The 229,385-nt window shown below is 44.9% G+C and overlaps 1 protein-coding gene across 2 annotated transcripts; it reads right to left on the bottom strand.

Moving 5' to 3' along the window:
* Positions 1-106,953: 106,953 nt before the first annotated feature.
* On the bottom strand, positions 106,954-211,044 carry EHHADH (enoyl-CoA hydratase and 3-hydroxyacyl CoA dehydrogenase). 2 transcript variants are annotated; one of them, XM_029606203.1, is made up of 7 exons: positions 210,813-211,039; positions 200,680-200,783; positions 197,737-197,912; positions 194,698-194,809; positions 183,160-183,264; positions 148,574-148,915; positions 106,954-109,024 (listed from the first exon to the last, which is right to left on the bottom strand). In XM_029606203.1, exons 1-7 carry the CDS (start codon positions 210,884-210,886, stop codon positions 107,754-107,756), a joined length of 2,184 nt encoding a protein of 727 aa, XP_029462063.1. In that variant the 5' UTR covers positions 210,887-211,039; the 3' UTR covers positions 106,954-107,753. The 2 variants fall into 2 exon arrangements, with proteins under 2 accessions (XP_029462063.1, XP_029462062.1); XM_029606202.1 differs by lacking the exon at positions 106,954-109,024 and adding an exon at positions 120,956-122,864 and having other exon boundaries at positions 210,813-211,044.
* Between the last annotated feature and the right edge of the window lie 18,341 nt (positions 211,045-229,385).

Consider the following 229,385-nt stretch of genomic DNA (forward strand, 5'->3'; position numbering starts at 1 on the left):
AAAAAAAACAAGATAAATCATGTAAGATTCAATCCATCTGGTACTATAGTTTTTAAACAATGAATTCAAAATTGTTCCCTATGTAATAACTTAGTTGACAAATTCTCACCCCTCCAGTCCAATTGTATAAACTCAATAATACTAAATCATAGATCATTAAAAGAATGGTTGAGATCAACATAGTGGGCTACCAACAGCTTTCAGTCATAGATTCTTAATACAACTTCTATGCTCCACCACATGTGTACCAACCCGATGCGTGGTCTTGCCCGCATATGCTTTATTACAAGGACAAAATATTAATATGTATACCACCCCCGAAGTCTTGCAATCTGTATCTCACCATGACGTAATGGTATAATTGGCAGAGGGTACAAAGACTATTCCTGTAAGGATATGCTGCGTACTGTACATATACCACATGGTTGATGATGGTCCCCTACTCATGGTGATCTCACAAATGAATTTAAATCTGGCCTAACCAATTGGTCATGAAAATTAGTGCCACAACTATAAGTTATTCTAGGGGGTTCTACAAACTTCTGATAGAGTTGTAATATGTGCCAATGCACAAGATGGCTTGTCGTACAACAAATACTTATGCTGAAAAAGGTGAAATACCTACAAGTTTTTGATTATCACCCATAGGTCTCTTCAAAAACAACCAGTACTGATGGCAATGCTTTTCATGCTTGAAAGCTTTATGATCCACATTGTCTGAGTATCTTCTATGAGAAAACCATCGAGACAAGACCCATGCTTGATATAAAAAAATCATCCCAAGACATATAAATATGCTACAATCTAAAATATTGGCTGATAAACTCATTTTCAGGTGCCTAGGTTGTGCACTTTCAAATCTCAACAAATAATTGCAATTGGTAGGTTTCCAATATAAAGTAATTTGGAAACCATCATGAGTTTTACACACCATAAGGTCTAAAAATGAAATCTCATGTTCATGAAAAGATGTAGTGAACTTTAAATTGGGATCAAAATTGTTCAACCAAATTACAAATTGTTGAAATTGCAATGGGGATCCAACCCAAAGAATAAAAACATCATCTATGTAATGTTTCCATATAACAAGGAGTGTTTGAAATGAATGTTTCTGGATCCATTATGCCTCAAAATGGCCTGTGTATAAGTTTGAAAGATCTGGAGCCATGATAGCTCCCATCATGGTACCTTGTATTTGTTGAAAATACTGTCCATTAAACACAAAATAATTTTTTGTCAATACAATCATCAATAGCTGCTGTAAAAATGACATGGGAATATGATGTGTAAGAGGACGCTTTTTCAAAAACATAGTGGTCACTTCATGGTGTTGTTATGGGATATTTGTATATAAAGCTTCAACATCTAATGTTGCCAAATAAGAGTCTGCCATGTCCTGATATATTGACTCTAATTGTAAAATCATATTGTACGATTCATAAATTGTAAAATCATATTGTAAGATTTGCTGCTGTGGTGAGGTTCACACAACCTATTGGGTAGGCTCCGTAGGTCCTCACCAACAACTGGTAGAGCCAAGAAGGGAAAAGACTGGACAAGAGCTTCATCTATATCAACCCCTTTCCCCTTGGATTAAGCCCTCAAGTTCTGGGGCCAGCAGGTCTTAGCTAAGAGTCTCTATGGAAGTGGTGTATGTGAATATCCAGGTCCAGGTCAGTGGCAGGCAGCAAGCGAGAATGGTCAATGTCCAGGCAAGGGCCAGATCCAGAAGTCAGTCCGAGGGCAGGCTTGAGAGATGAGGAAAAGAACTGATACAGCAGGGCAGGTAGGAAAGCAAAGGACTGGATAAGACAAGGCTGGACAAAGTTGAGAGATGTGGCAAGGCTGGGCTGGAGAAACAAGGCAAGAAGCAAGATCCAAGATCAGGAAGCAGAAACTCCTACAGGCTGGCTGTCTCTCTCTATCTTTCACTTCCTGCCCCCCCCCCCCCCACACACGCACACACAAATGGTAGCTGCACGAGACTCCTCCTCTAGCCCCCGCAGGCCAAGAAAGAAGAATCCCATCGGCTACGGGAGGCTAATGCTGCTGTCTCCTTTGCCGATTGCCGGCTCCTTTGGATTTTAGTCCAGTCCCACGCTAATGCTCAAGGCCGATGCTGCCACCGCTACTTTTCCCTTCGGCATGGCTCTTTCTTCTTCTTCCCGTGCACCCCACTGCACATCACTTCCTGTTTCGGGCCAGGGGGGGCAGGTGCAGGAAGAAGAAAAGGCCCAGCTGCAGTTGCCAGCCTCCACTAACACTGCTGCCATTCCCATCCAGGCTTGAACGTGCTGATAGCCCAGGCAGCAACTGCAGCAGTGGAAGATTGTCCATCTCTCACTCAGTGAAGGAAGAGGAGGGAAGAACAGCGGGAGACCAGTAGCACGCAACACACCTGCCAGTGCTTGGCGACACACCGGTTGAGAATCGCTGAGCTAGAGGAATGGACCCTGGAAACTGGCAAAGTGAAGGAAATTTAAGGATACAAAGTAAAGGTAACAAGAACTTTGTTGCTGCTATATTAAGCATTACACAAGGGGAGTAAAGTGTCCATCAGGCACTGCCTAAGGAGTTAAAGGATTCACGAGGATCTAGAAATATGTTAAATCTGAGACTAAGTTCTGATGAACTATTGAGACTATATTCTAACCATCTTCAGTGGGAAGAGCCGAGGATTTAATTGGGGCCTGAAATAGGATTGGATTGATTTCAATCTGATATACTTGAAGAATTTGGAGTAATTGGGAAGAAGGAGAAATTCACTGTAAATAAGTGTTCCACAGAAAAGTAGAGATTTTGCTAAAGAAGTGGAATCACAAGTTCATTAAATCTCTCTGCTGTCTTATCATTTGTTGAATTTACCCATGAAATGATTTGAAGCTGTAAATATTATTCAGTCATCTAATCACCTATCAGTAAAGAAATTGGAAACCACCAATCTTCTCATGTGTATTCATTGGATGCAGAGACAGTGTTAATTATCAGGGCTGTGTACAAAGGATGGAGAAAGGGCTGTTCTTACAAAAGCAGGGTATAAGAACTATTGTTCATCCCCACACTGGAATCCTAGGACTCAGAGTGTCAAGCTATCTGTGCAACAAAGATGTTGAAGGAGTTTTATGCAAAAAGGGTCCATCTTTTTTCTTTTCTATGAGCCCCTGGGTGCAAGTCAAAGGATCCATCCCACCCAAAGATTACACACATGTGAACTGTTTGTTTGTACACAATGATATGCTTTCAGACCATTTTATCTGTATAAAAAATGTATAAAAATACCTATTGGGGTAGATCATTGAGAGGACCGGCACCAACCGCAAAAGGTCTGAAGTATTTTTCCAGCTTGTATGACTCTCCATCACACATTATACTGACATCACATGTAAGTATACTTGAATCCTGCTTGTATTTATCTTTTGATGCATTGAGCTATTGTGTATATTGATTTCTGTTTATTGCAGTGATTATTGTAAGTCAGGAGTGGCACTTTGGAAGCAATCTGAATGATTTATACAGGGCCAACCAAACTGGGTGTGCAAACTGTACAATTATACAAGGCAGCAACTTCTGGGGGGTGGTGCCACCAAAGGGACTGGTGAGATTCCATGGATCTGCCTGCTGAACAAGAGAAAGAACCTCCTAGAACTCCTACTAACTCACTAGAGAACTCTCTATCCTTTTACAGGAACATTCCATTACTGCATGTTCAAAAGGTGTGTGTCATGAAGGGGCACTTAGAGAAGATAAGGCCATCTCAGAAAGATTAAATGATTTCTTTGCTTCGGTGTTTACTGAAGAGGATGTTGGGGAGGTACCCGTACTGGAGAAGGTTTTCATGGGTAATGATTCAGATGGACTAAACCAAATCACAGTAAACCCAGAAGATGTGGTAGATCTGATTCTTATTATTTAGGAGAGCTGTGGGTGGATCCTTGGACCGGTTGCAGATGAACACGCCCCCGGGGGAAGATTCCGAGAGGGACCACCGGTCAGGCTCAGAGTTAGGAGACAGACACACACTAGTTCTTTTATTAGACAGTATACTGAACCACCAGAGGTAGCAGTAGTGAGCTGGAATGCCCAGCTGGGCTGTAGTCCCTCAGATACTGGAACAGCGATCCCTGGAGGCTGAGCTGTAGAGAAACTGAAATATAGTGAGTAGGCAGGGTATGCAGAGTTCATGGACAGAACCTGATGGTAACACTCACACAATGTCTCATAGAAGCCCAGGAGCTGGAATGAAGTAGGCCCTCGAGGAACGAGTACCTGGTTCCAGGGAAAGCTCTGAGAGAGCAATGGTAACTCACAGATGTAGTAGGCAGCGATGATTTCCAGGCAGAAGTGAATTCCGAAGAAGTACAGGAACGAGGGCCCTCAAGGAGTGAGTACTGGTTCCAGACTGCAACCTACAAAGTAAGAGAGAGAGCGAGGCCCCCGAGGAGTGGGTACTCCTGGTAAATCCGAGGAGGCAGAGTAGCTTGGAAAGTCATAGCGAGTCCGTTGCCATTCCTTGCTAACTCAACTTGTTAGCAATGCAGAGACCTTTAAATATCTGAAGCGGATGACGTCATCTCAGGGGGACGCCCCTGAGGTTCGCGCCACTTCTGGTACTTGAGGCGGGGCCGCGCCGCATGCGCACCCCTAGGCATCAGGTCAACATGGCGGATTGCAGTGTCGGGCCGGTACGGGGATGCCGGACGAGGTCGACAGAGAGACACCGTGGCAGCCAGCCTTCCATCAACCCCGGAGGGAGTCGCCAATGCGGTAAGTTGGGCGGAGTGGAGACGTCGGGCAGCGATGGTTGCAACAGTACTCCCCTTCAAAGGGTGATCTCCTCTTCAGGTACCAGGTTTAGGTTTTGAAGGATGCGCGAGATGGAACTGATGAAGCATCTCTTTGTCAAGGATATTGGCCTGAGGCTCCCAAGAGATCACTTCGGGGCCGAAACATTCCCACTTTAGAAGGTATTCAAAAGTCTTGCCTCTTTTACGAACATCCAGAATCTCTGTGACTTTGAGTTCTAATTCATCTTCTGTATTGATGAAAAGTGAGTCTTGAGATATAGAGGATAGTTCACTAGGAGTAGTATCATCTTCGTCTTGAGATACTGAAGAACATTCACTGGTTAGTGTATTGTCTTCGTCTTGAGATATTGCAGAACATTCACTGGGTATCGTATCATCTACCTTTCCCCCAAAGCAAATGTCTGCATCAGCTGGTGACTCTGATGGTTGAGTAAAGCCCTTCTGGAGATTTTCTTCCATATTTTCCGATGTTGCCTTATTCTCAAAAGCTGAGAGAAAGTACACCTATCCTTTCGGATGCTCAGCTTTAGACTTTTGTCATATGGCACAGTCATAGGGCTCCTGTGGAGGAAGAATATCAACTACTTCTTTGGAGAAGATATTCCCGAAGGGGGTGTACTGGAGCGGCAGTCCCGGTACTGCTGGAGTCGCAGGCATGCCAATAATAGGTGATATCTCCTTAAGGCATTTCCCATGACATTCTGGGCCCCAGTGGGAGAGATCCAGAGATGCCCAGTCAAATTGGGGTTGGTGTACTTGCAACCAGGGTAACCCCAGGATGATAGGATGCACAGCCTTTTCCAGTACGAAGAAGGAGAGCGATTCAGTATGAAGAGCTCCAGTGCGGAGAGTAACTGATTCGGTTTGGGAAGTCACATCTCCCGGTAAGGGCTCTCCATGAATGGAGGATAATCTTAGTGAGTTTTTCAACTTGATGAGGGGGATCCTCAAATATTCCACTAGACTTCTGAGAATGAAGTTGCCTCCTGCCCCCGAGTCCACCAGAGCAGGAGTCTGAACCATGACTGGTCCGTAGGTCAAAGAAACTGGGAGAGAGAGCGTAAGAGAGGGCGCAGTAAGGCCTAAGAATAGTCCTCCTGTAGGACTTTGGCCCATCCATGCTTTCAGATGAGTGGAGCATGTAGAGACATCATGGCCGGGCTGACCACAGTACATACAAAGGCTGCGCTTCTTCCAAAATCTTCTCTCCTTTGAAGTCAAGCATCCATGATCAAGTTGCATAGGTTCATCTGTATCAGCAGCAGGGATTACTGGAACCATCTGAGGTGGAGAGACAGCAATGGCCTGTTTCAACCCGGGTAACACCCTAGGCCAGAGTTCCTTCACCTTGTCCTGGAGTCATTGATCAATCCGAGTGGCCAAGGCTACTAATTCGTCCAGCGAGTCAGGTGTTTCACGAGCAGCCAGCTCATCCTTTAAACGGGTATCCAGGCCTCTGCAAGAGAGAGTCTTGAGACATTTGAGGTCCCAATGGAGTTCTGCCGCAAGAGTTTTGAACTCTATGGCAAATTCAGCCAATGGTCTGTTGCCTTGCTTCAATTCAACCAAAGCAGAACCAGCGACACAAGTTTGAGCAGGTTCATTGAAAACAGATTTAAACAAGTCCATAAATCCTTCTACGTCCTGCAAAATGGGATCTTTATGTTCCCACAAGGTAGATGCCCAAGACAAGGTCCCACCATCCAGGTATGAAAGGATGTAGGGGGACTGGGAGAGAGCTGTAGGAAATAGAGACGGCTGTAAGACAAAGTGCATACAGCACTGTTTCAAAAAGCCCCGGGTCTCCTGGATTTCTCCGGAAAAGCGGATTGGAGCCGCCAGTGGTACAGCAGTCTTCAGCGTTACCTCCAGTAACTGACCTTCTTGGTTGGAGGCTGTGCCTTTAACCTTCTGTGTGTGTAGCTGATGAAATGCTGCAGTAAGTTTCTCCAAGGCGTCTTGCTGCTCCACAATGCGCTGGGCCAGGCCCGGTATGGCCTGCAAGGCATTGAGTTGTGCCGGATCCATGAAGTTAGCAATCTGTTATTATTTAGAAGAGTTGTGGGTGGATCCTTGGACCGGTGGCAGATGACCACGCCCCCGGGGGAAGATCCCGAGAGGGACCACAGGCCAGGCTCAGAGTTAGGAGACAGACACACACTAGTTCTTTTATTAGACAGTATACTCAACCACCAGAGTTGGCGGTAGTGAGCTGGAATGCCCAGCTGGGCTGTAGTCCCTCAGATACTGGAACAGTGATCTCTGGAGGCTGAGCTGTAGAGAAACTGAAATATAGTGAGTAGGCAGGGTATGCAGAGTTCATGGACAGAACCTGATGGTAACACTCACACAATGTCTCATAGAAGCCCAGGAGCTGGAATGAAGTAGGCCCTCGAGGAGCGAGTACCTGGTTCCAGGGAAAGCTCTGAGAGAGCAATGGTAACTCACAGATGTAGTAGGCAGCGATGGCTTCCAGGCAGAAGTGAATTCCGAAGAAGTCTGGGAACGAGGGCCCTCGAGGAGCGAGTACCGGTTCCAGACTGCAACCTACAAAGTAAGAGAGAGAGCGAGGCCCCCGAGGAGTGGGTACTCCTGGTAAGTCCGAGGAGGCAGAGTAGCTTGGAAAATCGTAGCGAGTCCGTTGCCATTCCTTGCTAACTCAACTTGTTAGCAATTCAGAGATCTTTAAATATCTGAAGCGGATGACGTCATCTCAGGGGGATGCCCCTGAGGTTCGCGCCACTTCTGGTACTTGAGGCGGGGCCATGCCGCATGCGCGCGCCGCCAGGCATCAGGTCTACATGGTGGATTGCAGCGTCAGGCCGGTCCGGGGATGCCAGATGAGGTCTACAGAGAGACGCCGTGGCAGCCAGCCTTCTATCAACCCTGGAGGGAGTCTCCAATGCGGTAAGGTGGGTGGAGTGGAGACGTCGGGCATTGACGGTCGCAACACTGATTGACAAACTGAAGAGTAGTAAATCACCTGGTCCAGATGGTATACACCCCAGAGTTCTGAAGGAACTGAAAAATTAAATTTCAGACCTACGTAAAAATTTGTAACTTATCATTAAAATCATCCATTGTTCCTGAAGACTGGAGGATAGCTAATGTAACCCCAATATTTAAAAAGGGCTCCAGGGGCGATCCAGGAAACTACAGACCGGTTAGCCTGACTTCAGTGCCAGGAAAAATATTGGAAATTGTTCTAAACATCAAAATCACAGAACATATAGAAAGATATGGTTTAATGGAACAAAGTCAACATGGCTTTACCCAAGGCAAGTCTTGCCTCACAAATCTGCTTCACTTTTTTGAAGGAGTTAATAAACATGTGGATAAAGGTGAACTGGTAGATTAGTGTACTTGGATTTTCAGAAGGCGTTTGACAAAGTTCCTCATGAGAGGCTTCTAGGAAAAGTAAATAGTCATGGGATAGGTGGCGATGTCCTTTCATGGATTACAAACTGGCCAAAAGACAGGAAACAGAGAGTAGGATTAAATGGACAATTTTCTCAGTGGAAGGGAGTGGGCAGTGGAGTGCCTCAGGGATCTGTATTGGGACCCTTACTTTTCAATATATTTATAAATGATCTGGAAAGAAATATGATGAGTGAGATAATCAAATTTGCAGATGATACAAAATTGTTCAGAGTAGTTAAATCACAAGCAGATTGTGATAAATTGCAGGAAGACCTTGCAAGACTGGAAAATTGGGCATTCAAATGGCAGATGAAATTTAATGTGGATAAGTGCAAGGTGATGCATATAGGGAAAAATAACCCATGCTATAGTTACACAATGTTAGGTTCCATATTAGGTGCTACCACCCAAGAAAGAGATCTAGGCGTCATAGTGGATGACACATTGAAATCGTCAGTTCAGTGTGCTGCGGCAGTCAAAAAAGCAAACAGAATGTTGGGAATTATTAGAAAGGGAATGGTGAATAAAACGGAAAATGTCATAATGCCTTTGAATCGCTACATGGTGAGACCACACCTTGAATACGGTGTACAATTCTGGTCGCCGCATCTCAAAAAAGATATAATTGCAATGGAGAAAGTACAGAGAAAAGCGACCAAAATGATAAGGGGAATGGAACAGCTCCCCCATTAGGAAAGATTAAAGAGGTTATGACTTTTCAGCTTGGAGAAGAGACGGCTGAGGGGGGATATGATAGAGGTGTTTAAAATCATGAGAGGTCTAGAACGGGTAGATGTGAATCAGTTATTTACTTTTTCAGATAGTAGAAAGACTAGGAGGCACTCCATGAAGTTGGCATGGGGCACATTTAAAACTAATCGGAGAAAGTTCTTTTTCACTCAACACACAATTAAACTCTGGAATTTGTTGCCAGGGGATGTGGTTAGTGCAGTTAGTGTAGCTGGGTTTAAAAAAGGATTGGATAAGTTCTTGGAGGAGAAGTCCATTACCTGCTATTAATTAAGTTGACTTAGAAAATAGTCACTGCTATTACTAGCAACAGTAACATGGAATAGACTTAGTTTTTGGGTACTTGCCAGGTTCTTATGACCTGGATTGGCCACTGTTGGAAACAGGATGCTTGGCTTCATGGACCCTTAGTCTGACCCAGCATGGCATGTTCTTATGTTCTTATAAAATGGAATATCCCAAATCACTCCTAATTCTGGAAAAATCCTAGCACTAAAGACATGCATATGAGTGGGAAATTCAAGGGGGTCCCTAAATATAAAACAATGTAATTTTTCCTTTTTACAGGAAAAGACTGCTCTGTGTTGTTTCTTTTCTAGGTGAGGAATAGGTCATTTCTGATATGTGCAACCTTTAATGCAGGGCTTCCCAAAACTGTCTTGAGGACCCCACAGCTAGTCAGATTTTCAGGATATCCACGATGAATAAGCATATGATAAATTTACATATACTGATTCTCCAGTGTACGCAAATTTATTTTTTGCATATTCATCGTGGATATCCTGAAAACTCGTCTGCTTTTGGGGTCCCCAGAATAGATTTGGGGGACCCTACTTTATTATCAGCTATAAATCCTATTATGTCACTTGGCCTAAGTTTGGTGCCGTGGTGAGCAAAAGATGGGGATAGTGAGACAGGGTGCCAGGGAATGCTGAACAGCTGGAACCCAAATAAGGACAAGGCATAGAACATCACCAAGGGAGGAGGTGTAGTTTACAGGCCAGAATGAAAGTTTGAAAGGGCTAAGTATGCACACCTTGGAACCTATGCAGTAAAACGAGCACTAACATTTTTTTAGTGGTACAGTATAATGTTTGTGCACCCACTAAAATGTAGCTTTCATAGTGCATTCTTGCTATTAACATGCATGCTAATCCATGAAGTATAGCACATATATGTCATTTCTAGCTAAGCACTAACTAGTATAAGGGGACCCCAAAATCTGCCCCTTACTAGCAGTATTTGCCTCTGTTTGGTTTGGCAATTGAGGCCTCAATAGGTCATCCTGCCAGCAGTGTGTGTCAGAGGTTTCAATAGACCCAACCCCTTACATATGATGTCAGTATAGTGTGTGATGGAGAGTCGCACCACTCCCCATTGGGAAGGGTTGTAAGTGTGTGTTAAGTCCCTGCACCCGTGAGATGCAGGTGGTCTTCTTGGCAGTTGAGACTCAGCCTTAGTGCAAGGCTGAGGTTGCAGGTGTCTCTCCTTGCAGGGGACACTTGGTAAAGCATTTATTTATTTACTTATTGTAAATGATTTATAACCCGCAACTCTCGTAAATTTTGGCGTGGGAAACAAACAAAACATACATAAAATCAAGAATTACATATCAACAAAAGACTAAAAAACAGAAAAAGCACCGCATAACATAAAAAAAAAAATCTTAATAGATAAATCCTGCATAAGATACCAAGTTACTGCAAGCTTGGAAGGCAATTAAAAGAAAATACACTATTCTCATAGATTGAACATACTCCTAAACAAGAATGTCTTCAAGGCTTGTGTATCTGAGAGAGCCCAAAGAACAGCGTGAAGAGGATTCCAAACTCTCGGGCTTGCCACAGAAATTGCTCTCTCGCCACTTTTAAGAAGATGGACATGCCTAATTGAGGGTGATTGCAAAAGCCCTTGCTAAGAGGATCTCAACGTTTTGGAAGGTGCACAGATCCTTAAAATGGTGTTAATCCATGGCGTTTTTACATTGTTCGGTAATTTATGAATGAGCATTGCAATTTTCAAATCAGTCCTCTGAAGTGATATTCTTTAGGGCTGGGTGCCTGAAAGGGGGTAGAAGTTCCAGAGCCCAGGAAGGGTAGAGTTCTGGGTCTCCAGAATATTTGGAAGATGTGTTCCTGAGGAGAGTCAGAGTTTGAGGAGCCCTTAAGGAATAGGATTCCACAGAGTCTTCTGGATGAATGTACCCGGGGGGGGGGGGGGGAGGTTAACAGGAAAATAGCCTGTCTGGGAAAATCCACAGAGTTGCTGACTGCCGAAGTAAATCAGTCGGATGCTCTACAGGTTTGTGAGAAAGAGAAGAAAATCCTGCTGCCCAAAAGGTAGAAGGAGGGCCCAGGGAGGGAGGGTACCTTCCCTGACAGTTTATCTTTGTGGGGGAAATGGGCTGCTTTGTGTTAAAAGAGACTGGATTTATTGTTTCATGCCTTTGTGGAGTTTGTTTGCTGGACTTTGTTCACTAGCGGACTTGTCTTTCCTGCCACCAGTTTTCAGTAAAAACAACACCTTGGGAGTAAAGAGCAGAAGAGCCCCAGAGTCCTCCCCTCCCCCCCCCCTTTAGTTTGGAAACCCTGGGAGGTCATAGGGTCTCGTTTGGTCCATAGCCCTCCATGTGTACCTCTGTGCCCAAGGGATGACTGGCATGTAGATATTACACAAATTAGCATGTCTGTGCCAAACTGAGCATGCCCAGTCCTTTCTTCCTCTTGGCTCAGCTCCTTCACTGCCAGCTTGTATATATAAGTAAGTCTGACAAGAAGTTGTTTGTCAGTGTGGAGGGCAGAAGCAGGAAAGCATCTGGAACCCAAGAGAGAAGAAACAAAATCAAACCACAAGCACACACTTCAGATATCTGCCAAGGAGGTAGAGGATATAAAAGAGGCATTGGAGAAGGAAATGTATAGAGGAATTACAGCAAGGAGGTGATGGCATTTTTTGAAAATGTGTCCCCTTAGTGCATAGCTTGCTATTCTGCATGCATTTTAAATGGCCTAAGTGCCTTCTTAATCCTATCCTCAGGCACACTTAGCCATTCAGGTTTTCAGGATATCCACAATGAATATGCATGAGGTAGATTTGCATATTCATTGACTGGCTAGGTGTGTTCCCTAGTTCCCCTAGTTTAGCTCATGGTCCCCATTAATCCAGTTTAGGCTCTGCATAAGTGGATCCCTCATGAGATTCAGAAATACATCACCAGATTGCCAAAAGCATCTTCTAAGGATATAGGTAACGCATGTCTATTTCTTTTGCCTCCCTGCTGTGCTCTTTAGCTAGGGTAGTTGTCTGTTAGGATACTAAATAGACTTAGGGCTTTATATACAGCAATACTCAGCATTCTCCTCATAGACACAAAAGAGGAAAATGTATATCTGGTCCTTAATAAGTGGTCTGAGTGTGAATGTTTCTTTTGCAGTTTCCTTTTGGACTTTAGGGACACAGTGTTTGCAGCTTGAGAACATTTCTTACAGTATGATTATTGCAGATAATTGGATTCATTCAGTTTGCTATAATGAGATCTTCTGAGGTCATTTCTACCAAATCCCTGAGGATGTGCTGAGGTCAAGCACTACCTTGAAACTGCTCAGTCAAAGCATACAAGTTTAGGCAAATCTCATCTAATTAAAAACAAAGACTTTTGCATTTATTTATTTTATTTATTCAGTTTATTTCTTGCCTTTCCAAGATAGCTCAAGGTTCAAGAGATATCAGAAAGACAACAATATATAACATTTATTATTATATTCCACTTTTTGGCACTTCAAAGTGAATTATATTCAGGTACTAGAGGTATTTCTTTATCCCCAGAGGGCTTATACTCTAATTTCATACCTGAGTCAACAGAGAATAAAGTGACTTACCCAAGATCACAAGGAGTGAGAGTGGGATTTGATCTCTCATTTCCCTTGCTCATAGCCTACTGCTCTAATCACTATCAAAATTGAACCATATAATAAAAAAAAACAACCAATTATTACAGTAAAATCATAAAATTCATGATAAGAACAATACATATTTTTAATCAGAGAAATATTAAGTAAATCCCTGAGGTCATAGTCACCATTCTGTTAAATGCTTTCTGAAATAGCCATATTTTGACCTGACCATTAATAGTCAAACATACATTCATCATCTAACTTCTTTCAGCAGAGAATTCCACACATAAAGGACATAATATGAGAAAGCACTACTGCCAATCAGATATTCAATTTAACAGAATATTGTGATCAATAATGTCAAATGTGACAGTCAAATCCAATAGAACTACTAAGGAATTATATAAAGGTAAGGCTTCTGATTATAGGTTTTAACTGATAAACACCAATAAAATATCCCCAATGCATAAAAATAAGGGGTCATTTACTGTAGTGTGATATGGCTTTATCACATGCTAAATGGTATTTATTGCAAGATAATTGTCATTAACGTGCAATAAATCAAATATTGTGCAAAAAACTCATTTCACTACTGAACATGCAAATAAACTAATTTTATATAAACAAAGGTCCCCTTTGGCTTCTTGTATTAACATATTGTGGACCTGATATTGAAAGCGCATTTAGCTGCTGAATATCTGGCTATGTTCAGCGGCCACCACTTAAACGTCACTCATCTGGCTAAGTAGATAACCAGATAATTAATGGACGGGGAATGGGAGGATCAGGGCAACCCTACTTATCTGGTTATCTTAACCAGATAAATGCCTATATTCAGCCTTATCTGGTTAAGTTAACCAAATAAGCTAGACCTGTTCAATAGCAGGTCTAAAGTTATCTGGATAAAACTTATCCAGATACCTAGAATTTATCCGGTTACATTCAGCAACATAGCTGTGCTGCAGAATATCCCTTCTAATTTATCTGGATAAGTAATATCCGGATAGCTTAGATAACTGGATATCTTTGAATATTGGGCCCTGTGTGTTTTGGGACAAAATAATGCAAAAAATATCTACAGCTTTTGATGTTGAGACCTGGACATGGGATGTGGAGTCTTGGCCTGACCTACCACAGGTTCCCAACGTCAGGAGGCGAGGCTGGCGGAAGGCAGGGGCCGGCTGGAACTTCGCCACTACCAACCCCATCCCCCACAGATTGAGCCCTTGGGTGCCGGGGCCGGCTGGACTTAGGTGGGCCCCTGCGTCGAAGCTCTGAGGGCATATCAGGAGTGAGATCCAAGAAGCGGAAGTAGCCAGACAGAAGGAACTCTGGTCCAAGGTCTTGGGCAGGCGGCAAGCAATGGTGTGAGGTCCGATCCGAAGTCCTGGACAGGCAGCAAGTAACCAGTGTGAGGTCCGATCCGAAGTCCTGGACAGGCGGCAAGTAACCAGTGTGAGGTCCGATCCGAAGTCCTGGACAGGCAGCAAGTAACCAGTGTAAGGTCCGATCCGAAGTCCTGGACAGGCGGCAAGTAACCAGTGTGAGGTCTGATCCGAAGTCGTGGGCAGGTGGTAAGTAACCAGTGTAAGGTCCGATCCGAAGTCCTGGACAGGCGGCAAGTAACCAGTGTGAGGTCCGATCCGAAGTCGTGGGCAGGCGGCAAGTAACCAGTGTGAAGTCAGATCCAAAGTCTTGAGCCAGGGAGGTCCATCTGAGGGAAGGAGGAGCTGGAGGCTGGAACAGAAGCGGAGAGCAGGAGCGGGCAGAGGAAGGCAGGAGCTGGAACTGGAACTGGAACGGGAACGGAGAGGCTGGAGCGGGAACTGGAGCTGGAAGGTGAGATACAGGATCCAACGAAGAACACAGCAAAGGGAACTCATTGCCAAGTCATTGGGGAAGCGACTGCAGCCCGGTTATAAAGGGCAGGGCCCTCTCGTCAGAGAAGAAGGCCGGCGGCAATTTCCTGCCGCGAGCCCTTTAAATCTGCTCCGCAGGTGTGCGCGCGCACGCCTAAGCAGAGGGCCAGCAGAAGACAATGGCAGTGGCGACCTGCATGCCGGGAGGGCTGTGCCGATGCTGACAGCGGGGTGGACCCCCGGCCTTGCGGCTCAGAGCCAGGGGGCACGGCCAGCAGGATGCGGGGCCATGAGAATAACATTTGAGCTGTTGTTATTTGGTTGTGGGGAAAAATAACACAAGAAAACAGCCAAATTTGAGCATGATTTTATTATTTTCCAGAAGACATGCCTACAGAGACCTGCACCAATTAAAAAAAAATCTAAATTACCAGGCTAGACTTCCATGAGCCACAATATTAGGCAGGTTTATAGGAGTATTAGCACACTGGATGGTTTAGGCAGCAAATGAGTAACATAGAAACATAGAAATGACGGCAGAAGAAGACCAAACGGCCCATTTAGTCTGCCCAGCAAGCTTTCGCACTTTTTTTTCTCTCACATACTTATCTGTTTCTCTTGGCTCTTAGTAACCTTTTTTTATTCTATTTCCCTTCCACCCCCGCCATTAATGTAGAGAGCAGTGTTGGACCTGCATGTAAGTGAAATAGCTTAATTTAGTTAGGGGTATTAACCACCATAATAAGCAAGCTACACCCATGCTTATCTGTTTATTCAGACTATGTAATTCAGTCCTTGTTGATTGTTGCCTGAATATAGATCCACCTTTCTTCATTCCCCCCTGACGTTGAAGCAGAGACCCATGCTGGCTATGCATTGAAAGTGAAGTATCAGTCTTATTCCCCTGCCGTTGAAGCAGAGGGCTATGCTGGATATGCGTGAATTGTCAAAATTTCCCCCCCTGCCATTGAAGCAGAGAGCTATGCTGGATATGTGTGAAGTGTCAAACTTCCTTCCCTGCCATTGAAGCAGAGAGCTATGCTGGATTGGCATTGAAAGTGAAGTATCAGGTATTTTTTTTTGTTTGGGGTAGTAACCGCCATAACAAGCAAGCTACTCCCCTGCTTTTATGTGGTTGCAAATCCTTTTTTCCACATTTCCTCTTGCCGTTGAAGCATAGAGCAATGTTGTAGTCGCATTATTGAATAAGGATATTCATCTCCAGGTAGTAGCCAACATTTCCTCAAGCCACCCCCATGCCGCTTGTCTTCATTCACATCCTGTAGACTTTATGGATCCACAGTATTTATCCCACGCCCCTTTGAAATCCTTCACAGTTTTGGTCTTCACCACTTCCTCCGGAAGGGCATTCCAGGTATCCACCACCCTCTCCATGAAGAAATACTTCCTGACATTGGTTCTGAGTCTTCCTCCCTGGAGTTTTAAATCGTGACCCCTGGTTCTGCTAATTTTTTTGCAACGGAAAAGGTTTGTCGTTGTCTTTGGATCATTAAAACCTTTCAAGTATCTGAAAGTCTGTATCATATCACCCCTACTCCTCCTTTCCTCCAGGGTGTACATATTTAGATTCTTCAATCTCTCCTCATAAGTCATTTGATGAAGACCCTCCACCTTTTTGGTCGCCCTTCTCTGGACCGCCTCCATCCTGTCTCTGTCCCTTTGGAGATACTGTCTCCAGAACTGAACACAGTACTCCAGGTGAGGCCTCACCAAGGACCTGTACAAGGGGATAATCACTTCCCTTTTCTTACTCGATATTCCTCTCTCTATGCAGCTCAGCATTCTTCTGGCTTTAGCTATCGCCTTGTCACATTGTTTCGCCGACTTCAGATCATAGACACTATCACCCCAAGGTCTCTCTCCTGCCCCATATGCATGACTCTGCACTTCTTGGCACTGAATCTCAGCTGCCATATCTTCGACCATTCTTCCAGTTTCCTTAAATCCCGTCTCATTCTCTCCACTCCTTCCGGCGTGACCACTCTGTTGCAGATCTTAGTGTCATCCGCAAAAAGACAAACCTTGCCTTCTATCCCATCCGCAATGTCGCTCACAGAGATATTGAACAGGACCGGTCCCAACACCGACCCTTGCGGCACTCCGCTCAACACCGCTCTCTCTTCAGAGTAAGTTCCATTTACCATCACACATTGACTTCTCTCCGTCAAACAGTTTGCAATCCAGGTCACCACTTGGCACTCACTCCTAAGCTTCTTATTTTACTTAAAGTTTACTTAAAGTCTTTATCACACTTGGAAAAGAAAATGGTGGCTAACATAACACAATATATACAGTATTTACACAACTTATAACACTGATTCTAAATTATAGGCATGGTCTAAATAACTTTCACCCGACAAAATATATTTCCATTTTCAACTCCTTACACATTCGATCAATTTATTTAATCAGCCTATATAGGTTGCCAACTACTCTGTAGACAAAGGAGAGGGTGTCATTGCTAACTCCCATAATATCAGAAACATCAGCATTTGCCTTTCAGCTGGATATTACATAGGATTCAGTACTCTGGCCCAGGGCCTCGTACGTTAGATGCATGAGAGGTCTGATCTCTCTTGCTATTAGGGCTTTGGGGCAGGTTAGCATATGTACTCAGACGGTCTTTCAAGGGCAAAAGCTTTGGTTCCCCTGAACCTGGATAATTCTCTTCTGCTGGATGACCATATGAAAGCACTTCAATTACAAGGCTGTCTAGACAGAAGCCTCAGGATTCACAGTAGACTGTACTCCCAGAATTGTCTATAATTTAAGTTCCATTGCCTTTGGAGGCTTTAATAGTTCCATCTCACAGAATAAGGTAGGGAGTTCCCACTCAGAGGCCTCCTCCTCTTCTTTTACTTCAAGGTCAGATGGGATTTGTGTTGGAACAGGATTTTTGCTTAACCTTTGTGATCCCAATAGGGATCAATAATTATGGTGCCGTGTCTTAATTGGGTCTTCTGCAGTCTCAGGTTTAAGCTGACAGACTGGCATACCAGGTATTTGTGAATGTATCACATCAACCTCCCATCTTATGTTTTCTAGGAATGTCTAAGTTCCTCAGCAGCACTCTATCTCCTGGCTTTAGGCCATGACATTTGACCCTTTGGTTATATCAGACCTTATTGTTGTTGTTTTTGATCTTTTCTTAATCTATCTATATATTCCTTCAAGGCCTCTGGTAATCTATCGTCTGAAGTCACCACAAAACACAACTGGGCTTTCCAGTTAAACATCAAGAAATAAGGTGAATACCCTGTAGCCTCATTCTTGGTGCTGTTATAGGCATGTACTAGACTGCAGATGTGTCTGCTCCAGTGGGTCTTTTGCTTTGGTTTCAGGGCTCCCAACATGTCCAACAGAGTCCTGTTGAATCTCTCTGGTTGAGGGTCACTCTGAGGAGTTGTCCTAGTCTAGCCCAACATGATGAGCAACTTAAAGATTAGCTTACTTTTGAAGTGTTGCTCTTGGTCTGAGTAAATTCTTCTCAGAATTCCATAATGGATGAAGAATCTTTCACAGAGGACCTTAGCACTGTAACTTCCCTCTGATCTTTAGTGGGGTAGGCCTGAGTGTAGTGAGCAAAATAGTCTGTTACCTCAAGAAAATTGCTGATATTGCCTTCATCAAGTTCTATGGACAGGAAGTCATTGATAATAAGTCCATAGGTCCACTATTTTCCATATGTCCCATGTAAGCAGCTTTTGGAGGCAATGTTTTCCTCTGAATGCACCGTAAGCTGGGCTTACAGTATTTTTCTACTTCATTTATCATGCAAGGCTGGTAGAATTTGTCCCTCATCAGACCCATGGTCTTATCAAATCCAAGACTACTTCTCTGTATTTCTGAAGAAGAAACAACTTCCATTTTTCACTCCTTAAAAGCCTGGGACCAGGAATTTAGCCTGGTCTACCTTAAGCCATAGTCAGGATGGGAGTTCTGCTCTGAGGGAATTCTCCTTAGAAAGGGATAAGGAGCTAGGTCTAGGGAGAACAAAGGGGGGAAGGGCCAAAAAAGAGAAGGAGCCTAGGGAAGACCAATACTGTTATCTTTTGTTTTGAGAACTGCTAAGGTAGTCAGAGCTACTTTTGTTACATTTTTCTGTAATTAATAAAGAGCTTATGAGAAATCAGTCAGAGTCTAGCCTGAATCTGTACTCTGGCCAAAAACAGATCTTTGACAATGCCACATATGGTGTCAGTTTAGAAATGTCTATGCTAATCTTGGCACAGGCAGAGAACTACGCCAAAAAAGAAAACAAAGGGGATTTTTTTTTTTCATTTTATATGGGGCTTTGCTGCAGCTGCGGACAAGAATTTAATTCACAATCGGCTAAGGAGGGTAGCTCCACCTGCAGTCAGAAATTTATAAATAGTCAATCAGAGCTGAACAGGCAGGATGTTTTTTTGTGTTTTGGTTCCTCCTTGAGGGAAAGCTTTGTTATGTATGTACTTCTGAACAGGACAGAGCCATGCAAAAAAAACATTTTTCTGCAACCAGATCCAGTTAACTAAGATGGAATGATTACTTCAGGCCACTGTGGAAGGGCAGCTGCAATTCCAGAACTGGGTTCAAACCCTACATGAACACTATGGCCAGCGGTTGAGAATGGTGAACCAGCAGCAGGTGGCGCTGACACAGATGGCCCAAGCAATGTAAGCTGCCACAACACAGACAACCCCATTTCCTCCAGGGTTTAAAATGAAGTCAGAGGAAGCCCTAGATATTTTCTTTAAAAACTTTGAAACTGCCCACATAACTGGCTGGCCAGAAGCTAGTTGGACTACATACCTGGTAAATCTACTTACTGGAACGAGCCAAACTACTTTTCAATCCAGATGGGAAAGCAAGCTATTCAGATGTCAAAACCACCATACTGGAAAGAGCAGGCTACATAATGAAAATGTACCAGCAACAATTCCATAGAAGCACCCTACAGCCCGGGAAAACTCCACAAAGCCTTTTTCATTGGCTAAAAGATGCCAGATGGAGGTGGCTACAACAAGAGGTGAAGACAGGCCTCAAGGTAGCCAATCACATTTTCCTGGAGCAGTTCCTGGATGCCTGAACTGGTCCATGTGGAATTGGGTGTATTGGCACCCAGGGTTTACCCTGAAGAAAGCACTGGAAGTGGCGGACACCTTCCATCAGGCTCAGTTGATGCCAGAATTAGTTCAGAAGCTAAAAAAGAACCCACTCAGGCTCTCTGGCATTACGATGAGAATGCAGAGCCCCATAAAGGTTCCTTAGAGCAGAACAGCTCTGGTTCCATACTTATGTCACAGCCCCCAGGCTCCCCAACTTGTTTCCATTGTGAAAGGAGAGGTCATTAGGCCAGAGATTGTCAATACCAAGGAAGCAAAGCCATGAATGTCAACTAGATAACACAGCCAGCACTCCCCTCCCCCCCCCCCCTTGGTACTGGCCCTCCCCCCCCCCCCCCCCACCCTACACCCCATAAGTTTATTTATTTAGGCCTCACGTTCATTTATAAACACCTTTCCTTGGTCCGCTTGACCCCTCTTTAATTTCTATCCTATTTCCCCCCTTGTCCTTTATCTCCCTGTTATTTGTAACTTTATTTTCCTTTCCAATGTTATTTTCCCTGTAAACTGATGTAATATGCAAATGAATGTCAGTATATAAAAGTTCTAAATAAATAAATAGAGGCTAAAGCATACATTAACAAGGGAGAACCTTCAAAGCAGGGAATTCCTCGGAATCAAAGAAGGAAAGAAGTCTCTGCGGTAGCTGCCCATATGAGTAGTAACAGTCCACGCATGTTTTCCTTTTGCTCACTTTGTGCCAGGAATGTATATGAGGAAGAACGTTGCCCCATGATAAAGAAAAAGATGGCAAACCCTTTGTAGGACGTGTTGAAAATCAAAGCGAAGTAAGTCCCACAGGCATATTCCCATTGTGGAACAAAAGAATATATTGTTAAGGACTGCCCCCCACTTGATAATGAAAAGTGGGAGCATGAGTGGGCACATACTTTTGTGAAGATGCAAAACTGTAATTTGGTGGATGGTCCATGTGAGGAACTTTAAGACTTGAGCATCCCACCCAAGTCCTGGTAGATTCAGGATGTGGAATGACTCTCATCCGTAAAGACCTAGCACAAAATGGGTGTATAGATTACAGGAAGAAGGAAACACTCAACTGCGTATATAGTAACTAGCAACAGTACCCAACCAGGTAGGTCTTACTGACAACCTCAGTGGGGCAAGTCTATGTAGAAGGGGACATAGTTCCCCAACTCCCATACCCTGTTGTTCTGGGACAAGATTATTCCCAGTTTGAGACTATATGGGGCCAGCTCACAGCCAGCCAGGCTAGTCCAGACTGCATAGTATCTTCTCTGGAAGCCTCTTCACAGGGCATTGCGAAAAAGTAATGACCGCAGAAAAGGACCAAATGGTCCATCCAATCTACCCTGCAAGCTTCTTACGGTAATATCTGCCACGCCATGCAGATTACCCCATGTTTCTCTTAAGAGTAGCAACTGATGCTCCCTGCAGTTATCCCCAAGCCTTATAATAACCCATAAAAGATTTAATGCAAGTATCATTTTTACAGAGTGACAAGCCTTCTTGAAAATTCAGACAGTGCTGCTTGTTGTGCTTTGCTTATGGACTTTGCTGTAGAAGAAGTCCTGGGCTTTTTCCCTTAGGTCTGCATATCAGTACCCCAGACCATAAAAGTCAGGGCCTGTGTTGGTTGTCCAATTCCTCTTCCCTCCACCCCCACCCACGCTGTCAAAATGGAGAGCGATGTTGCAGTTGCATCAAAAACATCCAGGCTTATTGGTTAAGGGTAGTAACCGCTGCACCAGCAAGTTACCCCCATGCACACTTTTCTTTATTTCCATCCATTAGCCATTAGGGGTCTACAGTGTTTATCCCATACCCTTTGAATTCTTTGACTGTTTTGTCTTCACCACCTCCTCCAGAAGGGCATTCCAGGCATCCACCACCCTCTCTATGAAGAAATGTTTCTTGACATTGCTTCTAAGTCTCCCCCCCTGGAGTTTCATTTCATGACCCCTAGTTCCACTGTTTCCTTTCCAGTGGAAAAGGTTTGAAGTTCATACATCATTAAAACCTTTCAAGTATCTGAAGATCTGTATCGTATCTCCCCTGAACCTCCTATCATCCAGACCTCAGAGACAGCACCAAGAAGAAAATCAGAGAAGTCTCTGTGTCTAAAGACTGCCAGTGACTTTTACTGTTTTAACTTTGTGTGGTGACATGTATCAAAGGAAATCAGGGGTATTCCAAGAACCCTTAGCTGATACGGCAAAACGAGTGGGGGAGGGTAACCCTAGAAAACTTAAGCAAACTGCGCTTGCAAGTTCCCTTGAGTTGGGCTGGAGGCACATACAGATGGGGGAGGGGAAGGCACACTCTGGCCTAGAGGATCCGCCCATATCAATCCTGCCCTCTGTAGTGAAGACAAATGGTCAGTCCCAGTTTAGGGAAGGAAAAGAATATAGGAAGGATGATTTATTTTCCCAGGTAGTGGCAGACGCTCAGTCTGATAAGGTCAAGGTGAGCGTATGTGAAAGAGTATATGTTAGACCCTACTTAAAAGCCCAGGATGAGGCATTTAGCCTGGACCACCTTAAGCCACAGACAGGAAGAAAATTCTGCTCTGAGGGTGTTTTCCTTAGAAGGGGATAAGAAACTAGGCCCAGGGAGAACAAGGGGACCCCAGAGAAGAGATTGAGCCTGTGGAAGACCAATACTGCTGACTTTTGTTTTGAGAACTGCTAAGTTAAGCAGAGCTACATTTTTCTGTGATTAATAACAAGCATATGAGAAAAGAGCCAGAATTCAGCCTCAGTCTGATCTCTGGCCACACTGCCCACTAAGCAGTTCAAGGCATCTATCATCCTGGGGGTGATATACTGATTGAGCACTATACATTGATTCAAAGTGTTGTAGTCTACATGCATGCGTATAGTCCTCTTCTTCTTCCAGGCTACCACAATAGGGGAAGCATAGGGACTTCTGGATTTCGTGATGATCCCTGATGTCTTTAAATCTATAAGATGATTCTGGACATCTTCTAGAACATAAGACCATAAAATATGCCATACTGGGTCAGACCAAGGGTCCATCAAGCCCAGTATCCTGTTTCCAACAGTGGCCAATCCAAATCACATGTACCTGACTAATACCCAAACATTAAAAAGATCCCAAGCTACTATTGCTTATTAATTAATAGCAGCTTATGGATTTTTCCTTTAGGAACTTATCCAAACCTTTTTTAAACACAGTTACACTAACTGCTGTAACCACATCATCTGGCAAAGAATTCCAGAGCTTAACTATGCACTGAGTGAAAAAAAAAAGTCTTTGATTTGTTTTAAATGAGCTACTTGCTAACTTCATGGAGTGCCCCCTGGTCCTTCTATTATCTGAGAGAGTAAACAACTGATTTACATCTACTTGTGTAAGTCCTTTCATGATTTTGTAGACCTCTTTCATATCCCCTCTCAGTCATCTCTTCTCCCTAACTTCTTTAGTCTTTCCTCATAGGGCAGCTGTTTCATGCCCCTTATCATTTTGGTCGCCCTTCTCTGCACTTTCTCTAGTGCAACTATATCTTTTTTAGATGCGGTGACCAGAATTGCACACAGTATTCAAGATGCGGTCTCACCATGGAGCGATTCAGAGGCATTATGACATCATTGTTTTATTTGCCATTCCCTTCCTAATAATTCCTAACATTCTGTTTGCTTTCTTAATCACTAAAGCACACTGAGCTAACAATTTCAATGTATTTTCCACTATGACACCTAGATCTCTTTCCTGGGTGGTAACTCCTAAGACAGAACCTAACCTAAGATATCCAGGAGCAATTTGTTGGGATCTCCCCCAGGAAGGTTTGTCCTCTTTTATATGAATCCAGTGCTGGGTGCTAATTGATCTTCCCACATCATGTTCATTGATGGAAAGCACATCAGCCCTCTGAAACAACTGTTGGATCACCTCTCTTTCCATTCTGGGGGTATAGGAAAGTCACCAAACTGGAACATGTCAGTCTTAAGCAATGTCAACTTCTTCAGATCCATCATCACTAACCATGTGGATACCATGTCTGCAGAGCAGATCTTAGCCACCTTGGTCTGAAATGGCATTATCACAGGTTCTCCAGAGAGGCTGAACATATGGATCAGCATGCTCCTGTCCTTCTTTAGTGGCATATTCACCAACTGGGGAAGTATGTTCAATCCCCTTGGTACAGACTCAGTATCCCCAGCCTCTATCAAAGCATTCTTCCATATGGTTGAGCACCCTTCATATGGCACTACAATCTAACAGAAGTCATAAGGGAGAATTAAAAAAAATACCTGTGCATAAATTCCGGGGGGTTACACACGCATTTTAGAAGAGGCCCAGCCGCGCCCGTAACCCCTGTTACGTGCACAAGAGCCAGGTCTCGCAAAAGGGGAGGTCCAGGGGGCGGGGTGGGGTGGAGCTGAAGGTGGCCAGTACAGCAGTAGGATCTTTTAAGGGGTCAGGAAGGACAGGGGAAGAGGGAGGGAGTATGGGCAGGGGGTAGGGAAGTTCCTCCCAGTTTGCTCCTAAATTGGCGCTCATGTTATAACATCGGTGCGTCCATGTGTGCACACCGGGTAGCACGCGCACATGGATGTGCACGCACACCTATTAAAATCTACCTCTTAGGCGGTTGCACTCAAGTCATCTTTTGCAGGAACCAGATATTCCAGGTGTTAGGTTCCTTACTCAGGCCTTTTTCAAGAGACATAAAACCTGCCCTCAGGGTAGGATGGATCTTCAAAATCTTCAGATCTTGGCCCCTATTGTCTTCCTTACAATGGGTAAACCTTCTTACCAACTCCATGTTGATCCCCATTCCAGTTAAAGGCCACGCCAATGCCAGAACCTCAAACATCAGTTCCCACAAACTGTGGGAATGTGATCTTCAGATTGAGGCAGCCATCATAAGGGAACTTTTCCTGACTTAGTCCCCATAGGCCAAGGTTGCATTATCTTTTCTAGGGGAATGGGACATAGATGCCTGTCATAGAAATATGTGTATATAATGGTGACCCGAGAATTTCTGTCCAGCAAGACTTGAATATAGATTCCTTCTACTTGCACTGAAATGTGGGATGTAGGCCCTGTCAATCGGCCACATGGTGCACCTTTCTTTCCCCCTTTCCCACCTGAAGAGATTGTGAGTTAGTATGACGGAAGTTCTCTTTTTTCTCTATATTCTTGCCTTTGTTGAGTAGTGTGAGCCTGCCTGGTCTGTTTATCTGAAGTTCCTACCTTCTGGTGTGGGGTATCTCTGCTGGAGAATTCTACTTTTGGGCACACTGTTGACTCAGGGAAATAAATTTCAGTGTTACTTTAACTAAGTTTTCAGACGGTTGACAGTCTTGTTTATAGTGGCCATTCTCCCCACAGTGAAAGCACATTTCCTCCTCTTTTTGGTCTCTGGGGTAGCTGGGAGTTTACTTTTCTTGCTCATCTCTCTTGTATTTTGGGTCAACAGACCCAGTTTGGAAGAAGGTGGTTGTATTTTTCGCCAGTAAGCTCACCAAATCAAACAGAGCTGCTAATTGCTCCTGTAACTGGATCAGTTCATTCTTGATCTAAGGTATCTCCAAAGCACATCTGAGCTCCTGAAACTCTTTTCAATTCATTCTCTTCCAACAGGAAATCCTCTTCTCTCATAATCCTAAGTAGCTCGGGAAGAGAGGATGACGCCTGTCCATCTTTTTTCAGCTTCAGACTCAAAGCCAACTGATCCTGTCCTAGATCCCCTTTCAAAGATTGACTAAGGCATTCTTTGTCTGCTTCCTGAGGATCAAGACCATGTTTCAAGTTGATTTGGTATACTTTCCTATTCAGGTGACATATATGCTATGATAGCTTCTCCTGATCCTGTTGGTACGTATGCCGGAGCTAGTACAACAAATCTGTGACATCTTCAGAATGTTCATACAGATCAGTAAGAGCTGTTAAGCAATCTCTAGCAGTAGGGATGTGCATCGTTTTTTTGACAAATTAAAATATTGTACGATATTTCCTAATTTGTCATGAATTGGGGGTCCCCAAAAATGATAGGAAAACCCCATGAAATTTTGTGTGGTTTTCTTATCATTTGGGGGGGGGGGGAGAAAGGGCACACAGAAAAAAAAAACAATCCCAAACCCACCCCAACCCTTTAGATCTAATTATTTACAATCCCCCACCTTCCCGACCCCCCCAAAACTTGCCTAAAGTCCCTGGTGGTCCAGTGGGGGTCCTGGGAGTGATGTCCCCCTCTCGGTCCATCTGCTGCCACTAATCAAAATGACGCCGATGGCCCTTTGCCCTTACATGTGACAAGGCTATCAGAGCCATTGGCTGGCCCCTGTCACATGGTAGGAGCAATGGATGGCCTGCGCCATTTTTTAAGATGGCGCCGGCCGTCCATTGCTCCTACCATGTGATAGAGGCCGGCCAATGGCACCGATAGCCCCTGTCACATGGTAAGGGCAAAGGGCCACCAGCACCATTTTGTTTACTGGCAGCCGACGGCCCGAAAGCAGGAGATCGCTCCCGGGACCCCTGCTGGACTACCAGGGTCTTTAGGCAAGTTTTGGAGGGTCGGGAGGGTGGGGGATTGTAAATAATTAAATCTGAAGGTTCGGGGTGGGGGGTTTTTTTTGGATCAGAACAGCTGAAAAAAAAACGGTCAGAACCGCGGGAAACGAAATTTCCCACGGTTCTACAAAAACGAAACCGGAAACGATTGCCGGTACGATACACATTTCTATCTAGCAGTATAAGAGGGAGTTCCCTGTTTCAGAGATCTTATGGTAGCTGCTGCAAGACTATCACTTTTTGTTGCTTCACAGGTTCAAAGCAGTTTCATTCCTCTAACAGTTGTCTAGCCTTATCTAACCAGGACTCAAACTTTTCTTCATCAGTGGAAGTGGGTTATTTTCTGGAGAAAAAAAACACAGAGCTTATGACAGCAAAGCCCACTTCCTTCTTGGGAGAGAGGGATACACTTCTCTAACAGGGCTCCCAAAGTGTTTGACGTCTGCCCCCACCATAGTCTACTGTGTTGGTAATGGGGAAGGGCTGCAGCAGGGATAACTTTTCTTCTGCTGTTTTTCTCTCTTATTGTGCCCAGTTGTTACATTTGTCCATAAACTCCAGGTACCTATTTGCCAATTTGCCATATGTTGAGTTGTATAAGTAGCTGGTAAGGTCGCTTTAGCAGTTTCACATTCTTCGGCTACTTTCAAGGTAGAAGGAACCTGTTGTGGATTTAAAGTTGCCTCTGTTTCCATCGGCACATATGTAACTCCTTCCCAGGGTGCATTCTATATACCAAAAGGGCCATAAAAGAATTACTTGTCAGTTCTTGGGGCTGGATCACTCGGGCTAGCTTGCGCACAAGTCTCTTTCCCCAGGGCCTGAGTCCTGTTGGTGGGGGGTGCTTTGTACTCTTTTCCCTGGGAGAGGTATAGTGCTCCTTTTGCTACTGAGTGTGCTGTCAGTGCCAATAATAAACAAGAGACTCTGACTGAGTGTCCAAATAAAATACTTTACTGATGGTGAATCAGAATTAATATGGCCCATTCCCAGCACCACAGAAGGTTATCCTATTTACGGTCTGTGCAAGTGTTTTTTTTATCACCAGGACATGGGAAAAACACCCTCCAGGGCTTGGTGAAGTGAGGTCCCCAAGTGGACAAGATATCCTTAGGTGGGCAGGAAAACCCCTCCAAACGTATCTATTTATTTATAAAGTCTGGTAAAACTTGTGAAAAATACAGTATGTGCATGGAGAATCAAAATTCCTCTCTCCCCAGGGCTAGAGAACTCCAAGTGAGGGGGTCCTCAAAAGTTGCTCAGATGTTTTTACTCTCGCTCCCTCTCTCCCTCTCTCGCTCTCTATTAATCCTGTTTCTTTCTCAAATCCCAATGTACTGTAGAAGGGATCCCCTCAGGAGCTCGCAGCCCTCAATGTTCCTTCTCAGGTAGGAAAGGGTGGCAAAACTCATCCTCCTGGATCTTCTAACACAATTTCTTTTTTTTTTCCCAAACCATACAACAGAATGTCCTTGCATCAGGTCACCACCATTCCTCTGGTCCCAATTGGAGGTTGCAGAGGGGCAGGTATTCCTTATCCTGGGGCCATAGGGAAAGGATTCCCTATGCTCTTTCATCAGCAACACCCAGGAATCCCGTAAGACTTCCTACCACAAAAATGTCTAAAAACCTGAAAAAAACAACTTTGCATGCACACCCAGCCAGCCAGTTAGTGGACTGGAGTGGATGGCTTCCTGACTTTGTTTAGGATCACTAGGCAGGGTTTACCAGGCTCCTCCAAGTAGGCCCAAAATCCAAATACAGAAAAACTCTCCTTCACAGCCTCCAAACTTTCAACCAAAAAGCACAGCCTCCAGTCTCTCAGTAGAGAAGTGCTTAAATAACCTCCAGGGGATGTCCATTCCGGTACTCTGAAAGGGGGGGGGGCTATAAACGAATGGTGCCCCCCCCCTCAATAACAACCTATACTGCACTAGCTAAAAAGAGTTAACTAGGACCTCTTTTAGTAATGAGCCCAGAGGGTCATTACACATAAATAAATGACACTTGGGGGTTTGCTTTCATAGCTCTTATTATTACCCTTCCCAATCCTGAAGCACAATCAGTAGTTTGATAAGGTGAGGCCTCGTCTATACCTTCAAGCTTGTAAGTAACAACATAGCACTTTGTGGGGTTAAGTTCCAATTTATGGCTTCATGCAAAGGCAGAGCTGGGGATCCATGGTTTGAAAGTTAGCTATGACTAACAACTGCTATGACAGGGACAGCCAACCCTGGATGAGCCCCCAAAATGTAGCCCTACCCAGGGATGTGGGTTGTATAGTAATGTATTCCCCTTCTGTGAATATACTTTTGAGGGGAACTGTCCCTATAAACCAGAAAACACACTGAAATGAAACAACACTACTTTACTATTGCAGGAGATGAATTGCATTAAAAGCTATTCATATTGGAGGTCACGTAATGTCGAGTGAGTGAGCAGATGCGGGTCTGATCGCTCCGGGGACCCCCTCTGGGAAAAACTCGGCGAATCTATATAAAATCACTCATAACTAATTTAAAATTACTTACTTTAACAAGAAAAACTCTCAAATATTGCTTCAAGTTAAAAAAACTTTGGGATTTCTGTGGATGAGCAGTAGCGGATCTGATCTCTCCGAGGACTCCCTTTGGGGGGAGGGAAACGCGACGAATTGTTATAAAATTGCTCACAATAATTTAGAATTTACTTACTTCAACAAGCACAAGCTTTAAATACAGCTTCAAGTGATTGATCTTTGAAATTTATTTTTTTTGTGGAAATGACGACAAAATCGGGTAGGAAAGAAAGAGAAAAGCTGAAGGGTGCCGATTCTAAGATGGCCGACACCACAGACACTACACAGTTAACTGACTCGGTAGAGGGGGTGGGGCATGACATCGCAGCGCTGGTAATAGCTGCATTAGAGGGGAGATTTCAGCAACTCTCCACACAAATTGCTCTCAAATTACAGGAATTCATACTCAATTAAAGGAAGCTGAATCCAGAATTTCAGTAGTAGAGAATAAGATGGAATAAGATGGAAGAACAAACTCAGGATTTGAGAGACCTTCAGAAATCCCAGAAAACACTGCAAAGTAAGGTTGATGATCTAGATAACAGGTCACGCAGGAACAATCTGCGTATTATAGGCTAGGGGTGTGCATTCGTTTTCAACATATATGTAAAACGCAACGTAATTTTTTTTTTTAACTTAAAAAAGTGATGAGGCGAAAACGATCGGATTTCCAACTTATTCAACATAGCTATGTTGAATACGTTGGAAATCGCGATTGTTGATCCTAAATAAAAATTTAAACCCCTCACCCTCCTTAATCCCCCCCCCCAAGACTTACCAAAACTCCCCAAGCTGGCCAAAAGTTCCGTGAGGGTCCTGGAGCGGACGCGCGGGGAATCACGTGACGTAGCTTCACTCCGACGTGACGCCGACGTCACGTGGTCCACCGCGGTTCTGCTCCCGGACCCCTCGTTGGACCCAAACGGCACTTTTGGCCAGCTTGGGGGGGCCTCCTGACCCCCCCAAGCTGGCCAAAAGTGCCGTTTGGGTCCAACGAGGGTCCGGGAGCGGACGCGTGGGGAATCACGTGATGTCGCGTCACTCCGACGTGACGCCGACGTCACGTGGTCCACTGCGCGTCCGCTCCCAGACCCAAACGGCACTTTTGGCCAGCTTGGGGGGGTCAGGAGGCCCCCCAAGCTGGCCAAAAGTGCCGTTTGGGTCCAACGAGGGGTCCGGGAGCGGAACCGCGGTGGACCACGTGACGTCAGCGTCACGTCGGAGTGACGCGACGTCACGTGATTCCCCGCGCGTCCGCTCCCGGACCCTCACGGAACTTTTGGCCAGCTTGGGGAGTTTTGGTAAGTCTTGGGGGGGGGATTAAGGAGGGTGAGGGGTTTAAATTTTTATTTAGGGAATCGGTGCACGTATGGACATAGACTCAACTTATGGAATTGTACATATGTCCATATTGACCGAAATTGACCCCCCCTTTCGACTTATGGACTTATGAACTTAAACTTTTGGTCTGCACATCCCTATTATAGGCATACCTGAAAGTATAACAGATGTTGATTTGGGGTCTAAACTTACTTCATGGCTAATTCTGACACTGAACCTGGATAATCAGCATGGGCCGCTATATATAGAGAGGGCACATCGGTTGGGACCCTATCAGGTAGACAGGTCCTCAAAAGCTAGACCCAGAGCAGTCATTCTTAAATTTCTTAATTTTGCACATAAGGTGCAGATACTGCGAGCCTATAGAAAAAGAACAGATTTAAATTTTGAAGGGAGCAAAGTGCTCATCTTTCAAGATTATTCAGCCTCTGTGGCAGCGCAAAGAAAAGCATTTGTTCCAGCATGCTCTCAATTAGCCAAATTAAAAATTCGATCCACCCTGATGTTTCCTGCAAAATTGCGTATTCATTATAATGGTCAAACTCATGTCTTCACAAAAGCTGCTGAAGTTCAAGCTTTTATTCAAGGACTTCTGTCTGTCTAATATCAGAAGATGTGACTTGATATAATTTTTCATTGGAGCTGTTTGTTTTCACATTGGATGATCTTTCAGGTGTTTGTTTTCACATTGGGAGAACTATCAGGAATTCACTACAAGAAAATGTTACTGATAGATTGATTTTTCAATTTCTGATCATTCATTAGAGTTGGTTGTTTTCACATGAAGAGAATTTCACTAGAAGAAAGGATACTTGCTAAATAAACTGTTTTTCATGACAAATTTTTTTTTTTCCTTAAGAGGGGGTTCTCAAGTGATCCTCATTAATATGTTAGGTGTGGGGGGGCACGGGATGATCCAATTTTGGTTCATCTTGTGTGGTCTATTACACCTTTTGGGGAGATATATAAAGGGTAAAGCACCAAGGGGGCACAGGGTTGTAGTCTACAAAGTACTTTTAATATATGTGGATAATTTATACAATGCTATTGTGGGTGAGAGTCTAGGCTGGGGGACAATCACTCACATAATAATAACTACAAACCAAATCTTAAAGAGGTATGCTTTTATTTATATAGATGGCTGAGGTACGGGTATGTACTTGGAATGTCTGTGGTATAGGTTCAGTAATGAAACGCTATAAAATTTTACATTCACTAAAGCGTTACAAAACACATATTGCTTTATTGCAAGAGATGAGACTCACTGACTTGGAACATGAGAAATTAAATAAACAATGGGTGGGGAAATCCTCCTTTTATGCCTCATCCTCCTCCAGTAAAGCAGGAGTGCAAACAGTAGCTTTCAGAGCTTTGCGTCCTGGAAAGCTGAATTTTTCAGAAGGGGATGGATGGTCGATCAGTCCTTATCCTGCAGCTTGCTTTTCTTCCCAAATCCAGGAATATCTGTAACAGCTTTTTACAGACATGAAGTTGACATGGGGGCTGTGGGAACATGAGGGAGGGGGGTGAGACCAGAGAGCATACAATTACTTTGCTCCTTCACAGCCCTGCTCCTCCTGTTTCCTTCAGGCTGCCTGAAGGAGAGGGACTGTATATCTTGTCATTGCTGTGTATCTGTCTGTACCAGCTTACTTGGAGCACTGCTGTTTTTTTTGCACTTACCAACTTCCTTTTGTGTTTTCCACTCAATTGCTTAAGTAATGGCTCTTCCACTAGGCATTTCCAGACTAACTCCACGTACCTCTCTCACCCTCTTCTCCTGCTTCTCTGTTATTTTTGACTCGCTCCAAGTAATTTGCATCATGTAAATATGTTACCTCTCAAGTTATTGTTACTTCTCTAGTTCAATTTTCAGGCTTCCCCTAGAGCCTCCTGCCCTCGAGTTTCTACTGTTGTCCCTCTCCCACCCCTGTTCATTGTATTTTTCCACCTACTGTTGAGATGTAAACCGATATGATGTGCATTCTAATGTCGGTATAGAAAAGCTGCTAAATAAATAAAATAAATAAATAACTTGAAATGTTCCCCAGTTTGGGCTATTGTTCCATGAGCCTTCATTTGCAGGTACTGAAGGTTTTTCCCACCTGAGTTTACTCCCTCTCTCTTATCCCTGCCATCGTGAGGAACAAGACTGGATGAGGATCTACCCTCACTCATAAAAGGAGTGCAGGTCAATGCAAAAAAGTACCCGTAAAAAACTTGTGTCCAAACTGTACACAAGTTTTTTTTAATGCACGCACATCCACCTCTCCTGGACACCCAATACAATATATAAATGAGCTGCCATGTTAAAATGGACGCGCTAGGGATAAATTGTGCATCCCTAGCGCGTCCATGGCATCAGGCATGGGTTAGGAAAATGGGCGTTCAATTTACAAGCATCCATTTAATACACAAGTACAATATATACTGCCCGAAGCGTGTATATTGTGGGTGTATATTGTGTATCCTGAAATTTTTTTTTACATCGACTTTTTTTTGGATGCTGGTGCTTTCTGTGGTTCTTCCTGCTTAGTATTGCAATGATACTAAGTAGGAGGAACCTTAGAAAAGCAGTTTTTATCGTTTTTAAGTTGAACCCTTAAAGTGCAGGAAAACTTTACGCCTGCTCCAGGGCAGGTATAACATTTTACGAGTTAAAAAGTACGCCTTGGGTGAAGGGATTTTTTGCATTGCAGGGTAATAGCTAATAGCCTCATCTACATGACATTTACATGTGATGAGCACTATTAGCTGCGCCTTTGTTGGGACACACATTTTGGACGCAATGATCCCCTTTATTGCATTGGGGATTATGGACGTGCAACCAAAACGCATGTCCAACTGCTCGTTAAGCTGTGTGCTAGGCTAGGTGCCCTTTATTGCATTTGTCCCCTAGTGGGTTGACAGCAAGGCAAGTTGTGATATAGGAGATCTTCTAATATAGGTAACCTGTCCTGGCCCATTTGCACTTTGGAGACCCCCTTGAAAGAGGTAAGAAGCATCAAAGGGGTAGGGCATAGTGGAAGGCCTGGGGAGGGATGGAATGGTGATTTAGTTTTTAAATTTTGGCAGCACTGAATTTTGTTTCGGTGGAGGGAGGGAGAATCTGGCTTCTAATGTCCTGTTAATTTTTTTTTTATTGTTTGTTCCTTTTCTTTTTGATGTATATTTCATTTCAAAAAAACAAAAATGAACATCAAATGAAATTAAAAAAAGAAAAAACCCAACAAAAGAAAAAAAAACTAAACAAAAAAAAAAAAAATGTTTTTTAATGCACACCCCTAATAAAGGTCCATATTCAATAAACCAGTGAATCTGTAAGGTATCAAGACAACTCTATGCTTATTTATGTGGGCCAACTTGTCTGCACAAATTTAGTCAGATAGCATTCAATATGGTGCTATCCATCTAAATATTTTAGCATGCATTTGCCATGAATCCAGCCCCATCCATTTTCATCCAAGTAATTGAATCCACCGAAAAAGTCAAAGCGAATCTATTTTAAAAGTCAAGATTTATGCAGTAAAGATCACTTAAATCGTTTAAACATGGACCTCGTAGGTGATATTTTTGAAGTTCAGGGATGCAATGGTTCTGCAACTTGAGCAACCTCAGCTGGTTTTGAAGAGGTTTCCCATCTAGCTTTTTCTAGTTGACACTATAAAAAGTGTTTTGTGGAGTGAGAGGGTGATGGCTTTTGTGGTTGTGGACAGAGAGATTACAGTGCAAAATGTTCTAAAAAAAAAAAAAATTCCAGAAAGATTAATATTGCCTGCTCAATGGGATATAACTTCCTTTAATGCATGGTAGGCAGCTGCATTTAAGGCTCTTTGCTCATTTATTGATGTTATCACATAAATTATTAATCTGCAATTTGAGCTACATACTTACAGTTAAACGTTTTTGTACAAACCACAACAAAAATGCAAGCATTGCACATATGCACCTTCTTAACTGTCTTCCTCAGCAATAAGGATCAGCCCAAAGAGATTTTACTGTTACAGCATTTGCCTGAGTATATTTATAACTTCAGTCATGGAAGAAATGCGAGCGCAGCTTAGCAATCAATTTAGTGTGAGACAAAGAATGGCTCTGCTTAAAAAATAATAACCCGATAAATTCTCAAGCAGATGATTCATCCTTTTTTTGTTGATGCATCCTCTTTCGCTATGGAATCCAAATGCATGCTTCCTTCCTCGCGCGCCCCCTATCAACACAATCCTCATTGGAAAGCCTTCACCCATCTTTCCCACATCATTTGCTTCCCTCAATTAAAAGGGTATCGCCCTCTTACCTATTTATGCTGCTAATTCATTATAAAATGTAAACCAAGAAAGGAAAACTAAGAAAGAAAGCCTAGGAGCAATGAACAGTACAGTTGCAGGGCAGCACATTGGATACTGGATCAGGTACTGTTCTGAGTCAGTAGATTTTCCTTGTGCCCTGGAGAAGAAATGCCTGGAAGCAGCAATGATTTTCAAAAAATAAAAAAAAAAAAGGTACTCTATCAGGATCTTCACCAAAGGGCAATTGCACATGATAACATTTTCATTTCCCTTTCATGCATGATGCAGGAAACTACTGTAATAAAGAAAATCAAATTTGCTGTATGTACACATATGATAGGGATTTGGGGGAAATTTTTCTGAAGTTTAGCCTCTACAAGTAATTGATAATGACTGATAGTAACCACAAAAATCATAGACATATAAGTCATGTCACTCCCTTCGCAAGTCGCTGCCTGAATAAGCCAGGAAACTCTAGGCCTGGTGGGAGAGGCCACTCTAGGTGATCCCTGCACCTCTCCACAACTCCTAGAACCAGTACATCTCTCTCTCTTGGGGACATTCTTGTGGACGCTCTTGCCTCCTTAGATACCAGCGCTTGTAGCAGCTTCATCCATGAGGCTTTGGTCCATCACTACTGGATACCAACAGTTCCTTTGGATACTCCACTCTCAATCTTGTCTGTACATGAGAACCTTTGCCTGGACATGTTACAAAAGCCACCATACCCTTCACCATGCACATAGTGATTCTGCATAGCAAGCAAATCAATCTTTATGTTATCCAAAGCATGCTACATCAGCCCCACATCGAGTGGGCCACTTTACAGATCAAGAAATGTAGCTCTAGCTTTCATGAGCGATGCCTTACCGAAGTTTTGCCTGTAATACCCTTGACTTGGACTGTTGCCTCAGAGCTTCTGGATCTACTGCCAAAATTCACCAAATTTGCAGATGAGTAGAGCAAACAACAGGCAGAGGTCCTGCCCCCTCATCACTCCTACAACTGTGCCATTGACAAGATTTCACCCAGAGACAGGATATACCTGCTCTCTGCCCCTAAAATAGAGGTTATGACCAATTATATTAAAGAGAATTTGGACAGAGGTTTCATTCAACCCTCCTCGTCACCTGCCAGAGCTGGATTCTTTTTTGTAAGGAAGAAGGATGGGTCATACATCCCTATATTGATTATCGTGGTCTTAACTCCATTACCAAGAGAACCACTATCCTCTTCCCTTCATCTCCCAGCTCTTTGACTGCCTTTGGAGTATGCAGATACTTACCAAACTGAACCTTCAGGGGTCATACAACCTGATCATGATCAAGAGAATGTGATGAATGGAAGACCGCCTTTAACACCCATGACGGACACTATGAATAAATCAAACCATAAAGGCAAAAGGAATTCAAGATCAAAATGCTAACCACAATAAAATTGCTCAATCAGTATAAAATTGTGAGTGATCACTTTATTCAAGACAGGAGGAAAAGACCTCAGAACAACACTCACGCTTGGCTCAAACCAATCTATCTGCGTGTGGCTGAACGTTTCAATCACACGCCGATAGGTTCGGTTTGAGCCAAGCGTGGGTGTTGTTCTGAGGTCTTTTCCTCCTGTCTTGAATAAAGTGATCACTCACATTTTTTGTATTGATTGGGCAATTTTATTGTGGCTAGGACACTATGAATAACCAGTGAGGCCCTTCATATTGTGCAATACCCCCGCAGTCTTGTAATTTATGGTCAAGGAAATCATCTGTGACCTTAGGCCTGGTGCAACCAGGTGTGCAATACATCCTTGCCCTCCCAAGTCCTGGTGGGTCGGTGCAGTGCTGACTACAGCAAACATTATAGGCTCGGGAGCACATGCGCATGCGCTGCTTCCTCCCTCTACCTCCTCCTCCCCCATGGTACTGGTCACTGAAGTCAGTATAAATATATTTTTTAAATTGGATTATAATGATCGCTCCTTGCTGGGGAGGCTCAGAACTTCCTAGCTGCTTTTTATTTACATATCCAGCCAGTTCCTATCCTATGCCGTTGGTGCCAGCCCACCCCACACCCAATGGCTGAGAGCAGCAGGGGCTATGTCAGAAGGGGGGAGATAGAATTGCTTCAGGCCAGGGACTGCCGGAAGTACTTGAGCTGTGTAGGCCTGACCGAAAGGAAAAAATGCAGGAGATGACAAACTCTGGGCAACGCAGGGAACCTGGTAAGATGAGATATGAAAGCAGTGCTGTGCTGGTGTCCTGGTGTCAGCCTGGGGGGGATAGATGTATGAGAATGGGAGCCAGTCAACCAGCTATCCAGGGTTTTGTGTATGAATGGGAGCCTGGGTTGTGTGTTTGCAAATGGAAGCCTGGTTTTCTGGTTTTGTGTATGTGTGTGTGTGTGAATAGCAGCCTGGGTTGTGTGTGTGTGTGGGTGGGTGGGTGGAATGACAGCCTGGTTTGTGTGTGTGGGTGTGTATGTGTGTGTGCATGGCAGCCTAGGTTGTGTGTATGTGTGAATGACAGCCAGAGTTTTGTATGTGTGTGAATAACAGACTGAGTTTTGAGTGTGTGTTCATTGTAGCAGGGGCTGTTTGTGAGTGTGTGTGTGAATGGCAGCCTGAGGTGTATGTGTGTGTGTGTGTATGCATGTGTATGAATTGTAGCTTGGGGGATGTGTGTGTGTGTGAATGGCAGCCTGGTGTGTGTGGGTGTTTGTGTGTGTATGGCAGCCTGGGTTGATTATATGTGTGAGTGGCAGCCTAAGTTGTATGTATATGTGTGTGTGTTCATTGCAGCAGGGGGTGTTTGTGTGTGTGAATGGCAGCCTGAGGTGTATGTGTGTGTGGGAGGGGGGGCAATCTGAGTTGTGGGTATGTTTGTGAATGGCAGCCTAGGATGTGTGCATGAATGGCAGCCTGGGGTGTGTGGGTGTGTTTGTGTGTGTATGGCAGCCTGGGGCGTGTGTGTGTGTGTGTGCATGTGTGTGTGTGCGTGTGTGTGTGTGAATGGCAGCCTGGTTGTATGTGTGTGTGTGTGTGTGTGTGTGTGTGTGTGTGTGTGTGAATGGCAGCCTGGTTGTATGTGTGTGTGTGTGTGTGTGTGTGTGTGTGAGTATGTGTGTGAATGGCAGCCTAGTATGTGTGTGTGTGTATGTGTGAATGGCAGCCTCTGTGTGTATGTGGATGTGTGATTGACAGCCTGGGATTTCCATGTGTGTGTGTGTGTGTGTATGAATGGTAGCCTGGGTTATATGTGTGTATGGTAGCCTGGGTTGTGTGCACACATGAATGGCAGCCTGAGTTGTGTGTGTGAATGGCAGCCTGTGGTGTGTGTGCGCGTGTGTATGTGAATGGCAGCTTGGGTTTAGAGTGTGTGTGTGCATATGGCAGCCTGGGTTGTTTGTGTATGTATAAATGGCAGCCTGAGTTGTATGTGAATTGCAGCCTGCCATGTATGTGTGTGTGTGTTTGTGTGTGTGAGTGTTTGAATGGCAGCCTGAATTGTGTGTGTATGTGTGTGTCTGAATAGCAGCCTGAGTTGGATGTATGTGTGAATGACAACCTGAGTTCTGTGTGTGTATGTGTGTGTGAATGGCAGCATGGTTGTGTGTGTGTGAATGGCAGCCTGAGTTGTGTGTGTGTGAATGAAAGGCTGCTAGCCTGGTGTGTGTATGTGTGTGCGTGAGTGTATGAATAGCAGCCTGCCAGCCTGGGTGTGTGTGTCAATAGCAGCCTGCCAGCCTGGTTGTGTGTGTGTGTGTATGTGTGTGTGAATGGCAGCATGGTTGTGTGTGTGTGAATGGCAGCCTGAGTTGTGTGTGTGTGAATGAAAATCTGCTAGCCTGGTGTGTGTATGTGTGTGCGTGAGTGTATGAATAGCAGCCTGCCAGCCTGGGTGTGTGTGTGTCAATAGCAGCCTGCCAGCCTGGTTGTGTGTGTGTGTGTGTGTGTATGCAAATGGCACCCTTCCAGCCCTTTGAAGAAGGTTTTATCCCCCCCCCCCCCATATTCCACGACAAGCTCAGGGTGACCGGAAATGAAAAGGTTTCAGGTATGGGGAGCGTGAGAATTTTCCATCCTTATTAATTTTAATTACTGGGTGTTTGTGTCTTTCTATTTTGAAATTTTTTATTGCTGTTTGAAAATTTTTGTAAACTTTTTATATGTGTCCTTAATTATTGAATGTTATTCTGTTCGTTAGCTCTTTAGCAATATTCTTTTAATTACTATGGTTTCTTATAATTGATTTATATTTCTTGATTTTGTTTGATTTATGAGGATTGGTAATGTTTCTGATTTTGCATTGCTGCATTGCATACAGATTTTGGCTTGTTGCTGTTTCCAGTTCAGTTTGTCTACATGTTTCTATTTATACTTTATTTTGTATTTGGTAAGAGTCTGTGTTCTGCATGTGTGACCAAGGTGGGGTATTCTGCTATAAGTACTGTCTTGTGTAGGAATTTATAGCAGCCTGGTTTGTGCTGCTTTCCTAATAGAAGGTGTTTTAGGACCTGGTGTAATATTTGTAGTGTTGCCTGCCTGTTTGTGTGCTGGCAGTAAGTACTATTTTGGTATGGGTAGTCTACTATATTGTTTTCATTCAGTTTCCTCAAGGCTGTCAAGAACCAAACCCACACCTAACACGCGATACAATAGGCCTAGTACCAAATGAGCTCCAAGTGTCTTTTTTTTGCAGGGTTTTCTGGGTGGCACCACAGCAGTGCATGTTTTTCTGTATAACAAAATAGGGTGCTGGCTACAGGGCCCTTCCAATGCCATTTTTACATACCAGTAGGTGGGGCAAGAGCACCTGGAGATTACTCCTGCACAATTTAGGAATTTTTGGACCTGTGGATGGGGTAAAATATGTTTAGGGGGTGTGTCAATTTTGAAAGTTTGGATCACTAGAGGGAGCAGGGCTTTTTTAGGAGAGAAAAAGGGGTCTGGGTCAGAGCAAGAGAATGATATTTTCTATTGTGTTTGGTTATTTGGAAAACAACAAAAATTCTGAGTTTAAAAAAACAGAACGGTGGGGGGGGGGGGGGGGGGGGGGGGCGGGAGGGATGCAGCACAATACCTGTTCACACAAGGCAGCAAAAATGCTTACACAAGCCCTCCGGGGCCTTCTCTACTCCCATGTGGCAGTTTACCTGAATGATATCCTAGTCTCCTCTAAGTCATTGGCATGTGAAACGGGTCTTCCAGAGACTCTGTGAGCACCATCTCTATGCTAAGTTAGAGAAGTGTACCCTCAAATAGGAAGAACATCCCTTCTTAGGATATATTATCTCTCGCCAAGGCCTACGTATGGACCCAGACAAATTAAAGGCCATATTGGAATGGCCCTAGCCTGTGAGCCTCAAGGCGCTGCAATGCTATTTGAGGTTCGCAAATTACTATAGGCAATTTATTCATGACTACTCCTCCCTGGTGGCTCCATTCACAGCTTTAACCAAGAAGAGCATGGACACGAAAAACTGAATGACGGACACTATCCAAGCCTTCATGCATCTCAAAGAAGAGTTCACCCTTGATCCATTTCTACACCACCCTGATCCATCCAAGCCATTCATTCTGGAGGTAGATGTGTCTGCCCTTGGGATAGATGTTGTCCTGCTGCAGCATAACCATAATGGTTCTCTTGTGGCCTGCTCCAATTTCTCAAAAAATTCTCTCCGGCAGAAAAAATCTATACCATTGGTGATCGTGAGCTGCTAGCCATCAAGCTAGCCTTAGAGGAATGGTGACATCTATTATTGGAAGGAGCTAAGCACCAGTAACCATCTATATGGATCACAAAAACCTAGAACACTTAGTATAAGTGCAGAGGCTGAACTCCCGGCAAGCCCGCTGTTCATTGTTCTTTAATCATTTTGACTTTGAGTTGTGATACTGTCCCACTGAGAAGAACGGATGAACAGATGCCCTCTCATGCTCCTTTGATTCTGAGGGCTCTCTGAAATCTCCACAGCATATCATCAACCCTGCAAAGATTGTGATTGCCATTGTATTCACAATCTCTCCTGGGAAGACTGTGGTTCCCCAGCGTCTATGTCAAAAGATTCCTTAGTGGGCTCACTACTCCCGCTTGGCGGGTCATCAGGGTTTCAGCCAAATCTTGGAATTAATCTTCCAACACTACTGGTAGCTACAGATGAAGATTGACATAAAGTGTTACATAGAGTCCTATCTCACATGTGCCATGAGTAAAAGTGTGCAAGCTTGACTTTGGGGGTTGTTACAGATGCTGCCAGCCCCCAAGGAACCCTGGACCCACTTGGACACTGACTTTATCACTGACCTTCCCCTCTCTGGAAGCAACACCACCATATGGGTGGTAGTGGATAGATTTTCTAAGATGGCACAATTCACACCCATTCCATGTCTCCTGTCAATGTCTGAACTGGCTAAACACTTTGTTCAACACATCTTTCATCTGCACGGACTCCCTCTTCATATTCTCTCAGACCAGGGAGTACAGTTCATGGTCCATTTCTGGAAAGGCTTGTGCAGGAAGTTTGGAATTACGTTGGATTTCATTTCAGCTTAACATCCCCAGAGCAATGGACAAAGTGAGTAAATCAGAATCTCAAAGCCTTTGGCAGAAGACACATCACCTCCTAGAGCAGTCAGCAGAATGGTTTAAAAAAAACAAGCAGACAAGAAATGTCACCCAGTGCCTCAACTTCACCCCAGACATTTGTGACATTTCCCCATTTGTGAGCACTAAATCCTCCCTTGTGGGCTTCATTACCATTTGATTAAGCACAGCCCCTTGAAGGGCATCCACTATCTCTCTACTTCTTGCAGATTTTGCAGGAGGGATACTCCAATCCACATCCGGCAGATTAAAATCTCCAACGAGCAATACATCTTCCTTCTTTCCCACCTTTTGGATATCTTCAACCAGATCTCTGTCCACTTCTTCTCTTTGAATCAGAGTTGTGTAGACCACATTAATGTAAATGGAAGCACCATCCACTTTTTTTTTTTTTTAGGACAGCCCATAATGCTTCTTCTTTTCCCCACATCCCTTGCCAGGGGTGGTTCAAGGCAATCTGCCACCTGAAGCAAGGGACGAGATGTGCCCCCTTGCCCCACCTCCTCTCACTCCACCCCCACTCACACCTCCCCCCGGTCACCTCACCCCCATCCCTTCTCCCTCCCTTCAGCTGCTGCTGGCCTGGCCTCTAGTGGCATCAGCAGCATCCCTCCTCCCTTCAGCCGTCACCAGCGTCCTTCCTCCCTTCTCCACGCAGCCAACCTGGCCTCCTGTGGCAACAGCCTGTGGCAGCAACCCTCCTCTTTTCTGCTGCTGCTGGCCTGGGTCGGCAACCGTGGTAGGGGCAGACAGGGTGAGGCAGACGCTACAGTGGCGTTCTGAGAGGGGCATTCTTTGCCACCTCAAAATTCTGCCACCTGAAGCAGCTGCCTTACCCTGCCTCATTATAGAACTGCCCCTATCTCTTGCATTTCAGTTGCTTAGATATTGTTTTTGACATAACGAGCTACTCCTTCCCCTTTTCTGTCCTCTCTATCCTTCCTTACCAAGTTATAGCCTGGAATGGCTGTATCCCAATCATGAGTCGCAGTGAACCAGGTCTCTGTAACATTAAATATGTCCAAGTCTGCTTCTACCATTAAGGCCTGCAGAGCTGGGATTTTATTGCCCAGACTATGAGCATTTTTGGTCATAGCTTTCCAACTTTTCTCCCTTGGTTTGCTGCTCTTTCTAGACACCTTTTCTGCTATTTTGAGCTGACTGATTTTGTTGTTTTTTCCTCCCAATTCCAGTATTGCTTGAGAGAGATATCAATTTAACTGGCCACCTCTTTCCACCTACACCTTCTAGTTTATATGCTTGACAATATATGCTCTGAACTTCTCACTTAGTATCCTTTTTCTAGCCAAGGACAAATGTAGACCATCCTTACAGTATAACCTTTTACTGCTCCATACACAGCTCGAGTCACCAATGTAACCAAAACCACTTGCTTTACACCAAGTTTTGAGCCAAACATTGAAGTTATCAATATGACAGAGCCTTTCCTTCCCCTTTCCATGAACAGGTAATACTTCTAAAAAGGCAATGGTCTTTGCCATGTCTCTAATCTCCTTCCCTAGATTTTGGAAATCTTTCTGTATTGCAGGGATAGCATGTCCAGCATAATTGATAAAACGTAAGAGAGTAGAAGCCAAAGAATGTCTTTTTCAAAATCTTTAATGGCTGGAGACGTGTAAAACAATAAAACCGCCCGACTCAGGCCGAGTTTCGCCACTCACCAGTGGCTGCCTCAGGGGCTTATGAGAGTTATATCAAATTTCGAACCAATGTAAAAATTATCCTTGTATGATATGAATGATCAAATGTGATCCGCGGCACAAACATATCAGGAAACAAGTATTTATTTAGTTATTTAGTTATTTATTTATTTAAAGTCTTTTATATAGCGGTGTTAGTGGGGACATCACACCGGTTTACATTTGAACTGCAGAATAGAAAATACATTATAACAGGGGGTAGGAACTGGGAAGGGATAACGGTAGTGCAGTATGAAAAAAAGGTTAACACAGCAACAATAGATGAACATAGAGATCCTTAACGGCAGGATAGAGGTATAAGTACATGGACAAGTAGCACATAAACACTTGATGGCTCCATGCACTTAATGGTGCCTCATACGTGTACGCTGCAGGTCAGCAATCACCGTCTCCGCTCGTGAAAACATATATCAAGCAAAACCTTGGTGTATTACTTGATCAAAATCTGTCAATGAAACAGCATGTCTCCATGGTTGTAAAATCTTCATTCTATAAAATACATTTATTAAGAAATCTGAAATCTTTACTAGAACTTCAAGACTTTCAACCTGTACTCCAAGCACTAATTCTAAATGCATTAGATTATTACAGCTCACTATATCTAGGTTTATCTATGAATACTATTTGCCCATTACAAGTCATACAAAATGCTGCTGCGAGATTGTTATATAATGGAACAAAAATCCAAGGACATATAACACCTACTCTTATTAACTTAACACTGGTTATCAATTGCATGGCAATCACAATACAAAGTGCTCAAGCTACTCAATGAGGAATCATCCAACTGGTTGGCTTCAACCCTCTCATCAATTATGTTCAGCAGAAAAAATTATCCTTGAAGTATTAGCACCAAAAGTAGCACAATTGGAGGTTACTAGAAACAGAGCTTTCTCATAGCAGGCACACATCTCTGGAACTCATTACCTGAGGCCATTCAGTCTTGTCATGCAAGTCCTTCAAGTCAGCCTTAAAAACATGGACAGTAACTTTCAAAGGGATGTGCGTGTGCACATTGACATGTGCATCGGTGCGTGCCCAGGGACAGAGCTATTTATAACATGCGCTCACATCTGCACATATATTATAAAATAGCATAGGCGTGCATATGTGTACGCCCTATCTTTCTGCACACATTGGTGTATGAACTGCACAAGTCATGAAATTTTATAACAGGTACGTGTCTGCACCACAACAAATGTCACTAGTTTGTCCAGGCTAGAGGTAGGTCCTCCAAACCCCCTGGTTTAATAGTTTGCACACCCCACAGTTACCTCAGGCTGGATTAGGGTTTTTTTTTAACTTATACCTCCTCTATAGTAGAAGTAATCTTATGCAGCACTGGACCTGGGCGCGTGCCCAAGCACATAAGTTTTTGCATGCGCATCTCTTGGCCTCGCCCTGGAAAGCCCTTGCCCCTCCTAAACCACGCCCATTCCATGCCCCTTTTTGAATTGGATTAAAATCTGGTGCACATGGCCTGGTATTAAAAATTCATCGTTTCTTTTTACACAGGCCTATGCAAATAACACAGATCCATCTTGATTTTTTTTTTTTTTTTACCAGCTATGTATTTTTTCAGTCTGGAGTTTTATGTGTTCTCTTATTTTATATGCAACAATGATTATGTATGTGATTGATGTAAACCGCCATGTACTGCAATAGAATATATGGGTTATAAATTTTAATAAATACGTAAATAAATCTGTCTGCTTCTGGAGTCTCCCCTAATAATTTTCATAGATTCAATTCATTCAATAAAACAAAGTCATATGATAATTCACAGCTTAATTGTTAATTAACTCCAGTGCCCCCCCAAGCAGATGGCGTCATTTTGTTGAAGAAGAAAGAAGACAGAAGACCTCCGAGGCTTGGGTGCTGGGCTTGAGCCTGTCAATGGGGTCGGGCCCCAGTGTTGGGCCTGGGTCCAGGCCAAGGCCCCAGCATCGGGACCCAGTCTCCAGACTGAGTCAATGCATTGGGCCTAGGCCCAGTCCCCGTCCTAAGCCAAGGCCCAGGCATTGGGACCCGTCCTCCAGACCGGGTCTTGGTGTCAGGCCTGGCCCCAGCCCTTGCTAGGTCAAGGCCCAGGTGTCGAGTCCAGGCCTTGAAGCCTGGGCGTTGCTTAGAGCCTAGGCCAAAGTCTCATCCTCACTTACTCAGTTGGGGGGTTCTGAAGCCTAGGCCCAGGTCAAAGCCTGGGCATTGTGTATGGCCTAAGCTGAGATTGTGGCAACCTATCGCAGCCTAAGCCTATGCAAGGCCTTACCATTCAATTAAACCTCAAAGATCCACCAGTTCTCTCATATTTCCAAGAAATATCTTTTAGGCTCAATTCCTGGTTTAGATATTCTGCTCACCAGGTTGGCCAAGGTTGGGGATACCTCAGAGGCAGCATTCACAGCTCCCAATGGGAGGGAGGCATTGTCAGTGTGCCACATGTAGTGGCTGGATTTAGGACCCATGATTGGAGGGCTCCAGAAGGAGCTCTGGTGCATGACTCCCAGGTGAGGACAGTTGCTGCAATGACTGGACTATGTAAGTTGGCCGAGGGAGAAAGGACTATAGGGGGAAAAAAATTCCCAGATAGATACAAATGAAGGCCCATGATGCCAGATACCAGTCCTAGCTCTGACTGAGCTGGAAGCTCAAAAACTCAAAAGTAAACTGCCAGGTCAAAAGAAAAAGAAATGGTCTTCAATTGCTCCTCACTTTTATACTATCATTTATCCCCGTGTTATTTCTCAGATCTCCCTTGAAACAAAGCAATTATTTTCTGAATTCTCCATCTCTCAATTTCCCTTATATATCCCTTCATGATTATACAAATATTTCTTCAGCATCCAAATAGCTCTCTTATATCAACATTTAGCTATTCAATAACCCTTAGTTATTCTGTAGTTCGTGGGCAACATGGTATGATCCATGTTGCCACGAACTTTAGGAGCACTAAATTGCCCAGCTAGGAAGCTTGATGGAGGTTTCCTGTTCTATACCGTGATCTGGCTCTGAAATGCTCCTGTTACATCAGCTTCTCTTTCTTTCTACCTGGGCATCTCCAGATCTGCTCTGAGATATAATCCACTATGCGTCTTTAACATCCTATGTTAAAGACGCATAGTGGATTATATCTCATACATGGAAGCTTAAAAAGTATGTACATTTGAGAACACAAGAGAATGCTTTCTTTCTCTCTGTTATTGCTATTTTTTCTTTCTTCCTGTACAGACTTGATCAAATTAACAAGTTCCTAAAATAATGAAAAAAATTAAAGCAAGTATTCTAAGAAAACCATCTCCTTGTATTCTCTGATGGAAGGGATCTTGCAGATGATACCACCAAATATGAAATTTACAATTGTAACCATGGTATTAGGGGAAATGTCCTGATCAGTTTTAGGGTTCTTGTAGTCAGGTGGTCAACCAGATGGTGTAGCACAGGGGTAGCAAACATTTTTAAACTGGGGTCACATAGCTGGCTTTCATTTGTGACAGAGCCTAGGGAGAAGTTGCTTTTGGAGCTCCTTGAGCCTCAAGTATGAAAACAGTAATTTATCAACATTTCTGGGAGGGAGATTCCAATTATGGAGTCTGTATAGACCTTCAAGTCCCTAGGAGCACTAAATTGCCCAGCTAGGAAGCTTGATGGAGGTTTCCTGTTCTATACCGTGATCTGGCTCTGAAATGCTCCTGTTACATCAGCTTCTCTTTCTTTCTACCTGGGCGTCTAGACGCATAGTGGATTATATCTCAGAGCAGATCTGGAGATGCCCAGGTAGAAAGAAAGAGAAGCTGATGTAACAGGAGCATTTCAGAGCCAGATCACGGTATAGAACAGGAAACCTCCATCAAGCTTCCTAGCTGGGCAATTTAGTGCTCCTAGGGACTTGAAGGTCTATACAGACTCCATAATTGGAATCTCCCTCCCAGAAATGTTGATAAATTACTGTTTTCATACTTGAGGCTCAAGGAGCTCCAAAAGCAACTTCTCCCTAGGCTCTGTCACAAATGAAAGCCAGCTATGTGACCCCAGTTTAAAAATGTTTGCTACCCCTGTGCTACACCATCTGGTTGACCACCTGACTACAAGAACCCTAAAACTGATCAGGACATTTCCCCTAATACCATGGTTACAATTGTAAATTTCATATTTGGTGGTATCATCTGCAAGATCCCTTCCATCAGAGAATACAAGGAGATGGTTTTCTTAGAATACTTGCTTTAATTTTTTTCATTATTTTAGGAACTTGTTAATTTGATCAAGTCTGTACAGGAAGAAAGAAAAAATAGCAATAACAGAGAGAAAGAAAGCATTCTCTTGTGTTCTCAAATGTACATACTTTTTAAGCTTCCATGTATGGTAACAAACTAACAAATTAGCTACCCCACATTTTATTAACATCACTACATTGATCTGATATTGAGGGTAACTAACAATCATTTCTCAGTTACTTGGCCTATGGTGCCATCTAAGGAATGCAAGCTTGCACAGCAGATATGTTTAAATAAAACTATTTTAATATTATGCTTAAATCAATGAAAGTGTCAATAATTTTAATGCGCATGTCTAGCACAGCAAAATTACTTTGTTAGTTTGCAGCCCCATCTCCGGGTAACTGCTGGGTACCGATGAGGCCATAAAAGAATTTATGTCTCTTTTGGGGCTGGATGACACAGGCTAGATCTTTGCACAAGTCTCTATCCACCAGGGCCTTCTTCGTTGGTGCCTTGGTGGGGGGAAAGGAAACCTCCTTTCAGAGCCAGGAGTGACAGGGGTGCCGCCTTTGGACTTCTTTTTTCTGAGAGAGGTAGAGTTCTTTCCCCACTGTGGGTCTCTACTACCAGGATTGGGAGACCCTTCCAGGGCATGGATTTAACAAGGCTGCCAGGTGGACAGATATCCTTTTTTGGGCAGGAAAACCCCTCCAACACTGGTAAGAAAAAGATAAAACACAGTCTGCACAGAGAGTCTCAATTCCAATCTCTCCAGGAGTTGAAGACTCCAAGTGGGTGTCCTCAATAGGTTCCAAATTGATATTACTCACAGAAAATGTTTCACTTTTTCTTTGACTCCCACGATGGAAGGGATCCTCTCAGGAACACACAGCTCTGGATGTTGCTCTGCAGGAAGGCAGGGGGCAGCAAAACTCTTCCTCCTGGTTCTTCCAACAAAAAAATCATTTTCCCTGAACTGAGTCCAAAATGCCAGAATATCCCTGCATCAGGTTACCACCATTCATCTGGTCCCCTAAAAGGATTACAGAGGGACAGGACTTCCTTATCCTGGGGCCCCAGGGAAAGGACTCCCCATGTCCTTCTGCCCAGGAGTCTAAAAGGCTTCCTGCTACGCAAAAAGTGTCGAAAAGCCCAAAAAATCAAACCTGGAAGCCAACTCAACCAGCAGGGTGCGTCTGACTCCTCCAAGCAGGGTGTGTCTGACTCCTCCAAGTAGGCCCAAAAACTCTAAAACAGGAAAACACTCCAAACTCCTCTAACCTCCAACTCATTGCCCTAGTCTCTTAAGGAAAGAGCTACTTATAAATCCTCTCAAGGGGACAGCCATACCAGATCCGTCAATGGGAGGGGCTGTACAGAATGATGCCTCCCCTCTTTCCTATCCTATACTCACTAGCTAACAAGGAGTTCACAAGGGCCATAATAATAATGAGCCTAGAGGGTCATTACATGAGTGGCTTATCACTGCCACTTGCTGAACCACGCCTACTTTGGCCCAAAGAAGGCAGAAGGTATTGACTGAGTGATAACCACTTTATTGTGAGACTACAGGATTTATTTATAGCACAAAACAATAGAGAAGATGCAATGGGAAACCCTGCTCTTGCAGCTCAGACAGTTCTCTACATTCTCCTGAAGTCTGTGTTCCAAATGGAACACAGACTTCAGGTACCAAGGGCCATACAGTTTTCCACTGTATGGCCCTTGGTACTTTACCATCAGGACTAGTAACAGCAGTGGGATTTTCCATTCTCTTTTCAGTCTTTCCAAAGAGCTGGCGTAACTGTGATTTTCAATCCCAAGAGCATAAGGTGGAGCTAAAGGTAAAGAGAGCGTGGTCATTTTGAGTTGGCTTTTGAGGAGTAAGAAGCTATTTTTACTTTACCCCTGCTGCGTTGGGCCCAGTAACCCAACTTGGTATTTTTCTTGCATCATCAGCACACACCCTGTCTGATAGGATCTGCCTCCTTTTAAAAGAGAGAGAGATTTTTGTAGATTTTGGTCAGCTTTTAGATAAGATTTTCCTGTTCTGGGAATACCCTGTGCTTTGGAAAAGAGCACTCTTCCAATCCTGAGAGGAGGGTCTGGAGACCTGTGAGTGACCCTAGAGCAGCAATTCTCAACCAGTGTGTCGCCAAGCACCTGCAGGTGTGTTGCGGCTCCCGGTGTCCCACTGCCCCACTTATGCTTCCCTTCTCCCCAGGTGGAAGGCCGAAGAGTGGAGAGACCTTGTGCACTGCCAGCGGAGGCCAGACCGGTGGAGCCGAAGAGTGGATAGATGCTGCGCACCACTGCCAGAGGCCAGGCCAGCGGCAGCTGGAGAGATGTTGCATGCCACCGGAGGCCAGGCCAGCGGCAGCTGATAAGCAGAGGCCAGGCTTAGGCTGATACAGTAAAGCGCGGCCGCAGTTACCCCATTTCTAAACCGCTGTGTACTCATAATTTCACCGCGTAAGTCTAACCCACGATTCACTATCTGTTTTTACCGATCCTTACCATTTCTTTAACTCGACGCGGCATGTATATGTATATAAACGATCCGATTAGCTATTCCCTCCCATACAGTAAAGTGCGCCCCAACTATCGCCTTTTTAACCTGCTATCTTGCCGCGTCTTTAACCTACTAATTTACTGCCTACCCTGACCCTTGCGTTAGTATGGTGAACTTAGCCGCCCAGTCCCAAACCAACCCAATCCACAGAAAAAAAAAATGCTTCTCACACTTAGCCGCCCAGTCCCAAACCAACCCAATCCACAGGAAAAAAATGCTTCTCGCACTTACCGCCCAGTCCCAAACCAACCCAATCCACAGAAAAAAAAATGCTTCTCGCACTTAGCCGCCCAGTCCCAAATCAAACCAACCCAATCCACAGAAAAAAAAATGCTTCTCGCACTTAGCCGCCCAGTCCCAAACCAAACCAACCCAACCCAATCCAAGCCCAAGAAGAGAGAGATGAAATTTCACAGTCCCAAACTTTCCCCCAGCCCCCGCTCACCTGCCCTGGCCACGGCCACGCAAGCCCCAGCAGCAGCAGTAGAAGGGCGGCGAGAGAGAGCGGCTTCAGCAGCCCCGCCGGCTAAAGTGAATACTTGTACGCCTGTAGGTCCAATATGGGCGCTCAAGGCAGCGAAGGCGCATACGCACACGCCGTGACCTCCGACGTCCAGCCAGTCAGGCTAAGTGGCAGCCACTAAAAGTGGTCAAATATTTAACCTCTGCTTATGTGAATAAGTGGCACTGAATATTGGGCCCTAAGCCATGTCCATGTCTTTACCAAGAACTGAACCAGTTTACTGGATTTGAAACCTGCCAGAAGTTTTGCCATTGTGCTGTGAAGAGAGTATTTCAAACTTATTGGCTGCATCAAGGAAGCTTCTACGTCTACTGGAATATAATATTTAATATGCATTATCTAATCACCCAAATGGCATAAGTTGGTAATTAAATGATAAAATTTCAAATTATGTATATTCAATCCACCTTGGGTTCAAGATTTCAACAGCTGTCACAGAGCTATGCAGGGTTTTTTATATTCCACAGTTTATTGACTAATAGTATTTTTTGATGAGACAAATAGATAGGAAACAAATTAAAAATATAAATCTTTTTAGGCAGTAATATCATTCTAAAAAATGGTATTTCACCAATCAAGGAGAGAGACTAGAGATCCAATTATATGAAATACCTTCTGTTATGCTCATCAAACTAGATACATTGGATTTTTAAAGTTGATCAATGTTCTTAGGGGCAGATTTTAAAAGCCCTATACGCGCCAAGCCTGTTTTGCATAGGCCCGGCGATGCGTGCAAGCCCCGGGATGCAAGTATGTCCCGGGGCTTGAAAAAAAGGGCGGGGGCACGTCTGGGACGGGGGCATAGCCAGAGGCCTTCGTAGGGCCGCTCAGCTGGCATACGCAACCTACGCCTGCCCAGAGGCAGGCGCAACTTGTAAAACAAAGGTGAGAGGGGGGTAGGTAGGGCTGGGGTGTGGGTTAGGTAGGGGAAGTTGGGGGGGCAGAAGGAAAGTTCCCTCCGAGGCCACTCCGATTTCGGAGCGGCCTCGGAGAGAATGGGGAAAGCCATTGGGCTCCCCTAGGGCTCGGCGCGCGCAAGGTGCACTAGTGTGCACCCCCTTGCGTGTGCCGACCCCGGATTTTATAACATGCGCATGGCTGCGCGCGCATATTATAAAATCGGGCGCACACAAATGTACACCCACGCGTACCTCTTACAATCCGGCCCTTAGCTATGATAACCCCTATATATTTAAAAGATTCTTCCATCTGCCTAAGAGGAATGATACAATTCCATTTATATGGGGCAGATTCCCCAACAGGCATTGCTTCAGATTTATCTAGATTTAATTTCAGTCCAGCAACAATTCCCTAGGCGTGAAGCTCTTGAAGAATTATAAGCGGAGAGGTTGTAAGTTTAGTAATATGAATCAGTATGTCATTAGTACAGACTGCAATTTTAATTTACTGAGAGAAATACTTGGAATCCCTTTGTGACTCTTAATAATTCTAAGAAGTGGACCTAATGATAGCTGGAATAATAAAGGAGAAAGAGGGCAGGGATAATAAAGGAAAGAGAGGACAACTATGCTTTGTATCTCTCTGTAAATGAATCTCTTCAGAGAAAGTAGCATTAACTAAAATAGTATGATTATATAAAGCACATATTATTTTAAGATATTGCACTTGAAAACCATAACTATGCAAAGATTCAAACATAAATGACCAACTCATTCTATCAAAAGCCTTCTCAACATCAAAACTTACTATGAGAGATTCCCACTTCTGTATAGTAAATTGCTTGATAGAGACAATACTTATATATTTTATTTATTTAAAATTATTTCTTTACAACATACATAAAAATGTACATACAATGTTATAATAGGCAAAAACATCCTGAACAATAAATTGCTCTTTTTTTAAATTCTTTTCTAGGGACATTCAATACAGCTTGCCTACTTTTGACAAACTTCTCCTGATCTTCAGTTAGGCTGTCTCAGATTTTGCTGAACTTATCTGCCATGATTTTAGTTGCAGCTCAATGTTTAAATTTAGTAGGGAGATAGGTTCTGCATGAGTCAGGCCTCAGTGGGTCATAACTCAATTTCAAAATAACTGATAAAATCTTTATTAGTCCTATATGAAAACTCTTTGTCAATTAAGTCTTCAAACATATAACCTAGAGGATTACATATCTGATCAAGCAACAGCTTACAAAATTCACTTGAAACCCCATCAGAGCCAGGAGCTTTAAAACGTTTGGCTTGTAAGATTACTTCCAGCATTTAGAAATTGAATCTGCTACATGGTCGATTTCACTAGACTTGCCGATGAAATATATTTGCTCGCAGCTAAGTTACAAGATTCTGTTGAATAGAATTCTGTGTAATCAGGGGCAGCTCAAGGCAATCTGCTGCCTGAGGCAAGGGATGAGATGGCACTCCCCTGCCCCTACTCTGCCCCCCCAGCCCCCCCCTCATACTCAGGCACCCTCTCATACACACAAACTCACACCCTCTCACACACTCATACACCCACCCTTTCATACACTCATACACACACAATACACCCCTCTCATACACAGGCACTCACTCTCTCAGGGCCAATCTCTCACACACATTTTAGACTTCTTCTTCGGCGGCTGGCTGCAGAACAGTGCTTCTTCATCTGCTGCCAGCTCTGGGGAAAGGCTGGCAGCATGGCAGGGCTTCTTCATCTGCTGCCAGCTCAGAGGAAACGCTGGCGGCACTGCAAGGCCTCTTCTTCTGCCACCAGCTCTGGGGAAAAGCCGGTGGCACTGCAGGGCCTCGCTTTTTCTGGCAGGGAGTAGGGACCCCGCCAGCTCGTTATTTCTGTGCATCACCGTGATATCATGGCAATGGCACCCCTCCCCCTGTTAGCACCCGGGTTGGACCGCCCCTCTCGCCCCGTAGTAGGCCTCTGAGATGAAGGAGACACCGGTTGTGCAGGGGGGAAATTCTGCACGGGTCCTTTGTTTTAGTGGTCGGGTGAGGATGCCACTAGAAGAGGTTGGAGGAAGTTTTTGCTGATTCCAAAAAGTTTGCTACCTGAAGTGGCTGCCTCATTTTAGAACTGCCCGTGTGTAATATTTATGAAAAATAGATACAATTTTTAAAAATATTTTTATTACATTTTATATGTAATCAGAATACAAAATTCAATGTCAAACAATATACAATTCAACACACCGAAAGACCCTATCCTCCCTCCCCCCCCCCCCACCCCCCCCCCCCCCCCCCCCCCCCATCCCTTCTGGATGTAGCTTTTCCCCATAATCAACCTCGCCTAAATCTTAAAGCTGAGAATAGAAACAGAAATTTAGGATACAAAAAAATGAATGAATGTAGAGACCAGTATCTGCTACAAATTATAGTAATATGTTATTATCAAAAGTGTAAGCCATCAATCATTTGTATCAACATTAGAGGTAGCTTCTCCCTTTCTACTGTAGGCATTTCTCTGGAAACAACCTAATGCTGAACTGCTAATAAATTGCTGAAGTAGTCTAGTTAAGGTACTAAGATATTTTCCTTTTCATCTCTGCAGATATTGTATTATTCCATATAAGATGAAAGTATTGTTGTGATTTAGAAGAACAGGTGTCAATCGTTTTTCGCTCCAGCGATAAGAGATCCAGCATGGCAGCTTTCCAACCCGCAAAATCTGGATTCTTCATTTATCCAATTAGCTAAGATACATTTCAAAGCTTGCAGACAACCTATAGCTAACAAAAGTTGAATGCCTTTTTTTTTTTCTTTTACCATTCTTAAGCTATAATCAGGACCCGAAATGCAGAAAGCTGCCGACCACAGGAATGTGTCTGAGAGCAAGGATTTTAAAAACGACAAAATGCTTCCCATAAGCAATGCATAAGAGAGGCTCCATCTTGTGACACTTCAGACATGAATCAGAAGGTACAATCGTATAGCCTTGAAAGCTCTACTTGGCCAAAAAATAATTCTGTTAAGTATTTTAAAATCAATTTCCCTTAGTACTGTGCTTGCTGCAGCTCTCTGCATCAACTTAGAGTAAGTAAGAACATAAGAACTTGCCATGCTGGGTCAGACCAAGGGTCCATCAAGCCCAGCATCCTGTTTTCAACAGAGGCCAAACCAGGCCACAAGAACCTGGCAATTATTCAAACACTAAGTAGAAATGTCATCTTCCACCAATTTGCATTGCAAGTCTCTTGGCCATATGTAGGCCAATACTTGTAAAAGTTTATATTGTGAGTTATCATGTAAAAAATGTATACATATTGGTAATAGAAAATTGTTTTTTCACAAACAGTTCTAATAAATGGTGAAATGGGCCATTAGTATAGAGTGTTGAAACTGAAGTGCATGAGGCAATTAAATAACTTCGTAATTGTACATAGGCAAATATATACAATTTGGAGAGATGAAAGGTAAAAGAGGAGTTGATTGGTACAATGCACTCTCTTGCCTAGTTTGATTGAAGCTAGGTAGAGAGTGCATTGTACCAATCAACTCCTCTTTTACCTTTCATCGCTCCAAAATCACAGAAAATCTTCAGTGATGTCAACTTTGCTGTTCATACCTCTGACTGTGCAGGTAAAACTTCCCCCCCAAACCTACCCCACCCAAGTTAAAAGTGCTCCCTCTCATAGTGGTATAAATAGTAAAGTTACATATTAGTATCTCAGAGGTTTTCTCTTTCTCTCTATATCGCTCTCTCTCAAGAAAAACCTTTTCAGTTGGTAATGTGCCTGCAGTGGATTAATCAGAACATTTCATTGGTGCAATAAATGTATGGCAGCTTGCAGAAATTACCTATGCGATGCAGGAGCAGGGAAATTAGCCTAAGCATGCCCCATTTTTTATCACAGGTGCTATTTTTACTATATTTATAGCTTTTTGATGAATCTAGGCCTATGTTTGTACCATTCCTTGGGGTTACTATGCACTCATATTCCCAGGTATTTCAGAGTGCTATTTGCTGATTGCAATGGAAAAACTTCCCAGCTTTCCTTCAATTGTCCTCTCACTTTAGTAAACTTCCAATTTACTAAAGTTAAATTTCAGTCCTGAAAAGCTGCCAAATGTTGCTTTCATGTCTAATATAACTGGCAAGTTACTTAGCTTGTATAAGTACCATCATAATATCTTCAATGAATGGCATCAATTTTAATTCCTGATTACCTATTGTGATCCCTCCAACCCTTTGATCCTGTTTAAGAATAAGTGGTTCTAAAATAAGGATGAAAAGCAATGGGGAGAGTGGGAACCCTTGCTGGTGCCTTTTCCTACTGAAAATATATCTGATGCACATGCATTCATACAGATATATGCTTTTGGGTAAATATAAAGTAGGCTAATTACATCAGTAATAGTTCTGGAGAAGCAAAATGTGTCTAATGCATAATTAAGAAAATTGCAAGACACTCTGTTGAAGGCTTTCTCCACATCAATGCTGATCACAAGGGGATTTTTGTTGAGGTTGTGGACCCTTGGGCCAAGGGGGAGTTGGTGTTACCTGTGGAGAGGAACCCCACAGGACCCACCGATGGCAGGCAGAGCTGGTGGAAATAGAGGTTGAGCCCTCAGGTGTAGGGGCCAGCTGGTCTTAGGTAGGGGCTTCTTCAGTGGTGGAAGTCCAGTCAGGTGGGAAACACTACGGGCCAGCATGCTGAGGGATCAGCAGAAGAACAACTCAGAGTCGAGTTGAGATTAAGGCAAGCGAAGCACAGCAACGTCAGTGTTCAGGCCCTGGCCAAAGGCAGACAGTGAGAAGCAAAGTCAGTGTCCAAGCAGCGGTTGAGGCAGGCAGCGAGAAGCAAGGTTGGTGTCCAAGCAGTGGTCGAAGTAGGCAGAGTATGTGCAATGTCAGGGTCCAGTCCAGAGTTGAAACCAGAAGATCAATCTGCAAGGAAGATGAAGAGGGGGAAGATGAGGATCACAGGGATATGAGGAGATGCTGGAGACAGATATAAGGACAGACCACAGACGAGGGAATCCAGGAACAACCAGGCGAAGGGATCCAAGAACTGAAGACACAGAGACAGGAACCACAGCAAACAGGAATCAAAATGGGAACACAGGCAATACTCTGCTTCTAGCAGACTTGACCCATTGCCAAGGTAGGACTAGAGGCTGGAGCCGGCCTAAATAGTCACGGGTAGTGATGTCATCAGTGGGTTCCAAGCAGCCATTTCCCACCGCTGGCCCTTTAAGAAGGGCAGGATCGGGCATGTGTGTGCCTACAGGAGAGGTGGTGAGCTGTGCAAGCAGGAGGGAGGCTGCATTGGCACTCCCGCTCCGCAGGAGGAAGGGAGCATATTGGAACCCCAGTGGGAGGTCTTCCCTGCCATTGGGAAACACAGAAGTGAGTGCGGCAGTTCGCGGAAGACCGTGAGTTGCCAGACCTCCTACAGGACTCTAATGCTAAGAGCAACCCTCTGATATTCATTAATGATTGTCTCCTAAAGACAAAACCTGCCTATTCTGGAGAAATTAAACTTGGCATAATTAATTTAAGCCTGTTTGCAATAAGTTTTGCATACATTTTTCATCTTCACTCAATAGGGAGATTGGCTTATAGAAGGCAACATTTGTAGGATCTTTACACAGTTTTGGCAAGACTGTAATCATTGTTTTCTTCATAGTTTCAGGAGCTGATCATATGTTCAAATAATTCTCTTAAAGGGTGTGCCAGCTGATCAATAAGTAATTTATAATAGGTAAACAGGAGCCTTCTGGGCCTTCTGGGCCTGGTGCTTTACAATTTGGTAATTCCCCAACTGTGCTACTTCCTGAACTGTTATTTGTGCGTTCAGTTTATCTAATAACTCTTTAGCCAGCCTAGGCATCTTAAGATTAGAGAAGCAGCATTCTCTCTTCTCCAACTTGGTAGGTTCTACTGAGTAAAGCATAAGACAGAACTTCTTAAAGACTTCTCCAATTCTTTCAATGGACGTAGTCCATTTTCTATATCACAAATGAATTTAGATTGCAATTGTGCCTTTGCCAAGTTAGCTAACATCCGATCGGAATTGTTATCAAATAGAAATAACTGGTGCCTAAATGAGAACACTGATTTAACAGATCTCTGACGCAGTATATCATTCAACAGCTTTTGAGACTACTGAAATTTAATTTTCCACTCTTCTGAATGTAGATTGTTCATCTGTTGTTTAAAAAAGACTAATTGATTTTCCAAGTCCAATCTATATTTGTTTAATTTTTTTTCTTGGCTATTACATAACTAATAATTTCCATCCTGATAACTGCCCTAGAAGTTTCCCAATACAAAATTGGATGATTTTTATGCTGGGTATTATTCATCTCAAATTGTTTCCACTTATTCTCTAGAAATGTTTTAAACTGTGGATCCTCACTTAACCACATGGGCATCAACCAGTTGCTAAACTGTCGCTGTCCTATTTGTTTTGCAAAAATACATATAGCTGCACAGTGATCTGATATTACTAATGCTCCAATAGAAGCCCTATCTACACTTTGAAATAATACTTCAAATATTAAAATATAGTCAATCCTTGATTTTGAGGGGTATGCTCTCGCATAATGGGTGTAATCTCATTCTGTCGAGTGTAGTAGTCTCCAAATAATTATTAGTTCCAAAGTGATACATAAAAAAGGTACTCCCTTACCTCTACCCATTATCTGCACTTTTGCTTCTGAATTTTTGTCTAGGTTTGAGTCTGCTACAGAATTTAGGTCAAACCCCCCCCCCCCCCCCCAAATAAGAGAGGGGCTGGTCACATTTCTGTTATTCGCATTGCTAATTTAACAAAGAACTCATGATTATATTGAGTGATTTTAGCATACACCAATGCTAAAATCACTTTTTCCCAAATAATTTCCCTTTCACCAAAATATAACGTCCCTCCATGTCTACTGCCCCTTTTCCATTGTAAATGCAATATTTTTATGCAATAAGATAGCCCCTCCATTTCATTTAGACGAACCCGAGGCATAAAACACTTGGTTAATCTAACATTTCCTTAATTTTTTTTAATGTTCTTCATCTTTCATATGAGTTTCCTGCAAAAATATCACATTGCTTTTCCCATACTTATCAGTATGTTCCTAAGTAGCATCATATTTTTCCATGTTCCCTCACTGTGCCCCAGCCTACACAGTGAACGTATTTATATACCCATTTATGAAGATATCCATTTACATTAATAACCAAAACCCCATTAGCCACATCCATATGCCATCTACCCTCCCTGCTATCCACATAACCCAAATCTTATCCCCCCTCCATTTTCCACATCTTTCCATCTCCCCCCCAACATGTGTAATACTGCTCTCTTCTGAGAGTACAAGTGTTATGACCGTCAGTCGCAGACAGCTGCGACGTGTGTGCTTACCTCCTGCACTGCTCTCTTGCCCACCCCGGGGCTGCTCGCGGATCAGGCCAGCTTTCACCGCCACATTCCCGGGACTCCTAATGGCGGCCCGGATGCCGCTGCCATCTTCCTCGACTTTGGGCCTTGTTAGGCACGCACGTGCGCCACAAGGCCCTCCTTTCTAGCCTTCTCAGCGGGAACCTCGGGGGCGTTTCCGGTTGATGACATCAGCAGACTGGGGTATTTAAACTCCACCTTCGCCCTCAGCTAGCCGACTTGGCAACAAGTTCCAAATGTCTTCGACTACTGCTTCCTGTTCCTGACACTATGCTTTATTTATTTATTTATTTATTTATTTAATTAAATACTTTTGATATACCGATACTCAAGACTAGTGTCTTATCGTACCGGTTTACATTGAAACAAGGGGTAACCAATTAACTATGAAGATAAAGTTACAATGAACAAGGGGTTTACAGAATGGGAGAGTAGAGAGCAAAAGCATACGATTAATATAATAAGTTATAAATAACTAAGTTTAACATAACGAAGATTAACATAGGAACGAATGTAGCAAGCTTAGACAATAGATTAGTCTTTAGGTCTATAAAGCTGCAGGCACGAATGAGGGAGGAGGAGGGGGGGGGATCTGTGAGAATGGATTGCATAGCTGTGCTGTTCGTATGGTGTCCATTAAGGGAAGGCTTGGGTGAACAGCCACGTTTTTAGTTTCTTTCTGAAAGAAAAAGGGCATTGTTCCTGTCGAAGTTCCGGGGGCAGAAGATTCCAATAATACGGTCCGGCCGTGGACAAGGTTCATTTCTGGATGGAAGTGTGACTAGTGGATTTATTAGGGGGGGCATGGAGCGATCCTTTGTAAGCTGATCTGATTGGTCTTGTGGACACATGAAGCTTTGTGCCTTGACTGTGAATCCTGTCTGGTACCCGCTCCTCGGGAGCCAGTGCATGCACTGGGGACTCGCTCTCCTGGCTTACCCCACTCCTCGGGCTGGCTCCGTGTCTCTTGGGTTCTATCCTGCAAGGTCCCCCATTCCTCAGGGCAATCTTTGGGACATATCTACTATTCGTGAGTTCTACTAGGGGACTCCCGCGTTCCTCGGGATTGTGCCCGCATCATGAATGAGATTGGCCATGCCTCCCGCTCCTCAGGACCGCGTCTTCATACTACAGTAATTGCCAGAGCTTCCCCTGCTCCTCGGGGTAATGCTCTCCAGCTTCCCTGGGACTTGTGCGCTTCCCCGCTCCTCAGGGTTGCGTCTACGATCGACATTAGGACTGCCTCCACTTCCCCACTCCTTGGGGCGGTGCTACATCATCACTAGAGGCTCAGCTTGAGCTTCCCTGTCCTGTAGGCTGGTCTACGGTGTTTCATCATCATCCTATGCTGTGCAGCTCCTCCCTTTGGGGTTGCCCTCCGGAGTACCTCCTGATTGGTCAAGCCTCACGCCCCCTGCTCTGCAGTCTGTCCTGCATCCCTTCCCTCGGGGTCCCTGCACAGGCATCACCTCCAGTCTACTCTCTCGGGGGGGTCCCCTCCTGGTGCCGTGGGATCTCTCTATTGCCTCACCCAGAGTTCTCCGCTGGCTCTGACCTCGCCTCCTGACAGTGCAGACCTGTGGGGGTCCTTCCCACAGGTAGTGTCAACTTGCACCTCGAGCCAAGGACCCACATACCCACAAATCATAACAGATTGCCAAGTCCATGGACCCGGCAGAGATCTCGGCCCTCCAGGCCTTACCTGGACTGGTGCAAAGGATCAGCAAACAACAAAAATTCTTAGAGTCTCTGGCTGCTGCCATCAACAACCTGAGTTCTCGTCTAGATTCTGCTGTGACTGCCACTACCACATCTATCAAGCTCAATACCTCTACCTCTTCGCCAGTTCCTCGGCTGACTGTGCTCTTGCCGGCACCACTGCTTTTTTCTGGGAACCCTCTCATGTGTCTGGGTTCCTAAACCAAATAATATTCATTTCTGCCTGCAACCTGCTTACTTCCCAGATGTGATCACCAAGACCACATACATCCTTGGCCTGGGCATCACCTCTCTGGGAGCGACAGACCCAGTCCTTCGGGACCTCCCAGGGTTTCTGGCCCTGTTTCGATTTGTCTTTGAAGACCCAGGTCATTCTAAAGCAGCTCACAGAACATCTATGAATCCCTACTATCCGGTCTCCGCTACCCTTACTTCTGTCTTCGATTCATGGGGAACCTCTTCCTGGTGAAGTTACCCACACTACAGCACCCATTCAACTACACACCGGATCCTTGCATGTGGAGACTATCTCTTTCCATATTTTAGACAAGGCCATCCATCCCATAGTTTTGAGACTACCTTGGCTGCAACAGCACACCCCACACTTCAACTGGGCCACCTTACAGCTCTCTCGTTGGGGCCCCGCTTGTCACAAGAAGTGCCTGGAATCTGTTTCACCATTACCCTGTATGGCAACCACAACTACTCTTTCCGGCCTTCCGCCGCAATATGCATCCTTCTCCGATGTGTTCTCTAAAAAGGCCGTGGACACATTACCTCCACATCGCTCAAATTACTGCACAATCAACTTGTTACCTAATTCAGAGCCCCCATGGGGCAGAATCTACCCTCTTTCACAAAGAGACCCAAGCCATGTCAGAATACATTCGAGAAAACCTGGATAAGGGATTCATTCGGCCCTCCAAGTCCCCTCCAGGCACAGGGTTCTTCTTCGTAGGGAAAAAGGACAGCTCCCTGCTCTCCTGCATTGACTACCGTTGCCTAAATGAAATAACCCTCAAGGATCGCTACCCGCTGCCACTTATCTCAGAGCTCTTCGATAGACTTCAAGGCGCTAAGATCTTCTCAAAGTTGGACCTCCACGGGACTTATAACTTGGTCCGTATTTGCCAGGGAGATGAGTGGAAAACCGCCTTTAACACCCGTGACGGACACTTCAAATACCTCGTAATGCCATTTGGGTTGTATAATGCTCCCGTGGTATTTCAAAACTTGATGAACGAGGTTTTCAGAGATATGCTATACCAGTGCGTAGTCGTATATCTTGATGATATATTAGTTTTTTCACAAGACCTCGAAAGTCATCACCGGGACATTTCTCGTGTTCTACAGCGGCTGCGGGAGAATCAGTTATTCGCCAAGCTGGAAAAGTGTTCGTTTGAACAGGAGATGATTTCCTTCCTGGGATATGTGGTATTGAGTTAGGGCTTTCGTATGGACCCTCAAAAACTAAAAAGCATCCATGACTGGCCTCAACCTACAGGCCTTAAGGTCCTCCAGAGATTCCTTGGCTTCGCCAATTACTATCGCTCTTTTATCTACAATTACTCCACTCTGACTGCACCACTCACAGCCATGAATCATAAGAGGGCCAATCCCTCTCAGTGGACACCCGAAACTATGACGGCTTTTCAAGATCTTAAGGCTGCCTTCCTTAAAGAATCCTGTCTCCGGCACCTGGATCCTACGTGCCCATTTGTGGTTGAGGTCAATGCTTCCAACGTCGGCGTTAGGGCTGTATTAAGTCAGTATTCCACTACTGATACGCTGTACCCCTATTCTTTCTTTTCTCGACGATTTTCACCAGTGGATTGCAATTATGCCATTGGGGACAAAGAACTGCTGGCCATCAAGTTGGCGTTTGAGGAATGGCGCCCCTGGCTTGAAGGGGCTCAGCATCAGATTACAGTATACACGGACCATAAAAATTTGGAGTATCTGCATCAGGCTCAGTGTCTGAACCACCGCCAGGCCCGCTGGTCCCTCTTCTTCACATGATTTAATTTCGTATTGTGTTACCATCCTGGCAATAAAAATGGTCACACTGACACCCTCTCGCAGTCATTCGTCACAGAGGATGTACCCGATTCACCACGGCACATAATAGACCCCGCTAGGGTCATTCTGTCAGTGACCTATCCAGTACCTTCAGGAAAGACAGTGGTTCCTCACCCACTTCGACAGGCATCGCCTCCAGACTACTCTCTTGGGGGTCCCCTCCTGGTGCCACGGGATCTCTCTATTGCCTCACCTAGAGCTCTCCGATGCCTCTGAGCTTGCCTCCCGATGGTGCAGAACCGTGGGGGTCCTTCCCACAGGTAGTGTCAACTTGCACCTCGGGCCAAGGGCCCACATACCCACAAATCATAACAAAAAGATACAATAATATGTGTACTGGTGCCATCCCCCCACAACATCTATATTTAAATCTCCTTTACAATGGTTCTCTTAGTTTTACTAGAAAAGATGATATACTGTCAGCCGTTATCGATGCCTATTTCTCTCCTTGTTAAGTATTTTGACCAGCTTCTCAACTACCTTTTAGAAACAAATCTCTCGTTGGATTCTTTATCTTGAAGAAAACTCTTCTTTTCTGGTTCCTACAATATAGCCCTGGCCTGTAACTACCTCCACATTACTATTATTGTTATTGTGCAGTGATTTAGATGGGTAGTGCTTATGCAATAATCTGCAACAGAGAGTTATATTTTTCTTTTTCCTTGTAAATTTACATGCATATTACATATCTCTCTCAATACACTTGCTGTACTCCCAAATATATTATTGCTGTATTTCGGTCATAGATGTCAATTGCCTATACATCTTAAGTCCCGCCATTCTCTTTTCCACAGTGACTGCCTCTGGCATGGCCATCAGGCCAATTCCCTCCATTTTATTTACTCCGCACTCATGCTTTTATTTAAAATTATTGCTGCAGACTTTCGCCATATGCGAGGCTTTCAGCAATTCAAAGGCATGCCTTTCAAGTCCCGTAGCTCTAGTATTATCATGTGCAGTAATCGAGTCATTTAGTCAGACCAAACTAACATGCCGAGCACCATCTTTCCCATAAACATCAACTATCACAAGTGCAGTCTTCCTTATTTGTTTTAAATCTTTGCCATCTTCTTCAGAGTTCCTATTGTTGTAATTAAGCTTATACAAAATTAAACTGTGAAACAATTTTGTGCGTGCATGTTATAAAATCGGGGGTCAGCGCGCACAAGGGGGTGCACAATTGTGCACCTTGCACACGCCGAACCCGTGCCGAGCCGCACTGCCTTCTCCCGTTCCCTACCCTCCCAACCCACCTTCCCTTCCCCTACCTCTCCCGTCCTTTCCCCCCTACCTTTTTCATTTTCTTTTTCTTGTTTTAAAACTTAATTCGGCCTCTGGCCATGCCCTGGCCATGCCCCCAGACCGCCCCACCCCACCCCTTTTTGCAAGCCCCGGGACTTACACGCATCCCGGGGCTTTACACACATTGCCGGGCCTTTTAAAAATAGGCCCGGCATGCATAGGACCAAATTTACACGTGTAACCCTTTGAAAATCCAGCCCATAATGTATATGTTACTCCTATGCAATCTGTTTTCTAGATCATCTATTTTTTAACTCTTGCACACTTGACTGTTTCTCTAGCTTTACAACTTTCCTTAGCATTGCCACTGAGTCATCTTCTACTATTGAGAGTCTCCCTTCTACATTGTCAAGCCACGGAAGGGCTTAATGATCAGGTATTTGCTCAGAGATCAAACTTAATTTATTATGCAATGCGGCAACCACCACCACTGTCAGCTCAGCTATAACCTCATTGTTTAAAGCAGGCCTGAGTGTACTCACAGTAGCAGCGGCCATTTTGTCTTCAGCCATCCTTGTTTTCTCTTTATATTTTTTTCCACTCTAATGGGCATACTCAACAAAGATTTGTTCATAAATCTATTGATTGACATATATGTAGCTCACCATCAAACTTTCAGCTGATTTCGTCAAGTGATGATGTTTAAGTTAGACTGATTACAGAGGGATGATACCCAGAGTATTAAGACACAGGTCTGCTCAGGATCACCACATCACGTGACCTCTTATAGATGCACTTTTGTTTTAATTAGAATTAACTATTCTCTCCAATTTATCACTCATGGCCAAGATATATTTAGAATTTGTCCATATCTTGGTAATCCTTACTAACATTTTACCAACTTTATTACAATACTCCAAGAAATGGTATTTGTAATATAAAAAGCCCATATTTGTACATTGATAAATTAATGAATTTAAAGATATTTGAGTTGCTATAATATTTGTCTTTTTAACAGACGTGGGGTGCAGTACAATTTTGATTTTAGCAGTTTTGAGTTGATTTTCTAAATGCAGAATTTCTTTAATGACTCTTTCTTTTTATTTACTACATTCGCAATAATATCCCCTTGCAATACTCCCTTAGCAAGTTCTAAAATAAAGTGGGATTTTGATAGTGTAGTTTATTAAATTGTACAAAATCTTTCCATTTTTGTGACAGAAACTCAGAACATCTGATCTTTAAAAAGCTAAAATAGGGAATTTCCATCTATCCCTTGAATCCCCTTCATCCTCCACATCAAACTACACCAAAGAATGATCAGAGATAGCCAGAAGATTAATCTCTAAAGCAGATTCTTTAGAAAATGGGCTTTTGTAATTTATAGATATTCTAATTTTGACTGACTATATCATGGGAGCTAGAAATGTGTGTGTAATCCTTTTCTAGGAGATGCAAGCATCACCATGCATCAATCAAATCCAAATATCTACAAATAAATGATTTACCTCTGAGACTGCCACTCTGACTTTCTTTATATGGAGGGTTTCCTTCTATAGTAGAATCATGTACAGAATTGAAATCTCCTCCAATTATCAAAGGTGTATTTATGTAGGAAGCAACAATTTTACTAACAATTGAAAAAATATATATAAATAATTATTAGGAGCATAAACATTACATAAAACTAGTGGCTGACCATGGAGCTTCCCTTCTACTATAATGTATCTCCCTTCAGGATCTTTTATCATTTCGGTTTCCTTAAATGGAACTGATTTCCCCACCAATACATTCACCTCAGCTCTACATCCTCCAGAGGAAGCAAAATGAACCTCACCCATCTATTGATGTCTTAACCTAAGGTGTTCTGTGTTACCTAAAAATCTCCATATTAGCGTCACCATATTAGCTTTATGTCTATTTAAATATTGTAGAATTTTAAATCTTTTCACTACAGAACCAATTCTAAATCATTCCATTGGTGCATATCACCGTGTCAGACATAGTAACCAATCCACATTAAATTATCAAAGTGCTCTAAATAATGTGCAAACCTGACAGAAGATTCCAAGCCTAAACATCCATCAAAATAATAAACAAAACATTAAGCATATTAAGCTCTGGAATTTATTGCCAGATGATGTGGTGAAAGCTGTTAGTGTAGCTGGATTTAAAAAAGATTTAGTCAAATTCCTGGAAAAATAGTCCATATTATTAAGGTGGACTTGGGGAAATCCACTGCTTATTCCTAGGATAAGCAGCAAGGAATCTGGGATCCTGCCAGGTACTTAAGACCTGGATTGGCCACTGTTGGAAACAGGATATTGGGACCTTTGGTCTGACCCAGTATGGCAAGTCTTGTGTTCTTAAATAAGAAGACAGAGAAAAAATTTAAATATAAAAAGATAACATATGCTGAAATGAATACCCCCTTCTCTTATTAATCCTACTTATGCCTTCCCTTGCTGAGACCGTTTCCTACCCTCCGCCCTTCATCCCAATAGCCAATTCCTTACCTTACAGTGGCACTCACAAACTATGTGCTGTAGGGGCCTCCCCTCTTAACTTATAAATTATAAAATGGGTTAACTCCTTCGGAATCTTCCCCTATCAGTTATTACAAGGACAGCAAAAATTTACAAAGCAGCTTGAGAAGAGAATGAATCAACCATCTGTAACCAGGGCACCTGTCTGGGACCATACATGTTAGTGCAGTTAGAGAGAGATAATTAGGGGGAGGGTCCATTTGTTGGCAGCCCCTCCCATTACGGGAGCTGTTATGGATATCTTCTGCAGGAGGTTTTATAGCAGAGCTCCTCAAAGGGCTCTGGGGGCAGTCTTAGTTGGCAATTTGAGAGGAAGGTTGGAGATTTTTCTGAGTTACATTTTGGGCCTACCCAGAGCTTGGAAGCCATCCGAGATCCTCCAGTGCAGGTCAGGGCTCCACTGCTGTTCTTCTCTACCTGCCATCAGGCCAGAGTTGTTTACAGTACAGTATTATTTTTGGACACTAACAGAGTGGTCCCTGCATGTTATTTGAGCACACAGCACACAGTGTCTAGGATTTCACCTCACCCAGGGAGTTCAGGAGAGGAAGTCAGTCACACCCCGCACTGGGACCCGAGAGGACTCTTTTCTTCCCCCAGTCAAAAGAATCCACACCTTGGGAGGTAAGAGAGGCAGAAGAGCCAGCCAGGGTCCCTGCCCCAAAGAGACTATAAATTCTTTTATGGCCCCATTGGAGTGACATCCGCCTCCCAGGATGTGATTACATATCTACTCCTACTAACCCATTATCTAGAGTGACTAATGAGCCAGCAAACATAGCTGAAAAAAAGTCTACAATTTGCAAGTGACTAGTCAACCAAAAATTAAAAGATAATAGTTCTGACTCTCATCTCTTAGTAAAAAAAAGCAAGATGTTCTGAAGCTTTCCAACATAACGGAGATGCTAAGAGTCTCATTGTATAATCAAAATTAAATTCAGCTCCTCTTTCTTGAAAACCACATTCAAAAATAGTTTATGTTAAAAGTCTCAAATGACTAAGTAAAGTTGTCCACCAATATTAACAGAAGCTCGATAAAAATAAGTGGTCCATTAGCAGAGACAACAAAAAATGTAAAATACTCTAAGCACTGTTCATCCCAGAATCTTCCTTTCACAGTTATAAATGCAAAGGTTCTATCCTAAATTTGTAACCATTTAAGTTGTAATGTTTGACAAAACAAATGTTCCCTCACAGATTACAAAGAGCTCGCATGTTATAAAATGCCAGGTTGGAAAGCGGCGAGCACAAAGGGGGGGTAGAGTTTAGCAAATACATGCGGCGACACATCGGGGCCATCCCCAGTTGCCTCTCAATCCGCTCCAAACCCCCTAGCCTAACCTCCCTTTCCCTATCCTGCCCTCCCCCTATCCCTATCCTAACCAGTCCAAATATTTCTGTTTTACCTTTTGCTCCTGCCAAGGAGCAGCAGCAAGTTGCGCGCAAATGGCCACTGTGCCGGGAGCCTCTAGCCCCGCTGTCTCCGCCCCCTGGACTGCCACGCCCCGTTTGAAAATTGGCCCGGCGCGCGAAAGGCCTGGCCACGCACGTGAACCTCGGTATTTACACACGCTGGGGTTTGAAAATCTACCTCTTATGTTTTAAAATACACCAACCCCGTGTAAGTATGCTTCTAATTTTAAGAGGTTACTCAAGCACAGCTAGCTTGCGTGTCTTCCATGGGACTTTGTAGGCTTTTATGTGCATACATAAGCGGATTTTAAAATATGCTCGCACGAGGCACTTTCTCCGCTTTTCAATTAGTCCTCCAGTTTGTCCAGTTAATATCTAGGATTTTCAGACGCTGCTGGTTCTTCATCCTGCACATCGCTCAGTTAACCCGGACCCTTCATCCTGTCCTGTAAGCCCTAAAACTGGAGATCTACAAACTTGTTCCTCATTAGGAGGAGCTGTAAAGTTACACGGATATCTCATGTATGCATACTGTGTTTTTCGGTTTTAAATTATGGAGTTCCACGCATATGTGCTGGCCCCACCCAAGAACACCCATGCCCTGCCCCTTTTCCGCCCTGCGTCATTTGCATCTTTTTAAAATCTGCGCTGTTTGCTCGCAGTCCACATAGGCGCGTATGTGAACATTTTGGTGCAAGCAACGCTTTAAAAATCGACCTCTATATGCTTTTGTGACCACAGCCACACACTGAACTGAGGATTTCAATGTATTGTCCACCAGAACTCCTTTTCCTTGGTGGTGACTCCCAATACAAAACCCAGCATTGTGAACCTATAGTTGGGATTATTTTTCCTGATATGCTTCAGTTTGCATACTTCCACATTTAGTTTCATTTGCCATTCAGATGTCCAGTCTCCTTGTCTCACAATGTCCTGCTGTTCCTCACAATCTACTGTCTACTGTTCTTTTAAGAACTTTGAATTATTTCATAGCATGTGCAAATTTGATCGCGTCACTTGTTTCTTTTTCCAATCATTTTCAAATATGTTAAATAGTACAGGTCCCAGTATCAATTCCTGTGGTGATCCACTAATGTCCTTTCTCCATTTTGAAAACTGATCATTTATTCCTACTCTCTATTTTATTTATTTATGCTTTTTATATACCGTTGTTCCAACAGGAGATCACAATGGTTTACATAAAATGCATTTGATTACATTGTAAAATATTGTATTAACAGGTTCTTAGAGTAATGTATTTTCTGCCTTTCAACCAGTTCCCAATCCGAAGTAGGACACTGCCTCCTATTCCATGACTTTTGTAGTTTCCTGAGGAGTCCCTCATGAAGGATTTTGTCAAATGTCTTCTGAAAATCCAAATACACTATATCAACCGGCTCATCTTTATCTACATGTTTATTTACACCTTCAAAGAAATCTAAAAGATTGGTAAGACAAAACTTCCTTTTGCTATAACTATGATGATTCTGCGTCATTAAACCATGTCTATCTATATGGCAAATGATTTTGTTTTTAAGTATGACTTCTACCATTTTACCCAGCATAAACATCAGGCTCACCAGTTTATAGTTTTCCAGATTACCCTTGGAGACCTTTTTAAAAATCAGCTACACATTAGCCACTGTGATGAATGGCGTGGAGGTGAGCCCTTCATGTTGTGGCTTAGTTGACACAGCCTCATAGGCAAACCTTCAAGGCCTACCATGATAGCACAAAGGCACCCTGAAGCAGGACAGACTGGAGTTTCTCCTATACCAGCCGCCTCCCCCACAGTTTGAGCCTTTGAGCTCTGGCAGGGCTTAGGTGGGTCCCTAGAGAAATGGAGAGACAACCAGAGTCCAAGGGCATGGCACGGTCAGAACAGACAGCAGACTGGAGATATCGAGTGCAGGCGGCGGGCAGCAAGCAAGCATAGTCAGCTACAAGACGAGAGTCAGGTACAGGCAGCAAGCAAATGTGGTCAGATCCAAGGCTAAGGTCAGTACCATGATAACAGGCTAAGAAATACAAGAACTGGCAGACAGACACTGGACGAGACTAGGATAAGGCTGGATGAGACATTCTGGGCAAGACAAGGCTGGACGAGAGAACACAGGAACTCAGTAACGCAAGAGCAACACACGGTGCACAAGGCAGGAGACCCATTGCTGAGGCGGTGTTAGGCAGTCTGGGTCATGTTTAAATAGTGAGGGCTTGCTGATGTCATCACAGGCGCCACAGGACTTTTCCTGCCACTGGCCCATTAAGTACAGAGGAAGAACAGGATGATGGCCGCGTGCAGGCGGCATCAGAGCTGTGTCGGTCGTTGGGGCCCACTGGATTATGGCGACATTCCTGTCACATCAGAAGGATGCAGAAGATGCTGGGGTGAATTGGAGAAAGCGGATGGTTGTGAGACTACCCTGCGGCCAGCCAAACATAACAGCCACCTTCCAGTCTTCGGGTATTTTGGCTGTTTAAATGATAGGTTACAGATTACTAGTTAACAGGTTTGCAATTTCATGTATTAGTTAGTTTAGAACTCTGGGGTGAATGCCATCTGGTCCTGATTTGTTACTCTTTCTGAATCTTATCTATTACATCCTCCATTATCACAGATATTTGTTTTAGTTGTTCAGAATCTCTACCATTAAGTAATATTTCAGGTGTGGAAATATAAAATTGATAATACAAACTGCTGTTTTGGGTGCTACAATAGCCTTTTTGCTTGCCTGAACATAATAAAATTCCTATACGAACCTGAAGGAGATATTGAATCTTTTGTCCCTCCTCCTTGTACTCGTTATCTAATTTGATGGTTGGACTTTTGCCTTTTGTTGGGGTGGAAATATTCCCAACATCTTCCTCTGTAACGGCCGAGATAAAGAATTCATTCAGTTTTTCTGCTATTTCCTTGTCTTCCCTGAGCATCTCTTTTGCCCCTCTTGGCTATCTAGTGGCCAAAATGATTCCATTACAAGCTTTTTGTTTTGAATATATTTGAAAAAAGTTGTATTATTAGTTTAAACATGAGAAATTTTCTCTTGACCTGCCTCACAGCTAACTTGTCAGTTCTTATGCTCTTATGTATTTTCCTCATTTGGATCTGCTTTCCATTTTTTAAATGATGTCCTTTTGGCTTTTAACTACCTCTTTCACCTTACTATTAAATCATTTTGTCAATTGTTTGGTCTTCCATCAACCATTTTTAATACATGGAATATATTTTATCTGGATTTCCAAAATTGTATTTTTAAATGCCTATGCCTCATGCAAACTTTTAAATCTTTCAAACTGTTCCTTTTAGGTTTTTTTCTAATTTTCTCATTCTATATAGTCTTCCTTTTTAAAGTTATATACTACTGTAATAGGTTTACTTAATACCCTCCCTCCAGTATCAAATTTGATTGCATTGTAATCGTTCTTGCTTAGTAGCCCCACTACAGTAATCCCTTGCACCAGGTCATGGGTTCTACTAAGGACTAGATCTAAAGTAGCTGTGCCTCTCACCAGCTTCTCCATGAAACAGTTGTTTATGGCATCTAGAAACCTTTCTAGCATGTCTGGATGAGACATTGGCCCAATCAACACTGGGGTAATTGAAATCTTCCATTATATTACTGTGTTGCCAAATTTGTTTCCTTTTTAAATTTCGGCTAGTATTTCACAGTCTGTTTCTTCATTTTGGCCAGGTGACTAGTAGTATACACCCACTGTTACACGCTTTCCTGTCACACATGGAATTGCTATTCATAAGGATTCTGCAGCGTGTTTTATTTCCTGCAGGATTTTTATCATGCTTGACTCTATGCCATCTTTTACATATTGTGCCATTAGTGCCATTCCCCACCCCCCAGTCAATTTGATCTGCTCTGCCACATTGATATAATTTATACCTTGGTATTTTCAGAGTCCCATTTGTTATTCTCCTTCTACCATATCTCTAAAATGCCTATAATATCTTTATCCTCACATAATGCCATACATTTCAACTCATTTTTAATGGAGGCCATCATTTAATAGAGCTTACCTAGAACGCCAATTCACTGCAACTATTTTATGTCGCTGCAGCATTTAAAGGCTCTTTAATTTAATCATAGGTCTACCCTGTTTTGGGTTTTTTTTTTTTTAATTGCATAATAAAATCCATGAAGGTGGCCATACTTATGAGATTGAGGAAAGTATATATTGAATCAAATCGCTTGATCCACACATATGGCCCGACACAAGCTGGGGTTTCGATGCCTTGCCTTCATCAGGGGACAACAATAAAGACATCAGCTGGATTGTTAATGGTGTGAGCTCATTCACACCGCTAACAATCCAGCTGATGTCCCTCCCTCAGATCCAGCTGATGTCCCTCCCTCATGCCTATTGTTCCTCAGGAGAGATGTTTTGTTTTCCCAAAGATGAGGGCGCATATTAATGGACCTTAGAGACAGGAAAGCAAAACTTTAGAAAAAAAAAAAAATGGGGGGAGGGGCAGCAGCCTGGAGCTCCTGAATCGGCAGGCCCCAGCCTGAAGTAAGCAGGGTTAAAGAAGGAACTGGAGCCTCTGACCAGCTGCAAAGGGGGGGGGGGGGTGGTAGAGTGACCACATTTCAAAATAAATATTTTTTAAGATAGACCTTAGTTTTAGAGCATTCACAAGCTGGCTAGCAACTAGTTGGAGTAAAAGGCAAGAGCTAGATCAATGTTTTTTAACCACGGATCAGCAAAAATGCTGCCATGGACCAGAAGCAGTCCACAGACTGGTGCTTCAGAAGCACTGCTTTAGAGGGATGCTGAGTTGCCTCTAGGTTAAGAAGAAATAAGGCATCCTTTCCAAGAGGATTTCTAGAATGGAGAGAAAGGAGGAAGCATTAACAGCATCCCTGGAAACCTTTGAGACAGCGAACGTCAGATGCTTATTTCAGAAGTGAATACTCATTAAAAACCATAATCTCTCATATTGCTTTGAGCTCCAGATCATGGGGTTTTACCTATAAGTGGCCAGGTGAGCCCCTTTCATTTGTGAAAGATTCCCGGGATATGCGATCTTTGCGATTTTTCCCATATGAATCCAAAAATCTTGATAATGCAGTAGCAGTACTCCACTAGAATCAAGGAAATGAGCCATGAGTAAAGCCTGGATATTTATATATCCTTAGTCTTAAAATCTTGGGTGGTAAAAAAGTAGTAAGTGGTCAGTGCAAATAGAAAACTTCCATCCCATTACTCTGGGTCTACATAGCCTGCCAGGGCTGGGACTAGTAACAACTAATTTTGTGCACTCTTATCCATCTGTAAGAAATGACTTATATTGAAGAATTCCTGCTATTGCTTTTGCATGGAGTATAATACGACTGGCCTTGTTTGAAGTTTATGATCCTCTGCTTTAATTTTGGAAAGTAAAGAAAATCTTGGATGCTTCAAATACTTATTTGGACTGGATTTTGTAGAGCAAAGTGTAATTGCAAATGTTCCCCACCAGTAGGACCTTGAATTATGTGTTTTCCCCCCATGGATAAGAGCCTTCCAACTTGTCTCATGAAAACAAGGGCTGAAAAACTACATTAAAAAACAAAATTTGTCCCCAAGGGAGAATACAGTCCAAAGAATACAATCTGTCTTTGCCACTGGCAGCAAGACTTGGGGAATTAGCAGCTATTTACCATATTGATTAAAGGATCTTGCAGCAGGTCTCCGGGCAACTCATCACCTTTTCAGTAAGCCTCCTGTGTCTCCTGCCAGGTACCGGGCATTTAGCCAAGCAGCTACACATTTGGGAGATTATGCAATCAAGTTTAATGTGCACATTAGGGTCTTTTGGGCATGCTAAAAATAATGTGCTGTGCAGCAAGGCCTTAATGTGCATGTTAAGGTGGTCCCTTAACCTGCAGTCAGGGGAAGTAGGCACTACAAGATCAACCACAGGCTCCCACGCAAAATCCGACATCCCCCACCCCCACCCCACACACTTCAAATTCACGGTGAATCAGTTCCCCTGGGCTGAGGCACATTCGTGGCACACCTTGCTCAGATGACCATGCGATGCACAGCGCGGTTTCCCTTCCACGCTCCCCAGCCAGCGCCATTGTGCCTGCCTCGAACTGCTGTGCAGAATGCGGCTGCGGCACAATGACTCACAAAAACAACAGCCCCCCTTTCAGCAGCAGAATGCTAAACGTCCCCTCAAAACGAAATGGTAAACTGCCACTGAACTTTCATATTAAAGTGAAGCACTGCCTTCACTTTAATATGGATGGGCAGACTGCTGTCCTGATCTACATTTCTATTAATGTACTAAATTCAAATAGATATACAAGCACACCCTGGTTTTAAAAAAGTAGCTAAGCTTTAAAAAATCATTCTTATAGATACCCATAGGAGTCTGTAGGCATTTTGGATATGTGACAAAGGTACAGTATATTCACGCCAGACATCTTTTATTATGTAAACTCAGCCAGTAGACTAGGTGCATTTTTTCAATACATTATCAATTTAGTACAATAATTACACTTGATTTTATAATCTAATATACTTTGCTCTCCTTCTATTTACCCATTTTTAGTTCAAATCTGTTTTATTGATTTTTCCTCAAACACATTTCCAAACAACTGTTGTCTTTTAAAACAATATTATACTTGTCAAATACAGAATCAACCCAACTTGGAAAAAACCTTACCTTTTCCCCCATCCCTATCCATGTACCAGGCTAAAAATAATTTAAGATTAGACTATGAGTTTTATGGCGAAGAGTGGTGATATAAAGCCATATGTCCAAAATAGCCTTTTTCCTTCTAGGATGTAAAAGTTTACAGGACAGCTGTTCCATTACCAACATAGAGAGTATTTGTTTATCAAAAAAATTATAGAAGGTGAATCTAGTTGCCTCCAATAATGTAGTATTGGGAGGGACAATAGGGGTATGAAAGAGGTAGAATGGAGGATGAGAAAAAGTCAATGACTATAAGAGAGAGAGGTAGGATGGGGAGGGGTGAGGGAAGGTGCAAAACAATAAAAGATGTAGAGAAATGGCAAGGAAGGATAGGTAAAGAGATGGGGATAGGAGAGCTTGAAGGGTGATGACTGCAATCTGGTCTATTTCTTCCTTAAATAAAAAAATTATACTGCACCTGCAGTTTATTTTCTGTCCTCTTGTTGCTTTGTCTGTTTTTGTACCTTTTTGTCTGCTGGCAGGACTGACCGAGAGCAGTCCATGGGTAATTCATGTCGGCCACTGAGCCTGGGTACTCACCTGAGTTCTTCCTGGGCAGGAGTCCCATGTCATTTCACCGATCGACATTGATGGAGGTCAGACAGTGAAATGATCAAGGACCATACCGTTCCTGGGGGGGGAGGGGAAAGAGTTCATCCTCCCCACACTTCAAGGAACTAGTCTCCATGGGTAGGAGCCCTGGATGACGTAGCCTCCTCTCCTGTTTGCCAGTGATGGCAGTGCAGTCTTCCTGGGAGAGAGGGTGAGCAGAGCCTGGTCAAGCAGCTTGCTGCTGCACCGTCGGTGCCATGACCAGTAATGGTTGCCTGTGCACATCTGTGACAGCGCACCATTGTTCTGATGCATCAATATCAGGACTGCGTCAGGGACCAGGTTTCCCTTCAGGCACCATTGCCACTGTTGCGACTGTCGCTGCCCAATGTCTCCACTCTGCCCTCCTTACCTCCTCAGCGACTCCCTCTTGCTCTAGTGGAAGGTTGACTGCCACGGTGTCATTTTGCTGTCTTCCTCCGGTGTCCCCGGAGCGGCTCGACACTGCACTCCACCATGATTCTCAAGAGCCTAAGGGTGCGCGCGTGGCGCTGCCCTGACTGAAGTACCAGCAGTGGCGCGAACCTCAGGGGCGTCCCCCTGAGATGACGTCATCCGCTTCGGATATTTAACGTCTCAGTATTCGCTAACTAATCGAGTTAGCAAGGACAAGGATTGGATTCGTTATTACCTCGGACTTACCAGGGGTACCCGCTCCTCGGGGGCCTCACTCTCTCTTTCTTTTTCAGGTCAGTCTGGAACCGGTACTCGCTCCTCGAGGGCCTATGTTCCCGGACTTGTTGCTGAATACCTCTTCTGCCTGGAAGTCTTCACTGCCTACAACACCAGTGAGTCACTATCTCTCTCTCAGAGCTTTCCCTGGAACCAGGTACTCGCTCCTCGAGGGCCTAACTCATTCCAGCACCTGGACTGCTTCTATGAGACTATTGTGTGAGAGTTACCATCAAGGTTCTGTACCGGAAATCTGCATACCCTGCCTACTCACTATATTTAGTTTCTCTACAGCTCAGCCATCCTGGGATCGCTGTTCCAGTATCTGAGGGACTACAGCCCAGCCGGGCGCTTCCAGCTCACTACTGCCACCTCTGGTGGTTCAATATACTGTTTAATAAAAGAACTAGTGTGTGTCTGTCTCCAAATCGGGATCTTCCCCTGGGGGCGTGGTCATCTGCCACCGGCCCAAGGATCCACCCAAAACTACCACAAATACCAACAGTCACCCTTGATGCCCTCGAGTTCATTGAGGTGTGGAACCGCCCTTGATACCATATGGGCCTTCTGTGCCATAGGCATTGATGTGGCAGAGTAGCGGCTGGTGTTGGGGACCAGGTCTGTCATCGGGCATCATGGTTCCCCTCGATGCCGTTGTTGCTGACCTCGATGTCAACAACCTCACTGCTTTTGATGCCTTGATGCCCTTGGGACCTTGTTGCCATCAATGCTGCAGTAGTATTGATGCTGCAGTGCTGGCAGTACCATCCATGACATCGATGCCATATATGCCGCTGTGCCCTCGATGGCTGCAATGCTCATGGTACCCTTGGCGCCATCGATGCCCGTGATACTCTCTGTGCCATTGATGCTCTCGATTCCATCGAGATGCATGCATGGCCACCCCCAATTCTGTCAGGGTATGTGGCCTCGATGCCATGGCATCCCTCGATACATTGCCTTGATGTTGCCGCCCTCGAGGCTGTCGCAGTGAGTGACCGCACTGCCATCACAAAGAATGGCCTTGATGCCCTCATGATGCAGAGTTGTCCTGATAGCTTCAGCGCATTCCATGCCATAGGGCATGTTGGCCACCAGTGCCTTTCGTTGCTGAGCTTGACTATTTTGATCACCACCAAGGCACTGGGATCGCCACTGGGCGCTCTAGTTGTCCTTGAGGCATCGTCCACCAGAACTCTTGTGAACCCGCATGTGCCACTGAAAACTTTAGGTGAGAGGGATTTCCACCTTGGACAGATAGAGCACCAATCATGGGCCATAGATTCTGATGAGCCATCGGGATTATTTATTTATTTATTATTTATTTGGCACTTTTATATACCGATATTCATGTAACAAGTTACAAATCACCTCAGTTTACATTCTAACAATAACCATTGCAAAAGGATGCTTACATTGAACAGGGAGAGCAAACATCTACTCCAGCAGGTGGATACCACTGTATGAGTAATCGTCACCGTGTTTCACAATGAAGTGCTCATTTTCCAGTTGCCTTCTGCTGTATGGGTATATTTGTATTTGTGTGTGTTTCCTTTGTGGCGAGCACAACCAGTTGTGTGACATAGCCACAGGACTATCTAGGACTGCGTTCCTGATGGAACCCTAAAGGGAGTGGACACTGGGAGGGTAGTGTCAGGAGTCATCTCCTCCCTTGGAAGAGGAATATGTCTCTCGACCCCTTCCGTGTCCCGAACCCCTATCATGGGGCATCCCCTGAGGTTCCATCCCTGGCATGTTTATCTCTGAGCCAGAGTCTTGACTCTTGAATTGGAGCATCTCCTGGGAGCCCAGGGCCAGGGAACAGCAGAGGCGGTCATTGGACCATTTTTACTGAGACTCCTCCATTGATTACTGTGCCCACACTTCTGAGGGTAGTTGCCAGTAGTGGATGGGTCCATGTGTTCTTGCTCCCTCTGACTTCTGACTGGAATGTCAGGGGAAGGGGAGGAAAAGCTAAGGCATTCATGATATATTTTAGTGTTTACCTGCAGGGAAAAGATACATCATGTTTTTTCCTGTATTTTCATCAGGCTCTGGCCCATACTACCTTTAGCTTTCTCCCTTCAGTAGGTCGTTCAAAGTGCCTTCCTGCTCAACTAGTTGTTCCTGTAGATAGAATGGATAGCCCTGCCCTTGACAGGGTGCAGTGTGGGTGAGCTTCAAGCCTCACTCTTCTCCCTGCTTTGGATTTGGGCTAGCGATCTATTCAGGGGTTGCTGTTAATCTCCTGAAACTCTTGACGATGCCCTGCATGGTCAGCTAGATCTGGTGCTTCAGCATGTAGGGTCTGTCTCAGGCCCTGCTGTTGTTCCTGATTATTTTCCAAGCATTGCTTGGGTTTTTCTGCCCACACATGGGCATAATTCTGCAGAAACATTTTGTCCTTCAGATGTCAGTGGACCACAGTTTCTTTCTGGGGTGTTCTCAGGCTCCAGTGGGGTTTTCGGTTGTCTTCTACACCGCCGGAAACTGTGCGGTCTTCGTCCAAGAATCCTTCTCTTGTTTACATCTCTAGACTTTTTCCTGTACCTAGGAAGTTCTAGGCCTACTTCATTGTCAGGGTTACTGATCCAACATCCTGCTTGTAATGTTTCCGTGATGCAGAGTATGCTTCTGTTCACTCCCACATCACTTCCTGCCTTAGGCACCCCTGCTACACATGAGGGTTTTGTGTCTCAGTCATCTCTATGGTTTTTCTTTGAGAAACCTAACTCTTCTCCAGCCTGGACCCCTTGTGAGTTGGCTGCTTCACAGGCAAAAGGGAGATGGTAGTGCTTCGGACAGCCTAAAGCTCGAGATTCACTCATGTGTGAGGACTACCATCCTGCTTGTCCTAGGAGAAAGCAGAATTGCTTACCTGTAAAAGGTGTTCTCCTAGGACAGCAGGATATTAGTCCTCACGAAACCCACCCACCTCCCCTGGCAGTTGGTTTCCTCATGTATTAGCTATATCATGGACTGAGGGCCTCTGCCTAGGGGGCAGGGTGATGACTACAGCTGCATATCCTCAGTAGGGCACGTTGAAAGCTCTTGATTCTTTGAGCTCAAAGTTCCATGCTGGGCTCCATCCAATTATGTCACCCATGTGTGAGGACTAACATCCTGCTGTCCTAGGAGAACACCTATTACAGGTAAGCAACTCTGCTTTCCTGCACCAATGAATCATGATATCAAGCTTCTAGAACTGAAACCTTCTATACCCAGAACGGGGTTATGGAAAAGATGTTCCTCTAAAAGTTCTCCTAAACAAAAAATTCTGCAGAGATTGAATCTTGAAAGCTGCTGTTCTGCTCACAAGGTTAATCAGCCTCTGGGCACCTTCCACTACAGGAAAATACAAAATACTCTGTTTTAACCAATGGTTGCTATCCCAGAAAAAATCCAGTAAAACTTTCTTAATCCTTTCTAGAAGTAAAGGAGGTGGATCTAAAACAGTAATTCTATGCCATAACATTGATAAGACTAAATTATTTACTATTATTTATATTTATTTTATTTAAGGTTTTTCTATACCGGCATTCATGATAAGATCATATCATGCCGGTTTACATATAACAGGGGGTGCAAAAACTGTTCTTTTAACAAGTGCAACGGAAGCAAAAGTTACAATAAAACAAGGTTGTAGAACTGGGAGAGGAAGGAAATAAGGATAGTAGCGTAAAAATTTACAGAGGTAACTTATTTACATTGTGCAGTGATGTCTCTTTATGGATATTAACATTGTGCAGTGAGGTCTCTCAATGGATATTTGACTCCGGAAAGGCTTGCCTGAATAGCCAAGTCTTAAGTTTTTTTTTGAATGTTGGTAAGCAGGGTTCAAGTCTAAGGTCCGGTGGTAAGGTATTCCAAAGAGAGGGGCCCGCTGTAGAAAAGGCCCGGTCTCTGAGTGCCTTATGGAGTGTAGATTTAGTTGGAGGAACGGTCAGGGAGCCTTTGTAGGCGTCTCTGATAGGTCTGGATGATGAGTGCATTCTGAGGGGGATTTGGAGGTTGAGAGGGGCCTGTGAGTGGATGGATTTGTGGATGATGGTGATGGACTTGTGTAGGATTCTGTAGTATATTGGCAGCCAGTGAAGATTAGATAGAATTGGCGAGATGTGGTCTCTTCTTCTGGAATTTGTCGGAATTCTGGCTGCCGCGTTCTGTAGCATCTGAAGTGGTTTTATGTATGAGGCTGGGAGACCTAGCAATATTGAATTGCAGTAGTCCATCTTGGAGAAAATTACTGATTGCAAGACTGTTCTGAAGTCATGAAAGTGTAGTAGTGGTTTCATTCTCTTGATTACCTGCAGCTTGTAGAAGCAGTTCCTGGTTGTATTGTTTATAAATGCTTTTAGGTTCAGGTGTTTGTCTATTACTACCCCTAGGTCTCTTGCATGTGTAGCAATGGTGTTAACTGTTGCAGAGTGTGGGGAGTTGCTATTTTCAGGGGAGATGAGGAGGAGTTCTGTTTTGGCCGAGTTTAGAATCAGGTTTAGGTTAGCGAGGAGTTGGTTGATCTCTTGTAGGCAGTTTTCCCAGTATTTGAGGGTTTTAGAGATGGTTTCTTTGATGGGTATCAAGATTTGTACGTCATCGGCGTATAAGAAATGTTTTAGTTGTAGGTTGGTTAACAGTTGGCATAGAGGAAGAAGGTATATGTTGAAAAGGGTTGGGGATAGTGAGGAGCCTTGAGGAACTCCTTGTGAGGAATTGTAGTGGGGAGATTCTTTATTATTGATTTTAACTTTGTAGCCTCTGTTACAGAGGAAAGACTTGAACCAAGTGTAAGCAGAGCCTGTAATTCCAATGTCTGAAAGGCGGTTGAGGAGAGTGGCATGATTGACCGTATCGAAGGCTGCCGACAAGTCCAGTAGAATTAGTAGGAACGATTGTCCTTTGTCCAAGCCCATGGTGAGATGGTCAGTTAGTGATAAGAGAAGAGTTTCAGTGCTTAAGGTCTTGCGGAACCCGTATTGTGTGGGGTGAAGTATTTCATGATCTTCGAGGTAGGTAGAGAGTTGCGAATTGACCAGTTTTTCCAGGATCTTTGCTACAAAGGGTAGATTTGAGATTGGGCGGAAGTTGTTTGGGTTCATGGGGTCCAGATCTGGTTTCTTTAGTAGAGGTTTAAGAGAAGCTGTTTTTAGTACCTCTGGGAAGATTCCCTGTGTTAAGGAGCAGTTTATAATGTCCGCAAGTGGTTTAGAGATGGTTTCGGGTATTAACAGAAGAAGTTTTGACGGTATTAGATCGAAGGGATGCGATGAAGGTTTCATTTTCTTTAGCAGGGATTGGATCTCTAAGGCGGTGGTAGGTTCAAACGTGTCCAGTGAGATTGTCTTGTTGGGGATGTGTAGGGGGTTAGTCAGAGGGGTGGGGTTAGGTGGGAGGAGGGTTAAGAGATTGGAGATTTTATTTTGGAAAAATAGGGCTAGTTCATTTGCTTTAGCTTGTGCTTGTTCACTAGGGAAGGAATGAGAGTTAGGTTGAGTTAGTTCGGATACGTAGGAGAAGAGGGCTCTTGCGTCAAAGATAATGTCGTGGATCTTGAGAGCGTGGAAATCTCTTTTTGCCTTTAGAGTGTTGTTCCTGTAATGGTTGAGGGCAGATTTGTAAGTAGACAGGGTACTGGCACAAGGGGTTTTGCGCCATAGGCTTTCCTTTTTTCTGAGGGTTTGTTTGAGTTTCCGTAGGTCCTTGGTGAACCATGGTTGTCTCTTATGTGAATTCAGGTTGAGTATTTTTGTTGAAAGAGGACATAATTTATTTGCTATTTCCTCTGTGATATTGCTCCAGGATGATATGGCTGCGTTGGGGTCTGCAAGGTTTAAGTTTGGAAGTTCTTTAGCCAGGTGGAAGTTAAGGTCATCGGAAGAGCAAGATCTTCTGTAAGGGAATGGAGATTGAGGGGAATGAGGTTTGTGGGTTTCTGTCATTAAGAAGGTGGCGGAGATTAATGAGTGATCTGACCATGGGACTGGAGTGCAAATGGGATGGGATGAGTGCTTGATGCCGGAGTTTGTGAAAATGAGGTCCAGAGTGTGGCCTGCCTTGTGGGTGTTGGAAGCCCAAGGCTGAGAGTGTGGAGAGGAGGGTTTCACAGTTGGTTGTGAGTGTGGTGTTATTGACATGAAGGTTGAAATCTCCTAGGATCAAGGTGGGGGAGTCCAGGTTTATGTGTTTTGCAATTACTTCTATTATGATGGAGGCATCTGCGTCTAGGAGTCCAGGAGGGGCATAGACTAAGAGGATTTGGAGTTCGTTGGTTTTGAATAGGCCTATTTCCAATTTTGAGTCTGATTTTATTGGGAGTTGGGAGGCTCTCAGTTCTTTTTTGGTTGCTAGCAGTAGGCCTCCTCCCCTTTTCTTTAATCGGGGGAGGGAGAAGAAGTCGTACATCTGTGTGGGTAGTTGATTTATTAGGGTTATATCTGTTGGTTTAAGCCAAGTTTCTGTTATGGCACAGATGTCCGGTTTGTTGTCTAAGAGATAGTCATTGAGTATCAGAGTTTTCTTAGTGATAGATTGTGCGTTGAAGAGAGTTAGGGTGAATAGCGAGAGACCTAGTAGTTGGCTGAAAGGGGTGAGTAAGATCGGAATGAGGGTTTTGGAGGAGCGTGGCTGCGGTTGCATTGTTGCTTTATCTGTGTTGCGGAAGCTGCGGTGAAGAATAGGGATTGAGAATTCTGGTGGCATGGTGGTCTAGTTGTGCTATCAATGACGGGATGGATGCTGGATGTAGATTGGCAGAGGCTGGATGGGTGCTGGATGGATGACTGTTGATGCTGGAGGGTGCTGGATGGAAGTTGCAGGAGGCTGGATGGGTGCTGGATGGATGTTGCAGGAGGCTGAATGGGTGCTGGATGGATGACTGCTAATGCTGGAGGGTGCTGGATGGATGTTGCAGGAGGCTGAATGGGTGCTGGATGGATGACTGTTGATGCTGGAGGGTGCTGGATGGATGTTGCAGGAGGCTGAATGGATGCTGGATGGATGTTGCAGGAGGCTGAATGGATGCTGGATGGATGTTGCAGGAGGCTGAATGGGTGCTGGATGGATGTTGCAGGAGGCTGAATGGGTGCTGGATGGATGACTGTTGATGCTGGAGGGTGCTGGATGGATGTTGCAGGAGGCTGAATGGGTGCTGGATGGATGACTGTTGATGCTGGAGGGTGCTGGATGGATGTTGCAGGAGGCTGAATGGGTGCTGGATGGATGTTGCAGGAGGCTGAATGGGTGCTGGATGGATGACTGTTGATGCTGGAGGGTGCTGGATGGATGTTGCAGGAGGCTGAATGGGTGCTGGATGGATGACTGTTGATGCTGGAGGGTGCTGGATGGATGTTGCAGGAGGCTGAATGGGTGCTGGATGGATGACTGTTGATGCTGGAGGGTGCTGGATGGATGTTGCAGGAGGCTGAATGGGTGCTGGATGGATGTTGCAGGAGGCTGAATGGGTGCTGGATGGATGTTGCAGGAGGCTGAATGGGTGCTGGATGGATGACTGTTGATGCTGGAGGGTGCTGGATGGATGTTGCAGGAGGCTGAATGGGTGCTGGATGGATGACTGTTGATGCTGGAGGGTGCTGGATGGATGTTGCAGGAGGCTGAATGGGTGCTGGATGGATGACTGTTGATGCTGGAGGGTGCTGGATGGATGTTGCAGGAGGCTGAATGGGTGCTGGATGGATGTTGCAGGAGGCTGAATGGGTGCTGGATGGATGTTGCAGGAGGCTGGATGGGTGCTGGATGGATGTTGCAGGAGGCTGGATGGGTGCGAGGATGTTGGCTGTGATTCTAGTGTGTCTCTGTTGTGGTGAGGTAGGCTGTTGAAGGGGGCCTTATTTCTATTTCCTGGGGCTCACCAAGGGGCGCACTAAGGGGCAGGCCCCTTAGGTCGCGCTCCTTCGTGCGCGCGACGCCTGGCGCGCGACGCCGCCGGTGAGTTCCGGGGATTTAAAGGGCTGTTGCCGCCCTCTGATTGGCCCGTTGTTCCTTTTAGGGGCGCGGTTCCCTTCTCGCGAGGCTCTCAGGGCCTCGTGCGGTTTGGATTTTTTTTAAGTATTGTTTTGGCTCTGTTTGTCCCCCCTGCGCGGCTCACCTTTGCTGGAGGTAGGTGAGCAGGCTCTCGCCCTGAATGGGCCGCGCCGACCGCGCGAGCCCATTCGGGGCTTAGTACTTGCCCATTCGGGGCAAGTACTAAGCCCCGAATGGGGCTTAGTACTTGCCCATTCGGGGCTTAGTACTTGCCTTCTAAAAGAGAGATTAGATAAAATCCATTGCCATCTCTGTAACTTTCCTTTAACTTTATCTAGGGTTCCCTCCCAGGTCTGTTTAATAAAGGCATCACTCCCTAGATAGACACCAAGCATTTTAAAACCTACTGTATTGCATTCTAGCCTACCTGGTAGCCCAGGAGGCTGTACATTTTTCTAATCTCCCAATAAGAGTGTTTCACTTTTTCTCCAGTTGATATGGGCTGAGGACACTTTTTCAGAAGTGTTTTGACACTCTGTTAGAATCTTTACTTCTCATTTTTAACAAACACTGTAACATCATCAGTGTACGCTGACACCTTCAAAACCTAACACCTTGGAGAAAGCTAAGAGATTCCAGAAAGATGTTTCCTTAACTTACAAAATACAGGTTCAACAGATAAAGAATGCAGCATTCCTGATAAAAAAAGCAGCCTTGCTGAATCCCCCACTGTACTGAGAAAGTGGAGCTTAAACCTGCATTTACTTTAATCAAACTATATAGGTTGTATACAACAATCTGATACAGGAGACAAAGCTGGGCCCAAAACCAAAAGCATTCAGAGTTTTCAGAAGATAAGTATGATCACCATGATCAAAAGCCTTTTAATCTAAGGCAGTGGTTCCCAAATCTATCCTAGAGAACCTTGGCCAGTTGGGTTTTCAGGATATCCGCAATGAATATACATGAGATAAATATGCAAGCAGTTGAAGCATTGCATGCAAATCTACATCATGCATATTCATTGCGGATATCCTAAAAACCACTGATCTAAGGAAATAAGACCAACATTTCAAATTAAAAAGTTTGGATACAGCTATAATATCTCACATTAGGAATAAAGTTATCAAAAATGAATCTGTTAGATATGCAATAGAGTATGATAAGGATGCACCACTAAACCAATAACTTTCTTTAGTCTGTTGCCAGGACTTTGGAAAAGATTTTATAGTCAAAGCAAAGGAGAGAAATCGGCCTCCAGTTCTTAATATTGTTAAGGTTACTCTGTAAACCGATGTGTTATTCCATATTTATTTATTTAACTCTTTTCTATACCGACATTCATGATAAGTATCATATCACATCGGTTTACATGGAACAATGGGTGATAACTGTAAAACAAACGAATGTCGGTATAGAAAAACAAATAAATAGATAACAGTCTCCTTTCTTGGTCAATAGTGTGCTCCTTTTCCATTCAAGAACAGTATTCTCTGCCGCCAGCTATTGGATGGATGGTTGCAGACAAGCCTCTTCCCGGTATTTTTTGTTTTGAAGAGAATTTCTTTTATGGCAATGATATAGCATTTGTATAGCGAATTTTCTTTATGGTCAAGCTCCTACATATCCGAGTCTCCTCAGTGAAAATGAGGTATTTAAGGAATGGGCACTCAAGAGTCTGGGGAATGTCCCAGTGCTCTATAATAAGGCTCATGATTTTTTTTTTTATTTGAGCAGTTGCAAAAGTGGTTTGAGCATTTTTATGCTTATTTGCAAGCATGTCACTTCATCTGTTCCTTGAAACCACAATCTGAGTTTTCATTCAAACCTACAGCCTTAGAGAATGATCTAAGAGCTATTGGGAGAAAGGGGAACAAACTTTCATATTGGTATAAACTGAGTTTAGTCAAAAAGGGTCCTAGATTGGAACACAAACTTGTGCTCACCTGTCTCGTCTTATGAAATTATGTTTTTCTTTTCCAATATTGGTATTTTAGTATTTGGGTGTTTTTAGTTACATTTCTTTTTCCATTTGACACATGATCCAAGCGAAAAAAAAATTAAACAAACCTAATCTAGACAAAAAAAACCCCCCCACAAACAAAAAAGCAAACCGAACCTAAAATTTGGGTTCTGCACATCTGTACTAGTTAGACTTGAACTTGTTGAAGCTGCAATGGTCTTCAGAGACATTATATCCAGTTAAGCCACACATACTGATCAACAAGCTGGTTTTCCCAGCACGTCCACCATAACGTGAACGTCTTGCTAGGAAAGAAATCAGCTTTTAATTAACCACTAATAATATACCCATGAATAGTAGCACATCCAATCAATGCTCACCTTTGGGAAAGAGAGTATATTCAGGTCTGACCCAAGAGCCATGACAGTTCAGTAGGGAAAAAGAAACTACCAGGAAATAAAGGGAACCTAAAGAAGAAGAGGGTTTTTCCTGCTAGACTTTTCTTTAATCCCTTGTCTGTGCTGCTATCAGATTCCTGAATGCCACATTGGTAAACTCCCTGTGGTCCCTGCCTATCTGCATTTGTTATTTATTTTTTATTTATTTATTTATTTAACGGTTTTATATACCGACATTCATCAAAGATATCACATCGGTTCACAGCGTAACAAGAAACTAGTGCCAGTGACGGCGCTTTACATCGAACAGGTTTAACATAATACAATTAAAAAAAATATTGGAACATAATAACTAGAGCAAGAGGAAAGGAAGGGGAAATAAAACATTAAACTAAAATTAGAATAACATGATTACAAGATAGTAAAAGCAGAGAAAAGGGGGGAAGAAGTGACAGAAGAATAAAATTAGATTAGTAAATTATTGTAAGCGAAGATTGCAGGTATATACAAAATGTACAATTATAGGGAATAATATAAAATAACAATAGTTCAGGGAAGGGGAGAGGTGAGGTGAGAAGGGGAGGGGGAGAGGTAGGGAGTGGAGGGGGGAAGGGTAACACAGGAGGGAGGGAGAAGAGGAATGGTGTAAGCTTAGGTAGAAGCCGGTTCAAGCGGGGGCTCACCCGCTTATAGTGAAAAACCAAGTCAAGGGGGACAGAGAAGGGAGGGTGTAGATGAGAGCACGGGGACTTTAAGTATATGCTTTGGTGAAGAGCCAGGTCTTGAGCTTGCGCTTGAAGGTTTTTGAGCATTCTTCTTGGCGAAGTTCAACTGACATTGTGTTCCAGAGAATAGGCCCGGCGATAGATAATGCACGGGCTCTCGTGGAGGTTAATTTGTAAAGTTTGGGTGAGGTGGTGGGCATGGTGGCGAGATGAATGTGTCTAGTGGGTTTATTGGCTTGGTGAAATCGGAGGGTGTCATTGAACCAATTCATTTCAGGATTGAACAAGGCCTTGTGAACGAGTGAGAGAGCCTTATATTGTATACGGGAGGCTATGGGAAGCCAATGTAGATCTTTTAGGACCGGTGTGATGTGGTCGTGTCTGTGAGTGTTGGTCAAAATCCGGGCTGTTGTATTTTGTAGTATTTGAAGGGGGTGGATGGCATTGTTGGGGAGTCCGAGGAGAAGGGAATTACAATAGTCGATTTTGGCAAAGATAATGGTTTGTAGAACCGTACGGAAGTCAGGGGGATGAAGTAGAGGTTTAAGTTTTTTAAGGGTGTGAAGTTTAAAAAATCCATCTTTTATTATACTACTGATGAATTTCTTCAGTGTGAGGTGGCCATCGAGAATGATACCCAGATCTCGGACTTGTTGAGCAAATGGGATGTGTGAAAGAAGAGAGGGGTTCAGTTGGTTTTGGGGTGAGATAAGCATAATTTCGGTTTTAGTGGTATTGAGGGCTAAGTGGATGGAAGATAGGAGATTGTTTATGGATTGAAGGGTATCTTTCCAGATATCCATGGTTTTTGAGAGAGAGTCGGTAATGGGGATGAGCAACTGTACGTCGTCAGCGTATATATAGTGAGGGAGGTTGAGGCTAGAAAGGAGGTAACAGAGGGGTAAGATGTAGATATTGAAAAGGGTTGAGGAGAGGGATGAACCTTGTGGGACACCTTGCTTGAGGGGTATGGCCTTGGAGATATGATTTCCTAACTGAATTTTGAAATCTCTGTTACTAAGGTAGAGCAACACCTGTGATGCCAATTTCAGTTAATCGCTGTAGGAGAATGGAGTGGCTGATGGTATCAAATGCAGAGGAGATATCAAGAAAGGCAAGGATATAAGATTGTCCTTTCTCAAAGCCTTTGAGTATATGATCTGACAGAGAGAGTAAAAGAGTCTCGGTGCTATGAGATTTTCGAAAACCGTACTGAGAAGGTGCAAGGATGTGGTTGTCATCGAGATAGTCGGTAAGTTGTTTGTTAACGGTTTTTTCAAGGAGTTTGGATATGAAAGGGAGATTGGAAATGGGGCGGTAATTGGCTAGATCAGAGGGGTCTAGTTTAGGCTTTTTTAGAATAGGTTTGACGATTGCTTGTTTAAGGGGGACAGGTACCTTTCCTGAGTTAATGGACAGGTTGATGATGTTAGTTAAGGGTTTAGCAATGAGGTTAGGTATTGCGAGGAGATGTTTGGTGGGTATTGTGTCAGTTGGATGGGTGGAGGGTTTGGCTTTTTTAATGAGAATTTCTATTTCTAGTGTAGAAGTGCATGATAGAGAAGATAGAATATTAGTGTTATTTCTAGTCTTAATTTGGTTGCAGATGGGTTCAGATTGTTGGGTGGGAGTGGATGATGCATTGGTGAACCTGGATATCAACTTGTCTATTTTGGTTTGGAAAAATGTGGCAAGTTCTTTACATTTAGATTTGGCTACGTCATCTGGGACGTCAGAAGCTGCTGACTTGGTAAGAGAGTTAACGTACTCATATAGCACTTTAGGATTGTATTGGAATTGGTGTATTTTGTTAGCGAAGAAATCTCGTTTTGTATTGTTAAGTTTTTCTTTATACAGGTGTAGGGAGGATTTGAATTGTGCCAAATGTTTATGAGATGGGTCATGGCGCCAAATCTTTTCGGATTTTCGAAGTTGTTTGAGGTTTTTTAGTTCGTGGGAGTACCAAGGTTTCTTTTTGTTGTTGTTTTGTGAGGAGATGAGTTTGGCTTGTAGGGGGCACGTGGAATTGGCTATATTATTTGTAATGTCATGCCATGAAGCCAGTGCTGTGTCAGCGTTGGAGAGGTCTAAGTGATCAAGATTGTTTGAGACTGCTGAAATAAGGTCATCTCTAGTACAATTTTTTCTGTAGTGGATAGTTTTATTTGTGTTATCGAGGCGTGTGGGTATCTTGATGGAGAGAGAAGCATTGATAAGGTGATGATCTGACCAAGGGATGGGTGTTTGGGAGGGAGGGTCAGTTTGAATGAGGGCATTAGTAAAGAGGAGATCGAGGGTATGGCCTGCCTTGTGAGTAGGGAAATCAATGGATTGTTTGAATCCAAGAGCATTTAGTGAGTCGAGTATAGCGTCACATGATGGGGTCCGGGGGGAGCTATCAACATGTAAGTTGAAATCGCCTAATATGATTGCTGGGGTGTCGATAGAGATGTTCTTAGCGATGTATTCTATAAGGATTGACGGGTTGCTATGTAGAGTTCCTGGGGGGGCATAGACGAGACAGATTTGTAGAGAGGGGGACTTGAACAGTCCTATTTCAATTTTAGGTGGGGGAGGGATGGGGAGGAGAATCATATTGAATTTTTTCTTGATGGCTAAAAGTAAACCACCTCCTTTCTTTTTTGCCCTGGGGATAGAAAAAATGTCGTATGTATCAGAAGGGAGCTGATTAAGGAGAACCGTATCAGATTCCTTAAGCCAGGACTCTGTTATGGCACAGATATCCGGATTTTGGTCTATGAGTAGGTCATTGAGTAGAGGGGTTTTTTTGTTTAGTGACTGGGCATTGAGGAGAACAAGAGAGAGAGCGGTAAGACCAATGATTTGGGTGAGAGGGGGGGAGATCATGGAAGGGAGGATGGTTTTTAGATGTGAGTAATGCCGTGGGTATTGGGGAGAGTTGGGCCTACATTTGTTGTATTTGAGAATGGTGATTTGGTATTGATGCATGCTGAATGGGTGTTAGGATGTAGTGTATGAATGGAATTGGGTGCTGATGAGAGAGATAGGAGGAGGTTCTTATCTTTCAGATTATAGAATGCACTGAATCAGAGGTGAGAAAATGGTGAATGTGTGGAAGGGGGAGAGAGGGAGGATTGGAAATATTTGATGGAACGAATTCCAGTGTATAAGGGAGTGGAAGAGGAGAACTATGAGTCACAGCAATTGATAGAGTGTGGTAATAGAGAGGTGTACAAAAATTTTCAAATACAGTAGAGGTAGTTATCCTAAATCCAGCAGTTATCAAATACAGTGGTTATCAAGAACATTGCAGTTGACAAGTACATGGCTGTTATCAAATACAGTAGTCTAGATGGCAGGGATAGGGCATGCACAAACGGAAGAGCTAGACTAGTCTGTAAAGTCTTATTTTTAGTTTGCAAAGCACTATCTGCCAATCATTCCTTATCAGGGGCAGATTGGCCTATCGGGGGGATCGGGCTTCCCCCTGTGGGCCGGTCGCTCCCATCATGTGATTTTTTTTTTTACTTCCCAGACAAAGACAAGAACAGGGTCTGCTGGCGCTGCGGCCCGAAGAGAAACCTGCGGGCAGGGCCGGTGGAAGCTCTAGGCCTGGGCCTAGGGTGCCGCGAGCAGTGGTATCCCGGGGCGCAGGGAGGCTCATGCAGCGCAGTGACACGCATACAGCAGGCAGATCAGCAGGGCCGTAGAGGAGCTCACGTCACCACGGCTCGAAGAAAAAGATCGCGTTTAAATGCGCTGATGCTCCTCCTCCTTCCTGCCTGTGCGGCCCCAGAAGTAAACGTTGCCGGAGCCGCGTGGGCAGGAAGGAGGAGGAGCATCAGCGCGTGCAGAAGAGGAGCAGTGCTTATGGGCCGCCGCGAATCCCAAGTCGGAGCAGCCCGAGAAGAGGAAGAGGCCCGGTAGCAGGGCCGCTGCGGCCCGAGAAAAGCAGGGCCGCTGCAGAGCCCATCCTGCAGCGACCCACGAAGAGGAGGCCCAGAGGTGAGAGAGAGGCTGAGGGTCTGTAGAGGGTGTGTGCGTGCGTGTATGAGATGAGTTGAGAGATTGTGTGTGAGAGTGAGGACCTGAATGTTTGCAGAGACAGCATATGCTTGAGCAAGACAGCATGTGGGGGGGAGAGAGAGAGAGCCTGTGTGTATGAATGATTGTATGAGAGAGAGCATGTGACAGTGAGAGCCTGTGCTTGAGCAAGACAACATGTGGGTGTGAGAGAGAGCCTGTGTGTGTGAGAGTCAGACAGCATGTGCCAGTGAGAGACTGTGTGTATGAATGATTGTATGAGAGAGAGCATGTGACAGTGAGAGCCTGAGTGTGTGTGAGAGAGAGAAATGCACGTGAGAATGAGAACCTGACTGCGTTTGAGGGAAGAAGATGGAGAGAAAAGAAACAGAAAAAAAGACAATATAAAAAGGAACTGGCAAAAAAAATAAGAAAGGGAAGGTGGAAAAAAAAAAGCCTGTGACTAACCAAGTAGAAAACTAAGATCAGACAGTAAAGGTAAAAAAAAAATAAATTACTTGTTAGTGATTGGCACATTTAATCTTTGGGAATGTGCAAGAATAGCACTTTCTCTATGCGGATCTCACAATGTACGAGATTAGTATGGAGAAGGTGGAAGCCCACGGGACCTGCACAGAGGAGGCAGCAGAATGGGCTTCAGTGTCAGTAGCAGCAATCGGCACCTCCCCAATAGCCATGCGGCAGCAGAGACAGTGGCAGCAGAGGAATGAGAGAGGTTCCGAGGTTGCTGGCAAAAGAGAGGGGGGGTCTGCCTTTACTGTGTGCATGTCTATGAATGGGACTCTGCCTGGGGGTGTATGTGTGTGAATGCATGGGTGCCTGCCTGGGGGTCAGTGTGTGTGTGTGAGAATGACTGGGAGCTTGCCTAGGTGTGTGTGTTTGTGTGTATGTGAAGGAGCCAGCGAGTGTGAGAGCATGAGTGTGTATGAGTACACACTCATGCTCTCACACTCGCTGGCTCCTTCACATACACAGGGAGTAAGAGTTTGTGTGTGGGGTGTGTGTGGAGGGGGAGAGAGTGTCTTAGAGCCTGAGAGTGTGTCAGTGTCAGTGCGAGCGAGAGGTTATGGTGGATATAAGAGCATGAATGTGTATGTATGTGACAGTGTATGTGTGAGAGAGAATGGACATGTGAGTATGTGTGAGAGAGAGAGGATAACCTCCTATTCCTCGACAATATCAGGGTGCCTGGAAATCAAGAGCTCCCATAGAAGGGGACAGCAGGGGCTTTTTAAAATTCTTATTAGTTTTAATTATTGAATATTATTTGATGTCTGCTCTTTTTGAAATATTTTATTGGTGTTATATAGAAATTTTTGAAAATTTCCCTGAGTTAAATTACTGGAGGTTCTATTCATCAGCAGTTTTGAAATATATATTTTTAGTATGATTTTCCTATTGTGATGTTTTATAGTTCTTGATTTTATTGTTTGATGTTTTATGAGGAATGGTGGTATTTTCTGTTTTTCCATTGCTGTATTACATACAGTCTAACTTGTTGTGATTTCCAGTTCAGTTTGTCTGTGCATTTCTGTGTATATTTTATGGTTCCTTTATTCTGTATTTGGTGACTCACCAAATTATATGTGTAATTGGGTACCCATGGGCCAGCATGGAGAAAAATCCCCCGGGCCACTATTTTCCCACAATCCGCCCCTGTTCCTTATAGAAAGCCCTCTGCCTTCCCAGGACTGATAAGAAACATTTCCCATTATATGGACATTGTGGAACTGTTTCCAGCTAAGCTATGGGGATAATTAACTCTCTGCATGTGTTGCCATTGTGCAGGGCTGGTCCTCTCTAGGAGGAGGTAAAGTCTTCATTGGTGGTGACTTTAATTGTGTTATCGATCCTGAATTAGACCACCACTCTATTACAAACATTTCTAAATTGGGGGAAACAAAGGCATTCCATTTTTATGTAAATACCTGGAGGTGGAGGATGCATGGCGTGCACTACATCCAGGAGAGCGGGATTACACCCATTATGCCAAAGCTCACCCCACAAAATCCAGAATAGATTGCTTGCTGGTATCTGAATCTCTCCTCACCAACATAAGTTCAATAGACATAGGGCAATTTCTCATTTCTGATCATTGCCCAGTGATGTGTAAATAGGAAATATCGATGGGTACCCCCAGTGCTTTCAAATGGCGTATGCCAGAATGGCTTTGTTTGAATTTAGATTTTCAGGAATTTTTACAAAAGAAATGGGAACAGAATGCAGAGTTTAATAGTTCTCATAAAGACAACCCGGAACATTTTTGGGAAACGATCAAAGCTGTACCAAGAGGAGAAATTATAAGCTATGCATGGTTTAAATGTAAAGCCAGAACACAAGAAATACTAGAATTGGGGAAAGAATTAAATCATCATAAATTACAATGGAACAAAAGAAATCATGAAGAGGGGGAAGGAAAAATTATTTGCAACACAGCACTAAATGATCTGATTTATCAAAAAGCTCCATATTTTTATACTGACACAAACTATTTGTACATGGAAATAGAGCAGGATGCTTATTGGTGAATCTAACTAAACCACATCGTCCTTCCAAATTTATAAATAACATATGTAAACCTGATGGTACACAGGAAAATACAACCACCAAGATAGGGGAGGTCTTTCGGAATTACTATCAAGCACTGTACAGCTCTGAAAACTCAAACAGACAAAATCTGAAGCCTTTCCTACAAGATTTACATCTACCTAAACTACAACCAGATCAAGTTATAGCACTTAACAAACCAATTGCAGATTTAGAAGTGGCAGGCATAATTAAAGAGTTAAAATTGCATAAAAGTATCCCAGACCAGATAGTCTGAATTCGCTATTTTTTAAATTATTGCAACCCCAAATAACATCCTCATTGACATTATTATATAATCATATGGGTCACAAGGAGCTAATTCCTCAATAATTGTACTTCCGAAGCCGGGAAGAGATCCCCCCTAGAACCAGGCTCTTACCGGCCAATATCACTCTTAAATCGGGATATTAAAATATATGCAAAAATTATAGCAAATAGGCTGAAAAGTTTTCTGCCTGACGTAATATCCACTGAACAAATAGGATTCGTTCATGGTTGTTAGGCCCAAGCGTCTGTTATTAGGCCTTGAAGCTTGTCATAGAAATTTACCACAAGACCCTATCTTAATTACTTTCGATTAAGAAAATGCATTTGATAGAGTTGAGTGGGACTATCTCTTCACTATTATGGGGAAAATTGGATTTTCAGGCTTTTTCCTCAAGGTGGTCAAGCTTCTTTATCAAAGACCACAGGCCCATATTAGCATCAATAACTAATTCAGACTCCTTTAGCTATATAGAGGCACAAGGCAGGGATGCCCTTTATCCCCGTTATTATATATCCTCTCTAGAACCCCTGATTAGGAAGCTAAATCAAGATGATGAGATCGAAGGGATTTCTATAGGCTCTCAAACAGTAAAACTGATGCTGTTTGCTGATGATATGCTTCTAATGATAACACATGCCAAAAACTCACTCCCAAAAGTTCTATCAAATATGGCTACGTTTGGGAGTTTCTCAGGATTAAAAATAAATCTACAAAAATCAGAAGTTATGGAACATAAGAACATAAGAAATTGCCATGCTGGGTCAGACCAAGGGTCCATCAAGCCCAGCATCCTGTTTCCAACAGAGGCCAAAACCAGGCCACAAGAACCTGGCAATTACCCAGACACTAAGAAGATCCCATGCTACTGATGCAATTAATAGCAGTGGCTATTCATTAAGTGAACTTGATTAATAGTCGTTCATGGACTTCTCCATTTTAGACCACTTACACCATAGTTAGCCTCAATTCCCACTGAGCTGGGCTAAGGACACCATTAAATATTTAGGAGCTCAGATCCATAATCACCCGGATCAATGGTACTCAGTTAATATTTCACCCATAATACGAAATATAAAAAACAAGCTGATCAGCTGATCACTTTTTCCATTATCTTTATTTGGCAAAATAGTCTTAGTCAAGATGATACTTAGTCAAGATGATACCAAAAATGTTATATTTACTACAAATGATCCCCTTATAGCCTGTGTCGCGGATCACATATGACGCCACTCACAGGGGGTAGTCCAGCACTGCACAGTTCCCTGATCTGCTCCCTCTGCAGGGATCTCCACTGCCAGGCTCTGCTGTACTTCAATTTTTCCAGGCCTCGCCGTGGGCCTCCAGGCCTTTACAGGGCCTATATAAGTGCTGGGGTAATTGCCAGTCCAGCCAAGCTCCCAGCGAACAAACACAAAACAGTTGTAGTCACAGTAAAACAGTCCTTTTCTTTACAATTCCTATTATGAACCTTGGTAGGTTCCAAAAACTCCCAGTGGGTCACAAAACAAAACCCCCACTGCACAGGAACAAATACTGCTTGGCTTCTCTAGCCAGCAAACCACCACCCTGCTTGGGAGTTGCACAACCCGCCCCAACTCCCCTCAGTTGTGCAGCAGGTTACGGCCTTCCCATTCCTTTAACATAAACATGGTGCAGCAAAACAAAGTAAAACATCCCAAACACACAAAATCCCCCCCTTTAGCAGTGACACTCACTCCATTTCCATGTTGGAATCAGCGGCTTCCTCTGCTAGGGAATCTGTGTCCATTTCCTCCTCTGAGGAGCTCAGCTTTTCTGGCCAGTTGTACCACTCTGGTCGCCTTCCTCCTCCACAACCATTGGTTCGGGTGTGTCTGAGTCACAGGAGCTTGGTTCAGCTGCATAATCAGCATCCTCCTTTGCCCATTGGCTCAGCTATGCCTCTGAATCTGGGAGTTGTAGTCTTTTTTTCTGCTCCCAGGCGCCCTCTGCTGTCTGCAGTGGCCAGAGACAGCACTGAGGAGTTCATCTGGAAATGGGCAATAGGAAACGGATTGTGCAGTGTAAACCCTGGCCTTCAGCCTTCCCTGGAGTTGTATCTTTAGGATGTATAGGGGTTTTTCTTTTGGGCAGTGGCGCACTCCCTTCTTCGGTGCGCGTGCATGGGAAATGTGAGGCATTCCCGCCCTTAGTTAGTCACAAGCCTTGGGGTCCCACTTGGGCAGATGGGAGCAACCCCACAGCCCCCCTGCCTGGGTTACGGCCCCCATCCCCTCCTCCCAGGCCCTGAAGTCAGCCACCCCCTCTTCAAAGTGGTCCCAGGAGTGAGATACCTGAGCATGGGTAACTTCCTTCCCCCCTCCCCCCTCCCCATGCTCAGAGCTCGAGAGCTAAGACACCTTTAGACAACCAGTCATAGTATCATCTGTGATTTCAGTTTTCAGTCATTTTTGCGTCTCCTGCGGGATGCAGGAGCCGCAATAGAATTTTTCTTCTCATGTTTCTATCAAGAGGGGCCTACCAGCCTCCCTCCCGATACTCATTTGCAATGGACTGAAATATCGTCCTTTGCTGTCTGCAGTGGCCAGAGACAGCACTGAGGAGTTCATCTGGAAATGGGCAATAGGAAACGGACTGTGCAGTGTAACCCCTGGCCTTCAGCCTTCCCTGGAGTTGTATCTTTAGGACTTATAGGGGTTTTTCTTTTGGGCAGTGGCGCACGCCCTCCTTCGGAGCGCGTGCACGGGAAGAGTTAGGCATTCCCGCCCTTAGTTAGTCACAAGGCTTGGGGTTCCACTTGGGCAGATGGGAGCAACCCACACACCCCCTGCCTGGGTTACGGCCCCCATCCCCTCCTCCCAGGCCCTGAAGTCAGCCGCCCCCTCATCAAAGTGGTCCCAGGAGTGAGATACCTGAGCATGGGTAACTTCCTTCCCCCATCCCCCCTCCCCATGCTCAGAGCTCGAGAGCTAAGACACCTTAGACAGCCAGTCATAGCACCATCTGTGACTTCAGTTTTCAGTCATTTTTGCATCTCCTGCGGGATGCAGGAGCCGCAATAGGAATTATTTTTTCATGTTTCTGTCGCGAGGGGGCTACCAGCCTCCCTCCCGATACTCTTTAGCAATGAACTGAAATATCACCCTCTGCTGTCTGGAGACTGCTGTTCCTGAGCTCTCTCTAAGCAGAGAGAGCTGCACTTTTTCTGCTTCTTCTCAGGGGAAAGTTTCCACCACCTCACCCCAAGGCAGCCATGACATCAGGGGTCCCGGGGGAGAAGCCCAGGGGGGTAAAGAAGAGGCAGAAGAAAACAAGAGGGGAGGAACTGGGCCCGAGCACACCAACCAGGGCCGTAAAATCCTACGCAGCCGTGGAATAGAGGTTGGTGAGTGAGGAGGGGGGTGAGGGAGGGAAGGCACTAGATTGTCCATCTACATCGGGTCAATGAGAGCATGAAGCTGCCCTGCCCACACAAAATCCTTCTCCTCCCATCACCTCCAACAGCGGGAGTGGCAGAAAGAGGGGACTCCCAGGGCACGGGACAAACCAAGAGAACACCAGAGGACAATTGGGGTGGAACTTCACCCCAGAGGTTTGCCCTCCTAGCTCAAACACAAAAGCCCCACCACCCATATCCAGGCTACCTGCCATGGATGCTTCAGGAGCACCATCCATAGTTGGGATGCAGACAGCTTCCTGGAGCTCGTCTGCAGGGGTGCTCTGGAGTCCCCCTTCCAATTTACTCCCATCCTGGATCTCCCCCTGTACAGTCCACTCCCTGGCGAAGATTCCATGGCAGGAACATCTGCTCCTCCCCACCCGCTGCTGGAGACAAATCCATCAGTAGGGGATGTCTTAGTGGGGAGAGGAAGACCTCCGGAGTCTGAGCCAGGAACCACACAGAGCACAGAGACCTCGAGTGTTCTGACTATGCATCAGCGGACAGGGTGGTGCATGGGTGAGGGAGCAGAGCCCTCCCCTCCTGGATGTTCGGTAGCTCCTGTTGTCGAGCGGGGCTGCCGGGAGGAAGAGAATACAGAAACTCCTCCTCTGTGTACCCTTATGTCTGTTGACCCACTGCATCTCGCCCCAGTCCCCAGGGGGAGGTCCTTTTCACCCCACAGGGAGGTAGGGAATGAGGGTCACTCCACTATGGGAGGACTGACGGATTGCGCAGAGTCCCTAGGCCTCCCAGGACCCCTCATTCCCTCGGCTGAGCTGACCCTCCTCTTACCGAGGAGGTGCTCGGCCAGCCTGACGGGCTGGAGAAAGAGGATTAATATGGGGGAGGGCGACTCTTTATAAGTTGCCACCCCATGTGACTATACGCTTTGCTGATAAAGAATGGCTTTGACATTTGGCACTTTGAATGTCAACGGCTGCAGGAGGGGTCTCTGGAGGCACTGGGTGCTCTCCTTCCTCACAGCAGGGGGGTACTTGGTGACCTTTCTACAGGAGACCCTTTCCATCCCAGCGTCCGAGGCAGCTTGGCTCCTGGGGTGGCTCAGCAGTGTGGAGCTAAATCACTCCGTCGGGCAATACAGCAGGGTAGCCATCCTGCTAGCTGAATCCCTACAGGCCAAGGTGCTGGATGTCAAACCTGTCGTGCCAGGTCGGATGCTTCACCTTTGGGCCCGGATCGAGGGCTGCACGGTTAACTTGGTTAACGTGTATGCCCCGAACACCTGGTCTGAACGTGTGGCATTCTTTCACTGGATGTCAGCCTATTTGGACACCTTGGACGCCGACGAGGAGGTCGAGCTCGGGGGTGACTTTAATTGTACCCTCGAACACGGTGACCTTATGGGGTGCGAATGGCATCCCCCCTCGTCAGCCGTCCTGAGGGAGATGGTTTATCGCCTCTCTCTGGTTGATGATTGGTGACATCACCCCGGGGCAACTGACGGCCACGCCTTTACCAAGGTGTGGCTCGGACAGGTGTCTCACTCTCGGATTGACCGTTTTTATTTCTCCTTCGGGTTGATGTCATGAGCCCTTCCTAGTACCAATGAGGTGGAGGCCTTCACGGACCACCACGAGGTGGTTGTGAAGGTGAGGTTCGACTCTGTTGGGCCTCGTGTTACCTATTGGCATTTCAACAACTCACTTTTAGAGGAGAAACGGCTCGTGACAGCGGTCCGTGAGTTTTGGGGAAACTGGCGCAAGCTTGAGCCAGACTTCCACTTGATCACCATCTGGTGGGACATGGGGAAGATCCGCCTCAGGCTTCTCTGCCGGCAGAGTGCCAGAGACATTAACAGGGAGCAGCGTCTCCAGACGGAGCGGCTTAAGGGGGAGCTGCTCACTCTTGAGGCAGAGCTCCCTGACGCCGAGCACCAGCTGCAGGCGGAGTATGAGGAGAAGAAGCATACCCTTTGGGACCTCAAAGAGCGGCAAGGCCGAGGGGCTTTTGTACGCTCACGAGTCCAGTTCCTTCGTGAAATGGACTGCAGCTCGCGCTTCTTCTATGCACTAGAGAAGAGGAGGGGGAAGAAGGGGCGGATGACATGTTTGCTCTCTGCCGATCAAACCCCCGTCACGGAGCCGGAAAGGATTAGGGCGAGGGCACAGGAATTTTACTCTGCCCTCTTCTCTCCAGAATCTGTCGACTCTAATGCCTGCAGGGATGGGCTTCCCATGCTCAGGCAGTGCAACAGGCCAACCTCTCTGCTGCACTGGGTCAGATGCCCAATAATAAAACACTGGACATCGAAGGACTGAGCATTGAGTTCTTTGCCCAGTTTTTCGATCTCCTGGGACCAGATCTCCTGCAGGTCCTAGAGGAAGCCTGGGAGACCGGCGCCCTTCCCCTTTCCAGCCGCCACGCAGTGTTGACCCTCTTACCCAAGAGCGGTGGCCCGCGCGACATTCAGAATTGGTGTCCGGTCTCCCAGCTATGCATAGATTATAAGATCTTAGCCAAAGCGATGTCGCAATGGCTGGGGTCTACGCTGGCAGGTGTGATTCACCCCGATCAGTCCTACACTGTCCTGGGCCGGACCATCTTTGACAACATCTTTTTGGCCCGGGACCTTATCCATTTTTGCAGTAGGGCCAGTCGGTCGATAGGCTATTTGTCCCTTGATCAGGAGAAGGCCTTCGGCAGGGTGGATCACACATACCTCATGGGAACCCTCCAGGCATTCGGATTCGGCCCCCGTTTCATGGGTCTTCTCCGTGTCCTGTATTCTTCTGCAGACTGCCTAGTTAAGGTGAACTGGTCCTTGACAGCGCCTCTGGCATTCGGTTGAGGAATGCGTCAGGGGTGCCCACTCTCCGGGCAGCTGTATGCGCTGGCCATCGAGCCACTTGTGTCTTCTGCGCAGGCAGCTCGTTGGCTTGGCGCTGTGGGTGCCGGAGATGTGGATCACCCTGTCGGCCTACGCCGATGACGTACTACTCATGGTCCAAGACCCGGTTGATTTGGAGAGAGTGCGAGCCTGCCAGCGGGTTTTTTCATCCGCATCCTCTGCCAAAATCAACTGGGCCAAATGCTCTGGACTTTGGGTAGGGCCGCAACAGGTGGACGCCCCCCCTAGCCAGTTTGATAACTTTTCATGGAGCAGGGGGACCCTGAAATATCTGGGTGCCTATCTAACCGCTGCGAAGGCTACGGCCCGTACGAACTGGAAGGAGTTGGAGGAGAAGATCGCAGTTTATCTGGGGGTGTGGAAGGGTCTGGTCCATCTAATGTCCATCTGGGGGAGGGTCTTAGTGGTGAACTAGCTGGTGGCCAGCATGCTGTGGCATCGGCTGGCCACCTGAGGCTGCCCTCGGAGTTCATCTCCCGGACCCAGAGGAAATTGCAGGACTTCTTCTGGGCCGGGAGTCAGCACTGGATCTCCGCAGGTGTCATGGGGTTCTCCCTCAGGGAGGGAGGGCAGGGGGTGGTGGACATCAAGTGCAGAGTCTACACCCTGTGTCTCCAGGCCTTGCGGTGATTCCTGTACACAGACCCACCTCCGTAGTGGCGTCCACTTGGGGAAATTCTTCCTCCAACAAGTGGGCAGGTTGCGGTACGACTGGCAGCTTTTGGTGATCGATATGGAAGTGTACGCACGCGACTTCCCGTTGCTGCCAGCCTTCTACCAGGAGGTTTTCAAAGCCTGGAGTGTGGTCTCCGGAACAAGAGACCCCTCGGCGCCCCTGAGTTTCGATACTCCGGGAGAGCCCCTTCTTCACAACCACACTCTGGTTGTGAAGGCCCTGGAGTCCCCTCAGGTGCACCGATGGCTCACAGAGTGCGGGACCACATGGGTCAGAGATCTCCTGAGCATAGACCGGCAGTGTTGGGTGTCCTCAGAAGTGCTGGCTCCGCGCATGGGCATGAGGCACCCATACGTAGCCGGTCAGCTGCTCAGTGAGTTACGGGGTCTTTTTACACCCCAACCCCTCCAGCCCATACGAGGGGGTCCTTCAGGCTGGGAGTCCCCACCCCTACCCACCCCCGATCTCCAAGACCTGATCATCGGCCCACCGAAACATCAAGGACCCCCTCGACCTCCCTGTCCCCTTCCCCACAGCCTAAGCAGGCTGGATACGATCCAGCTGGTGCATTTCCGCGAAGCACCAAAAAAAGCAATGGCTGAGCTGGTGCATCATTCGGTGCATCAAGCTACCCTCTCCAGCTGCCCAGATACACCATGGCGGAGAGTATTGGGCGGTGCGCAGAGACCCCGGTGGTAGGAATTCTACTCGGAGCTGATTCCGAAGACCACCGGGGACTTATGCTGGCGCATCACCCATGGGGCCATCGCTACCGGCGGCATGCTGGATCGTATCAGGGAAGCAGGAGGAGAGTGTCAATTCTGTGGGGCAAAGGACACGTTAGTTCATATTTTCCTGCGTTGTCCACATTTAACATCCTTCCTCGCAGAATTGAAAATCCTCCTCATGTGATTCTGGTTACATTTTAGCCCACAATTACTCATCTACGGCCGCATGAAAGCCAGAGATCGTCTGGTTAACTACCTTCTAGCCCCTGCAAAGTTAGTCGTTCATAAGACCTGGAACGAAGAAGTGGAAGGTGGCATCCCAGAGGACTGCGGGTTCCTATTTCATTGACTGGTACGATCCCGTGTACAAGCAGAGTTCCAACATGCGGTCACCGATGACACCATCGAAGAGTTCAAATGGAAGTGGGCAATAGGCGATGGACTCTGCTCGGTAGACCTCAGAAATCAACCCTCCTTGGATTTGCATATCCATATTTGTTATCAGGCATTGGTGCACGGCCTCCTTTGAGCATGTGCATGGGAAGAGTGAAGCGTTCTCGCCCTTTGCCTGCCAAGAGCCTCGGGGTCCCACTTGGGCAGACAGGAGCAACCCTGAAGCCTCCTTGCCATGATTACGGCCCTCCATCCCCTCCTCCCAGGCCCATGAAGAAGGCCATCCCCTCTTCAAAGACGTCCTGGGAATGAGTCTGGCAGTGGCAACCACCCCCCCCCCCCCCCATGCTCTGAGCTCAGGAGCCTGAAAACCTCCAGACAGCCTGGTCACAACAAGATCCGGTGATTTTTTTTTTCAAGACACTTTGGACCAGATTTTAAAACTTACGCAACCCGGCACGCGCAAATCTACACCCGATTTTATAACATGCGCGCGCAGCTGTGCACATGTTATAAAATCCGGGGTCAGTGCTCACAAAGGGATGTACACTTGTGCACCTTGCGTGTGCCAAGCCCTAGGGGAGCCCCGATGGCTTTCCCTGTTCCCTCCGAAATCAGAGCGGCCTCGGAGGGAACTTTCCTTCCGCCCCCCCCCCCCCCCCCCCCACCTTCCCCTACCTAACTTGCCCCAGCCCTATCTAAACCATCCCCTCACCTTTGTTCACGAAGTTGCGCTTGCCTCCGGGCAGGCGTAGGTTGTGCACTCCGGCGACGGCTGTCCTGCAATCCTCTGGCCCTGCCCCTGCCCCGCCTATTCCCCACCCCCTTTTTCAAGCCCCGGGACATAAGCGCGTCCCGGGGCTTGCGCGCATCGTTGAGCCTATGCAAATTAGGCTCAGCGTGCGCAGGAGCGGGTTTTCGGGGTTACGCGTGATGGATTATATACGTACCTTTGTCGAGATGGAGGCTGCAGCCTCCCTCCCGAGTTTTGTGATGGCTTGAAATATGCCCTCTGCTGCCTAACTCGACTCCGGGTTCTCCCAGCATTGATCCAGCCCGGGTTTTCCTGCCTCAGAGCTAGCTGCACTTCATCACACTTGCTAGTAAGGATATTAAAACCATACACAAGATGTTTATGTCTTTTTTCTGGAAGGGGAGAAAACCGAGACAAAAATTTGCAACCCTGATAACACCTAAAGAGGGGGGCTTAGGTTTCGCAGATCTAAGGAAATATAATGTGGCTTGCTTATTATTAATTTTAAAAGAATGGTTGAGTCCCATTTTCCCTGGTTCTATAGCCTTTTTAGAGATGACATATGTCCATCCCTTTAGTCTGATGTATCTTCTTCATTCGCCTCAAGGTCAGCTAACTCCATCAATGTTGAATTCCTTGTTGTGCCAATCCATGAGGCGAGTCTGGGAAAACCTACTTACCCAGTTGCATTTGAGTTGGCAAATTTCACTATGTATGCCTTTGGTGGGGAATCCCAGGTTTTTACCCAGTTGAGAGGGAAATTTGTCTTCCTTCCTGGAATCAATGGGGCTAACATTAATATTTCCGTTCATAGATATTCGGTTGAAAGCCATTCATTCCTTTCCTTACTGCTCAGATAAATTCAAATTCACTCAGAATGACTTCTTAGCATATTTGCAGATTCATAGGTATATTAACTAATTACTGCAAACTGATTGGGGCAAGATTGTCAATGGTCCTTTTCAATGTTTCATGAGCTTAATTATGGCACCCAAGATTTCATTATTGTTAGTATACAAATATTTACACTCTATCACTACTTACCAAATTTTTGAACAAATAACTAAAAAATGGAGTGAAGACTTGGGATTCACCATTAGTTTAGTTTAGTTTAATAGGTTTTATATACCATCATATCTGGTATTCCATCACAACGGTTTACAATATAAAAGAGTAAAATACAATTATAGGTATAGCGTCAATAAAACAGGTTTCAAACAAATGTATAGCAATAAATAACAAATAAAATCCCACCGTAAAAGCTTTTTCAACCCACAATGTATGTGTACGTAAGGCCATAAAGTGTCAAATTTTGAGAATCTTATTATAAGATAGTACACAGAATGATTTTTGGCCTAACAAAGCCTATTTAGCGCAGATTGCGACTTCTAACCACTGTTTAAAGTGTAATCAACCTTCAGCCTCCTTAATGCACTGTTTTTGGGAATGCCCTGTCATTCACCATTTCTGGATATCTGTATTCCAATTTTTCAATGTGCTGAATGTGGCAAGAAGTATTGGGTACCTTCTTCTTTTTGAAGAAACTACAAGTTTGTTTTGCCCATATCTGGGATCCGATTGTCTCCTTTCTCAAGACAGTGGACTAATTTGCCTGGGGATCATTTGATCCCCAGGCAAATTAGTCCACTGTCTTGAGACTCAGACTCTCACTGTCTTGAGACTCAGAATTCAAATGTTGAGTAATGACAATCATTTGATTGTCATTACTCAACATTTGAATTCTGAGTCATTCCAGAGTGACTGAAAGGGAAGGGAGGGGGAGGGGGAGGGGCAGGGAAAGCCTTGGGTGAGGTTAAAGGGGTTAAAAATTGTATGGGCGATGTTGTTTTCACATTGCCTTGTTCATAACTATTGACCAAACAACAGGTAATTAAGGAGAACACCAGTATCTAATAACAATCATCAAGCAAAAAATGGCTGGTGTGATAAATATTATTGCTATTACAAACAATATGTGGGGTTTTTTTATTTTTTTAAATTTTTTTTATGAGAGGAAATGACCTCAGCACTGGTTTTATACTAAATGTTTCATCAGATTTTTATACTAGTAAGTGCAATCATAGGTCTAGAAAAACCTCTCTGTATTTTTATTCCAATTTTTATTTTTATTTTATCATTAAAGTTCCTTGTTTTTATTAAAATATTCTTCACTGGTTTGCTGATTCTTTTGTATTCATTTGGAAAAACGATTTTGTAGATAAACCAGACTCAGAATAGTGATTATATAACACTTCTTTTCTTTCTGTTTATAACAGCATATTCGCCCGTAGGAAAAAATAAATTGAAAATAATCTGGGACTGAAAGAGACAAGATTCTCATGAAAATTCCCGCAAAAGATAAGTATAGCAAATTAATTTTTTCCTACGGGCGAATATGCTGTTATAAACAGAAAGAAAATAAGTATTATATATCTTTTGGGCATTGGTTGTCCTACCTCAAGAAAGATATAGCGAAACTAGAAAAGGTAAAAAGTGACAAAAGTGATAACAGGGATGGAACATCTCTTCTATGATGAGAAGCTACTCAAGCTAGGACTCTTCAGCTTGGAAAAGAGACGGCTGAAAGGGGACATGATAGAAGTTTATAAAATCATGATTAGGGTGGATAGGTAAATAAAGGACGGTTATTTACCCTTTCAAATAATACAAAAAAAACAAAGGAATAATCCATGAAACTAAAAATCAGCAGATTCAAAACAAATCATAGAAATACTTTTTCATTCAGCGCACTGTTGCCAGAGGAAGTGATCAAGGCGACTAGCATACGGGCCGATACAGTAAGGATGCGTAAGAAAGAGTGCGGCAGTGCCGGGCGCACCCTCGTTTGCCGCGTGCATATTATGGTTCACATATCGCTCGATTCAGTATTCAAATTAGACGCAAATCCAAGTGGCGTCCAAAGCGCGTCAATGAAGCGGTAGGCGTGTGCAATCCATCTTACTGTATACAGCGGTATACAGCGCCTATACAGTATCCAGGGTGCGCTGGTACCTGTCATTTCAAATGTCATTTGAAATGTCATTTGAAATGTCATTCCACCAGGTAAGTGGATGGTTCTTTCCTACAGACCCCGCTACCTTGAGTGCCCGGCTGGACGTCCAAGCCAGACGTCCGAGGTCGCGGCTTGGACATCCAGCCGGGCGTTCAAGGCAGCGGGAAGGTCCATGAACGTTTGTCCGCACTGAAGCAAGTACCACACACTAGTTACTCACCGAAATACTCTTTCTTCATGTGCAGCTCCAGCTCCTTCTCCAGTTCCAGGGTCAAGGCTTCCAACCTCCTCTCCGCCTGGCTGGGTCCGCTCTCCCTGCACGGAGTCACCTGGTAGGGGAGCTGGAACTTGTGCAGCGTGGCCGATCCTTGGTCAGGATGGGGGGCGGCGGGCGGCGGCGGCTGCTCCGGCCGGGGAGGCGACTTGTGCCGGCACCTGTCCCCTAAGTCGGGTGGGACAGGCTCCTCCAGCAATCCGGAGCCCAGCAGGGAGGCGTGGGGTGAGGACAGCGGCAGCTCCGGGTACGCTCTCAGGGAGCCCCTGGAGCTGTGCGAGCTGTGGCTGGAGATGCTGGAGCACGGGCTCAGCATGCAGGGGTTGCCGGACGTCCGAGGTCGCGGCTTGAATGTACAGCCTGGCGCTCAAGGCAGCAGGAAGCTGACTGAACACCACACTAACGCCAGGGTCAGGGTAGGCAGTAAATATGCAGGTTAAAGACGCGCTAAATAAGTGGTTAAAAAGGCGATAATCTGGGCGCACGTTACTGTATTGGAGGGAATAGCTAAATCGATCATTAACATATCATATACATGCGGCGGGCGGAGACGGATACGCGTCCATTTCGGCAAGCGGTAAGGACGCGTAAAACCGGATACTGAATCACGGGTCCGTCTTACGCGTCCAAATTGTGCATGCAAAGCGGGTTAGAAACAGGGTAACCGCTGCCGCGCTTTACTGTATCGGCCTGAAAGTGAGGTTTAAAATGGTTTGGACAAGATCTTGGAGGAAAAGTCCATAACACATTATTAGCCAGGTGAATAAAAGAAAGCTATTGCTATCCCTGGGAGTAATAGTAATTAGATTTGCTTTATGAGACCTGCCAGGTACTTGTGATCTAGACTGGCCAGACAGGATGCTTGGCTCGATGGACTCAGCAAGGCAGTTCTTATACAGTCTAAACCTAGTTTCTCTATTGTTATGTTCACTAGGATAATTTTCACCTCAGATACGTTTTCAGAGTGGAGAGGTGCGGGAGGCAGGGAATTCCTTTCTTCCTTTGCTGCTCAGAAGCAACTCTGGTAGTGAAAGTCACTGAGAAGGGAAGGAGAACTGCTAAAAGGGTGAGAGGAGTCTTTGGGGAAGGACAAAATAAAAGGGGGATGAAGGAAATGACTTGGAGGCAAAGAGCAGGGACCCAAATGCTCAGGACTACAACACAAGATGCCAAGAAAAGAATGAATTATGTGAGAAAAGGGGTTTATGGAGGGATGATAGGAAACAATAAAACAAAGAAATATAAAAATAAGAATGGGAAGAGAAAAGTAATTAATGAAAAGAAAATAGAATGGACAAAGAAGAAGAGAAAGAACAGAGATGGAAAGAAAGAAAACAGTCCAACAAAAAGTTACCTAGAACAATGTTTATTTAATCATTTTCAGCCATTTTCCATTGCTATACACTTTTAACCAGTGCTAAAAAAAAACTTTGGCCTTAAAGTATTTGTTGATCATCTCAGTGGCCTACATTAACATAGAACAAAAATTGTAAGTGCAAGCTAGAAATGAAAAAATGGTGAGAAATTCTAAAAGTTCAGATTAATTAAATAATATTCAGCACAAAATCAGAATCTGTATTTCCAAGTAATTTTTTTACGATTAAAACATGTTATTGAATAAACCTATCTAGAAGGTTTCTATTTCATTTTCTTTAAGAACTTAATGACAGAACAATTCCGTATGTCACACTGTTAAACACATCTTTTTGAACTGCTGATCTATTACACATGGTGGCCCATTGAAAAGTAGCCCACCTCCAATACTAGTACATTGGAGGAAGGTACTTTTCCATGGGCTACCCTGTATTATTAGAGTGCTGTCCTTGGGCAAAGTACTGCATTAGTAATTATGCTCTTGGCTAAAGGTGTAGGTGCAAATAGATTAATTCTATGTATTATTAATATTCTTATTGGTTCACAGAGATCCAGTTATGGCTTTGGGTACCAAACGTATGATTATTTAAAAAGATCAGTATACATCACACTTTGGAACCAACCCTGGTGACCTAGTAATTATTCTCTTGGAAATAGCTGAAGTTGCAAGTTGATTAGAACTATGTACTTTTCATATTCTTGTTAGTTTCATCGAAATCCAGTTATGGCTTTGGGTATTGAACATATACTTCTTAAAGTAGGCTGCCCTTAGGATCTTATAGCTTGCTGCTCTGAGACCCAAGATGTGACTGCCATTCCTTCAGGGGAGGGTTTCCAATTGCAACCAGTTTTTTCAGGAAACCACTAGGTTTTAGACCAGGAATGTCAGGATTAGCTTCATAATATTTTTCCAGTTTGGTCAATACTACAGGTAAACCAACTAATGAAGCATAGTACATGGGGCCACCTTTATGCTTTGGCCACCCATAGCCATTGTTGTAGATGACATCTATGTCTTCTGGACCTGATGCTATCCCATCTTCTAACACCTTAAAGCCCTCATTGATGAGGGCATATAAACACCTATCAATGATTTCATCATGGGATATATGACGTGACTTGAGGTTGTGGATACCACGGTATTCAGAAAGAAAATTATGAAGCCATGGATCAGGTATAGCATTTCTATCCCCTGGTTTTTCGTATTTGTACCAGCCATGGCCAGACTTCTGGCCAAACCGTCCCTTTTCGCACAGGATATCTGGAAGTGGGCTGTATCTCTTGCTGCCACGCTGGCGGGCAGGTGTTCCAGTGGGAAGATTTGGTCCTGTCAGGCCAATTTCTGTCCGAGATTTCCATCCTATATCAAGCCCAGAGAGATCCATCATTCGGAAGGGACCCATAGCAAGACCAAAATCTTCAAGTGCCCGGTCAATCTCCTCTGGTTTACTGCCTTCTTCTACTAGAAAAATAACTTGTTCAATGTATAGCCTCATTAATCGATTCCCTACAAATGATGGGCAGTTACCTACCAGCACACCAATTTTTCCTAACATTTTACCAAGATGCATGGCTGTGGATATTGTGGTGGAAGATGTGTTTTGGCCATAGACAACCTCCAATAGCTTCATTATGTGAGCAGGAGAGAAAAAGTGTGTCCCAATAACCATTTGGGGTCTATCTGTGACAGAAGCAATTTCATCAATATCCAGGCCTGATGTATTAGTACACAGGAATGCTTTAGGTTTACAGATTGCTGATAAGCGCCTGAATATCTCTTTCTTTAATACCATGTTCTCATACGCTGCTTCAATAACTATGTCTACATCTTTTAACTTGCTATAGTCCAGAGTGAACTGAACTGGACCAGGCTGACTAGCAGCTGCTGACTGTCCAAGCTGCTTCATCTTCAAGGCTTCACGATCTAGAAGGGACATCACAGCTTTGCTGCCCAGGTCCAGCTGCTTCTTGTCTTGTTCCAAAGCTATCACTGGAATCTGGGCCTTTGCCAGTGAGGTGACAATACCTCTACCCATTGTTCCCAGCCCTACAGAAATGAAAGGACATTTATATAAATGATAAGTTAAGTTAAGACAAACATCTCACAAACAGGACTTTATGTTTAAAATGTAAAATACAAAATGGTACTTTTTGTCATATGTTTACAGAATGTCATAAGTTAAAAATATACTGGAGTAAAGTACAATGTTTTTTAGAAAAAATGTTAAAGCACTTAATAGGTTGGAATCTTTTTATTATGTTTAGAGAAGAAAATATGTTTAAAATGTCTCTTTTTCTTTGATATCCAGCTTATGTATTTCCTTAATACAATGTATATATCATTGTATTTGAAAAACCATAAATAAAGAATTAAAAAAAAAAAGAAAAAATGTTAAATACCAATATTGAATGGTCAGGTAAATTATTGTATTTACACTTATGTGAACACATGAATACGATGTCCAATGGAGAAAATTTTTTTTTATGTTTATCACTTTTATTGGCTAAAAAAAATATATTAATGTCTTGGAAAGAAGAAGAAGTACCACTATATGAAACATGGATAAAATTATTACACCATACTGCATTATATGAAATTCAAAGAAGAAAATATATTCAAAATCCTCATCAAAAAATAAAACAAAGAAAATATTTCCAATTATGGAAAAATGTTTTGTTATATATTACTTAAATATATTTAAAGGAGAATGTTTATAATAATTAGAAAAATATATTGATGTTATTTATTTAGAACCAATTCTTTATTATAAATATAAGGAAAAGTATTTAGGGAAAGTAGTTGGGAGGACTTAGTAATAAAAGGGGGGGAATAGTTGGGTTTGGGAAAGAATTACAAATTATATTTTAATTGTAAAATTTTTAAAGAAAATTGTTATTGTCTAATTGAATTTATATTTAATTTGTATATTATGAAAATTTCAATAAAAATATTAATTACAAAAAAAAACAAAACAAAAAAAAACAGGACTTACTTTTGGAATCCTGGTTGATTAGGATTTTCAGAGAATGACATCATAATAAACATCATGGAATCAGATTGGAATGTGAAAGACAACTTTCAAGAATCTCACTTGCAACCTTGTTAAATGTAAGCAGCCTTTACAGCACAGACAGCAGGGTAAAGTTGGGCTTGAGCTGCTGGTGGGGAGACAGGCCATTGCCAGTGATAGGCTGCGAGTGGAAAGAGTTGCCACCACCGTACTACAGGCTGCTACCAGAGACAGAGAAACAACTCTGTTTAGGGTGCTGCTGGGGGACTGAGGGGAAGAAGGGCAGAGAGAAAGGGTACACCACTGTGGTCTGAGATACTAGAAAAAGGTCATCACTACTGCTGGAGGTAGAAATGGGGAAGAAAGAACAGGCCAAAATGAGGAAAGCAAGGGTCAGAGGGGAAAGAGAAGGTACAGAAGTGCAAGGAAAAGAATGGGAAAATGGGAAAGAAAAGGTAAGGAGGTGCAAGGAAAAGAAAGTAGAAATGATGGAGGAAAAAGAGGGAGCAAAGGAACACTGATGTGGCCACCACTTAAGAGTCTACTGACAAGAATTCTGGGTCAGGGAGACTGTATAGCTACCACTGAATTGCTGCTATAGGCTGTAAAAATGTAGAAAAAAATTGTCCTTTGCTGTTGGTGTATAGGACGAGAGTGAAATTCTGAATGGCCACTAGATGGTGACATTCTGGGTAAATTTACATTATGCATTTGTATTGTGGAGTGGATCAAGGTCTATGTGAGAGTGTTCCTTTTCAGATAGAAGGGGATTATTAGGCCCAGCAGAGGAAATGTTTCACCCAGTATAAAAGGGATGCTTGAGGATTTGGGCACAGAGTTTCAAGATGGATTAAGAATAGGGAAGAACCCAGCCAGGGGCTGGGTTTCAGCCTGGAGATACCTCTCATTTGGGAGGGCCCTGCAGGGGCTTTCCCTCTCAAGGGGAAAGGCCTGATGTGTTTCTTTTCAAGGGGAGACAACCTGGGGACCTAACCGGAGGTGGAGTGGATCTGTGTGTGAAGCCCATAATGGTGGAATACATTTGGAGTGCACAGTTTCTAGAGCTAGGACATTGGCGAAGTTCCTGACTATTGATTGGGAGCTGGTGAAAAGATATTCTGGAGTGAATGATTTCCTGATCCTGAAGAGAGATACTATGTGACAAGTGAAAACAACTTATAATGTATATCAGATAGTAATATTGTGATGTTCAGAATTTTTTCAAACAGAAGTGTGAATAGTCGCGGAGAAAAATTAATAACTATCCAATGACAAAATTTTAAGCTGTTGAACTGAGGAGTGGGAAAAAATGGTTGTAAATAGTTCTCCTAACAGGAAGATGCGTATATAATTGTTGAACTCTTTAGTCTACTAATCTTTCCTTTAAAATTTTTAACTATCTCAGCCTAGCTGTGCAAGCCTACATAACCAGTTTAATCAGTGATTTTCCCTATTCTATTTCATGTTTGGACTTCTGGTAAATAGGAATGTGCATGCATTGCCTTTTGGACGTCCATTTGTTTTGCACAAATGAACATATCTAATGAATGAACACAAAACGAACGGTGCGCATGTCCAAGTGTACCCATTCGTCGGCGCCCATTCAGTGTGTGCCCATTCAGTGTGTGTCCAATGGTTCGTTTGCTAGATACATAGGGGTAGATTTTATAAAATTGCACCCGCGCGAACAAGAGTACGCCAGATTTTAATAGATACACGCGTAGCTGCGCGTATCCTTTAAAATCCGGGATCGGTGCACGCAAGGCTGTGGAAAATCGGCAGCCTCCTCCTCCCCCCCACCTTCCCCTCCCTTCCCTACCTAACCCACCCCCCAGCCCTATCTAAACCCCCCTACCTTTGTTTGAACAGTTATGCCTGCCTCTGGCAGGCGTAACTCTCGCGCGCCGGCTGCGCAATTCCCCGGCCCAGGAGCTCTTTCGGAGGCCTCGACCACGCCCCCGAAATGCCCCCGGGCTGGAACCACGCCCACGGCCCCGCCCCCAAAATGACACGCCGCCACAACACGCACCCCCCCAGGAAAGACCCGGGACTTACGCACGTCCCGGGGCTTGCGCGCGCCACAGAGCCTACTCAACATAGGCTCGGCGCGCGCAGGGGGAGCTTGGGCCAGGTTTTCGGGGGGTACGCACGTACCCCTTTGAAAATCTGGCCCACTATGTGTGTCCAATGAATGGAGCACAAATGCACATCCCTACTGGTAATACCAGAAAATAAAAGTTTTGCTTATTTGGAATCTATTCTTAAAGTAAGTTCTACTTTTTCCTTGGTATTTGTGGAGTGTTGAAACAATGAGGAGATAACAGTCAGAGGGAGTCATAGAGGGGATTCTCATTTGGAGGTCAATTTTAAAAGCGTTGGCCATGCAAAAATGCCCACATATGCACATATGTGGGCCGTCTGTGAGCAATGTGGATTTTAAAAGCCGCGATTTATACACATATGTATCCATGTGTGTGCCAAAAATTAGGAGGCAGAAAAGGGTGGGGCATGGGTGTTCATGGCAGGGCTAGCAGTTGCACGTGTAATTTCAAAACCAGAGGCCATAGCATGTGTCATCTTATTAGCCGCTTAACTTTATTGCTGCTCCTGATGAGCAGCAAAGCTATAGATCTCGCATTTTAGGTCTGAGGGGTCTGGAAGATCTTAATATTAACTGGGTAAACTGATGGACTAATTGGAAAAACTTGGAATGTTCTTTGTGCGAGCATGTTAGCTGGCAAAGTCCTATGGAAGATATGTAAAGTAGGTTTGTTTGAGTATGTTCTTAAAATTAGGAGCGCATGATTTTAAATTCCAACATATCTCCATTTGTGTGCTGATACACGTGTGTATGGGTGCATGCATGCTTGTTTTAAACTTGGGCCTTTCCAGTCCTTAGCCCTATCCAGCTAAGGATACTTGCATTCTTGGGTCTGGACCTGGGTCCACCTCATCTTTTTTAACCACATTCATCTTTTTTAACCACATTCCTTCTGAACTCTACCTGAGAGACTGGAACTTAGCTCACTCAGGTGCCAGATCCTCTCACATTTTGCCCCGCCCAGGTGGGATTAAACTAGTTTAGACCTTAGGGGATTGCTGGCACCTGATGCTAGTAAAGCTTAAGGTGTTACTAGCAGGATTTTGATGCAGTTCTTGAGCGCAGTGTTCATTCTAAGCTGAGGGGTGTACAGCAATTCACAATTTTAATATCACCCCCAGCTTCTATATTTCAATGCAGGTCAGAAATTGGCTACCTTTGAGTTCCACTTTCTCATTGCCTACAGCCAATCAGTTGAGCCTGACTTGCCTCCAGCAGCCAATCAGCTGAGCCTGACTGCATCCTCCTGCCCACCTTATGCACTCCTGCTGGGAGTGGAATGGAGTCAGAACTTACATAGGCTTCTGCTGCTTCTTGCTCCTGCCTGCAGCCAATCAGCTGAGCCCTCACTTCAGTGACTTGCCTCGGGGATGGGGGATTGAGCGGAGTGGCGCTTGTTGCCTAAATGTGATCTCAGTACATCTTGTCTCCAGGTACAGGGAAGAAGGGAACTGTGTTACTGTGCTAAGGAGAAATGGGGAATGTGTATTATGCTGTAAGATGAATGTTGTAAAGCAAGAAAAGGTGGAGGAGCCAGTGTTGCATGCTGGAAAGACAGGATAGATAATAGAAAGGTTGGGAAGAATAGGTAGGGGGAAGATGCTGGGAAAGGTGGGAAATAGCAGGGGAAAGAGGGAGTGAGCAAATGCTGGAGAAAGGGGGAAAGGCAGTGAGCACTGGGAAAATGCAATAGAGAGGGAGAACAATTGAGGATGGGTGGAGGTAACGTGTACAAAATGTTGAGGAAAAATTATGGGAACAAAGGATTATATCAGGGCTGTCCTTGGGGAGTGGGAAAATAGGGGTCAGCTTGGGAGTGGAGCCATGTAGATCAGCTTTCCAGGGGCTTACTACAGTTGATTCACCCTGGGCCCCTCACCCTCCTAAGGTCAGCTTTAGATAATGTGAAGATAGGAATGGAAATGTAGAAGAGTAGAAAATAGAGTGGAGGGGTATGTGAGAGAGCTGAAAATGTGAGAAAAGCTAAGAAGAAGTGAGAAGAAATGGCAATAAAGGGAACAGAGAAGACAAAAGAAGAAAGAGAGTCTAGGTCTCTGACAGTGCTGGTGGTACTATGGTAGAAACAGCACAAGATGAGCGACTCCACCTACCCCCACACACCTGGAAAATCGTGTTCATCAGTAGAGCACACACACATGCACACACACACATTGAAAAGGGGGGGGGGGGGGGTTGTGAGGCAACAGGGAAGAGGCTCCCCACCAATGCTCATGGCCAAAACTATATGCCCAACTCAATGCACACCCACTAAACAATTAGAGGAAATACTGGACAGGAATCCTGTTTACTTCATAGGATTTGAAACTAGGGGCCTTAAATTACAATGTTAACAGGGAAAGCCTGAAGTGAGAGATTTTTAGTTAAATAAATCTCCCTCAGGAATCCATTAATAAAGATGAAACTTACAATCTTGAAAAAGAGCTGCAGCGTCCCAAGCCAATGCATGCTTACTCCTGGAATATGGGAACTGCTAGCCCAGTTAAACAATTTCCAGTCACTAGCAACTGCACTAAAATAAAAATGGCACTTGAGAGTAACAGTGACAAGTTTTATTGTGCAATACCAAGTCAATGCAATGACTGCATACATCATCTTTAGAAGATCTGTAATATAACAGTGCTAACATGGCAATAAACATGCAACTGAGTACAGTAAGAGAAACAAACCATTTCTGGGAGAAAAGACTTAATTCTCTTCTTTCTCTCACTATGTCCTTATTCTGAATTAGTCAGGAGGTGGGTGGTGGAATTCACAGCTTTGGACTATGACAGGAAATGTGATGGGAGTGTCTCTGCTAATAGCCCCTGGAACTGGACTAAGATCACTTTAGCTGGGATATGAACTGCTGGCCTAGGGGTGAAAGGTTTGGTAAATAATGCTGTGCCCATTCTCCAGAGCTGCCCAGTGCCCACTGCTACGCAGGAACTAATGCTGTATATTACCAACACAAAAGGCTTGCATGAGCACCACTCACACTTCATGGGTGTATCCATGTACCTGGATATAATTATTTCCCAAAGATGTAAGCCAGAGATAATTATTCCATTTTACATGAAAAAATTAAATGCTCTTCTAGGATTTCTAACTTATTATATTCGTAGAAGAGAAGGATATACAAGAGAACATAGAGGCTGGCAAAAAAGCTACACTAAGGTAACTCTTACTACACACCCTGTCAAAGATAGAAAAATTGGCAACACTGGAAAACTGCATCTTCCAAGTATCCACGGTACTTAGCTAGTAGCACGTCTCATCACTTCTCCACAATTCTGCGGTATTACGAGGGCTCATATGGCCCTCATTGTAGAGGTAGCTGAGTAATAACAGTCCTTGTGTGTGAACTCAGGAAATTACATCTTGTCTTAAAGCATAATTGCAAATAGCAGTTGGTTGCTATGTAACCCAAAATTAAGTGGCAAGCTGCTATTACAACTCTCTCCATCCCCACCTCCCAAATTCCATGCATTCTCTCTCTCTTCCTGTTTCCTTCCTCATAGTTTTTGCCTAATTGGTGGCAGCAGCACTTGGTTTCTGTGAGCTAATTAATCAGCTCATGAAAGCACAGCATAAGAATATTCTGGGGACCAGCAGGCTCCCCAGTTCCTGGCAACAGTGGAAGTTACCTCCGAGAGTCAGAGGTGGGGGTGGGGGGGGATCTCCATTTTCCAGCTAAAAGGGGTGGGAGGTATTCTCCCGTGGGGGCTGGAGAGGTTGTAATAGCAGCTTGCCACTTAATATGGGCTCTTAATCCCTGGCAACAGCAGAAGTAACTCCGAGGGGCCAGGATAGGCTCCCGGGCCCTTTCATCAGTAGAAGGAGTAACTCTGAGCCAAGGAAGGTTTCCATTTGCCAGCTGTAATGGGATCATCTGTAGTATGGCAGTGAGAGCAAATTCAAAAAGGGGCAGGAGAGAATCCTCTTTGTTTACGTTTAAGAACAACCAAGCCAGAGGCAATTTAGGGAAGTGAAATCTGTTCTACAGCGCATGTGCTCTGGGGCTGTCCAAGAAAGTGGGAAAAGAAGTAACTAGCAAGTACCTGCTGCAAGTCAGAGCTGTCAGAAAAGTTATTTCAGCTCACAGGCAGCAGCTTGCCCACAGTAAATTGGAGTCCTGGCGCGGAAGGATTCGAGTCATGAAAAAGAAAAAGAAAAAAAGCCCTTCTGCGTGAATTCCAGCTGGAACCCAGGGGGCGAAATCGCCCATTCTGAGATAAATAAAGTAGTTCATTTTATTTATTCATTCATTCACTTTTAGAATCAGTCTTCCCAAAATTAGCTCAAAAACAGAGAACAAATTATAGCATTAAGCAATCTAAACAGAAGACACAATCATAAGTACAACCCAAAAACATACTGTAGTCAGAAAAAATTCCAAAATCATATAGAGATAAGAATAATGACAGAGAGATAAAAGGCACTAACAGCTCTATTTCAGAGCCTCAATCTCACCTTGATAAAGGTCCAGCCTTAAAATTCATATTTATATAATGCGCTTTCCATTATCCTTCAACAAGGGCTGAGATTTGCTTTGGGTCACGCATGAAAATGTCTGGTAGCCTCAGCCCAGCCTTTCCTGGACATACATTCCCACGATAGGAAACACAGCGCTATCGTCAGGCTGAGGGTAAACTGAGGTACATGAAGACCTCTCTGAACAACTGACCAGATTAATTCTGAATGGTGCTGATGCAGCAGCACTTGCTTAACGCTTTTCCTGCCTCAACATAGCTTTATTTTCCTCTCATTTCCCGTATTAAAAAGCTGTAAATTCCACATTTCCCCTCCCCGACTCAAGATCTCTGGCACTTTGAAAACTGAGAATTTCAGTGTTCCTTCTGTAGATGCTTGGCCACCACAAGAACAAACTTTGCAAAAGGACTGGGCGTACTAAAAAACACAAAATTAACAACCTCTTCTGCCCCCCTCCCCCCCCCCAAATCAGGCGAAACAAAAGTGTGTTGGGTCCTGACTTGGCCAGCTAGGTTTAAATATCCTGAGCAAAGCAGTTGGTGCAGAAGTGAGGACCTATCGGCTTCTCCCTTCCAACTTATCCTTACGAGTCTCTTCACCCGTCCACCACAACCCATTCACATCACATTCTCTTTCCCAGTCAGACCATCCTCACCTCTCTCAACCCACTTTCCCCTAATCTCATCTTCTTCGTCTCCCCTTACTGTGTGCTTTATTTAAAAACAAGCCGTTAGGCCCGTTAAAACGGACGATATTCCGTTGGTCAGAGCCGCTCTCTTCTCCACTCTTCTCCACAACTTCTTACCCTTCCCACTTACTCACTCATATCCTCTTCCCTTTTCGTCACATTCATTCAAATAGGCTTATTTATTTACTCTGCTACACTATTACTTTAATTGTATGAAATGTAAATATTGCATTGTTTAACCTCTCCCCTCTTCCAGTTCCAAGTTTATTTTCCCTGTTTTATTGTAACTTTCTCACACCTTTTAATTGATTCTCTGTATTTAAAGTTCACAGTTCTATTGGAAATATTTATTACGTTACGCTATACTTTACACACATTGTTATTTGTAAACCGGGTTGATGTGATGCCTATCATGAAACTCGGTATAACAAAAATATTAAATAAATAAATAAATAAATAAATAAATAAATAAATAATTAAATAGCCTCTCATCTTCCCTTCTGCCCTCCTCCACTCCCTCTTTTTCTCTTCTGCACAACTTCTTACCCTTCCCACTTACTCACTCATCCCTTTTCCTTCCATCTCCTCTCATCTTCCCTTTCCTTCCCCTAACACCTCATCTACAACCCCTTCCCTTTCCCTCAGCCCTCCTCCACTCCCTTTTTCTCTTCTACAGGGCCGGCTGGGAGGGACCAGGCTAAAGGAGGAGGCATTTGCTGACAGAACTGCAGCATGTTAACAGCCTGAGCCTGTCCCTCCGTCGCCGTCCCTACTCGCTCCCCCCTTCCCTGGCAACGGAGGGCCAGGCTCAGGCTGTTAACATGTCTGAGGAGCCTTTTCTTGGAGCGGTGATCTCGTGCGCGCCTCACCACCGTGCTCGTTGCTTGCCCGCCCGTCGCTCAGCTTTCACCACCACTGCTCCTCCACGCCACATCCGCCGTTCTCTGTTGCTGGCCCGACCGATGTTCACATACCACCGCCACTGCCGCAAAACGCCGTGTCCGCCGCTCTGCCCGACGTGCTCTCTCGTGGCACGTCGGGCAGAGTTCTTTGTGCCACGCATGAGCAGTAGAGCTGCTCTCTTCTGCGTATTTGCAGCACGACGGTCAAGCCTCATTTATCTAGTTGATGGCCATCTCTTGTGTAAGTGCATTTTGACTTTTATATTTGAGACCAGGGGGGCTTAATACCCTCTGCCTTCTCCCACATCCTGCTCTGCCCCCAATTTCTCCCTAATCAAGTCTGCTCTCCAACACTCCCAGTTTCTCTCCTCATCCTTCCATTCCCCAGCAGGTTCCCCTTCACCCCTCCCTAGTGAGCTCTTTTCACCTGCAGGCTTGGCTTACCCATTCCCTCATTGCTCCCCACCCCTTCCTCAGCAAGTTAAGCTCCTCTCATCAGGGTCATCCCTGTGGAAAATTGGGGCAATCGCATTGCTTAGTTTAGAGGACCTTGTGCCACAATGTTTGCCCTGCCCCCAACACTTTAGGAGAGCCAGTGAAGTGGAGCTGATCACAGTGGGAGCTGGATGCTCCTGTCATTCTTTCTGGGCTCTCTGGCCAGCTCCATGACTCAAAGGTCCTGATGCTCTCCTCCCCTCCCCTCTCACGTCTGTTCTTCCTGGCACCATAACTTGTCCAACACTTCTGGGTTCGTGGCCCTCTTCTTGCCCTGCGATCTCCCCACTATTCCTGCTGGCTCCTCCTAGCAGCCAGTAGAAATACATTTTGGGGCCTGCAGGACCTTACTATGCCAAGTTGCTGGCTCTTAAAAGGGCATCACCCCCAATTAAAGATATTAAAAAATAATCATCTGCTGGCTAGTGCTGTAGCGATGGGGGCTATCAAAGCATTCAGGCTCCTTAAAGGGCCAGTGCTTCTTCCCTTCATCTTTAATCTTTGAGGTTCTTTTCTCCCTCTTGTCCCTGCTCTTCAACCTCAGAAGGAGGGAGGGAGGGAAATGTCCCCACCGCCATCCCCCCCACCTTTTCAATCTCAACACAGTTTAGCCCTTTCCCTAACTGGTAGACCAGTTCATGTCTCAATTTGCAATTCTTCCACTCCTAAAACAGTCTTAGATCACTCTCCCACTGTAAGGGGTGGAGAATGCAGTGTAACTAACAGAATTTAAGGAAGTATGCAATAAAAACAGAGGATCCTGGGATATGAGAAAATGAGGGCATACCCTGGCACTGTGGTACTTTGTCAGGAATGGGCAGACTAGATGGGCTGGGCTGTGCTGTGCTTATCTGGAGTCAATTTTTCTTTTTCTTGCCCTTGAGCTGTTCCATGTTGTCTGCATGATAGCAGCAGCAGCCAGCAGGGACTCTGGTCCTCGTCACCTGCAGATGGCTTCCCCAATGGAGCTAAAACATCACTTTTATCTAATAACTCATTCAACTGGAAATACAAAGAACCTAAGATGGCAATGCACAGGGAAAATAAAAAATATATAAAAAGCAAAAAACAAAAAAAGGCAAATTTCAGGTAATCCAGAACAATAAGTATATCTGGAAAAAAAAAAAAAGTGATGGTACAACCCTTCTAATTACTGTTTATCAGATACAGCATGCAAGTGACTAAGAGTTTGTGATACTTTTTAAAAAATCATGTTCATATTCCAAAAATGCCTGGCTTATTTTTGTAAAATATAGCATCTTGAGAGCAGGTGAGTGTTCCTCTTAGAGAAAATATATTGAAGAGGAGAGAGAATTCTATTACTGTGTTCACTAGGCTGATTTTCACCCTCATAGAAGGCTTCAGAGCAGAGAAGTGGGGGAGGCAGGAACTCCCTTTCTTCCTTTGCGGCTCAGAGCAGTGTCCTGGGAGCGAAGGACAGTGAGAAGGGAGGGAGATTGCTAAAAGGGGGAGAGGGGCGAGAGGAGTATTCGGCGCAAAGGCAAAGCAAATGGAAAGAAGAGTGGAGAGACCCAAATGCTCAGGACCACAGCACAAGATGCTAAGACAAGGATGAATTCGATGGAAAGAAGTGGGGATGGGGTAAGAAGATAGAAATAAAAATGAGTTGGAAAGGAAACAGAATTAAGGAAGAGAAAATACACTGGTCAAAAGAGAGAAAGGAGAAATAATAGATAGAACAAAGGGGAAAAAAAAGCCAGAAATAGAAAGATTAGATTAGAAAAATGTTTAATCAGTTTTAAATTGCTATACAATTTTAACCACTGCTTTGGTCACTGGTAAGCAAAAACTTTCGTTAACAGTATTTGATGATTGTCTCAATGGCCCATATGAAGAGAGAACAAAAAAATGTAAGTATGTTGCAAAGTGTGAGAAATTCTAAAAGCTCAGATATTATACATTATTTTACATTTTAAAATATACACTGCATTGATGTAATTACGAAATGTAGTATATTAAATTACAATATACAAAATATTCATCACAAAATCAGAATCAGCATTTACAGCTAACAAAGCTGAATTTTCTAAAGGATTTACAGGTAAATGGGCTTGAGAAATTTGCCTTGGGGAGTGGAGGGTTTACATTTACAAGTGCACATGAAAGTAATTTTGTGCATACTTTTATATGAACAAGAAAGAGGTAATGCCAGGGGTGGAGAAACTATTTATGTGCAGACTTTTGATTTTCAACTTTGATAATTCAGGCTGAAGTCTGCATCTACTTTCTGCATGCGGACTTCAGCCCTAAGCAGGCTGTTATAAAATTACCCTCTTGAGATTCAGACATGTTATCAAATATGCTTCTCCATGTTGTTTCTTTTTTTTTTTTTTTTAATTTATTTATTTATTTATTTAACAGCTTTTAATATACCGGTGTTCGTGCGAGCACATCACGCCAGTTTACAATAAACTTGAAAAGGAGGAAAGTTACAAAAAACAGGGGGTGGGTAATGGAGCAGGAGCGAAAAAAGGGGGGGGAGAGAGGGGAGAAGGTAAAGGAGGAAGGATAGCAGCTGAGAAAGTAGAGGAACGTAACAGTATTTACAAGAGTGACTAATTGGTGTGGGTTAAACATTGTCGCTTAATTATAACGGTTAATGAGGAAATATAGTGTATATAAAAGGATATATATATAGTAGCTTATTTACAAAGGTTATAGCAGGTTATAAAAGATAGCTTATTTAGCATTTAACAGAGGATGTACATTTTAATATCATAAAAAGTCAGTACTACACATCACATTTTGGAACCCATCCTGTAGAACTAGTAATTATTCTCTTGGCCAGAGCTGAAGATACAAGTAGATTAGTGCTATGTACTTTTCATATAGTTTTACTGAGATCCAGTTATGGCTTTGAGTACTGAACATATATGGTACTTCTTAAAGTAGGCTGGCTATAGGATGTTACAGCTTGCTGCTCTGAGACCCAAGGTATGACTGCCATTCCTGCAGTGGAGGGTTTCCCTTGGCAACCAGTTTCTTCAGGAAACCACTTGGTTTTAGTCCTGGGATATCAGGATTAGTTTCATAATACTTTTCCAGTTTACTCAGTACCACAGGTAAACCAACTAATGAAGCATAGTACATGGGGCCACCTTTATGCTTTGGCCATCCATAGCCATTGTTGTAGATGACATCTATGTCTTCTGGGCCTGATGCTATGCCATCTTCTAACACCTTAAAGCCCTCATTGATGAGGGCATATAAACACCTATCAATGACTTCATCCTGAGACACGAAACGTGTCTTAAGTTTGTGGATACCACGGTATTCAGAAAGAAAATTATGAAGCCATGGATCAGACATAGCATTTCTACCCTCTGATTTTTCATATTTGTACCAGCCTTGACCAGACTTCCTGCCAAACCATTTCTTTTTGCACAGAATATCTAGAAGTGGACTGTATCTCTTGCTGCCACGTTGGCAGGCCAGTGTTTCAATAGAAAGTGTTGGTCCCATCAGTCCAAGTTCTGTCTCAATCTTCCATAATACATCAAGCCCTACAAGATCCATCATTCGGAAGGGACCCATACCAATGCCAAAATCCTCCAGTGCCTGGTCAATCTCCTCTAGTTTGTTACCTTCTTCTATTAAGAAAATAGCCTGCTGCATATATTGCCATATTAATCGATTACCTGCAAACAATGGGCAATTACCAACCAACACACCAATTTTGCCTAAAGTTTTAGCAAGATGCATGGCTGTGTATATTGAGGTGGAAGATGTGTGCCTGCCATGAACAACCTCCAAAAGCTTCATTGTGTGAGCTGGAAGGAAAAAATGGGTCCCAATAACCATTTGGGGTTTATCTGTGACAGAAGCGATTTCATCAATGTTCAGGCCTGATGTATTGGTGCACAGAAATGCTTCAGGTTTACAGACTGCTGATAAGCGCCTGAATATCTCTTTCTTTAATGCCATGTTCTCAAACACTGCTTCAATAACTATGTCTACATCTCTTAGCTCGCCATAGTCCAGGCTGAATTGAACTGAGCCAAGCTGACTAGCAGCTGCTGACTGTCCAAGTTGTTCCATCTTCAAGATTTCACGATGCAGGAGGGACATCACAGCCTTCCTGCCAATATCCAATTGCTTTTCGTCTTGTTCCAAAGCTATCACTGGAATCTGGGCCTTTGCCAGTGAGGTGACAATACCTCTACCCATTGTTCCTAGCCCTGCAGATATGAAAGGGCATTTATTTAAATAGTATAATTAAAATAAACATCTCGCACACATGATTTTTTTTTTTTAAGCTTTTCAGGTCTGAATTATCAGAGAACTATATGATACTTATAAACATCATGGCACTAGACTAGAACGAAGAGACAGAACCCATTAGGATTCCCACTCACAATCTTGCTAAATGCAGACAGTCGTTAGGGCACTGTTTTTCATCCTTTCATGACTACTCCACCCCTTTCACGAGTGTGAGATGTCTTGATTAGCCCCAGGTTCACAAAAATTTAAAATTCACAGCACATGGAAATAAAAGTCAATAAAACAATTTCATTACAGTAACTAGTTTTTGGGCATTACTCTCTCTTCATCAGGTCAAAGCTAAATGAGCAAATTAATGCAAAGAATGATGCTGCCTTATATTCATGTGGATAGCATGGCAACTGTTCCCCTCCATACAAAATTCACAGTAAACACTACTTTTAAATTCCAGTGCCTGTTTTCCAATGCAAACGTGTCTTTACTGCCTCAAAATGCTTGGAGCCAGTGAAGACACACCAACAATTAAGCTCTTCTCTACCTCAATTCAGTTCCTGGATATTGACCTGATGGCACTCATAACAGAAAATATTTCACATATGTACATTGAGCCATGTGGTAACATACAAAACTTCATTACCAAGTTCAGTGTACTTATTTTGAACTAAGCACCAGAACAATGTTAGTGTTGAGTCATATTTTATTTGCAGACCACAATCTGAGGACAGATCAAGAATATTTTCTTGCTGGCTAGGAGAGAGATCATAGCTACTTACATTTGGCAAAACAAATGGATTTCTTACCTAGTCACACTGTTCTTGGTTGTTGGGAAATATAACCAGAACTGAGAAGCTAAATGATTCAAATGATATGCTCTTATGTGCTTAATTTGATTTTGCTCAATTTCCCCTGGTCAGATTTCAGGAAGTTATATGTAAATTCATCTAGGCTTCGCTATTCTTTAATATGGAAAGCTTTTCCATAATAGAAGATTCAGGGAAGGGTTAACTTAGGAAGTGATGGATAGGAAGTTCCTTCCCCTAAAGGGGATGTGTTTGGATAAGGAAAACAGAAGTGCCTTCCACGAGGCATGAGGAAGGGTCTGGAATCTGAAAGGTAGTGAAAGCTGTGAGGTGAAGAGAGTAGTGGAGCACCACTGGATCTGCTGGAGTGAACACAGGGAGTTTACTCTGGTATCAGCTATGGCCAACTAGGAAAATAAAGACCCCCTCGGTCTATGGGGACATCTTTATGGCCTGGGACAGCCCCAGTTTGAGAGGCAATTAAAAAGAACTCTGGTCTCTGATTACTATCTTCCTCCTTTGTGGAGCAAGAAGGGTTTTTTGTTGACAAGCAGGGCTGAATTAGTCATAATTGGACAACAATTCGACAGCACCAAGAGAGCATTCTTTGAGTTCAGTAGAGCTTTTGCCCTTCTAAGCATGTACAGGTGTCCCCATAAAAATCACTGCTTTGTGAGCACCTCAGTCATATTTTTGTCCATGCTACAAGCCTGGAAGTTGATCTCTCTCTCCTAATAAGATCTTCTGAGCCTCTCAGGCTCTCTTTTTTCAGTGCTTTTCTGCTTACTGTGTATGGCAGCTCCTAAACAATAGCACTTTTCAATGCTAATAATAAAATTATATATATATATATATATATATATATGTAAGAAAACAAGATGAAATAAAGAAGAAATTATCTGGGGCCAAGAAGAGCTCCAGAACCAGCATTCTTCTTTGGTGAGTCAAACAAGGACTCTTTTAAAGCTCCTCCTGCTGGGGGGGGGTCAAGTGGGTCAGTGAGGTGTCGAGCTTCAAGGGCTTTGGGCACTGGTTTCCTCGACACCACAACTCAGGATCTTGTTGCACCAGCTGAAGACTGTCTCTTCAGTGATATATGAAAGCTCTGCATGTAATGGAGAGATTTGGAAGAGTAGGGCGGTTCATTGACATCTTTAATCCTTGATCTACACATTGAATGGAAAAGTTGAACAGAAGAGGGGGTTTAGAATGATATGAGTGATTTGTGTGTATATGAAGGATGGTCAGGTGGTGTTTAAATTTTTTTGAGTGCCTTAAAAGATATATTTATACAGTATATGAATTGTGATATTTATTAGTCTGATGTATAATCAATATTGAAAATGTATCTTCAGTATTTTTGTGTGTATGTATAATCAACATTAAAAATGTATATATAGTAGTTTTGAAATCTTTTTTGTTGTATACAATTTGTCATCTCTCATCTGATTGTATTGTATTCTTATGTATGTTGAGAGAATCAATTTTGACCTTCATTGTTTATTGACCTTTATAATTATAACCTTAACTGCACTGGGGTAACCTGCATGGAGTGGTGGTTACAATCTTAACCACAGTAGTACACTAGTATCAGGCTTCCAATGAGACTGGGAAAACCTGCAAAGAGCAGCAATTACAAAGAGGCTGGGATAACGTGCATGGAGCTGCACTTACAACCCCACAAGCAGTGGTACAACTGCATCAGTCTTCCAAGAAGACTGGGTAACCTGCACAGAGCGACCATGGTAAAACCAAATATTGAGTATGGAGAGGCCAGATGGTTTTGGACAGCAGCCTCACAAATTGTGGTTGTAATGTAGATTGTTTCAAAACTTGGTGATAAGACACAGAAGACCTGCATGTTTGATTAAATATTTACTGTTTAAGAATCAGAGGAAGATGACAGTTCCTGAAATGGCCTACCAATGGAGGCCAATGCTGTAGGAGAATTTGGGCATGCTTAGGACAGACATGGAGGGCAGTGAAGCTGGTGTTGGTTTAAGCATATGAATTTATATGCTCATTTACCCACACTTGTAGAGAACCAGAAAGTAGGAATCTATTGTAGATAAGGCAGACAGGATGGAAACTGGTGGTCAATCGGCTGTAAATTATTATATTGCCATGTAAACATGGAGGCAAGAATGGATGAGCCACAAAAAACTTGAAATTTTCTGTGCATAATTCAAAAAATCTTTTAAGTACTTTACCCATACTTAGCAAAAGCTGCTGAGTTTGATCTCCATCTTTTCACAAAGAATGCAAAATAGACGAGCATTGTGGGCTTGAACTGGATTAAACTACTAATATTAAATATGTAAGTGATTCATTTAAAGCTTCATGCAGCTCAAAACATCTTTTTCAATGCAAGCACCACTCTGTGGATGATGCAGGATACCCCATACAAAGAAGGATTTTCTTTCCCAATTCTTGTAACAAGGCCATTCTCTCTCCCAGTCACTGCAGCAGTCCTATCAGGGCAGCAGACAAACTTGTAAAAGTTCCAACACAAATCATGTTAGGGTGAAAAAAAAGTGTCAACTGTCAATTAGTTAAAACATTTCTGCATTGAGTTTGCCTTTATAGTGTTTGCAAAACATTAGGTGCTTGTTGATACCATCAGATTCACCTGCCAAACAATTAATTAGCTGAGCCTCTCCACTCAACATCAGTGTCTTCGTCAACGTAAAGCGCAAATATTTTCACCATCTTAAGTATTGCAGCTTCTTGAGATAGGTTTATTGTCAGTCATATCTTCAGTACTATGATGGGCAGTGATATTTGATAATGGTACTTTAAGAGTTTTGGCTACCTTTTTTTTTTTTTTTAATCAAATGTTGTTGCAAGTGCTATTGCGGCTGACACAAAATAAGTTCTTCTGCATTTGCGTGCGGCTTCTTTGACTCTGCTAGAAGAAGACAGACAACATATAATGCCTCAAAAGTGCTCTTGCAGAAACAGTTGAAGCTTATTTCATTTTCATCCAGCAAATCTGAAACTCAGCAAGCTTTCTTTGAAAAACAATATAGTGACTTACCCACATGCACACAATCCTTTGTATTCAACTGTCATTACAAATGAGTCTGCTTCATACTGTTTGATAAAGTTTATCCACAGAGGAAATAAAGTTTGAGGTGGATCACTATTTGCACTTGTAAATCCAATTGCAATATAAGTGTTGCCAAACTGACAGTTCTTCCCTTTTTGAAAAACAATAAAAATTGCTACATAAGTTCAGGTACGTTGTGTCAATGGCACTGTCTCAAAAGAGATTAATATCATGGAGTATTGGAGGCATCAAAGTTCAGCATGGAGAAAAAGTAGTGCTAAAAGATCTCAGTCATTTAACCTAGAGTAGTATCTAGAGCATCCTATTTTTCTTTGACATGCTGTGCAGCCCAGCATATGCAGATGCTACCAGTATCTTAACCTGATAGGTGTAATGCAATAGAACAAAACTGAAATGCCTTCAATTCAAAAGAATAACTGTTCTGGTGTTCAGATCATCTGAAGCAAAAACATGTAGCTTGTTATTATATGTTCAAAATAAGTCAAAGAGAAGCATCTCAAATTGTGGGCAAATCACCAACTGTGATGTAAGTCAAAGAACTCTGGTCCTGATCCTAGCCAGTGTTTTAGTTGATGCCTGCTTCCAGGGGATCAGTTTGATACAGAACTTATCTTTCTGTATGTAAAACGGACGGCTGTTTGCTCACAAAGCCTGAATCAATTAATGGCATCCAACAAGGGAAGACACCAGCATGGCTTAAAGCACTGGGCTAATGGCTTCAATTATTACTGGCCTCAATCAGCCATCAAACCAGGAAGTTAAAACATACAGCAGATTGTCCTCCGGCCATTCCTGTAAGAGCTTCAATACCCAATGTCTTTGGCTCTCTCCTGCGACTGAAGAATCAAGAAAGCTTTGCATTACGAGAAGTCACCAGCAGGTCCAGAAATGGAAGGCCTCAGTGATCCATAATTAGCTGAAACACCTCATCTGACAATACCCATTATCCTGGGTCCAGACTCTGCCTGCTAAGAAAGTCTGCTCTTATATTGTCTTTTCCTGCAATGTGCAAGGTTGAGATCTCCTGAAGATGCACTTCCGCCCAGTCCATAAGTTGGTCTATTTCCTACGACACTTGCTGGCTTTTGGCTCCTCCCTGCCATTTGATGTAGGCCACTGTTGTTGCATCGTCCAACATTATCCGGATGGCTTGACCCTGCAGCCTGTCACCAAACTGCAAGCATGCAAACCAAACCGTCCAGGTTTCCAGCCGATTGATGTTCCAGAGAGACTCTTCTGCACTCCAGCATCCTTGGGCTATGAGTTTCTGACAGTGAGCTCCCCAACCCTGGAGGCTTGCATCTGCTATAATTACTATCCAGTCCAGTGATTTTAGGGAAACTCCTTTTTTAGATGATCCGCTTATAACCATCACTGTAGTTGAGAGCAGACCTCCATTGGCAGGTGGAGCAGAATCGAATAGTCCTGAGACTGTGGGCTCCAATGAGACAGCAGGGAGCAATGAAGAGGACACATATGAGCTCTCACCCATGGCACCACTTCCAGCATCAAGGTCATCAATCCAAGCAACTGTAGATAGAACCACACTGTTAAGTGTATTGTGTTCATCAACAGACACACCTGCGCCAACAACTTCTGAATACGCCCTTCAGCAAGAAAACCCTGCCCTGCTTCATGGGAAACTAAACGCCAAGATACTCTAGTGACTGAGATGACTAAAGACTGCTCTTGGCCAAGTTCACCACCCAACTGAGCTCCAGCAATAAGGAGATCACCTTGTTCGACACCAGGATGCTCTCTTCCAAAGATTTGGCCTGAATCAGTCAGTTGTCCAAGTTCAGGTATACTAGAATCCCATCCTTTCTCAACTCTGCTGCCACCATGACCATAACCTTGGAAAAATTTCTGGGCCAGACCAAAAGGCAGCGCTTGAAACTGATAATGATGTCCCAAAACCACGAATCACAGAAAACGTTGGTGCTCTAACCGGGTGGAAATATGCAGGTACACCTCAGACAGATTCAAGGAGGTCAGAAACTCCCCCGACTGCACGGCCATTATCACTGAGTACAAGGTTTCCATTTGAAGATCAGTCACCCGAAAATGACAGTTAACTCCTTTGAGATCCAGGATGGGAGAAAAAAAAACCCAAAAAGAGTACTCCTTCTTGGGAACAAATAAATAAACGGAATATCGGCATGTATTTTCTTGATATGTGGGCACTGGACCACAGCCCTCAGATTGAGGAGTCTTGATAATGTACACCCTATTGCCTCTTCTGTGGGGAATGGCATGAGACACCATGAACATGTCCCAAGGAACAATGCATATCCATCTTGTATCACCTCCAAGACCCACTGGTCTGAAGTGATCTCGACCAACCTCTGATAAGAGAGAGAAAGGCGACCCCGTATCTCCTGTTCCCACGGGTGGGTCGGCATACCTTCATTGGGAGGCTCAGGAGGGCTCAATACCCAAGCCTGCACCCCAACTGCACTGTCTAGGATGAAAGGATTGAGACCTACCATTTACATTTATTAGGTTTATAGATCGCCTAACGCAGAATGGTCTAGGCGGTTAACAATGAAACATGCATAAAATAATTGACAATAAAAAGAAAACATAAAATTACATTAAAAAGCATAAAAGAATAGTAAATTAAAATACTGTTTTAAATCATAAAACTAAAAAATAGGCAGATTTAAACAAATGGGTCTTGAGAAGACCTTTGAACTTTTTAAGAGAGTTGCATTTTCGTATTTCAAGTGGGAGGAGATTCCAGAACATAGATCCAGCAATGGAGAAGGAGCATTTGCGTAATATAAAGGTGTGCTGCTTTCGGCGAGCGGACTTCGAGAAGGAGGTGTTGTGAAGAGCGTAGAGAACGAGTGGATTGGTAAAATTTGAGTAAGGAGTTGGCCCATGGACAAAAGATATCATTCAGAAGTTTATATATTATCATTCCCAGTTTATATTTGATGTGTTCTAATATGGATAGCCAATAGAGATTAATTAGAGTTGGAATTATGTGATCTGAGCGTTTTGTGTCAGACAGGAGTTATGCAGCAGAGTTGATTAAGAGTTGGATAAGTCGCAGAGTTGCAGCAGGAAGACCAATGTACAAAGCATTACAGTAGTCAATAATTGGGAATAAAGAAGCTTGAAGAACAAGGTGGTTAGAGCAGTGGGCTATGAACCAGGAGACCAGGGTTTGAGTCCCGCTGTCGCTCCTTGTGACCTTGCGCAAGTCACTTTACCTTCCATTGCCTCAGGTACAAACTTAGATTGTAAGCCAACTGGGGATAGAGAAATACCTATAGTACCTGAATGTAAACCGATGTGATATCTCAGATCAAATGTCGGTATATAAAAATAATAAATTCAGCAGTGAAGAGAAGTTTTTTTTAAGCCAGCAAGTAATCGAAGTCTGAAAAAAATCCTATTTAATAATGTATTTAATTTGCGGTTTGAAAGACAGAGTGCTACCTAGAAAAGCACCTAAACTTTTAATTTGTTTACTAATGGTAAATGTTGTAGTATTGATGGAAATGGTGGTCTGTGATATCTGGGTGTAAGGACTGGAGAGTACTAGGAATTCTGTTTTTGACATGTTTAGCGATAAATTGTTGTGATCCAACCAAGATTTTATTGAGGAGAAGCAAATGATAAGATGATCAATAGTGTCATTCCAGGATGGATGAATACGGATGAGAAATTGAATATCATCTGCATAGAGTTTATAAGCAACAGTCAAGTTTGAGAGAATCTTGTATATGGGTGCTAGATAGATATTGAAAAGCAGAGATGAACGTGCAGAACCTTGAGGAACACCGGTTTTGAAATGAGAGATATCTGAGAGGGAGGTGGCAATTTTAACTTGTTGAGAGCGATTAGAGAGATAAGAACAAAACCAATTGAATACTGTGCCAGATAAACCAATTTCTTGCAGGTGGTACAATAAAATATTGTGACCCACGGTGTCAAACGCTGAGGAGATATCTAATGAAATAAGTATGTATTGATGGCCATTGTCAATGCCTCTTCTAATGGTGTCAACAAATGAACGAAGTAAATATTCAGTATTGAGAGCCTTGCTAAAGCCAAATTGATGAGTTTCAAGGATTTCATATTTCTCTATATGATCTGATAATTGAGTTAAAGCCGAGGATTCAAGAATTTTTTAAAGAAAAGACAAGGAGGAAATTGGTCTATAATTCAATAGAATTATAGACTGCAAATTTTAACTTATTAGGGACATTACCTTCTTTCAATGAGAGATTTATTAAATGTGTGAAAATGGAAACTAAAGATTCCTTGGCAGCTTTAAATAAAGCAGTGGAGCAATTGGCTTGTGGACACATGGTAGTGTTAGATTTGGCAATGTGATTTGTGATCTCTAGTGATGAAACAATCAAATTCTGACCAAGACGGAGCAGTAGAGACAGTTTTATTTAGGTACCATTTTGGAGTGTTTGCAAAATTGAGAGTTAGTTTTTCGATTTTCAAATTGAAAAATTTGAGAAACGAATCTGCAGACAGATTATTAGGAATTTGTGAATTCAAGGGAGTGAGATTGGTGAGACGTTTGACAATATTAAATAGGGTTTTACGGTCATAGCCAACCTCATTGATGAGGTTTGAGTAGTATTTTTTTTTTTGCTTCTAAAATAGAAATTTGATAAGTTTTGAGGGATGCTCTAAAAGCCTTAGCAAGAGTAGAAGATGGATGTTTTCACCATGCACGATTGGATTTTCTCAAGATCTGATGAGTAGTTTTAACCTCAACAGTTAACCATGGTTGGGATTTGAATCGTTTAGATGACATGCATTTAAGAGGGGCAAGTTTATTGAGAGTTGTGAGAAGAATCTCTTCCCATTGAGTGACAGCATTTGATGTGTTATGAAAGGAAATAATTAATGTGGCTGAAGTGATATTAGAAGAGAAAACATTGGAATCAATCTTACTGCATTTGGAAAGATTACAGAGTCAGGAGACATGTAAGTATCTGTGTAATGAAGACAAAATTGAATCCAACTGTGGTCAGACCAGGAAACTTGATTAACAGTCATAGATGAAACTGCAGATTGAGAAATGGACTTAACAAAAACCAGGTCCAGGATGTGTCCTAAAATGTGAGGTGGTTAAGAAATTAATTGACGTCATCCAAGTGAATCCATAATGTAAAGAAACACAGAGCAGTATGGTAATGAAGGAGAGATATCAAAATGAAGATTAAAGTCACCAACAATGATCATATTGTTAAGATGGATTTTGAGAGCATTAGTAATTCAAAAAACGGTAAAAGATTATTTGCAAGTAGTTTAGGAGGAGCATACACCAGGCATAATGAAAAATTGTTAACATCAATAATTAACATTTCCAAAGATGAATCATGTAAAAAAGTTTCAGTTCTAGCAAACCACCACCCCTTTTTTTTGATGAGGGTGTGAAACAAATGAATAACTAGGAGGTGATATTAAATTAAGAGTGATTCAGCAGTGATACAACAAAAGTCAATTTGTTCACGAACAATAGCATCGTGAATTAGTTGAAACTTGGTCCTCACTGATTGAGCATTAATGAGACTAAACGATATACATGAAGAGGGAGGGGCACAAGAAGCTTCATTAAGACAAACCGTCAAAAGAGTAGGTGGTAAGCAGGATGAATGAAAACGCTTATGAGAGGCAAGATTTCCATAGCGACCCTGACCAGCGATAGTGGGGATATTTGAAAAAGTGGAGCAGTTACAAAAAGTGAAAAAGTCATTAGCTATAGCTGCACTCGGGACACTTGGCGTGCACAAAGGAGCTCCTTTGTTGTGCAGCTCTGGCGCATGGCGCCGCCGTGTCTTACACTGGCTCTTCACCCCTCCCTCGCCCGGGAAGGTGACATCACCGGGGGTCGGGACTGGAAACCATCATTGTTAAGGGAGCCAGCGGAGGAAAAAGTTGTTCCATAGTCATTCTCCCATTGGCAGCTGAGCCTAAGGGGTTAAAAGGGTTCAGAAGGACAGAGCACAGCACTGCTGCCCCAGGTGTTTCATGTCCTCCAGCTCTTGACCCCCTCGGGAAGGTGACATCATCTGAAAGGCCACTCCTCCATAGGGTCGAAAACACTTGGATCCCCTAATATGCAACACCTTGCATTTAACTACATTAAATTTCATCAGCCTTTTGGATGCCCCCAATCTTCCAATCTTGCAAGGGCCTCCTGCAATAAATCACAATCCGCTTGTGATTTAACTACTCTGAATAATTTTGTATCATCTGCAACTTTGATTACTCCACTTGTATTCCTTTCCAAATCATTAATAAATATATTGAAAAGCTCTCCACTGTTTACACTTTTCCACTGAGAAAATTGACCATTTAATCCTACTCTCTGTTTCCTGTCTTTTAACTAGTTTGTAATCCACGAAAGGAAATCACCTCCTATTCCATGACCTTTTAATTTTCTTGAAGCCTCTCATGAGAGACTTTGTAAAATGCCTTCTGAAAATCCAAATACACTATGGGATAGATTTTTATAACATGCACGCGGGCGTACATGTGCACGCACCAGGTAGTGCGCGCACATGTACACCCGATTTTATAACTTGCGCGCGCAAGTTATAAAAACAGGGGTCAGCGCGCGCAAGGGGTGCAGAATCGTGCACCTTGTGCGTGCCTAGCTGCCTTCCCCCATTCCCTCCCAGGCCGCTCCAAAATTGGAGCGGCCTGGAAGGGAACTTCCCTTCCCCCTAACCTAACCTTCCTACCCCTTCCCCTAACCTTTCCCCCCCTAGCCCTACTCTAACCCCCCCCCCCCCCGACCTTTGTCTTACCTTTTGCGCCTGCCTCTGGGAAGGTGCAAGTTGAGCGCACTGGCCGACTGCCGGCACGCGATCCCTATCACAGCAGCAAATATGGCTGCTGTGCTGGGATCCTGACTCCTCCCCGGACTGCCCTGCCCACAGCCCACCCCCTCCACACCCCTTTTTGCAAGCCTCAGGGCTTTATGTGCGTCGCCGGGCCTTTTTAAAATAGGCCCGGCACACGTAATCCCCCCTATGCGTGTAAATCATTTGAAAATCTGCCCCTCTATCTACCAGTTCACCTTTATCCACGTTTATTAATTCCTTCAAAAAAATGAAGCAGATTTGTGAGGCAAGGCTTCCCTTGGGTAAATCCATGCTGACTATGTTCCATATGCTCTGTGATGTGCGATAGGTGTCAGACCTGTTATTTCTTTATGATAAACTGCATCAGAGGGCAATGTCATCCCTTACAGTTCTTGAACACCATTTATATGTACATGGCAATAAAGTAGGGCAGCTGATGGCTAGTCTAATTAAGCCTGGTTTGGGGTCCTCATTTATATCTGCTCTTAAGAATGGTCTGGTAATTTAGTTAATTCCTTAGAAGGAATTGGGAGAATTTTCAGGGATTACTATCATTCTCTTTATTCCAAAGAAGATACTGATCAACTGGCGCACGACGAATACTTGAAGGAAGTTTCTTTACCTACTCTCTCGGACTGGCAGGTAGAATTTCTGAATCGCCCCATTAACGATATAGAAATTCAAATGGCGATTTCAGAACTTAAGCCTTTGAAATCGCCTGGGCCTGATGGATTAACGGCTGTTTTTTATAAATCATTGAATTTGGATTTAGTGGACTTGCTTAAGAATTTGTTCCAAGCTCTGATAGATCAGGATGCTTTATTTATTCAGGGCGGGATATAAAGTTAGCCCACATTACAGTATTACTGAAACCAGGGACAGATCTTCATTTGGCCTCCTAATACCGACCCATCGTGTTGTTAAATATTGATATTAAATTGTATGCCAAAATCCTTGCCAATCGTTTGAAGTTGGTCTTGCCAGATGTTATTTATATAGGGCAAGCTGGGTTTGTCAAGGGCAGAAAATCTAGTATGAACATTCGGAGATTGGCTGTTCTGAAAACTTTTTGTAAACGTGGGTTTGTAAAAGACCCTGCCCTCATCGGATTCGATGCAGAAAAAGCATTCGATAGAGTTGACTGGTCTTTTTTTTTTTTTTTAAGAAAGTGCAGAACACAGGATACGGTTTTGGAGTTTCATTTCTCGGGCGATTAAAGTATTATATAATAATCTCTATGCCTGCATATGTGTTAATGGCCATATATCTCCTCCATTTTGTCTAACTAGGAGTACCAGACAAGGATGTCTTTTATCTCCTCTTCTTTTTATCTTGTCTTTGGAGCCGCTAACCCAGGTGTTAATTGAATATTTGCAACGTATTGATTTAATTTGACATAATAATCTTTTAGCGCTTTTTCTTTTTGCTGATGACATTTTGTTATTTTTGCCTGAAGCTAAACAGCACCTGCCTTATATCCTCACTATTTTCCAGCAGTACAAGCAATTTTAAGGTTTTAAAATTAACAATGATAAGTCTGAAACGCTGGCTTTGTCCGATGGATTAGAAGAGTCCAGGGAGGTTTTCCCTTTGCAATGGGTTAGACATCAATTAAAATACGCATTTATTTATTTATTTATGTTTTTTATATACCGGCATTCGAGACAACAGTCACATCATGCTGGTTCACATAAAACAGGAGTGCATAATAAACTTAAACTAGAACTATGGTGCGGAAAAAGCAGTTACATGTAACAGGGGTGGATAGAACTGGGCGAAGAGGGAAGAGAAAGGACAGGTTAATAATGGCTAACGATAGTTACAAGTAGTTAACAATGGAGTAGTTTATGTTTGTGTGTTGATGTTGAGGTGTTAAATCAATTGGAGTCCGGAAATGCTTGTTTGTTTTGGGGGTGTATATCCACCGAGATCTGATGCAATGGTATAACTGCAATGTTACCCCAATCATAAACACTTTTAAAAACAAAACTAATCACTGGATGAAATGTACCCTTGAATATAGTTGGCGGTATTGCTTTTCTTAAAATGATACTGCTCCCTACATGGTTATATATTTTACAAATACTACCAATATGATACTACAAATACTACCAATATTGATAAGGCAGGCTAAGAGAGAATTTGAAATGAAGATGGCGGAAGAGGCAAAACTCATAATGAAAACTTTTTAAAATATATCTGAAGCAAGAAACCTGTGAGGAAGTCAGTTGGACCGTTAGATGACCAAGGGGTTAAAGGGGCTCTTAGGGAAAATAAGGCCATTGCAGAAAGACTAAATTAATACTTTACTTCTGTGTTTACTAATGAGGATGTTGGGTAGACACTGGTTCCAGAGATGATTTTCAAGGATGACGATTCAGAAGAACTGAACGAAATCACTGTGAACCTGGAAGATGCAATAGGCCAGATTGACAAGCTAAAGAGTAGCAAATCACCTGGACCAGATGGTATGCACCCCAGGGTTCTGAAAGAACTCAAAAATAAAATTTCAGATCCATTCGTTAAAATTTATAACCTATCATTAAAATCATCCATTGTGCCTGAAGACTGGAGGGTGGCCAATGTAACCCCAATATTTAAAAAGGGCTCCAGGGGTGATCCAGGAAACTATAGACCAGTGAGCCTGACTTCAGTGCTGGGAATGTTGCGTCGGAGGTGGCCCCGTGGACTGAGGTGGGATTGACGCAACCCGTAGGCAAGGACCTACGGGTCCCCACCGTCAGCAGGTGGAGTGGGCTGAAGCTAGAAGCCACTGGAGCTTCACCTATACCAGCCCTCGTTCCCCTCGGGTTGAGCCTTTGGGTGCCGGGGCCGGCAGGACTTAGGTGGGCCTCAAGGTTAGCTAGAGATAGAAATTGGTTCAGCCCAGAGACAGCAGCCGGTAGAAAGCATAGTCCTATCCTGGACAGGATTCAGTACTGGAACTCAGGCGCCAAAGGAAGAATAGGTAACTGGAAGTGCTCAAGCAAAAGAAGGCCTAAGTCTTGTAAGTCCACGTCCAGAGGGTAGGCGAGGGGAAGCGTCACTGATATGCGAGGATCAGAGCCGGCGGCAAGTGGAAGCTGTGGCAAGCAACATAGAACTCTGGACACAGGAAAGTCTGTAGCATAGTCATTCAAAGCAAGGGTCAGGCCACAGTGAAGGCAGGCGTGGTCAATCAAAGCAATGGTCAGGTCACGGAGAAGGCTAGCGTGGTCAGGCGTAGCGAAGGTCCGGGGCTAGAGAGAAGCTGAAGAGTAGTCGAGCGTAGCGGAGGTCCGGGGCTGGAGAGAAGCTGAAGAGTAGTCAGGTATAGCAGAGGTCAAATCCAAGGAGTCAGTCCAACACATAGACAAAACAGGAAAAAGGAGTACAGGAATCGGGAACCACAGGAAACAGGAACACAACGAAGAGACAATACTCGGATCAGCAACGAGTATTCGGAGTATGAGGAGACCTGTTGCAAAGGCAACGCTATGGAGCGAGGCCTGAGCTTTTATATGCTGAAGAGTCTTACGTCAGCATCCGCGGGCCACGAGGAGAGGCCCGAACAGGGACATCTTGGCTGGCAACACTGGGTAGCATGGCAAGGCTGTAGGCACTGGAGGGAACCCGAGGTCGGAACTGGCGGGCCACCGACACAAGTAAAGAGGAGCGAGGAGCTGGAGTCCGTCTGAGAAGGTGAGAGGGCTGCGCCGAAGGTGAGAGGGCGGCACAAGTAACAGGGAACAATAGTGGAAACTGTTCTAAAGATCAAAATCACAGAGCATATAGAAAGACATGATTTAATGGAACACAGTCAGCATGTATTTACCCAAGGCAAGTCTTGCCTCACAAATCTGCGGCATTTTTATGAAGGAGTTAATAAACATGGGGATAAAGGTGAGCCAGTAGATGTAGTGTATTTGGATTTTCAGAAGGCGTTTGACAAAGTCCCTCATGAGAGGCTTCTAAGGAAACTTCATGGGATAGGAGACTGTGTCCTTTCATGGATTACAAACTGGTTGAAAGACAGGTAATGGAGAGTAGGATTAAATGGTCAATTTTCTCAGTGGAAAAGGGTAAAAAGTGGAGTGCCTCAGGGATCTGTACTTGGACAGGTGCTTTTCAACATATTTATAAATGATCTGGAAAGGAATACGAGGGGGTAATAAAAGTTGCAGATAGAAAATTATTCAGAGTAATTAAATCACAAGCGGATTGTGATAAATTGCAGGAGGACCTTGCGAGACTGGAAGATTGGGCATCCAAATGGCAGATGTAATTTAATGTGGACAAGTGCAAGGTGATGCATGTAGGGAAAAACAATCCATATTGCAGTAACACGATGTTAGGTTCCATATTATAAGCTACCACCCAGGAAAAAGATCTAGGCGTCATAGTGGATAATACATTGAAATAGTCAGCTCAGTGTGCTGCAGCAGCCAAAAAAGCAAACAGAATGTTAGGAATTAGGAAGGGTATGATGAATAAACGGAAAATGTCATAATGCCTCTGTATCACTCCATGGTGAGACCGCACCTTGAGTACTGTGTACAATTCTGGTCACCGCATCTCTAAAAATATATAGTTGCAATGGAGAAGGTACAGAGAAGGGCGACTAAAATGATAAAGGGAATAGAACAGCTCACATATGAGGAAAGGCTAAAGAGGTTAGGGCTGTTCAGCTTGGAGAAGAGACGGCTGAGGGGGGGATATGATAGAGGTCTTTAAAATCATGAGAGGTCTAGAATGGATAAATGTGAATCAGTTATTTAGTCTTTCGGATAATAGAAGGACTAGGGGGACACTCCATGAAGTTAGCAAGTAGCACATTTAAAACTAATCAGAGTAAATTCTTTTTCACTCAGCCCAAAATTAAGCTCTGGAATTTGTTGCCAGAAGATGAGGTTAGTGCATTTAGTGTAGCTGGTTTAAAAAAAGGTTTGGATACATTCTTGGAGGGGAGGTCCATTAACTGCTATTAATCAAGTTGTATTAGAGAACAGCCATTGCTATTACTGGCATCAGTAGCATGGGATGGGATATACTTAGTTTTTGGGTTCTTGCTGTTGCGCCCGGTGGCAGACGGCTGCGCCATCTGTTGCTTACCCTTTTTCTGCTTAACTCCGTTCACCTTGGGAAGATGGCTGCCTCTGCTTTGCTACGCCGACCCCTATGGCGTCCCCAGTCCGGCGTGGGCGATTGCGTTTGCCATCTTTCTCCCGGGATCACCTAGGGCATGCGCGCAGCCCCGTCCTTTATGTGCGACATGGCAGGAACCTCGGGGGTGTCCCCACCGCATGATGTCACAAGCTCAGGACATTTAAACCCATTTCACAGTTCCAGCTACGAGTTAGCAAGGAATCCTCCATGCTGATCTCCACGTTACCAGACGCTCCCGCTCTGTGTACTCTCGCTCCAGGACAACTTAGGTACAATTTGGGCTGTTTGATGAGAGCACTCGGAGACTGGCTTGTGTCTTCTAGTGCTTATGTAGATCTTGATATGGAACGATTGACTGCTATCCCGATAGATTTGAGATTTGTGCTACACGCCCAAACAGAAAAGATACCTCCTGGTTTGTGTTCTAATCTTTTAATACGAAGTATGCGGCAGGAATGGAAAGGGCTACGGCAGCACTTGGCTTATCCTGGGAAGTCTTTGTGGCTTCCCTTATGTTGTAACCTGGATTTTTTACCAGGGCAAAGTCATAGTTGTTTTCCTGCACTCCAGCTGGAAGGATTCGACATTTTAGTTTTTTTGTCAATATTTAACAGTGTAAATTGTATATTTTTGAGTTATGTCAACAATCACTGGGGTTTCGTCAACAGGATTTCTTGGCATATAAGCAATTGTGGAGCTATGTTGTTTCCACATTGCAATTGGGAGGGGTACCTCTCACCTCTAGCACTATTCAAAAATTGTTGTGTACATAGCATACCAAGTGGTATAAACTCGCACATATGTATAGATATATGCAAAAACAAGCCACATACACCAATATGAATACTCATGCAGATAAATGGGAGGCTGACATAGGAGAGAGGTTGGTGGTTTCAGAGATATTGGAAGGTTCTTTGGAGGCATATAGAGCCATTATCTCTTTTGTGAGATCAGCATCTCCGAGTTTTATACAGGATAGTAATATCTCCCTTGCGAGCCCTTAAAATGGGTACTGATGAATCAGATGCCTGTTCAAAGTGTCGTGCTCCAAATGCATTTTTTATACATTGTATTTGGGAATGCCCCGTGATAAGTACCTTTTGGAAGGATGTACTTTCTACACTGAATACTTTATTGTCAATTGTCCTTCCATGTAAAGCTTCAGTGTGTCTTTTGGGTGTAGATATTATGGACATGTGTAGCAGACTTGGGGAGTCACAGCTTGTTCATAAGGGTTTTGCAATTGCTAAGAAATGCCTGCTAATTAAAAGGATTTCCACTGACCCTCCTTTGATGGCCTTTTGGCATTCGGAAATGGTTAGTTTACTTACCGTAGATTACAAAACCCATTTTTTGCAAGTCCGACAAAATTCTCACACTTTCTTCCATGTGTGGGGTCCATTTTTAGCAATTTGGCCATAACGTATCAAGGTACACTTTCCAAAGCATTTCTAACTTAGTATTGTACTACATTTTTTTATGGACTTCCTCTGGGTAAAGGAGCGGTGTAGTTTGCGTGATGGTTCATGGGAGCCTTTATTACTTATGTTATAAATGGAGGGATTTTGCTTAGACCTGTTTAATATGCATAGGCAATGTTATAGAGGTTGGGGTGGGATGGATGGGATTGGGTTAGGGGAGATGGGGGATAATGATGACTTTGAGACTGTTGCTAAGTTTAAGTTGTAGTTATATTGGAAAAATTGTGGAAACTTTGGCCGTGTATTGTTTATCTGTTTTTTTTTTCATTTGTTTTGTTTTGCTATTTATGTACCAATAAAGATATTTACACAGAAAAAAGAAATTATCCACAGAATGCTACCTGGGTAACTTTAAATCTACCTGGCAATATTCTGAACATAGCTGGGTAACTCCAAAAATGGAGAAATTACTTACCTGATAATTTTGTTTTCCTTAGTGTGGACAGATGAACTCAGGACCAGTAGGTTATGCTTCCCTGCCAGCAGATGGAGATGGAGCAAACTGTCGTCACAGTATATATACCCCTGCAGTGACCCCCAGCCCCCCAGTATTCTCTTCAAAAGCAACTGTGGACAGACTAGCAAAAAACCTGATTAAAAACAGTCAACCAGAACTGTATGCAACCAATAATAAACACTGAACTGAAGTAAGAACATAGGTACCCCAATCTAGGGACTGGATGAACACTTAACAGTAATCCCTTCAGATCAGTAACCCCACAGGAGGACTATTGACACAATCATTTGGCAGCTGAGGGCGGGAAGCTGAGTCCATTTGTCTTCACTAAGGAAAACAAAATTGTCAGATAAGTAATTTTTCCATTTCCTAACGTGTAGACAGATGGATTCAGGACCAGTGGGATTACCAAAGCTACTTCCGAACAGGGTGGGAGGCTGCCCGCAGTCCAGTAACACCACACGTGCAAAGGCTGCATCCTCCCAGGCCTGCACATTCAGACGATAAAACCTGGAAAAGGTATGTAAAAAGGACCACATTGCAGATCGGCAGATATCAATAGGAGACAACAATCTAACTTCCACCTATGACACCGCCTGATCTCTAGTGGAATGAGCCCTAACTTGAGTAGGCAATGGCTTTTCCGCATCCACATATGCAGCCGTTGCCACCTCTTTAATTCAGCGAGCTATTGCAGTCTGCGAAGCTGGATCACCCTGCTTCCTTCCACCATGAAGGACAAATAAGTGATCTGGCTTTCGGAAAGGTTCAGAAACCTCAAGATACAACACAAGTCTATTGACATCCAAGAAATGCAGAAGGCGATGCTCCTCCGCTTCCCTGACCTTATCCAGGGACGGCAACAAAATTGTCTGATTCAAATGAAACTCCGAAACCATCTTAGGCAAGAAGGATGAAACGGTATGCAGCTGTAACGCCCCTGGAGTCACCCGAAGGAACGGCTCCTGGCAAGACAAGGCCTGCAGCTCGGAAATGTGATGCGCAGAATATATAGCCACCAGGAACATTATCTTCAACATCAATAACCGCAAGGAAAGGCTGCACTGCAGTCAAAATGTAGGGCCCGCCAAGAAGTCCAGCACCAAACTAAGACTCCACAAGGGCCCTGGCAACCTCAAGGGAGGCCGAAGGTGCATCACCCCCTTCAAGAAATGGGCCACAATAGGATGAGATAATAAGGGGACCCCATTCACCGAGCCCCTGAATCATGCAAGAGCCACAACCTGAACCTTCAAGGAATTAAGGGCCAATCCTTTCAATCCATCCTGAAAAAAATCCAGAATAAGCGGGATCTTAAATGAATGAAGAAGAACACCGTGCTCCTCGCACCAGGCCTCAAACTCTCAAAACCTGCACATATGCTAGAGAAGTGTAGAATTTCTGAGTGTGAAGCAAGGTAGCAATCACCACAGAAAAATATCCATGCTTCAACAGGCGAGTCCTCGCAAAAGCCAAGCCATAAGACAGAATTGAGTCGTATCCTCATGAAGGACTGGCCCCTGCCGCAACAGATCCCTGTGTGGTGGAAAACAAAGGGTTTCCTCTACCAGGTGTCTTTGCAGATCTGCAACCTTGGACGCCTGGGCCAATCCGGAGCTACCAGGAGTAGTAGCCCCCTCCCCCGTGATCTTCAATTCTGCGAATGATCCTGCCCACCAAGGGCCACAGAGGAAAGGCATACAGTAACCCGTTTCGGGCTAGGCCTGGATGAGAACAGTGACCAGGGATCTCTCCTGCAATTGAAGAAGCGAGGAACCTTCACATTGCGAGAAGTCGCCAGCAGGTCTAGGGATGGAAGGTCCCAATGATCCACTATCAGCTGAAACACCTCAGCGGAAAACCCCCACTCTCCGGGGTCCTGACTCTCCCTACTGAGAGTCTGTTCTCACGTTGTCCCTTCCTGCAATGTGGGAGGCCGAGATTATCTGTAGATGTTTTTCTGCCCATTCAATAAGTTAGTCTATTTCCAGCAACACTTGCTAGCTCTTGATTTCTCCTTGGCAATTGATGTAGGCCACCGTCATCACATTGTCCGATATCAGCCACAGACTACAGTTTGACCCTGTAGTCTGTAGCTGAACTACAAGCAAGCCAACTGTACCGCCAGTGCTTCCAGGCGGGTGATGTTCAGATGGCCTCTTCGGCCGTCCAATGTCTCTGGGCTGCCAGTTTCTGACAGTGAGCTCCCCAACATTGGAGACTCACATCTGTCATGAGAACCAACCAGTTCGGGAAGAACAAGGACACTCCCCTGCTCAGATGAACCTCCTGCAACCACCACTGGAGGTGAGAACAGATTTCAATTGGCAAGTGGAGGTGAACCGAATAGTCCAGAGACTGCGGGTTCCAATGAGACAGCAATGAGCGCTGAAGTAGAAGCATATGCGCCCTCGCCCATGGCACCACTTCCAGGGTTGCCGCCATCAAACTGAGCACTTGTAGACAGCACCACACCATCGAGCGTATAGGGGTGGATTTTCAGGCTCCGCGAATAGGCCTACTTTTGTTTGCGCTCCAGACGCAAACAAAAGTACGCTGGATTTTAGTAGATACGCGCGGAGCCGCGCGTATCTGCTAAAAACCTGGATCGGCGCGCGCAAGGCTATGGATTTTGTATAGCCGGCGCGCGCCGAGCCGCGCAGCCTACCCCCGTTCCCTCCAAGGCCGCTCCGAAATCGGAGCGGCCTTGGAGGGAATCCTCTAACGCCCTCCCCTCACCTTCCCCTCCCTTCCTCTACCTAACCCACCCGCCCGGCCCTGTCTACACCCCCCCCTTACCTTTCTCCGGGGATTTACGCCTCCCGGAGGGAGAAGTAAATCCCCGCGCGAGCGGGCCTCCTGCGCGCCGGGCCGTGACCTGGGGGCGGGTACGGAGGGCGCGGCCACGCCCCCGGACCGCCCCAGGCCGTAGCCATGCCCCCGTACCCGCCCCCCAAACGCTGCCGACACGCCCCTGAAACGCCGCGACGACCGGGCCCGCCCCCCGACACGCCCCGACACGCCCCCCTCGGAGAACCCCGGGACTTACGCGAGTCCCGGGGCTCTGCGCTCGCCGGTAGGCCTATGTAAAATAGGCTCACCGGCGCGCAGGGCCCTGCTCGCCTAAATCCGCCCGGTTTTGGGCGGATTTAGGCGAGCAGGGCTCTGAAAATCCGCCCCATAGTGTTCACCAAATGACACACCTGGGACATCCACTTCTGGATCCATGTATCCAGTAGAAAAACCTTGCCCTGCCTTGTCGAACCGAACTCTCAGATACTCCAATGACTAAGAAGGCTGGAGACTGCTTTTGGCTAGGTTCACCACCCAACCAAGCTTCTGAAACAATGCGATCACCCTGTTAGTCACCAGGCAGCTCTCTTCCAAAGACTTGGCCCGAATCAGCCAGTCATTCAAGTATGGGTGCACCACGATCCCATCTCTCCTCAACACCGCCGCCAAAAATGTTCTGGGGTCACTGGCTAGAATAAAGGGCAGCACCTGAAACTGATAATGGTAACCCAGTACCGCAAAGCGCAGAAAACTTTGTTGCTCCAAACGGATGGGAATATGAAGGTAGGACTTGGACAGATCCAGGGAGGTCAGAAATTCTCACGATTGCATTGCCATTATCTCAGAATGTAAGGAATCCATGCGAAAATGAGTCACCCACAGATGCTGGTTGACACTCTTGAGACACTCTTGGCTTTTCCGCCAAGCCTTCCCTTAAGTTCCAATATTTCAACATACAGCTCAAACAGACTCAGCCCAATTGGCTAGACTCTCGGTCCAGCCCCAGTATATACATATGTATTCTACCTCTAGTTTTTGCTATCCTTTTACTTCCTGGCTACTCTAGCCCCCAAGTTTAATCTCCCTGTTATATGTAACTGTGCTTTGGCCTTCCTGTTATATGGTTATGTTATTAATCCCTAAATTCCATGTAAACCGGTTTGATATGAATCTTGTCATGAAGATCGGTATAGAAAATGTCAAATAAATAAATACAGGATGGGACGAAAAGAACCCTCCTTCTTGGGCACAATAAAATAAATAGAATAGAGCCTCATATTTTCCTGAGACATAGGCACAGGAACCACAGCCCTCAGCCGGAGGAGTCTTAGAAGCATAGACTCCACTGCTTGCTCTTCTGTGGGAGTGGCAAGGAAGCACCAGGAACATGTCCCGAGGAATTCTGTGGAATTCCAGCGCATATCCTTCGAGTATCAATTCTAGGACCCATTGATCCGAGGTGATCTCGACCCACCTCTGATAAGAGAGATAGGCGTCCCCCTATCTCCACTTCCCGAAGGTGGGTCAGCAAACCTTCATTGGGAAGCTCGTGATGAACTGCCACCCAAGCCCGCCCCTCTCTTAGACTGAAGGGGACGAAAGGACTGAGACCTACAAAAGGCCAAGTCCTCTGAAATGTCGAGTTTCTGTAGTAACAAAAACACTTGAAACCTCTGAGACAACCCCTCATAGAAAAGGGGTGCTGCAATTGCTTTATATCCCCCAGTAACTGGGGAACTGGAGATTTGCCCCACTTACTGGTCATCTTTTCCAACTCACTCCCACACAAAAGTGAGCCTTTATAGGGCATTTTTGTTAGGTTAGCTTTGGGGGGTTATGTCAATGGACCAATTCCACAACCATAGCTGACATCAGGCCGCCACCATCGACACCACTCCTCTGGCCAAGGTACAGACCAAATCACAGCCTGCGTCTGCTAAAAAGGCAATAGCAGATTGGAATCCAACAGTAAGATCTTTAAAAAAGCACTGAAAACATGGCTATTTAACATCGCATAACCAAAAACAACAGTGATTGAGCATTTTAAGCTGAAGTTATTTGTTTATTTAAAGCTATGTATATTAGGTTATAATTTTATTATAATTTAGTTGTGTATGCTGTCATTTTATGTTACTCAACATACTGTAAACTGCCAAGATTGATCACACAGATTGACAGTATACAAATAAATAAATAATGATAACTGCTCTGGAATTCACCCCAGAATCATCCTCCTGAGAGAGAAGCAGACAAGAAAGTACCACCAGAGCGTAACAGGAAGCAATCTGTAAGGTCATCGCCACTGCATCAAAGGTTAGTTTAAGGATAGACTCAATCCATCTATCACATGTATATCCTTCAAGGCCACTCCTCCCTCCACAGGGATAATCGTCCACTTAGAGACGGTGCAGTCCAGCGCATCCACTTTGGGAAAACTCAAATGCTCTCTCACAGCTAGATCCAGAGGGTCTTCCAATGCCCGACCCCTTTCGAAATTTGCCCCCGAGGTATCTCATTCAAGATCAACCAACTTTTGAATGGCGTCCATAACAAGAAAAAAGCAAGAAGCTTTACGAAAGGAAACCAAAATGGGATTCTTCTTTGGCTCTAACATGGAATCTGCCCCAGGCACTCCCAGCCTCTTCAAGGTCTGGGAAATCAGGGCCAGCAGTTTATCTCTATGAAAAAAACTGTAACATGGTCAGATACAGCTCCAAACCAGGAGGAATTTCCCCATCTTAGGCATCAGGATCTGCCTCCTTATCAATGCCATCCGGGTCCCTACCAGCGATACCCGTGGCAAACCGAGGCATGTCTCGGCGCTTAACAGTAGGAGTGGAAGAGGGAGGAGCCACCGGCTGAGGGTCTGACCTGACAGGAGTGGGCGAAGTAGAGGACTGCATCTGAACAAAGGTCTACAGACCCTGAAAAAACTCCACCCAAGAAAAAGCAGCCAGATCCAGGCCAAGCCACGAAGGTACTGGAGCAGACCCAACTGAATTGCTATCTGCTGCGGAGGAGCCAGTCAAGGGAGTACCAAGATCTGGTGTACTTCCAGCCAAAGCCATAACCAGACCATCATCAGGATGGGTGGATTCAGCTTACCAAAATCCGAAGAAGACAACGTTCCCTGAGCAAACAAACAGCACTGACATGTTAGAAGACATGCCAGACTGAGAAACCTGAATATGAAAGGCACTGCAAAGAGAAAGGCTTCTTGTTTACCGGTGCCATTAGTGGCGGTAACTGTGCATCCAAATGGTTCACACCTAAAAAGTCACGTGCACATAATTTAGACACCTTGGAAATAAACGCAGTAGGGTGCACACACAACTTGTGTGCCAAGCTGGAGTGTATCACCATGCTTAAAGTGCGTGCAAAAGGCTCGCTTAACTCTGAGCGCACAACGCGTGCACAGAGCTGATGCACTGCGCACACTGACGTCCTGTAGAGGGCAGTAAAGCATGCAAAAATGCCACCGTGGCCTACCATGAGGTATGCAGATAAAAAAGCCTGACTGTGGGGCCTAGCACACCGGGGGTCGCTCAACCTGCCAGGCTGCCCAGTTCCTCTAACTCAAAGGGAGCGTGAACGAATGTCAGGACAGTGCGTCAAGCACAGAGACTGGAGGAAGTCCTAAAATAAAAAAACCCCTCTGTTTCTGAAGGTAAAACTCCTTTTTTTTTTTTTAAACTTACCCGAGCTCAGTGCTTACCGGCTGAGTACAGAGACAGTCTCCAGCAGTGGGAGGAGAGGGCATCTGCTGTCAACACCACGCTCAATCTCCTGCAACTGCTGCCTTTTAGCTGTATAATCAGCTAAGTCCACGCCAGGAACCGGCTACCAGATCAAGGTATCTGAGGGACCATGGGAATCATCTCAGGAATTCTCAACTGGGGGAGGGACCTTTAGGTATCACCACAGGAGAGCGGAGCTTTTGTTTCCTCAATTTAAAACTCTTCTTCCAAAGTTTACAGCAATCCCCATAGAGAGATACATGTCTGCCATCTGCTAGAAACGAAGAATACTGGCAGGCTGGGGTCACTGCAGGAGTATATATTTACTGTGATGTCAGCTTGCTCTGTCTCCATCTGCTAGCAAGGGAGCATAACCCACTGGTCCTGAGTCCATCTATCTACACACTAGGAAACAGAACAATTTCTGGGCCTGCAGACCCAAGTCCTTCCCCCTTACAAAAAAATTACTTTGAGATAACTGCACGCTAGTACCTGATCTTCCCTCTAATTCTCCTAACCACCAAAACAACCGAAATGCAGTGGGCCAGAGCAACCCAAGCACAGCCCCCATCCTCTACAATATTTAATGGAAATGCAGAGTCCCATCCTGCTCCATACCATCCTTTCCCCAGGAACCACCTAAACCCCAGTTGGGAGCAGGCTTCCATCTTACTCGCTCCCAGACACTTCCAGCATTGCTCTCAGAGGAACAATGCAATAAGTGGCCAGGATCAGGTAAGAGCATACTGTGCTTCCAGCTGGGGTTTGGGGGAGGTTTGTGGAGAGGGAAGGGGGATAGAGATTGCAGGTGGGTGGGGAGTATGGAGGAAGGGACTCTTGCATTATTGTTAAATATCATAGCGAGGGGGGGGGGGCATCCTTGGGTCTCTATGGGGAGTGTTAGCGGGAAGATCAGATGCTAGTCTGCAGTTATCTTAAAGTATTTTGGGGGGTGGGGGACTGAAGGGTTGGGCCAGAATAGCTGGACGTTTTTTTAAAATATACTTAACCGACTACATTCTAAATGTAGCCAATTAAGTATAAAGTTATCAGGGTACACACACCCAGATATCTTTAGGACTGCTCTGAGGCAATCCTAGAATTATCTGGCTAACTTAGCAGGATAAGGGTGAATATCAGTCAAGTTAGCCAGATAACAATGTTCTCCCCAACTTATCCAGCTAACTTCTTAGTTGGAGAAGTCAGGGCACGGAAACTGGTGGGATTTTAAAAATCTGCTGTTCAAGTCCAAACTTAGCCAAACAATTCGAATATGGACCCTATCCATTTTCATCTTTTGAAGGGAGGAAAGGATATATGGCAATGACTATGTTTTACCTATTACAGCAGCTGTGCGAATGGGTTGTGGTGAGGCAGTTTTCCAGCTCACACCAGACGGCAGTGTCCACTTTGCCACTTTTCTCTCAGCAAAGAAGGCATATTGCTGGGCTCTTGGTTGGTCAGTGTTGTAAAGAAAGTCAAAGAGCTCCTTCTCTTTCTTTATTCCTTCCGAGTAGGGTAGCCGCACAGCAGCTCGGAGAGCCTCAATGCAAGCCTGGGGGGACAAGGCTCCACGGAACTGCTTCTTTACTTTTACCAGAGCCTCATCCAGGAGGGCCTCTGCATTCGGTGGGCACTGAACTGGTAAGGTACTAAGCTGTCGAGATCCCAGAGGTTGATCTGTAGAGAAAAGATAAGCAGAACAACAGATCTACTAAAGGTAATATACGATCACTCTATTTTGTATGGAAATAGAGTTTAACAAATAACTAAAATATATAAGAGAATACCTTTTCTTTGGACTAATTTAATATATTTCTTGACTAGCTTTCGGGAGCTAATAGTCTCTTCTTCAGGTCAGAATAGCATGTCCAATAAAAAAAGAAATCATCTTATATATTTTTATTAGTTCACCTCAATTTTCATGCATTCAATTGGACTAACACAACAACCACACTACTTTATCCATTTTGCATAGTAGCATGGTCCCAGTTAAGGATTTGAATACTTCTCTGGAGATTGCAGTGCATCCAGGGACCTGTTCTGAAATGTCTTGTCAAATGTCTCTCACTCTGCAGTATTACTTAAATCAGAAGGGGCAATTCCAGTATTGATCTGTATCAGGTGCTAGTACTTTGGGTCAACTTGATAGCCTCAGGGTTGAGGTGCTTCTGTTTCTAAGCCCTCGAAGTGTGGGTATCATCTTGTCAGAAGCCAGTGATTTATTTGACCTATCTTTCCTCAAGGTGAGGTACAGTCACCTCAGTATCCAGCATCACATGCAGCAGCACAGAGAGCAGTTCAAAGGAATAGCCACCTTGTGCCTAACAACCAAAGCTTCCTTAGTTACTCAATGATGTTACTGGGGCAATTTTGTAATCCCATGGGGGTGGGGGGAAGGCAAGCAGAGGAAATGTTCCCGCAGAGGCGGGAGGGTAATTTTCAGCCTTCAGGTTTTACCCAGGTAATTGCTTGGTTACCTTAGCAAACTCTTTTGAAAATTGTCCTCTGTATGTAGCAAGATGGAGAAATCACTTACCTGATAATTTCATTTTCCTTAGTAGACAGATGGACTCAGGACCAGTGGGATGTACCAAAGCTAGTCCCGAACAGGGTGGGAGGCTGCCAGCAGTCCAGTCAATACTGCTAGTGCAAAGGCTGCATCCTCCCAGGCCAGCACATCCAGACGATAAAACCTGGAAAAAGTGTGTAAAGAGGATGACGTAGCAGCTTGGCAGATATTGATGGGAGATAAGCTAACCTCCACCCATGACACTGTCTGAGTCCTAGTGGAATGAGCCCTAACCTGAGTAGGCAATGGCTTTCCAGCATACACAGCTGTGACTACCTCCTTAATCTGGCAAGCTATTGTAGTCCGCAAAGCCAGAGAGCCCTGCTTACTTCCACCATGGAGAACAAGGTTCAGAAACCTCCAGATACCAAACAAGTCGCTTGACATCCAAGGAACGCAAGAGGCGATACTCCTCTACATCCCTGACCTTAACCAGGGATGGCAAGGAGATAGACTGATTCAAATGAAAGTCCGAGATTACCTTGGGGAAGAAGGATGGAACAGTACGCAGCTGTAATGTCCCCGTAGTCACCTGAAGGAATGTCTCCCAGCAAGACTAGGCCTGCAGCTCAGAAATTCGACACACTGAACATATAGCCACCAGGAACACAGTCATCAAGGTTAATAACCACAAGGAAAGGCTACGCAGTGGTCAGAATGTATGACCCGCCAAAAAATCTTGCACCAAGTTAAGACTCTACAATGGAACCGGTAACCTCAAGGGAGGCCTAGGAGGTTTCACTCCCTTCAAAAAACGGGCCACATCAGGATGAGACGACAAGGAAACATCATTCACCAAGCTTCTGAAACAGACAAGAGCCATAACTTGCACCTTCTAGGAATTAAGGGCCAATCCTTTATTCAACCCACCCTGCAAAAATTCCACGAGAGGCCTCAAAAACTCTCCAAACCCATACATAAGCCAAGGAAGCGGAGAACTTGTGAGTGCTGAGTAAGGTGGCAATCACCGCAGAGGAATAACCATGCTTTAACAGGCGAGCCCTCTCAAGGGACAAATTGTAAGACACAGCAGAGTCAGATCCTCATGATGAACTGGTCCCTGCTGTAACAGATCCATGTGCGGTGGAAGGTGAAGGGGAGCCTCCACCAGGAGTCTTTGCAAATCTGCATGCCACGGATGCCTCGCCAGTCCGGCACCACCAGGAGTACTAACCCCCTGTGGCCTTTGATCGTGCGAATTACCCTGCCCAGCAAAGGCCATGGAGGAAAGGCATAAAGTAATCTGGCCAGACCTGTACAAGAGCATCTATTCCCAGGGACCACGGATCTCTCCTCCAACTGCAGAATAGAGGAACCTTTGCATTGCGAGAAGTGGCCTGAAGGTCTAGGAACAGAAGTCCCCAGTGATCCACAATCCGCTGAAATGCCTCGGTGGACAACACCCACTCTCCTGGGTCCAGACTCTTTCTGCTGAGAAAGACTGCTCTTACATTAATTTTCCTGCAATGTAAGAGGCCGAAATCATCTGCATATGACCTTCCGCCCATTCCATAAGTTGGTCTATTTCCTGCGACACTTGCTGGCTCTTAGTTCCTCCCTGGCAATTGATATAGGCCATCGTCCTTGCGCTGTCCAACATCACGTATCCAACAGCTTGATCCCGCAGCCTGTGGCCTGAACTGTAAGCATGCCAGCCATATTGCCCGGTCTGCCAGGCAATTGATGCTGCAGCAGTACTCTTCGGCATTCTAACGCCCTTGGCCCTTTAACTCCATTCAGTGGCTCCCCAATTGTGGAGACTTGCATCTGTCGTAAGTACCCACCGGGTCAGACAGGACAAGGGAACCCTCTTTCTCAGATGATCCTTCTGCAACCATCACTGGAGATGGGAGCAGATTTCCATTGGCAAGTGGAGCTGAACCACATAGTCCTGAGACTGCGGGGTCCAATGAGATAGCAGAGAGCGCTGAAGAGGATGCATATGTGCCCTTGTCCACGGGACCACTTCCAGGGTAGCCGCCATCAAGCCGAGCAACTGTAGTACCACACTGTCGGTCATATTGTGTTCACCAACTGACGCACTTGAGACATCAATTTCTGGATCCGAACTTCCGGCAGGAAAACTCTCTCCTGCCCCGTGTGAACCAGACCCCCAGATACTCCAATGACTGGGATGGCTGAAGATTGCTCTTGGTCAGGTTCACCACCCAACTGAGCTCCTGCAATAAGGAAATCACCTTGGGTGTCACCAGGCGGCTCTCTTCCTGAGACTTGGCTCGAATCAGCCAGTTGTCCAAATACGGGTGCACCAAGATCCCTTCTTTTCACAAGGTCACCACTGCTACCACCATAACCTTGGAAAATGTTCTGGAAGCGGTGGCTAGATCAAAGGGCAGCGCCCAAAGCTGATAATGGCGCCCAGCACCGCAAAGCGTAGAAAGCGTTGGAATTCCAATCGGATGGGAATATGAAGGTAAGCCTCTGACAGATTCAAGGAGGTCAGAAATTCTCCTGACTGCACCAGCATTATCACAGAGCATAAGGTTTCCATGTGAAAATGAGTCACCTTTAAATGACCCTCTTGAGATCCACGATGGGACCCTCTTGAGATCCACAATGGGACAAAAGGAGCCCTCCTTCTTGGGCACAACAAAATAAATGGAATATCGCCCCATACTTTCTTGAAACTTGGGCATCGGAACCACAGCCTGAGAAGCCTTTGAAGCATGAACTCCACTGCCTGCTTCTTCTATGAGGAGTAGCAAGGGGACCCCATTAATACGTCCCAAAGAATACTGTGAAATTCCAACGCATATCCTTCTCATATCAACTGCACGACTCACTGGTCCGACATGATCTCGATCCACCTCCAATACAAGAGAAAGAAACATCCCCCCTATCTCTTGTTCCGGAAGGTGGGTCAGCAAACCTTCATTGGAAAGCTCAGGAAGGTCCAGAACCCAAACTCGCTCCACTCTTGGGCTGTTGGGGATGTAAGGACTGAGACATACCGAAAGGCCGAGTCCGCTGAAAAATCGACCCTCTGTAGGGACGAAACCGCCTAGAACCTCGGAGACGACTCCTCATACCAAAGGGGCACTGTAACTGCTTCTTACCCTCCTGCAACCGAGGAACTGGAGACTCGCCCCACTTACTGGCCAGTTTCTCCAACTCGCTCCCAAACAAGAGGCATCTTGGTAAGATTAGCTTAGGAGGCTGCATCAGCTGACCAATTTCACAACCAGAGTTGATGCCTGGCTGCTATCACTGAAGCCACTTCTCTGGCCAAGGTAGGGACCAAATCACAGCCTGCATCTGCTAAAAAGGCGGCAGCAAGCTCCATAAGTGCTCTGGAATTTCCTCGACTCATCAACCTCCTGAGAGAGAAGCAGACAAGATCGCGCCACAAGGGTGCAACAGGATGCAACCTGTAAAGTCACTGCCACCATCATAAAGGCTTGCTTAAGAATAGCCTCAATCCTTCTATTATGTACATCCCTCTATGGAGTTAGTCATCCACTTAGAGACGGCAGATCCACTTTGGGAAAATGCAAACGCTCACTCATAGCCTGCACACACAGACGTCCTGTAGAGGGCAACAGAGTATGCTCAGGATATCCAGTTCCCCAACTCTAACAGGAGCAGGAACGAACGTCGGTAAGGCGCGTCCAGCACAGAGACCGGAGGAAGTCCTGAAACCCCTTTAACTGTCTCTGATTCAAAAGGTAAAACTTATTTAGTTTTTTAATCTTACCTGAGCTCAGTGCTTACCTGATGAGAACAGAGATGGTCTCCAGCTGCAAGGGGGGGGGGGGGGAAAGAGGGCATCTGCCGTCACCGCCACGCTCAGCCTCCTGCACCCACTGGCTTTCGGCTGAACTAGAGGCTAAGTCCACGCTGGGAAACCCAGCTACTGGACCAAGGCACACCTCTGAAGGATCAAGGAAATCACCTCAGGAATTCTCAACTAGGGGAGGGACCTTTAGGTATCACCGCAGGAAAGCGGAGCTTTCTTTTCCTAAATTTAGAATTTCAAATTTCTCCTTCCAAAAGGCTCGAAGCAATCCCCTTAGGGCAATACACATCCACCATCTGCTGGATGTAGAGAATACTGACAGGCTATATATCATTGCAGGGCTATATATACTGAGACATCAGCTTTCTCCATCTCCATCTGCTGGAAGGGAGCATTAACCCACTGGTCCTGAAATTTTAAATTGTCGGCGATTTCAAAACTTGCAAGAGCCCTCATGCTGGCATCATTGCGGACTGCTGTTCTCAACAGGTAAGAACTGGTGATTCAATGCTACATACAAGCAAGAGTGCAGGAATTCGAGTGCACACATATAGAATCTGATACTGTAAACTTTGAGAGTGATTGTGCAAAAGAAGTATGACCGAGGAGGGGCCAGGCGGCAGATATTGGTAGATTGGTGTTGAGGTAGGGACCGTCAATGCTGCTTTTTAACTGACAAGTGCAGTGAAGTACTGGGGCCACCCCAGGACTATTTCTGTAAAAAAGAGGTGAGCAATATTTTGAAAGGGGATTTTTTGGCAAGTTTCCCCGAGATTTATTTTTTCAGATTCCATTCCATTGAATTGGATAATGTAAAAGGAAATTGTGTGGTACAGACTAGATCTCTTGAATTTTCAGAGGATAAAAAGCAAAAAATTAATTTTCCTCCTACAGGAAACAACAGGAGTTAGGCATGCAGGTGAGACTCTGGCCGGACCTTGTCTTACTCTGTGCAGAGCTCAGTATATGCAGGGTAGAAGCTTCAGGGAAGAGAACAAAAACAGCATCTCTAGATGGCTTTAATTGTTATCTGTGGGCAGTAGCAAAGGCAGAGTCCACCTCCTGTATTCCCCAAGCATCTTTTTATGGGCCCTTACAAATATTGTCTCGAGAGTTTGAAACACATTAAACAGTTGCCAGATATCCCTCTTTTACAGCATTAGTATTTACTATTTTGCTTCAGCTTATATAACCCATTTTGGGATTGGTTTATGCGTGTACACCACTTCAAACAGAGAATTTATCAGTCTTAACCGTACAGACAATCTCTACAATTAAAAATGTTTGAGAAAACAAGATATTTGGCACTTTGCCTCCTAGAGGGCAAAGCTGCTGGGGGGCTTGAAGCAGACACCAATGAAAAGCGGCAATGAATAGCTAAAGCTTTTGGAAACTATAAGCAGCATCGCAGAATGAAAAAGGAAAATCTAAATGGCTCTTTGTCAAATGAATTTTCTAGAACACACAAATGCACACACAATAAACTTGGGTTTGATGCATTGCTTGAGGCCAGGACAAGCTTTATTATCATCCACTTATCCTGCCTGTTCTATAAATGGAAGTCTGGAAACCTCCAGCTAGGATCCTGTGATTCATATGGAAATCCGCACGCGTTCCGGGATGATGGAACCCAGCAGTGCACACCAAAGCTCATCTCAGTGCCACTGCATGGGAGGTCGAGCAGAATAAATAAATGTCAGTTAACTAATTAGTATTGGTAATGTCATGCACAACTGGAGGCAGCTGACCCATTCCCATCCTGTTGTGTTCCATAAATTAAAAAAAAAAAAAAAAAAAAAGTTTTCCACTACAGTGTAACAATATCACTACCTTGAAAAAGATCACATTTATTTATTTATTTTAAAGTTTTTATGCATCTTCTAGGTCATTTGTTTCTCTTGGCACCATAGGCCCAAGTCCCTTTACACATGAATCATGCTAGGAACTTAAATATACCTGAGGGTGGGTTAGTGTATTCTCAGAGTACGGAAGGTCCGAAGATTATGTAGGGTGTCAAAGTTAAAGGGAAAAAATGATTTGGCTAAAAGAAAAAAAAAAAAAAGGCAAATGGATCTCAGGGAAATGTGAAAATGTTAAACTCTGGATTAAGCTCTGGAATTTGTTGCCAGAGGATGTGGTTAGTGCAGTTAGTGTAGCTGGGTTCAAAAAAGGTTTGGATAAATTCTTGAAGGAGAAGTCCATTAACTGCCCTTAATCAAGTTTACTTAGGGAATAGCCACTGCTATTAATTGTATCAGTAGCATGGGATCTTCTTGGTGTTTGGAAAATTGCCAGGTTCTTGTGGCCTGGTTTGGCCTCTGTTGGAAACAGGATGCTGGGCTTGATGGACCCTTGGTCTGACCCAGCATGGCAATTTCTTATGTTGTCAAAAGTCAAATCAAGCTGCCATCTGCCCGGTTTCAATTAAGTCTTCAACTAGTTTGCACATCGCTGTCAATAGGGTAAGCAGCTGGTTCCGGTTCTGGCCTACCACACCCAACTCCAAAGTGCAGTGAGATGGGGGGGGGGGGGGGGGGGGGGGGACCCGAGATGGGGGGAGGACCTGAGACTGCCTCAGCCTGTCTCCAATGATCTGGGGCTTGTAATCTTTTGACCTTGCATGGTTTACCAAAACGCCAAGCGGACGTGAAAAGTATTTCTCATTTGTACAGTTCTGTAAAGATCAACACTGCCTGCCTTTAAGCCTTAACTGCCCAGGACGCCTCTAAAACCAGCAACATCTTTTATTTCCTATATATTTCTGGAATGTAACAGAGCTGCAGCAACTCAAAGCAAAGAAAGCAGCATAAATCTCCCTAATTTCATAGTAAAATATATTATGAAGATACATAAATACATATTTTACAAATAAATTCCCCCAGTTTGATTCACAATAGGTATAGTAGTAGTAGTAGTAGTAGCAGCAGCAGTAGTGATCTACATAGATGTGAACCCATTCTGATAAAACTCTCTCACACATTTGTAAATATGACACTATTTTTCATTTTTTCTCAGAGAAAAAAAAATGTTTCTTCTTCTGCAACTTCTGTAAACAGATAGCAAATAAATTGTCTGTCTTGTCTCCTTTAATCCAAAGATCATCTCTCTGGGAAGAAATAGGAGATGAAAAATGACACATAAATGCAAGTAATATCTTTTTTATTATCTTCCCAAAGCCTTTTGCTCAGAATCCAGGGATATTTATACATACATAGTTCAATATCACCCCCTAAAGGTTTTCCCTTAACAAATCCACTCAACAGAAGGAGGACTCCATGGTCTAATTCACATTTTTCATTTCTTCTTTAAAAAAGAATCCGATTTTCAAACAATGTGATCCCCAAACATTTCCACTTGGGACCACTAAACTACAACAAAAGCAAAGGTGCCCACCACAAAAGAAATGTCCCCTAATGCACTGTTTTCCACAGGTTTAAGTGGTACTTCCGAGGAATTCTGCACAACACCGAATTTGTGCAGAATTTTAAATCTTCCCCACAGACTTTGGCACAGGGAGCAGGAGGAGGCAGCAGAGTCAGGCCGGAGGGAGGAGTAGGCCTCGGCATGTGTGGGCAGGGATGGAGGAGGCCATTTTACCCACAGGAGTCGGGATGGAGCCCATGGGAATTTTGGGCCACACAGGCAGGAAGGTCACAGGGTTAGCCCAAAGGCAGCAGTCGTAGCATTAGAGGCTGGTGAAGTCAGCCTTAAAGATGAAGGGGAGGGAGAGACAGCACAGCAGTGCGAGTGAACTGGAGGAGAGGAGGGAGAGGACAGTGGGGTTGAGTCAGGATGGAGGAAGAAGTTGAATAGAGCCTGAAGGGTGGGTAACAGTGGTGAGGGATGAGCCTTAACATGCACAGTATTTTGAGTAATAACTTTCTTCTCTATTCCAGTCTAATTGTTACTCAAAGACAGTGATTGTATTGTATCATATGTTGTTTAAGATAATTTACAAACTGTTTCGTAGTCCAGCTTTGCCATTTTCATTTCTTGGCTGAGCGATCATCATGGGGGCCTTATCTGATGACCCCCTTTCCAGGGCTAGGGTTACCAGCAGTCCTTTAATATAAGGAGCATCCTGTATTTTGATTTAAAAAAAATGCCTATCCAGTCAAGCACAACAATTCAGGACCCATAGTTTCTAGAGCACCCCATTCTAAACAGAGTGTCCTCAAGCTCAATAAACTACTGTCTCAGCGAAGGAGGACTTAAAGTGCGAGCTCTCAATCCTGCTACCGATAAAGAAATTACTTTTACAAATATTAAACCACCACCACCACCACCTGCTACATCCAACAGAAGAGCAACTCAAGGAGCCCAAGCTTGCTGTATGAACTTGACAGCCTCAGAGCATTATCAAGCGAAGGTGCAGTGAGACCTGAACACAGCAGAAAAAGAAACGTAATCTGACCAGGGACAATGTGAAACAGCATAAAACTTGGAAATTATCCTCATTTATCGTTCCTACATCATATATATAATCTTTTCTTTCTAAGTGCATTTCACTATAGTGAGAGCACCTATTGGGGGGAGGGTGTGTTCATCGATCTGTGTGCACGCGAGTGCATGCAGGCGTGCGTAGCTGCGTGTGCCGCACATCAGAGAAGGAAACAGGACAAGAGTGCAAGCAGCAGTGGGAGTTATTGCTGCTGCCGGAGAGTGGGGAGATGGGGATGCCAGTGGAGTGGTAGCTTGTGTTACTGCTCCCACCACTGTCGCTGGAGGAGCAGCTGAACAACTGAAGAGCTGGTGGGGGGGCCTCACAGGGAAGTGAATGCAGGGAAGAGCACCTCTGTGCAATACCCCTAGCATGCACTTTCTAACATTTTTTTCTCCTTTTAAACAGAAGAAGGATAATTTTCAAAGCCATTTCCAGGGATAAAACACTGCTTTATCCATATAAATGGGCTGTTACAAAACTGCCTGACTGAAATGCAGGTAAAAATATGCGCAAAAGACCTGTATGCACATACTTTTACCCATATGGGGGAATTTTAAAATGTCGGCGCGCGCAAATCTCGGGAAATATGCGGGTGGCCAGGCCGCTCGTGCGCTGAGCGCATTTTCAGAGGGGCCTGGCCATGCGCGTTTCTCCTGGTAGGTGGGGAAGTGCCGGGTTTTTTTAAGTGCCATTAAGTGCTGTTCCAGTGAAGTGCGCGCTGGCCAAACTTACTTCTGCTCAGGAGAGCAGGTAAGTTCGAAAACAAAAAAATTACAGAGAAGGAAGGTCAGGTTTAGGGGTCAGGGAGGAGAGGGGAAAAGGGAGGAAGGATAGGTAGGGATTTAGGCAACTAGGAAAGGCCTGAACGCATCGCCGCAAGCTTTTAAACAAAATAACCCCCCCTTGTGCGCGCGCCAATATAAAATTGGGAGAGCATGCTCGCGCAGGTATCGGATTTTATAACACGTGTGTGTCACCTCGCGTATGTTAGAAATTAGTGCGTTCATGTGTGCGCGCTGGGAACCGCGCACACGTGGATGCCCACGCGGCCCTTTTAAAATTTATCCCATAGTGAGCAGAGGCCTTACTGGGGATAGGGTTAGGGAGGGGTTTGCAAAAGTTGCACGTAAGTGTATTTTCAAAGGTATGCGGGTACTTCTCTTTTAAAAATCTACCTCCAACTACCTGTAAATGTATGTGGGTAATTTTGGAGGGCTAATTTTCAAAGAGAAACTATGCAAAAGTCTGAAACTAATTGATTTTGAATAAATGTGGGCCGTTACAAAATGAACCTCTTTGTGTGTTACTTTGATAATATTGTCATGCCAATAAAGTTTGCCGAAGCTGAATCCGATAGCTCACAGTGAATGTTTGTATTTGGGACTGTATGTTGAAAAGGATTCCCCACCCCATCCACCAAGGGTTTAGTATCACCAGATAACTGCATGCGCCCACCAAAGGGCACTGAAGGAACCTTTTGACTGTGAGTGAAAAGAACAGATCAGAAGTGGTGGCAGCAGACAAAGGCCAGGTTGGGGCCATGGCAGTCAGCCCAAAGGCCACACAGAAGGAAGCCCATCAGCTTGTCTAAGGAGAAAAGGCAGTAGATGGTTTGGCCAAATCTTACAGGAAAAAGAAACTAGCATGCTGCTCCCCTGAACCATCGTTAGGGAGCACGAGGCAGGGATGAGAGCTATGAGAGGGCAGGAGGGACAAAAGAAAGGGAGATAAAGACTGGAGAGAACGGCAGAGGAGAAGAGAAGTAGTACTTGTGGGAGGGGAAGCGATATACTGTGGTGAATTGATTGGATAAAAGAGAGAAAGGAAGAAAAAGAAAATGGAAAAAAATAAATCTTGACACAAAGGTGACCAAATTATTTGTTATATTTTGTTAAAGAAAAATATTTAAACATTTTCTAAATTTTTCAGTAAAAATATTGTCACATAAAAATTTACACCTAAATTCTCTGCATTAAAAGCAGAATTTTTGTTCCTTCCTTCCTTCTCCCCCATATTCTCAATCAGAACCAATCCTACTTCTTAAATACCTGGGTCCATACCTCTGCCTCAATTTGGTAATTTTTCACAAGTCAAGACATAACTAAACTTAAGAACATGCCATACTGGGTCAGACCAAGGGTCCATCAAGCCCAGCATCCTGTTTCCAACAGTGGCCAATCCAGGCCATAAGAACCTGGCAAGTACCCAAAAACTAAGTCTATTCCATGCTACTGTTGCTAGTAATAGCAGTGGCTATTTTCTAAGTCAACTTAATTAATAGCAGGTAATGGACTTCTCCTCCAAGAACTTATCCAATCCTTTTTAAACACAGCTATACTAGCTGCACTAACCACATCCTCTGGCAACAAATTCCAGAGTTTAATTGTGCATTGAGTGAAAAAGAACTTTCTCCGATTAGTTTTAAATGTGCTAATTGCTAACTTCATGGAGTGCCCCCTAGTCTATTATCTGAAAGAGTAAATAACTGATTCACATTAACCCGTTCTAGACCTCTCATGGTTTTAAAAACCTCTATCATATCTCCCCCCTCAGCCGTCTCTTCTCCAAGCTGAAAAGTCCTAACCTCTAGAACGGGTAGATGTGAATCGGTTTTTTACTCTTTCGAATAATAGAAAGACTAGGGGGCACTCCATAAAGTTAGCATGTGGTACATTTAAAACTAATCGGAGAAAGTTCTTTTTCACTCAACGCACAATTAAACTCTGGAATTTGCCAGAGGATGTGGTTAGTGCAGTTAGTATAGCTGTGTTTAAAAATGGATTGGATAAGTTCTTGGGGGACTGCTATTAATTAAGTTGACTTAGAAAATAGCCACTGCTATTACTAGCAACGGTAATATGGAATAGACTTAGTTTTTGGGTACTTGCCAGGTTCTTTTGGCCTGGATTGGCCACTGTTGGAAACAGGATGCTGGGCTTGATGGACCCTTGGTCTGACTCAGTATGGCATATTCTTATTCAAGGAGACAAGCCGAGAAGAATGTGGAAGATGAGCGGGATCAGGAACACAGCAGGACCAGGATCAGAAACACAGCAACTGGTGCCTCCAAGGAGAGAACCTCGTTGCTAGGCAACCTACTTAGCCAGACGCCAGGCGTCTGACGTCATCAAGGAGGCGGGCCGGAGCTTCCTGCAGTTGAGTTTTTAAAATGGTCTCCCTCGCGGGCGTACCCCTGGGATGGGCGGAGTAAGAATCGGGACTCGGCGGCGTCTCCCTCATGGAGACGCCGCCGCGGAGAGGCCAGGTAGGGCCGAGAAACGCCGGACCCCATTGCAGGCTGCGGCGAGAGAGGAAGGTAAGGGCCCGGTCGCAAGTCTAACGACCGGGACCGCAACAGTAACCCCCATCTTATGCCCCCTCTTCAAAGGGCCCGATTTACCAGGATGGTCTTGATGGAACTGTTGCAGGAGAGATTTGTCCAGGATGTTGCGAGCAGGTTCCCAGGTGTTCTCCTCCTCACCGCAGCCCTCCCAAGCCAACAGGTACTCTCAGCGGCGGTGGAGGAATCTGACATCAAGGACCTCCCGAACCTAGTATGTGGAATCAGCTGCAGTGGGGGTATCCGCAGGATCTGGAGGTCTTTGATGAAACCTAGAAAGAACAACTGGTTTGAGAAGAGAGACATGAAATACATTGTGAATACGTAAGGAAGTGGGCAACCGTAAGCGATAGGAAACCATTCCAACTCTCTCAGCAATTCGGAATGGACCGCAGAACTTAGGAGCCAATTTTTTCGAAGGCAATCTAAGGTGAATGTTCTTTGTGCTTAACCAAACTTTGTCTCCTGGAAGAAAAACTGGTGCAGGTCGACGATGCCAGTCAGCATGCCTCTTGGCAGAGCTTGCTGATGCAGTTAATCTGATTTGGATGGAATTCCAGATTATGCAATTGCTGAGCAGACACCTGGGCTGCCAGTGACGGAACGGTCAGAGGCAGGGGTAGCGGTGGTTTAAGTTGCTTACCATACACAACTTGAAAGGGTGACTTCCCCGTGGCTGAGAGAATCTGAGTATTGTAAGAGAATTCGGCCCATGGTAGTAACTCTACCCAGTTGTCTTGTCTCTCATTGGCAAAGGCGCGAAGAAACGGTTCATGCGCTCAGTCTGGCTGTTTCTCTGGGAAACTGAGTTGAACCCCAAACTTCTTGCACAGGGCTTTCCAATAATGGGCCATAAACTGGGGACCCGGTCAGAAACAATGTCCTGTGGAAGTCAATGAATCCGGAAGATGTGCTGTGTGAAAAGCAGAGCTAACTCTGGTGCTGATGGCAATTTGGCCAACGGAACAAAATGGGCCATCTTGGAAAAGCGATCCACCGTTACCCAAACAACTGACTTCCCGTTCGACGAAGGTAGATCCACCACGAAGTCCGTAGCAATATGAGTCCATGGTTCTGTGGGAATAGGGAGTGTTTGCAGCAACCCCCAAGGTTGGCCAATACGAGGCTTTTGTCTAGCGCAAGTGGGGCAGGAACTTACGTAGCTGCGAACGTCGGTTCTCACATTTGGCCACCAATAATAACGGTTTAGCAAGTCTAACGTTCTTTCTCGGCCAGCATGACCACCAGAAAGGGGGTCGTGGGCCCACCTTAATACCTCCTTTCGGAGACGTTTTGGAACTACCGTCCTTCCTAGTGGGCTCACTGTCACTGCCGCTATGTTGATTCTTGCTGGATCCAAGATGTACTGGGGACGCTCTCCCTCTTCTTCAAGTTCCATAGTTTGTGACAAGGCGTCCGCACGAGTATTCTTAGCCGCTGGACAATACCGAAGTGTAAAGTCAAAGTGATTGAAGAGGGACCACCGGGCTTTGTCTATGGTTTAACCGCTGGGCTTTGCACAAAAATTCTAAATTCTTATGATCGGTGTATACAGTCATTGGGTGCGCTGCCCCCTCCAGCCATTGCCTCCATTCTTCAAATGCTAATTTGATTGCTAGGAGTTCCTTGTCTCCTATACCGTAGTTACACTCGGCTGCTGAAAACTTTTTGGAAAAGTAAGAACATGGAAGTAGTTTACCCGAGCAAGAGTGTTGACTTAAGATTGCCCCTACTGCAATGTTGGAAGCGTCCACCTCTACAACGAAAGGATGACGCGGATCTGGATGGTATAAACAAGTGTCCAACAAGAAAGCTTGTTTCAGATCCTCAAAAGCTTGACAGGCTGCTTTAGGCCAAACTTTAGCATCCACCCCCTTTTTGGTTAGCGCGGTAAGTGGTGCGACTGAGGGAATAATTAGGAATAAACTATCTGTAGAAATTTGCAAATCCAAGAAAACGTTGTAACGCCTTCACCCCCACAGGGCGAGGCCAGTCCTTTATAGCGGACAACTTCTCCGGGTCCATGTGGCACTCGGTAGATGAAACGATATATCCCAGGAAGGGAAGTGACTCACATTCAAACATACACTTTTCTAGCTTCGCATACAATTGATTGTCTTTAAGAACTTGCAGTACTTGTTTAACGTGTTGACGATGGGACTTCAGATCTGGTGAATAAATCAAAACATCATCTAGATATACTATTACATAGGAGTGTAGCATTTCACGCAACACCTCATTCATGAGGTTTTGGAAGACTGCTGGAGGGTTACATAGCCCAAAGGGCATCACTAAATATTCGTAATGCCCATCTCTCGTGTTGAAGGCAGTCTTTCATTCATCCCCAGGACAGATTCAAACTAAGTTGTAGGCCCCTCATAGATCAAGTTTGGTAAAAACTTTGGCCCCTTGCAACCTGTCCAGAAGTTCTGGGATTAATGGCAGCGGGTACCGACCTTGCTTGGTTATGGCATTAAGACCCCTGTAATCAATGCAAGGTCTGAGCGAGCCATCTTTCTTTCCCACGAAGAAAAACCCGCCCCAGCTGGAGATCGGGAGGGTCTGATAAAACCTTTAGCGAGATTCTCAGAGATGTACTCAGACATAGCACGTGTCTCTGGCAAGGATAGAGGGTATACCCTCCCACGCGGTGGAATGGTTCCCGGTAAAAGGTCTATTGCGCAATCAAAGGGGCGGTGCTGAGGCAAAATATCCGCTTTCTTCGTGGAGAAAACTTCCGCAAATTCAGAGTAAGGTGCAGGTGGCAATACGGAAGTAGTCAACAAGGAGAACCTCGTTGCTAGGCAACCTACTTAGCCAGACGCCAGGCGTCTGACGTCATCAAGGAGGCGGGCTGGAGCTTCCTGCAGTTGAGTCTTTAAAATGGTCTCCCTCGCGCGCGTACCCCTGGGATGGGTGGAGTCAGAATCGGGACTCGGCGGCATCTCCCTCATGGAGACGCCGCCGCGGAGAGGCCAGTTAGGGCTGAGAAACACCGGACCCCATTGCAGGCCACGCCGAGAGAGGAAGGTAAGTGCCCGGTCACAAGTCTAGCGACCGGGACCACAACAGTACTATCCCAAGAACAGGTATGATTTTTTTTTAACAAAAAGTCTGAAGTTCTCCAATACTTCTCGCTGAAACGATTAGTACTAGCAAAAGCACTTTCGTGGAAAGATATTTCATTAACACATATAGGATCCTATTAAGATGGAAAACTGTTTTCTTTTCTAATTTGATTTTTATAACCAGAGTACAGCAGTGGTTAATAGGCATAACTAAAGCATAACATCTCAAAGTTAAATCATGGGGTGACAGCCCCCCCCCCCCCCCCCCCCCCGAGTAAAAATTAAATTGTTGGGCTGAGGGTACCCCTGAACCTCTCCCAGCCACCCACCCGAAAGATCTCCCAGCCGCCCACCCGAAAGATACATGTAGCAGGCTGAGAAAGCCCCGACCTCCACTCCTACCCAAAGCACCTGAAAATGACTCTGCCCAAACCAGGAGGACCCAGGCTTTTGATCCTCCAGGCTTGGTGTCTAACATTGCTCGGCAGCTGGGAGAGGGTTCCAGGCACTTTGACCCCGTGATTTCATTTTTAGTTGGGTCAGAGAGAGGGAGAGATAGGGGGTGGGGACTGTCGGCTTGTCAGTTCATTCTGATATGGGAGGCCACATTTAAAATTGCTCTGGCAACGCCCAGACTTGGCAGCCCACATTAGGCATCTATCACTGAAACTTGGCACCAGCCACCTAAGCTTCTTTTACCCGACCTGGCACACCCACTTTTTAGGGACCTAAATTTAGGCATTGAACCCTATCAATTTTCAAAAGGAGCCAATTTAGGTGCCTACACCTTTTGAAAATTGATCCCGAACTGTTCACTGCTACCCAATAGTAATGTTGCCCCTTGAAACAATTGAAGAAACATTACCCTTTCAGGGGGTAACTTTCAATGCCATTCACACACATAAAACCACATTTTGGGGTAGATTTTCAAAGGGTTACACGTGTAACCCCCGAAAACCTACCCCAACCCCCCCTCCTGCATGCGCCAAACCTATTTTGCATAGGCTCGGCGGCGCGCGCAAGCCCCGGGGCTTTCCTGGGGGGGTGTCGGGGGCGCGTCGCTGCGGCGCGTTATCCGGGGGCATGGTTCAGGTCCGGGGGACGTGGCCGCGGCCTCAGGACCAGCCCTCTGACCGGAACCTGGCGCGCCGGCAGCCAGCCCGAGCAGGTGTAACTTTGGGAATAAAGGTAGGGGGGTGTAGTTAGGGCTGGGGGGGTGGGTTAGGTAGGGGAAGGTGGGGGGGAGGCGGAGGTAACGGGCAGCGCGCGCAGGGCTCGGCTCGCGCAAGATGCACAGATATGGTAAGTCTGGAGTCACCACAAATAAGGATTAGGTGGTTCCATCTCTTGTTGGAGCATTGTTTGTCATGAACACAAATAATAAACACTGAAGAAGAATCTTCCTTGACGTAACTGAATTACGGATGCCCCCATCTTTTCCTGAATTTTTTTTTTAGATTGCATTTTCTAGGCATTTCTAGAAGACTGCCTTGTACATATTTTGAAATGAAAATGGGCCACTTTTCAAGAACTTTACCCAGCTGATTTTGCAAGTTAGCCAGGTAAACCTCTGACTTAGTTCGGCTAGATTTAGGTGAATTTTCAGCCACATACCTAGACAGTAAGGTGCAGCTGAAACTTCAGCTACAGATAACTCGGTAAAAGTACCAACCTATTTTTTTCTATTCAGAAATTCATTGAAAATGGACCTCAGAGGGGAGATGGACACTTTAGGAAGTTCCTTAAATATACCTAATTCACATTTCCAACATAAGCTTTGGCACGACAACAAGGAAAATAGTGCAAGGTGAATGGAATGTAAAATAAGAGTCAGGTTCTACTGCACCACTCCAGGGCTCTCTGTAGCAGAAAGATAAGACAACAGCAGCGGATTGCCACTTATTTACATTTGGTTTGCTATGGGTTCTGTAATCAATTGCTGTAGGCTATAGATATTTACAGCCAATATGATATCTTAGGATCAGCTTTAAATTCTTGCTCTGAGTAGGCTAAGAAATCTCAGGATCTACTCTATCTTCTTGCTGTAGCCGTAAGGTACAGTATATTTTTAAGATGTAAATAAGAAAAATAAATGGTGCATGAATTTATGGCTTTGCACCTCATCGCTAAAGACTTTTAGGGTACCTTACCCTCAAAAAGCCAACAATGTAAATGCATTAGTAATTAATAAAGAGCATTTGCAGAGGGCTTGACCCCTCTCCCCCCCCAACACCCACCCACCCAGAAAACTTCCCATGTGGCTGGTCTGCCAAGGTCCCTGAAAAACAATAAATTTTTGCTGTTTGCTATACTCAAATCTAAACTGGATTTGTTCAGTTGTTGGCACTAGTTCCTATACTTTGTGGCTGACCTAAGATAAATCGCATGGCTATATTACAGCGTCTTGCTGCAGCTTAGAATTTAACAACATTAACCAGCCTGGTTATAGATTAGGTTTTAAAGGGGACAGAGAGCTAAATTACTTGCTCAGCTCCTTATGAGCAAGTTCTTTTGACTTAGTAGCTTCCAATATCAGATATCACCCTCGAAAGGCTTTCTCAACCACTGTAAAAAGCACAGTAAAAGGTCATCGCTACAGAGTTCAGTACTGGACACTGCATTGAGCTCATTATTTTATTCAGCAGACAGCTTTCAGCATGGCCAATAACGCAAAACACAACAGCAAAAGAACTAAAAAGACTCAACAAGACAGAATCACAGTCAACAACCTAGAATTTAAAAAGTAGATTTTGCCGCTAATCCTGGGCATGATAAAGTTTCAAGCAGAGAACTGTTTTCCAAATGACTTAACATTCTATTTGCTAGCAGAAATGTAACTATTAGGAAAGAAATGGAAAAAACAGAGGATATCATAATGTCTCTATATCAATCTGCAGTGGGACTGTAGCTTGAGTATTGTGTATAGTTCTGTTTGCTCCTTTTCAGAAAAAGATATTGTAGAACTAGAAAAGGTACAGAAGAGACAGATCAAACTGATAAAGAATGACTCTCCATGAAGAAAAGCTAAACAGGTTTGGGATCTTCAGCCTGGAGGTCTATAAAATCTTGAGTGGGGTAGAATGGCTAAATAGGGAACGGTTACTTATGCTTTCAAATAGTACTAAGATTAGGGGAAACTCCATGAAGCTAATACATAGCACATTTAAAACAAATCAGAGAATGTATTTTTTTCACCCGGCGCACAATTAAACTGTGGTATCTATTGCCAAAGGATATGGTGAAAGCAGATAGCTTAGCTGGTTTATGTTCTCTCTCTACATCCTGATGACTGCACCAGTGGTGTCCACCCTCTATTGCCCTGGGCTGAAGCAGTAACTTCTGTGCCTTCCTCTCACCACAGCTTAGAAGCAGGCAACTGCCCTATACCAAAAGTTGAGTTACTGGCACCAACGTTTTCATTGTTTGCATTTAGTGAGCTTGTGATGGAGGTCTCACAGTTTGGTTGAAAGTATAATATGTTTTCTCTACAAACGTTTCTTCTTTTTTAATACTGAATTATCTTAATGAAGCTTTATCTAGTGAGTTCTCTTTAAAATGCTTGGGGTTTTTTTTGTGTTTTTCATCCAGTTTCCAACTTCCACCTCAATGAGACCTAGGAAAAGGACCTGGCGCAATAAAGCCTTCATTTGCAACTACTCAGGAATTTCTCCCCCCTGTTTTATACCTTCCATATCCTCTCTTCACCTATCTGACCTGGTCACTGCAGTGACGATCCTGGGCCTGGGGTCATGTTCCGGGCACCTTCTGGAACCCTCCCAATCACGGGCCACCAGGTGTCACCCTCAAGCAATGACCAGGACTCTCTCCCCCACCTCCCCTAGGGGGCTGTTAACACTGCCTCCACAGCAACTCCAGCTCCAACCCCAACCCCGACAGCGAGAGACCCAATTCGAAGACTGAACCAGGAACCTACCCAACCCCGACAGCGAGAGACCCAATTCGAAGACTGAACCAGGAACCTACCCAACCCCGACAGCGAGAGACCCAATTCGAAGACTGAACCAGGAACCTACCCAACCCCGACAGCGAGAGACCCAATTCGAAGACTGAACCAGGAACCTACCCAACCCCCGACAGCGAGAGACCCAACTCGAAGACTGAACCAGGAACCTACCCAACCCCGACAGCGAGAGACCCAATTCGAAGACTGAACCAGGAACCTACCCAACCCCGACAGCGAGAGACCCAATTCGAAGACTGAACCAGGAACCTACCCAACCCCGACAGCGAGAGACCCAATTCGAAGACTGAACCAGGAACCTACCCAACCCCGACAGCGAGAGACCCAATTCGAAGACTGAACCAGGAACCTACCCAACCCCGACAGCGAGAGACCCAATTCGAAGACTGAACCAGGAACCTACCCAACCCCGACAGCGAGAGACCCAATTCGAAGACTGAACCAGGAACCTACCCAACCCCGACAGCGAGAGACCCAATTCGAAGACTGAACCAGGAACCTACCCAACCCCGACAGCGAGAGACCCAATTCGAAGACTGAACCAGGAACCTACCCAACCCCGACAGCGAGAGACCCAATTCGAAGACTGAACCAGGAACCTACAGTATGCAGTGCACAGCTGCCCCATAGCCACCGGGCTGGCTCCCGCCTACAATTCTGGATGGACATAGTTTGGGATCCTTGGATATAAGGGTTACAGTGCCTGGAAGTAAAGAGCAGACTAGGGCCTTAAAAGACATTCCCAGCAGGGTAATTCTTTTTTCCTTAGAGCCTCAGTCACAGCCTTACAAACCATTTTCCTGCCTCACAAAAGCAATTAGTCAAAATCTCAGTCTGGAATGGATATCATCCAATATGAGAAATAGAGGCCACACAACAGGTTATGTCTCGTCAATCTTTGTCTCATCAAACATTAAGGGAAAGAAAAATGTATAGGGGGTTGTTTTGGAGTCAGCTGTTTAATTGTAAACTATCAGCTTGTCATATCCCAAGGGCCTACTCGTCTGTACCTTAGGTCAGCATGTTACAGTGAAAACTGACAATGTGAATAGACTTCTTCCCATTATATCAGCTCATATCCTACTCTGGTAATTTCGCTGCACCAATTCCAAGCTGGGTATCCCATCGTCTGCAGAACAAATTCAGCTGTAGGTACCTGCACTGTGCTAAGGGAAAAGGTGAAGGGGGCTATGCGGGGTATGCTGTTACAGAACTGGGCTGTCTGCCCCCTTTGCCATCTAAAGGATGCCAAGCTTTGCACTTGACAGCATCCAAATTAAGTTCACGCCTCTTTGCTTTTACAAAGTTATTAAGGATCCCTGACACCACACAGTCCTACGTGGTCAGAGCTGTGTCTCCAACTACGATTGCCAAACCACTCAGAGGGCAATTTTCAAAGCCTGTCTGAAAATTGCTCTGTTTTGCCTGGCTGAAGAGCATGTGCACACTTCCATAGCACACATACTTTTACAAGAGTTAAAAAAAAAAAAAAGAGACGCATTCCCCTGGGCATGTTAAGGTTGGTGAAGTAAAGCAACACACTTATGTTTGGATTTTCAAAACATACACACGCTATTCTGATCCCATTCAGCTGCTCGCATACATAAAAACTGCAAAGCACACAGGGCTTTCAGTGCATAGACTTTGCAGCTCTTAATTTTCAAAAGGGAAACTACACAGGGAGGGTTGCCCTTCAAAAACTGGTTGTAATGTGTGCAGGCTAAACGTGCCCCTCGGACTTTAGCCAGAAGTTTCAAAGCAGACTAGGTTACTGCTTAGTACAGGGTAAGTGTCATGCTTAAACAGTGCTGCAATCTAGCTGTCTGCAGTGCTCATTAAACCAAGTGGCCTTGGATTCTTCATGTTTCTTGCTCTCTGACTTTTGAACTTGGCACATCTGAACTGCAGTGCAGAGCTCAGCAGTGTGCTATACTTAGCACTGAAATTCTGTTCAACTAACACATCACATCAACCCAAGGGAGATCTCACTTTCAGGCTTTTACTTTAGGTTCTGATATTTAATTTCAGTTTAGAAGTTTGCCTTTTTAGCACCATCCACATTACAACAGCATCAATACAGATCATTCACCCCATAGTGTTGCTATTTCGAGGAGAGATGAGAAGAGAAAGAGAAGGTAAAAAACCCTTATATTCCCCGTGATCTCTTTTCACTAACTGCTTGATCCAGGCAGAATCTTGAGCTGCCTAGGTTTTTGGCGGGTTTTTTTTAAGTGCACAGAAAAGGAAAATTGGCTCTTACTTGCTAATTTTCATTCCTGAAATACCACGGATCGGTCCAGATAAGCGGGTTTAAGCATCCCTACCAGCAGACAAAGACAGAGAACAAAGCTTTGAGCCATTGTTACATTACCGAGAGTGCCACCTGCAGTCCCTCAGTATTGACCTGTACCCAAGCCAAGATGTCTACCTTAACAAACCCCAATAAACCTGGGGTGAACAAATACTTAATGGTTGGAGCCCCCTGAAAAAAACTAGACTCTCTTAACCTGTCAGAATGCACATCTGAAAACTATGTACACCTCATTACTCTGAACATATCACATATCAGCTCAGCAAAATCCAGAAGCGAGGAAGTCTTTTGAAATATGGGGACGAGTCTCTGGACTGATTCGTGGTACTTCAGGAACGAAAATTAGCAGGTAAGAACCAATTTTCCTCTCTTGTTCATACCCCGGATCAGTCCAGACAAGTGGGATGTACCCAAGTCCCTCTATTCTGGGAGGGAACTCAAAAGACCCGCACACAACACACTTTCCCCAAAAATGCCATCTCTGGCACCCACACGTTCAGGCAGTAATGTTTGGTAAAAGTGTGAGGAGAATAATATGTCGCTGCATGACAAAACTCCTGCAGAGAAAGCAGTTAACCCTCCGCCCAAGAAGCCACTCACACTCTAGTAGAATGCGCTTTCGGAGCCACCGGTATCTGACGATCCTTACAAACATAAGCAGAGCAAATGGTCTCCTTCAGCCACAGAGAAAGGAATCCATGACTTCCAAATACTGCAACAGAGTGCATCACACATCCAAAAAATGCAAGTCTCTCTCCTGTGGGGAATCCTTAGACCACTTCGGAAAGGCCGACAACTCCACCGTCCGATTCCCATAACAAGAGGACACCACCTTCTGTAAGAAAGAGAGGACTGTGCGCAATGTGATTCCGACTTTAGAAATATGTAGAAAAGGATTTCTGCATGACAGCACCTTCAATTCCGAAATCTGCCTTACAGAACAAATGGCTACCAGAAATACTATCTTCAACGTCAGGTCCTTTAATGTTGCCTTTCTCAAAGGCTCAAAAGGCGCTCTACAGAGTACCCGCAAAACCAAATTGAGATTACAATCCGGACATAACTTCTGAGGCTGCAAATGCTTGACTCCCTTCCGGAAACAAGTCATAATAGGATGAGAGGCCAAAGACTTCCCCAGCAACTTTCCCCCACGGGAACCCGAAGCGGATACCTGAACACAGAGGAAGATATAGGTCAAACCCTTAGACAAAAACCCTTCTGCAAAAAGGCTAAGATTTGAGGAATGTCCACAGATAAAGGAACCTTTTTCAGAAGTAGGCAACACGATTCAAAGACCCTCCAGATCCTGGCATAAACTAGAGTCACAGAGGGTGGAAGAGCGTGGAAATAACTGGTTCTGAATAGCCTTTCAGCCGCAAACCACCCCCTCTCAAAAGTCAAGCCTCAAGACCAAAGTGATCTTCCCAATCTGAAAATATGGGGGCCTTGCCGAAGCAAGCACGGCAGATGAGCCAGCCTGACAGGACCCTCTACTGCAAGATGCACAAGATCAGTGAACCACAGACATTACAGCCATTCTGGTGCCACCAGCACCACCGTCCCTGGATACAACTCTATACACTGCAGAACGCAACCAATGAGAGGCCATGGAAGAAACACATACAGAAAAATCCTGGTTGCCCAGGGGCACACCAGAGCATGTAGCCCCACCGAACTTGACTCCTCCTCCAACTGAAAAACTTTGACGCCTTTGCATTGGCCTACATCACCATGAGGTCCAACTGGGGAACATCCCATCTGGCACAAATGTAAATTCCAGGCTTCCGGGTCAGTTCCCACTCCCCTAGATCTAGCTACTGCCTGCTGAGGAAATCCTCCTGCATGTTGTCCAGTCCTGCGATGAGCAAGGCTGCAATCCCCTTGAGATGGCATTCCACCCACACAAACAGCTGCATCTCCAGGCCACCGTGGGACTCTTGGTCCCTCCTTGCTGGTTGATGTATGCCACTGTTGCCACATTGTCCAAAAACACTCAAACCATGTGACCCTGGACCAAAGGCAGGAACACCTCCAGGGCTCTGCTCACCGCCCTCCTCTCCAGGTGACTGATCAACCAGGATGCCTCCGCTGTGGACCAAAGACCCTGGGCCAACTGCTCCAGGCACACCACCCCCACAGCCCTTGAGGCTGGCATCTGTGGTCACTACCACCCAGTTCGGGGCCTCCAAGTCCACTCCTTTATCCTGGTTGGCCCTCGACAGACACCACGAAAGATTGGACCTGGATTCTTGTAGAAGAGGTAACAGCAGATGATACTCTTCCGACAACGGATTCCACCTGGACGAAAGTGCCTTTTTGCAAAGGATGCATGTGAGCAAAGGCCCAGGGAACCAAGTCCAAAGTTGAGGCCTTGGATCCAAGCACTTACAAGTAATCCCAGATCTTTGGCACCAACAGGCTCAAAGATGCGTCACCTGCGCCTTCAACAACTTGACCGCTGTCAGAAACTCTCTGCCCTTCTGGGTATCGAAAAGGGCTCCTAGGTACTCCAACATCTGAGACAGAATCAGGAGGCACTTAGCTACATTGATCACCCAACCCAGAGAACTCAAGGTATCCATCACCCTTTGTACAGACCAACCGCACTCTTCCTCTGTTTTCGCCCGAATCAGCCAATCACCCAGATATGGATGGGCCAGGATTCCCTCTTGTCTCAAGGCCGCCACCACTACTTTCACCTTCGTGAAGGTATGGGGAGCTGTAGCCAACCCAAAAGGAAGGACTCAAACCTCAAGTGATCCTTTCAAATGGGAATATGAAGATATGCCTCGGTCAGGTCCAAAGATGCAGGAACTCTCCTCTGCTGAGCTCTGCTATCACCATACGCAACAGCTCCATGCGAAAAAGTGAAACCCGCAAGGCTACGTTTAGCTTTTGCAAGTCCAGAATAGGCCAAAAAGTGCCCTCTTTCTTGGGAACCACAAAATAAAGTACCTTCCCCACCCTCATTCATCATTTGGAGGGACAGGGACTATTGCACTCAAGCTTAGCAACCTTTGCAGGGTCCCCTCCACCGCTCTTAGTTTGTTTCGTGACAAGCAGTGGGACTCCAGAAAAGCCTCCATTACCGAGCGTAAAAATTCTAATGCGTAACCATCTCTTACCATTTCCAGGACCCACCGGTCCGAGGTGATCTTGACCTACTTCCTGTAAAAACAGAACAACCTGCGCCCTACCGCTTCCACCAAGGAGTGGGAGAGCCTGGCATCATTGGGAAGACTTTCCTTCTCCGGTCCCTTGACCAGCTCCATCTCTAGAGGACCTGTGGGAACTCCAAAAGGATTGCTGGTGTCCCAACGACTGTTTTGCCCCTGAACCAGAGGCCCATTTGCTGGAATGAAATCACTGCAAATCCGAAACCGGGACCTGGAAGGAAAAACCTTCTTACTGCTCTTATCTTCCAGTAAACGGTTCCCTTTGGACTCCTCCAAAGACTTCATTAGCTGATCCAAATCCTCACCAAACAGAAGCCTTCCTTTAAAAGGCAGATTACATAGCTGGGATTTGGACCACAGGCCGCTGACAAATTGTTCAACCTCAAAGGTCTGCGTGCCATCACTGCCGTGACCATGCTCCTGGCGGATGCACGCAACAAATCATACAGCACATCTGCCACATAGGCCACTCCCACCTCCAAGCGCATGGAATGCCTTGGATTGAGCGTCCCGGTAGAAGCCTACTCCTGTGCTTTCTGAACCCAGCACAAACAGGCCCGCTGCATCAGGCTGCCACACACTGTGGCTCATAAGTTCAAGGCAGACACCTCAAACATGTGCTTTAGCTGAATTTCCAGCTTGCGGTCCTTCAGAGCGGCTGAACCCACTACCAGGATTGTAGTCTTCTTAGTCACCATTGAGACTGCCGCATCCACCGTAGCAATCTTTAGGCAATCCAGGTTTTCCTCCATCCGAGGAACAAGCTACACCAAAGCTCTAAACGACCTTCAAGCCTGCTTCCAGGAAATCCCACTCCCGAGTGATTAGCTTCTGAATCTTCTTAAGCAACGGGAAGGCACTGGGAGGACCATGCAGCCCATCCAGAACCGGATTCACTCCTTCATTGTCGGACTCTTCCCGAGTCATCTTCATCCCCAACTCCTCCAACACTGGAGGGATGAGGGGGATGGAGCTACTTATCCAGGCAATGACCCTGGAGCTCCTCCAGGGTCATTGCCTGGATGAGGATCCTCCATTCCCTGAGGGGAGGCAGGATCATCCTGTATATTAACGGGAATAATCTCAGCACCAGCATGTTGCAAGCCCAGGCGCTTAAGCAGATCTCCAGAACCTTCCGCTGATGCCAGCCTTGGCCTCTTAGACGGGACACTAGTCCGTCTCTCTCTGGACCTCTTCTCTCCTGCACCCTTCCGCACCAGGAAAGACTCTGAGTAACAGCAGGACAAACTCTAGAGAAAACTCCTCCGGTTCCTTGGCCCCATGTGAGAGAAGACTGCCATCGGAACCTGCACCTCCCTCCTGATTCTCCTCATTCCCCTGCACCACAGGTTAAAGGGGGAGGGGAATCTCCAGGCTCCCAGAGGGGTGAACACCCTAGGACTCGATCCCCTTCGGTCACGACAGAACCTGCGGCCCCCGATGGTCAGGAGACCCTCCTTTCCTTGGAGCCGCCTACAGAGGTTCCCTCTGCTCCTAATGCACAGCCTGTGCAGAGACAGCAGGAATTAAGATGAGCTGACCAGAGCCCTCAGGCCCGGTAAGCTGCCATGTGCGGCTTAGGCATCATCCGCCACACGGCAGGAAGTGCAACGTGGCCCAAGTGCGCTGACACTGAAGTAGGCCGCACCACTCCAGGGAAAATGTGTGAAATGCATTGGCTCAAGCCGTGCGCGGCAGGACTCAGCAGCCAAAGCGACGCATGCCCCGGACTGACTGTTCCACAAGCTTTTCCCGCCGGGGAAAAAAGGAAACAGTGGCAGTCTCTTTCAGCTTTCCCTCCTGCAGGCCCGAACAGCTCCCGCTGACAGACACTGGCCTCAGAATAAATCTCCCAGCCTCGCAGGAACAAACAACCCTGCTCTAGTTTCCCCTTCCTAAAAAAATTTTTTTTTTTCTAAACTTAATAAAACAACAAAAAAAGGGTACTTCCTGGCTGAAGGAAACGTCAGAGGAAAGAGAGAGCCAGTCCCCTGGCTATCAAACCTCCAGAAGCAACAGACAGGAGTATCCAACTCCCCCAGATTCCCGGATCAACCAGAGGGATGGCCAACAAAGGAACCTAATGCCTCGGGGAGCTCCATCAACTTCTTTTCACTATCTCCACACTTTCAGACAGAACTGCAGGTTTGCATGTCTACCATTTGCTGGAGACAGAGAAATATTGAGGGACTGCAGGTGGCACTTTCAGTTATGTAGCAGTGCCTCAAAGCTTTGTTTTCTGCCTCCATCTGCTGGGTAGAGATGACTAAACCCACTTGTCTGGACTGATCCGGGGTACAAACAGGAGCTTTGAACTGCCCACACAGACTGAATTGATTTGAGGTTTGCAGACAACGGACACATTCTGAACAGCACCTAAATGTAAGCTTTCTATGGGATTATGCCACTAAGAACAAAATGAGAGAAATTCTCTTCAGGCCCAATTTAACCTTTGAAAAAGCACCAGTGTCTTCTACCTGTAAGCAGGGTAGTCAAAGTGCCCCTCATTATCCATTTCAGTGCCTCCACAGATACTAGTAAATGGGGTTGTAGGAAGCAGAAGGGTGGTAGTGAATCTGATATTTCCCAATGGGAGGTGTCTTTTTGCAGTGAGTGGTTTAACAAATCTTAGGAGCCAACTTGGGGTTCCTTCAGTTGGTTCTTTCCATCTTGTTTCCTCTCCTGAGAGGAACGCTGATGGACCCAAAGGAGGGGTTCCCAGACCCTTTGGATAAGAAAGATTTGTCTTGGGTTCAGAAATGGACTTCTCAGATATTCTAAGGAACCAGAGAAAAGGTCTCAAAGAAGAGGGGAGTTAGTCCTATTCTCATCTCTCAGAGAGATTCTTCAGAGTTTTGGAGAAAGTAGATTTTCTTTGTGGGGAGTCAGAGGGAAGAATGCCTTGCAAGGACAAGGTCCCACAGAACTGCTGCTTAAAGGAAAGCATCAACTTAGGAGTTTCTGAAGTATAGCAGCAGGAGTTCCTGTCTCCTCCTGAAAAGGAGTCTGCATCCAATTTGCAAGTACCATTGGGGAAGTGCCTAGAGAGGGTTCATTGTGACAGGTACTGTGGTGTAATACGAGTGGCTTATAGCTTGCAAGAAGCCAAATACATGGAGGACTCTGACTCTTTATACAAATCTTTATACTTCACAGCAGTTAACACAAATCCCAAACTGCTTATCTTGCAGTGCTTCACCAAACACCACAAACAGAGCAGTATTTATCTGGAGCTGTCTTCTCCTCGTCTTCCCAGGATCTCCCTTCCTCTTCTCTAAGCCTAAGCTATATTCCTGTTCAGAGGAGCTGCCCTGTAACCAGAAGGCCTTGCCTTACGGTGGCCCAGGACCTGACTTCTGGGATTGGTCCTTTAAGGTGTTCTGAGGGTTTCTTTGGCAAGCTCTGCCACAGATACCTACTGCCAAGATATGTAGATTTGCCAGTGACTATCTGTAATTTTCTTTTGGAACTATGTCTGTACTGAAGTGCACTATTCAGAAATGTACCCTTTGTGATTTTTAATTTGCAATCAAGTATTCTGGAAAAAGATTTATTTTTGTACAGATAACGTGTATAGTGTATTTCTTTTTCGGTAAGAAGCAGAAAACCTCTACAGATAGCCTGAGGCCCTTGGAAAACTTAGCGTTTCCACGTTGTGGGGAAAAGAACCCAGGCATGTGGGCTAGAATGTGGCCCCAGTACTCCCCAGTGAGCCCAGTTAGCTGACAGGATAGGGGCTACATACCCATGCCAAAATTAAAATCTGCTACAAGTAGAACTAGTCTACCAATTGTAAGGAAGATGAATGGCATGGTGGTGGGAGTGTCTCTCTTTACCCCTCTGCCTCTTACCTCTTCTTGGCATGACATCACCTAGCAACTGGATGCTTTAGAAGCAGCACTCTAGGTTGTGCCACAGACTTCATACATCAGAGCCATATTGCCATACGTTTATGATAATCAAAATAATGGTGGCATGCCAATTCACTTTGCTTTATAAAATGGTAGAAGTGAAAAATTAGAGGAAATGTATAAACAATTCAATTAGTCTACCTCAACATTTCAATTAAAAAAAAAAAATTCAAAGAAAAGAGAACTGTTAAATTTTCAAAAATCCCCTAAGGCATGGCACTGCTGCTGCTTTATTTCACTTAATATCTACAAGTTGCCTGAGTGAATGCAGTGAGGAAAACAAAGGTATAAAATGTTTTGAAAGCACCTGCTCTGGAAATGTTTAAAGTCCAAAATATTCACTAACATTAAGGGCACAAAGTGGCTTCATGCATTGGTGACAACTAAGTTCTCTTTTTAAGTACCAAATTCTAGAAACAACAAAGTCAAACAGTATTTTCAAACTGTTAGGTTTTGTGATTTCCACAGGAATCAACTGAGCAAATTACATTGGGCTCTGTACCGATGGGGCTGCATGTATGATCGGAAAGCACCTAGAGCTGCATGCATTAATTTTTATATCGAAAGGCATTGGCTGTCAAAGATATCAAAGCAGATCTTCACAGAGTTCTCAACACCACAGTAACAATCATTCAATTTATTAAACTCGCAACAAACTCCAAGGGTTTTGCTGCATTTTGTGAGAAAGAGGGAACAGAGAACAATTGTTTGTTCATGCATCTTGAGACAGAATTCTCATTCTTGTAGTTAATCTCAAGGAAGAGTTACATACTTTCTTAACAGTTAAGAAACCTGAGCTTGTTGAATTGGAGAAGCAGTGGCCTAGCTGTTAGAGCAATGTGCTAAGGACCAGGGCTCAGATCCCACTGCCACCACTAACACACCTTATGACCTTGGGCAAGTCAGGTACCCACTAGATTTAATTTTACCGGTCAAAGTATGTACAAAGAGACCATATCACCAAAACCCTAATTGAACTACACTGGCTACCCATTGAACAAAGAATTTAATACAAGACTCTTTGCACCATACATAAATTAATACACGACGAAAAGGCAGAATGGCTGAACACAGCCCTTCACGTACACGTCCCTAATAGAAACTTGAGATCAGCAAACAAAGCCCTACTAACTATTCCCTCAGTAAAAACAGCCAGACTAACGCAAGTAAGGGATAGGGCCCTATAATATGGAACACAATGCCTTTAGAAATCAGAACACAAAGAGACATCAAAGCATTCAAAAAAAGTTTAAAAACATGGCTATTTAAGCAAGCATACCACAAAGGGAATGAAGAGTAGAATCCAGGGAATTGTATGATGCAGTCCAAAGAACTCCCACACACACACACACACACACACACATCAGCTTACTCGAATGGTGTGTGTGTGTATATTTTATTTTACTTTACCTCTATTAGATTGCAACAACAGAGGACCAGACTTCAGTGTTAATTTATCTTATAGCCGATATACTTAAAGTAGACATGACTTATCACAACCACTAAGGAATATTTAATATGAAACTATGTTACAGTATTTGATGGCACCTGTTTAGTTAATATAAATCAACACATCTAAGTTTGAAATTATGTGCCTTATTGTGAACCGTTGTGACGGCAACTAGCTTAACGACGGTATAGAAAAGATTTTAAATAAATAAATAAACATGGATTTATCGTACCCGAATACTAATAAAGCTGGAAGTTGCATGTGAGCATTAATTTGGAAAAGTAGGCTGAAAATCCAAATGATTATTAATGCTGAGAGATAGACAAACTTTTTTTTTTTTTTTGCCCGACCTGAAAAAATTGATGCCTTCAAAAGACAGATTACAGTTCTGGAAAATGTGTGTCCATAAAGACACCACAGATATGTCAGAGCTTTTATACTGAAAAACAAAACGGACTTTGATCAAACTGCAAGTGGCAGCATATCTTTTAAGTCTATTCAACAACTGTAATACCTATTTTCCAGAACTCATGGCAAAGAGATGCACACCAGCAGGGCCAGTGCAAGGGGATTGGGTGCCCTAGGCACCTTCAACCTTGCACCCCCCCCCCTGGTTGCAGCCCTGACTCCCCCCCCCCAAAAAAAAAGAAAACTCACAAATCACCTAGTGGTCCAGCGGGGGGCCCGGGATCCATCCGTCGCCCCCCGGGTCGTCGGCTGCCACTAATCGAAATGGCGCCGGTGGCCTTCAGCCCCTACCATGTGACAGGGGCTACTGGTGCCATTGGTTGGCCCCTATCACATGGTAGGGGCTAAAGGCCACCGGCGCCATTTTGGTTAGTGGCAACCGAGGCCTCGGGAGTGGCAGATCGTTCCCAGGCCATCCGCTGGACCACCAGGGGGTCGTCGGGAGGGTGGCAGGCAGGGTGAGGCGGGGGCCGGCAGAATTTTGAAAGGGCACTTTTTGCCCTTTCAAAATTCTGCCGCCTGCCGCGGCGCTCCCTAAGTCTCGGCGCCCTAGGCACAGGCCTAGCTCGCCTACTAGTTCCTCCGGCCCTGCACACCAGGTGTGTACTACAAACCCCTTCAGTGAGAATACGGAAACAAAGTCTCCCTCCATCCTCTCAGTATTATTGGAGGAGCCTACTGACATTTCATCAGACAGCTTTCTCAGACCCAGGTTGTCCCTAGAAACATTTTGGTGGATATCTGCCAAGAAATACAGCATAGCTTCTTCTGCAACACACTGAGTTTTTGTCCCATTCAGTACAATTCCATTTACATGAAGATGGAATTTTCAGCAAGGACATGAATGAAAAAGTATCCAGCCAGGATGACCATGGACCATGACTCATGCATGGGTTTGTGTAAGATCCTAGCCCAAGCTGGATAGAATTTTTGCTCACCACCAGCAACAAGCTTCACATCGAAAGGTGAATTTTAAAAGCCCGGCGCACACCAAAATCAAGAGATACACGCACAAGTTGGGCTAACGTGCACCCAACCACATTTTTAAAAGCCACTCAGATGCACGTGTATCTCACTCTATTTCAAAATGGAGTGTGGTGTGAGAGTGATCTGGGCAGAGCATAGGCATTTCAGGGCAAGGCCAAGAGATGTGTGCGCAAACACTCACACGCCTCAGCACGCACCCAGATTCACGGCTGCATAAGCTTACTTTTGCTATGGGGGAGATGTACCTTGTAAAAACAAGAGTCTGGGATAACTGGGGGGGAGTTCAGGCTATTAAACTTGTGGGGTTCGGAGGACCTGGCTCTCAACTGAGCGAAATGGTGGACAAACTGGTGAAATGGCAATGGGGTTAACGTGCACCTGTTTTAAAATACCCTGACTTACGTGGTAGAAGCGGGATTTGCACGGCTAGGCACGTACTCACTTAAAATTGTGCGCACATGTGTGCGCGGCCAGTGTATTTTATAACATGTGCGCATGCTATAAAATAGCCGTGCACATGCACCAATGTGCACCCGTGTGCCGATTTGAAAAGTTACCATCCCTGTAAGCAAAACAAAATTAGAATAAACCAATGTTTGTTTAGCTAATTTATAACAGTAAATAAACTTGTGTTGTGGTATGGGGAGGGAGGTGGTGGACAAGAACATTTTTACAACAGGGGAGGGGACCTTAGAAATGAAAAAAAAAAAAAAAAGTTGAAAACCTGCCTTGTTCAACAGTCTCTCACCTTGCAAAATAAAGAGAGAACTACAAAATTCCATGATGCTGCAAGATCAGAAAACCTGGCTTATGCCAGGAAAAGAGCTAGGATGCAGAGAGAGGGGTGCCAGCGACCAAAACCAAAACCTGCATGACATTTATTTATTTTATTTATTTATTTAAAAAACTTTTCTATACCGTCACTTGGAGATAAGACTGGTCGCACCTGGGCCTTTTCGGCCATGGGTCTTTATTGTGGAAATCATTACCACATGATCTGCATTTTGTAGTTGAAATTAAGATATTTTGGAAAAAGTGAAAAGCTTTTTTGTTTATTGAAGCATTCCTTAATATGAGATTTTTTAATGTTCATTTTAGTGTAATGTTTGTCTGATTTTATGTTTAAGTATCTTTATTAGCACTGTAACAGTCATACAAACAGTAAAGTTACAATATCAACTAACAATTTTTCTGTCTGATTTAAAATATTAATGTTGATTATGTGAACTGCCTAGTACGATTGTATGGTTGAAATGGTCTATAAAAGACTTTTAAAATAAATAAAATAGAGAGAGGACATGCCGTCACACTGCCAAATGGCTGTGCTCCCAGCCCCAATTCACTAAATCCCTCTTCTCAGCGTTGGAATCCGGCTGTGTTTTTTGGTTTTTTTTTTATCTGAGCTTCTTCTCTGCCTCCTGCAGCTGCAAAGATGTTAGCCCGAAAGACATCGGTCAAGTTGAAGCAGTTTTCATTTGAGGCAGTAAAAAAAATTGAAGGGCTCAATAGAGGAGGAAGCTGAGGAAAATGGCGACAGTGAGTCAAGCCGGCTGCCGGGTCTACCAGGATTTGCAGCACCTGACGCTGTGGTGCTGACTCCCGATATCCCCTGTCCAGGTCTGATTTTCATGCTTGGTTTGGTGAATTAAGGGCAGATATCGGCTCCCTTAAACAGGAACTGAAATCAATTGTAGGAGAGTTGAAGCGGGAGTGTACTGAGCTGGGGGATCAGGTGGATGTAATGGAAAACAAGATGGAGGAGCAGGAAAGAGCCAGTGAGTCTGTAGAGCAGGGCATAAAACAGCTGCAAGAGGAAAATGCCTTACTTATAGACTGGGTGGAGGACATAGAGAACAGATCGCAGAGAGGGAACCTGCGGTTCAGGGTGTCCCTGAAGAGCCTGCCTACAATAACTGTAATTACTGTAAGTTAATAGTTAATTGTTATCCACATTTATATGCGTTATGAACACGTTTTATGTATATTGTTGTTTTTCTCTGTAAACCGGAGTGAAGGCATTCTGCTATACTTCGGTATAAAAAAGAAACTAAATAAATAAACTGTACTCAGGTAGTCTTGGATATCTGTGTCTTGATTTTGAATTCTGTCAAGTCTATGGAAGAATTGCCTAACAATTCTGGATAGAGCGCATAGATCTTTGGCTCGACCTAGAGGAAACATACCTAGGGATATTGTTGTTTGCTTTCATGACTTTCTGGTAAAGGAAAAAAAGTGATGTTACAGGCGAGGAAGTTGAAAAAAATAAATACAATAAATACATTTAAAGAACTTTCAGTCTTCCAATACAAAACTGTCAACTGAAGGTGTCCCGGGGAAGGGATTTCTTCAAGCTGACAGTTGTTGTTTTCAACAAGCAAGACTTGGCAGGTTTTGACTTGTACTGCCATGTCTGGCAGAACTGGCACTGTAGGCACAGTCCTTACTGTTCATGTCTTACCTATTACTTTCTTGGCTAGTTGAATGGCTTTGTCCACTGTGTTCTCATTCACAACTTCATCCACAATGCCCAGTTTTAATGCTTCTGTGGCTGGCACAAACTTTCCTGGAAGAAGGAACATGAAGGAAGAAAGCCCCGTGACTCTAGATTTCTGCATACGTGATTTGCTGCAACCTAATGAAGAGACCTAGCGAACCATCATGCACTACAGAAACCAAATAGTAGTCCGGTGTGCAGCATAAGTGACCAAAGTTACAAAAGAGAAAGTTCCCAAATGCAGAAATAACAAGATATAAATGTATCAAAAGAAAAAGTGAAAACTTTTTAATCAAGAACCAAACTTGGCCCAGGACTAGCAATACCCCCTTCTCTCCCCCACAGCTCGTGTTTTGTTAGATCCTGCCTCTGGAAGGGTGGAAAATGCAGCAGAAACAATGATTAAAACAAATCAATTAATCAAAATAGGGAAGATAACTTTGAATCATGTGTGAGCACGCCCATGTATTTCTGCCTTTCTGGTAGATTTATAGCTCCAGGGAAGCCTGCTCAGCCTAACTTTCGACGATGAATCTGCCAACCGGTGTCTCAGTCCTAGAAACCTCTCACTAAGTGCGCCCAGCCTAGTGCATAATTTAACGAGCAGTTGGGCGCACATTTTAGACGCGTGTTCATAACCCCTAATGCAATAAAGGGATCAGCGGGTCCAAAACGCACGTCCAAACAAAGGCATAGCTAATGCCATGTAAATGAGGCTGTTAGTTATTACCCCGCAATGCAAAAAATCCCTGTGTGCCCAAGGCGCACTTTTTAACCTGTAAAATTTTACGCCTGCTCCAGTCTTCCCGCACGTCAAGGGCTCAACTTAAAAACAAAAACCCTGCTTTTCCTTGGTTTCTCCTCCTTAGTATCGTCATCAGCACCATGCAAAAAAAAAGTCTTGACGTAAAGAAAAAAAAATTTCAGGATACACAATATACACACACTGGGCCGTGTATACTGTGTGTGTGGATTTGCTGGTAAAATAGGTGCTGCGGGAAAAAACAAATGCTCGTAAATTGAACGTCCGTTTTCCTAGCCCGTGCACAGCCACGTCTCCTGGACATCCCATGCCACGCACGTGCTAGGGATGCACGATTTATCCCTTGCGTGTCCATTTTAATGTGGCAGCTCATTTGCTTATTGCATCCGGCGCCCAGGAGAGATGATTGTATGCACGTTTATATGGGCCTATGACTATTGTTGCCATCTGTTTCAACAAGATTCTAATTAAATCATACAAAGACTGCCCCCGATTCCAATTTGGTGACTTTTTCCGGATCCTCCGCTTCCAGTCAAACGCCTGCCTCTGCTGTAGCCAACTTACCAGTATCCTGGCTACATATGCCCCACAAATCACTGCTTGCAAGGAGACTCTGGTAATTTCAAAGGGCCACTTTAATAACGATTCGATCTTACGGTCCTGCGAATCCCTGAGGACTAAGCCTCCTTCCACCGAAATGGTTATTTTCTTTGTTACTACCGCTAAGAGGGCATTTATCTTAAGCATGTCAAAGAATTGTTCTACCTCTATCTGCTATGGGAGTACAACTTGATTATTATAAGCCTAGGCTTTAAGGCTGTCTGCTAGATCTAAATCTTGTTCCACTTCAGAAATGAGGGTGCTCAGCTCTTCTCTGAGAAGCAGCTTAACTGAAACATCTGACTCTCTGACACTGCCAGGGTCTTCCTCCAGAGCCCTGTGAGCCTTTGAAGTCCTTTGCACTTCCTCTCTCAGCACTGTAAGCCGCAGGGGGATGTCCTGGGTCAGGGAACTTTCTATCCCTCAATTGGGGCCTAAAAGGACTTGCCTCTCCCTTTCTAGGGGTACCCGGGGGAGACCTGGATCTTCTATTTTCATTTGTCTGTAAGCTCTATGCACAAAAAGAATAAACTCCGCTGAAAACTCCAGGTTTCTGCAGGTTTTCCCACGGCCTTCACCTGCCCGACTTGGGCCTGCTTCCCCACCCTGGGCAGCCGCCCCTTGGGCTTCCCTCTGTGCCAGCATTGGCTCCTCCCCGCTACCAGCACATCGCCGGCATTTCCTTTGCTATCCCAGCCACGCCCCTTCCTGCATGTCCATGCGGGCCTGTTTATCCATAGGGATTTCTATCATGTCACCTTTTATGCAGAAAGAGCCCACTATGGAGCTCTGCTTCCTACTGCCACACTGCAGGTACTTCCTACCTCTCTCCATGAGTTGGGTAGCAGAGTTGGGGGTGGGGTGGGGGGGCTGTAACCCTTTCATTCTTTTAGCACTTCTCTCGCTCCTCATGTGTCCCCGGTGCTGTGCGAATCATGGTTCACAGCCCTTCTACCAGGCCCGAATAGGAACTGCATTTCTCTCCCACCCCCCATTTTTTTTTTTAGAAGAACAACAGCTATGTTCAGCTCTCTTTTCCTTCCTGAGGAGACTGCCCCCCCCCCCCCCCCCCCCAGAGATCATCGCCCCCATCTCCTTTTGTTTTGTTTTGGGGTTTTTTGCTATCCCAGAGCGGCCCCCACCAGCTGGAGGCAGAAAACTACTAGCAAATTATCCTGTTATCCCAGAATATATAAGCTCAGATGACATCGGAAAAGCAAGTTGTTCTCTGCCTCCACCTGCTGGTGCAAGAGAGTATCCCACTTATCTGGACTGGTCTGGCAGAATGAAGAGGAATGCTCACTTGCTGTCCTGGCCCAGTTAGTGAAAACATTTACCAGGGCAGAGCTCCAGACAGCTCCAATACAATCATGAAGCACATCATTACAATACTTTTTTGGTGCTTATGCGTTGTTATTTTAGTGCCTTTTACATAAATGAATTAACAATGGCAAATCAATTCCTGGTGAATTAACAATAAATCTGAAATAGAATGCACACCCTATAAAAAAGGAATATCAAGTGTGCTGCCTAACAAGACCAGCATAAAAGTATCATATACAGAGCTAATTTCTGAGACAAACTCCAGCATGACCTCTGATTATAATCATATGTCCCAATTTTATTGAACTTACTGTCAAAATAAGTTTCCTAGTATTCAGTGTGATTCTTGTTCGATATATGCGAATAGACTTTTGAGCCCATCAAGTGTTTACTTAGCCAGATCTATTTCCTGAACATACCCAGAACAGTCCAGACAAGTGGGTTTTTTCCTCCCTACCAGCAGATGGAATCAGAACAAAACTTTGAGGCACTGCTACATATCTGAGTGTGCCACCTGCAGTCCCCTCAGTATTTCTATGAATCCAGCAGATGGTAGAGGTGCAAACCTGCAGTCTAGGAAAAGAAAAAAGAAGAAAAAGAAGAAAGTTAGTTAGTTTAGGGCTACAGAGAAGAAGCCGGAAACTCCCTGAGGTATTAGGCTCCTTTGGACCATCCCTCAGGTGGAGCCGGACGACCGGGGGAGGGGGGGGGGTGTGTTGGAAACCACTGTCTGGGCTTCATCCACAGTGCACTGGGGTGGGGGGGTCCGACAGCCAGCGGAATGGCTCCCTCAGCCCAAGATCCTCCTTGCTTCATCCAACAGGCCTGCTCAGGGAAGTATCCCTGTTCTGTTATTTAAGTTTGCTTAAAAAAAAAAAAAAAGACCGGAAACAGAGTGAGGAGCAGGAAGGCCGGTCTGAAGCTCGGCAGTAGTAGGACCTTGGACAGCAGGAGCTGTCGGTCCTTGCAGTGAGGTGGGAGAGCTGTTTGGCTCCATTTGCTCGGCGACCCAGAGGTACAGGGGTTCATGGAGGCTGGCGCAGAGGTGGGAATTTCCGGGGCTATGGGTGCGGCTCGAATTTTTCCCATGGGCCGCCCATCAGTGAGGGCAGCCGCAGTCTGTGCAGCTGTTCGTGTGCCAGTGGGAATGACGCTTCAGTTGCAGCTGTGGCTCTACGCGCTGCCTGCACGCCGTAGATTTTGGCAAGGGGGAAATAGTGCGGCGCTTTACTGCGTGGGCGGAGACAGAGATTCCCCACCACCACTCTCTCCTATGGCACAGGAGACTCCTGATGGAGGAGGGGATTCTAATTTCACCCTGCGGGGGCAGAGGATGGATGACCCAGAGAATATTTCCATGGAATTTGTGCTCCTCATGCATAAGGCCTTCCTGGCAAGGAAGGGAGCAGGAGGGAAGCATCCGAAGGAAAGACAGACTTCTTACCTGTGGAGTGAGGCAAAGATGGGGTCCTACAGAGGGTCCGGAGATATCCTGCACTGCCTGGGACTGTGTCAGGGGGATTTGGAAGGCGATCCCTGAGATGGAGAAGATTCTGATGAACCGCAGTTGGACCTTCTGGATCAGCAAGCAGCGGATCTGGATGTGGATATGGCTGCGACCTCCAATGCAGCCCCTGATGATGCTAAGGATGACCCTGATCCGGAGGAGTTTCCGATTTCAGAGAGGTATAATCCTAGGGTGGTCCGTTTGTTTAAAAGGGAGGAGCTGAAGCCCCTTATTCCCCAGGTCTTGGAGGAATTGGGGATTAAGGTGACTCAGGAGGAATCAGATAATGAGGGAGTGCATCTGGTTCTGGACGGACAGAGGGGTCCTCCAATTGCCTTCCTGTTGCCTAGGAAGATCCGGATGTTGGTGAACCGGGAGTGGGACTTCCCGGAGGCGGGTCTAAAGGGGGGTAGGGCTATGATTAAGCTTTATCCCCTGAGGTTCCCAAAGTGGACACGGTAGTATCGGCAGTGACCAAGAAGACAACAATTTCGGTGGCTGGAGCCGCTGCCCTAAGGATATACAGGACCGCAAGTTGGAAATCCAGCTGAAACGTATGTTTGAGGTGTCTTTGTTGAGTCTATGGGCTGCTATTTCTGATAGCTTGATGCAGAGCTTGTCTGAGTTGGGTGCAGAAGTCCCAGGAACAAGTGGTGACTGGATAAGGCAGTGAATTGCAGTCAGCACACCTGGAGGCGGAGGTGGCTTATGTAGCAGATGCTCTGTATGATTTGGTGTGCACGTCGGCTAGAAACATGGTTCCAGTAGTGGTGGCCCGAAGGCTTCTGTGGCTGCACAATTGGTCGGCAGATATATGGTCCAAGGCCCAGCTCTGTAATCTCCCCTTTAAAGGGAAGTATTTGGATCAGCTAATGAAGACGTTGGGCTAGTTGAAAAGAAACAGGTTGCCGGAGGATAAGAGAACCAGTAAGAAGGCCTTTCTGGCTGAGCCCGGTTTCAGGATTAGCTGAGGTTTCAGTCAGGTAAGAACCTCTGCCGGTGCAGCTTCAAAACAGGGTGGGGTCATCAGCAGTCCTTTCGTGGAGCCCGCAGGTCTTCCAGAGATAGGGACGATCAGGGGGCTGGTGGTAGAAAGTCAAGTCAATGAAGCCAGGATAGCCCATTCTTGCGCAGAAGCCATGGGGGAGTGTTCTAGAGTTGCAGGCCATAGTCCCCTTTCCGCTGGGGGAACAGGGGGCAGGAAAGGTACTCCCATTTACTGTGTGGTCCCCAAAAAGGAGGGTACATTTTGTCCCATTCTCGATCTGCAGAAGGTGAACTGGGCCCTTTGGGTTCCATGATTTTGGATGGAGACGTTGCGCACTGTCATCGCAGCAGTTCACAAGGGAGAGTTCCTGCCAAACCTAGACCTGACAGAAGCATATCTGTATATTACTATCTGTGAGGAATATCAGAAGTTTCTTCGGTTCATGGTGCTGGGGCAGCACTTTCAGTTCAGGGCTCTCCCCTTCGACCTGGCGACCTTGCCACAAACTTTCATCAAGGTGATGGTGGCGGTAGCAGCAGCTCTGCACAAGGACGGCATCCGCACCTGGACGACTGGCTTATTCGGGTGAAGTCGAAGGAGGAATGCAAGCGGTCCCTTCAGAAAGTGATGAACACCTTATGGTCGCTGGGTTGGGTCATAAACATGGCAAAGAGCTACCTGGCGCCAACTCAATCCTTGGAATATCTGGGGGCCCTCTTCGATACTCAAAGGGGCAGGGTATTCCTGTCAGGAGACCACGTGGTAAAGCTACAGGCACAGGTGGCACATCTTCTTTGGCTCTCTGTTCCGACAGAGTGGGACTATTTACAAGTTCTGAGGTCCATGGTGTCCACATTGGATTTGGTGCCATGGACATTCACGCATACGCAACCTCTTCAACGCGTTCCTGTCCAGATGAAATCCGGTGTTGGAGGAGTGCAATCTGAATTTGCCCCTGCTATGAGAATCCAGACAGTCTATCGGGGTGGCTGTCACGTCGCAATTTGGAAAAGGGAGTGGATTTGGAGCCCCCGGACTGGGTGGTGGTCACTTCGGATGCCAGTCTCACAGGTTGGGGGGGTGGGGGGGGGGGGGAGTGGTGTGCTTGGGTCACTTGCCTCAAGGGCTTTGGTCTCCAGGGAAGAAGTCCTGGTCCAATAGTCTTGAGATGAGGGCGGTCCAGCGATCCTTGGAAGCCTTCCTTCCACTAGTCAGAGGGCGGATGTTTCTTGTATTCTCAGACAATGTGACAGCAGTGGCATACATCAATCGCCAAGGCAGAACAAAGAGTCAGACAGTGGCGCTGGAAGCTTGATGGTTGTTTGTGTGTGTGAAGCGCCATCTCATAAGAACATGCCATACTGGGTCAGACCAAGGATCTATCAAGCCCAGCATCCTGCTTCCAACAGTGGACAATCCAGGCCATAAGAACCTGGCAAGTACCCAAAAACTAAGTCTATCCCATGTTACTGTTGCTAGTAATAGCAGTGGCTATTTTCTAAGTCAGCTTAATTAATAGCAGGTAATGGACTTCTCCTCCAAGAACTTATCCAATCCTTTTTTAAACACAGCTATACTAACTGCACTAACCACATCCCCGGGCAACAAATTCCAGAGTTTAACAGTGCGTTGAGTGAAAAAGAACTTTCTCTGATTAGTTTTAAATGTGCCACATGCTAACTTCATGGAGTGGCCCCTAATCCTTCTATTATCTGAAAGAGTAAATAACTGATTCACATTTACCCATTCTAAACCTCTCATGATTTTAAACACCTATCATATCCCCCCTCAGCCGTCTCTTCTCCAAGCTGAATAGTCCTAACCTCTTTAGTCTTTCCTCATAGGGAAGCTGTTCCATCCATCTCAAGGGCATAGCGACCTCACACGTTACAGGTGTGGACACTGTGCAGGCAGGTTTCCTCAGCAGGCAACAAGTGGACCCAGGGGAATGGGAATTGCTCAGGAAGCTTGGAATCACATCTGTCTCAGGTGGGGTGTTCCCCAGCTGGATCTCATGGTGACTCGAAGCAACGCAAAGATGAGGTTTTTTATTTGCTGAAGGGAGGTCAGTTTAGTGGACCTGAATGCTCTGGTGTGTTCTTCTGTACGTGTTCCCTCCTTGGCCCCTCATTGGTCAGGTTCTGAGGCACATAGTGGTGCATCCTGGAATGGTGATGCTGGAGTGGCCGCGTTGTCTGTGGTTCGCAGATCTAGTACAGCTCGCGACGGAGGAGCCCTTCAGACTGGCCCATCTTCCAAGGTTACTACATCAGGGACCTATATTCTCGGATTGGAAGGATCGCTTCTGTCTTACAGCTTGGCTTTTGAGAGGCAGCTACTGCGACTAAAAGGCTATTCGGAACAAGTCATTGCCCCACTCCTTCAGGCTAGGAGACCTTCCACATCCTTGTATTTGGATTTCCAGAATGCATTCGACAAAGTCCCGCATGAGAAGCTTCTAAGAAAATGTAAAAGTCATGGGGTAGGAGGCGATGTCATTTTGTGGATTGCAAGTTGGTTAAAAGACAGGAAACAGAGTAGGGTTAAATGGTCAGTTTTCACAGTGGAAAAATGTAAACATTGGAGTGCCTCAGGGATCTGTACTTGGACCGGTGCTTTTTAATATATTTATAAATGATCTGGAAAGGGATACAACGAGTGAAGTGATCACATTTGCGGATGACACAAAATTATACAGAGTAGTTACATCTCAAGCGAATTGTGATGAATTGTAGGAGGACCTTGTGAAACTGGAAGATTGGGTTTCCAAATGGCAGATGAAATAACATGGACAAGTGCAAAGTGATGCATATAGGGAAAAATAACCCTTGCTGTAGGTGCACAATGTTAGATTCTATCTTAAGAGTTACCACCCAGGAAAGAGATCTAGGCATTAGGGATGTGCAGAGGGACGCCATACGTTGCATTCAGGATTCGTATTCGTCGGGGGGGCAGATAAGTTGCATTCGGCAAGGGGGCCCCCAATACGTACATGCGTTAATTCTTATTCGTTTCCCGGGTAAAATTGAATTAAGTACAACCCCCACCCTCCTGACCCCCCCAAGACTTACCAAAACTTCCTGGTGGTCCAGCGGGGGGTCCGGGAGCCATCTCCTGCACTCACACCCTCGGCTGCCAGTTTTCAAAATGGCGCCGATAGCCTTTGACCTGCTATGTCACAGGGGCTACCGGTGCCATCCATTGCTCCTACCATGTGACAAGGGCTGACCAATGGCACCGGTAGCCCCTGTGACATAGCAAGTCAAAGGCTATCGGCACCATTTTGAATACCGGCAGCAGAGGGTGTGAGTGCAGGAGATGGCTCCCAGACCCCCCGCTGTACCACCAGGGAGTTTTGGTAAGTCTTGGAGGGGGGGTCAGGAGGGTCGGGGGTTTGTTTAAATTGGCTCCTTTAGACGGCCGAATAATTCAGCGAAGATTCGTTGTATTCGTGGGGAATCACGATACGTTTCGCTTCCCCACGAATACGACAAATATGGCCCTATACGTTGCGGATTACAAATACGTAGGAAACTAATGCACACCCTACTAGGCATCATAGTGAATAATACATTGAAATAGTCGGCCCAGTGTGCTGTGGCACTCAAAAGCAAACAGAATATTAGGGATAATTAGGAAGGGAATGGAAAATAAAATGGAGGATGTCATAATGCCTCTGTATCACTCCATAGTGAGACTGCACCTTGAATACTATGTGCAATTCTGGTCACCGCATCTCAAAACTCTGGAATTCATTGCCAGAGGATGTGGTTTCAGCAGTTAGTGTTACTGGGTTTAAACATGGTTTGGATAAGTTCCTAGAGGTTAAATCCATAAACTGCTATTACGGTAATTAATAAGCAATAGTAGCTTGTAATCTAATGTTTGGGTACTTGCCAGGTACTTGTGACTTGGATTGGCCACTGTTGGAAACAGGAAACTGGGCTTGATGGACCTTTGGTCTGACCCAGTATGGCATTTCTTATCTTAGTATCATCTGCAAATAGACAAACTTTACCTTCTATCCCTTCTGCAATGTCGCTCATGAAGATATTGAACAGAACCAGTCCCACTTAACACACTTCTCTCTTTAGAGTAGGTTCCATTTAGTCAATCAGTTTGCAATTCACTCTACCACCTTGTTGCCCACTCCCAAGCTTCTCATTTTATTCACGAGCCTCCTGTGCGGGACCTTATCAAAAGGTTTACTGAAATCCAAGTACATCATATTGAGCATTCTTCCTTGATCCAATTATCTAGTCATCTAATCAAAAAAAAATCAATCAGATTTGTCTGACAGGTCCTTCTCCTGGTGAAACCATGCTGCCTTGGGTCCAGCAACCCACCAGACTGTAAATAACACTATCCTTTCCTTCAGCAGAATCTCCATTAATTTTCCCACCACTGAGGTAAGGCTAACTGGCCTGAGGTTTTCAGCCTCCTCTCCGCTACCGCTCTTGTGAAGCAGGGCCATAACCACGCGTCTCTAATCTCACAGCACTCCCATTTCGAGGAATTTATTAAAACAAGTCCTTCAGTGGATCTGTCACGACATCTCTGAGCTCCATTAGTATCCTGGGATGTACCTCACCTGACCCCATGGCCTTGTCCACTTTTAGTTTTCCTAGCCCTTCCCATGCATTCTTTTCTATGAACAGAATTTCGTCTATCCCACCCCCATCTGAGGTCTTGTCAACCAGCAATGGTTGTTCTCCAGGGCCTTCTTTAATGAACACCAAACCAAAGTATTTGTTTAATATTTCTGCAATTTCTTCATCACTCTCTACATATTGCTCCTTGACACCTTTCAATTTCGCTAAACTACTTCGGGCCTTCCTTCTTTCTCAGAAATATCTGAAAAATGTTTTTTTCACATCATGTTACTTCTTTGGCAATCCTTTCTTCCACTTTACTTTTTGCTTTCCTGATTTCTTTCTTTCTTCGATTCCCTCAGTTTCACAAGGTATTCTTCCCTATGTTCCTCTTTTTGGGATTTCTTATACTTCAATGCTATATTTTTTGCCTTTATTTTTTCAGCCACCTCCTTTAAGAATCAGATTAGTTTCTTTTTCATCTTACTTTTCTAATATTTAGATCTGTTGCCTTTGTAATAGCTCCTTATAATTTGGCCCACTGTAGTTTGATCTCACCCAATTTCTACTAGTCTTCTAGTTCTTCTTCCAGGTGCATCCCCATTTTGACAAAGTCAGTAGTTTTGAAATTCAAAACTCGGGGGGTTCATGTGACTTCTCTGTACCTTATTTGCGATATCAACCATAGTGTCTAATGATTGCTGGTGCTCAGGTGGAACCAGGTCTCTGTAATAGCAACAATGTCCAACGTTAAAGAGAACATGAAACAGCATAAGCACCATCAGAGCCTGCAGGTCTGGAATTTTACTGCCCAGACTATGAGCATTTGTGGTCATAACTTTCCAACTTTTCTCCCTTGGTTTGCTGCTCTTCCAAGTCACCTTTTCTGCTTTTTTGAACTGATTGATTTTGTTATTTTCTCCTCCCATTTCCTTTGCTGCTTTAATTGCTTGGGGGTGGCAAGCCAGCTAATTCCCTCACAGGTTTCTTGCTTCAAATGTACCTGAAACAAATGTTGTGTTTTTGCATCCAAAGCAAGCTTCTTTTCAAAGTCTGCATTGGCCTACCTTATCAATGCTTTGCATCTAACTTGCCAGTGCTTATGCCGTTTCATATTTTCTTTATTTTTGTCCCACCGATTAAAAACAGCTTCATGACGCAAACAGCACTAACTGGGGACTATGAATGTTGTGTCATAGGTGGTCCATTTTTCAATTGTCTCTTCAGTATTTTGTGGCCTTTTGCTTGATAAACTTCATGGAGGCTTTATACTGTAAGAAAAGATGTCTTATGACATTTTCTCCAGCACTAGCATGTCATTAACCTCAGAGGAAATCTGTCAACACCAAAACACAGCCAATGTTGGTCCTTCTCCATGATTATTCAGGAAATATCAATCGTTTTTAAATTATTTAATTTAGTATTTTCACCCATTTCTTGAAAATAACAAACACCAGAAAACAAATGTTTTGACAGTGTGTTCACTAAAATTGGGACACACGATTACAAAAAGAGGATATGTTGACATTGGTCTTGAAATTAAACTATATACGATGTTACTAAAAATATATCATTATACAACTATCTTTATGCTAGCAGTGTTTTTGTTAAGCATCACACTTTTGATATATGATGAATTAACAATGAAAGATGATGCTGGATCAATGTTTATGCCAGGTCTTTCTGAACTGCCTTTGAAAAATACATAAATATACATACACACATTTACCTGTGGTGATCATGCTGAGAGCAGGTGAAATCCCAATGAGTCGAGGGAGACGCTGAGTTCCACTAGCAGCAGGAAGTATGCCAAGATTAACCTCAGGGAAACCAACACGAGCCTACAAGGAAAAGGTGTGAAACTAATATTTACATGGAAATGCTTCCAGCATTACTGGAACAAAGAATCATGTTAATATGAGCAGGAAAATGCAGCTCTGACAATGTCTTTGAATCTCTTTCTTCAGGCACCAAGTCTGGCGGCACCTTGGAACATAAATTCAAATAATTTTACTTTCTTATTAGGTTCAAGCAGATTATTTGTTCAATGTTTAGGCCATGGACATCATCCAAACAAAAAGATCAACAGTCAGTTGGTCATACTTCTAGGCACTAGAACAGCAAAACTGACTCCTACACATAGTCTTGGTAATACGAATTTATAGTCAACATTTTCCTATAATATAATAAAAATAAACCCAGCACGACATGAACTCGATACTATTCCCACTCGAATTATAAAGGAAATATCAAATATTATTGCTCCTACATTAACCGCAATTATAAACAAGTCACTCGAAGAAGGCTCCCTCCCAACCAATCTAAAAACTGCAACCATCACTCCGATACCTAAGAAAAAAAACATTGATCCCAATGATCTAAATAACTACCGTCCAATTTCCAACCTTCCTTTACTAGCCAAACTGATTGAAAAGACTGTACTATTTCAACTAAATGAGCATCTTGAAAACAACAACATACTTCACCCCGCACAACATGGTTTCAGAAAGAACCACAGCACTGAAACCCTTATGATAAATTTAACTAATAAATTAACAAGAGGATTTGATAACAAACTGAATCACTTACTGGTTATGCTTGATCTATCTGCTGCATTTGATACAGTAGACCATAATCTACTAATATCAAGCCTTGCCAACATAGGCATAACTGGAAACACCCTCAATTGGTTCACCTCTTTTCTAAAAGACAGATTCTTCAAAGTCACCTTTAATAATTGCTCATCGGATCCCTACCCACTTGAAACAGGAGTGCCGCAAGGATCTGCATTATCTGCCATTCTATTTAATATTTATCTTCTACCACTATGCCACTTCATTGCCAATCTAGGCATCCCTTTCTTCCTATATGCAGATGACATCCAGCTTCTGATCCCTATAACATCTACCATTGAAGAAACCATTTGCTTAACAGTAAAATACCTCAAATCAATCCAAACTTTTCTAACCCAACTAAAACTATGTTTAAATATGAACAAAACCGAATGGATCCTAATAAAAAGAAATTCCTCAGACCAACCCTCACAAATACATTATATTCAAATTGATAACTCCAACATTCAAATGAAGAACCCAATAAAAGATCTTGGCATTTGGATAGATAATGACCTAAGCTTTAAGAATTGTATCGCTATAAAAACTAGAGAAGGATTTCATAAACTTCAGATTCTCAAACACCTCAAACCTCTTTTGTTCCCAAATGACTTCAGAACAGTTCTTCAAACCCTCATCTTCTCAAGCCTGGATTATTGCAACGCAATTTTCTTAGGTCTTCCCAAAACTACCCTAAGACCACTACAACTACTGCAAAATGCCGCTGCACGAGTACTCACCGGCAAAAGAAAATTTGACCACATCTCTCCAACCCTAAAAAATCTTCATTGGCTACCCATTACACAAAGAATCAAATACAAATCCTTAACCATCCTCCACAACGAAATCTACAAAGATAACAATTCCTCTCTAAACAACATGATCTCAATACACAAATCACCACGCACTTCAAGATCTTCTGACAGACTACTTCTAATCATCCCACCACTATCATCTGCGAAACTATCGACCACTAGAGATAGAGCCTTCTCGATAGCAGGACCGGTAATATGGAACTCTATCCCAGGATACCTAAGCTCCATCAGAGATCCCAAAACATTCAAAAAAGAACTAAAAACATGGTTGTTTAGACAATCATTCACAGACTGATATGACATATCCTGTGTTATCCCACTTCTTGATTTCTGTAACAAAACTATTCTACTTACTTAAGTTATATGTTAACTACTGATAACTTGTTCTAATCTGGTTTTCGCCAATTCTTTATATTTATTATCTATAATTATCCTTAACTTAAAACTCGTACTAGTTCTCTGTACGAAGCTGTATAAATCGTTCTCTGTATGAAGTTGTATAACTCGTTCTCTGTATGATGTTGTTGTTGTTCGCTGTAAACCGGGGTGAAGGCACTATGCTATACTTCGGTATATAAAAGAATATAAATAAATAAATAAATAAATAAATATGCAGTAAAAATGTACATTTACTCTGACAATCTGAAATGCTTCCACATTTCTATGCTGGAAAAATATTTCAATAACAAAAGGTACCAGAGCTCACAAAAATGATTAACTGAGTTTGGTATCTGTTGCTAGAACATCCCTAGGATTATTAATTCCATCTAGCCCACAATGTATGTCTAGAACACTTGTGGGGTATTAATCTAAATGGGCATAATTCATGATGTAGGATTCCCTACATGGGCTGTAAATCTTTGATGCCTAAAATCAGGCTTTATGGATTGACTAAATACAATAGAATGAATGGTAAGAGTTCAAAAACTGTACACTCCAAAAGACTAATTCTATTAGAACTGATATGCATTGCTAATGTATTCCCAGTGGCGTTAACCAGCATATTGGTATAAATCACCAAAAGCAAGCATTCTGGATCCACACCAATATAATATCACTCACTTTCAATATCATTCCTTTTCTTGAATGCAATTTTTATAAATACATTTATGAAAATGATATACAAGAAAAGGAATACCATTGAGTGAGGGATACTACCATATAAGGACATATTTACAGAGGAATACGGCTTGTTAACATGTGTTGACATATCCCAACAAAAATGAGTGAGTGTTGGTATTTTAGCAAGTTCTGCTTTAGACATCAATTTTCTGCCTGTTGGGATCATATCCAAATGCTAAACACAGAGAATGTAAGGGATTAATCCAACACCAATGATACCTGCACATGTGCAATTCTGTAGTGACAGCCAAGAGCCAACTCCAGACCTCCTCCTAGAGCTACACCTTCGATAGCAGCCACCACGGGCTTCTTACTGCCTTCGAGCAAATCACACAGCAGCAGCAAACCGGGACCTCTTTTCTTTGAAGGTTGACCAAACTCTCGGATGTCAGCACCTGAGTAAAGAAAGAAGTTTATTAAGACGATGCATAGACAGTAACCCTAGTGACAAGGGAAAAGAGAAAAGTTTCAGGGAGCATGATGATTGTCAGCTTCAGTTGCTGACCCAAAGTTGGAAGGAAGACCAAACATATACTCCTTTTGTCATCACTGCTGAGTGCCAAATCAAGCTCCTTCTGTTGTTGCTGCCATGGGTGGATGAAATTCGGGTAAGGGCCTTATCTGAACTCTGAGTCTTTGTTTGGGGATACCTGCGTTTGTGTTATGGTGGCTCTAAGAAAAGATCATTTGCAGATAATATGGTGTTGGGGGTTGGGGGGGGGGGGGGAAGAGAGACTAGAAGGGAGAGTACAGTCTGAAATAACTGAGAAAATTCATAATACCAACTTAGCCTTCTGCCCACTGGCATAAGGGAGGAGTGGGTCCCTTCATTATTACTAAGTGATCCTAGTTCCAGTTAGGCCCCAGAAGTTCCCTTCTTGACCCCTTTTTCTGCTGCCATGAACTGGCTGCGCCCTATTCAGCTGTCTTGCCTTCGAGGTGATGTATGGCCTTTCTGGTTTGTACTATTTGGTGTCCCTGTACTTGCCTCATGGGAAAGCTCCCCTTGAGGCCTTTCTAAATCTATTTTCTGGTAGTCTCTGGGGTTTTGACGCCTCCAACTCCTTCACCACCTTCTCTAGTTGAATGGGAGCTTATTTAGTCAGGCCTTGGAAGGCAAATCTGCTGACCAGTTTCTGAGCCACAATAACCTCCTGGTAGTTACAACTATCAACGCTGCTTTAGTTGCTGTTCTGATTAAATTATATAATGTATCTGCCAGGAAAGCTGCCCCTGAATCTAAGCAGTCTACTTCCTCACTATGGGATGGGAGCCTTTTTTCTGATCCCGGCTGGGACTATTGAATCCAGTGATTCATTGTCCGGGACACATAGCCACCACAAACTGCTGTCTGTAGTGAAAGGTTTGCTAACTCAAAGTATCTTTTAAGTAATGTTTCAACTTTCCAAACCTGAGGATCTTGCTTTGTGACCACTGCTACTGGGGCATCCACTTTCTGCATACGAAACAGCCGGTCTTTTCCTTCCTGCTGCATCGGGTACAGCTAGTCATAGACTTTCTGGTCCTCAGGGTCGCATCTGGGACTTCCCATTCCGCTATGATCATGTCCCTGGTGGCAGCATATACTGGAAAAGGTTTTGTGGGCTTCTTGATTCCTTCCTGAATGAGGTCCCCTCTGAACCTTGATTCCTCTACCTGGGCCTCCATCAGTCTTACAAGTTTTTGTCACCTTATCAATCAGCACTGACAGATCCTCTTTCCTAAACTGCCTCACTGCCACATCCTCTCCCCAAAATGAGGTCAGCTCCCCTTGCTCTGAGCATGCCTGGTCCTCCAGTGAGGCACAACAGAAATGTTACCGGGGATGGATCCTTTCCTGGCACTAGATGGGGTTTCTTAGGGAGAGGATCTTGCTCTTCAGGGGCTCCCCCTGAGGTGGAAATTCTGCTTTTGCCCATGGATTTCCCAAGGGTCCTGTACACACGGCCCCTTAATCTCAAAACAGGCTATATGCATTAGCATAATAAATTCAGAGGAAAAATTCTGCATCCCCTCAATAGCTTGTGCTCTCGCTTCCAAATTCTACCTGAGCTTTGCTATGATCAAAGCCCAGCGGTCTTTCCCAGTGACGACTGCAAGGAAATCAAGTCTTCCACCACAGCTTGGAATTCCCCTTGCGCTGCCCTGCTCCCTTTTCTGGCTCGGTGCATCACTCCTTTTTTCGGCTGTATCCCCCTTACCTTTTTCAGGGCAGGGAGGGGGTTGGCCTCCACTTCCCCTCACTGTCTGCTCGGCAGGCAAGAAATCCCCATCGCAATTAAGAAAAAAAGAACCCACCAAGCTTTTCTGTCTGTGGGCTCCACAGCTATACATTTTCTTCCCTTTTCAGCCATCCGGCTCTATTGGGAAGAAGCAGAGGGAGAGGAGCAAAGGAGGAGGACAGAGTCTCAGCCGCAGCTTAGTTTGCTTGTGCCTTTCACCAGGGGTAAAGCTCCTGCACCTCTGCTTCCTCTGTTTGTTTTTTTAGATCTAGCTGACAACTGCAGGAATGAAGGTTTGGGGTTTTTTTTCATTTTGGATAAACAGCCTTCTAGTTATGGATTTCCTGCAGGGAAAAAAAGATCAGTCCTGTGGACTCAGTCCTGGTTCTTACTGGGGAAAATCAGCCTCCTTAAACTGTCGCCCCAACCCCCTTATGCCTTTGTCCCAGACACTGACTTCAACCACCTGCTGGAGGCAGTACCAGAATATATACAGGAAGGCATTAGCTCAAAGTTTTGATTTCTTCCTCCTTCTGCTGGTAGAAGGGACACATCCCATGTTTCTGAACTGGTCTGGCTGAAAGACCAAAAAATTATATATACTGGGTCTCCAATGTATGCAGATATACCTCATGCACATTCATTGTGGAAATCCTGAAAACCTGATGGGCTGTGGGAACCATTGTTGTAATACCTGAGCTTTTGAAACCACAAAGACCTGTTCTTCAGATGTGAATAAATTCTAATAAAATGTAGATTTTTTTCATCACTAGATACTTAGCATGCACAAAAAGGAATTATTTTGTAGTGCCACACTATCAGCTAAAATCCCAGTTAAAGATCCTGCTTTAATTTAAAAATAGGTCTATGGACTAAGAAGGTAAAGAGAGAAATGAGATGTGTGTGTTCTCTGCAATGTGAGAAGGGTAGAGCTTCTTACCTGCAGAAAACTTGCCATGATCACCACATAATACAATTGCCTTCACCGCAGAATCCTCATTTGCTTCTCCCAGGGCCTTATGTACAGCCTGAAGCAGTGCTGAGCTGGTTAATGAATACACAGAAAGGAGAAAAAAAAAAGGCATCAAAGTATGACAGTCTTCAAGGCACTTCACAGACAGATTCCACAACTATTTAGGCAAACAGAGTAAGGTGCCCTCGATTGCGCGTACAACATCACTCCCGATTTAACAAGGAGTTTAGTGCACAAAAAACACACAGAAAAACATAAGTAAGACTGTGCACACAAATTAATGCTCCTCTATACAAATTCCATGTTAATTAAGGCATTAGCTCAGCAGTCCCCAAACCTGTTCTGGAGGATCCCCAGCCAGGTTCTTAGAATATCCACAGTTAATATGCAGGAGATAAATTTACATGCAATGGAGACAGTGCATACAAATCTCTCTCATGCATAATCACTGTGGAAATCCTGAAAATCTGTCTGTCTGGGTTTAATAACCACTGCATTAGCTAATATTCCCCAGTGAAGGGACTTATATAATAGAGGAAGTGTTAAAACTGTGCACTGAATATGCACTCAAAAAAAAAAAATTTAAATTTCAGATGCAGTAAGCTATTGAGCTGCTAATGATTCGGTAATTCAAAGTGCGCAAACTTCAAAATGTGCACCCAGCGTTTTCCATAGGCTAAATGCACATTTTAATTCAAAAGAGTCTTTACAACATGTGCAAGTTTGCTCAATATGATTAGCATTATGGGGCGGATTTTCAGAGCCCTGCTCGCCGGTGCGCCTATGTTCAATAGGCCTACCGGCGCGCACAGACCCCGGGACTCGTGTAAGTCCCGGGGTTTTCCAAGGGGGGCGTGTTGGGGGCGGGCCCGATCCGCGCGGCATTTTCGGGGCGGGACGTAGCGTTTTGGGGGCGGGCCCGGGGGCGTGGTTACGGCCCGGGGCAGTCCGGGGGAGTGGCCGCGCCCTCCGGACCCGCCCCCAGGTTGCGTCCCGGCGCGCTAGCGCGCGGGGATTTACGTCTCCCTCCGGGAGGCGTAAATCCCCCGACAAAGGTAAGGGGGGGGTTTAGACAGGGCCGGGCGGGTGGGTTAGGTAGGGGAAGGGAGGGGAAGGAGAGGGGAGGGCAAAAGAAAGTTCCCTCCGAGGCCGCTCCGATTTCGGAGCGGCCTCGGAGGGAACGGAGGTAGGCTGCGCGGCTCGGCGCGCGCCGGCTATATGGAATAGATAGCCTTGCGCGCGCCGATCCCGGATTTTAGCGGCTACGCGCATATCTACTAAAATCCAGCGTACTTTTGTTGGCGCCTGATGCGCCAACAAAAGTACGCCAAATCGCGCTATTTGAAAATCTACCCCTATGAGTTTAGCAAAAGAAAAAAAAAAGCATACATTTAATTAAAAACAGTATGGTGTTTAAATTTAATTAAAAAGCAGTATACTTGTGCTATTCTCAGGCCAGAATGCCCGGCTTTTGGGGCCGGAGTGCCTGTGTGGGTCTTATTGCTGCCGGGGATGGGAGCCACTGACTCTGCTGCTTGTCGCTGGGTTGTCAGTTGATCCAGCTCTTAAAAACTGCCATCTGCCAGACCAGAGTAGAGGCTCTGGTCTGGCAGGTTTACAGTGCTGGGGAAGAGGGGGCATCATGGTGCTCTGTCTGGGTTGGGCATGTGGAAGTGCCTAGCGACCAGCTGAATGAAGGCCCGGCCCGGCCCACAGACAAATGATGCGCTGCCACCTCCATGAATGGGGGAGGCAGCTGGAAAATGCTCTACAGTGGAAATTCTGATCCCAGGCCAGGATGTTTTTTTTCAGTCCAGGGATGAAGTGGGAGTTTTCTTGTAGATATGATCTGCTCCCCAGTACCTGCATCGTGTGCTGCTGAATAGAATGAATCTCCCCTGCTATCTCAAATGAGCAAGTTTGCTTACCATAAACGGTGTTTTCCGTAGATAGCAGATGAATTAGCCATGCTGTCTAGGTATGTCCTCCATGCCACTAGGTGGCGGAGCGCTCTAAGATCACCAAAGTCTTTTAGTGAGGTGTTCCTTCTTGTATCTTCCCACGTTTCCCTAAGGCTCTTCAGTCCGTGTCAAAGCAAGACGATATGCAATGCCTGAACTGTCCAGGGAGGTGGGCGGGTCAGCATGGCTAATTCATCTGCTATTTACGGAAAACACTGTTTACGGTAAGCAAACTTGCTTTTTTCCCGTAGATAAGCAGCATGAATTAGCCATGCTGTCTGGGAGTCCCCAGCTGAAGTATTGAGCGCATTGCTTAAAATGTGACTATGTTGTAGTGGGATAAGCGCTCAATACAGTAGAATAGAGGCGGACAGTTCTTATGAGCCTGCTTGATGTGCTGTAGAGGTGCTCTTTTCAAGAATGATCCGCCCCATGTTTGCATCATCCGCAGCTTGTGTATCTAAACAGTAGTGGGCTGTGAATGTGTGCAGTGATGACCATGTGACTGCCTTATAATTGTCAAGGAGAGGCACATTGTTGAGGTGAGCATTGAAGCAGCCATCGTACGTACTTGATGTGCCTTGGGTGTGGAGGATAGGGTCTCTGAACGGTTTTGGTAGCAGAACCGTATGCAGTTTGAGATCCAAGACAATAGTGTTCTCTTGGATACAGGGAGTCCTAGAACATTTGGACTGAAGGAGAGAAAGAGCTGTGAGACTCTGTTAACAGAATGAGAGCGCTTTTTATAATAGGCTAGTGCCCGTTTACAGTCTAATGAATGTAGTCTTCGTTCATTGTCATTTACGTGAGGTTTTGCGTGGAAAGTCGGGAGGGTGATAATCTGGTTTATGTGGAAAGCTGAGACCACTTTGGATAGGAAGTTAGTATGCGTACGCAGCATAACCTTGTCATGGTAAAATGCAAGGTAAGGTGGGTAGTGCACTAAGGCTTGTAGCTCGCTGATGCACCTTGCAGAGGTGAGGGCGACTAAAAACAGCAATTTTCAGGAAAGGTACATAGGATGAGAAGTGCCTAACGGCTCGAAAGGTGCCCAATACGTCAGGAGTTGTTATCCCACGGCACTGGAGGTTTCTTTGTCGGGGGCCGTAAACGTAGGACACCTTTCATAAACCTGGAGACGAGGGAATGACAAGATATAGGTTCTCCGTTGAGAGGAGTGTGATAAGCTGCTATGGCACTGAGGTGTACCCGAAGTGAGGCAGTGGCGAGGTCCTCCCTGTAGAGTAGGTGGAGGTAATTCAGGAGGTACTCTGGTGGACAGGTGAGCGGATCTGTACATTTGCGTTGGTAACTTAGTCTCGTTGATGGTTTTCTGGAGGAGACCACAATATTTATTTATTTATTTATTTAACACTTTTTTATACCGACCTTCATAGTAAATAAACCATATCGGATCGGTTTACATAAAACAAGGGTATAACAGAAGCAATAAATAAAAGTAATTAACAAGAAAAGAGAATAAGATAAAGTTACATTTAACAAGGAGTAAAAAACTTGGGAAGCTTAAGAGCTGGAAGGAAGTTAAAGGCCAAAAAATAATTAAAGAAGCATAGTCCAAAAGGAATTTGGATTAATGCAAAAGATGCTTTATTCAGTAAGTGCCAGAGTTCTTCGTTTGAATGGATGTAGGACTTTAATCTTCTACGTCCAAGTGAGGAAAAAGAAGACTAAGGGTTGTCTGGAGGATCATCGAAGGCTGAAGTTGAGGAGAAATGTTTAGGCTTTGGAATATGAGCCTTTCAACTTCCATGCAGTGAGATTCAGCGATGATTGAAGTGGATGAAGCATTGAACCCCCTTCTTGGGTAAGGAGATGGGGGCTGGGGGGGCGAGAAAAAAGAACTAGGGGAGTCTCTCGCTGGAGGTGAGGGCCTCCTAGGTTGATCCTTTGGCACAGGACCCGGAATAGGGGAACCTTCGGGCGATAAAGGTGTCTCAGATGGCTTGTCAGGTGGTAGCTGGTGTTGCTGCTCCACTGACACGAGGAATTGAGACAAGATCTTTGAAATTTGGGATATGGCTTCAGAGGCAGAGCCCGATGTAGGGGGCAGCCTTGGTTGTGGCTAGAATTCTGATGGAGGTACTGCCACAAGGAGAATGTCACTGTCTGGCCCTCTCGGATGACAGATGTCCATCGGTGGGCAGGTAACCTTTCCGTAAAGAGGATCCTGTAATCCAGAACCCCTGCGGCGGTGTGAGGCTGCGGATAGCCCCGAAAAAACTTCCGAAGAGGCTGAGGAGCTACTGGAGAGCCTTGGACGAGATGGGCTATCGTCCAAGTCCACGACTAATAGTGGGGAAGGATCCCTTGGTCTCTTGTGCCCAGTTGAATTTTTTTGGGCTGTTTTGTTGAAGACTGCATCGGCAGCGTCGGTGGGAGAGGCTCTGCGTAGGTTGTGTCAAAGGAGGCCTCAAAGGAGTCAGTAGTGCGCCGGTAGCACTCGATTGCGATGCGATGTCTTCCGAGCGTCGATGCTTGCTAGGTGCGTTGATGCTTCGAGGTTGTGTCGTAGCATTGGTGTTTCTTAGCCACGGCGGTGCTTCGATGCGTCGACGCCTTCAACACAGAATGTGGCCGCAGAGTCGGCGGCGCATCTCCCATACCGTGTGTCGATGGCGATCGTGCTCGCTTCGGCGTCAGGTGTTTTGGACCTAAGGGGTCCGCAGAAGTGGCCCTTCAATGGGATGGGGCCTTTGGCTTCCTATGTGGTCCCGGTGATGACCTGGCTGAAGCCTCAGAGGGGGCATAAGGGCGGTTGGTTCTCCTCTGAGCTGAACTATTCGGGCAGCTCTCTGGCACTGTGCCCGTGGGGACATGCGTCCACAGTCCCTACAATTTGCTTGGTCATGATAGGTACCGAAGCAGATATAGCAGACTTGATGTCCATCAGTGACAGGCATTATCTTACCACAGGAACAAAACTTAAAGCCCGGTGGACGAGACATTTTAGTTATTGAAGCTTTCTCTGTGGTATTCTGTTAGTTTTTGTCACTTTCAGTCACTTTTTCTTCACAGAATAATATTCTTCTTACAGGAGATGAGAGCTCCGCGTGCAGTCAGTCGCGCGGCAAAAAAATGGGCTGAGGAGCCTCAGGGAAACGCGGGAAGATACAAGAAGGAACACCTCACTAAAAGACTTTGGTGATCTTAGAGAGCTCAGTCACCTAGAGGCAAGGAGGACGTACCCAGACAGCATGGCTAATTCATGCTGCTTATCTACGGGAAAACATATATTGTGTCCATAAAAGATGTTTTATGTGCACAAAACATGATTTATGCACAGAAATCCCAAGTACAGGACTCTGGACAATATGAACTGGAAACTTTACTCCACCTCTGACCAAGAGTTAAATTTCCAGCACTAAAAACAGAAATTATGCGTGTAATCTCTCTGCAGGCCTGATGTCAGAGAAAGGGCATTATCAATTGCTGGCCCAAAACTATGGAATACAATGCCAGCTGAATTGCGCACCCAGAAAGACAGAAAAGCAGTTTAAAAAAAAAATCTAAAAACATGGTTATTCAGACTAGCATAAGCTGATTTAAAAAATACAAACTCTATGTTGCAAAAAACTGTGATATATTTTATTGTATAGATGGTTCTGAAATGTGATTTATTTTGTTTTTGAATGTATTTGAATTTATTTTTTAATGTTTTTATTGTAAACTGCTATGATTGTTAATTCAGAATGATGGTATATAAATAAATACATATGAAATATGAAAATATAGGGGCGGATTTTAAAAGCCCTGCTCGCGTAAATCCGCCCGGATTTACGCGAGCAGGGCCTTGTGCGCCAGCAGGCCTATTTTCCATAGGCCTGCCGGCGCGCGCAGAGCCCTGGGACTCGCGTAAGTCCCGGGGTTTTTTGTCGGGGGCGTGGCCGATCGACGCGGCATTTTGGGGGCGGGGTTTCGGCCCGGGGCGGTCCGGGGGCGTGGCCGCGCCCTCCGGAACCGCCCCCAGGTTGCGTCTCGGCGCGCCAGCAGCCCGCTGGCGCGCGTGGATTTACGTCTCCCTCCGGGAGGCGTAAATCCATGGACAAAGGTGGGGGGGGGTTTTAGATAGGGCCGGGGGGTGGGTTAGGTAGAGGAAGGGAGGGGAAGGTGAGGGGAGGGCGAAAGAGAGTTCCCTCCGAGGCCGCTCCAATTTCGGAGCGGCCTCGGAGGGAATGGAGGTAGGCTGCGCGGCTCGGCGCGCACCGGCTGCCCAAAATCGGCAGCCTTACGCGCGCCGATCAAGGATTTTATAAGATACGCGCGTATCTTATAAAATCCAGCGTACTTTTGTTTGCGACTGGTGCGCCAACAAAAGTACGCGAACGCGCATTTTTTAAAAATCTACCCCATATGTAACAAGCTGCACTCAGCAGAGTAGTTTTATCCACAACTGTGCACATATTTTTTGTGTGAAAACGTTATTCCCAATGCTGTAAGGAATTTCGCACTCAAACAGGCCAATGCAATATCAGCGCACAGAAAACAGGCGCTATGATTGAGCGCCTGCTCTCCTAACGTGCACCGATGAACCTCTCTGGGCTGCTGTGCTAAGGAAATTGTGCGCCCCTAGCACCTCCTCGGCAGCGGGCACCCAGGAGAGGTAGCTGTCAGAGGGTTAGGAAAACGGATGCTCAATTTTATGAGCGTCCATTTTCCTTACCTGACTGCCGGCATACTAAGTTGGAGGAACTACAGAAAAACAGTATTTTTTCTGTTACTGCTAAACCTTTTGGGCTCCTCACGAATTAATGCCTGCTCTGGGGAAGGCATTAATTTTTGAGGGTAAAAATGTGTGCGTCGGGCACACGTTTTTGGGTTTTTTTTTACATTGAGGGGAAATTTCTAATAGCTTCATCGATATGAATTTACATGTGATGAGCGCTATTAGTTACAAGCTCGGTTGGACGTGCATTTTGGACGCGCTAACCCCCGTTTTGCATCGAGGGTTATGGATGCACGTCCAAAATGAATGTTGAGCCAGGCACTGCAGCCAGGGCATGGTATTGCATCGGCCTGAAAATATGTGCACGCAAAATTCTTTCCATCTTAGTTCTCTTGCATGGAAATCCCATGTTCATGAAGGCATTAGCTATTATCCACCCCAGTGCAAAGAGATGTGCTGGCTTAAATTATGTTGTTTTAGTTCATAAGTTAGGAAAACGTGCACCGAAGTTCAGCACACATCTTTTATTTAGGTTTTATCACATAGGGCTCATTAGTAGAACCCACTTTAAGGGAATGATTTATTAAGGCTTCCTCCCCTCCCCATTCTGTGTCCATGAGTGAAAAAAAGCTTAGTAAATCAAACCCTGAATGTGTCATTTTTTTCTTACTCATTTATTTTTTTTTTCTTTTGCTATGGCCACTATTCTTTTTTTCCTCCTTTGAATCCCATTATCGGTTTGGCTGAAGGTTTTTTTAAACATGGTCTGGTTGACTTGTCAATTTGCTACCCAACCTTTCCAAATGTTTGCCCAATGACTGGATTCTGGCCAGGGCATCAGATTTAAAACAGTTCTGATGCTGCTACCTGGAGCTCTGAAGGTCCTAAGCTGTTCTTGGCTGTTCTTGCAGAGGGCTCACTTTCCTGGAGATCACCAAAGCTGCTTCTCCTCAACTGATATCAGGCAGCATAGCTGCAACCGATTCAAGGAGTCAATCTGTGGGACTGGAAGGAATGCTAGCAGAAATAAATATTGTAGCTATCCTATTTATGGTCTTAATTAGAGATGGGCAAAAAGACCATGATGGTCTTAGAGCTTGACCACCATCTGCGTAGTTACCATTGGGCAGAGTTTACTGGAGACCACTTCGCATAAACACAATCAGGAAAAAGTGGGTGCAAAATAACAACCTCAAACCGTACCAGGGATTGGGGGGGGGGGGGGGGGGGGTGAAGGACATTCAATGATTTTTCTACATCATCTTTATGTAATTGAGAAAATAAATAACTGGGTGACAGGCAGGGCCTATGAAGCCAATCCAAAAGGGCTATCCTTTTATCAGTCTTTGCTCTGAACCATTCTAAATTCAGTATTCTAGCTTTCAGAATACACTTTCTGTATCTTGGTGGGGCTTAATTCATTCATCCTAACAGGTTATGGCTCAACTTTCCCTCATTTGGCTAATAAAACACTGACTCAACACCCATCTGTATCAGCCGCCTGTCCTCACAATCACCTCTCTCCTACTTTGCTATCATGAAGTGACGTGATTGCCCATTAGTTTCAACAGTGCTCGAAAGTTCAGCCACCTTTCCTTTTGGTATCATCTACGTTCTTTATTGTATTTATTAAGCTGTGAAAGAGATGAAAGGACTTAGTGGATTCAGTTAAAGAACATGTACTGCCCAGAAATTTTTTAGTTTCATTCACTGTACTAGCAAGACTCCCAGAAGAACACACATGCCTTGAGAAGGTACCGTACAGCAGAAATTGTAGGGATCTTGAAGTAGCAAGACCTCTACAATGTAGGACACTCTCTAAAGGCATATATGCTTTCTTCCTTGAGCCTTATACTGCTACATCAGAAGAAGGGTCTGGCCTAGCCTTGAAAACTCATTTAAGTCAACATCTTTGGCTAATCATTATTGTTAGTGCAATAAAAGTTAACACAACCTGCCAGGATTCCAGTCTTCTTTAGGACCAATCTGGCTACTAGAGATCTGCCCACACTTTAACCAAAGTTTTGAACTGTAAGGAAATGTTCATTGCAATCAAGAAAGAATAGAATTCATTGGGGCAGGATTCCAGTACACAGCTAGCCTGAAAGGAAGCAAAAGCTCCTGTGTATAGTTTTCAGTTCACACATTTGTAGGTAAAAAGTGACATATCAGAATATGGCAATGTGCTGAAATGGATAACTGTTTAACAACAAGAAACAGATAAATTTGCTATGTAAAAATGTAATCAGTTACTTGTACAGCACAATTAATTTGTAGCTAATAGATTTTTTTTTTATTTCTCTCTTTTTACTTTTTCTCTTTAAGCAACCTCTGCTGCTCTCCCATCACCAGAGGGCAAGTCTGAGCAACTCAGGATACCCTCATCAGTCTAAAGACTGGATGGACTCCTGCTCCAAGATGCTCCCTCAACACCAGTCATTGACCAGCGGGAGCAGCCTCAGCTGCTTCTCTTATTTCTGGCCTAGGCATGAGTGCATCACTTCCACAGTATACCTAGGCTTCATTGGTGCCAACAAACGGGATCTGAACTTAGATCCCTGTGTCGCAACACTACAGCCTGAGCCGCAGGCCAGCTATGCAAAAGAATACTTTTAAAAGTTAATGGATGACTGATTATTGTAGACAGTCTTCTGCTTTTGAAAAAAAAAATATGGTTTTAGCAGTAAACAGAAAAAGTGCAGAACTAAAATGCAACAAGAGCCTCTTTCATGCAGAGTAAAGGGGAAAATGTTCAACCACTGTCAATAAAAAGAGAGCAGCAGCAAAGGTGACAAATGCAAAGGCAATGATTGTTTTTTTTGCAGAAGCAGGTAACAGTGACTATATTTGTCTGAATCTCACAGAAATGGAAAATGAGAATACAGAGAAAAGTTGGAAAGATAGTGCCAGTGATGCTTGATAACTGCCAGTGACAGGAGATCTGTGTATTTTAACAGACAAGGTCTTCTTGCTTCTTGAAGTCAATTCTATAGATACCAAAATGCATTTAAGAGTAACAGAAAGGAGAAATTCAGGAGAAAATGAAAAAAGAAAAACGGGTATAACTTTTCTGCTACATTTGACACCAAAAACACTGTAGCTACCACTCTTGAAATGCAGGTAAAGTGTGATCAAAAGTAAGCCACAGAAAACAGGATTTGCTTACAAATTTGGTGACATCTCTCTGGCAATTTCATGCCTACTAGAAAATGCCAACCTTACCCTTCAACTCATTGGAGTATCTCGGAATGAGCAAATACTAAATCACAGAGGTCTGCAAGACCTGATGTTTACTTTCAAGCATGAGGGGAAGAAACTAAATAAAAGGAGTACAGGTGGCAGTAACACCTCATACCTAAGAGAAGAGATCAGGAAGGATAAACAATTCTGGCTATAATGCCTACTGATTACCTTGAAACATTAACATAAGAGAGGGGAACGGGAACAGTAATTACCTCAGGGCATTGACCGGAGGGTTACTCAGAGTGATCACAGCCACAGCGTCAGAGATATGCCTAAACGCCGCCATGTCCTGAGTTTATAAACCCAAAAGCAACAGATCACAGCCGCCACACCTTCGAACTACTGCGGCAGGAGAAGCAGTCCAGGACTAAAACTTTCCTCCACGCGAGAGGGAAGCCACAAAACCCCCCTCCAAATAGAAACCTGCCTCCGAGGCGTCACCGCACAGAGACGAACTGATAGCAAATAATAATTATGATACCGCCCCTCCGTACAGCCAATCCCAACGTCACCAAACCCGTCCCCTACCCCAGGGAACGCCTTTCCCCGCCCCTAACATCACTGTGCCCGCCCACGGAAGCCTACTATGTAGTTTACTCTTCAAAGCTGGGTCTGACAAGCACCGCCTATAGAACGTCACGGGGCCCGCCCCCTCCTGTGAAATCTCGGCTGTTAGATAAGTGAGATAAGCGAGTCAGGGGTCCCGGGTCTGGTGGGGAGCGGGCGCAGGGTGGGGTGAAATCAGGCATCTTACAGTGGACTGGCTGGGCAGCAGCAGTGCTGGCTGGTGCGGTGTGAGAGGCAAGGCACTGTAGCAGTAGCAGTGGCCGAGTCAAGTTCCATCTGAGTCTGCTCCTTAAAGCTGCAGGGGTTAGAGGGCCGGTAGCATTGGATTCCCTGCCAGCCGATGATCCCCAGCGCCTTTAACGGAGTAACTTGGTCCCAAGGCCGCTTGTGCTAGGCATGTTAAATGTGTGAGACCATCACTGACTTTTGGCTAAACTTTAAAAGCTTTTTAAAAGTGCAGGAATACCTGGGTTGGATGGAAGCCTATTTACATAATTGCTGTTTAGTAGCTTGCCACATTAAACCCCTCCAGAGTCTCTTAAGAGGTGTTGAGGCAAATGTGAAGTGGGCCCCTGTGCAGGAGGAAAGGAGGTGAACAGGGACCCCCTAGGTTCTTCCAGTAACCTGGAAGTGTTGAGATTATAGGGGAGGTAAACTGGAGCCTATTAAATTCTGGGAGTAGCCTAGTAAGGTACAAGTACAACAGTTAAGGAGTGACAACTTGTGAACTGATATTTTCGAGAACATGAATATGCTGAAAAGGAACTGGACTAAGAATGCGGATTGTTCTTTTAAGTTATCTCTTGCTATTGCTACATGTGAGGAGTATTTTTGGTTGGGGGGGGGTTACAAAACATACAGGCCGATACAGTTCAGTGCGCTCCGTTGGAGCGCACTGTTAGCCTACCCTGGCTACCCTGTTAGCCTATCCTGGCGGTTTCCCTTACCCCTTATTCAGTAAGGGGAGGAAAACGCGCGTCCAACCCGCGGCACCTAATAGCGCCCTCAACATGCAAATGCATGTTGATGGCCCTATTAGGTATGCGCGTGCGATTCACTAAGTAAAATGTGCAGCCAACCGCACATTTTACTTTCAGAAATTAGTGCCGACCTTTGGGTCGGCGCTAATTTCTTCCGGCACCAGGAAAGTGCACAGAAAAGCAATAAAAACTGCTTTTCTGTGCACCCTCCGATTTAATATCATAGCGATATAAAAAATTTGAATTCGGCCCGCTGCTGTCGGGCCGAAAACCAGACACTCAATTTTGCCGGCGTCCGGTTTCCGAGCCCGTAGCTGTCAGTGGGCTCGAGAACCGACGCCAGCAAAATTGAGCGTCGGCTGTCAAACCCACTGACAGCCGCCGCTCCTGTCAAAAAGGAGGCGCTAGGGATGTGCTAGTGTCCCTAGCGCCTCCTTTTCCCCGTTTCTACCGCGCCGCCTAATTTGCATAGTGAATCGCATGCACCGGCGAGGGGCCAGTGCGCACGCCGGGAGAGCGAGCGTTTGTCCGCTCTCCCGCGGACTTTACTTTATTGGCCCGTTAGATTGTAAGCCCTCTGGGGATAGGGAAATACCTACAGTACCTAAATGTAAACCGATGTGATATCTCAGATCGAATGTCGGTATATAAAAATAATAAATAAATACGTTTTCAAATTTTAGAGCACAAGAACGATGTGGACATTGGATTTATTGTGGTTGGTCCTCAGCCCAGTTTGGCCCTGCAGGGAAAACAGCCCCCAGCCTACCGCCCTAGAGAGAGAAAACTCCACTTTGACAGAGCAGACCCAGTGCTCCCTAAGGCTGGGAAGGTGAACCCTGAAGACAGGGGTTACAATAATAATAAAGAAAGGAGGAGCAAGTACAGAGGATCATTAATTGCAAAAAGTCAGATTAACTGGGGTCTATGGCACTGTAGCAGGAAGTAAACTAGACAGACAAGTTAGGTCCTCATCTATTATTGCCTAGCGTGTAGCAGATGGACTCAGGACCAATGGGTATAGTGTACTCCTGCTAGCAGTTGGAGACGGATCAGATTTCAATCTGACGTCAGCCCCTAATACATATACCCCTGCAGGAAGTGCAGCTCTTCAGTATTTTCCGTCTCCATAGCAATTAGGGACTATCTGCACGCTCTCACAGCGTTAGAACCAAATTCAAAGAAGAAAACCAAATTTTACAGGAGAAACCTACCTGAAGACGAGCCCCGCTCTCCTGCGGTGATACCCTCGGGTCCTTCCCATAGTTGAGATTCCTGAGGTGATTTCCGTGGTCCCTTGGAGGTAAGCCTCGGTCCAGCAGCCGAATCGTGGCAAGGACCTAGCCCCCGATCCTCGGACGCGGCTGAGAAGCAGCAGGTGCACCCTCGAGAGCAGCGGTGAAGGTATTTGCCCTCTCCCCCCGCAGCCGGAGATCGCCCTGGACGAAACCGGGAAGCGCCGAAGACAAGGTAAGGTAGAAATCTTCTTCTTTAATCCGGTCTCCGAGGATCGAGGAGAAGCACAGGCCACCGGCCGGGACCAGTGCCATCGAGTTGATCTGCCCTAGCAGGGCCAGGCCCCGGTTATTTACAAGGGTCTACCCATGTGGAGACCCTCCGAAGGGGTCGCCATATTGCCCGCATGCTTGCCGTCGCCATCTTGGCCTGTTTCGCTGTGCCGTTTGCCGTCCGACCCGAGCACACAAAACAGAGTTAGGCGCACAGAACCCTTGTGCGCATAGACTTACACGCATATATATGTAAAGATCCCTAAAAAATACCCTCAGGCAGCGTGAGAGAAACTGGCGTAAAGCCCCCTCACCCCAACTCGCCTCAAGTTTCAAAACTACCCTTCACCAATATAGAATAACCACCCTCAAAACAAAAAGAGACTACTTTTCAGCTAAGATCCACCAATACATGTACAACCCGAAAGCCCTTTTCAATTATGTTGCCAACCTCACCAAATCCTCTCAGCCCACTATCCCTGAGAATGATGCCTCCACTAAGAGCGAAGAAATCGCCCAGTATTTCCTCACAAAAATCACCAACATCCTCCGCAGATTTCAACACCCTTCTCCATCCACCTCCCCTTCCCCCTCCCTCCAACCTTCCCCCACTTCACCCACCCTCCAAACCCTTGACCTGACTTCTGCTAAAGAAGTGGAATCTATTCTCAGAAAACTCAAACCAGCTTCCCACCCTTCAGACACCATTCCCACAAAATCCCTCCTCTCCATCCCGAACACTATATCCAAACCCATCGCAGACATCATAAACTCCTCCCTCTCTTCAGGCTCTGTCCCAGATGCTCTTAAACAAGCTATTGTCAAGCCCCTCCTAAAAAAACCAACACTAGACCCTAAAGACCCCGCTAACTTCCGCCCTATCTCTAACCTGCCCTTCCTATCCAAAATTATGGAAAAGATTGTAAACATCCAACTTACAGAATATTTAGAAAGCAACAACATTCTGCATCCAGCCCAATACGGCTTCCGTAAATACCTCAATACAGAAACCCTCCTGCTCTCCCTCACGGACCACTTACTCATAGGCATGGACCGAGGCAACTGTTACCTCCTCGCCCTACTCGACATCTCAGCTGCCTTTGATACCATCAACCATAACCTCCTCATCAACCGGCTATCCGAAATAGGCATCTCAGGCCTAGCCCTACTATGGTTTAAATCCTACTTATCTAACAGAAAGTTCTCCGTCAAGATAGGAAACGCCAACTCCACACTCTATCCCTTGTCTCAAGGTGTCCCACAAGGCTCCTCCCTCTCCTCCACCCTTTTCAACATTTATCTCACACCTCTATGTCAGCTCCTCACAGACCTCGGCCTCAAATTCTACCTCTATGCAGATGACGTTCAAATCGTCATTCCCATTCACAACTCTCTCTCAGATGCCCTTGCCTTCTGGAACACATGTCTTGCCAACATCAATGACTTCCTCACCAACATCCACCTCGCTCTAAACTCCTCCAAAACAGAGCTGCTCCTTATCTCTCCTCACCTCCCTCCCAAACCACCGATCTCCAACGATCCAGCTTTCAACGTCATAACACCCCAACCCACAGTAAGAGACCTTGGGGTTATCATAGATCAACAACTCAATCTCAAAAAACAGATCAACTCCATCCTCAAAGAAGGTTTCTTCAAGCTTCACATCCTGAAGAAACTCAGACCCCTCCTCCACTATCATGACTTCCGCACCGTCATCCAAGCCACCCTTTCCTCAAAGCTGGACTACTGTAATGCCCTCTTCCTTGGCCTACCCTCCTCCACCACCAAGCCCTTACAAATGCTCCAGAATGCCATCGCCAGGGTCATCACCAACTCAAGGAAAGCTGATCACATTACCCCAATACTCAAAGAACTCCACTGGCTCCCCATCGCATCCCGAATTCTCTTCAAAATTCTAACCATAGTGCACAAGTCCATCCACTCGCACAATTCCAATTGGTTGGATGAACCCTTTCGTCCTATACGCACTGAACGACCCACTCGCACTGTCAACAAAGGCACCCTCTCCATTCCCCCTTTGAAAAAAGCCCACCTCTCCTCTACTAGGGACCGTGCACTATCCATTGCAGGCCCTAAACAATGGAACGCCCTCCCTACCACTCTCAGGCTAGAGCCATGTTACGCCAAGTTCAGAAAAAAACTTAAAACATGGCTCTTCCGACAAGCCTACCCTGATTAAGTACACCGACTTCTGCAAGTATCTTGCCTACGCCTTGTATATTCCTGTAAATAGTCCGTTGCAGTTTTTATTTATTGCTTTAATTCCTCCACCTCCTGCTCTTTGTATACTCCTCCTTGTTCGCCCTCCCTGTTCATTGTAATTTCTACCTTTAAAGTTACATTGTAAACCGGTATGATGTATGCATACTAATACCGGTATATAAAAGTTTTTAAATAAATAAATAAATAAATAAATATAAAATCTTGTGCGCATAAGTTACATGCACAGAGCTGCGCGCGTATCTACAGCTGGCTGCACAGCTACGCGCACAACTCAGAGTTTACGCGCCGAAAGCATGGCACCACCAGAAAAAGGGATAAAAGCTCAAGGCCTCTGCCCAGCATGCCACATCAGAGCCACACAAAGCGAGGAGGCCGATGCCCTGTGCACGCAGTGTTAGGGAGGCCCTGTGAGATCCAGTTCAGGGCCAGTCCCACCCAAGGCCGAGTACTAGCTCCTCAGGGAGTACCGGACCTAGCAGAACCCAGTGGGACCTCCCCACAGATGGGGACCCCCAGGGAACCAGCGCCTCTCAGCTTGGATCCAGCATCGATCTCATGGGTGGAGTTCTTCAAGGGAATTCACGCCTTTGTTCAGATGCAAACTGAACCTCCGGCTGGTCAGCCACATGCTCCGCCGGAGGACCCTCAGGCCCCAGGCCCTTCAAGACCTAGGCACAGGCTTCCACTACCCAGAAGCCCCACCTATGGGGACACAGACATCTCTGAAGAGAAAGCTGAGCCCCTAGAAGAGGGGGAGCTCCCCCCGGGGACAGAGCCTCACCGAACCATGAGACACTTCTTCACAAAGGACGAGCTCCCGGACCTGGTCACCCAATGTCTGACGGAGCTCGCTATCCCGGGCCCAGGTACTTCGGGGGAACCTAAACCGAACCCCCTGCTGGAGGGTCTTCGTCAAACCTCTCGCCATTTCCCTCTGTTACAAGCGGCACAACGGCTGATTGACCTGGAATGGAATGCCCCGGAGTCCACATTCAAAGGGGGCCGAGCTTTGGCAGCCATGTACCCCCTGGACCCAGCAACCAAAGGTCTTCTTGCATGCCCAAGAGTTGATGACATGGTCTGCGCGGTCTCTAAGCGCACCACTATCCCGGTAGAGGGAGGAGCAGTGCTCAAAGATGCACATGACCGGCGTCTGGAATCCATCCTCAAACAGTCATTTGACGTAGCCGCTATGTCTCTACAAATTGCGGCCTGCTGCACAGTGGTGACATTTGCCTGCTTATCCCAAACCAGGAACAACACCCCGGGAGAAGACATGGAACCAGCAGTATCATTCCTCACAGACACTGCCTCCGACCTAGTGTGTACAGCGGCCAGAGGAGTATCATCTGCGGTGGCGGCCAGAAGGCAACTCTGGCTCCGAAGCTGGTCGGCCGACGCATCTTCCAAAACGCGCCTCACAAGGATGCCCTTCAAAGGATCCCTCCTGTTTGGCAGCGAACTAGAGAAATTAGCCAACAAATGGGGCAAGTCCCCAGTGTCGCGCCTGCCGGAGGATAAGACTAAGAGAAACCAGTGACCCTTTCCCAGGTCCTCCAGGGGCAGAGGTTCACAGCGCTTCAATCCTTACAGGAGCAGCTATCAAGCGCCCCGCCCTAAGAGCAGGAACCAGCCCTTTCGGAACAAGCACAACAAGAGGGGTACCAGCTTGGGTACAGGCCCCAGCCGCACCCCACAATGAGATTCAGCAGACCCGTCCAAGGGAAGAAGCCATAGGGGGCAGACTAGCCCTATTCTACCGCAGATGGGTCGAGATAACTTCGGACAAGTGGGTCCTAGCCATCATTCGGAAGGGGTACTACCTGGATTTCCTACGTACCCCTCCGGACAAGTTCGTGGAGTCCCCCTGCCACAACCTCTCCAAGAGGGCGGCAGTGGAAGCTACACTGTCCAGACTACTGGCCCTCGAGGCCATAACCCCAGTGCCTCCACAAGAAATAAATACTGGACATTATTCCATCTATTTTATCATCCCCAAGAAAGAGGGAACATTCAGGCCCATCCTGGACCTCAAGTCGGTCAACCGCCACCTGAGGATTCCCCGTTTCCGCATGGAAACCCTGCGATCCGTAATAAGGGCGATACAACCGGGAGAGTTTCTCACATCCCTGGATCTTTTGGAGGCCTACCAACACATCCCAATTCATCAGGAACACCAGCACTACCTACACTTCAAAGTTCTGAACCGTCACTACCAGTTCCGGGCACTACCTTTCAGGTTAGCCTCAGCACCCCAGACGTTCACCAAGGTAATAGTAGTGGTGGCGGCAACACTGAGGAAGGAAGGAATCCTCGTCCACCCTTACCTAGACGATTGGCTGATCAGGGCAAAGTCACCGGAGGAAAGCCACCAAGCAACCAGCAGAGTCATAACTCTACTGGAGAGCCTAGGATGCGTGGTCAACACAAACAAAAGTTTCCTACAACCCTCACAGTCACTGGAATACCTAGGAGTCCGATTCGACACCAAAGAAGACAAGGTCAGCCTGACCCCCATAAGGAGATTAAAACTGTGGAACCAGCTGCATACCTTGCTGAACGATCCTCATCCCACAGCATGGGATTACCTGCAAGTCCTCGGGCTGATGGCATCCACACTGGAAGTTGTGCCATGGGCGCGAGCCCACATGAGGCCCCTACAGCACTCACTTCTATCACGGTGGAGCCCACGGTCCCAGAACTACACCGTACGTCTATCTCTCCCGGGCAGAGTCCAGAACCAGCTATGGCGGTGGCTGCAGGCCAACCACATGAGCCGAGGGTCAAGACTATCCTCTCCAACCTGGACCCAACTCACCACAGATGCCAGTCTACAAGGATGGGGAGCACACTGCAACGAGTTAACCGCCCAAGGGCAGTGGAACGCAGAAGAGGCGGGGTGGAACATCAATCGCCTAGAAGCGCGGGCAGTCAGACTAGCCTGTCTGCGGTTCACTCACAGACTTCGAGACAAAGCAGTCAGAGTAATGTCAGACAATGTCACAACTGTGGCCTACATCAACAGACAGGGGGGGGGGGGGGAACCAGAAGCCAACAAGTGTCCCTGGAAATAGACACCCTGATGTCGTGGGCGGAAGCAAATCTCCAGGAGATCTCCAGGAGATCTCCGCCGTCCACATCGCCGGGAAAGACAACATCACGGCGGACTTCCTCAGCCGGAAAAGTCTAGACCCAGGAGAATGGAAGCTGTCATCCGCAGCCTTCCAAATGATAGTGAATTGGTGGGGGACACCGGACATGGACCTTCTGGCAAACAGATCCAACGCCCAAATGTCCAGATACTTCAGCCGCAGGCGGGAACCACAGTCCCAAGGGATCGATGCCCTGGTACAGACCTGGCCACCGGGTCTGTACCATTTGCTATACGCCTTCCCACCATGGACCCTATTGGGCGCAATCATTCACTAGATACAACTACACAGAGGGCTAGTTCTTCTGGTGGCTCCAGATTGGCCAAGAAGACCCTGGTACGCAGACATGAGAAGACTGCTGGCAGGGAACCCCCTACCCCTGCCTCCACACAGGGATCTACTACAACAAGGTCCGATCCTCCACAAGGACCCAACTCAATTCTCTCTTATGGTCTGGCCATTGAGAGGGCCCACCTGAGAAAGAGCGGATACTCAGGAGCTGTAATCAACACCCTCCTCCGAGCATGCAAGTTCTCCACATCGTTAACGTACATAAGGATTTGGAGAGTATTTCAAGTCTGGTGCGAAGAACACAACATCAAGCCATGCTCGTTTAAAGTTCCCGTGATCCTGGAATTCTTACAGAACGGACTGTCCCTCAACTCCATCAAGGTACAGGTGGCCGCATTGTCATGCTACGGCTCCAAGAGCAAGGGTGACAGCATAGCCTCTCACCCGGACGTGTCACGCTTCCTAAGAGGAGGCCACCACTAAAGTGGCCGGTACCTCTGTGGAAACTCAATCTCATTTTGGATTTCCTAGCAGGAACCGCCTTCAGACCCCTCCGAGGACTGTCGCTCCGTCTGTTAACCTTAAAGACGGTGTTCTTGCTGGCAGTTTGTTCAGCCCGCCGCATCTCGGAACTACAAGCACTGTCCTGCCATGAGCCATTCCTCAGGCTCACCCCAGGAGCCATCCAACTACGCTCGGTTCCCTCCTTCCTCCCCAAAGTGGTCTCACACTTCCACCTTAACAAGACCATCTCGCTACCAACGACGGATGGCTTGAAGAATTCGGAAGAAGCCCGTAGTCTATGCCACTTCAACATCGGCAGACTCCTATCCAGATACCTGGAAATGTCGGAACCCATACGAAAAATGGACCACCTTTTCGTCCTGCACAGCGGAAAGAGACAAGGGGAAGCAGCCTCGCGGGCAACCATTGCCCGCTGGATCAAGGAAGTCATCAAGGCAGCCTACGTAGAAGCTGGCAAGCCACCACCTCCACAGGTCAAGGCCCATTCTACCCGAGCCCAGGCAGTATGCTGGGCAAAAACTAGAATGCTGTCACCTGCCAAGATCTGCAGGGCGGCGACATGGTCCTCCATACATACCTTCTCCAGATTCTACCGTCTGGATGTTCAGGCCCAGGAGGACACGGCATTTGCAAGGACAATTCTAAGTGGGTCACGGGCAGCCTCCCACCCGGTTCGGGAGTAGCTTTTATACAGCCCATTGGTCCTGAGTCCATCTGCTACACGCTAGGAAATGGAGAAATTACTTACCTGATAATTTCGTTTTCCTTAGTGTAGACAGATGGACTCAGCATCCCACCCTTGGCTGCCGTTACGCATGATCTTTTAAATGATTCAAGGGTAAGCCACGTTTTCATTTACCTAGGGCATCCACCCTGCCGGGTTTTGACGCTTTCTGGTTGAGTACTCTGGCGGTCTCCAGCTATAGACAATCAACCAGTTCAAGTTAATCAAGTTAATCAAGTTTTAACGTTTAACCAAGTTATGAAGTTACTCAAATTATTAAGTTAATCAGTCAGTCACACATATATCCACAATGCTTTTCGAGGAGAATACTGAGGATCTGCACTTCCTGCAGGGGTATATGTACTAGGGGCTGACGTCAGATTGAAATCTGATCAGTCTCCAACTGCTAGCAGGAGTACACTATACCCATTGGTCCTGAGTCCATCTGTCTACACTAAGGAAAACGAAATTATCAGGTAAGTAATTTCTCCATTATATTCCATGTGAAACCCTCCTCCCCCCTCCCAAGGGAGAGAGGGGTTTGAACATGCTACCATTTAAGTGAACTGCAGCACAGAAAAAAAAAGGGCTATGTAACTTGAGCCACCAGCCCAGGAAATTGAAAAGATTGCCAGACCTCTTACTGTGAAGGTACTTAAATGACCACTGAATAGATTAGTTAGAGATTCAGGAAGGGGATTTGCATGTCACAGCCCCCTGAACTACCTCTGGTAATTTAGCAGGAAATATCACTAAAAATAAAAGGATTCAAACTCCTAAATTATAGAACTATGACTGGGAAAGGGATTTATGAGAGAAATGTACTGGAGAACAGTCCTAGGAAGCAAACAGATTCTCACCCTGACTAATACGAGTATTCAGTCACTTGGGTACCGAGTTCCCAGAAAACAGAAAGATATAGCCAGGTAGGATGGAAGGGTGTGCACAATTATTTATTTATCTATCTATCGAGTTTTATATACCGTCGTTCGGTTTCGCCATCACAACGGTTTACAAACTTTCGATGTTTAACATAGTTTCCAAAGATTCATGTGATTGTCAACATAAATATTGTAGGCTATAAATGTAGATCATATTTCAAACTATGTGGTTTCAGTTATGTTTGTATTATGAGCTTGTATTGGTTCCACATAGTTTGCCTAGGGTCAGTAGGAGTGAGGTAATATCTGAGAGTCATTGGGTGTTTTACTAGGCTTTGGTAAACATCCAGGTTTTTAGTTCTTTTTTGAAGGTTTTTAAATGTTGCTGTGTTCTAAGTTCGATTAGAAGGGTGTTCCAGAGTTTGGGACTTCCTAGGGATATAGCTCTCTTCCGAATTGAAGTAAGTTGTTTGGCGCGAGTAGGTGGAATCTTTAATAGACCTTTGTTAGCTGAGCGGAGGTTTCTGTGTGGGGAGTGTAGTTTTATAGATGTACTTAGCCAGTTTGTTTGTTTTTCATATATTATTTTGTGTAATATGGATAGTATTTTGTATTCTATCCTGAATTTTATTGGGAGCCAGTGTAGTGAAATAAGTGTAGGAGTAATATGATTGTGTTTTTTAGTTCCAGTGAGTATTCTGGCGGCTGTATTTTGGAGGATTTGGAGTGGTCGGATGGTGGTGAGAGGTAAGTTGAATAGCAGGGAGCTGCAGTAGTCTGGGTTGGAGACAATGAGTAGTTGAAGGACTGATCTGAAGTCATTGGGAGATAGGAAAGGTTTTAGACGGAGTAGGGTTAGGAGTTTGTGATATCCGTCTTTGATTTTAGAAGTGATGTGGTTCTTGAAGGATAGTTCATTGTCAATTATGACTCTTAGGTTGCAGGCATGAGTGACAGGTGAGATTGCAGCTTTTTGGTTCATTAAGTTGAGAGGTGGTAGTTGAGGAGCGCTGTTCTTTCTGTCCAGTATGATTATTTCTGTCTTATCGAAGTTTAGGATGAGTTTCATGTTGGTTAGTAGTTGTTTTATTTTGGTGAGGTAAGTGGCTGTTTTTTTGTAGGTGTCTTCCAGAGTGTTGTGTATTGGGATCAATATTTGGATATCATCAGCATATATGAAGTGGTTCAGTTTAAGGTTTGAGAGGAAGTGGCATATCGGTAGCAGATAAATGTTGAAGAGTGTCACAGATAGGGCGGAGCCTTGGGAAACTCCGGTGTCAAGGTTTATTTTCTTTGAGAGAGTGTCGTTGATCGACACTTGGTAGGTTCTTTGTGATAGATAGGATGAGAACCATTGTAGGGTTTTTTCTTTTGCACCAATTTCGAAGAGACAGTCGATCATGATTGAGTGGTTTACTGTGTCAAAGTCTGCTGATAGGTCAAGTAGGACTAAAAGGTAGCTGTGTCCTTTTTCAAAGCCTTTGAGCACGGTGTCGTTTAAAGATAGAAGTAATGACTCAGTGTTCAGGTGTTCCCTGAAGCCAAATTGCATGGGGAGTAGGATGTTGTTTTCTTCCAGGTGGTTGCTGAGTTGGGAGTGGACGATTTTTCGATAATTTTGGCAATGAATGGTAGGTTTGATATGGGTCGGTAGTTTAGTGGGTTTTCTGGATCAAGGTTGGTCTTTTTCAGGATGGGTTTGATAATTGCTGATTTTAGGCAGTCGGGATAGTTTCCTTCTGTGAGGGATAGGTTTACAATGTCGGTTAACGTTTTGGTTATTGATAGTTCGATGGCTTTGATCATCGGTATGGGTATGCAATAAATAAGATGTTTAGCTGGGTTCATTTTTGTGATGATCGTTTGGATTTGGAGTGAAGATGCTGTATCAAAGTTGGGCCAGCTTGTTGTTTGATTTGTATTTTCAGGTCTTGCTTGTTGTTGAGGTTATTTATGAGGTTTTTGATTTTTTCGTTGAAGAAATCTGCAAACTCGTTGCTTGTGATCTTGGAGGTTGATGACATCTGGTTATTGGAGGATTTGGTTAGTTTTTGTACGATATTGAAAAGCATTTTTTGGTTATGTTGGTATTTATTTTGTTTGAGTAGAAGTATTTTTTTGCGTTGTGGATAAGTTTTTTTGTAGTCAGCTAAGTGTGATCGGTAGGTGTTAAGTAGTGTTGTTTCTCCATGTTTTCTCTTTTTTTCTAGTTCAAGTTTGGCAGATCTGATGTTGTTGTTGTACCATTGCTTCTGGTGTTTTGGTTTTTTATTGTTTTCTTTATCATGAGGTTTATCTTGTCTGCTATTGTTTTGGTGATGGTGAGCCAAGAGGAAGTGGCGTTTTCTGCATTAGATATGTCTTTGTTTGATAGTTCTGATTGTAGAATATCTTGAAGTGTCTCATTGTTAAAGGGTGGCTGGTAGGAGAAGGATTTAGTTGGGCTTTTTATTGTAGTAAATTTACAATTGAAAATCAGAGTGGAGTGGATTATAGAGTGGTCCGTTCAGGGGATATTCATGATCTTTGTTTGGTAGTTAGCCCATATTTCAGTATTGATGAAGACGAGGTCTAGTGTGTGACCTGCTTTGTGCGTTGGGCCATTGATGATTTGACTTAGGCCTAGGGATTTATTTATTTATTTATAGCTTTTCTATACTGACTTTCCAATAACAGAATTACTGATCAATTCGGTTTACATTTTAAACTTTAACAGTGACAAGTAATTGTCTTACAATGAACAGGAAGAAATAACTTGGAAATAAATATATGGGGATTATAACATAGATACAATATATAGCCTAATGTAGGCAAAGGCATAAAAACATAGGCACAAGGACTGCCAAGGATGAGAGAGCATCTATAATTGAGGTTCATGTGGATGAGTGGGAGATGGTGTCTATGTGGATGTTAAAGTCACCTAATATGATGATGGGTTTGTTGATAGTTTGGTCAAGAAAAATTCTATAAGTGGTGAGCAGTTCCAATCCAGTGAATTGGGGGGGGGGGCAGTATACAAGGTAGTTTTGGTGAGTCGACTAGTGCAATTTTCAGTGGTGTGTATGTGTTAGTTGGAAGTAGTTTCATCTGTAGGTTTTTTTTTATGATTAGCATTAGACCTCCACCTTTCTTTTTTGATCTGGGGATTGAAATGTTCTGTAGATAGGGTTATTGATTTGATTGATTAAGACATTGTTGTTTTTTATCCATGTTTCCGTGATGGCTATGAAATCCGGTTTGTAATCTTTGAGTAGGTCAGTGATGATGGGTATTTTCTTTATTATGGATTGTGCATTAAATAGTAGGAATGATAGTGCTATGTAACTGCTGTAGGTCTTAGTGTTGTTGTGCGTGAGGTTTGTGTGTTGGTACTCACAGTCTTTCTTGGTTTTTCTTCTTGTTTCGTTCTGTGGGTTATCCGTGATTAGTTCCTTTCTGCTGGTCTTGAGGTGGTTGTAGTCAGGGGATTGAGCGTTTGCCATTTTTTGTGGAGTGCAGCAGTAAGATTTTCTAGTTTGGTGTAATTACTAAGGCTTGAACTAAGGGGTGTACAAAGGGGAGTGCCCCTTTGTTGCGCTCCTTCGGCGCGCGACACCTGGGGAGCACACCTTCCTTGTTGGTTGCCGGGACGCCTCTCGATGAAGTCACTAGGGTCTCTTTCTGTCGTCCTGCCTGTGTCTTGGCTGAGAAAAGGTGATCCTTATAGGGTCACACAACAGAAAAAACAAAACTTGGCCTTTTAACCGAGAGAAGATGACTTATCCAAGCTGGGTAACAGTGAATGACTTGCCATGAGCTTAATAGAGCTTAAATCAGTGACAGCTGAGATTGCGGAGGGATTGAATCACTGATTGCTAAACAGTCATGAGGCTAATGGAGTTGTAAGATCCAAGATAGGGAAAACCCTCCTACCAAGGGAGAAGAACTGAAGTACAGCGGCAGATCCAGAGGGGGAGCGGTCCCCCTTGATCAAAGGGACACAGTGCCAAGGGAGGAGACCCAAAGGATAGTAACAGATCCAGAGGTGGAGCATTCCCCCTTGAGCAAGGGGACCATAGTGGCAGTCTAAGAGGCGGAGTCAGGTCCCCCAGGAGGGCATGGACTGCTGCTGCAGTTCAAGAGGCGGAGTCAGGTCCCCCAGGAAGGCAAGGACCCCAGTGGCAGTCCAGGAGGTGGAGTCTGGTCCCCCAGGAGGGCGTGGACCCCAGCAGAAGTCCAGGAAGTGGAGTCGGGTCCCCCAGGAGGGTGTGGACCCCACTATTGGCATTGACCTTTCAGCAGAGAGGAAGAAGACAGTTTAGATACAGTGGACCCCTTCCCCCAGGCCATGGGGGGCTTCATCTGAAGCAACCCCCGCATAAATCGCCCTACTATGGGTTGCATCGAGATGGGCCTACCACCAATTCTTGATGGTAAGTGCTGATGGCACTCAGGTGGACCCTGACCAAGTTGGTCTTCACGCCAGCCTTTGAGAGGTGCCACTGTGGTATGGGGCAGGTGAATGGATCCAAACCATGTCCTCCATATCAGATGGAGAACTTCCTCCACTTGAGCCTGTAAGACTTCCTGATAGAAGGCTTTCTTGAAGCTACCAGTACCTGAGACACATCATCAGAGAGGTCGAGGGACTGCAGGACTAGCCTTTCGACATCCAGGAGATGGCGCAGCCTGCCCCAATCCTGCGTGATCAGATTGGGGGAAGTCCCCAGATGGATAGGCTCTCTGACCAACAGGTCCTGCAGGATTGGAAACCAGATCTGTCTCAGCCAATAAGGGGCCACCGGGATCATGGTCCCCTTGTTCTACTGGAGCTTCATGAGAGTCTTCATTACCAGCAGAAGCAGAGGATATGCATACAGAAGACCCTTGCCCCAGTAGCAGGCAAAGGCATCCAAGGCTGGCTTCCTGTCGCTCCTGTACAGAGAGCAGAAGTGGCTGACTTTGCTGTTGCAAGGGGAGGCAAAGAGATCCACATTCGGGGTTCCCCACAGGCGGAAGACCCGGTCTGCTACCGAGGAATGCCCAACTCAGGCGATCTACCACCACATTTTCCATACCAGCCAGGTAAATCGCTCGCAAGAACATGTCTTGGGATAGATCCCAGGACCTATCTTCTGTGCACCGCCTTCTGACAAAAAAGGAAGGAGCCCGTGCCTCTCTGTTTGTTGATGTACCACATCACATCCTAATTGTCCATCTGGATCAGGACAGCTTTGCGGGACAAAAGATCCTGAAATGCCCAGAGAGCGTAGCAGATCGCTCGGAGCTCCAGGAAGTTGATCTGGCAGCTAGCTTCCTATGCCATCCGTTGATGCTGTGTACAGAGGATGTCCACATGCACCCTCTAACCCAGGATGGATGCATCGGTGGTGAGCACAATCTTGTGCAGGGGAGCTTGAAATGAAAGTCCCCGCTCCAGATTGAAAAGATTTTCCCACCAAGACAGGGAGGCCTGAAGAGGCTGTGTGATGCAGACTCGTGCATTGATGTCCTGGGTTGCCTGCAGCCACTGAGAGCGCAGGGTCCATTGAGCACTGAGTATACACAAGCAGACAAATGGGGTAACATGGACAAACGCAGCCATGTGACCCAGAAGATGGAGCAACAAGTGAGCGGAAACCCACCAACTGCAGCAGACCAAACCCGCCAATGATGCCAGGGCAAGCGCTCAGTCATAGGGCAGAAACACCTCGGCCTGAACTGTGTCCAGTCTGGCTCCAATAAAGCCCAGATGTAGAGATTGGCTGAGATGGGACTTGGAGTAGTTGACGACAAACCCCAGAGATTGTAGCAGATGGGCAGTTAGCAACAGGGAGCGGAGCGCCCCCTGCTGGGTGTTGCTTTTGCTTAGCCAATCGTCCAGATAGAAGAACACATGCACTCCCTGCCGGCATAGGTGTGCCCCCACAACCACCAGGCACTTGGTGAAGACTCGTGGAGTTGAAGCGAGGCCAAAGGGCAACACACAGTATTGGAAATACTCCTTGCCCATTAGAAAGCAGAGATACTTCCTGTGGCTGGGAAAGATCTCAATGTGGGCGTAGGCATCCTTTTAGGTTGAGGGAGCAGAGCCAGTCTCCTCTTTGCAGGAGAGGGATCAGGGTGCCCAAAAGGACCATCTTGAATTTTTCTCTTTGAAGAAACTTTTTCAAGGCCCTCAGATCGAGAACACGGTGCAGGCCCCCTGTTTTCTTTGTATCAGGAAGTACTAAGAGTAGAACCACCGGCCCTGCTGGAAGGGTTTTCAATTGCCCTGGCCAGAATTCCCCCTGGAGTAATCACACCCCATTCCATAAATGCTTCCGGGTGCAGCTAGGTTGATACTAATTTCATAAAAAAAACCATACTATCCTCTTATAGCTGAGCCTGCAGCTTTAACTTGTTCCTTGAGTCTTAACTAGCTTCCTAAAAGACATATAACTCACTTCTAGCAGAGCGTGCAGTAGCTGGTTGTTCCACAACCAAGGGGCAATATAGGTAAAGGCCCTTTTGTCTAGTGATTACTCGTCTTATTTTTCTCACAAAATTCTACCATACTCCTTACGAGAGGGATGATACCTAGGATTGTGTGAGACATAGCCCGTGTGAAGGGCTGCGTGAGAGACAGACATAGGTAGCCTGAGTGAGGATGTATGTGTGAAAGAGAAAGGGAGCCTGTGTGGGTGTGTATGCAAGAGAGAGGGCCTTGTATGAGGGGATGTGTGTGTGCGAGAGTGAGGGAGCCTGTATGAGGGTGTGCATATGTGGAAGGGACATTCTTACAGTGAATTTCTAGGGAAATTCTGCTCAAAATATTGGAGAAATTACTTACCTGATAATTTCGTTTTCCTTAGTGTAGACAGATGGACTCAGGACCAATGGGTATAGCGTACTCCTGATAGCAGTTGGAGACGGATCAGATTTTAATCTGACGTCAGCCCCTAGTACATATACCCCTGCAAGAAGTGCAGCTCTTCAGTATTCTCCTTGAAAAGCATTGTGGATATATGTGTGACTGACTAATTTGATTAACTTGAATAACTTTATAACTTGGTTAAACTTTATAACTTGATTAACTTGATCTGGTTGAATTGGTTATAGCTGGAGACCACCAGTATATTCAACCGGAAAGTGTCGACACCCGGTAGGGTGGGTGCCCTAGGTGAATGAAAATATGGCTTACCCTTGAATCATTCGAAATTCCATGCGTAACGGCAGCTAAGGGTGGGATGCTGAGTCCATCTGTCTACACTAAGGAAAACAAAATTATCAGGTAAGTAATTTCTCCATTTCCTAGCGTGTAGCAGATGGACTCAGGACCAATGGGATGTATAAAAGCTACTCCCGAACTGGGTGGGAGGCTGCCTTTGACCCACTTAGTACTGCTCTTGCAAATGCTGTGTCCTCCCGGGCCTGGACATCCAGGCGGTAGAATCTGGAGAAGGTGTGGATGGAGGACCATGTCGCCACCCTGCAAATCTCAGCGGGTGACAACATTCTGGTTTCTGCCCAGGACACTGCCTGGGCTCTAGTAGAATGGGCCTTGACCTGTAAAGGCGGAGGCTTGCCTGCTTCTACGTAGGCCGCCTTGATGACTTCCTTGATCCAGCGGGCTATGGTTGCCCACGAGGCCGCTTCCCTTTGTCTCTTCCCGCTGTGAAGGACGAATAGGTTGTCCGTTTTTGTACGGGTTCTGACATTTCCAGGTATCTGGATAGGAGTCTGCCAATGTGGGGGTGGCGTAGACTACGAGCCTCTTCTGCATTCTTCATCTCATCCGGCGATGGTAGCGAGATGGTTTGGTTAAGATGGAAGTGTGACACCACTTTGGGAAGGATCGAAGGGACTGTGGTTCCCAGGGTGAGCCTGAGGAACGGTTCACGGCAGGACAGTGATTGTAGTTCCGAGATGCGGCGGGCTGAAAAAACTGCCAG

Source organism: Rhinatrema bivittatum, chromosome 6, assembly GCF_901001135.1.
Source record: "Rhinatrema bivittatum chromosome 6, aRhiBiv1.1, whole genome shotgun sequence".
NCBI classification, from domain to species: domain Eukaryota; kingdom Metazoa; phylum Chordata; class Amphibia; order Gymnophiona; family Rhinatrematidae; genus Rhinatrema; species Rhinatrema bivittatum.

Excerpts from the sequence above, each read along its gene's own strand:
- EHHADH (XM_029606203.1), bottom strand. The coding sequence starts at position 210,886 with ATGGCGGCGTTTAGGCATATCTCTGACGCTGTGGCTGTGATCACTCTG. Across the intron at positions 183,265-194,697 it reads TCTCAGCATGATCACCACAG|GAAAGTTTGTGCCAGCCACA; the intron begins GTAAATGTGTGT and ends TCCTTCTTCCAG. Across the intron at positions 148,916-183,159 it reads ACTAGCCAAGAAAGTAATAG|ATCAACCTCTGGGATCTCGA; the intron begins GTAAGACATGAA and ends TTTTCTCTACAG.